General features: G+C 42.1%; 5 protein-coding genes across 6 annotated transcripts in view; 2 read left to right on the top strand and 3 right to left on the bottom strand.

The window, feature by feature from the left end:
• The first annotated feature begins 494 nt into the window (after positions 1-494).
• Positions 495-5,112, top strand: LOC142158749 (tubulin beta-2B chain). The gene is made up of 4 exons (XM_075212993.1): positions 495-730; positions 2,066-2,174; positions 2,377-2,487; positions 3,770-5,112. Exons 1-4 carry the CDS (start codon positions 674-676, stop codon positions 4,828-4,830), a joined length of 1,338 nt encoding a protein of 445 aa, XP_075069094.1. The 5' UTR covers positions 495-673; the 3' UTR covers positions 4,831-5,112.
• Positions 5,113-5,704: 592 nt separating this feature from the next.
• BPHL (biphenyl hydrolase like) lies at positions 5,705-23,415 on the bottom strand. Its single transcript, XM_075212994.1, has 7 exons — positions 23,287-23,415; positions 21,565-21,668; positions 16,463-16,629; positions 12,883-13,036; positions 11,708-11,839; positions 9,465-9,588; positions 5,705-6,124 (listed from the first exon to the last, which is right to left on the bottom strand). The coding sequence occupies exons 1-7, from the start codon at positions 23,385-23,387 to the stop codon at positions 6,019-6,021; spliced, it is 888 nt and encodes a 295-aa protein (XP_075069095.1). The 5' UTR covers positions 23,388-23,415; the 3' UTR covers positions 5,705-6,018.
• A 4,118-nt stretch (positions 23,416-27,533) lies between these two features.
• Positions 27,534-72,295, bottom strand: RIPK1 (receptor interacting serine/threonine kinase 1). Of its 2 annotated transcripts, XM_075212991.1 has the most exons (13): positions 72,113-72,295; positions 70,280-70,409; positions 62,942-63,143; positions 57,483-57,636; positions 55,300-55,437; positions 51,919-52,159; positions 49,957-50,103; positions 42,230-42,306; positions 40,352-40,442; positions 35,237-35,860; positions 34,061-34,108; positions 33,133-33,279; positions 27,534-30,968 (listed from the first exon to the last, which is right to left on the bottom strand). In XM_075212991.1, the coding sequence occupies exons 3-13, from the start codon at positions 63,118-63,120 to the stop codon at positions 30,688-30,690; spliced, it is 2,127 nt and encodes a 708-aa protein (XP_075069092.1). In that variant the 5' UTR covers positions 63,121-63,143; positions 70,280-70,409; positions 72,113-72,295; the 3' UTR covers positions 27,534-30,687. The 2 variants fall into 2 exon arrangements, with proteins under 2 accessions (XP_075069092.1, XP_075069093.1); XM_075212992.1 differs by lacking the exon at positions 70,280-70,409.
• A 23,517-nt stretch (positions 72,296-95,812) lies between these two features.
• Positions 95,813-143,578, bottom strand: NQO2 (N-ribosyldihydronicotinamide:quinone dehydrogenase 2). Its single transcript, XM_075214391.1, has 6 exons — positions 142,910-143,578; positions 125,945-126,113; positions 115,343-115,473; positions 106,449-106,562; positions 98,351-98,452; positions 95,813-96,118 (listed from the first exon to the last, which is right to left on the bottom strand). Exons 1-6 carry the CDS (start codon positions 143,576-143,578, stop codon positions 95,945-95,947), a joined length of 1,359 nt encoding a protein of 452 aa, XP_075070492.1. The 3' UTR covers positions 95,813-95,944.
• A 65,982-nt stretch (positions 143,579-209,560) lies between these two features.
• The window catches only part of DUSP22 (dual specificity phosphatase 22), a 54,661-nt gene continuing 51,417 nt past the window's right edge, over positions 209,561-212,804 (top strand). Inside the window, exon 1 of the mRNA XM_075212990.1 lies at positions 209,561-209,851. Within this exon, the coding sequence (XP_075069091.1) occupies positions 209,831-209,851 (21 nt within the window). The 5' untranslated portion in view covers positions 209,561-209,830. The remainder of the gene's footprint in view (positions 209,852-212,804) is intronic.

The following is a 212,804-nucleotide window of genomic DNA, read 5'->3' as shown; positions in this document are numbered from 1 at the left end:
CAGCGTTTTAGTTGCTATCTAAGGGAGCAGAATGCTGTGCACACTTCTAGAAAAACACCCCAGATTTACTGTATCATTGTAATAAGCTGTGGGGTGACTCAGCTGCAATGGAACAAGTACTGCATCATTCACGTATTTTCTCAGCTGCAGTCTCCTCCCCTCACCACGGTCCACAGCACATAGTAGTGAATGATGGTTTTTGTGAGGAGGTAATAAACGAAAACGTTAAAAACTATAATGTAATTCAATCATGACTGATCTGACACCATCGTATTAGTAGTTTATACATTTCCCATGACAGCCACTTCTGCTACTCTTATTCTTTTCTTTGATGGGCAAACAATGCAGAACTCCTTACTACTCAGTCCATTTATCCGATTGGTTCAAACTCCCCATTCTAACCCCACCCTTTGCACCGTCCACCATTACATCATCCAGCCCAGAAACAAGTGGCAGTAAATGGGAAAGCAGCAGAGGGAGGGATTAGAATCCTCCCTATCCAGCATATATAAGGAAGAAGAAAGGGGACCTGCCAGCCCAGACACCATCACAGGAGTGCACAGGACCAAGCCAGGGAAGCCAGAAAACAAGAAAGGGCTGAAACATTCACACAAGAAAACATCAAATACATCCAAGCTTTCCTATATAACAAAGACCAAATAACAGTCCAAACATGCGTGAAATCGTGCACATCCAAGCTGGCCAGTGCGGAAACCAGATCGGCGCAAAGGTAAGATGATTGACAGCTCGTCACATCGTATGGCTCTAGTCGCTGATTGCCATATGTAGGGGGACGGATTGCAATCGCAGCCAGTAGAACAGTCTGTGCACAATTTATGTGTCCGTTTAACCTAGCGCAACCTTACTCATTTCTATGCACAGTAATAAGGCTGCCCTATGAATTATTCATCCTTGTGTTGTCAACGTAGTTTGTCGTCCACAATAAAGCAATGATTTCTCATTCAACTGGAAGGAACCCGTAACACCTCTTTTACTATATTCCCCAAATAAAATATCCCTCTGCGTAGCATGGCAAGCACCTAATGTCGGCATTTATTATTGAATTCTGTGCTCCAATGCAAAACATCTATCATGCAAACAATCGTTTGGATTCTTTTCGCAGTTATGTGAAGACACATTACAAAACAATATACTATCTCTTTCTATGACACTTGTATCTGTATCATCCCACTTAATCCTATAGGAAAGTAACCTGTTTTTTCCTCGCTATATGGTCCCCCTTTGTTTTCATATACGATGCTCTAGCTGGTCCATATAGGCGAGATGTTGGGTGGGGTCCCTTGACAGCCACCTTCATCACTTGCTGTGGGGGAGGTGTATTGAGTCTTTGTGGGGCTGAAGGGTTGCCTTTTGTGCTATGCATTGAAATGAGCGTATTCAGTGTGTTGCCTTGCCAACGGAATTAATGTAATGTTGCTGCGTAGAACATTACGAGTGGTTACAATGTCGCACATTTTAGATGATCAAAGTATATTTTAAACAGTCTGCAATGGCAAATAAAAACATGAGCATAAGTAATAATAATAAGTACAAATAACATATTTAATGGATAAGCAATGTTTTGTTGTCTTCTGTATATGTCACGTAACAAAATAAAATCCTATTTCCCAATCCATTTGTAATTTTCATTACTTAGAAATTTATAGGGACTACGCATGAAAAACTGCTCCCATCTTACTCTGTTAACAGATATCTGCAGACTATTCGTTTGGGTGTGGTAGTACCACATTTGTATTCACAAATAAATCGTGTATTAAAATGTTTACTCACACCTATCTTTAAGTATAATTTCATTAATAGCAGTAATTAAATATGCTTTATTTTTTTTATGAATACATCTATTAAAAATATTAGTCAATGATCTTTATCTTTCACCCTTAATACACTAGTCGTATTTCCACAATTTTAATGTTTTTCATATGAAAATTGTATTATTTTGAGGCATAGTTCAGTTTTTTTTTTTACTATATAACTATTATATACACACATACATTTTATAAACACTGAGAAGAAATATTTTAAATAATTTCTATTTTTTTTATAGTTCTGGGAAGTTATCAGTGATGAACACGGTATAGATCCTACTGGTAGTTACCATGGAGACAGTGACCTGCAACTGGAAAGAATCAATGTATATTATAATGAAGCCTCTGGTAATGCAATTTATATTAATATTTATGTTGGTTATTGTAATGTATGAGTCAAGTAAATGTATGTATTTCCATCAATGAAACTAAAATCAGCATGTATGGTAACTGCTAAGACTCAGTACTGGTGCATCAAACTTTGTAGATCACTTCTCATTATGAATGTAGATTTATAATAGTTTTGAATAATTTATGTTATCATCCACAGGTAATAAGTTTGTGCCACGCGCAATCCTTGTGGATTTGGAACCTGGCACAATGGACTCTGTAAGATCAGGACCATTTGGACAGATATTTAGACCTGACAACTTTGTATTTGGTAAATATTTAATCTGCTACAATAAAATATATGCTGAAGGAGGTAAGCTAGGAAATATATTTAGCATAATAAACACCAGCATCATAGAAAATATGTATCAGTGCCAGACTTTCATGTTGAAGCTACAATGCATAAAATGTCCTGTTAATTCAGAGAATTAAAAAAATAAATCTGACAATTTGTTAACGTAAGCATTTCCTAGTCAGGTTCTGGCAAAATGAAAACATGATTCATCATTTCCTTGAGAGGGTTGACTGATTTGAACCAATTAAGCAAATACTATTGCTCTGGTTGTAAACATATTTTTGTTAGACAGATTTGCAGTCAGCTCTTAGGTCCAAATAGCATCAGGTCTAATAATTTTAGTGTGCAGGCGAGATCTATCTAACTCACTGCATTAGGCCAAAAAGTAGAAGTAATAAAAAAAAAATATTTTTTTTAAAATAAAAATCAAAGCAGAAAAAAGCACTTCCTCCTAAGCCTGATAAGACCATGCCATGCAGTTTGCGACGGGCATTGTTTGAAAGAATAAATGTTACACTCAAGGACAGTTACCCTAAAATTCCAGAAATTCATGCCCACCTCTAATATTAGTATTCCCAAGATTTTCCTGGCTCTACCACTCCATTCTATAAAGCTTAGAAGTTATGCAGATGGCTGTGTTGGATCAGGAAAAATACAATTTTAGTACAAACCTGTCCAACTTGTACCTATAACTGACTATCATTTTATTACTATGCTAAAATTAAAATCCACTTTCATTTTGCTGCTCCCAAAAACCTTTCTGAAACAGTTGAAATTGCTGCTTCAGTTTAACCTAATAACTCCCCAGGCAATGTATAGATCATGTCTGCATTGAATGCATTTGTGATGGTCCTGTTGTGCATATATCTTGTGTCCCCAATGTAAGGAAATGATCCGTGGCCGATACTTTGGATATGAAAACAATACACAAATCATAAAATATCAATGTGGCTACTTTAAATGATTTGCGAGTGCCAACATACTCATGCTTGCTTTAAATCACTTTAAGTGAAAATCTTTTCTATGAAAAAAGTACAGTGGAGCTCATTCACTTTTAGAACTAATAGCTAAACTTATCAACTGCTACTTTGAAAGGATATCTGGGTTCCCTTCTGATAAATCATACTCAAACGGACTTGCACACAAGAGATCTAATAAACAGTTCTTCTGAAACAAAATAAGATGCCAACTCCATTCAATATGGGACACTAAATTGCAAACAAATTCTTATATTCTATTTATTTTCTTCTTTTTTTAGGACAGAGTGGTGCAGGAAACAACTGGGCCAAAGGTCATTATACAGAAGGAGCTGAGCTGGTGGATTCCGTTCTAGATGTGGTTAGGAAAGAAGCTGAAAGCTGTGACTGTCTACAGGGCTTTCAGCTGACCCACTCACTTGGTGGTGGCACTGGCTCCGGTATGGGTACACTGCTCATCAGCAAGATTAGGGAAGAGTACCCAGACCGAATCATGAATACATTCAGTGTCATGCCATCACCCAAAGTCTCAGACACAGTGGTTGAACCATACAATGCCACCCTCTCTGTGCACCAGTTGGTGGAAAACACAGATGAAACCTACTGCATAGACAATGAAGCCCTCTATGACATCTGTTTCCGCACTTTAAAGTTAACAACACCTACTTATGGTGACCTCAATCATCTCGTATCTGCTACAATGAGTGGGGTAACAACCTGTCTTCGCTTTCCAGGCCAGCTGAACGCAGACTTACGAAAACTGGCTGTCAATATGGTGCCTTTCCCACGACTGCACTTTTTTATGCCCGGTTTTGCCCCACTAACTAGTCGTGGCAGTCAGCAATACCGTGCATTGACAGTGCCAGAATTAACACAGCAAATGTTCGACTCCAAGAACATGATGGCAGCCTGTGATCCCCGCCATGGTCGCTACCTCACAGTGGCTGCTATTTTCCGAGGAAGAATGTCCATGAAAGAGGTGGATGAGCAGATGCTTAATGTCCAAAATAAAAACAGCAGCTACTTTGTTGAATGGATCCCCAACAATGTGAAGACTGCAGTGTGCGACATTCCACCACGAGGCCTCAAAATGTCTGCCACATTTATTGGCAATAGCACAGCCATTCAAGAGCTGTTTAAGAGAATCTCGGAGCAGTTTACAGCTATGTTCCGCAGAAAAGCCTTCTTGCACTGGTACACAGGCGAAGGAATGGATGAGATGGAATTCACTGAAGCCGAAAGCAACATGAACGACCTGGTATCAGAGTACCAACAGTACCAAGATGCCACTGCAGATGAGCAAGGAGAATTTGAAGAGGAAGAAGGAGAGGATGAAGCTTGATGGCAATAAAGGTTACATTTTTAGAAAACAAAAAAGGCACCGTTTCTATGTAGCCAGTATGTCTACCGAAAAAGTTGTCTCCAAGCATGTGTTTTATTTCTATTGTCAAAGATGTCAGGACCAGTTTTTGTTACCTTAACCATGTCAAAAGTAACAGTTGTTGTTTTAGACTCTTCTAATTGAGGAGAAGGCCCACACTACATTTAGGAGGATGTAGAAGTGATTTTGACTGCTCTTAGATGTTGTTTTGCACTGGATGAGATCATAAAAAGTATTTGTGTGCCCTGTGTTGTCTTTTTTATTCATCAAGTTCCTGGAGGATTTGTTTTGTTATTTTTCCTTATTAAATATGTTTTACTAGGTATTAACTTGAAATCCACCCACAAATACGATTTAACATTAAGGTACTCTGTATAATGAAGAATTTAACACAGGCAGCCATTATGTATGCTGAACCAATATTAAAGAAAAGTTCCTAATGAATATTGTCCATGAAGTGCCTCTCATGTCACTGGTCCCTAGTGAACGGATTCTCTGCAATACATAACTGCTAGCCTCTCATACCTTGATGGCATTGATTAAACTGTGTGGGTGTGTTACATAACGCTAATCAATGTTAAAACCTACACCAGATAGTGAGATCACAGGCTGCAAAATTGTCTCTGGTAGAAGAAATACACACAGTGGATCAGTGTATACAGCACTCAAAGCATCAAGTAGGCTTCTAGTTTCTGAGCCATGCCATCTTTTGACTTGTCCATACCAGCTATTTGTGGTTTCCAATTCTGCTGCAAATGGGTAGACTGAAACCTTTTAGAATATTTGTTAAATGACAATCATAACGCAGATCAATGATATCACAAGATGAACTGGGTCAGGTTTCAACATAAGGTATTGTCTTTAATGACACATGATGACCAAATCACTCTTTAGAAATCCTTGGAACACTAACACAACATGGTATGAACAATTTAAAACCATCACTATGTTGGTGGTACAGAGAGCACAGATATTTGAAGGGCATTTTGTTTGGTTGAAAAAAAAAGCGCCTCGGTGCTAACCCAATTTTTCTTCAAATTACAAAACTCTTATATAAAGGATATATATATATATATATATATATATATATTTCCATTACAGATCAGAAAAGATGAGATTTTTTTCATAAAGAGTCCTCACAATACGGAGTTACTGAGAAAGTTCTGTTGACCACAGGAAATCTTCTACTAGTCTGTTAAACTCTTCAGCATATTTTAGATGAAGATTATGTTTGCCCTCTGGCATCAGATGCAATCTGCAAAATATAGAAATGTAAAACATTTTTTATTACTATAGATGACAATATCTATGGCACCACCAGACAGCTGTGGGGCCCATATATATCATTATTACTGTAATAAAGCGGAAAAACTTGTGTCCAGTGTCATTGCACAAAGTAGCATCCTTGCACCCCAAACTCTCAACATTTCATACCAACATACTAAAAAACACAGCGATCCTTGCTATAGAGGTTCCACCGAGTCGGAGATGAGGTTTTCAGTGTAATCTTGCCGGGGTAAATACTGTCGGGATTTGCAGAGTCGTAATAGTGAGTATCACTGGTGGACAAGACGACATAAGGAGAAATTAAGCACTCACAAGCACGGCCCCTATGTAATGGGGATGGTCAAGTCTGAGACTAGGGGAAGCATGGGGTGATATAATGGGCAGATGCAGGCTGGGCCAGAATGTGTGGAACTAGGTGGGAGACTTCTAGGCTTCATTTCCCAAAAGGTATCACATTTATAGCAGAATATAAAATTACAATGGTAAAACTAAATGGTATCAACATGCATTGTACCCAAATTTTAAATATACGTATTTAGCCTATCTGTACATCAATGTGGTCCCAGCAGTGTGTATCTGCATTTTCTGTCTATTCTCTGAAATAGTTTTAGCCCATGTCCTGTGTTAAAGGTTATTGACCAAAGTAGCTTCAGTGCTTATGCTGACATAACAGATGACATCAATTACATGCAAAAGCCTGGGCTATTGTATGCAGAAGATGTATAACCTCCACAGCAAAAGTTAAATATGTGGTACCGTGCAAAGTTGTTGTGTCTGAACACCTTAGGCTTGCAGTGACTGTTGACCTCCAAGATTGTGTTTCTTCAATCTAGCTCTTATCTCAGAAACTGCCCTCAAAATGTAACTGGATGTCCTCATGCAGCCAAATCAACAGGTGAATTTTCTCTCCTATTCCTAGATCTCTTCTGCATTTGACAGGTCGACCAACCTGTACTGCAAATGATGCTGTAACATTCACACCAAATGTGGAGCCGCTATGTCACTAGCAATTTGCATTGGCTAACCTGGGGTATGGTGTCTAATGGGAACCCCAATATTCCCTGGATGGAGAGATAGACATTACTGCAGGGAACTCACAGGTCATGGCCTCCAGAGGCTAGTCACGCTGGACAGCTGCTGACTAACAAGGGGATGGTCAGAAGAAGGCTGAAGTTGGCTGGCAGTACAGTGTCAAATGTCAGTAACTAGCCAAAGTTTAGGGGCAGACAGCATAGCTTCATAAATGAGGCCGAGGTCAGGGTTACAGATAAAGTTGTTTGTGGATTGTCCTATATATACTTACAGTATAGAACGTGTTGCTTAGGTACAGTAATAGAGGCACATCAGCATTAAATAGCCAGGCAAGTCAATGTCGCATTCTCATGGCAAAAGATGCCCCCGATAAGTTAAGCAACTATTCAGTTTCCTTCAATTAAACCTCACCCTCTTCTATCCTTCTCTCTGTTGAAATACCCCAAGAATTGGTCATCAGTCAATACTGTTTACACCACCTCTCTTGTTTAACTGGTCTCCATTATCACTTGTAAACCGATGACACCCACATTCACCTCCCCTGCCCTGAATTAATTATGTTTGCATTTGTCAGCATCTTAAATGCCTTCCAATCATCTGCTACTGGCATTTAAAGTTTAACATAGTAAAAACCAAAGTGATTATACTCCCTCTGTCATCTTCCATTACGCTGTCTGGTAGGACTTTGTCGGTGGTATCATCAGCCTACCCACTTTTGAAGTTCACGGTTTGTGTCACCCTTGGCTTTATAACTCACATTACAACAACCTCCATGTCCTGCTGCTCCCAGCTGCACAACATCTCCAAAATGTACCCTTTCCTCACAAGACGGCACCAAACTACTCATCTATGCCCTCATACTTTCCTGCTTTGACACCTCTTTCTGTATGGACTGTCAAATGACTTATCAATTACTGTCACAATAATACATAATTTTCAAATTTAAAAGGTCTAGCCTTGTCTACAAGGCCATCCATAACGTCTGTCCCACCGATGTTCTCAATATCACCCATAAATAGAAGGTCACTAAAGGAGCACAGAGTGCGACTAGGAAACTAGTGCTTTTTACTCTCATAACCACATCCATGTATGACTGCAAAACTACACACATGCATCGCCCCTTTTATGGAATGCTCTAAACCGACCCTTTCATACTCTCCTCAGTCTTCAAAATCTTTAAATGTGTGTGTATATTTTAATTGTTTCCCACACCTATTAGATTGTAAACTCTTTGAACAGGGCCATCATTACCTTCTGCTTCATGTCACTTGTTTGTAACACGATCCCCTAAATGTATAGCACTAATTAACAGAATGCCATTTTATAAAATAAGGATAATGAAAAAGTATAATAAACTTATAAACTTCTTTTTAATCAATTATGTAATTTCTTCAACTTGATTTAAACATCCTAAGCAATTCTCTCCATTTTCTGGTTCATTTAAATTTTACACAGGAGACCAAAAAACATGCAGTTATGTAAATAATTTTTTACAAACTCCAGGGAACATAGTAGACACACCATAGCCCCTGCTGTATCATTTGCCTGATGTCAATGGCCTTCAAATCCACAGAGCACCATGTTTTACACTGGGGATTTGAAACACATGAGTTTAACCTGCAAAATGTTTGTTATTTTTGGCTAGCCTTTAAATAGGAAAGCTTATGTGTACATTCTTATTTCAAGAATAAATAACAAGCTAAAAGCAGCATAAAAATATTTTGGAATAGTATTTGGAAAAATGTCTAACTTATGGGGATTTCTTGTGCTTTCTCCCGCATCAACCCACCTTCCCCTGACCAATGACTGCTGGTGCCATGTTTAGTGACACAAGCAAGTAATATTTTGGTATCTGATATGTATGTACATGGTGCTCAGTGCAAGTTCACTGGATACTGAGCATGAAGCACATGTGCAGGGGCCTCCATCTTCGCCTAGTTCCTCCAGCATCTAAAAAAAATATCCAGCAATGTCAATCATTATGTTGCCGCTTGAATAGCTTTCAGGTGAATAAAGTCAATGTTATTGTGTTGTGGTGGAAGAAAGACTAATTTGCATACATGGGAGGTATGCAGATAAGGCCACAAAATAAAAAAAATTAACGCACTTAACTTTATAGAATAAAAATATTTTACAGCCACTATATGGGTCTTCTTTAATTTAATTAATTTTATTTATATATGATGAGTTTGGTTATAAAGAATTGATATCAACAAGGTTGAAATTTCTCACAAGTATAATTTGCTAGCACAGCAAGGAATATACATGTAGCTCACCTTGAATTCTTCATTTGCTTGTGCAGAGAATGTGGGTGAAATAATGGGACCAAAGCATCCTTCAGACCATGAACAATTAATGTTGGACAATCGATGAGAGGGAGTAAATGTCGACAAATATTACCTGCCAAATGCACCACCACAATGTTATTTATAAGATTTAGCAGTTCCTATATATACATATTTATAGATAGTATAATAATTGGGCTCAAAGCACTGCTCGCTGTCTTATAAAATAATAGTCCGTTTAGTGTTCTTCCCAGAAAATTTTGCCAGCCGGGTGGCATTAAGCAGCAGCCAGGTGGGGGCAGTTGTAATACTTTGCAATAATAATGAAAATTGTTGGAGGTTATTGCCCACACCTGCCAGGACTGGTGGTCAGTGGTCCAACACACACTGCTGGCTGTATTGCTCACATAGTACCCGTTTTAATAGGAGAAACAATGGTTTATTCTATTCTATTATATGGGCCCCAAGAGCCGGGTGTCAAATAAAAACAGCCGGGTGGAGCACCAGGGAAATAGGTGCTGGGGAGAACACAGTGTTTTAGTAATGCGGATTACTGAAGCCATCCAGAATTCCCCGATTATGCATGTTTCCTTTACCTCTGCTATACAACAAACTACACAATTTATGTTACTTGTCTGAAGCAGTTTTTTGATTGGCTCTTTGGCTTGAATATAGCATGCATGGCAATTGCACATTTGATACATTTCTGTTATATTGCGATAGATACTACATACTATTGAAACCTACTTTGTCCGACCATACCCCACACTTGTCTATTCTGCCAGAATGTCCTGGAGGCTCCCGTATTTTGGAGAGACTTCCCATGAGAGCAGATGCCCTCCCAGATCCCAAGCGGAGGTAGGACTAATGATGTAATTCAAATCATTAAGCCCCGCACCCATATGCAGCAAATTGTGATATTGAATGGCAGGAAGCGGGGTTATGGTGAGGCAACTGTGTCGCCACACTCCTTCCCCACTTGTCACCTCCCCTCAGAGACGTCCTGGAAGTGGACTCAAAGAGTTGGCAAGTAAGTAATACCCCAAAATACAACCTGGCAATTTACATTTTATTTTGCTTTTCTCATCATTCCTTGCATCAATACGTTATTTAACAACTCAACTCATGTTCTTGCCATTTACACCAATGAATTAGCTATGCCTTACATTGTGACAGCAAATCCGAGCATTCACAGAGGATCTCACTTACTGCACACACTGTATTAGCAGCACACAACTCCTTAGCTCTGCACATATGCACCTAGATAGTCCACCCAGCAACCATCATGGTGCATGCCTACTCTCTGTTGTAGTAAGATGCCTCAGCAATCTAAGAGGGTGCTTAGCTGTATGGAGAGGGGGGAAATCTGAAAAAGCAGACTGTGCAAAAGTGTATATGCCATATGAAAAGTCAAACCTTCTACCACTTTCAAAGAACTAATTTTATCATATAAAACTTTTCCATTGCTCCTAAGATACTGCTCGTTATAGCCTTGTTTATTGTTAGATTAATTTTGAGTGTGGGTACTTCAGGATTGCCTTTGTTACCTGTACAATGGGCAAGTGAGTCTATCAGTGCACTTTTCCGCCAACAAGTGCAACTAGAGCAGCTTCCATCACCTCAGAGCTAGTGCAAACACCATGTACTTGGACGTTTTACTTCTCAAAAATGAGAGCCATACATTGCAATCTCTACTGAGGCCATATAGCACTATCTAGGGCTGTAGTGTATGCAGTGCTGTATGCAGGGCCGTAACTAGGGCTGTGCGACAGGGGCGACCGCCCAGGTCGTAACGCTGAAGGGGGGCGCAATTTAGGAATATTTTGGTTAAAATTGAGGGCTAGGGGGTCGGCATTTGTGTTTCTCGCCCAGGGCGCTAGAATTCTAAGCTACGGCTCTGGCTGTATGTAGTATATTGTTGCTTCCTCCTTTGTCCTTGTCTCTGACTTGCTTTGCAAATAATTTTCCTGTATAGGCAAAGAAACTTCAGAAGTAGAAACTTCAGTAGTAAAATAAACAATAATGCAATGCTGCTCATATATCAAACAATACACTAATATTCATTACACTTTCCCACCATTGATACAATATTTCCTTGGTTCTCTTGGAAAGTGTAAATTGAGGGTTCCATTGTAAACAATCATATTTCACTTTGTCATAATAAATCAGAAATTTAGAATGACTGTGAAAAAATAAGACCAAAAACAACTGTTATTTTTCACAAAAATATTTACCATCAGATTTCCTGCGGAAATTACCCATTGCTTCAACCCATGCCGCAAAGGTCTTGGCAAAATACTCCTCTCCATATAGCTTCTCCATAGGCTCTCTCATCTTTGGACTCCATTTGGTTATGTCCTTTACAGCTTAGAAAATGACAAGGGAAGTGAGTGCATCTACATTTCATAATACATTCACTACATTAAGTAATAAAAAAAATGGTGTGTGTAATGTAGCAAGACTTCATCATCAACAGTATTTGGGCAGCCCTTGTTTTTTTATTTATATTTACGAAGTCAGATTTAGTTAACCTGGCCTATACAATGTGATTGTAGAACCAACTTTTTCTGTAACCGATTCATATAACACTAACCCAGAATTAAGGGTGGTAGTGTTTCATGATGCAATAATACTAGGGTTACACATGAAACATACAACAGTATAAATCCAGGTTACAGAGGAACAAACTGCTGAGGAACAGACAATTCTCAGATGCCTTATTTATGAGCCAGCTGTAACCCATACTATTATCACATCAAGCACCTTATTAAATATGTAAAATTAAACTGTCTCTGCCAGTTGGTGCAGATCAACATCAATCACCAATCAACACTAACACTACCTTTCCAGAGTTAGGAAAACTCCACAGAGGTGATTATGGTGATTGGGTCTATGAGTTGGTAGCCAATGAGAACCAAATGTGGTATCACATAGGAGAGAGACAAAGAACCCTTGGGAAAAGCGGATAATGAACATGGCATCAGCAGCCAAAGGTAAAAGATTGTGGGCTACTGAAAGAAAGTAAAGCTTCTGAACACAATCATAAAGTGGGAAAACCTGCTGCTCCTATCCGGAGTATGATCTAAGAGGCACAGGAGAACACCTCTTGTCCCTCAGTGAGGAGCCACACAGGACCAGTAATAGGATACTGGGGGTCTTGTAGAGTTGGATGCAAACATTTTTTTTTTTTTTTTTTTAGCATAAAATAAACTTTGGGCGCCAAAATGCGTTTTCTATAAGAGCACTAATGAGTTCGCATTAGCAAGCAATAGTTTTTCCACAAACCATCGTCCTCTTGGCAAAGAGGCCCCAATATGTAGTGTTCTCAAAATAAGTATGTTTTCCCCACTGACAACCTTTATTTGTAATATATGTGTATGAAATTAGTTTATACATCCAGCACTTATACCATTATAAAGCTCTAGATCCTCTTCAGCCACATAAGCATTGGCTCCCCATACAATAAGCTTATGGATAAGGGATGGGTAAGACCCAGCTGCAATGAGTGCCGTTATACCCCCATCACTCCATCCTAGCAAGGAGAATTTCTTGAAATTCAGAGCCTACAAGAAAAGAAAAGAAATATATTGTTATAGATTCTGCACACAGAAACAATTGTTATCATGTTGGGTGCCAGAGGCCAGCCCAAAGGTATTACCTATATGATGCTATGAAAAAGTATTTGGCTCCTTCTTGATTTCCTCTTTTACTGTATATGTGTCACACTGGATTGTTTCAGAGTTTTAGACAAAATCTAATATTAGCTAAAGGGATCCTGAGTGGACACACAGTTTTACTTTTTTAATGAACAAAGTTATCCAAAACCAACTGCCCCCTAGTTAAATCAACCCAATTACAAGTAATACATTGCTGTTCTGTCACCTGAAAATCTAGTATAACATAGTGTAACATCTGTTCTGTCACTAGCAAGCTGATAGTGTAACATCTTATTAGAAAATAATGAAAAATAGACACAACAAATAAGTTTTCTAAGATCTTTCCTGACTTTAAACCATATGTCACAAGTACAAATTAATTATTATTATATAACAAAACACGTCACCTATCCAACACCACTACAGGTCATGGAACTTTGCACTTGACAGGTCTGGGCATTTATTGAATACATGACAAACCTATAATAGTTTTATAAGTATAAACTACTCTTAACTTGACAATTTGTTTGCCTTTTTTTCAAACGCAAGTGCACAACTTGTGGGCCTGGATACCAAGTGGGAATCCAGAACCTGCGCTCCCAGAAGAAATGGCACACTCATACTTATCATCATCGTCATTTATTTATATAGCGCCACTAATTCCGCAGCGCTGTACAGAGAACTCACTCACATCAGTCCCTGCCCCATTGGGGCTTACAGTCTAAATTCCAGCGCGCGCGCACACACACACACACACACACACACACACACACACACACACAGACAGACACACACACACGTCAATTTTGTTAGCAGCCAATTAACCTACCAGTGTGTTTTTGGAGTGTGGGAGGAAACCGGAGCACCCGGAGGAAACCCACAGCAAACACAGGAAGAACATACAAACTCCACACAGATAAGGCCATGGTTGGGAATTGAACTCATGACCCCAGTGCTGTAAGGCAGAAGTGCTAACCACTTAGCCACCGTGCTGCCCCGTCTCAACTGGAAAAAAGAACAAAGTTACGCACCTCTGCCTTAGATTACACACCACATGGTGCAGCACAAGCTCAAATCATGTAAACTCATATTTGTTCAGGTCTTATTTGCAGGTTCCCATTCACTAAGTTGTATATTTGCACGTGTTTTGCATTATCTGTTTCTACATGGAGCCCAAAACAACAGAAATTAATGAAAAAGTTCTGTTTTCTGCCAACTCTGAAGTGGTCTTAGTTTCAGTATATGTTAAAGTTCCAGCTCTTTTTAATGATTTGATCTGTCCTGCAAAGAAAAAACAGATTTTGCAGATCCGGATCATATTCTAGAACACCACTGCAGCATTGAGAAATGCCCACCTTCTTCCACAGAAGATTTGCTCACTCCACAATGGTCACCATCTTGACCAGCATGTACATGCACAGTCCTGTAGTATCATATCACCACCTGCAGGCCTCAAATAATGCAAGTGGTTGGATACATTACAGACCGTGTTTAATGAAAAAGTACTAACACATTAATATATTTTCCTTTTTATTAAGAATCAACATTACCAGTATAATATAGATTGTCATACAAAATCAAAACACCAAAATGTAAATCCTATTTTGTGGCAATCTGAGGGGTACAAACCAGAACAGTAATTAATAACTTTTGCTTGTGGACCTTCCTGCTATCAATTGAACCATAAATTGTTGAAGGATATAATATTGTGCACTGGTATGAATCACAATATCTCACTGTAAAGAAATCCAAGTGTAAGACTTAAAAAGAAAAAAAAAAAAAACAATTGAGGAACATGCCTATAACTTCCTCTTTGAATGGCAAACGCTCACCTCACACGTGCACTAAGGAAAGGAGAGGGTTTCCTGTTGCCCAGGAACCGCCGTGTGCTGGAATTATATGATCGGTACATCATTCTAGCACTTACAATGTTTTACCGCCCTCTGCCCATCATTCCTTCACTCACTCAACTATGGTACGAGAACAGGCTGGTAATCACTCAGTGAGTCCTGTGGAGATGTGAACGGTACTCAGTCATCAGGAGGGGGCAAAATAGGGCTGAGCTTAGCTGGCACAGTCCACTCATTGCTATACCAGATCAGGTGAGGGATGTGGCAACAGAACCTCACAATGGCATCAGGACAAAAATGACTAGAGGCTATTCCAGCAAACAGCGGAATGTGAAAATATAAAACTACCTCAAGGACACAAGTATATTAATTGCTGGATAAGCTGTAAAGTGTATAAATAATAAATACTGAGAATGTGTAACTGTTATATACCAGAGACTAGAAATACTAATTTAGACTTTGTCAAGAGGGTGTTCTTGAAAAAGTCTGAACTCAGACGAAACGCGTTAAACCACACCTACTGTGACGTATCTGCAAACACGAAGTTCGGTCAACCCGTGCGTTTCACAGTGGAACGCACACGGCAATCAACATCGGGTCCAGTCCATGAGAGCCGACACCTGGGTACCCAGCTAAAGATACACCAACCACAAGTATTGGCATACACCTGAACCAACTGTTAACAAACTATGATCCTTATGGTGAAATCCATTATTGTATCTAGGAGTTTCCAATATCAAAAACTGCAAATCTAGAGACACTTATCAGATTGGTCATTATGGAATAACAACTCCAGTGGAAACACCATTTTTATCTTCTGAGAACTAGACTTATTTGACATTGGAGAAATTGGACTGTCTGTTTATTTTTATGTGAATCGCTTCGAGAAAGTGGACATAATCGGGATATAGCAATTGGAATATAGTGCAATATACTCCCTGATTTTATGTGTATTTTAACGGAATATATGGAATGTATTATTGACGTTAGGTTTATTTTGATTTAATTGTTTTAATGTTTAACCGGTTATCACTGTGATCCAATGGCACAAAATAAAGATTTTAAGGTTAACCAATCAGTTACTATTTAAAGTAGAATAACGTACATCTATGCAATAGTGTAATTCTATATAGGGAAGCCTAATTAAGTACAACCATCCGTATTAGGATCAAGGAATGTACATAATAGGATAGCTATACAATACACATGATATAGCATATTCTCCAACCATAGCATTGGTCACTGGACAATGACATCATTCTAGTCAATGAGCGCCTACCTCTTGTGTTTATTGTAGATTGTCAATAGGGGTGGGATTCCCCTTATAGGCAGAGCTGGTCTTGCAACATAAGGAGCGCAGTCCCTTCATTTGTAAACACTTTTTACCTAGTATACCAACACCTTAACTCTGCACCAGTTTTCAAAAATAATGGCTAGGGATATCATTAAATGGCAGAAATGTATTTAATTGGTATGTATTTACCTGCATCAAATCTACAGCATCTTTGGCATCTCTTTCATAAAAGTCTGTAGGGTAGTCTCGAGCTGGTGGGATGGAGAACCCATACCCCCGAGGATCCCACCCAATGACAGTAAACAGCTCTTTATTCATGTACTTGAGTTGTGGCCCAAAGTCAGTCTGACTGCTTCCTATTAACAAAACAAAGGGCAATTTTGTCAAATCTTGCAAAAAATTATTTGTGTCCCCTCAAAATAGAAATAGCATGTCAATATTTGTCTGCAAAAAAAATCTTAACTATATTACCACATGATTTTGTGGAAACAAATGGAATAAATGCAATTTAAAAACATATTGCTGGGATATGGAATATGATTCAATTTTATAAACACCATAACTTAACTAAACAGAGAAAACAGGACAGCCAAAGGAGTTCGTTTAAAGTTGGATATATGTTCATTTTTGTGGTGTAAATGTATGGATTTCCAAGCTGCGCTTGCATACGTCCGTATATGTAGAACGAAGAGAAAGAGTGTATCAAAGGGGCACTCCGGGGTATGGAGTGTAAAAATTTATATTTTATTAGTAATTATTAAAAATTGGAGTATCTTGATACAACTAGCGAAATATAAGGATAAAAACAAAGTGAGGGAAGTGAGAGTAAAATTGCAGTTTCTACTGAAAATCGCCTGTAATCTCACTACTAGTATTGAATTGATAAATCTTGGTATAAGAATATTTGCTGCTGTGATGATAGTTAATCATTCAGTAAAGAGTTCAAATACATTAAAGTTGTTATTTTAACAATATTTTACAGATATAAATTGGCTATGGGTTGTATAATTGATTGTATGGATTACAAATAATAGTCCATGGCTAAATGATATCTGTGATCCTATATACTCCTAAGATCATGACAGGTAGTGACTCCTATGCTGGCAATACAATGGTCTAAGGTGGATTTCAGGATGAAGCTTGCTCCGCCCTCCTAATCAGTCTTTGTGGCCATAGGGAGCTGTATAGTAAAGTCACTGTGTTAACAGCCGTATATACTAGGATATGATAATCAGTGATTTTAACGGCACTCTATATAACAAGATAATCCTAACAGATACTATCTGATAGGAGATAAAGCGCAATAAACTTGCTATTATCTATGCTGTCTGAGGATTATTTGATGTTTTCTCAGCCCATTGTATAGCGGTTATATTGCCCCATAGTTTGCTAGGATGTGCGGGTATGATATTTATTTCTTAGAGTAAACTAGGTATTGTTTAACAGCAGCGTGTGAGATACAAAGCGAACGCCGACGCGCGTTTCGCTTGTATGCTTTTTCAAGGCAATTATAGTGCCTTGAAAAAGCATACAAGCGAAACGCGCGTCGGCGTTCGCTTTGTATCTCACACGCTGCTGTTAAACAATACCTAGTTTACTCTAAGAAATAAATATCATACCCGCACATCCTAGCAAACTATGGGGCAATATAACCGCTATACAATGGGCTGAGAAAACATCAAATAATCCTCAGACAGCATAGATAATAGCAAGTTTATTGCGCTTTATCTCCTATCAGATAGTATCTGTTAGGATAATCTTGTTATATAGAGTGCCGTTAAAATCACTGATTATCATATCCTAGTATATACGGCTGTTAACACAGTGACTTTACTATACAGCTCTCTATGGCCACAAAGACTGAATAGGAGGGCGGAGCAAGCTTCATCCTGAAATCCACCTTAGACCATTGTATTGCCAGCATAGGAGTCACTACCTGTCATGATCTTAGGAGTATATAGGATCACAGATATCATTTAGGCATGGACTATTATTTGTAATCCATACAATCAATTATACAACCCATAGCCAATTTATATCTGTAAAATATTGTTAAAATAACAACTTTAATGTATTTGAACTCTTTACTGAATGATTAATTATCATCACAGCAGCAAATATTCTTATACCAAGATTTATCAATTCAATACTAGTAGTGAGATTACAGGCGATTTGCAGTAGAAACTGCAATTTTACTCTCACTTCCCTCACTTTGTTTTTATCCTTATATTTCGCTAGTTGTATCAAGATACTCCAATTTTTAATAATTATTAATAAAATATAAATATTTACACTCCATACCCCGGAGTGCCCCTTTGATACACTCTTTCTCTTCGTTCTACATTTCCTAAAATACAGTGTAAGGGTGCACCCTCTATGTATATTAGATCTATTTAGGAACAAATTAATGTTCAATTATATAGGGGTTATTGACTATAAGATATTATATATTAACTTAGTGCGGTGATCTTTGTTACACATATACGTCCGTATATACATTTTTCTGTTTTGTTGACTCTCCGTAAGCATGGAGAGGCGGAACGAGGGCAAGCAAGCAAGCAGGCATATTCCGAGTATATTAAGGGCATATCCATGTAATTACGATGCAATCAGACACGGACACATCCTCAGATACGTCTTTTAGAAAGTTTATCTCTTGCAAGTGTAACGATACACAATGATGATGATGACAACTAAGCGGTAACACTATTTAGCAGCTTCTGATTGGCTGATTATGTATCGTGACAGGACGGGCTACACTGCCAAGATAACATTTCCCACCAGCTCGTCAATCCACAGGGATGTCATCCCAGCACCAGTTCTTAAATTGCATCCGGCGGTCAAGGGGAGAACTTATTGGAGACACATGGGGGAGTAAGAAGGAAGGGACAGGAAATGAGGAACAGTCAGAAGCACTGACATGTAACAAAAGACTGGAAGAGGTAAATTTCAGGAGGGACTGTGTGCTATCCAAGACCTGGAGGTGGGGAAAGATAAGCATTACATATGTTCTTCCACAGGACTGGCCCAGACCAGGTGGCAGGGACACAGCAATGGAGCCACTGTGGAAAGCCAGCTCATCTCTACTCCTCATCAAATAAATCCTATTCAGGTTTTCTAGAATGAAAACCAGTTACGGTTCCTAAAGGGCAATTCAAACATCATTATCTTTGAGATAAGTGGAGACGGCTAGTGGTTATGGATCAATATTTTTATGAGAATAAGGCATTGAAATTTTTTATTTATAGTAATGTATTCTCTCAGTATTTAAATGTTTCTAAGAATAAATACAATTAAACATTAAATTTAAATCAACTTTGCACTTTAACAAAACATTTAATAGTATACAATGAAAATGCCCCTATACAACATACTTGCCTACTCTCCTGGAATGTCTGTGAGACTTCAGAATTTCTGAGAGTTCTCATGGACTCCTGGTAGAGTAGACCACCCTCCTGGATCCCGCTCGATCTTCTTCTTGCAAAGAGGGGAGGCTGTAGTGACGCAAATCACGTCACCATGCCCCACCCACACTTGCCTTTTGTCCTCTACCCCTTCAGATGCCATTTCTTTAAAATCTAGACAAGTTGAAGAATGTACTATGCATGTTAATTATATTTTGGCAGAGATAGCCTCTGGATATCAAGATCCAGGATAGAGTCATGTTAAAAAGAATGAGGCCCTATGTCAGATTAATCTATGAAGAACTCAACAGGACTTTGCTTTTAATAAAGGAATCTCTGATCATTAAACATTCTAAATTGTCTGAAGTAGCTTTCATTTCCACTAAACCTATATGACAGAGTAGTAAAGAGACAAAAAGCAGCCAGATACAAACAAAAAGGTAATGATATGGATTTAAAATGACATTATTCATGTATCAACTTAAAGGATTTAACATTGATTTCAGAATATGGCTATTCATATAGGAATGATTATATTAATTATATATTATCTTATATATGTGTTTGACATTTCAAGACATAATTAATAATCTAGTCTTCACGAAGCCCTAAAATGTAATAAATGTAATGTGATAACAGATTTTAGTTTGTCATAATTTATTCAACACAAAATAAGCCAACATGAAGAAGCAATATGTCAAAGAGAAAATACGCCTTTACTGCTTTCATATCAATAAAGAATGTAATTTGAGATAGGAAGCTGATGAGCTTTGAGACACACTGCTGATCCAGTGCAACTCAATATAAAAACAGAATATTTGACAGCATAGTCTGGAACAATCAGGTTTGTGTTAACACCATGCCAAGGATCACTCTACAGAAAGAGAAAGGTTATTCACGAATGAAGAAAGATGCCAATCTTCCCAGGAGTCCCAGCAATTTCATCCAAATTACATGCCATATGATGCTCTCCGAGAAGACAGAATCCAAAACACTATATCCAGAGGTCGCAAGGAGTCTGTCAACAATGTAAGTGCTAAAGTCCATAATTCGAACATCAGAAATAGACTGAACAAGGAAGGCTTTTATGACATAATAACCAGGAAAAAGTCTCAAAAAATAATGGTTTTGGTTGGCAAACTTGCATCTTAACAAGAAGACACGAGAATTCTGAAACAGCGTTCTCTGCAGATGAGATCAAAGTAAAGTTGTTTGGTCTTAATGTGAAAATCAAACACAGTGTATCACAACAGCCGCATACCAACAATCAAATTCAGTGGTAGATTTGGGATTGTTTTGTATCCACAGAGCCTGGAAGCAAGTCCACCTTGAACTCATTTGTATATCAGAGAAGTCTAAGGGAAAATTTAAGGTCATCTTTCTGTCAATTGAAGCTTGGTTGATTATTATAACAGTACTGTGCACACCAGTCAAACAAAAACCAAAAGGCTAAAAAAGAAGACAATTAAGGTTTTGAAATGTCCAAGTAAAAATCCAGACCTCAACCCTGCAGAAATGCTGTAGCACAACTTTAAGAGAGCTGTGCATAAACAAACACACTGAAACATCAAGGAACTATAGCAGTGTTGTGAGGATAAGTGGGCCAAAAATTCATCAAAAACAATATAAGAGACTGATAGGCTTATACAGAAAAAGAACACTTCAATGGAGAACCACCTTTAGCAGCAGTCCAAGCTACTGAATCATGGAGTGTACTGATTTTGTCGAACTGACTTTTTTTTATGTTGGTTTATTTTTTACTGAACAAATATTAACATATGTAGAAAGATAGATTTGATAACTTTCCTTCTCACATCACTTTACAATACCTACGCCTTTATACTACCATGTCCGTCATGTGTTTTAAAAGTAGATGTAAGCTCACACCTAGAGCACCAGGAAGTAACAGAACCACATGATCTCCCCAGCCTGTGCGCTGATAATGCAGACTGACGCCATTAACCTTTACTCTTCCAGATGTGACTGCAGTGCTGTGAAAAGACATACATATATCATAAAGGCACTAAGAAAATAAAAACCCTTTAAATACGAATGCAATTTTCCAATCATCAAAATAGTACTTAGACACAAACTACACACAAAGGGCCTCATTTAGACTTGGGCTCATGTAGCGTAAATGAAACTTAACAGTGTTAATAGTAAATACAAAAGTAGCTTTACTCTATTTGTACAAAATGTAATGTAATGAGGTGTCATATGCACAAGAGAGAATAGTGTTCTTAATAAACAGCCCCACATCCATTGTTTGCCACTTTAAAAATCCTAAGGGAATCTTCTTTCCTGCAGTATTCCAAATGGAAATGACGAATAACTAATCAGCATAGATTGCCTTACTTGATATAGTATAGAAGATAATGAACATAGTAATATACCAACAGCTAATTAGAAGCGGCTATATAGGGTCATCAATTTGATAGTGAGAATTAATGTGATTTAAGTGTGAAACATTAATAAGGGGTTTTGGTGAATGCAAGGACGCTTTAGTAAATCCTTTGTGGTGGCAGAAAAGGTGTATTAATTGGTAAGTGACTAAAGTGACGTCAGTCATGGCCAGCTGTTCAGATTGCTGCATCTGGGACAGGCCGGATGGTTCCTGCAAGCTGGTAGACTCTGGCAGAGGTTGAGACATTCCTAGGTGGTAGTTAACATCTGGCAGTCTGTCGATTCTTCGCTATCTATCCTGTTCTTTCACTATTAGATTTTGAGGAAATCCCTTTTATTTTTGACTAAGATTTACATTCATTTAAAGTTTGTGTTCATTTCCTGACTGTAAAGGGTGTGTGGGTTGTATTATAGATTGGTGACGGGGTTGTTGTAATGAAGAGTATTGTGTTAGAGGATGTCACGTTTCTTTGATGTATATAATTATTCTCATTTGTGAAGTGATGCAGTAGTTTTTGTGGAGGTATTGTAGGAGAATTGGGTTTTATGATAATGAGAAGTTGTGTTCCTATTGGTCCATTTTACCCCTTGATGTTGTATATAGTCTATTTTATTGTGGACAAAGTGATATGGGATTTATTTTTGTTACAAATTTTAATTTAAAAAAAAATTAACCCTTGCAAAACTAACCTTGTTGGGTCAGGCTAAATACTATTGCAGTTTGTACAAGGGACACCATTTAGTGTTAATCTGATGTGGACTCGGTGATTCAACTTGATTTAATCCTTTAAAAATAAACTTTCCTGAATAAGAAGCTGGAGCATGAATAAGAAACTGGCCGAATGAGAAGCTAACTTCAGCCTCGTCAAATTAGTATAATTTGTAAAGGGTCCCATACCATATTAAAACTCTGCCACTTAACTTCATTTGCCACACATATCTGTCGCATATTCTGAAAGATTTTGTACTATATTTATAGAAATGCTGCTCTTAACATTTTAAAAATAAACAAGCGTCCATAAACGGTGAAATGTGCACAACACAATATTTTGAATTCTGTGTATTAAACGATCCATTTCAAGAAAACAAAACATTCCAGGTACTGTGACACATAACGAGTTAACGTAAATATTTTGGTAACACAATTCTCCGCAACATCGCTATCAGGTGCCGATAATAATGTATAGAACGGGAGAACGCCTTTACCAGAAGGGTACAGCAGCTCTGTGACAGTGTGATGCCCCCAGTACAGATCGCAGGAGCCGAGTGGAAGACCCCATTGTAGCGCTCACACAGGAGAGCGCCATATTGCAGCTGCAGTACTTAGTGGTGATATACAACTTGTCATTTGTCTGCTAATATGCAGTGCCCCCTACAGGCACCTCACTGCTCTACACCTTCTACCTGGAATACTTTTTCTGCATATTTATTGAATTCCTCGTGTAAATTATACATTTTAGTGTTTTTTTGTTTCTCCACAGACCATTTTTTCTCACTAAGACAATGTAAACATGACATTAAATTAAGTGTTTAAGATGTGTCCTATACATCTGTGAACAGCTGTAAAAATAGAAACCAAATGAGGCAGTACATTTTATCATGTTTACTTGCGTTGTGCAGCAGTACATATATAGGGGGGAATTCAATTTGCGGGGTGCGCATTATCACCGTTAGTACAGTCATTTCAAAATGGATTTCTGCACGCAGCTCAGTGAGCTGCGATTAAAAATCGTACTAACAGTAATTGTGTGCACCCTGCGTAGTTCTTTAGAACAACGCGGGAAATTGAATTCTCCACTTGCTTCTTTTTTGTATTAAGTCTCATGCGTAAAAATGCTTTGTAAACACTTTAGTTATATATTCTGAAGGAGTGTTTACACTCAAATTATATTCACATTTCCAAACATTTGTGACAATCCATTAAGTGCAACCAATAGACTTATAATGACATGTTTTAGATAGAGTCTAAGGGGCCTCTTTATTAATTAAAAGGGTTTTAATTATCAGATGTTTTTTCATAATCCTTTATTAAAAAATGAACCTGGGATAGCATGTCCGATAGGAGACTGTTCCTGTGATGACTTTACTTACCTTAAAACTCAGGTCACAATTGCAAAGGGACTTTGCGCAGGTCACGCATGCACAAAGCCATTTTGTGATAGTGACTGGAGGGCTGAGCAGGTAACCTTTGGTGAGGGATCCACAGATCCCTCTACCGCAATGCTCTGTCCATAGGATTCAATGGCCAACATCATCTTCAGATGACATTAGCCATTGCGGTCAAGTTCCAAAAAGCTATGCCTTTCAGAACTTAAAATTACCCAGACCCCATTGACTATTATGGAGGCTGCGATTCAATGCAGGTGATATCTCCCCTAACTTCTGCGTTAGGCTTTAACAATTTTATTTAAAATAGCCTAAACCATGGGAAAAAGCAGTTTTCACATGGTTTAGGGCTTCATAAATAGGCCCCTGACATCCCTTGACCGTAAGTAATACTTTATGGGGGAGATTCAATTGCTGGCGATGTGGGAAGCGGACATCGCACTGAGCATATTGGCAGCAATTACAGTAGATATCTCTGCTCATTTTGGTGCAAGCAAAAAATTATCAAAGATTTCTGTCAGATCTCCGTCACGAGGTGTCTCATGGACGTTCCCGGAGGCCCCTTGCATCTAACTGAATCTTCCCTGTGATTCTTATTATGGGGTCTATTTATGACCCTTCGGTTTTTTCAGTAGAAGCTTTTCAATCCTCATCGCATAGATGTGGATTGAAAAGTTTCTCATATGTATCAAAAAATCACAGGAACAGCGTTACGAAAAACGGCTGCTCCTGTGAAGAGTAACATTTACCTTTCACTGGAGTCTTCTCTTCTCCTCCCTCTGCAGTGCTGCTCACTCCTCTTTCAATCCCTGTCCACATGCGCCGACCGGTAAACTCAAGCAGCGCACAGAGATCCCCGAATGAAGAACCTGAGGCATGTGACATGCGCTGAGCAGCTCTGCTCTTCGGAGCAGAGCTGTTTTCAGTGAAAGTTCAGTGAAAGTTTTCAATCATGGTAATGTACGCCAGCTTCAGATGGCGCCAGCTTCAGATGGCGTACATTAACATGATTGAAAACGTACTTTTTGTCATTGGTACATAGCGTTACTGAGCACTTCCCATACACTGTTATGGGGAGTGCTCAGTAAAACGAGAAATGCAAAGTAGCAGATATCTGAGATATCTGTTGCGATGCTAGAATAATACATAGTAATATAACAGTTAATCCCCGAAAACTGTTGTTTTCTGTGATTTACCTCTAAATTACAGTATTCACATTCTCGTAGCTAGTTAATAACAACAAGCAGAATCCCACAGAAAGAAAAATATCTTCTTATATGCCCCTATTGACTAACCATGTCCAGATTAGTGGGCCTTTTAGAGCTGACAGTTATAAGTGCAGAGCCGATTTGTGAAAACCAACTGTTTTCTGCATTTGTTTGTTTTTTGGCGGTTTGAAAACAAGATCCCATCCTGACATGTAGCCGTGATAAGATCACAAAGAGTGAGATGTACCAAACGGCATTTTTTAAAAACGCCAGCAAAACTGCCAGAAAAATAGAGGCACGGGCTGGCAAGTTTAAGCCCGGGGGGGCGCACAGGCGGCCGCATCACGTGACACGGCCTGCTGTGCGCTGACGCGGCCGCATCGCATGTTATGTAATGCGGCCGAAGAAAATAAATAAGAAATATTGCATCAGAGAGGGGGGGGCGGCCCCAACAGCGGTTGGACTAAGCGGCCCCCCGGCCCAGCCCACCCCTGTATGGGGGTGTTTAAAAAGCAAACTCTCAGACCTGGGTAGAATGTTGGATGCCTCCTCAGAGACTCTGCAAATGGTGAGCAATTACCTCTATGTTTTCCATGTGTGTGGGACACCAGGTCCTTTATACGAGAGGCAGAAGTTTGACAGTTGTCTATCCACCCTGCCCTCGGTATTCCGTTGCTGAATACAGTGGTGCTCTTTGCAAGTGTGGAGCCACCGTTATTTCATATCCCACTACACCGTCTTCTCCTCTGTCCCTCTCACCTACTCCCCTGCACCATCTTCTCCCCCGTCCCTCTCACTTTTCCCCCTGCACCATCTTCCCCCCGTCCCTCTCACCTATCCCCCTGCAACATCTCCCCTGTCCCTCTCTTATCCCCCTGAACCATCTTTTCCCCTGTCCCTCACCTATCCCCCTGCAACATCTTCTCTTCTGTTCCTCTCACATATCCCCCTGCACCATCTTCTCCCCTGTCCCTCTCACCTATAAAAAAATCAAAGGTACTGATACATAATATGAATGTGCCGCCTGGCACATCTGTCATGTGTGACCTAATTTTTGGGAGGGAGTGGGAACGTGAGCACATGCACACTGCTGGTGGGTTACGAACGCAACCACACTGCAGGACGGGAGTGTCACAGTTGCAACCACACTGTTGGGGGGCTGCATGAACTGCCTGGTCACATGCCCTGATGTTGAGGGAGATGGTGGTGTGGTGGACAGCCTGCATCAAGACGGTGATACAGGGACATGGAGAATCGCCTACTTCAACCACTAAGTTTGTGTGTGCGTGTGTGTGTATATATATATATATATATATATATATATATATATATTGTAACAAAGGGAGCCATTTAGCTGGCAATATGCAGAGAAAGCATGGAAGTAGAGTAAAACATTTGTGCAGTAATGCACCTAGATTGATGACTTATATGTAACAAACAATAGTTTAAGTTTGGTTAACTTACATGATAGAGAAATTCTTCCTCTCAGCAAACAGACAGGGTGTGTCTGTTAGTGCAAACAGAACCAGTGATGGGGCGCTTCCTTTTAAAGAGAAGGTGGGTGTGTCACCTGTCCATCATGCTAAGGCTGGGGGAGGAGTATCAGGTATAAAAGCTTGTTTGTATCATTTGTACACTGAGACCAACGCTGGGGAAGCTGGCTGGTCTGGAGAGAGCTGAGCTATGTCTAGCTAGCATTTAGGGTCTCCGTAATTGCTGTGAAATTATACGGTGTCAAAACATCTACCATCCTGACAATAAAACTATATAAAAAGGAAGAAGTTGTTCGCGTGTGCTTCTGCAGTAGCGGGCTCTTGCCACAAGATATATATATATATAATATGCAATTCTTATTTTTGATAGCCATCGTCAGTGTGTATGCTCGTACCTTCAGTCGTAGGTACAATCATTTGAGATAACAGGAAAATTCTTCAGTGTGTACCTAGCCTACCCTGTACTGGGTGGCGGGGTTTAGGTGAGACAATGTAAACTGCTAGCAGCAATGTGGTTCTACTTCTGGTGCTTATGTCAATGGCATTTCATTCTTACACAAACACCAACATTTGTATTAGTACCTCTGCATATACATAATACATAACCTAATAAAACTATTTCCATGCTAGTCACACGAGAAAGCTGTCAACTTAATTTACTTTATTTAAGTGCTGCAAAGCCCTGAATCCTCAAGACAAAACAGACAAAAGTATTTGTGCATTTCATTGAACATCAAATTAGGATAGTAATCAGACAGATGTAAAATGCAAACAGTTTTGATCTGCATGAGGGTCCGTTTTTAACTTAATAGCTAATAACCACATATAAGCATACATATTTTTTAAATAAAAATATACTTTATTCATCAATTTATTTTTTTCATGCATCTCATCAACTTATGCACCATAAAATAAACTATTTGATGATTGCTGAAGTAAACAGTGAAACTTACATAATGATATAATAACAAATTGCTTGCATTTTTGGGTGTGTATCAATAGTTATGCATTTGATAATGGAATACTTTTAAAATGAGTCATGTCCTATATATAAATTGGTGGGCAATCACAAGGTGCCTCTTGCCTCTGACAAAACAATTTCCAGCATACTATATTTGATCGACTTTGCAAAAGCAACTAAGATATGCCATGATATAAACATGAAGACCATGTTCTCTAGGCTTATATAAACATTGAGTGCCTGATTCCTTAAAGAACGTATCCATGCTGTATCTTGCAGCACCGGACCATATGCCAGTGAACGCAGCAACATCCAATTAATCTTTGAGCACAAAGGACATTTACTACAGTCTACAATTTCATGGGTGAAATGGGGGAGGGACTGGACATATGCATGTAGTCAATGTTCAGTAAGGGCATAAAAAGCTTGAGTGCAGCAGCGTCTGATTCAAGTTTTGGGTATCTATCAGGTACGTGTTTTTCTGTCCTATCACTTGCACCAGCTACAGGTCAGGTGTAAGTGCCGAGTGATAGTGATGACAGTAGCGTATGCACACTAAAACATGTGTTTGCAATCAAGAGCAACTGTAAAAAAGCATTTTATGTACAGTAGACATTCAGAACATCCTAAAAAATATATTTTATGGGGGTGAAGGAAGACAAAAAAAAAAACTTTTTTTTTTTAAAGAGATATTTTGTTAATGACTTTTATATTAACACTTTATATTCCACATATGTATTGGAGGTATCCTGCAGTGTATTGTCTGTTAGAGCGGAGCGCACCTAGAGCCTTATTCAACTACAGACGTATCTTTACATCCGCTCCTTGTTGAATATGGACATGTGTATACACAATGGGCCTGATTCATTAAGGAATGTAAAGCAAAAAAAAAAAGAGTAACTTTGCACCTTGGTAAAACCATGTTACATTGCAGGGGTATGTAAATATAAAATGTGATGGCAGATTTATAATTGGGGTAGGGCATGTCCTAGATCAACTTTAAATTTCAGTGTACAAATAAAGCTATCAATTATTTGTGTGCTGCATGAAAAATAACAGGCAGTATTTACCTTATGTGCAAAATAATAAAAAAAATAATAAACTAATATGCACCCCTTGCATTGTAACATGGTTTTGTCCAGGAGAAAACTTACTAATTTTTTTGCCTTACTTTCCTTAATAAATCAGGCCCAATATGTTCATTTTGCGTGCCTTAATGAATCAGGCCCTAACTCCTTAAATAAGTAAACATTCCTCAAATAAATCCAAAACACCTTAGCAGTACAAAAAAATCACCTTAGCAGTATAATTAAAAGGCAGCGGTATGTCTTAGATACAGTCTTATCAGACCTTTACTTATTTTATAATATATAGAAAATGGCTATGTGCAAATGACATTGTATGCTTCTTTATATCACTCTAAGGAGCATAATCAATTGTCGCGGGTTCCCGCGGCGTTAAAACTACTACCGTTATTACGGTAGTAGTTAGCTGGATTTCAACTCGCGGCTCAGGGAGCTGCGAACTGAAATCCAGCGAGAAAAATACCGTAATAACATTTTTTTCCCGTGCACTATTACCGTAATAACGGTAATAGTGAGCGGAGCGCGAGATTTTCTGCGTTTCCGCCGACAACTGAATATGCCCCTAAATGTGTGAAACTTTCATCTACACTTTGTTTCTGTAACATTAATAATATGTAAATTTACAGCTCACTATATAAAACATATGGAGAACCAGCTACAAATGAGCAGGGGTTATCTTTGTAAAACATGGTCTTCATACAAAGTTTTTCCTGAAATTTTAGATCTGTGAATAAATTTTAAAACATATTCACAATTCAGATTAACAATAATAAGTCAATAAAAGGAATGCAAAGATTAAAAAAACAAGTATGTCATTTAAAATATTTCCTACATATATATTACTATAAAAGAGTTTCTTATCATTGGGGATGTTTCACATAAAACCCTCTTCCCCAAACTAGTATATTAGTGGAACTCTCCTCTGGGATCCCCACCATTTCCACAATGCATTTGTTTCTACCATCCAACATCTGATGGAAAACTTCCAAAGTTCTGTAGGAGAGAAATGGAACTAGAGGGATCCAACGCACCGGCTGTAATGGAAACGGGATTCATCTAGACAGGAGCTAAAAGTCACTGCAGTCATCTTCTCTCACGCACCTTTCCTACAACATCTGTGAAACATACTTAATGATCAGAGATCCCCAGTACACATACATGGGGACAACGGCATCACATAAATGCAGCATAACTCCCAACTGTCCTGATTTTGGTGGGACACCCAGATTCGTGGGTCGCAAAATGTACTAGAACACCAAAAATAGTATTCTTTCTGCTCATGATAAATGAATCTGTCTCCCATTGTTACCCTACCATCATTCTTGAACTTGTACCTAGTAGGCAAGTAGCTAGAGAAGTTAAAAAATCAGTGTGCTAACGCTTGCCCATTTCCCAGTGGTAATGCATAAGTGTGAGTTTTAATTAGTAGTCAACTAAAGTTCTTTCAGTAAAAATTTGCTTAAATGTTCCGGTTCATTGATGGAACTCAATAATACAAGAAATATATTATGAAAAATACAATTTAATTCCATTTGCATCTCCTCTAGAGGTGGAAGTAAGCTAGAAGCGTTCGATTATGTGGTATTAATGCAAATACTGCATTAGACTGCACATTCTGAACAATGACCCAAAGTGATGTGTTGTTTCCTGATTAGCAATTTTTTTATTGATGTAAAATATCACGTGTATGCCTCTTCATCACCCTGATTTTGTTCTTCACGGGAAGCCAACAGTTGTGGTATTTTGTCACATCTTTAGTTCAATTGGATTAGTTGGTTGAGAAGATCTGTTTCTCCCAGAGAATGGAGAGCTGTAGCTACCTTGCCAACTGTGGCATTCTTGGACCCTTCTCTCATTTGCCACTTGTGCAACATTTGGTAAACTTTTTCCTTCAGTCCATCCCGTTCATAGTCATGGTCAATTTCATCGATTTCTGGTTGACGAAATCCAACATTGCGAGCAAACTCTTTCCATTTCCGGGATAAGTTCAACCTCAGAAGCTGCAGCTGGTTCTCATTTATTAATGAATTGTTCTCTGACATGTAGAAATACAAAGAACAGATTAGTATTTCATGAAACCCACATAACACACTTTATCTTTGTGACACAATCTCTGCCAGTTAAAGGTCCTATTTCCAGGATCAACCCAGATCCTGGAAACAGATCATTGAATTAATACAGCAAGCAGTAGTGTAATGAGAGAATGCCAATTGGACAGGCTCTCCAGTCAGTGTTCTCAATACAATTCACCGATGCATCTAGCAAAAGTGTCAATTAGGGAGGCCTGAAATAACCTCTCCTGATTGGAGAAAAATAAATAAAAAATAAACAAATGGGTGAATGGAATGATTATTTTTTTAACATAAGGGCACATGGCAGGGCTGACCCGCTTGTACCCAAATTGTATAACCCAGGTTTGAATCTACTCAATGATTTTGGAGGCTATACAGGATTTCAATAGCACCCAGATTAACCAGGAAAAAATTAAACTGTTATTACTAGCAATGATATTCAACCCTAAGTGAACGATACCAAAACTTTTGCAAACTATAGAATGGTCCAGTAGATCTACTGGAGTCACTCTACTATATAGTCTTGTATCTGTCAACATTTACTTTATTATGAAAGAAATAACATTCTGGAACAATACTTATTTAAAGATTATCTCCTCAATTTGTGTAATTTAACCTGTGTTAATAAGAATGTGTATTGATGTTACCAGTGTTAATGAAATTGTTTAAATAATATTAACACTAATATAGAAAAACAGTGTTGACATTAGAAATTTGTATGCACAAGGAATTTGTTGAAATAAAGAGTTGGAAGGAATATGATTAGAAAGGAAAAAAAGATAAGGGTCAGGTGACAGGGAGCACATGAGGTTGAGAAAGTTAAATGGAGGAGAAAAAGAGAGAAGGGGGAAAACATGTGAGAGGTGAGGAAGAGGAACACTGAGGAGAATTTAGCAATTTAGTATATGAAATGAGTGTATTGTGACAGACTAAGAAGATAGCAATCAATAGAAAAGGAGGATAAGCTATAAAGAAAGGTCAGACCACAACGATGAGAATCTGTACTGGGAATACTTCAGTTATTAGAGATAAGTGTATCAGCCTCAGTCCAATAGTAAACAGTGTGTGTAATTTGCTTACAGATGTTTGTATAATTTAACTACAGTAGTTTCCCTTTCCCTAAAAAAAAAAAGACCTGGATTTAGAGATAATCAGACTAAGATTTTATTTCAAGCAGAGGCAGTTAAAGTATAATAACCTTTTACCTCACTCACTGTAGTCAGATAATGAACATATAAATATATAGGGGGGGCCTGATTTATTAAGGAAAGTAAAGAAAAAGAAAAAAAAAAGAGTAATTTTGCACCTTGGCAAAACTATGTTGCGTTGGAGGGGGAGGCAAATTTAAAATGGGATGTCAGATTTATAGTTGGGGTATGGCATGTCCTAGATCAACTTTAAATGTCAGTGTACAAATAAAGCTATCAAGTATTTGTGTGTTACATGAAAAAAACAGACAGTATTTAACTTATGTGCAAAATAATAAATTAATTTGCACTCCTTGCACTGTAACATGGTTTTGTCCAGGAGAAAACTTACTCATTTTTTTTTGCCATACTTTCCTTAATGACTCAGGCCCATAGTGTCCAGAGTGTGTACATTCAGAGACTTTTGTGTCAGTCATTTATGAAATGTTAAATTTTATCATTCAACAACAACATTTTGCAATTTTAAAAGAACAAAGTGAGATTTAAATGATAAGGTTAATAATTTCTTTGGAAATGAATTAGACGAAAGGCTATCTAATGTGGCAACAATACTGAAAGTGGAAACCCTCTTAATTTACTGTAGTTTTTTCATTAATTAAAGACATATTGGTCAGCATCATTAAATTATAAAAATTGCACAAGAATATTCAATACACCAATTATACTGGACACTTCAGCACTGCAACGGTTAAACACCTCATCTGTCAATACGTGTACCAATTACTATATATTCTGTATATATATTGAAAGTGTTAATTTATGGGATGTACTGTATGATATTCGCCACCCTATTTTTTGCCAATATACATAAACTGACATTGCTGCCATTGCTTTTTTAATGTTCTAAACTACTTCTCCATCTACCATAATTAAAAATTAAAATGTCCACGGATTGCTATTGCAAAACCCTAAAACTCACCAAACGTTTTAAGTTGATACTGTAAGTAGTTTGGACTCTGTGTGACTTGATTGTCCTGTCTAACTGTTTCCGCTTCAACTGTCATAACATTATTGTTTCCAATCTGTATTGCTTTGCTGTTTGATATGGTCAAATTGACAGATGATTCTAAATAAATGACAAAAGCAAAGAGCATGGTCAGCAGTCATGTCTGCTAAATAAAGAAACGGCAAATGTTATAAAGCAGTCAGCATAGTTTTCATACTACATTACTACACATGTATCTGTTGTTTTGAAAATACGTGTCAATGTAAATGCTACTATGCTCTAGTAACACAACCTGTGACAAAGATGGACCTGTGGTAGGAAAATCATAACCTTTATATAAACTTAACTATTAAAGGCACTGTAAATTGAAAACTGTTCTTTGTATTATTACGCCTAGTACAGAGGAGAGCATATGCTACACCTAGTACATTGTGTCCCTTTGTCTTCTTTTTAACTTATATCGAACCTTTTGACCTGTCATGTCTTCAATTAGATCAATTCCTCCAATGATAAATAACTGGGCAAGTTTTTGTATTGTGAAGTAATTATCACACATGTATAATATTAACTGGATGGTTTTTGGGAAAGGATAAGGTGATTATAGGACAGAGACAAACACAATCACTCCCTGGACAAGCAAAACTCTACAAGAATACTTAGTACTATCTTGTATAGATGGTAGAAATATTTCTGCATGGATATCATTTACATTTATTATTATACTTTAGTATCCTACATTTTACTGTTATCTTTTACTATTAAAGAGTTGGCATATCTTTAAAAATAAAGATTGCTCATGTTACTGCAGTTGTGGAGTAAGAAATGGCATCAATGAAAACCATGTGTTACAAATACATTTATGCACATATGTCTGGCATGAATCAAGAATGATTGATTTTACCTGGAAAGCATTGTTGTGGATATCCAAAGTTTCCTTTAAGCAGCACTCCTATAAAAAAAAGAAAGAAAAACAGAAAATAAGCAAATGCTTTTATACATGGGAGAGATAGAAAAAAAAAAAGATTATAACAAATGTATGTACTTAACACATTATATCAACAGTGTCCTGCGTGTACCAGCAATGAGCTACTCTTACACTTTACATAACACGCAGCATGACATACTAGTAATGGCCAAAGAGATTCCTAGTCACTGTGGTGACTGGTGTTTATCCAGCCCTGCTCCAGGCATATATAATATACAACAGATACTTGAAAAAGCAGAGGAACGCTTACCACGTTTAACAATAGAAGTGTTCTGTGTACAATGCTCAATTTCTCAGCCCAGAAACATTTCTAGGTGGGAGAGTAAGAAGCATTGGCAGGTTACGGCACTGGGTGACACCTGTGTGGAGTCTGTAGGTTCTTCCTATGTTTGTATATGTTTCCTCTGGTTGCTACAATACCTTCCCTGATGGAAACGCACACTAGCTTCTGCTTATATTAACCCTAGTGCAGTGATGGCTAACCTGTGACACTCCAGGTGTTGTGAAACTACAAGCCCCAGCATGCTCTGCCAGCTATCAGCTAGTTATCTACTGGCAAAGCATGCTGGGGCTTGTAGTTTCACAACACCTGGTGTGTCACAGGTTAGCCATCACTGCCCTAGTGTATGTTTGTGTGCTTGTAATAGGAAAATTACAAGGAAAGGGATGGATGTACTTGAATACATTGATGTAAATCAATAACATTGTGGAATCTGTTAGAGCTGCATAAATATATAATACAATAACATTGTAATAGTAGTTTTTTGGGATAATTAGTATAAACAGGCAGAATTTTAGAAAAGAAGCAGAATGGTAGAAAAGAAGCCAACGGCCAAGGTAAATATGACTAATTTATAATGATTAATGGTGGAATATCAGCAACACTTTAAATTCTGTAGTATTTGTGTACATACAAAACACATACTAGATAAAGTATCTAAGCACCCAAGAATAAAAAACAAATTTAGTGTATCTATTAAGTCAACTATGCAACCCACTCCTATTCAGAAATGTCCATGTCCTAAACTAGCAATGGAAAAACAAAGGATATATATGTCAACAGCTTTGGAAGAAGTACATAGCCACACTCACCCCCTTGGCGCCCTGCATCACCAGTAAACGAATAGTTTGGATTTTGTGGATAAAGACTTGGCATTGATTCAGCAACTGGTACTTTGGTGGAATTATATACCTCAAAACTGGGCGGCTGCTGCCAAGTTCCATTGTCATAATGATGTGGCACAAATGGAGGCATTGTTGCATGTGTGTCCCATGGCGAAGGTGGTAGATTGAACATGCTTGTGTGTTCATTAGTCTGAGGGTAATCTACCTGTCCGGCACCTGATACATAAATACCTGGGCCATGTATGACATTATCATATGTGTAACCGGATGCCACATCAGCTGGATGTACAATATTGGGAACAGTCCTGTTACTAAAATTCACAGCATTAGATGGAGTACTGGCAAATGGATTGTTAAACACTTTCCTGCTTCTCATTTCACTTTGTTGCTGAGGATTAGAAAGGTTTGTCCCATTGTCTATACGACTGCCACTCTGATGATAATTCATCTCATCTTGCAGTTTTCTTTCCAATACTTCATCATGTATTTCATGTTCATGTTCCACTGGCTCATTTGTAGAAGCACCAAACAAACTCTCATTCACATTTCCGTGTGTCAAACCTAGGGAGCTGTGCAGAGAATGTGGATGATCTATATAAAGGACACAAACAATAAATAAGAAGCAATATACTTGTGGCCTAGTGGTTAGCACTTCTGCCTCACAGCACTGGGGTCATAAGTTCGATTCCCGACCATGGCTTTACCTGTGTGGAGTTTGTATGTTCTCCCTGTGTTTGCGCGGGTTTCCTCCAGGTACTCTGGTTTCCTCCCACACTCCAAAAACATACTGGTAGGTTAATTGGCTGCTATCAAAATTGACCCTAGTCTCTCTTGCTCTCTGTTTGTCTCTCACTCTGTCTGTCTGTGTGTATGTTAGGGAATTTAGACTGTAAGCTTCAATGGGGCAGGGACTGATGTGAGTGAGTTCTCTGTACAGCGCTGCAGAATTAGTGGTGCTATATAAATAAATGATGATGATGATGAATATACAGCTGGTACCATTTATAATATGAGATCAACTGAGTGCAACATTTATTCAGCTTTGTTTTTGTTTCAAAATATTGCCTTATGTTCTCTTAGCAGTTGTCTATCAAGCCTATTTAAGGGTGAGGCTCACAAGCCAGCCCTTGCTAGATGTAATGCTGGGTACACACTACAGAGAATTACTGCAGATGCGATTTTTGTAATGATTTTAAAAACGATTGAAAGTCCCGATGAGCATTTGTGTCACAACCCTGTTTGTACCACTTGTGTATGCCTATAATGAGTATGACCTCGGTGATTGTTGAGGTGCTTTGGCAGCAGCTTCATTGACCAAACTTGATAAAGTTTCAAGTGAATGGAAAACAATGAAAGACCTTTTCGTGAGAAGGCTGAACTTACAAAAAGCTCTGAGAAGTGGGTCAGTGACAAATTGAAAGATGCATGTTTTTCAAGGAGCTCTTGATCATGAAGCCTTGCATAGTGCTATGTCTATATATCTATATATCTATATTCCAGGTGAGGCGGCACTCAAGGATTTCAAAGATTCAATTTAGAAATCCTTGAGTGCTGCCTCACCTGGAATCTATTTATTGTACTGTCCATGCAAGTGCAGTACTGAGGAAGGCATTAGGGTACTGTACACATGTTATTTATGAGTGCTAAGCACTTGGATGCTATATATATATATCTAATATATAAATGCTTAGTGGCGTCTGTGTGTGTGTGAAAAAAAACAACCCAAGTTGCAGCGCCACCTGCTGGGCAGAGTTATACACTGACCTACTAAATTCTTAGTGTGTGTGGGGAACAAAATTCAAAAAGGGCTGAAATTTGGTAGGGCTCAAACTCATTTTCGTGAGGTAATTTTACCTCATGAACACACATGTGTAGAGGCGTGCATTAGTGTGTGTGTGTGTGTGTGTGTGGAAAAAACTATTTTCTCAGAAAGGGCTCATCCAATTGACCTGAAATTTGGTATACTGACATTATTTGAAAAAAAAATTAGAATAGTCAAGTCAGTTAACTTCCATCATCCCCCCTTCCCCCCCGTGGGAGGGGTAGTAAAGGCTAAATTTACGAGTTGAGGGGTCAAACTCATTTTCGTGAGGTAATTTTACCTCATGAACACACATTAAAAAGGGCGCTTGCGTCGGGAAGTAACGATCTTCCCCTGAGGAGGCCTGGGCTATGGCCCAAATGCATGACAAGAACCTTTTTAAGACCTTAAGTATCTTGATTTGACTAGAATGCATGAGTATCATGCACGGGTTAACTTGTATATATATATATATATATATATATATATATACACACATAGATAGATACTCTTTTTCTTATGATCTGATTGATGCTGCAAGAGTGAGGAGGACAGCGGCAAAATGACTATGGAAGTATGTGATTGTTCATATACTATTTGTTTTTTGTGTATCTCTAGTTGATATGTGCACTTTGTGCTTAGATGAATTTATGTAAGTTCCTGGAAATGCATATGTTATAGGAATATGCCTGTTTTCAAATCTGTGTTGACATGAGTGTGAAAGACACACCTACAACTTTGTATAGCCTGTATTTTATTATAAAATGATGTATGTGTTAGGTTTTGGGAATGCCCTCTGATGAAGTCCTTGGGCTAGATTTACTAAGCTGCGAGTTTGAAAAAGTTGTTGCCTATAGTAACCAATCAGATTCTAGCTTTCATTTATTTAGTACTTTCTACAAAATGACAGCTAGAATCTGATTGGGTGCTATAGGCAACATCCCCACTTTTTCAAACCCGTAGCTTAGTAAATCTAGCCTTACGTGTTGAAACATATAAGGGGCATGGCTTAACACAACTCAAGATCTGCAGAATTTTCTATGGTATCCTATGTTGTCTAGTTGTGATTAGCAGTAAAAAGAAGCATTTCTGGAATTCTTTCCATTGAACTTTATGTTGATATGTGTTGATTTTATCCTTTTTTTGGTACACACATTTATTGTGAAATCTTTTGAGCTGCTTATTGAATTATTGTTTTTAATACACTATGAAGCACCCTCTTTGTGTTACTTTTACAGGAGTACATATATTTCAAAAAGTGCATTTTTTTATGGCTCACAGCGACATTGCTGCAACCTAGAGGAAATAGAGCATGAATAGAAACCAGGAAAATAAAATAGTAACTCCATTGATTGTGAAGTCACTCATGTAATTGACCATGAACCAAATATAATTTCAAGCAACTGCAACAAAGCTGAATAACTGGCATCCAATCAAAATTAATTTTTCACATGACCATAACATCTTTCTGTCTACTGTGACAAAAACACTGGAGTAGTATTTATCAGCAGGTATGTTTGCCCCAGGTTTCTAACCTTCATTTTTAAAAACCACAGGGAAATTGTTTTGTGGGGAAGAAGCTTGCTAAAGAGTGTGTTCAGCTTTAGGGAAGAGCTGGTAAGGGTCCCTACAATATAAATGGAGAGAGAAGGGTGGGCTCCATTTATAAGGCCCAGTCCAGGTCTTCTGATTTTCCAGTTTGACAGCAGACTGATTAATGGTTGCACTTGGCAGGTGTGTTTAAAAGGACTCAGCATGGTCAGTCTGAGTCTCTGCTGTGCCTTGAGAAAGGGACTGCAGAGGCTCTATAAGAGAGACAACCTAATATCTATTGTGAGTAAACTATATGTGTTAGAACTTCTGTTCCAACACATACAGTGTTCCAAAGTGTTTATTTTTAAGTCTTCTTTATTTTTTCTACTTAATAAAACTGACTGAGGCCAGATTTACCAAAACCTTGGACTTGTGTGACTTCTTGGCTGCTGAGCACTACCATCTATCCCAGGAGATAACACCTGTTCTCCTAAACCAGTTACACTACATATATAAGTAATAACAGAACTAAGCTAGGCATCAACAGTTGCATTACTATTCAAAAAGGAAAAATAAATCCCTGTATTAAAATAACGAAGGTAACAGCACTGTAGCAACTGAAAAGTTAATTTGTAGACATTACTGATATCACATATATAATTAAGTCGATTAGTAATATTAGCATAAAAAAGACAAACAACGCTGCTGAGCATGAATGTACAGAGCTAATGCTTACTAATAATCAACAGAACAGCCTAAATCCATGCTTCGGTATAGCCTTAAATAATATTGAGGGACATCAAATCAATTATTACTAACTGATCTTTTATGCTAGTGGTCTTTCTGGCTGTCATGAAAGATCGTTCACCTACTATTTTAGATACATCTCTATCCAACTCCAAAATATGCCAAGACCTTTGCAGCACTTATTTAAACTAGAATTATAAGGGAATAGTAGAGCTAAAGGTGGTTATTTATTTTTTGTGGGAGGTGATAAAATGGTGTGCACTGAAAATAAAAGTAATTGGCCTATCATTGCGAGGTGGTAGGTTGTTAATTTTCACCCTGCAGGTGGGTGTGCTTTATATTATGTACTTACTTTAATGACAAAAGCCTAATGAAGGATTCATTGTCTTTGGATCTGAATGTTGAATTCTAAATACTGATAATTTTTACAGTTTGTTTAAAAACAGAATGCTTTTACAAACCGTAGACTCTATAGATGTTAAGTCACATTAGTGACATGTGCAGTAGTGAACGGTCTGCTGATAGTACTCAAACAATAGCAATAGCTTTCCAACAGTATGCTGGTGACTGTAGGATGATAACAACGCGTTTCATCCACTGTTGTGTGGACTTTCTCAAGCCTCTTTGAGAAAGTCAACACACTGTATCTCTAGTTTTTAAATGAACCTTTCTCTAGTTTCTAAATTAATCTTTCAGTAGTATTCAAACACTGGCCCTCAAAATCTCAGCAGGTCATGGCTACTCTGGTCAGTGCTAAGGTTAAGTTTTATTAATTCACTGATGAGATAACTTGGAAATTACTGAAATACATAATGTAGAGAAAGAGCATACTGCTCATATGCTATTAAATTGACCTTAGTGTGTGTGTGTGTATTAGGAAATTTAGACTTTAAGCTCCAATGGGGCAGGGACTGATGTGAGTGAGCTCTCTGTTCAGTACTGCGGAATTAGTGGTGCTATATAAATAGCTGATGATGATATTAGGTAAAGTCACTACTTACCTCTTGATGGCATACTGGGAGATTCTGCATCACAATCTATCTGCAAAGATGCCATTCTCTCAATAAATAGTTCCGGTTTTGGGAACAAACTCTGAAATTGGCAAAGGAACTAAAGTGAAAGGTTGCAATATATTATATAGTTAATGCACAAGTTATTTGTATTACAACCCAGATCATTAAGGGTTACATTTAATAAGAGCAGATATAAAGGAAGGGTTGGTCTTATAGAGAGCTTATTAGTCACACAACAGACTATATGATCGAGATGTGTACGCCAGGTGTTATAAGTTTGTCACCCCATGACTGCATAGAAACAATATAGAGAAAGCGAAGAGATGTGCGCTGACAGTGTTAGTAGTAAATGTGAAAATTGTATTACTGTATTTGTTATTTTTGTTTAGTAATCTGCACTGAAAAGGTATGGTATACAAATAGTATACAAATTTAGAAATTCTGATAAGGGGTGGATTTATATTACAGCTTAGGATACACAGCAAAAGCACAACCCACAAGAGAAAGTAGTTATACTGTGTATCAGTGTATACCAGTGAAGGAGAGATGTCATATTTCATTAACATAATTAATTAATTATTTATTTAATTACCATAACTTAATGACAACAAGATTTTCCTTTACTGCCACCATCTTGTTGAATGGAGCAGTGTCTTCTGAAAGCTTTTGGAATTTTGGACCCACTATGACTAGGGTTCTTGGTGTGGTTTTCAAACACAAAGACTCTCTTTTGATATCACAAGAACGGCTACTTAACATACTCTAGGACACGCCAAAATTAAGTTTTTCAGATATTTTTAAAAGATGATAGTTTCTTGCAAGTGGTTACATTATTTATTATGCATCTACTGGATACAATGTTGCAGCAATGGAAATGATTTTACGATGATCACCATTACTGAAGAATCATTATAAGTCTATACTGTGCTTTCTTATACATATTGCAAGGTCTGAAACATTTTGTTTATGGTGTAAAATGTTTAAGACAATATGATGATTCTATTTAGATTGTTGCATTTACTTTGTAAGTGCTTGGCTATTGGATAGTTTATACCATGGTTCCCAGCCTTTTCATATTGAGATACACCAGATACACATTCATAACACACCACTGTCAAAATGTTGTAATATAATAAAACCTGGTTTATGGAAATTAACAAAAAAATAGTAAAACAAACAAGGTGAATCCTAGTTCATAAATTTTAATTCTGAAAAATAAGTAACATATGATCCCTGTTCAATTTCTTTTAAGGTTTATTAGCCATCGCCCATATTTTCTTGTGACACATACAGCTTGACTTTGGAACTGGCACTCGGAAGGAAGCCAATAGTCTATACTCTATGCCATCTTTCTTCTGTTTACTTATCTACAATCTTTAACAGCTTACAATAATGTGTATTCCTTACCTAAGCAGGGCCGGATTAACCATAGGGCTAACTGGGCTACAGCCCAGGGGCCTATGGCATCCAGGGGGCCCTTGAAAGTGCTCAGCAGCAGTATTGATCGGTCGAGGGCGGGGGCACCCCCGGCGCGATCAGTGCTGCTGAGCACTTTCCCTGCAGTCCTTCTCCGGCGCGCTGTAGTCTCCTTACTGAGGAGATCTCGTGAGTCTCACTCTCACGAGATCTCCTCAGTAAAGAGAGTACAGCGCGCCAGAGAAGGAGGTAAGTGCCGGGGGGTAAGACGCGCGGGCAGCTCCGATCACGGGGGGAGGGGGGGGCGCAATCAGCTCCGATCATGGGGGGGGGGCATCACGGGGGAATGGAGGCCCCCTTAGCCCAGGGGCCTCCATTCCCTTAATCCGGCCCTGTACATAAGTAATGGCAGGAGCTCATTATAAAAAATCCAACATATAGAGTTATTACCTTCATTGCAGCCAGGTCTGAATCAACGCACTTCTCATAAATCTCAGTATATACTGGCCTAAATGTGTTTTCACAATCTGAAACACAATTAACATAAAAGACATTTAAAATGTTGTATACAGGAGAATGCTTATCCTTCATACAAAACTATCCTGCATCTGTAAAATACCAGTAAGAAAAAAATATATTGTCCCAGTGACATTATCAGCTATATGTTTAAATGTACAATAAATATAGGAATAATATGCTTACTGCTGTTAGCTACTAAATAATTTGAGTTAATTAAAGTGGCTGAAATAACTTGACAGCTAACCAGTGAGACTTTGTGCCCAAAGTTAGATAAAAATAAATTTTAAATGATTATATTTTATGCTTGGTTGATGTTGCGAAATGCGAAGTTGAGACCAATCATTCATATGACTGTCATTGATCTTTTTTCTGGATCCTCTCCATCTCAAATCTGAGTCAATCCATTACCTATTCCGGAGACCAAGGACATGTCCGAATAAATAAAAGAGAATCTGGACAAAGATTTCAGTTATAAATAAACCTCTTTTGGTGTAGGTTTTTTTGGTGTGGAAAATATAGACCTCTCCCACAGACCCTTTACCTATTACAGTGGCCTCACTGTCAAAAATCCAAAAACCAGGTAAAACAGTGTGATGAATGGGATTCTTTAATGAACCAACAAACCTTTTTTAACAAACTCTTTCAAGAACCTCTGGCATGTCATAAGTAGAAAATTACAAAATGATACAATATTCTTTTTAGATGTATCCTCTCAGTGACTGCATATAAAAAATACATCATCTACCAAGCAACAGTCTATATGCTAAACTGGAAAAATGCACTTTTGCTCACCCAGGACGTTTTTTAAAATATATTTGTACTTTTGGATTTCAGATGCTACAGACAAGGTTTCCGTTATCCTACATTGGTCTGAGCCTGCAGGTCTCAAAGCCACACTGAGATCATTTGTGTTTGCCATTTATTTTCACCAATTATATAAAAAACACTCTTCTGCCATTGCTTCCAAAGCTTCTAAAAAAGGGGCTAATACTCACAAGTGGTCTGGTGAAGCAACATTAGCTTTAATTGTCTTTAAAAATACTTTTTCTTTAGCTCCAGTATTACAACACCCATCCTGGCCCTTGAAGCGGTAACGTCCCAGTGCAATAAAATTGTTGCTTGCTCCCCAAATATTTCTTCAAACAGAAAATATATACTTAATTGGAGATCGGGAACTCCTGGCTGTGATACAGGCTTTAGAAAATATAGTGGAGAAAACTGTGTGAAGTAACACTCTTCCCAATTACCCAATGTACGGATCATAAGAATTCCCTGTCAGGCCCAATGAGCACTTTTCTTTCCCACTTGGACATTTAATTGCAATGCTTCTTTGGATGAATTCTCCCATATAATTAATTACAAGACTTCTTTAAAGAATCCTCCACACAAATATTTTGATCAGAAGAGGCACTTCAAATAAAATTGTTGTTTTATGGACAATTCCAAGTTTGCTGAACATCCCAGAGTAAAGACCTCAGAAACTATAAAACATAGTTACTGCTGGCTAAGTCTCTGAAAGGGTGTCTCTAAATTAATTTCAGTTCGTTATTGTGTGTGCACAATATGAGGTTTCCTGATGAATCTTTTTTACATCTTTATTTTCCTACCAAACCGTGGAGCCATGGATTATATCACTGATTTGCCAGCTTTAAAGATGTTTAGCTATTTGGGTCTTCATTGAGTTTCTTTAAAATCGCTAATTCTGTCCCTTTGGAGGTTTATCCAAAGGATTTCTTAGAGTACTCTGAAAGATATTAGTGGCAAATGCCAAGGGATACCTGCTGATTTTAGCACTACCCTATATGGGGGCGCAGAGTCTATCCTGACCCTGGTCTTAACCATGGACCCCCGCAAGAAGGTTGCGGTTCTCCAGGAGGGTAAACATTGAGGTAAATGGAAGGATTCGGATAGTCAGGGAAGCTGAGGTCTAGCTGTGCAGTCAGCACAGTACCAAAGGGGGATCCAAAAGAATAGTCAGGCAAGCCGAACTCAAACACTGGAAGGAAGTCACAAAGCCAAAAGGGGTGTCCGCAGGAAGAGTCAGGAATAGGCAAGTCAGGTACCAGGAAGACAGACCAAGATTGCAGGATGCATATAGAATGCTAGGAGAATAGGGGACCTAATACTCTGGCATCCTAATGGTGCCAGAGTCCCCTTTAAATAGTGTGGGCTGCAGGAAGTTTACCGGCTATGTCACCGCCGGAGCTCAGAATAGCGTCCCGTTGCCTGGTAACAGGACGCTGTAGGACGAACCGCGCGGCCAGGCTTTATGTGCCTGGTTGCTGAGCAACTAAACGCAACTTCCGGGGGCAGACAAAGGTGTCTGACCCTGTGCGGAAGGAGAGATACAGGGATCTGACAATTAGGAGACAAATTACATTTCTCTTTGGCCTACCTTCAATTCAATGGCCAGAATGAGATTTGAGGCATTATATGTCAATTGATCAGGATGACTTGGAATGACTGCTTCTTTGAGCTGTGTTGCCCACAACAAATATGATTACATCAAGGACTTATAAATTCCATGTTTAACTGTTTCACATAGTGGACTAGATGGGCTATGGCCTAGAAAAACATATTTGGGTGAGAGCATCTCACTCTTTTAATCAAGTTTTATTCAAAGCACTCCATAAGTCTAACAAAGGGCGTCTGATGACCTCCCCTTAAGAGGGTGATTCTGCAAACTGACAAGGGTGTGGCCACAAGAAAATGGGCCCCCAGAGGTTTGCAGTGCTAGTCTGCCCATTACATACCCCCCTTTCCCAAACATTACCACTCGTGGGACAAGCATGTCTCCGGGCAGGAAAGTGGGACAGAGCTCTAAAATCGGGACAGTCCCCCTGAAATCGGTACAGTTGAGAGGTATGCTATTCTTCTATGTGTCGGTGGCTGAAATTTACAGGGGTCCTATTTGAAAATCAGGGTACCAATTACATTTTGTCGCTAGTATGAAAGAGGGATGACATCTGAACATTTTGTGAAATGAATGTTACCAATACCACAAATGTAAATCTATCATCATGATCATCAACATTTATTTCTATAGAGCCAACATATTCGATAGTGCTTTACAATTGCGGACAAACACAGTAATAAACAAACTGGGTAAAACAGACAAAGAGGTGAGAGGGCTCTGCTCGCAAGCTTACAATCTATGGAACAATGGGAGTTGGAAACATGAAGTTAAGTCTACATATTGCATTTCGGTCCAGCCAGATTGCAAAGGTTAAAAAAAAAATAAACCCCCCCCCAAAAAAAAAATGGATTAGCATGCTATATGATCCAGTCACACAGCAATGTTTGTCAAAGGATTGTTGTCTTGTGGGGATTGTGTAATGGGTGGTAATAGAGTAATCTAGAGAGGTAAAGAGGGTGGCTGAGGAATATTATAAGCTTGTCTGAAGAGGTGGGTTTTCAGAGAACGTTTGAAAGTTTGTAGACCAGAGGAAAGTCTTGTGGTGTGAGAAAGGGAATTCCATAGAGTGGATGCAGCCTGAAAAAAGTCCTGTAACCAGGAATGGAGAGTGTAAAGAGAGTGAATGAGAGATGCAGATCTTGTGCAGAATGGAGTTGTCAAGTTGGGAGATATTTTGAGACAAGTGAGGAGATGTATGTTGGTGCAGATTCGGTGAGGGCTTTGTAGGTTAGTAAAAGTATTTATATTGGATTCGGTATACAACAAGCAACCAGTGTAGAGACAGACAGATTGATTCAGCAGAGGAACAACGATTTGCAAGGAAATCAATCTAGTCACTGTATGCAAAATAGATTGTAGGGGTTTGAGTCTGTTTTGGGGAAAACTAGTAAGGATGGAATTGCAATAGTCAATGCAGGAGATGATAAGTGCATGAATTAAGGTTTTTGCAGTGTCTTGTGTAAGATATGTGCGTATTCTGGAAATGTTTTTAGATGTATGTAACATGATTTTGATATAGGGTATATTTACTAAACTGCGGGTTTGAAAAAGTGAAGATGTTGCCTACAGCAACCAAACAGATTCTAGCTTCTATTTATTGCATTCTACAAAATGACAGCTAGAATCTGATTGGTTGCTACAGACAGCTCCACTTTTTCAAACCTGCAGTTTAGTAAATATACCCCATAGAGTCGATGTGGGGGACAAAGGATAGTTCGGAGTTTAGGATCACACCTATTCAGCGAACTTGAGGGGTGGGTTTAAGGTCACATTGTCAACAGAAATGTCAGGTATGCTTTTGTTAATGGGTGGGAATATTATTAATGTTTTAGAAAGATTGAGTTTGAGTTGGCGAGAGGACATCCAAGATGAAATGGCAGAAAGTCAGTCAGTAACAAGGGACAACACAGATGTCGAGAGATCAGGAGAGGATAGATGAATTTGGGTATCATGATATTGTATCATGATACTGAAATCCAAAGTAGCTTATTAGTTTTCCAAGAGAAGTGGTATAGATATAGAACAGTAGGGAACCTAGGACTGAGAGTTGTGGTACTCCAACTGATAAAGGAAGCAGAGCAGAGGTAGATCCTGAGAAATTAACACTGAAAGAGCGATTAGAAGGTATGATGAGAACCAGGATAGGACAGTGCCTTCAAGACCTAGGGATTTTAGTCTTTGTATGAGGAGAGAGTGGTCAACAGTGTCAAATGCAGCAGAGATCCAGAAGAATTAGAAGAGTGGGCAGCACGGTGGCTAAGTGGTTAGCACTTCTGCCTCACAGCACTGGGGTCATGAGTTCAATTCCCGACCATGACCTTATCTGTGTGGAGTTTGTATGTTCTCCCCATGTTTGCGTGGGTTTCCTACGAGTGCTCCTCCTCCCACACTCCAAAAACATACTGGTAGGTTAATTGGCTGCTATAAAAAATTGACCCTAGTCTCTCTCTCTCTCTCTCTCTCTGTCTGTGTGTGTTAGGTAATTTATACTGTAACCTCCTATGGGGAAGGGACTGATGTGAATGAGTTCTCTGTACAGCGCTGCAGAATCAGTGACCCTATATAAATAAATGGTGATGAAGAGTGTAATGGCCTTTAGTTATAGCAGTGATTAAATTATTGACAACCTTAGTCAAAGCAGTGTATGTGAAGTGTTGAGAACGAAAGCCAGACTGAATTGTATCCAATAGGTTGTTTGCGAAAAGGAAGAGAGTGTGAGGTGAGTGTAGGCAAGTATCTCTAGAGGGGCATGGAAGCTAAGAGAGGGGACGGTAATTTGAGAGAGTTTGGCCCAGAATTTTGTATACTATTTATCTATGGGTTTCCAATTAGAGTGGTTTTCTGTCCAAACACTATGCTGATCCTTGTTTATTAGTAAATGGCAGTCAATGGGAAAAGCTGACTCCAGTATTCCCAGAACATAAGGACTAGCATGTTACACGTATTCAGTCTTTCTTTTTTAATTAATAACTTCAAGGGGTACTCCACTGTTACAGAATTCTGTTGCTCAGGCAACTTTTGTTGCTTTTACATAGTGCAAAATAAATACATGTCTTTCTATATAGCAGATCTGTTGTTGTATTGCAGATCAACAAAAGAACAAAACAAAAAATAAATAAAATTTGCCTGGAAACAAACAAACCTTTGAAGGTGGCATGCATGCACTAAGGTTATTGCACTACAATAGCTTCTGAACATGAGGTACCAAGGCAAAGTTATCTTAAAACACTGACTAATTTCCCATTTGGTCTCTCCCCAACACAAAAATACAGAATTCTTCAAATGCTTGGTCAGGTATGATTTAAAGGGACCCTATCAACAAAATAAAGACAAAGGGCTAGATTTACTAAGCTGCGGGTTTGAAAAAGTGGGGATGTTGCCTATAGCAACCAATCAGATTCTAGCTGTCATTTTGTAGAAAGCACTAAATAAATGAAAGCTGGAATCTGATTGGTTGTTATGGGCAACATCTCCACTTTTTCAAACCCACAGTTTAGTAAATCTAGCCCTAAGTGTCGTTTTATTTATGCCAAACTGCATAACCAGTGTGCCTTGGTTGTACAAAATAACACAACTGTGAAATTTTATTTTTTAAGCAAAACATTAAAAAAAATGTTTTGTGTTCGCTTCGGCAGCACATATACTAAAATTGGAACCTGCGCAAGGATGACACGCAAATTTCTGAAGCACTCATTAGATAATAAACAGTTCTACATGTATTTACAAGTTCGGCATTTCATCATGATCATGACCATTACGCTTAATAAAACTAGATGGCCATATTTAGACAAACTAGAATGTTTATTACATTTTCTCAGGATCATCAAATTTAGAATCTGATATTTGTACAAGGACCTCCTATATTGTGATAGTTCTAGACTCTGGAACAACAGACTCCAAAGCTGGAGCCGCGATATCCCTTCATTAACGAATCTTGATACTTTACTGAAGTATCAACACAAAACTCTAAAATGTTTAACCTCAGCGACACTACAAGAGGTACACATCAAAGTGTTACACAGAACTTATATATCCCAATCACAGAGAAAACATTTCATATCAGAAGAGAAAGGTTTGTTTATGCCCGAAATGTAAGCAAAGCCCGGCTACCTTTTATTATCATTTTTGGGAGTGCAGAAAAATATCTTGCGTTTGGAACAAAATATTGGTTTTCCTGAACTCTGTTTTTAAGATTATACGATATGGGGATCCCATTTCATTACTATTTTGTAACTTTGACAACCGGAAAGGTAGTTTTACTTCTGTTTATGTTATACCAATTTCAACAGTAGTTTTGACAGTGGCGCAACTGGACGTCCTCTTCTCCTCCATTCTTAAAGGATGTACAATTGGAATTACTAGAACTCCACTATTTTGATAGATGTGCAGACTTTCCAGACATTGAAAAGGGAGTAATTAAATTATATTGTAATTGGGGTCCCTATATAGAGTTGTTGCCAAAGTCCCAGTAGGATGACATTCTCCAAGTATTTGAATCTACTAAGTGGTCCTTATATAGGCGTCTAGGATCGAATGATTAATGGCTTTTGCTATTTACTCTAATCCTTCATACATAACTTGTGCAATGTACTATTCTGGGTAACTTACCTCATGTGATAATACCTCCTCACCCCCTCTCCCCCTTCCTCCCCCTCCGCCAATACCGAATACACAGTATAAAATAGACAATACAAAGCACAAAAATAAAAATACACAATATACAAAATGCAGTATAAGTATTGTAGAAAAACAAATAATGCTTACCTGATGCGTTGGTTTTGATTCTGATTATGCTAATTCATGTTTGAAAACAAGTGGATATTCTCTTAATGGAGTCATCTCCATTTAAATTTATATGTTTTACTTGTAATTTTTCACTTCTTTTCTTATTGCTATGTAATAATCTGGCACATGTGTATATATATATATATATATATATATATATATATATATATATATATGTGTGTGTGTGTGTGCGTGTGTCGGTGTACATGTTACTATGTAAGACATATGTAAAGAATGTCTACTATGTTTTTTGTGTTTGAAAATGCAAATAACACGTTTTGAGAAAAAAAGAATAAAAAACTGTTTCAGGATATTACCTTTAATGCTAATGAGAAGTTGATTGTTTAAAATGCTGCAAGTTAACTGCAAATGCGATGAAGCATAAAAGAGTTGCAAATCATTTTACACATTGGAGCATATATACTAAAAGAAAATACAAGGGTGGAGAGCACCTCACCTTTAAACGAAGGCCTGTCATCTGAGTCACCCTTCCAGCATTCCTGCATGAGATCTGTTGCCTCGCTCACACTGTTCAGATCGCCATCTACCTCTGGCCTTTGTCCATCAATCACACAGTGTGATATCTGTGACGCATTAATTGCATCTACAAAAATCAAATTTGATATAAGAGGCTCGTTTATTCATAGATTAAAGAGATATATTACATTTGTATTCATATTATTTTGTTTAATATGTATATTAAGCGTTTTAAAAAATATATAATGTTGAACATGTTTCTAAATAAGAATCATATTTAGGTTCTACAGCACAAAGAAAGAGAAACAACTGCAGCAGAAAAAATGATATTACTATTCTTATTATTGTGGATTTGTAATTCGCCACAGTGTTCTGCAGTGCGGAGCAGTAGGGAAAACAGGACACACATAAAATAGGTAGACTAAGGTAGACTAAATAAATGCAGACAAGTAAACAAAGGGTAGGAAGGGCCCTGCTCATGAGAGAACTTGGAAGAGAGGGCACAGCTGAAACAAGAGGAGTGAGTGTGGCTCAGAGTGGAGATTGGTTTAATAATTGGATGAAAGTGGTAATCATTATTTTCTGTACACTAATATTGGTTTGCGATTAGTACGCAATCGAATAATTATTTTAGCAAATAACAACATGCAACTAAGTTTAACCTTTTTATTTTAGTTAATCTAAAATATAATGTGGTGAAAAACCTAATTAATGTTTTCCAACATATTAATTAAATCGAGTTTGGCCTCATTCTGTTCACAATCGCATGAGAACATTTCCAGTATTATTTATGTAGTGTTCGCACATTGCGAACGCTAGTTATAACTAGTATTACTTTTCATATAACAAATATCAAGTCCAGAGACGTCATAAAAGAACCGGTTTATACAGGTCCAGGGGCTGGAGCCTGAGGAAAGACACCTAGCTAAATCAAGGAACAACGACCAGAGGAATCAACCAATGACACATTGAGTTTTTGGAAGGTCATGACCCATCGACCTATGAATGTGGATCTTAATACTGTAACTGTGTATCTGTGATGTCACTGCAGTTTACAACCACACAGTGTATAAATTGTTCCCCTTTGGCTTTGAAAACCAGAGCATTCTTATAGAAGCTTGTGTTAGTGCTAACAGCGCAAGCGTATGTATGCCAAACTTTGTCTTGTAATACTTTGCGAATAAAACCTTTGTGCTTAGGAACCACAGCAATCGCATCGGAGAATCTTTATTGCAAACGATTGACACAGACTTAACAGTAGTATCAACCTGAGTGGGGTACGCTCTAATAAAGAGATGGTTTTCAGAGAGGATCTAAAAATGTAAAGGTTTGAAGACTGTGAGAAGGTCTGATTGGGCGTGGTAGGGAATTCCATAAATCTTGTAGACGGGAGAAGTGGTCACCAGAGGCAGATGTGGAGCGCTGAAAGAGGAAGATTAAACTTGCAGTGACATTTAAGATGGATTAAAGTTGGAATAAATGGGTGACTGGAATGGCAGATAGCCGGAGGTTGCAGATGTCAAGTCGGAGGATGATGAGAGAATGGATAAGAGTTTTGGTAAGATGGAGGACACAGGACTGGGTGAGAGACTGGGAGTGAGGAATAAAATAGAGGGTGGAGCCAAGTTTGACACCAAAACAGCAGACTAGGGAGACTGAGGAAACTGGGAAGGTGATACGTTTTGTCTTGGACATGTTGAGCTTTAGGTAGTGTTGGGACATCCATGTGGAGATAGCAGAGAGAAAGTTGGTTACACTAGATAGTACAGAAGGGGAAGAGATGTAGATTTTAATATGTGTATGAATTAACACAAAAAAGAACTAAATCAAACTTGTATGTGGAATTAATTTAAATCAAGTTTGAATGAAATACTACACTTTGTACAGTAGAAAACAAATAGACTATAGGACATGGGTTAACAAACTGATCAAACTGTCTTACTTTCATAGGGTTCCTTGTTGTTCAATATCACCCAAATCACTATTCCAAAACTGTACACATCTGACTTCTCAGTGGCCTTTTTATTTAAATACTTTAAGTGTTCTGGTGCCATGTAGCTCAATGTTCCGGCATTGTTTGTAGTAGTTGTATCGCTACTTCTACTGCGACTCCTTTGCCGAACAGTCTCCTCTTTAGTCAAAGTGCTCCATTTCTGAAAGGCAGCAACTCCAAGGTCTGCAATCTGTTGAAATAAAAAAGTAAATCAATAAAAAGGTTTCAAATAAAGGATGATGTTCACTGGCTAACGGGTTTTGACCATTTTTTTGAAAGTCATCAGGTTGGTTGGGAAGAGTCAAGAACCTTCTGCTCTGAAACAAGCAGAGGAGCCTGGTACAAGTGCTCGTCAATTTAAGGTTTATTAAACAATATCTATGAGCCACAAGTACACATAGCTAAGACAAGCTCTACCTACACCACAGTGGTCTCAGAGCCCTTAACACTCAGGCACTGCATAGTAACTATCCTGCAAATCTGCAAGATCTATACTTTCTTATGGTGATTACAATCTGACATACAGATCAGATAGCCCTGCCTAACCAGTCTCTCAATTAAAAAGATATAAAAGGTAACTTTTTTTATGCTCCAGCTAAATCATCCTCCTATGGAGGGCTGAGGGTTACCTATCTACATGACATAAAGCGATTCTCTACCTCTCTCTCTCTCGAGACGTTGGCCCCCTCCCTATTTTTCCTGCCTACAGGAAAGACCAAAACTTCAACCTGGAAATTTCACCGAACCTTCAGGAATAACTCCTTACATATCTCCTTATCTTGACCAACCTTAACCAATAGTGACGGAAGGCAAGAAGTCACTTTCTAAAGGCCTTTCCCATTACTTCCTGATGAAATCATCAGGAAGATATGGAGAACTGAGCTTGGAGGAACAATCTTTGTATGAAGGGATTTCCTGAAACCATAAAGCTAGTTCACCTCGATCTTTACCTCAAAAAACTCTTTGCCCAGCTGGCCCCTGAGGTACCAGAAGATCACCACTTTTTGACAGAGCCCATAGAGCGCTCAAATCCAGATCCCAACTCCAAGCCCAGTCTAGAGATGTGATACTTCGCCTTCTTACTGGAGTCCCGGAAACTCCAAAATCTCCAAAATGAAGGTAACACACTTCACATCTTCCAGGGAATTTCCCCAAGTACACTTGCTAAAAGGAGACACCTCAAACCAGTAGCCACAGTCCCGAGGGACAATAGCATCCGCTACCGGTGGGGATTCGCTTTCCATCTTATGATACCAAGATAGCAAACTGTCTGCAAAAGACATCTCAGAAGCTCAGGCCTTGATCCAACAGATGTGCCTTTCACTATTTCCCATTGCCTGCAAGTCCACAGAGAACCACAAGAAGAGACTGGGCTACAGTCCCACAACCTGCGAAAACAGTCCTGACAGTCTGAAAAGTGGTAATGGTCAGCCCTGATTTGTCAATCTATCTACCTTTGCTTATTAAATACTATAGGGACAGTTCTAAATCCTGATTAGTATATTTCCGCTAGCTTCCGAGAGTGGAGTTGTGTTCACCTCTGGGAAGTAGTCCCAATTTGAGACCTCGGTTCAATTTTCAGACAGATGCCACCCCTCAGTTTCCAATGGAGGGGGGTCATATTTACGAGGAAGGGCTCAATCTCTGCCTCCGGATACAATATGCGGTAACCATTCAAGTAATCTTTATCTTAATGTTTGCTATTTGCAACTGTCGCTTGATTTCTGTCCTTTCATCCATCCACCCCCCCCCCCCCCTTTCCAGGTTTCATTCCTGGATTTATACAACTCTTTCCTAGAAGAGAACGAAAATAGATAATTGCTAACTTACCTGTTAGCAAAGTATAAGGTTTGACTCGCCTTACTTCAAACGTCACACTGTTTTGGGTCTTGTTTACCGTTTATCTTAAGCTAGATTACCCCAAACACACTCTTCATTTTCTCCACACGGCCCACTACGGAGAATAGAATACTCTCCCCCAAGCACAACCTACCTACACACCTACTTCATCTCCACCACAACCTTCCCCCCCCCCAGAGTCCTTGGCTCAATGCTGGAAAACAAGGGCTGTTAGGGCTTCATAAGGCCTGGATTTGGGAAACACTGGATTAACCTGATACACAGACTGTGCGAGTAAGAAGGACATATTTACTAATATTGCATTTGGGTATAAAATGTGCACTGAATCAGAGAAAACAAATTATCTTTTATCTGTCTAGTGCAAGTGTTTGATTAGTTGCTAAGCAAAATTTGCACGATCGGGGCAATCGCCCCCCCTAGCAGGGGATTGCTGTCGGCGACTGCACACTATGTGCAGGTCCGCTCGGCAGTGACAATGTGCTGCCCGGCTGCTCTGATTGTGTTTTAAACACAATCACAGCAGCCAGGCAGCACATTGTCACTGCCGAACGGACCTGCGCATAGTGTGCAGCCGCCAGCAGCCTTAGATGGCAGAAAGGGGGGCGGGGCCTAAATCGCACCCCCTAAATCGCCCGGGGTAGAAATTTTTTCTAGATCCGCCCCTGCCTACATGTAATGTTTCTAAATAAACCCTGTAGCTCGGAGGAAAAGAAAAAAGGGAAATTACTCTGGTCAGTAGGCCCTAATGTGCCTTTAATGATGACACCACTGGTCAACTGTGCAGCATTGCAGTGTCCAAGGCAATACCTTTAACAACATCAATAACAACCAGCAAAAAAAATATCTATATCTTACATGAAAGAAAATCATACTCATATTGAGAGAAATTAGAGAAACTATGTGGTAATTTTATTTCTGGATAAAGCCATGTAGAGAGAAAAACAGTGCTTGGGTCAGCCATGGTTTAATACCAGCAGCGAAAACTATCTATGTGCCTTGGCTACCTGTGAGGTGATGTAAAACTTGGTCTAATGGGGCTTGTTATTAAAATGACCAAAAAAAAACCCTGAAAAAGTAGCTGTAAATATATTTTGGTTAAGAAGTCATTCTCTTAGAACTCCCCAAACGGATTTACAATACATGGCTCCAATCCACTACAATGTGTTGCCTGTATAGAATTATACTGACAAAATATAATACATTTTAGACAATTAAAATCGCTAGCTGTAAAGAAAAATAAACATTCCAAAAGACATAGATATAAAATAAACCGAACTGTCAGGCATGAAGTCTTAGTAAATATGGTTACTATTCTTAATTACATAATATGGGTGACAATCAAAATCAAACCACCAAGCTAAGAATGGAGACTGCATTATCACACTAGCTCCTAAATTTTTCACAGATTTGTGCTACTAAAAGATTATATTCTTCCTTTAAAAAGTGAACATAAATTACTAGAGAACTTACCTTAATGTGAAATTCATCATTTGCCAATATGTTTTCTGGTTTCAGATCCTTGTGAACCACTTTTTTATCATGCAAATAAACCATTCCTTCAATAATTTCCAGAATGAAACGTGCCTTCACGGAATCAGCTACAGTAATCTAGATGCACATAAATGTAATAATGCTTACTTTAAATATCCCATGACTATCATGTATTAATACAAAATATACAACTGGTGGTATAAAGTTATCCAAGGGGTATTTGCCGTATAGAGAGTGTATAACCTCTATTTAATGACATAGTTAAAATAATACAAAACAACTGAAACTAAAAGTAAGCAATCACACTGGCTGAACACAAATGTGTTCCATTGAAATAAATTCCATTGCATGTGTGCTATTTCTGCCATTTTATTACAAATAATTGTATAGCATTTAAAGGAGACATTCAGACATAAACAAGCATGAGTGCTGTTATAGAGCTGACCATTATGACAGTACAGGTCATGTCACATGATAGAATTCTCAATTTTCCCTCCTAATAAAGTGAAGCTTTCAACAGAGCCAATCTGCTCCCATATTGACACATTGGAGTGAAGAGGGATACACTCCTAGGAGTATATTTACTAAACTGCGGGTTTGAAAAAGTAGAGATGTTGCCTATAGCAACCAATCAGAATCTAGCTGTCATTTTGTAGAATGTACTAAATAATGATAACCATATAAAAGTTTTCTCTCCACCCACAGTAATTTTGAAGTGACTGGCAGGGAAAATACCCAGGGGCGGACATTTCATCTTCAGTCACAATTTGGTGGACAAAGACAGTTATTGCCCTCCTTTGTTTGGTTTTAGAGCCAAGAAAAGTCCAGATCTTTGACATTAACCATCATAAGGCTTTGATCCAAATCTGCATTCGGCTCACAGAGTCATAGGGGCATATTCAATTGTCCGGTCTCTGCGGCGCATTAAAACTATTACCATTAGTATGGTAATAGTTAGCTGGATTTCAGCTCGCAGCTCCCTGAGCCGTGAGCTGAAATCCAGCAAGAAAACTACCGTAATAATGTTTTTTCGCGCACTATTACCATAATAACGGTAATAGTGCGCAGACCGCGAGATTTTCGGTGTTTCCGCCGACAATTGAATATGCCCCATAGAGTACATACCACTGAACCTTCGCTTAAAGCTTTGGAACTAAATAACTCATATCTCACAGGGCAGCGTGCCCAGGCTCAAAATCGGTCTGGGGGCCCATTATTTTTATGGGCGGCCATGAATACAGATACGCTATAATTGTTAGCAGGAGTGTCGTAAGACCAAAAAGATGTAGAATCACGCTTTAAGATGCCTATACATATGATACCAAAATGCAAGCAATATAAACACTTTTGCACACATAGGGCCTGATTCATTAAGGCAAGTGAGTAACTTTGAACCTTGGCAAAACCATGTTGCATTGGAGTGGGAGGAAAATTTAAAATGTGAAGACAGATTTATAATTGAGATAGAGCATGTCCTTTACTCAATACCTCATACTCCCAGGCACCCCACCCCCCCCCCCCTTTACCTCACCCCATGGCAGTGTCAGACCTGGTTCGACGGAAGATAGACGTCCCATACTGGCTCCCTCTTTTTCAGACTATTCATCATCATCATCATCATCATTTATTTATATAGCGCCACTAATTCCGCAGCGCTGTACAGAGAACTCATTCACATCAGTCCCTGCCCCATTGGGGCTTACAGTCTAAATTCCCTACTATAGACACTCATACACAGACAGACAGACTGAGAGGGAGAGACTAGGGTAAATTTTTGATTGCAGCCAATTAACCTACCAGTATGTTTTTGGAGTGTGGGAGGAAACTGGAGCACCCGGAGGAAACCCACGCAAACACAGGGAGAACATACAAACTCCTCACAGATAAGGCCATGGTCGGGAATCGAACTCATGACCCCAGTGCTGTGAGGCAGATGTGCTAACCACTAGGCCACTGTGCTGACTATTGCACTAACCCGACATGGCACCTCAGGGACGTACCTGCTAAGCTGTGCTGGTTTGTATCAAATATGTCTTCCGCACCTTGCCATTATGTTTGTACAGCCATGCTTATCTGTCTACTGTTATACATCATATTTTTAAAAAAAAGAGATTTAATAAATAAATAAATAAGAGAGGAGTGATGCATAATTTGTGTCATACCTGCTTTAAAACACTTAACAAGTTTCCTTTGGGCATGTACTCAATCACCAAAGCATAGTTGCCATCTTCTAAGATGATACCAAGCAGCTTTACAACCCGCTCATGATTGAGCTTATACATGATTTCACCCTCTTCAAGGAGATCCTTATTGTACCTAAAATACAAGAAGATTAAAAGAAATTAATTAATGTTGGTTCTCAATAATGTGTTTAGCCACTTAAAATAAAATATTTAGAATATACAATTTGCCGATTCAACTTGTGTTGAAAGGAAGGCTCAAGTTCCAGTGTTTACCATGGAGCAGACAACCTCCCACCCTTTACTAAACTTTTACTGTAAAAACAAAGGGCTCAAACCAGGTTTTATGAGAGTTATTTTCTTTACTGATACATATAAAAACAAGTGCAGGCTTTCTGCAAGACACAAAGTATTCTCCTTACGCGTTTGTCTGAGGAAGAGACTTTTGCTTTGAAATGCAAATGCGTAATTATTTTGATGAACCTCACTTTGCTGAAATATGTAAAATAATTTGTTTTCCAGAAAGTAAAACACTATAAAGTTTATTTAAAAATGAAATACCTGCTGTGTATTAGTAGTGAGTAGTGCAATGTAAGGGCAGTAAGGCAAAATGAAGGGGTCATTTTTAAATGGATTTTAGTATATTTTAGGCATGTGCTCTAAACTACATGAAAACACCTTATCTCGAAAGCCCTATGGCTAAAGCATTCCAGATAACAGATAACTATACATGTATTATTTATATACATTATATTTTTAAGACCATTAATCGTACATTTTATCCCCAAACATACTGGGCTAAAAGACACTGCACTAAGAGGGTGCAATGGAAATGAAGAGATTAACCAGGAGAAAAATGGTCAGTCTCCTTAATATCACAATGTATCATAGGATTTATAAAGAGACGAGGCAAGACATTGATTCCATCAAGAGTAGATTGCCGCTGAATGCAGCAGAAAAAACCCGAACTCAGGATTACTGAAACAGGGATTTCTAGGGTAAGAGTATCATGTCCTACTGACATGCTTGTGGCTGCATTCTGTTTGCCGGGAGCAACGCTACTAATTGTTCACAAAAGAGCTATATTGTGCCTATAGTGCGAGTCTGTGTTTATTCATTGACTGTCTACAAACATTGTTTCTAATCAGCATTGTAGCAATATGCACAGGAGCTTTACAACAGTGCTATCATCTTTATATATATACTATGATACATTGTGATATTAAGGAGATTGACCATTTTTCTCCTGGTTAATTTCTTCATTTCCATTGTGCCCTCTTGGTGTAGTGTGTTTTAGTGTTTGTTGATGAGGTGCTTTCCCTGAAGCTACATTACTCTTTCAATGCAAAAGGAGATGTATCAATAAGAAATAAGTTGTCAACTGGAACGTCGTTGATATGCAATCTGGCATCTGCCTGAATGATACGGAGAGGAGAGGAGGTATTTAGTTGGTAGATGCATTTTTTCCAGGATACATGGTTTGTGATTCACTATGTCCATTGCATTTATATTTATTTTTCATTTAAATACATTTGTAAGGCAGGGCTTTATCATAACTTTTGCAACCTGTACATATTACTTCCTAAACAGTGTGACAGTGTCACAATCCTGATAAAAACCATCTATTGCGTTACCTCATTTCTACCAGAGGTTCTGCTTTTGTGAAAGTTCACTTTTCAGTTTGCTCCAGCCTATAATGATCTGCACCTGTTACTGTGCCTTAAATCCCTGGTCCTGACTCAGTCTGGGCTGTATCATTGTGGTCAAACTAACACCAAGGGGTATATTTACTAAACGGCGGGTTTGAAAAAGTGGAGATGTTGCCTATAGCAACCAATCAGATTCTAGCTATCATATATTTAGTGTATTCTACAAAATGAAAACTAGAATCTGATTGGTTGCTATAGACAACATCTCCACTTCTTCAAACCCGCAGTTTAGTAAATCTAGCCCCAAGTATGTAGTGCCAAGCAATGGCCCGCTATAAACATTTGTCTGCCCATCAGAATTCCTGTTCAGGCCTATGCTCAGGTGACCTTGCTTTCTTGTACTTCTGATTACTGGCTATTTCTGCACTTATGTGATTTATAACCTGCAGGTACTATAGTCTGTATTCATGCTATCTTGTTATATAGACATTTGAATAACCTATGGTTACCACAGCCTGTATTCCTCTGTCTGTATTTCCTGATACGTTGCTGCCTGGACATTTGCCTAGATTTTAGCTGTCACTGTCTGCACATTAGTTACCTTATTGGTTTGTACGTCTTGCTATAAGCGTGTTTTCGCCTGCATTCTGGATGGTGAGACTAACCTCCATTGCTTCTATGCCCTTGTTATCCAGTCTAAGATTATTATTGTACACAGTCATCTACTTACTTAACAACTTATTGTGCATTTACTTAACATCACTCTCCAGCCACTGGGTCTCAACTACCCTGACATTTCCTTGTGTGTTGCACTAAAATATAGATATCACCTGTGTGTTAAACTACAATAATGATTAACCATATATCTGACTCATGAAGCAGTTTGTACAACAACACATACAGTGTAGTGTCAGCACCTGTGATTATGACTGATAGCTACAGGGATCACTATAACTAATGCTTATATATACAGTATATATATATTTCATATTCTGCCCTTCTTACATATTGTATTCTTTTTCCTTTAACCCTGTCGGTGTTTTTACATGCCAGAGGAATGTTAATGAAAACATGTGTTGCATTGCAAAACACTATAATGAATACCTTGCATGTGAATGGATCAGAACTTATTTTGAGATGACATGTAGCCTTGGACGAAATAAGCATCGGAATGGCCATTGCTGCGTAGTCCTGTTGCCAGTGTTTGTGGTGATCACACTGAAGTATATTGTGGAATAAATACCTGGGGCTATATTTACTAAGCTGCGGGTTTGAAAAAGTGGGGATGTTGCCTATAGCAACCAATCAGATTCTAGCTTTCATTTATTTAGTACCTTCTACAAAATGAAAGCTAGAACCTGATTGGTTGCTATAGGCAACATCCCCACTTTTTGAAACCTACAGCTTAGTAAATATAGCCCCAGATCTCAAAAGGAGCGCTAGGAAAATCTCTCCAGTGGACCACATCTGGGATCCCTCAAGTTCTCCTCTTAAGAATGGTCTTTGGAACGTGTATGTTCTGGGATTTCCTACAATCTATTTGATAACCTAAGATAAGACTGTATCTCTTAATTAATCATTAGACTGCCATGTCTGTGGTTATTATTTCTCTGTTGATTTCCATGAATATGTGAGATGCACCTATGATTTAAGTGAAGCTGAACTTTCACTGATAACACATGGTCACAAAAAAATAATAAAAAAAAAAAATACTTCACTGGATCCTCTACTATCCCATGTACTACAACAATTAACATCAATTTATTGTTTACATTCATCCAAAAGGTTCACTTTAAAGTGCATCTGTAATCTGCACACTGGAGACAGACTGCATTCTTGTGAATGCACATAATGGCTATCAATTCACAGGAAGTCAGTGCTTCAAGGATACTGGTCATACCATACTATAGTCATCGTGGATTATAATGAATTGACAGCTGCATTCTCAATAATATTTGTTGAGCCCATAAAATAGTTGTCTCCACTGTGGGTATGTGACAGGTACTCTTTAATGCCTGTATTTTGTGCCATGAGAACCAGACTCATTTCACATAACTTGGAATAACTTTTTTTAATATCTCCACTCTGACCCAGCATGTTTTTAAATTTAGTTCCTGCACAAACATGGCCTCTGCTTTTGGAGCATATTGGAATATATTTTAATACACAATGAAAAACAGGGAAACTTAGACAATTTGAATACACAAAGAAACATATTGCAAAAATGAGAAGAAAAACACTATTTCAAGATTCTTTGAAAGGTTAGTAACAAATAGGTCAATCCCATTAATTTGCCTCAAACTTTAATTACCTTCATTTAGAGAGATACAAAATACAATACATAAAGCTTTATAACATATTTGGTATAGGTGAGTGATTTTTTTTTTCTATGTAATATTTTTGTTATTTTATTTTTAACCCATACTCCGGGATCCCCACTTCTCGAAGATTGAGATAAATTAACCATGAGCCACCATTGAAACTGCACTGCCAATAAGTACAAAATGCTTTATACAGTGTCTAAAAGTAATTATCCCCGTTTAAGGGCCTCATGTGTCCCAGTTTTCCCCGGGCAGGTCTGCTTTTTTCAGATTCTTAATGCACTCTGATGAACAAAACCGATGCAAATATTTTCCTATAACTGTTTACATTATTTGGCACTCAGACTTAATCATGTTTTGCTTTTTGGACCAATGGTGCATACCATGCTTGTGATTAGCTCCCGCACAGAACTCTAGTTCCTGCACCTCAACTGGATAATAATGAGCAGGGGGATTGATAAGTTCTAAGACAGCATTATTATGTTACATGTTTTATCCATTTTTTGATAAATACACTGCATTTACACTAAATGTAAAAATAAGTCCTTTATCATCATGTATCATCCCATGACCACTCGAGGGGCAGGGGAACTGTGACGAATGCAGGAAGCTATGTTTCACTATAAAATACAAACAAATATTGTACACTGCAATGTATTACAGTCGTCCGTATTACAGGTACAGAGCCAGGCATTATACAATGCCTGTACACGATGGTCCTGATTTATCTTCGTCCGTAAGTCCATTTGCGTGATGTACCTGGAGTGAACAATCTCTGCGCATGTACCAGAACGGGACTTATGCCTGAACGCAACTGCACATAATTCATGTACGAAATCGAATGACACTACTGCCTACGAGTTGAAGGGTGGGAAGGAGAGGATAGACATAGGCAATGTACAGTAAGATCGTGTCTACGCAGATGTGGCCAATTCAAGTTCAGGACATGTTTTTGCTACAGGGTCGGTGTAAGTGCTGACTGACAGCTATGCACGCCAGAACATGTGTTTGCAAGTAAGAGAAATTATAAAAATGCACTTTATCTACAATACGCTTTAAATAAATCCTGATTTATGTATTTCAAGAAAAATACTTATATTTCTTATTAATTATTATAGTATTAAGAGTTGTAAATATTTTTTTACATGTGTTGCACATACGCATGTGTGTATACTGCAGTCTGCTCTCTCGGTCTACACGGCAAGTAACGCTTAGCCAGAATATACTTATACCCAGATTCAAATGGAAATGTATCTTGAGATCTGCTTGTATTTGAATAAATGCGTACACGTTACGTGCAGGTTTTTTAAATGCAAGTTGCGTTCGAAGATGAATCAGGACCTATATGAGCAAGTACAAATAGAAAAATAAAGGACCTTTATGGAGCTACAGGAGGGCCTGCTGTTGTTGGATTGGGCAATCTTTTATTTTCCAAACATAAACAAAAAAAGATTTATAGAAGACCACTTACGAATTATGCTTAAGTCCTGTAAACACGGTTTTGAGTACAACTAGTCCACGTGTTCGATGACGACACAAGTACACTTGACCAAATCCTCCAGAATCAATCTCCTCCTTATCTATTAGATCTTTGGAGCTCATGGTGATGTCGTGAAGAGACATCTCTGCAGTAGCTGTTTGTGATTCCATACACAAAATATTGCCAAAATAACCTAAAAAATGATAGTTCATTTGTTAAAAATAATTATAATAGCTGTGTTTTTTGTTTTTAGCATTTGATAAGGATGGAAACTGAAGGATCCTGTTGACTAGGTGGAATTCAATAAACTGTGAAGTGCCATGGGACACAAGTGAGATGTGTCCCTGTACAGATTTCCTCAATGTGGTGACAGCAACAACGAGCAAAGATTTCAGGTTAGACTGTGCTGTGAGGCGCCATCGACACTCAGCAATCAATTGAATTATCCCACTTGAGTACACACAAATGACAGATGAATCAGGCAAACTAATGCCTTTGATGCTATGTTTCCAGCTACTTAGTTTAACACGCTCATACATACTAAGGTTTGTAGTCTTCAAATATTTTCACCCAAGACAATCCTGTATATATAATAGGAATGTTCACTGACCCCAGTGTTTTGGTTTTGTATCTGTATTAACTTTGTGTTTTGGCAAAACTGCCTTCACGTGTTTTGGTTTTGGATCTGTATCTTTTTATTTTTTTAATTGCAAAAAAATGCTAAAATCACATAATTTGGCTCATTAACATTAATTTCCAGTCATTTCCAGACAATTTTTGTCAAGTGACAAGAACACTGCTACCCCTCCTGTTTCTGTGTGAGCAATGGCACTGGAGACTGGAGAGAGACAAAGAACACTGCTACCCCTTCTGTTTCTGTATGAGCAATGGCACTGGAGACTGGAGAGAGACAAAGAACACTGCTACCCCTTCTGTTTCTGTATGAGCAATGGCACTGGAGACTGGAGAGAGACAAAGAACACTGCTACCCCTCCTGTTTCTGTATGAGCAATGGCACTAAGCAATGGCCCTGGAGACTGGAGAGTGACAAGAACACTGCTACCCCGTTTCTGGGTGAGCAATGTCACTGGAGAATAGAGTGACGAGAACACTGCTACCCCTGTTTCTGTGTGAGCATTGGTGCTGGATAATGGAGAGTGACAAGAACACAGCTACTCCTGTTTCTGTGTGAGCAATGGCACTGAGCAATGTCACTGGAGAATGGAGAGGACAAGAACACTGCTACCCCTGTTTCTGTGTGAGCAATGGCACTGGATCTTCTGGGGAAGCACTTATGGAATCCAAAACCCATGAGATCTAACGACGCAATGATGATGTTTTGCCTCGATTCAGGTCTGAGTGTCACAAATCGGGATCTTAGCCACACTTCTCTCCAGAGGATAGTTCTTGGCTCCAGTGTTCCTGACTGCATTACAAGTGCAGTAATCCTGTCTGCACTCCTAAGTGCAGTGTTCCTGACTGCATTACAAGTGCAGTGTTCCTGACTGCATTACAAGTGCAGTGTTCCTGACTGCATTACAAGTGCAGTGTTCCTGACTGCATTACAAGTGCAGTGTTCCTGACTGCATTACAAGTGCAGTGTTCCTGACTGCATTACAAGTGCAGTGTTCCTGTCTACATTTCCAGACTGCTAATTCCCCTGCTATATTCTACAATCAGCACGAACATGAGCAAGAAGTTCATCCAGGCTGCTAAGTTCTGTTTCACTCCTGCTCCAGCTAGTTCCAAGGGTCCCGAATCGGATCAAGAAATTCAGACGACCGTGACAGTTTGTTCTGGCCTAATGGATCCGCTAGGGGAACATACCCCGAGGGAGGACTCTGTCCAAATATTAGCTGAACGCATTGAGAGACAAGAAACTAACCAAGGGCAAATTTTGAGATTGCTGCAGGATGTTTCTACACGTATGGATACCTTGCAGTTATTCCGCAGTCAACCATCCCATACTCCGCCTGAGCCAGTAATACCTGCTTCACTACTTACTTCATCCAGACTCCACCTTCCCACGCCAGCTAAATACAATGGCGATCCGAAGAATTGCCGCGGGTTTCTCAACCAGTGTAGTATACACTTTGAATTACAACCCGGAAATTTCCCCACTGCACGTACCAAAACTGCTTATATTGTTTCGCTACTATCAGGGCAAGCTCTGGCATGGGCATCACCGCTCTGGGAAAAATCTGACCCAATTTTATTTGACATTGATAGCTTCCTGTCTACCTTCCGCAGAATATTCGACGAGCCTGGAAGAACAACGTCAGCCGCTTTAGATATTCTGCGCCTTCGGCAAGGGCAGCAGTCTGTTGGCCAATATGCCGTTCAATTTCAAACACTTTCCTCTGAACTATCTTGGAATAACGATGCTCTTGTTGCGGTTTTCTGGCAGGGCCTGTCTGACCACATTAAGGATGTATTAGCGTCTCGGGACTTACCTACAACGCTAGACCAATTGATTACCACCTGCAATCGGGTTGATCTTCGGTTCAGAGAAAGAACTCTAGAAAAGAGGAGGCTGAGACACCCCAAGTTCCACCCTATTCAACGGGTCCGTGTACCGTCTCCTTTCCCTGAAGGACCCATGCAATTAGGCAAAGCACGTCTTTTACCCACCGAGCGAGAACGGCGAGTTAGAGAGAAACTTTGCTTATACTGTGCCAGTTCCGGACATCTGTTACATCATTGTCCTCGTAAGCCGGGTAAACACAACCTCCTAGCTGACAATGAGGAAGTGAGCCTAGGAGTGGCTCTTCGCTCCCCACAAGGCAAGGACTGTATTATCCCAGTCACTCTGAAACACGCTCAAGGCTCCCAATACATTTCAGCCCTGCTGGATTCTGGAGCAGCTGGGAATTTCATGTCTGCCAGATTAGCTGCTGAACTAGCCATTCCACTAGAGAAAATTCCAGTGACCATCTTTCTCTCTGCGGTTGACGGTAGCCGTATTCCAGGGGGTACCATTACGCATCAGACTTCTCCAGTGACGCTCCAAATAGGAGTTCTGCATTCCGAGTCTCTTACCTTTTTGGTCATCCCAGAAGCCACTAGCCCTGTGGTTCTCGGGTTTCCATGGCTTCAAACGCATAACCCCCATATTGACTGGTCGACTCCACAAATCCTGGCGTGGGCTCCAACTTGTTTCGGGTCCTGTTTACAACGTGTTCTTCCACATTGCTCCACCTCTGATAAGGAAGTTTTGCCAGTTCCTTCTGCCTACCAAGAGTTCACAGACGTTTTCAGTAAGCAGGCCGCTGAAACTCTACCACCTCATCGGGATTGGGACTGTCCCATTGATCTTGTTCCGGGTAAAACCCCACCGCGTGGCAGAGTCTACCCTCTTTCTATCCCTGAGACAAAATCTATGTCTGAATATGTAAAAGAGAACTTGGAAAGGGGCTTTATTCGCCCATCCTCTTCACCGGCAGGAGCCGGGTTCTTTTTTGTAAAAAAAAAAGATGGTGGATTACGTCCCTGCATCGATTACCGAGGTCTCAACGACATTACCATCAAGAACCGGTATCCTCTGCCCCTCATCACAGAGTTATTTGACAGAGTCAAAGGTGCGCAAATATTTACGAAGTTGGATCTCCGCGGGGCCTACAATTTGATCCGTATCAGGCGTGGCGATGAATGGAAAACCGCCTTTAACACCAGGGATGGGCACTACGAGTATCTTGTCATGCCATTCGGTCTGAGCAATGCCCCAGCGGTTTTTCAGAATTTCATAAACGAAATCTTTCGGGACTTACTGTACCATACTATTGTGGTATATTTGGACGATATCCTAGTTTTCTCCTCTGATATCCAGTCCCATCGCAGACATGTTAAAGAGGTCCTCAGCCGTCTCAGAAGGAATAAACTGTATTGCAAGCTTGAAAAATGCACCTTCGAAGTTGAATCCATTCCATTCTTGGGGTATATCATCTCGGGCACCGGTCTCCGTATGGACCCAGAGAAGGTGCAAGCTATTCTTAACTGGCCTCAACCATCTACACTAAAGGCAGTACAGCGATTTCTGGGATTTGCTAGCTACTATCGAAAATTTATTCGTGGCTACTCTACTGTAGTAGCACCACTCACCGCCCTCACCAAAAAAGGAGCTAATCCTGCCAAGTGGTCTGAAGAAGCCCAATCTGCTTTTCAACTTCTGAAACAAGCATTTATTTCTGCTCCCATACTGAGGCAACCAGATTTAACCTGTCCATTCTACTTGGAAGTTGATGCCTCATCTGTCGGAGTAGGGGCAGTTCTCTCCCAAAAACCAGCTGATGAGCAATGGCATCCCTGCGGGTTCTTCTCCCGAAAATTTTTACCAGCTGAACGAAATTATGCCATAGGGGACAAAGAGCTGCTTGCCATCAAATTGGCGCTTGAAGAGTGGAGACATTTACTTGAGGGAGCTCGTTATCCTGTCACAATATACACGGATCACAAGAATCTGCTCTACCTTAAAACTGCACAGTGCATGAATCCACGTCAGGCCCGATGGGCACTATTCTTTTCTCGATTTGATATCCATGTCACCTTCCGTCCCGGTTCCAAAAATCGCAAGGCCGATGCTCTGTCACGTTCTATGGTAAAAGAAGAAGATTCCATCATTGTGGATCCACGGCCTATTATCAGCCCACTCAGCATCGCAGTCAGTAGACCCGACAATACACCTCCCCAGGGGAAAACTTTTGTTCCTGAGAATCTGCGGAGAAAATTGCTCCAATGGGCACATTGTTCCAGATTTGCCGGTCATGCTGGCATCCGCAAAACTCAATCTTTCATATTGAGAAGCTACTGGTGGCCTACGCTTCATCAGGATGTTCAGCAATTTGTTTCCGCATGTGGCAGCTGTGCCCAACATAAAAGTTCAAGACAATCTTCAGCTGGTCAACTTTTGCCTCTGCCTATTCCCACCAAACCCTGGACCCATATTTCTATGGACTTTGTTTCCGATTTGCCCAATTCTAATAATTTCAATACCATCTGGGTCATCGTTGACCGATTCTCTAAAATGGCGCATTTTGTTCCTCTCCGTGGACTCCCATCAGCACCTATCCTGGCTCAGCAATTTATAAAGGAGATCTTCCATTTGCATGGGTGTCCTGAAGAAATCGTCTCAGATAGAGGAGTTCAGTTTGTGGCGAAATTCTGGAGATCCTTGTGCCAAGCACTACAGATCAAACTAAACTTCTCCTCGGCCTATCATCCCCAATCCAACGGGCAAATGGAAAGAGTTAATCAAGACCTAGAAACATTTCTCCGTTTGTACATATCCTCTTCTCAAGACGACTGGGTAGATCTGCTTCCTTGGGCAGAATTTGCTCATAATAATCATTATCACGAATCCTCTGCTTCCACTCCATTTCATACCGTCTATGGCCTACACCCCAGGGTACCCTTGTTTACTCCACTTCCTACAGCCTCAGTACCTGCCTCTGAAGTTTTCCTAAAGAATTTTTCAGGCCACTGGCGCCAGGTACGGGAATCTCTACTTAAAGCGTCCCAACGCTACAAAATTCAGGCCGACAAAAAGCGACGAGCCATTCCAAGCTTGAAACCCGGAGACAGAGTCTGGCTGTCTACTCGCAATCTACGCCTCAGAGTTCCATCTATGAAATTCGCTCCTCGCTTTATTGGACCGTTTAACATCTCCCGAGTCATCAATCCAGTGTCCTACAAATTACATCTACCATCTTACCTCAGGGTACCCAACACCTTCCATATCTCTCTCTTGAAACCACTGGTGCTAAATCGGTTTTATACACCCAAACTGGTTTCTCCTGAAGTGCAGACTGAACATGGTGACGAATATGAAATTAAAGAGATCTTGGACTCTCGGTTTCGACATAAAACCTTACAATATCTAGTCGACTGGAAAGGCTATGGTCCAGAAGAGAGGGCCTGGATCAAAGCTTCTGATGTTCACGCTCCATCTCTCATCAAAAAATTTCACCGCAAGTTTCCAACTAAGCCCCAATCTAAGTGTCCGGTGGCCACTCGTAAGGGAGGGGGTACTGTCACAAATCGGGATCTTAGCCACACTTCTCTCCAGAGGATAGTTCTTGGCTCCAGTGTTCCTGACTGCATTACAAGTGCAGTAATCCTGTCTGCACTCCTAAGTGCAGTGTTCCTGACTGCATTACAAGTGCAGTGTTCCTGACTGCATTACAAGTGCAGTGTTCCTGACTGCATTACAAGTGCAGTGTTCCTGACTGCATTACAAGTGCAGTGTTCCTGACTGCATTACAAGTGCAGTGTTCCTGACTGCATTACAAGTGCAGTGTTCCTGACTGCATTACAAGTGCAGTGTTCCTGACTGCATTACAAGTGCAGTGTTCCTGACTGCATTACAAGTGCAGTGTTCCTGTCTACATTTCCAGACTGCTAATTCCCCTGCTATATTCTACAATCAGCACGAACATGAGCAAGAAGTTCATCCAGGCTGCTAAGTTCTGTTTCACTCCTGCTCCAGCTAGTCCCAAGGGTCCCGAATCGGATCAAGAAATTCAGACGACCGTGACACTGAGGATGTGGGAAAGTACAGAGCTCGGTACTCGGATTGGCGATGTTCGGGTGGGGGTTTCGATTTTCGAAAAACCGAGCCTGAGCATCTCTAATATATAAATGCTATTAAAGGAAAGCCATAGTGCACAGGACTTTATTAAAAGCTTAAGTTAGGGTTGAATAAACCCTGTCGAACCTGGTAGCCAATGAACCTAATAAAAAATGCTGGTGCCTTACTGTTGGGTTAGCCTGTAGGGGAGACATGAGTTCCCTCTGGCACTTAATGACCATCTCTGAAAAAAACAGAAAGCATATTTCACACAATCTCTAAAACATGTGTTAATCTTTCTTTCTCTTATAAATAAGGAAAAAAACTGAAGGAAACCTTTTTTGTATTTGTATTATATGGCTTATTGTCCATGTTTTCATTCTTTCCTTTATAAAAATAAGTGTTCAAAAAAAATGTGTTCATGTAAAACTAAATGAATTGTGATCCTAAGACGCCCACAGCAGACCTCTTGTCAGACTCTACTTCCAATAATGATGTACTCACCTGTGATCCCTTCATTTGATATGGCAGACAAAGAACTGGACCGTACCTAATTTGGCTACACAGATAGAAGGCCAAATTGGACAGATCCATTAATTCAAGCGGACCTCTAATCAACCAGATCAAAAGGGACCTATGCAGTCTTGTCAGCAGCTAAAAGATTGAACTTCGCTGCAAAAGTGTATATGTACAAGTTTGAAATATTGCATTGATGTGGAAGTAAACCTGAAAAAAAGTTTTTGACATCTTGTAAAGCATTGTCCTACCTTTCCTTAAGTGTCAGAACTGCAGCAGTTAATCAGAAATGTAATCAGAAGTTGGTCATTGCATGCTGCTGGGAGCTGGCATATTTCGATGAAAGTAAATCCCACATCCTTTGTCAGTGACCAGTCATTCCTATTAGCAATAATATTGACAGAATTACTTAATTTCTGTTTACATATCTCACTTTTACATAAAAACAACCAAAAGGATTAAATGATATTTACATGATATGCTTTTCCTTTGCTCAGTGTATAAGGTAGCGCACCATGACATTTTGAAAGGGCTCCTCATAACAGCCAATTCAGGTAGGGCTGATAATGTAAAACTGATTTAAGGGATTTCCGATTTCCCCACTTATTATCTTTTTTTAATCCCTTGTATGTTATATATATATATATATATATATATATATATATATATATATATATATATATATATATATGTATGTGTGTGCTGACCATATTTATATAAAATAAACATGGTTCCGTTCTGACTGCTATCACGGATCGTTCTGTGAGCTCCAGGGTGTACGCTGTTATACATGACAGAGCTCTTAGGTTCTGCCTTTCCCAAGGTCTCCTGCAAGTGGGAGCTTCATCATAGGCTGTACATATAACAACTTACATCCAGGTCTCTGGAGCCACACAGTGCGATCAGCAGCATGCTTGCCAAATCATCATCACCATTTATTTATATAGCACCACTGATTCCGCAGCGCTGTACAGAGAACTCACTCACATCAGTCCCTGCCCCATTAAACTCCTTAACACACACACAGACAGACTAGGGCAAATTTTGATAGCAGCCAATTAACCTACTAGTATGTTTTTGGAGTGTGGGAGGAAACCGGATAGCCCTAATTTTCAAAGTTTATCCCTAAACAATTTGTGCCTATTTTTCAATACTAACTGTACAATATAATATCGCTTATGGTGTGTATAGGGTATCATTCTTGCTATTTGTTCTTATTCTCTGAACTTTCAAACTAAATATTAAGTAAAGGTCTGCATTTAAAAAGCCAAAACATAAGATTACAAGCATGTCTAATGAACATGTTATGATGGGGAACATAGTACACCAAGGTCAAGCTAGAGATCAGCTTCTGTAACACACTTATATACACCTCCCCAGCAGAAAAGTGCACAGAAAACATTTTACCATACAATGGACAAGGGGTTTTCATTAGGGAAAATAATGAAACAGGGAAACCCTTTAATTTAGGATAACAAACTTGTCACATAGTATAAAACAGTTTAGTCTAGTTCCTTTAAATGTGTAATAGGGAACACACATGACAGAACTCAATTGTGAGCTATCATTTTTTTTTAATGAGTCACATAGTCAATGAAATGTCAACTATGGAATGAAATGACATGAAACACACATGTCATGCAAGAAAATAATCTGATGTTATAATATACAGTGAATACCACTATAAAGAAGGAGGAATGAATCTGTGCTTGTGTACCACCACAAAGCATAGTACAAATAAGGTGGCCAGTGAATTACTCTGTTACATTTGAGCCGCAATGCATAAAAAAGAAAATATTTCGTAATGATGTCTCAGAAACCCAATCCTGATGTTTATATGGACAAGGTTTCACTTTCAGTTCTGGAAGCTGCCTTGTATCAATTAATTACCCAGTGACCACTGGACAAGCGAATGGCATGGACCAAATCAATAAGAGGACACCAGCATTACAACTTCACGGGGATCTGCAGATCTGACACTGGCATCATAAGCTTTGTAGGTATACTTTAGAATAGAGATTAACTTTGTAAACAAGGCCTCCCCCATCTGTCAAAAGTCCACAGACAAATCAGACATACTGTACCTGTAGGAGAAAGTTTCTTTACAGGTTGAATTTTTTTTCTCTATAGTCTGCTGCAGCTTGTTGGCCGGTGGTAACTGCAGACACCCGACATCCACTTCCCCAGCCTTTTACAATGGATAGGAAGAGCTGTAACAGTGGTTTAATCAGGAAGTCTTCGCTATTTTTTCAGCAGAACTTATTTCAGCTTCCTGCTATGAGAAATCCGCCCCTTCACTATACCGCCCTCACCCTGCAGCTTCTACGTCAGGCAGAATGTGACAGGGAGGGTCCCCTCTTTTATCACCAAAATCAGAGCGAAGGACACGGTGGAGAAAAGTTTTACAACTTGTGGTGTATCAGCAGTTGTTCTGCACTGTGTTCTACATTCATTATGCTACTGTCTTCGCAGAAATAATGACGTTATGAGTGAATGATATATACTCTGGATCCTGTTCTCATAGCTATCTCTACCAAATGTTTATCATGGGTCAGTCCTTTTATAGCAAACTCATCTGTTTCACGTTTTAATTCTTACCTGTCCCCCTGTGATGTGTGCCTCTTTGTTCACCTGACCTATTTAATTTCCTTTATTTTCTTCCTTTCTAGTTTTAGGCCACTATTTATTACCCACTGCCAGAGCCGTAACTTAGAATTCTAGCGCCTGGGGCGAGAAAGACAAATGCCGCCCCCCTTGCCCTCAATTTTAACCAAATGAACCTAAAACATTACTAAACTGCGCCCCACTTCTGCGTTGCGCCCTGGGCGGTCGCCCCTGTCGCACAGCCCTAGTTACGTCCCTGCCCACTGCATTCTATACACAATATATTTCCATCTTCATCGCAAAGATGAATGAAATCTTGTGCATATTTATTAAAAAACTTCTATGGGGACTGCTTCAGATTTCGAAAAATAAAATGCAAAGCAGCAGATATCTACTGTTAATAAATGTTAATAAATGTGCACATTACCTAAATGTGTATTGGTCGTTTTCGGGGGAATTTAATGAAGAAAATAGGTCCCTTAGTCTGTTCATGCCTGTGACTTTGTTTGTTGCTGTTGTACTTCTGTTTGTGGTGCATTGTGTTATTGTGTTTACCGGTAGGTGAGTATAATGGGACCAGATCATAGTGGGTATTAAATCACTATGCGGACTGCAGTTAATATTTAGAAACTTTAGGCCTAAGTGTGTAAATACTACCAGTAGCATGGGGTGCAGCTGCTGTGTTTTTATTTCAGGCTTGCCGGTACCTGGGGGCCCTAACAATATTTTGATATGTGAACCACCAATGCCTCATTATGCCTCTGCTACAGACAATTATAAAATGTTGCAAAGCGTGTCTCTGGCGATTGATTTTTACTTACAGTGCGGCCTTTCATAGGGATAATCATGAAGGTTACAGGGGCACATTTATGAACGTCCGAAGATGCTTTTAACTGCAGCTTTTGTAGAATTGTTGCATTTTAAAGAAACAAGCCTATTTAATAGAGGATTGCATATCTGAGGCGGTTCCAGACTCTACGATGTGTCCCCATAGGTGTCTAAGGGGATTGCAAAAATGCCCTATTTGTCAAGCTGCAAAATTCGGAGCTTAACCGCAACAGCTAACCCCATCTGAAGATGCCTTTTGCTGTTCTGTCCTATGGGAAAGGCATCACAGGAGAGGGATCTTTGTATCACTTTACTATAGACTGTTCGCCGGGACCGACTACTATTAGAGTACTATTAGACTACTATCCCCCTCCTGCTACAAACCCTCCTCTCTCTTGGCTTATCTGGGTCTGTCCTCGCCTGGTTCACCTTATACCTCGATAACCGCTCCTTCTCTGTATCCACGTCTGGCTCCTCCTCCACCCCCTCCCCTCTTCCTGTCGGAGTCCCTCAGGGCTCTGTTCTCGGCCCTCTACTCTTTTCACTCTATACCTCCTCCCTTGGTGCTCTCATCTCCTCCTTCGGTCTTCAGTATCACCTTTATGCCGATGACATCCAACTCTACACCTCCTCGCCTGATCTCTCCCCCACCCTCCTCTCTTGTGTATCCGACTGCCTCTCTGCCATCTCCTCCTGGATGTCCTCCCTCTTTCTCAAAATTAACATCTCTAAAACTGAACTCATTGTCTTTCCTCCCCCCAGGCTCCCCTCCCACCACGACCTCTCTATCACCGTCAACAGCACCACCATCTCTCTGTCACCCAACTTCGCTGCCTGGGCGTTTCCTTCGACTCCTCTCTCTCTTTTGCACCCCACATTCAATCCCTCGCCCAAGCCTGTCGCTTCCAGCTTCGCAATGTTGCCCGCATCCGGCCCCACCTCTCTCAGGATGCCACCAAAATCATCATCCACGCACTCATTATCTCCCGCCTCGATCATTGCAACCTCCTCTCTGGCCTCCCCCTCTGCCACCTTGCCCCCCTCCGCTCTATTCTCAATGCGGCTGCAAGACTTATCTTCCTCTCTCGCCGCTCCTCCTCCGCATCCCCCCTCTGCCTTGCCCTTCACTGGCTCCCCATCCCCTACAAAATCCTTTTCAAACTCCTGACCACCACGTTCAAGGCTCTTTCCCAGTCCACTCCCCCCTATCTCTCTAACCTCCTCTCCATTCACACTCCTGCCCGCTCCCTGCGCTCGGCCAATGACCGTCGCCTCTCCTCCACCCTGGTCACCTCTTCCCACTCCAGAATCCAGGACTTCTCCCATGCAGCCCCCCTTCACTGGAACAACCTCCCTCGCTCCACCCGTCTCTCTCCCAATCTAAGCTCCTTCAAACGAGCACTTAAAACTCACCTCTTCCTTAAATTCTTCCTTAAGATTTTATGAAATTATGGCTAGTATTGGTATAATATATAACTTTATTATTGCCAAATCTACTACCATTGCATTCATATTTTAGGCAACACAGGGCAACACACAACTGATTGCTTTACAACTGTCTGTGAGAATGTAACCTGAATGACGTGCACATCTTTTTAAAATTCTTTAACAAAAATTTATTTAAGTGTTAGGTCTCTGCCTGCATCTTATATGTGGCTGCAGTACCTCAATATCATCAGAGGTGCTGCATGTTTTGCCCTTGAACACTACACCTTGCTTCAGGAGTTAATCTTCTCTGATTAGTGCCTGCACCTGTTCCACTGCTTTATATATCTGCCTCTGGCAGTGTTCCTTACAGTTCATTGTTTGTTCCCGGCTGCTGCTGTTTGTCTGCTATCCTTGAGAATATGCTGCAGCACTGTGGCTAAGTGGTTAGCACTTCTGCCTTACAGCACTGGGGTCATGAGTTCAATTCCCGACCATGGCCTTATCTGTGAGGAGTTTGTATGTTCTCCCCGTGTTTGCGTGGGTTTCCTCCGGGTGCTCCGGTTTCCTCCCACACTCCAAAATACATACTGGTAGGTTAATTGGCTGCAAACAAATTGACCCTAGTCTGTGTGTCTGTCTGTCTCTGTCTGTGTGTGTATTAGGGAATTTAGACTGTAAGCCCCAATGGGGCAGGGACTGATGTGAGTGAGTGAGTTCTCTGTACAGCGCTGCGGAATTAGTGGAGCTATATAAATAAATGGTGATGATGATGATGCTGCTCCAGTTAGTTACTTTGGTTTGTCCTCTGCCTGTGACCCCGACAATGCATATTGCTGCCTAGATTGACCCTTTTGCCTGTGACCCTGACTATGCATATTGCTGCCTGGATGACCCTTTGCCTGGTCTGCTCCATTGGCTTTACTAGGGTACTGCCTGTTGTCTAGCCTCAGGTTCATGGTGTCTGCTCCATTGGACTTACCTGTGCTCACTGTGTTCCCCCATCCAGATTTGCAGCTTGATCTGGGCTCTGCTTGTTCTGTGTTGCTATAGACTGAACCATTAACCACTTCCTGCATTCGTGGCTCAAACCTGGTTGATCTGCTACCTTGTACTGTGGTTATCCCTTGATATCCTGGAACTATTGTTGCTATGAACTAATTTGCAATATGTCTGAAACATATCATTGCTTTAACTGTTAGCTTTAGTTGTTGTTTAGATTTTCCTGCACATATTGGCTTCCTTGTATATTTGCATTAATAAACCTAATTTGTTTTATTCAAACACTTCTGTTTTCTCTGTAGTTCATACAAGGAATTGTAACAATAAGTTGAACTTAAAGTATCTTAAACACCATAGTTGTATGCATACTATGTATTATGGTGAGTTCTAGTACTGTTTGGGGCATATTCAATTGACGGCGGGATCACCGGAAAACCGTCAATACGGTAATTTACTCGCTGGACTTCAGCTCGTAGCTCAGGGAGCTGCGAGCTGAAATCCAGCGAGATATTACCCTATTAACGGTAATATTTTTCGAGCGCGGGATTTTCGGCGATCCCGCCGTCAATTGAATATGCCCCTTTGTGTCTATGGTGTTAACTCAATATATGACCCATTGGGGGTACATTAAAATTAGACATGAGAAACCACAATCTAGGTTAATGGTCCCACAGTTCTAACCCTAATCCAGGCAAAAACATAATGATCTCTAAGTGTCACCTTAATGCTCCTAGCACCCTAAACTCTATACCAGTAGCTCAGTCATAGGTCCTGAGTACTTCTGGCTTTCACCACCATGATTAAGAATGCTGGGGGTAAATGTATTAATGTCCGGATTCTTCAACTCCGGCGTGTACAGCGTCTTCGGCGATTAAATTTAAAGCGGCTCTGCATTGTAAAGGGAAGTTTCCCTTTACAATGCAGCGCCGCTTTAAATTTAATCGCCGAAGACACTGAACACGTCGGAGTTGAAGAATCCTGACATTAATGCATTTACCCCTTGGTGTGAAAGGCATCTATGGGATAGCTTTGTATTTTTGCCACTGAAGGGAAATACTCTTTGGGAATATGTTTACTAAACTAGGTTTGAAAATGTAGCGATGGTGCCTATATCAACCAATCAGATTCTAGCTATCATTTTGTAGAAAGTACTACATAAATAACTAGAATCTGGTTGCTATAGGCAACATCTCCACTTTTTCAAACCCGCAGTTTAGTAAATATACCCCTTGGGCTTATAAGACCCACAGCAGCTTTCAATGCATGTGAAAGCTGCTGTGGACGTGATAATATAGTCTAAATTACAATGTCCCTGCCTGTTATATAGAATATTAACACACAATAAAGTAATTAGGACATTTATTAGGGCTTGAGCCCTTAAGGAACGTATCTGCCAATTGTGTGCGTATTGTCAACAGAATCACTCTGCGTATGCGCCGAACCAGACGATACGCAACGGAATGTAGCCACGTCAAAGTCATCTTCGAGCACAAACGACATTTACTACAGTCTACAATTTCAGGGAGGGAATGGGGTGGGGAATGTACAGTAAGGGCGTTCCCATGCAGCCACATCCAAGTCAAACTCTGGTGCACACAGAAGTACTCTGGTTTTCTTGCGTATCTCTTGCACCAGCTAGAGTTCTAGTCTAAGTCCTGAGTCCTAGTTATGCCCGGTGGTACTCGGTATCCCGATGCTGCGGATACTGACACAGAGTATAGGCACAGAATTAAAATGTACACATACCTTTACACCGACGGAGGACATTATCGAAAGACTTGCTATGTGACTGCTGTAAAATCCGAAGATGCTGGAGCTTCATTTTGATGTCACCGAAGACAGCGACATGTACATTTCAAGAGGTATGTTAACGTCAGGGTTAGGGTTATGCTGCGTCAAACATCGCTGTCGTTATTGATGTCACAATCAAGCGCCAGCAGCTCTTTCGGTAATGTCCTCCGTCGGTGTCAAGGTAAGGGTACATTTTAATTATGCCGTGATTTAACTATTCATGTTTTTTTTTTTGTAGCTATACTCGGTGTCGGTATCCCAAGCATCGGGATACCGTACCCCACCCGTTATGTTAGTATGGTATGCATGCTATAATATGTTTGCAATTAGGAGCAACGGTAGAAATGTCTGGTATGTACAGTAGATATTAAGTACACCCTAATGTTTTTGAAGAAAAATAAGCTTAAAAAACATTAATTGAAAAAAAAATATATATAATTTCCTGTGCATTCTTTTGATATTTTATATTCCACATAGATATTGTACGTATCCCGCAGTGTCTGATCTACTAGAGCAGAGTAAACCTACACCCGTAGTCATCACCACAAGTATCATTAGATCCGTTCCTTGTTGACTTCGAGAGTATGCAGAGCCGAGTTATGTGCAGTTTAAAACAAATGATTGGTATGCGTGCATTGATGACTCTGGCCTTTAGGTGTTAAAAATGTAGCCATGGCTCACAAATATATCATTTGATTCCCCTTGTAGATTGCTGGCATAGTAAATGTATAATGGCAAGCAATGTTCTTAAACTTTCTTAAACTTTGTTGTGGTGTGTATGTTGAAATGTCTTTACTGATACAGTCAGTTTCAGTATGTTGCAATGTTTCATGCACATTGAATAGTTGCTGTATTACCTTGGTGACTGTGTCTGAGTAAAACATCTGACATGACTTTATACAGATTTTAAGTAAATTTTAATGTTAAGATTGATGATTACAACTAAATATTGCAGTCCCAATTTAAGTACATTTGTACTTGGCTGAAAGAAAACTATATATTTGCTAAAAAAATAAATAATCTATTCAATGTAACAGATGTAACAGATGTATGAAATATAGCAATGTGTATAAACTAATTTTCTTCATATACATTGCCTGTCCACAGAATGTATAACTCTCCCCTTCCCCTTTCTGACATTTATTACGTTGCAGACAGGAATAAAGAAGTGTTAAAATACTGTGATTGTTATAATGTCTATAGACCAGCGGTGGGCAACTGTTTACCCTACACCTGCAGCCCGCCTGGCGCCTGCTCCCGATCTTACCAGAAAGGGAACAGCCCACATCCGCGTCATGTGACCTCCTTTTTCACATTGCAGGGAGGTCACGGGTCATATCTGCAGGAGGAGGGAGTGCATTGTACTCTCACGTCTTCCTCTGCGCTGCCCCTTTGAAGGCTAGAGGGCCGCATGAGCTGATCTCCACCAATTTAATGTTTCCCTCTCTGCTATAGATGGGCTATCAAAGCAAAGTATTTTTGTAACACATTAAGAAAAAAATCACATTTAAAATAACAAGCTATTTATGCCATATTATAAAGATTCAGATTCAATATTTATCCGCTCCTATAGGTATAGGTACTGTACATTCTGATAAGTATTGTTCTAAAGAAAATTGTTTAATGTGAACACCAAGAAGCTTTCAAAAGAAATATTTGCTGAAGCTGTAGGAAAGCAAAGACCAGGGAATGTGTGCAAAGCACCACCGCAAAACAAAAAAGAATCACTTCCCTTTAATATCAGCTTGAGCGGGGTGAAGTATTATAATAGATGTGGGTGGTACATAGTACCACTGATAACTGCATGGTTAGATTTCCCCCCTGAGGCTGATGATTTCTGCATACAACTACTTGTCTAATTGCAGGCACTTTGTAGTATTTTAAGAAGTGATATCCGACATATATTCAGACTATTGCTGATAGAGATGAAGTAAGAAAGCATATAGTTGACAGGTGAAATTTTAGATATTATTATTGTGCAGAGCTGATTCTTTATTACAATTTATTATTGTTTTCCATACTTGCCAACTCTCCCAGAATGTCTGGGAGACTCCCGAAATTTGGATGGGTCTCACGGACTCCGGGGAGAGCTGGCAAATCTTCCGCATCCCGCTACTGCCACCACTAAATGACGCTATTTGCGGTGAATCGTGTCATTTTGGCCCTGCCCCTGCGACAATATGGCATTTTCGTAGCGGGTGGGGGGGGGCAAAATGACGCGTTTGGCTGTGCCCCGCCCCTCCCGCCCTCCAGTCACACCCCTTTCCCGGAAAGAGCTTTGCGAAAGTAGGTAAGTATGTTGTATTCTCAAAGTGGTTTTATTTCTACAACCATATCCAGATTTCTCTGAGCATAGTTTTAGATATCCATAGAAGTGAATGGGAACACGGTTTTAAGAATTATTTAGCAGTACATTTGAAGAGCAGAAGATGGTTCAGATACGCTCAGACAATGTGTGTGTACACAAAGCCATGCAAGGACAAACAATTATGGCTTAGTTAATAAAACTTTCAGAAACAAATAGTGAATTGCAAAGTCATCATTAAATTTGCTTTTTTTAACATACTCATATTTGATTATTCTAGTTTACTGTAGTACAACATTTGGTTCTCTTCCTCATGAAAAAAATGAATCATGTTGCATTTCTGTGAGTAGGTCTGTCAAAACATTGAAAGGGTGGGAATGGGAACCAATCTGTGTCGGTATTATGTACGGATAGATTTAGAGTTGAGAGGAGTTTGTTCTAGCTCACCTGCTAAATTGCACTGTAAAAATAAAGCTATCCAGTATTTGTGCGCTACATGCAGAAGCAGCGATTATTTCCCCTGCAAGAAAAAATATAAATTCATTGCATTGAAACTAGAAGCAAATTTGCTTATATTTTTACTTAGTTTTTGACTCACATGCAGCTTTGTGTTTTTGTCATCTTGAGTCATTATTTATTATTATTATTATTATTATTATTATTAATTTTTATTTATAAGGCGCCACAAGGCGTCCGCAGCGCCGTACAGAGGCAAACAAATTATAATACAATGGGAGACAGCACAGTACAATAAACAGTAAGCACAGCAACTCAGTAAGCTCAATGCACAGCTAGAGAAGGCGGGGAAGGAGGAGGTAGGATCCGCAAATGACGGGGCACAAGAAGGAGGAAGGAGGGCGCGGAAGACAGGGAGACCCCCAGGAGGGAAGAGGGAGCGAGAGTGGACGTGGGGTGGAGGACCCTCGAGGAGGAGCGCTAAGTAGCTGGAGAGCAGAGTTAGAAGTGGTGGAAACAGGAGGAGAGATGGCCCTGCTCAGAGGAGCGTACCATCTAAGGGGAGGGGTGGACAGACAGAGAGACGCAGGGGAGAGAGGGAGAGTAGGGGGACGGAGGCAGAAGATAAGGTAGGAAGTTAAGTGGGAGACAGAAAGGCTTTAAGAAAAAGATGGGTTTTTAGGGCCCGTTTGAAACTGGAGAGATTAGAGGAAGTCCTGATGGAGGGAGGGAGCTTGTTCCAGTGGAGGGGGGCAGCGCGGGCGAAGTCTTGGATACGCTCGTGGGAGGAGGTTATAAGGGGGGAAGAGAGGCGATGGTCAGAGGCAGAACGGAGAGGGCGGGATGGAGCATGAATAGAGAGGAGGGTGGAGATGTAGGGCGCAGTGGAGTTGGCGAGGGCTTTGTAGGTGAGTGTGAGGAGCTTAAAGAGGATTCTGAAGGGGAATGGGAGCCAGTGAAGGGCTAGGTAGAGGGGGGAGACAGAAGAGGAGCGGCGAGAAAGGAAAATAAGCCTAGCGGCAGCGTTAAGAACAGGTCGAAGGGGATCGAGATGAGAGTGGGGGAGGCCGGTGAGGAGGAGGTTGCAGTAGTCCAGGCAGGAGATGATCAGAGAGTGGATAAGGCATTTGGTGGCATCTTGGGAGAGGAAGGGCCGGATGCGAGCGATGTTACGCAGCTGGAAGCGGCAGGATTTAGCAAGAGAGAGGATGTGGGGGCCAAAGGAGAGAGAGGAGTCAAGGATGACACCAAGGCAGTGAATTTGGGGGACAGGGGAGATAGAGGTGTTGTCGACAGTGATGGAGAGGTCAGAAGGGGATGAGGTATGAGAGGGAGGAAAAACTATGAGCTCAGTTTTGGCAAGGTTAAGTTTGAGGAATCGAGAGGACATCCAGGAGAGATGGCAGAGAGGCAGGTGGACACCCTAGAGAGGAGGGAGGGAGAGAGATCAGGAGAGGAGAGGTATAGTTGAGTGTCGTCGGCGTAAAGATGGTAGCTGAAGCCGAAGGAGCTGATGAGTTCACCCAGGGAGGAGGTGTATAGAGAGAAGAGTAAGGGTCCCAGAACAGAGCCCTGAGGGACCCCAACTGGAAGGGTGGACGAGGGGGGAGAGACCCAGAGGTGGTGACAGAGAAGGATCGGTGAGTAAGGTAAGAGGTGAACCAGAACAGGACTGGGCCGGAGAGGCCGAAAGACTGGAGGCTGTGAAGGAGGAGGGGGTGGTCAACGGTGTCAAAGGCTGCAGAGAGGTCAAGGAGGATGAGAAGGGAGAAGTGGCCCCTGGCTTTAGCAGAGAGGAGGTCATTGGTGACTTTAGCCAGGGCAGTTTCAGTGGAGTGGAGGGGGCGGAAACCAGACTTGCGAGGATCAAGTAGGGAGTATTCAGAAAGGTAGGAGGTGAGATGGCTGCAGACGAGCCTCTCGAGAATTTTGGAGGCAAAAGGGAGAAGAGATATGGGGTGATAGTTTGAGAGAGAAGTGGGGTCGAGATTAGGTTTCTTAAGAATGGGGGATACAAGAGCATGTTTAAGGAGGAGGGGAAGATGCCAGTGGAGAGGGAGAGATTAAAGAGGTGAGCGAGGTGGGAGCAGGTGGTGGGGGAAAGGGAGCGAAGAAGGTGGGAGGGGATGGGATCCAGGGGACTGGTAGTGGGGGGGGAGGATGAAATGAGAGAGTGGACTTCCTCGCCGGTGGTGGGACGAAAGGAGTGGAGGGGAAGGTGGTTGGGGGGGGAGGACGGAAGAGTGGGAGGGGTGGAAGAGAGAGTGGAGGAGGAGATTTCAAGTCAGATGGCCTCGATTTTAGAGGAGAAGAAGGAGGCAAAATCGGAGGCAGTCAGGGAGGAGGGAGGGAGGGAGGAGAGGGGGCCAGGAGAGTGCTGAAGGTGGCGAAGAGGCGGCGGGGGTTAGAGGACTGGGAAGAGATAAGGGATTTAAAGAAATATTGTTTAGCGAGTGAGAGGGCAGAGCTGTAGGATGAAAGGATGAATTTAAAGTGGAGGAAGTCAGCCAGGGAGCGGGATTTTCTCCAGTGACGTTCGGCGGTACGGGGGCATTTTTGGAGGAAGCGGGTAAATTTGAAGTGCCAGGGTTGGGGTTTGGAGCAGCGGGGGTGGACAGAGTGGGCAGGGGCGACCGCGTCCAGAGCGGAGGTGAGGGTGTGATTGTAGAGGGAGACCGCCTGGTTGGGGCAGGCCTGAGAGGAAAGGGGAGAAAGGAGGGTATCGAGAGAGGAGGACAGAGAGGCAGGGTCAAGAGCATCAAGGTTGCGTATGGACAGAGTAGGTTTGGGCAGGGGGAGGGGAGCAGGAGAAGAGGAGAGAGAGAAGGAGAGGAGATGGTGGTCGGATAGAGGAAAGGGAGAGATGGAGAAGTCGGAGAGACTACATAGGTAGGAGAAGACAAGATCAAGGGAGTGACCAAGGCAGTGGGTAGAGGAGGAGGTCCATTGGGTGAGACCAAGGGAGGAAGAGAGGGTGAGCAGTTTGCTGGAAGCAGGGTAGGTGAGGTTGTCGATGGGGATGTTAAAGTCACCGAGAATGATTGAGGGGAGATCGGAGGAGAGGTGGTGAGGAAGCCAGCTAGCAAAGTTGTCAAGGAAGAGGGAGGTGGGGCCAGGAGGGCAGTAAATGACAGTGACGCGGAGGTGGATGGGGCAGAAGAGGCGGATGGAGTGAGCTTCAAAGGAGGAGAAGGAGAGGGAGGGTTCAGGGGGCATAACATGAAAAGTACAGGTGGAGGAGACGAGGAGGCCAACTCCACCGCCTGGGCGGGCACCAGGCCTGGCGGAGTGGGTGAAGGAGAGGCCACCATAGGAGAGGGCAGCGGGGGAAGTAGTATCAGAATCGGAGAGCCAGGTTTCAGTAACGGCAAGAAGGTTAAAGGAGTTGGATAGAAAGAGGTCGTGGATAGCAGTCAGCTTGTTGCGGACGGATCTGGCATTCCAGAGAGCACAGAAGAAAGGGGGAGAGGAGAGGGGGGAAATGGGGATGAGGTTAGCAAGATGAGCAGCGCGTGGGGGAGGGCAGGGAGGAACAGGATAGGTAGGGCGGGGGGAGAGTATGGGTATGGAGTGAGAGCGGGGAGGCATAGTAGGGAGAGAGAGTAACAGAACAGTGAGATAGTGGGGACAGTGAAAAACAGGTAAGAACAATAGCAGGAAGACAATGAAAAGGTGGAAGATAATAACGAATTAGGGCATGGAGGGCATGGAACAACAGTACAGTGAGATTATAAGGACAATGAAAACAGGTAAGAATGATTGCAGAACAGTAAGATAATAAGGACAGCGGATAACAGGTAAGAATAAGCAGGGAGACAATAGCAAGATGGAGGACAATAACCAATTAGGGCGTGGAAGGCAAGGAATAATAGAAGGAGAGGTAATAAGGACAATGGAAATAGGCAAGAATAATAATAGGTAAAAGTAGTTGCTGGTAAATATAAAATCAGGAAAAACAAGATAAAGGCATATAAATAGTAGAATAATAACAGGTAAAAAGTAGTTACATGTAAATGTACAATCAGGAAAAACAAAAAAATGGCATATAAAATAATGTTTTATATGCAGTTGATGCAGTTAAGCCAGGGATTCAGCAGGAGAAGGCTTAACTGACCAGCTGGGTCGGTACACAGTAGATCAGTTGATGCAGATAAGCCAGGGATTCAGCAGGAGAAGGGTTAATTGACAAGCCGGGTCGGTACACAGTAGATCAGTTGGTGCAGATAAGCCAGGGATTCAGCAGGAGAAGGGCCAATTGACAAGCCGGGTCGGTACACAGTAGATCAGTTGATGCAGATAAGCCAGGGACTCAGCAGGAGAAGGGCCAACCGACAAGCCGGGTCGGTACACAGTAGATCAGATGGTGCAGATAAGCCAGGGATTCAGCAGGAGAAGGGTTAATTGACAAGCCGGGTTGGTACACAGTAGATCAGATGGTGCAGATAAGCCAGGGATTCAGCAGGAGAAGGGTTAATTGACAAGCCGGGTCGGTACACAGTAGGTCAGTTGATGCAGATGAGCCAGGGATAGATGGTATGGCCTTGACCTTGGAGTGATGATGACACTCCTTTATACCCCCACAATAATTTCCCACTGTCTTCACAAGTTTTTAGATGTTTTATAATTGTGAACAGATGATTGTGTGGGAGGAAAGACACAGAGCTGATCTAACGTGCAGCCATCTCCAACTGCTGCCCGCATGCCAAAGGTGAGGAGGAGGTTATAAGGGGGGAAGAGAGGCGACGGTCAGAGCATGAATAAGCATGAATATTTATATGTATTATGTTGTTAAAGGATCCACCCAACTGAAAAGTTAGGTTGGGGTGGCATTTTGCGAGAGAAGTAAAAGAAGATTATGTTAAACTACCTGTGTTTTCCCAATCTGCCAATTAAACTTTCCAGCAATGTCTGTACTGATCTGAGTCTGGATGGCTGTATTTATAATTTATTATTCTGTGCTTGCTCATTGGGGGATTTTGTCTTGTATATTTAGAGTTGGACACAAGTCTATTTGCGCCACATAAAAGTTCGACTTGCATAAGATTAGCATCTTGAATAAAATTGAGGCGTACAGCTTGAGTCCGTATTTGTTTGCCTTTTCCAGCTCAACTTCAAAGCTAATATTAATACTCATGAAGCCATACACAAATTTGTTACTGTATTTTTTTCCCTATTTACATTAGTATACATAATGTAAACTTGCTTTCTGTGCATTAAGTTTAGTACAGAATGTTTAGTTATTTTGTTACCCACGTGAGTAAGACAGCATTTGATAAACATGAAAAGTAAGAACAAGTGAAAACAAACACAAAGAGACATCAAGATATCATAACATATTTATTTAGAGCATAGCCAACCTGATAAACTCCAGGGTTCACCTTGATGCAATTTTTCCACTTCTGTTCTAATGTGTAAAACATGATGAGATATCTCTTGTTCAGACGTTTAACCTCACTGGCAACCAATTCAGGTGTTATGGGGCTTGGTGGTGAGGAGGGGAGGGCCTGGCAACGTGTGAACCATCCGTTCTGGACAATGTTTCTCTGCTAAGTGATAAGTGGCTAATTGAGCCCATTATCTCTTTTCCTCCCCACTTGCTGTTTCTGTCATATTAGTACAATCTGTTGGGTTGCTGGATAAGTATTGGCAATAGTCTGTCCAAGTGAGCAGGACAAGCATCATCGCTGTACGTTTCTTAGAATGCGAATAATAAGGCAAGTGAGCACATATCAAAAATGTAGTTTTGTTAAGGGTTTTGGCAGGATAGCTAGATAGGAATTGAAAGGAGACAATGGTAATAATGTGCTACAAAGTCCAGCAATTTTATTGTAGTGGCAAATCCTCTTGATGCACTGTTGCAGATCCTCAGCCACAGTGACTTAGGTGGAGGTAGGATGGGGACTATTGTATTTCCTGTAAAATGTACAGTCTACACCACAAAACATTATCCTATCCTTTTTTCCTTTCCTGTGTTTTAGAGAATGTCTCTCCTTTAGAAGAGATAGGATTCCAGACACTGAAACTGGGGAGGGAAATTTGGCTTAGGCTCAGCTATGGCCAGACATGCTGTAAATGTATTGTTTTTGCATTTAATAGGGTTGTTGTTTTCCTGTACTGTGAAGCGTGGATCCATATAATCAACCTTTGACACTTGAAAGTTGTATGAGAGGCCAGCAGTACCTTATATGGGCCTTTACACCTGGGTTTGAAGAAGCCTCTGTATTATAAGCCGCGGTGGCACGCTGCCTGTCTTCGGGCCGGATCCCGGCTGACAAGGCAACAGGCGGGACGTCACCTCTTCCCTGTTCGTCCCGGCTGTCACTAGTGCAATGGCTAGGATGCTCAGTTAATTAGCGTCGCATCCTGGCAAGTGTGGTTAGCCGGGCACAATAGGTATAAATTAATTAGGCAGCCTTCTGTGGCTGATCCCTTTGACCTGACTGTCTGTCTCCTGATTGGGCAATACTAGTATTTAAGGCAAGGAGGGCTTAGCCTCCCTGCTGATTACAGCTTCAGTTTTTCACTTTGCTAACCAGCTCCAGGTGTACCCTGTCCAAACCATTTTTCAAGGTATCTGATCGGAAATCAGTTATGCTTTATCCTTAATTTCTTACAGATGTAGTTTATTACTTGACCAGTAAAGTGGGTGGATTGGACTTAGGCTGGGTACACAGTATCCAAAATTTCTCCACAAAAAAAGGCTCGATCGGCATGCCGATTCATATCTACACACTAAACACATTTTGCACAATGTACCTTCAGATCTATGCTCTTCATCTGTGTGTTTGCATTATATATATATATATATATATATATATATATATATATATATATATATTTACACTTGAACTTTCCCAGTAATTCCAAACTCATGCACCCTAATCCAGTACATAAGGCAACAATTGTCAGCTCTTGTCCTTACCAGTACAAATCTGAATTCATGGAGTATAATAGAATTTTTTCATACTTTGATTAAATCATTTAAGCTCAAGCGTCCTCACTTTCTGTGAGTCCCTACAGTCACATCAATGCTTCAAAAATGATTGTATATAATTTTAACTGCATTTCAATCACCTTACTACATAGACTAAAATGTAAAATCAAGGTTGTTTTTTAAACTAAATAATCATTATGGGCTGGCTATAGAGCAGCCAGGAAGTCATTTAGCTTTGTAAGCAAAATAAAATAGAGGCCGAGCTTGGGCATATTTCATATATTGGCATACAGCTGAACCCCCTAAAGTAATGCAGATGAGGGATAGATCAGGCAGACCCTTTACCATATCCCTTAGGTCAGTTGGCGTCCAGGGGACATGTAGTTTGTGGACCCATTATTTGGATTCCTAGTGGAGTCCAGAAGGATAGTAAAGGGTCCTCCTGCTGGGGTATGTGCTACAACAAGTACTGGAGTTTTAGACACTGCATGTTGAAGTCCACTTGTGCCTCCAGTAGAGTTTGTTTGTAAGAAGGAGGGGATACCAAATTTAAGATCTCTTTTGCTGGAGGGTCACTGTTTTGTGGTGTAGTCAGAAATATTAACAATAGGATATAGCTGTAAAAGGGGGAAGATTTTGCATGGCACTTTACATTTTTCCTAATTCCTCCTTATATCTAGCATTCTCTCCCATGTAAGATGAAACTATACTTCTTCGTTTTCACTATTCCTTTCTTTTAGTGGCTTCATGTTAGAAAGCAAATTAAACTTGCCATTGGGAAGCAGAGTTTCTGAGCCTCTTTCTCATCACCATAGAGATACTTTTTGTCAGGCGCCGTCTGCACGGCCGCCTGACTGCCTGACCGCGCGTCTGGTTGCTATGCAACCAGACGCATCACTTCCGGATCCCCCCTGCCATCCATCTCCTAGCAGTATGACGCGCCCCGTTGCTAGGCAACGGGACGCTATGTGATTCCCGGCGGCAGGCATGACAGCGCTGCAGCGCTGATGCTGATTGGATCCCCACACTATTTAAACCTCTTCCTGTCCTCTAATCAGTGCCAGAGTATCAGGTCTTCCTGTCTCCAGCGTTTGTGTGTACCAGTTGCTGTATTGTTCCTGACATTCCTCGTGCTGCTTGTGACCCTTTTGACCCGGACCGTTTGACCACCCCTATCTGGATTCTGCCTTTGTACTGCGCTCCCTGAAAGTTACTGACTCGGCTTGCCTCACCATCCTTCTGGATTTCCCTTTGTACCTCCTCTACCTGAACGTTGCTGAACCGGCCTGTCTGACACCCCCTTGTATCTCGCTGTGGACTCTAGGAAGGGCCGCGACCTGCGTGTCCCTGCAGCGGAGTCCATACTTCCTTGCGGGGGTTCCTGGTGAATACCAGGGGCACGTTAGACTCCGCGCCTTCCTCTGAGTTGCGCCAACAACAGCAGGTACCCACTATCAGTCATACACCCACTATCAGTCGTGACAGTATACTCTGGCCATGACAACGGAGGGGTCTGGTGAACCGTCTGCTCGTGACCTACTCCTGCATTTGGCTCAACGAGTGGAGCAACAAGAAGCAGCCCAAGCGCATCTTCTACAATGTGTCCAAGGGATTGCTACCCGCTTCGATACATTTCAGAATGCTGCACCCGCTACACCAGCCATAACCTCTGCGGCATCCACAGCATCCAGTGTGGTTATGGTCTCTACAGCGGCCTCCGGTGTACGCATCCCGACACCCGAAAAGTTTGACGGTGATCCCAAGAAGTGCAGGGGCTTTCTGAACCAATGTGCCATCCAATTTGAGTGCAACCCAGGGGCCTTTTCTTCAGAACGCACCAAAGTAGCTTTTCTCATCTCCCTCCTCAGTGGTCAAGCCCTTGCCTGGGCCTCACCTTTATGGGAACAAGGGGGTCCACTTCTTAATAACTCCAACTCTTTCATTGAAGCTTTCAGGAAAGTCTTCGATGATCCCGGAAGAGTTGCTTCTGCAGCTACCAGCTTGTTAAACCTCCGCCAAGGTGACCTGTCCGTGGGGCAATACGCAGTTCAATTTCGAACCCTGGCTTCCGAGTTAAAATGGAATAACGAAGCACTGGTGGCAACCTTTTGGCAAGGTCTGGTGGACCGGATTAAGGATGAGTTAATTTCCAGAGAACTCCCGGCTGAGTTAGATTCTCTCATCTCCATGTGCATCAAGGTGGATTTGCGCTACCAAGAGCGCACGCAGGAACCCTCTCCTGGCAAACGGTTCATACCACGGCTAGCACCCCAGTTCCAAAATCCCATCCTGCCTGTGGACGAACCAATGCAAGTAGGACGCTCTAAATTATCCCTTGAAGAGAGGGAGAGACGCTTCAAACAACGCCTGTGTCTGTATTGTGGAGATCCGGGACACCTGCTAAGAGTTTGTCCCAAGAAACCGGGAAACTCTTCCTCCTAAACGGTGGCGGGGAGGCCGTTTTAGGAGAATCCACAGTTGCTCCCTATTCTAAAGAAAATTCCCCAGAATTTCAGATGGCTGTCATCCTGAGCACCCCCAAGGGTACCTTTTCCACCACGGCCTTTGTGGACTCCGGCTCCTCCGGGAACTTCATTTCGGCGGATCTAGCTTCGCAGCTCCAAATACCTCTAAACCCATTGCCCCAACCGTTATCTCTGACGGCAGTCGACGGAAGTCGTGTCACTCACGGCTCCATCTCCTCCGTGACTTCTCCTGTTCGGTTGAGGGTAGGAGTACTTCATAGCGAAATGATCCAACTTTTGGTGTTGCCGAGGTCCATTAATCCCCTCATCTTGGGGCTACCGTGGCTGAGAAAACATTCTCCTCAGATGGATTGGGACCACGCTCAAGTTATGTCGTGGGGTTTAGGATGTCGCTTTGAATGTCTGTCTAGAGTCTTGCCTCCAAAATATCAAGTAATGGCTCATTCCGAGCTAACCCACCTTCCTGAGGCCTATATGGAATTCCAAGATGTATTCAGTAAAGTGGAAGCGGAGATCTTGCCTCCTCATCGTCCCTGGGATTGCGCTATTGTTTTATCTCCTGACCAACCCATCCTCAAAGGGAGGACCTACCCTTTATCTCGTCCAGAGACGTCAGCCATGTCTCAATATATTTCAGAAAACCTGAAACGGGGATTTATCCGCAAATCTACTTCCCCAGCGGGTGCAGGGTTTTTTTTTGTTAAGAAGAAGGATGGGTCTCTTCGGCCTTGTATTGATTATCGTCCTCTCAACCGCATCACTGTCAAAAATCGATATCCACTACCTCTCATCTCCGACCTCTTTGACAAACTCAGTGGATCTCAAATCTTTTCCAAACTAGATCTCCGTGGGGCCTATAATTTGATTCGCATCAAAGAAGGAGACGAATGGAAAAAGGCCTTTAACACCAGAGATGGACATTTCGAGTACCTGGTGATGCCCTTCGGCCTCTGCAACGCCCCAGCCATCTTCCAAACCTTTGTTAACGATATCTTTCATGACCTGTTATACACTTCTGTGGTAGTGTATTTAGACGATATATTAATATTTTCTAAAGATCTGAAGACTCATCGGGAACAAGTAAAGGAGGTCTTACGTAGACTCCGGAAACATCACCTCTACTGCAAGCTGAAAAAATGTGTGTTTGAGATTAGCCAGGTACCTTTTCTTGGTTTCATCGTGTCGGGTCAAGGTCTTTGTATGGATCCCACCAAGGTGTCAGCTATTCTGGACTGGCCTCAGCCACAAGGCCTTAAAGCTATTCAAAGGTTCATCGGCTTTGCAAACTATTATCGCCAATTTATTCAGGGATTCTCCACCATTATAGCCCCCATTACAGCTTTAACCAGGAAGACTGCCAACCCCAGGGTTTGGTCCTCGGAGGCCATGTCTGCCTTCATAACGTTAAAGAAAGCATTTTCTTCAGCCCCAGTTCTGTCCCAGCCAGATCAAGAACGACCTTTCTTCTTAGAGGTAGATGCATCCTCGGTAGGCATTGGGGCGGTGCTTTTTCAAGAGTCTCCGGCTGGCTCACACAACCCGTGTGGGTTTTTCTCCAGACGATTTCTTCCAAGTGAATGTAATTATGGAATAGGGGACAAGGAGTTACTGGCCATCAAGGCGGCTCTGGAGGAGTGGCGACATCTGTTGGAGGGGGCTATATTTCCTGTTACTGTGTTTACCGACCATCGGAACCTAGTGTTCATTCAAGAGGCTCGTTGCCTTAATCCTCGGCAAGCCCGCTGGGCATCCTTCTTTGCTCGATTTAATATGAAGCTCACATTCTGCCCGGGAGCCAAGAATGGACGTGCCGATGCATTATCTCGCTCATTTGACGATTCCGATCGTTTAAGACCGTTGGTTCCTCAGCATATTATTGATCCTTCTAATATCGTAGCCCTTACTAGGACCAAAACGTCCTCTCCTCCTCCAGGCCGGTCATTCGTGGAACCCCATCTCCGGTTCAAGACCCTGCAGTGGGCTCATTCATCCCGCATTGCCGGCCATGCTGGAATAAAGAAGACAACATCGCTGCTTTGCCGACGCTTCTGGTGGCCTAATGTACGTGCCGATGTTGAGAGATTTATTGCTTCCTGCACTACTTGTGCTCAACACAAAACTTGTAGAAGAGTTCCGGCAGGCCTTCTTCGTCCACTCCCTATCCCCGATGCTCCTTGGGAAAGTGTGGCCATGGATTTTATCACAGACCTACCCCTCAGTGCAGGGTTTACCACTATCTGGGTGGTTATTGATCGATTTTCGAAGATGGCACATTTTATTCCTCTAACTGGACTGCCCACGGCCAGTCGTCTGGCAGATATCTTTATCAAGGAGATATTCAGACTACATGGTTGCCCGAAGGAGATCATTTCGGACCGCGGAGTCCAATTCACATCCCAGTTTTGGAGAACCTTTTGTAAGAGATTGAACATAGAATTGAAATTCTCTTCGGGATACCATCCGCAAACCAACGGACAGACGGAGCGGATCAATCAGGATCTCGAGACATTCCTCCGCTGTTTTACCTCCGACAACCAGAATAAATGGTCTCAATTCCTTCCTTGGGCGGAGTTCTCCCATAATCAACACATTCATGAGTCTACCGGATTCTCCCCTTTCTTTATTGTATACGGAAGTCATCCTGTGTTTCCGGATCCTTTTCCAGTGTCCTCTTCACCGGTTCCAGCCGTAGATACTCTTTATCGGGAGTTTTCTCTCATTTGGGCTAAGACTAAGACGGCTTTACTCAAGGCTACTCAGCATCACAAAATCTTTGCAGATCGTCATCGGAGGGCCACTCCTCTCTTAAAGGTGGGAGACCAAGTATGGCTATCCACCCGGGACCTAAGACTAAAGGTTCCTTCTATGAAGATGGCTCCTCGATTTATTGGCCCGTACACCATCATGCAAGTCATTAATCCTGTATGCTTTAAATTGAAACTTCCTCCTTCTCTGAGATGTCATAATACTTTTCATGTCTCATTACTACGACCAGTGGTACTCAATAAATTCTATCGACCTCCCGGTCGTCCCCCACCAATACAAACCTCTTCTGGAACTGAATTCGAAGTCAGTCGGATCTTGGCCTCTCGCATTCTTCGTGGCAAACAGCAATTTCTTGTCCATTGGAAAGGATTTGGCCCAGAGGAGAGATCATGGGTGGACAAGCAGGACCTTCACGCTCCTAGAATTCTCAAAAAGTTCCTTCAAACAGGAGGAAGAAGAGGAGGGTATACTGTCAGGCGCCGTCCGCACGGCCGCCTGACTGCCTGACCGCGCGTCTGGTTGCTATGCAACCAGACGCATCACTTCCGGATCCCCCCTGCCATCCATCTCCTAGCAGTATGACGTGCCCCCTTGCTAGGCAACGGGAAGCTATGTGATTCCCGGCGGCAGGCATGACAGCGCTGCAGCGCTGATGCTGATTGGATCCCCACACTATTTAAACCTCTTCCTGTCCTCTAATCAGTGCCAGAGTATCAGGTCTTCCTGTCTCCAGCGTTTGTGTGTACCAGTTGCTGTATTGTTCCTGACATTCCTCGTGCTGCTTGTGACCCTTTTGACCCGGACCGTTTGACCACCCCTATCTGGATTCTGCCTTTGTACTGCGCTCCCTGAAAGTTACCGACTCGGCTTGCCTCACCATTCTTCTGGATTTCCCTTTGTACCTCCTCTACCTGAACGTTGCTGAACCGGCCTGTCTGACACCCCCTTGTATCTCGCTGTGGACTCTAGGAAGGACCGCGACCTGCGTGTCCCTGCAGCGGAGTCCATACTTCCTTGCGGGGGTTCCTGGTGAATACCAGGGGCACGTTAGACTCCGCGCCTTCCTCTGAGTTGCGCCAACAACAGCAGGTACCCACTATCAGTCATACACCCACTATCAGTCGTGACACTTTTTAATCTGCCCAAATCAGAGGCACCTTCAGCAGGGAAAATGTAATGTTAATCAAAGTCTCTGAACTATACTATGTATACATGTGAGTTTGGTGTGCGTGATTGTCAACTTTTACTATTACTTATTACCCCATATTATAATTTCTCTATCTATGCAGCTGCAGCTGCATAATTTTCCAGGTTCCTAATATTGGACAGCACGCCTTTCATACAAAGGAAAGCTATTTTCAAGAAGGGTAGATCACGGGGTTCCAATGGGCTTAAGTCCCATTTTTATATAAATATATAGTTATGTCTGGCACAATTGAAGTGTGGTTGAGATGTTTGCTTCTCAGAACGGCGTTTTTTCATCTCTAGTTGGCCCTTAGGCTTTAATGTTAGTGTGGGTGGGAGTGGTGCAGTAACATGTGAATAAAGAAAATCTAGCAACTTTAATATGCTATAATTATTTTATTTGGTAATAAACATGGAACTAAAAAGCGCAAACAATCTGTATGTGGTATATTATTGAAATTGAACATTTAGGGTCTGATGCAGAATTGGCCACAATCACGCCCCAAGTTGCAATCACAAGTTGTGTTCACTAAAAATAATAATATATATAATCCGACAAGTGTTATAAAATATAAATATATATTTACCAGAAGTGTAATATTTGCTTTATATGTGAATTGCTGATTATAACATTGCATTTATGATTTCAATTGTACTTTTGATTTATTCAGAGTTTCATATAATTAGCTCTGTAGGTGAAACACTGATTAGAGCGTCATACTTAAGTTTTATTTGTATACTGAACTTGTTTGAGGTTTCATTTTGTTATACTCTAACAAAGTCTAAATAACGTTTCAAACCAATTCACACACTGCATAAATCTTACCAGGGCCTGACAACTCTCCAAGTAGTTAGAGTCTATAGGCACTTTGTATTCTCCCATATGATAGTAGTACATTTACATTCAAAGAAATATTGTCTCCAATTCACATTTATTCATTAATTTTAATGGTTATGAGAGGCTACATGATATTGTTAGTGGCAATCGCTAGGTGGTAGTTAGACTGTCAATTATTAATTTAATTCAATGAAGGCACATTAGCAGCAGCATAATTTAGCTGCTATCCCAGTCAATGCCTTCTGGGATTGTGACATCAGTCCGACGTCCTAACCCAACCTACGGTTGCCCTTGCTTTTTCACAGGTAAATTAACCTATCTTTTATTTTAAAATAAATTGCAGTCATAGTACAAATAAAATTCAAGGAGAGGTCTGATATGTTATATTTGTTTGTTTTTAGATGTAATATAAATACAATTTGATAGTTTTAACATTCTACTTCAGTGGATTGGAATGTCTCATTTTGATACATTCTGATCTTTGAGTGAACTATTATTATTTTGCGAAAGCACCCCCTCTGAATAACTCAATTTGTTAAGAATAAAAATTCTAAGAACTAAAATAATAAATAATTAGATTGATCATTGAAAGGACAATCCTTTTCTGGTACAGATCAAAGTATAGATATAATCCACCTCTCCAGATGCTAGACAGCGAATGTGCCAGAATCATGCAAATCTGCATATGCGTCGGCCTTTCAGTCACTACTGAACTATAAATTCAGTGGGCTTCTGTATTTCAGCAATAGCTGCAAGGATATATGGTAACTAACTCTGTTGTAGAAAGATCTAGATCTAAGTTGTCAGACATGAATTTTTCTTGCCATCAGGGCCGGATTAACCATAGGGCTAACTGGGCTACAGCCCAGGGGCCTATGGCATCCAGGGGGCCCTTGAAGTGCTCAGCAGCAGTATTGATCGGTCGGGGGCGAGGGCGCCCCAGCCCGATCAGTGCTGCTGAGCACTTTCGCTGCAGTACTTCCCCGGCGTGCTGTATTCTCCTTACTGAGGAGATCTCGTGAGTCTCACTCTCACGAGATCTCTTCAGTAAAGAGTGTACAGCACGCCGGGGAAGGAGGTGAAGGAGGTAAGTGCCGGGGGGGGGCCTTCACGGGGAATGGAGGCCCCCTTAGCCCAGGGGCCTCCATTCCCTTAATCCGGCCCTGCTTGCCATATAAGTATTCGCATATCATCTAGTGGTGGTGTACAATCTATAGTTTCTTCATCACAAATATTCTCCAGGTTTTGAACCCAATTAATCTCCATTTCTTTCTTCACTCACAAACTCTGTTACATTTAGTGGAAGTACCAATGTGGCAAACACTCTATAGGTTGTTCATCCCAAATGTTCTCCAGTCTTTGAACCCAATTAATCAGCATTTCTTTTCTTCTTTCTTCACCCACAGACTCCGGGGCATATGATATTTGAGGATTGAGGACTTGAAATCCGCAGAAGTGCATTATTCCATGCTGAAGAAATTCGGAATGCAAAGAATTAGCAACACAAGCGCATAGATTTTTGGTTCCCAGTAAGATATGATTAATATTCACATATATTTATGTTAAAGTTTCTGAACCTTATCAGACGTTATGCAATATTTAAGAAGTCAATCATGTAAAGATATTTCCCTACACAGAGCAGACTTTCTGACTGTATCAAAGCACAGCACAGACAACCTCTTTCAGCAGTAAATGGATAATAACAGCATAGTTCCCAACTGTCCTGATTTTGGTGGGACAATCCCGATTTGTGGAGTCAGTAAAAGTAGCAGGACAAAAAGAGTGTGGTGTAGTTTAGGTGCAAAATAGGGGTGGAGCTTATTTTTGTCCCGATTTTGAGATTCTACATGTTGGGAGGTACGTAACAGAATACTAATTTACACTCATTTGCACATCAATGTACTGTAAATAAATGTACCCCTTTCTTCTGAATTGCCCCTGTAATATCAAAATATATCAAATTGTACAGATTTTATGTCAACACTGGCTTCACTAATACAGATTCCTCGGGGGGGGGGGGGGAGAAAGCTATGGAAGGTTTTTCATCAAACACATGTTGAGAAAAATTACAGAGGTCCTCTTGTATTTCTATGTCCATAGTTGAAAATAATATAGTGCTATATTTCAGTCTAGATAATAAAAAATCATTTTACTCTAATTGGTGGCAGGGTTGGACCTGCCCATTTGAGTAATGGGGAAATCCCGAGGGGCCCCGTAGCCTGATGCTCCAGACTTTGCCATAGGGGCCCACTGTCTGTTCCCATGCAGAAAGGCACAGAGCTCCCTACGCTATTAATCATCGGAGACATACAGTGATGATGCTGAGGAGACGGGAGCAGCCAGCCTCTCACCAGGCCAGATCTTCTTTGCTGCTTATCCAGCCGCATCAGCTCACCACAGGGATTAAGAACGAGGGGCAGGAGAGCCTGCCACCAGCATAAGAAAAATAGAATAAGCAACATTTTTACTTTTCTACAGTACTGTGTTTCATGCAGAATTTTTATCTATACCTTTTTTTTATTAAGTTATATTTTTTAAACATATGAGTATATACATGTACTCATGGTAATGGATTTGTATCAGATCATCTTCTATTGAGCAGAGGCACTAGACAAGGTCTGTATCTGATTTGTAGTTTGCTCTTGCACTTTAATTGTTAGGTTTGCACTATGGGGCTTGTGTAGAGTAGGGATTACTGAAATGTATGCATTTTGCAAACTATACAGTGGCTCTGAATACTAAATAAATTACAGACACAATATGCACTTAAGCTTTCAGTGTAAATTGCGTTCAACTCTTTATAAGGCCCTAAATATATTTATAGGACCTTAATCTTGTTATAAAAAAAATTGTACTCTATAAGAAAACCTCAGGGCACAACATTAGAGGTAATTTAGCATAATTATTGTTGCATTTATACCTTGTTACGATAGTGACAACATTTTATAACTTTTAGCTGTAACTTGCCAAACATTTAAAAAAATGTCAGCATGGAGCAGGCTCTGGGCCTATGGTGAGGGGAAGGACCTGTTGGCAAAATCATTTGCATATATAAAGAATTACATACTGGCACTGGTGACATGTTCAGTCTTCTGTAGATATATATGTGTATAAAAGCATAGTTGGCACATATTTTCTCTCCCTTATCAATACCCTTGGATAGTCATAGGCAAACTGAGAGGGGGTTTCCTAGTGCCTGGAAACCCCCCTCCAAGCCTGGGGTACTGTATAATTAAGGTGGCTGGACCCTGCCCCCGCTTCACACGACTCTGCTTGAAAAGAGAGAGTTGCGTGCATCTAACAGTAGTGCACAAAGCGTTGCCCATGTATATTATGGGGATAGGAAGAGTTGGAGGGCAGCCAAGCATGGTCTGAAATTATAGCCACGCCCCCATTCATGCTTGTCATGCCCACTGGCGGCGTGGTGTGGAAACCCCCCTCTACAAATCCTGCGTTTGCCCCTGGATAGTGTACCATGTGTAACGACTAAGTGAAGAATCTGTGTTACCGAGTGAAAAATATCTGCTTAGTTTAGCTGTGAATAGTTCAGAATATTTAAGTTAATTGCAAAAAAAACAAACAACTTCTGTGCCATAATATGCAAATAATTATTGTAAACTCTGCTTCATCTGTGTGTATAATGTGCATATATTTTGCATTGAAATAAATTGATGCATTATTTGTTTGATCAGAAATACTTACTTGGATTGGCCAAAGAAGGTAACGGATATCTCCACTTTTGCCTTCTTTACTGAATGTCTTCTCTGTTCCCCCAGTAGTAAATGAAAGCAGTGCTAGTTTACCCTGCACAGAGAGGGAATAGTGCAAACAATGAATTGAATGGAAGAAATGCATTGGATTTTCACATACTGTGATTAGCAAGAATGAGTGTTTACTACTGGGTGTGACAGTGTCTTGTAGTTTTGGTTACTTTACTGATTAACTCATTAACACCCACTCAATGCTTTTTACATTGGGTGGACATTGGCTATAAACATGGCGGATGCACATTTGGAGCCACTGCCGACGGCTCAGTAATTTCTGCACAGTCGTTTATACAGAATGCAATTCTTCTGTATTCCGCATTCCCAAATTGATGACATGATCACTGGTGCCCCCTGCAGGACAGAGAGATACTGGACCTACAGCTACTATGTTTCAGCTGAAAATTGAGCTTGTACTTCGATTCAAGATATTAAGCTTCATTTAGAGCAGTTGCTGAAAAATTAAAATGTATTTGTACTTTGTACCAAGTTCTATTGTGACCTACTTATAAAAAGTACAAGTTAACAAAACTTGAAATAAAAAAGATGAAATAAACTACGCAATCATTTCTAGCTCATACAACTTTTCCTAAATTAGAATAAATTACACATGCAGGGTATCAACCTAAATGTGAGAAATAGGGAAACACATTTATAAACATATTTATAGGAGCACACTGTATAGTAAAGCCACCACAAGATTTTGGGTGGATTGTATTATTAAGCCAACATATATTTTAGGGGTTTTAGGTGTTTTAGGTGCACTATAACACTGCCAGAGATTTAGGACGCCTGCATTTTAAACCACCATATATTTTAGAAGTCTGTAACTTCACCAGAAATCAGGGTTCTGTATTTTGTCACCAACATAGAATAGAGGGGGACTGCATTATAAAGACACCAGACCAGTCTCTATAGAAAATATGCCATGAGCCTGGGATTTGTATAGTAAAGCCATTCAGGCAGGCCTGGCGCTCCCATTAGGCAAGGTTAGGCAATTGCCTAGGGCGCCGGGCTCTGCAGGGCGCCTCGAAATAAAAAAAAAACTGTAATCCACGGGGAGGAGAGGGGGGAAGGGGCTATGAATCTTACCTGCATGAAGCTGCTCCTCTCTGCTCTGTCTTCTCCCCTCCGCTCACTGACAGTGACAGGCTGTGATGATGTCTGTGAGTGAAGGGGAGAAGACAGAGCAGAGAGGAGCAGCTTCATGCAGGTAAGTTAAAGAAAGACATGGGGAGGGGTGGGGAGGGAAGCGCAGCGGCGATTTTTAAAGGGGGTGGGGATTTTTAAAGGGGGGGGGGATTTTTAAAGGGGGGGCGCAGCAATTTTTAAAGGGGGGGGCGGCGATTTTTAAAGGGGGGGCGGCGATTTTCAAACTGTGCCTAGGGCACCAAGGACCCTAGCACCGGCGCTGCATTCAGGATAGTTTGCAATGCAGAGATTTAAGGGACCAGCATTGTAAACCACCAGAGATTTGAAAGCTTGCATTTTATAGTGATCTCCAGAACAGGATTAACATTGAATATTAGTCACTAGAATGCATTGTGTTTTTGAGAATGCACTTTGTATTGCATAGAGTTCATTCGAATGCTCTGTGTATTATATAGAAGTCACTAGAATGTTGTCTCTATTGTAGAGTTCACTATATATTCACTATATATTTGGCTATATAAACAACAACCCCATTAGATAACAACGACGCCCACAACATTTTCTTCATGCCCATTTTTACGCTGCAGGCCGCAGGTAGAAGAGCCTGGGCCACTTATTTGTGTTAGCTTCCCATGGTAGGCACATGAGTGGACTCAGCATCTGCTGAGTCCCTGTGCGCAATTTAAATTTAGACATCAATAATAGGAGACACAACAAACAATGGAAACAACATCTAATTTACCTAATTTAACCCAGGTTCTCAGGCATGCACGTGCAAGGCCCATCCTGTTTGCACAGGTGCACCATCATTGCCAGGCGCTGCATCAAATTTCAGGTGCAGTATGCAATGACATCATGTATTAGTCTTTGCAACTGTTACATAAGAGTTTTTTGTAATTGGCAAGTAATTATGATATCATGCCTCATTAGTTCCTATACCTGCATTCCTTCTATTAAAGGCATCTGTTCACAGCAATCATTGCCTGACCAAGATAGTAGTAGCGAGCATTAACTATGAGGAGTCATTTGCCTGTAGTTACTGTTGCTGAACGTTCTGCTACTTGTCCACACTGTTTTCTCCAAGCTTGACCTTGGCTATTGAACTATTCTGCTAAGGAATAGTGTTATACCCCTTCCCCGATAAGCTGCAGAGTAGTAGATCGGAGTGAAGTAAGGACAACATGTTGTTTGGATATATCCACAGGTGGAAAGCAAATTTCCTAACTCATGATATACCAACCCAAGCCCAAGAAACCCAAAAATGATTAGTCAGAATTCTACAGGAGAAAGCGTATGGGTCCCAGGAGTGGAGGCAGCAGAACAATGATATTATTGTGCAGGTGCGTGATGACTTCACTTATGGAGCGGAGCTAAACCACTGCGCTACAGTAAAAATCTTAAGTGCAAGAGCTTGGGAGTGGGGGCACTAAGTGTGCCATGTATCAAACACTCTGGCACCTAAACACTCAAGGGTACTCTTGTTTGAATCAAGGGCCTCTTTCAAACTGGTGATCAGTGTGATCACCAAATAGTAACCATCTACACTATAGATCTCATTAAGAAGCTCAGAGATGTGGAGGATTTCCCCATCCTGGCTTCAATAAACTCAGGAGCATCCATTTTTGAAAGAGGGGAGTCCCCTCTTTCAAATAATGTGGCCCCTTAGTAGTAGCTATTGTTTGGGGATCACATGTGATCACTATATAACCCCTTGCACTACAGAAAACATTAAGGGGCCCAGGGTGTGGGAAAGATTTCTAACACCCATCTTGGCTCCAAGAAATTATGGGACTCCATATTTGAAAGAGGAAAGAGCCCTCTTGCAAGTGATGTGCACCCTTAGCAGTTATTGTCAGGTGATCACCAAACAATAACACCCTACACTACAGAAAGCTGTAAGCTAATAAGTCCAGAGATGGGGGGGGCTTTAATGTTTAGCTCTCCCCCAATAAACACAGGGGTACCCTCATTTGAATTAGATTGTCTATTTTTAGACATGGACTACCCTTATTATCAGGGCCGCCATCAGAAATCGTGGGGCCCAGTACAATGAAGCAGGCAGGCCCTCCGCCCCCCCCGATGACCTTCCCCCCCCATGACCCCCCCTGATGACCCCTCCCCCCATGAACCAGGGCCACCTTTCTGACTGGGCACGATGGGCAGGTACCTGGGGGCCCAGGGGGAAAGGGGGCCCAAGGCAATGATAAAAAATTCCTGTAGAAAAAAATAACGAAAAAAAATAATTACCTTTTGTGGTCATGATCTGGCTCCCTCCCTGGTCCTCTCTTCCATGAAGGGGGTCAGACTGAGGCGATTGAAAGGTAAGTTAAGGGGGGCCCTAATATATATATATATATATATATATATATATATATTAGGGGAGATGGAGGGAAAGAAACACTTCAGACCTTAAGTCCCGCAGCGGAACGCATATGCGTTCCACCAATAGGAAGTTCGGCATTTGGAACTTCCTATTGGTGGATGCATTCCACTGCGGAAGTTAAGGCTGGCGTCTTCGCTGCTGTCTTCAGTCTGGCTGTCACAGTGACAGCCAGACTGAAGATAGCGGGCCCCCTGGTAAGAGTGTGCCGCCCGGCCCCCTGGTGAGCCCGGACCCAGTAGAAGGGTACCCCCTGTACCCCCCTGATGGCGGCCCTGCTTATTATGCCTACACATTGTAATTCATTTAAGGCCATGCAAAATAGTAAAAAAAATAAGTAAAATAAAAAAGACTTTAAAAAATGCATTATCATTTTCAAGGGCAGGTTTTATTATGAAAACCTATGTGTAGAATCCTGCTTTTTACTGTTATGGAAAGGTGGACTGATGCCAAACCAAGAACCACAAAGTATTTCTTGGTGGTATTTAGAAAAAAATACATTTGCTTTAAGCTCACTTTCAATTAAAAAAAACTTTTTTGCCTAATTTGGGTAGAATTTCTTTGTTGTGTCAGGATGTATAAGTGGACTAAAGGTATTTTCTAAAAAGTCAATGTATTCTGGAAAAAAAAAAGTATTATTTCTGTTTTTACTGTATAAACAGATTACTGATATTGATGTTGAAATATGAACAGCCCAAAAAGTGCCAAAATGGGCTTAGCAGGTGGGGGAAAAAAGCCTCGACAGCGAATGGTTTAATATGCGTACAGCTTTCCATGAAGGGGGACCCTTCTCAGCACTGTGTGCTGCATTCCAATGGAGATTCAGGACCTGATCACTGACCTCACTGGAATGGCTAAAAGGGAACAAGAGCTACAGATACAGAGTAGAGCAACTCCATTAAAAAGGAAGTTCCCTCTCATAGCTCATAGGCTGCTAGCACGATATTGGTCCCCAAAAGAGACAAAAACTTTAGTGTTGTGTGGACTATAATTGATTAAATAAGATCATAGTTATGCATGCATAAACCTATGCCATGAGACATGTTGTTAGATCAGTTGGATGGGGTGCTTACTTTGTATCACTTTAGGTTTCAGCAAATGGTTTTAGCAAAAACATGTGACCAAAGAGGCAAGGGAGTACTCAGTAACCATTCTGACTGATTAGGTTCATTAATGCCATCCTTGCCAACAAATGATCAACCACATCCTAACAGGATGTTAGAAGTTTGCTAAAGCATATTTAGATTATTTTACCATTTTCAGCAACTTCTGTACTCAGCTTTGCCTCCATACCACTAGAATCTTTGTATAAATTGGCTAATCTGAGGGACAATGGGTTGACTGTTATTTTGGAGTTTAGTACTACAAGGCTTAAATTTTGTTATTACTTAAAAAGGAGCAACCATCATGACTTGGACTTATCGGGCTGCCTGTTTGGAGAGCAGCACCTTCGAGTTCAAGGACGAATAGGGAGATCAGTGTGGTGTAAATTGGGATATGGGGCACCTAACAACTCTGAACCCCATGCTCTTTACGACTTGGTACCAAATTTTCACTGTACCCAACTACTGTATCTATTACCATCTTTAGTATGCAATGTGGATGCAACAGGTAAATGTCCCCATCACATTCACATGTACACCACAAGAAATGGTTAATATGTTATCCTACCATGTCCCTATACTGATCAACTTATAGGATAATTTTGATATACAAAATAAAGATCAATTTTAGTGGGATGCTTATGGTTCCTGGGGTGTTTATAAAGTTGGGATGAAGGGATAGATTGCCCCTCTTTGCTAGTGGCGTCCCCAGTCCCCGCTATTTCTTACCTTAGCGGCCAGGTGGTGGGGGCTGAACCTCCTGTAACCACCTGAGTTCGCCTAATGGTAGCACTGGCCCTGTCCAGTTGGCTGCAAATACCAATACTTACCCAACAGCAGTGAAATCTCAGTAAAAAATACTCTTGATATACTCATGTTGTGTATTATTCCCCATGTTAGTTTGAGTTAGTCTGTTAATTTTTTTTTATACTTGGCATCTTTTTCGGATGCTAATTATTTCAGTATTGTTTAACGATCTTAGTGTGAGCTATTATTTCTAAACTGCACCAATACTCAGCCTTTAATTCCTCGTTGGGGACTGTCTCAGTGAGTGCACAACTCCGCTAATGCTGAGAGAAGCCCCAAGACAACCCTCTTCTCTCAATATTGTAGTACTGCACAACTGCTCCTTCTCACTGATGTGAATGTGAATTTTACCATTCCCAGTCCAGTGCCTCTTAATGCCACCCCTCTTAGCTTGAGTGACCTCTGCATGAAGTCCAAGGGATAGAAAACTCCAGACACTGGAGCAAGGCATGTTGGGACAGGTAATTCTTGGAGTGAGAACAGCCTATAGAGGTCAGTATTATTGTAAATCAGAGGGCACTACTATTTTATCACCTTAAACAAGGGCGCACAAATATCGGGATTGTGGGTTTAGACCTGGCAGGTTTGAGTGATGTGCTTTGATGTTTAGTTTGGCCTTTATTATACCGTTCGGTTTAAAAACTTCACATCAAAGACCATGTGAACCTGCTGTTTGTAAATCTCCCAATAAGTCCACCCAAATGAATGTCATAGCTCTTACAAGAGGGAAGCAATATTTATTTCTAATTCTGAGAATAACAACATGTAACATTGGGGCTCATCCTAAGTTGGTTTTTTACCCTCATTTGCTTAGTGTAAAATATGCAAATTTGTACTGTGCATGCCCTCAAATAAAATGTGTGCCAATGTTACTATGCAGATCTGACACTTGTCTCCTTATGCTTGGAAAGACAAAACAGGGACAGTCAATCCATTCTGAGTAGGTGAAGAGCCTGTTCTTGTTATTGTGAACTAAGGCAGAGCCACCTGTAATTAGCTGTATCACTTATGACAGTCTCCAGCACTAGCTAGCCCAGCAGTTCCCAAACTGTGCACCGCGGCTCCCTGGGGTGCTGCGGTGATCACACAGGGGTACCATGGTCAGGGCCGACAGTGAGCAGGGTAGCCAAATTGGAGGGGGGTGCCAAGTGCTCCCCTCTGTCTGTCACCACCCGTTTGTCCGCCAGCCGGGCAACAAAAATAAAAAAAACTTACATTTATGGCTCCCAGGTGCTCTCCTCCCACCTCCCCTCGTCCCTGCTCATCACGCCCGACATTTTCAGTGAAAAGTGAGGTAGTGAGGTAGTGAGGAACCTCAAGATAGAGGGAGGAGAAAATGGAGGAAAGAAGGGCAAGTAAAAGGTAAGACAAGGGGCACAGAGTGAAATAGACAAAGGGCACAGGGGGAAATAGACAAGGGGCAGAGGGGGAAATAGACAAGGGTCACAGGGTAAAATAGACAAAGACCACAGGGTGAAATAGAGAAGGGGCACAGAGTGAAATAGAGAAGGGGCACAGGGGGAAATAGGCAATGGGCACTTGGTGAAATAGGCAAGGGGCACAGGGTGATGTTGTGAGGGGACACATTATGATGGAGCACATGTGATATTGTGAAGGGACACGTGATATTGTGAAGGGACACGTGATATTGTGAAGGGGCATACGTGAAATTGTGATGGGGCACTTTGTGAAGGAGCACAATGTGATATGGTGAAGTGGTACATTATGATATGGTGAAGGGATACATTGCAAAGGGATACATTGTGAAGGGGTGCAGTGGTATGATGAAGGGGCACAGTGTGATGGTGAAGGGGCCTAAATACTTATTACATTATTTTGACCTAACTACTTAAAAAACAGGACTACCCGATAATTATTTTGGCTTAGGGGTGCCTTGAAAAAAGTATGGACCCTAAGGGTGCCTCAAACTGAGAATGTTTGGGAACCACTGAGTTATAGCCAATTCTGATTGGCTGATTGCGGATTCACTTCTTAAACTTTTTTCTTTGATAGTGCCTATAATATATGATATTGTGGGGGTATCTTTCATTCATACATAAGAAGGAGCATTATAATTGCTGTATTATAGAAGGTTCTATAAACAAACCTAATAGTGAAAGCATTTTTCGCTATCTAAACAAATGTTAACAAACTTTTCATGTGTTTATGACATAGTTTGATGTAAGTGTATGTGGGTGTAAGTATACTTGATGTAAACCTGACGTATATGTTACTGGAGCAGAGCTGGATGCACCATACGATGCCTCCGGCTCAGCATATGGGCGTTTATACACTGTTTTTACATGAAGGTTTTTAAAGCTTTATTTATTATATGGACGCATATGTGTCTAACTCAGCATCAGCCCCATTGTGTTTAGAATGATAATACATGCTCCAGTACTTAGTAGGAGTAGGTGAGAATTGGGTGCTGGAGGATTCTGGAATTCCCAGTGGCTCTGGGAATGTGCAGTGGTTTTTGTCATTTATATGTTTGTGTGCTTATATTATGATATGCATTTATACAGATCCATATATAAAGAGTATATACTTTTCCCATATAATACCATATGATATATTTTGGTTATCCAACACACCTTAAATAATCCAGTATCGTAACAGCGTGAGGAATCAAAAGCAAACCCTTGTACAAAGACTCGATCTATCCATCCTTTCATGATAGCAGGGAAACTGAACCAATAAAGAGGAAACTGGAAGTAAATAACAGAAGCAAGATATAAGATTCTTTTTTTCCAAGCAATACTTTAAATAAGCACACATTTTTTGTTATTTTACTATTAACTGCACAGAACTCCAATCAGGGGCTGGCTGGAAAATTTTATTCTGTTGGGGGACGAATGGTGAACTCTGCTCAACAGCCTATTAGGAGCCAGGCCTGATTTCTATAATATACATATATATTCTGGGGAAAAATTAGTCTTTCATTATTAAGAGGTAACTATATCACTATGGATGGTGTAGCTCTAATGTTATGTTTATATTTTACACTATGTTGTATATTACTTAGTATATTAAACTTGTTTTCAGAATTCATAACTGCTAAATATTTGTTTTGATATAATTACATAAAATGCAGCCTTTGCTAACTGTCTGTGTTGCCATGTTGATATATACTAGCATAAGTGATGCTGCAGCATATAACACTGTAGACTTTAACAAAAAAATTGACAGTGTGTGGTGGTCAAGATCTAAATGCTTTTCTCAATAACCAGAACTTTAAGGAAAATGGATACATAATTATAGTTTACCCTTATCATAGATTAAAATACATTATTTGCAGACTTTGTTACACTTATAGGGGTTGACCACCTACGGATACATATTCATTATGTACTGACTGGCCTGTACAAAGCGAAATGTTATGACTGCATTCTGTTCAAACACAGACACCTCTTTTCACTGTCTGCGCCAGTTTCCTTACTATATGTTCCACCAAAATAATTTTAACTATAAATTTTCTGTTCCAGCCAGGGCCATAGCTAAGGCTATGCAAGAGGAGCTATGCTGACCCCCTGCTACTTGCTTTATTTACAGAGGCAGGAAATCATTTGTTAAAGTTTGATATAAAAAACATTTTTTACGGTTATTCTCTGTTCATTTCCAGAGGTGGGGAGGGCTTTAACAAAATTATTTACATGCAGATATTCCTATGTGAATTATGTCATGCTGCTTAATTAATGTGCATGTGGGGGGAAAGTATAATGATTCCATGGGTGACGGAAGTGTGCGCGATACCCAGGAGTGGTCAGTTTCCAGAAAGAAAGTTGAGCTGAGTGGAGTTGAGTTTAAAAAGTAGAGTCCCATGGTCTGAGAGTGCTGAGAAAGAATGATAGAAACATGTAAGTTTCCCAATCCTGATATCCAGAGAGAGATAATACAGAGTATGAAGGAAAGGCATGTGCAAAGATACACTCTAATGTATAAATAACTGGTAATAGGTAATGTCAACCTTATGTGAGATTTAGAGTTCTGGACCCAAGTACTTATTACTTCAAGATTCGGCATACCTTGGTGTGACAATTATGTTCTATTGTTATTTTCCCTTAATATACAGGTAGGAAAATGTATATTGTATGTATCCATGTAATGTAATCTCAACGTGTGCTTTGCTAAATGACATGAGTCTGAAGCTATGCAAGTGTCAATAGTATTTTGAAACTAGCCAGGCCCGGGATAGATAAACATCTCGAAGGAGTTTGAAGCCCGAAAGTTGTAAACAATCTAGCCAATCAGAACAAGCAGAGGTGGGAACTCAGGTCCTGTGAACATTCTAGATCTCCGAACATCCATAACTCACTTCTGTGTCATTTTGATAATCAATCTTATTTAATTGAAAATGTAATTCCTAAGTTGGAGGTGAAGAGCCTGTAAGAAGGGTTTAAAATCTTCTGTTTTAGACATTATATTGTGCATTTTCATGAGGGGTTCTATCAAGACTGAAATGTTTCATTTTTCTCAATTTTGTTCCCTCAAACACAACAAGTCTTAGCTAGTAAGTAGTGACTCTGGTTTTTATTTCCTATTTTATTTCTGAATCTTATTTGTGCAACCTATTGTATGTCTTGTTATAAACTTTTTTGTAGCTAAGCCTTGGAAAAAAAAAATTCATTTATTCTAGTGTATTTTCCGAGATTCTTTGTGAACTTCCGAAACCCAGGGAGGCTCATACTACAGGTGTATGTGATTTAAGTGTGAAACATTAATAAGTGGTTTTAGTGACCGTAAGGACACCATAATAAATCCTTTGTGGTGGCAGAAAAGGTGTATTCATTGCTAAGTGACTAAGATGACGCCAGTCATGGGCAGCTGTTTAGTTTGCTGTATATGGGACAGGCGTTCGTGAAAAACTGGTGGCAGCTTAATTGAATTAGTGGTGTGTGATTCTAGAGAGAATCAGCATACTAATTGACCGGAGATTACGCTCAAGTCTTACAAAATTTTAAAAGATATACTACACAAATAGTTTCTGTCCCCCTCTTCTTGTTTTCTTTTCTATTTTTTATTTGGTGGAAGTGTGAGATCCAGCATGGCCACTGACTATAAGCAGATGAAAAAGGATGAGCTTTTGGCTTTGTGTGTCAACAGAGGAATTTTTGTCATCCCCGGCAGGAACTGAGAGCAACTGATTCAAGCGCTTGTGGAGGCTGATCAGAAGCTAATTATCAGAAGTAAAGAAAACCCCTCTGCTTCAGGGGAACTGTGGCAACTGGCCACAGGTGTTTTACATGTGATGAAGTGGAGCACATCAATGTCAATTGCCCCAAAAAGAAGAAAACAACTCCTTCTCCTGTGGGGGGCCCAGCAGGAAAGCCAGTGTCGGCCATCCTGTGTGCATCAGGATACCCAAGAACGCCCCAGAGACAATCTATAAGTGGTTAAGGTAGGACACCAAGTTGCACTTGGATTGTTAAACTCTTGCACAGACCTGACTCTTGTATATCCAGCTCTAGTGAGCCCAGAGAACATTATTCCCGGGGGAAGACTATTGCTGTATGAGGAGTGGGGTGCCTGCATTCTGCAGTACCTCTAGCTAGAGTGTACCTAGATTGGGGATCTGGCAGAGGAATACGAGATGTTGGGGTACTAGACAACCTGCCTGCCATGATAGTGTTGGGAACTGCTTTGGGAAGAATACATGCTGCTTATATAAATGAAAGTGATGTCATTTCTGATGCACTGATGCAAACTAACCCTATTCTTTCCCAGATGGATTCTGCTGACCAGCATAACATGAGTGCAAAAATATGCAATGAATTTTGATGTGCTGCTGAGAATACTCATGCAGATTTGCAGGTACCTGTGATGCAGAGGGAGGGCTTATGTGCCAATGTGTTTGATGATAATGCTCTTGTTGGAAAGCCTAACACTTTAAATCCCCTGGATTGTGAATTTGATCAGGGCAAAATGTGTGAGATTGTGCCTAAATGTGATACCATGTCTGCTAACGTTTTATGTAGTCAGATCGATTTACATGTGCGCAATTCTGAAGGTGAACCAAAGTGTGAAAATGTATCAAATATATTAGTAGTAGTGACCCGGAGATCAGCACAGAGGAGCTGTGCGGTAACCCCTGCAAGTATGGAAGGAAGTTCACTAGAAACTAATCCCCCGCCACCCCCTCCCTCACTGTAGAAGCTGCAGATTCAGGCAGTGAGTTTAATGAGCGGCTTCATGTTGTGTGCAACACTGATAAGCTCAGAAGTGATGTCACGATTGTCTTAGTAGAACAATGGATCCCCAGACTCTGCTGAATGACTGAGCTCTCTCACAGGCGCGGAGTCTAGGTGGTTTTCACGAGAGTACAGCAGAGAGTTGAGGAGGAGCCAAACGGAAGCAGAAGACTGAGGGTGGCACCGAGGGATAGATCGGGTGAAGGTGCCTGGGTCACCGGAACAGTGGTATACCAATGCCGGCTGTGAGGAGAAATGCTGATAGGCACAATACAGGAAGCTATGAGTAGAGGTAGAAAAGTCACTGGACCAGCGGGTTCAATGCTGGGAGAGAGGGGGCTGATACCACATAGGTAACTTGAGACGGCTGCAGAGAAGTCACAGAGACAGCGGTAGCTCTGAGAGGCAGCGGATGGAGAGAACCGAAGCTGACACCATACAGGTAACTCAGGTAATGGTAGAAGAAACACTGGAACAGCGGGTTCAATGTTGGAGGAGAGCAGGCTGATACCGCAACACGCAGGCCACAACGAAAGACAGGAGCCAGATCCTAGAGCACAGGAAGTGAGCTTGAAGAACAGGCAATCGGCAGGTGCACCTGGTAGTTTTAAACAGTGTTCCACGATCCCGCAGCCAATGAGGGAAGAGAGGAGGTTCCAAAGGTGGACTGTGATTCTGCACATGCGCAGACCAGACTGCCAACGATGCATGCGAGCAACTTAAGCCAGGATATGCCGGCATCACTGCTTGTGAGAATGAGGTAACGGTACAGGTGCCTGCAAGCGGGATCGGGGCGTAACAAATGACACTTTCAAATCATAATAAAACACTGATTCCAGTTTATCGACAGTGAGGGGGAGGGTCAGTCAGTACTGTCTTGAAGGCGAAGAAGATTTTTGGGAAAATTGCCTTTTGTACAGAGAGAAAAATGTCACGAGTAGGCATTCAGATATAATTGCTGACAGGCAGCCAGTTGTACCTCAGACCTATAAAGAAAGGTTGCTGAAAGTAGCCCATAAGATACCCCGAGCAGGACATTTGAGTGTTGCCAGAACTAAAGCTCGTTTGGTACACAATTTTTACTGACTTGGCATGCTGACTGACATAGCCAAGTACTGTCATTCATACCATGCATGCCTGGTGATTGGGAAGTCTAGTGATGTGGGGAGGGCCCCTATCATTCCCCTGCCCATCATATCAGAACCCTTTGAACTGGTTGCTGTGGATATTGTGGATCCTCTAGCCATTCACAGTAGCTCAGGGAAAGAGTACATTCTGACTGTAGTGGATTATGCTCAGGGCCGGATTTACCGCTAGGCAACCTAGGCACCTGCTCTCAATGGGGGCCCAGCTGGGGGGGAAAAGATAAAATAAAAAAAATTGTGCGGGGGGTGTCGCGGGTCAGGGGAGGGGGGGGGGTCGGGTGCAGCAAGATGGGGGAGGGGCTAGTGTGGTGGCTGGTCTCCTCCCTACCTCCTCTGTGTGGCTTGCTCTGTGTCACATGGGACGTGCACCACATGACAGGTGCCGTCCCATGTGTGAAGGGGATGAAGACTGCAAAACTCCTAGATGGAAAAAGGTAAGTTGGGGGAGGGTAGTATATTAATAGTGGAATTATGTGTATGTGAGGGGCCATTGTCTGTGTGTATTATGTGTGTGTGAGGGGCCATTGTCTGTGTGTATTATGTGTGTGTGAGGGGCCATTGTCTGTGTGTATTATGTGTGTGTGAGGGGCCATTGTCTGTGTGTATTATGTGTGTGTGAGTGGCCATTGTCTGTGTGTATTATGTGTGTGTTAGGGGCCATTGTCTGTGTGTATTATGTGTGTGTGAGGGGCCACTGTCTGTGTGTATTATGTGTGTGTGTGTGATGGGCCACTGTCTGTGTGTATTATGTGTGTGTGTGAGGGGCCACTGTCTGTGTGTATTATGTGTGTGTGTGTGTGTGTGTGTGTGTGTGTGTGTGTGTGTGTGAGGGGCCACTGTGTTTGTGTATTATGTGTGTGTGTGTGAGAGGCCAGTGTATTTATATTATGTGTGTGTGAGGGGCTGTTTGTGGGAGGGAAATAGGTTTATTTTTGAAATGGTAACACTATTAATTTAATGTTTTGGTTGGAGGGAGGCCTACTTATAAAATGTGGGTGCTATATTGATTTAACACTGGGGCTGGTTGGACTTCACTAGATTTCATGTACACATTTTTTTTTCCAAATAGGGTCTCCAACATTTCAGGATCCAGACAAGCAGCAACTGATCAAAAGACACAGCAGCCACAAGTGATGAAAGTGACGAGAACAGGTAGGAGAGAGCAGCACAGTCTGCCAACTCTCCTGAATCTGTAGGGATTTATATTATGAGGAGGTCTGACTTGTTTAAATGTTGCCCTATGGGATTCATGCGGAAGACTGACATATTAACATGATTATTACATTCCAGCACTTTTTCATGTTTCTGTAGGTAAAGGGCTGCAGTCAGTAACAGTAGTGGCGGACGGTCTGTGACGTGGTAGTGATAGGAGACTACTGTTTTTTCATTACTGGGCTTGCTAACCCTGAACTGCAGTTTCTTGACATGTTAATTATGATTAATACCTAAGTTTAGTTAAAGATAAAGTACAATTTGTGTGAATTGAAAGGTAAGCTATGGTGGAAGTGGGGTGTATATGGTAGTATGCCATACCGCTACTTCTCATACTGCCTTCATTGTAAAATAATAAAATTACATTCACTCGTTTACATTCCCATTACATTTTTCATACCGCCACTTCTAAATTTCCACTTCGACCACTGAGCTTTATATTCATCGTATGGCGTATATGATTAGTATAATTCAAAATTCTGCTAGATCCTTTGACAAAATATGGGGTCCATGGTCATTATTCTTTAACTGCTGGGACCACAGTCTGATGTAGTGTAATGATAAAGGAGGGCACAGTGTGATGAGAGGGACAGTAATGAGGGGCCACAGTGTGATGCAGGAGGAGCAGCGTCATGTGCGGCAGCACATAGCTTACCCTTCTACTTAACTATAGGGGTATATGCTATGCTAAAAAAATATAGTGCTATGGATTGATTCGGGGAGTGGGGGGGCCCAAACCAATATCTTGCCTAGGGCCCCATGAGGTCTAAATCCGGCTCTGATTATGCTACTAGGTGCCCAGAAGCAGTAGCTCTTTCCTCCATTCGCTCAGACAAAATAGCAGATGCCCTTATAACTATCTTCTCCTGGGTGGGGTTCCCAAAAGAAATGTTAACTGATCAAGGTACCCAGTTCATGTCTAACCTCATGCAGAGTCTTTGTAAAGAGATGCAGGTGAATTATTTAATTACTTCCCCGTATCACCCACAGGCCAGCGGGCTGTGTGAATGCATTAATAGCATACTAAAATAAATGCTTAGGACTTTTGTGGAGTCACAGGGAACAGACTGGGAGAGGTTCCTGCTGCACCTCCTATTTGCATACCGCAAGGTACCGCGGTAATCCACTGGCTTCTCGCCCTTTGAAATCCTGTATGGGCGCCTGGTGCGCGGCCCGTTAGATTTGATTACGGAAGAGTGGGAAGGGAAATTGTTCACCCCAGAAACGTCAGTGGTACTCTATGTAGTGCAGTTCAGGGAAATATTGCAGTCCTTAATTAGGATGGCATAGAGCAACCTGAAAGCTGTGCAGGTGAAACAGAAGCTGTGGTATGACCGCAATGTGAGAGAATGCATATTTGAGGTGGGGCAAAAGGTTCTGGTTCTGATCCGTGTGCGGCAGAACAAGTTGCAGGTTGCCTGGGAGGGCCCCTACACCATAGTACATAGGACGTGTTCTAATGTAGGCATTGTACAGTAAGGATGTGTTCGACCAATTGCATATGGATTCAGACTGCGGTGCATTCGCAGATACAGCTCAGAAGGCAGTTTTATTTGCAGGTGGATAGGGGCAGGTGTAAGTAGCTGATGATGATGATGAACACCCAAACTAGCATACTGCTTGTAATTACAGGTTTTGTGAATGATTCAGAGGTCTTATTTTTTGTACACTTATTGTGAAGTTGTTCAGACTTTAAAGATAAAACATACACAAAAAAAAGAAAATTGTTTGTTTTTTAAGAGGGTGCACACTCTTATATTGGCAAATATAAAAGTTCTATAACTTTATTGGTATACTTTAAAATACTTCACATCCCTGCTAAACCTTAGTTAATTTAAAAGCAGCAAAATATTAAAAACTGATAGTCAAAGAGAAAGTGTATCAGAAAGAAAAATCATGAATCATAAAATGCCAATTGGCAAAAACTGGTTTAATTTTTCTTGATTTTTGATATGATTCTTGAAGACTTTATAATAAAGATTATGGGCCTGATTCATAAAGGAAAGTAAGGGAAAAAATTGACTGAGTTTTCTCCTGGACAAAACCATGTTACAGTGCAAGGGGTGCAAAATAGTTTATTATTTTGCACATAAGTTAAATACTGTGTGTTTTTTCATGTAGCACACAAATACTTGATAGCTTTATTTGTACACTGAAATTGAAAGTTGAACTAGGACATGCCCTATCCAACTATAAATCTGTCCCCACATTTTAAATTTATATCCCCCTCCAATGCAACATGGTTTTGCCAAGGTGAAAAGTTACTCATTTTGTTTGCTTTCCTTTCCCTGATGAATCAGGCCCTATTTCTCTATGTATCTCAAAGTCAATTTAAATAGTCTCTTTCAATGCTCACACATTTATTAATCATTCAATTATATTTAACTTATTGTTTCTTTACCACAATTCATACACAATAGGTAATTTAGTATATAACCAAATTCAAGTTAGCATGTTATTCCATAATTCTTTAACAATAAATGTATGTACAATTCTTTATTCTTTCAGTGTATGTCCACCCAAATAAATCATGGTTAGTGTGTGAACTGCTGTACAAATTTTACTCCTTTGTATCTTGAGAGTTATTTAGCATTTCCTCCCTGCCCTGCGAAAATGTCAGGCAGCTCATCTCAGTACAGCCCGCACTCCTTGCAGCTTGGGTGGCACACACAGCTCTGACGTCAGCACACATGGAATGTAATCCAACAACATCCTATCCTTACTTGAAAGAGTGCTAGCAAGTTAATGAGCTATTATTTAGTTCTTTAGGTCCATTATATATTTGAATGAGCATTGATTTTAAAAGGGAGACATTGAATGCCTATGGTTATGTCTTAGCAGTGACACACAGTATTAGCTAAACATTAAATGAACATATTCAAAGTGATAATTCAAAATGATAATTGAAAATAATAATTCTATATAAGAATTTCAACACTGTACCTGAAAGATGACTAGATCAGCTTCATGAACTTTTTTCTGTTCCTTAAGAATGTCTTCGCATAAACCACCTTTTCTAAAAGCCTCCTTTGTTTCCATTCCATAACTGAAGTGCTGCGGATTACAGAGGTCTCCTGTGATGCAGAAAAATATTTTTTATTGTACAAGTACCTGTATTACAAAGAAGCTATAAAATGTAAACTGCAGTCCGGGAAATTTTAGTATAAATACAATTTTTACTCATGTGCGCCTATCCTCAGCTTAACTTTTCACTTTAATTACATATGACTGTTCTGATACAGTGTGAGGATCGGGGTCCTTTAGATTACTCAGACTGATAACAGATACAGGTGTAACACCATGTTATTAGTATTGAAGGTGTACTTTAACACTGCACAACAAAACAGCGAGTTTCCACTATACAATACACAATAGCCAGGTAAGCAAGAGCGTCCTACAGATAGCAGTGCATTGTGTCTGAGTAAGTGATGGCAAGGTCCTTGATAGCAGCTCTTAATACATAGTGTGGCCCTTCTGTGATTCAATGAGAATAACCGTCCTGTGTCTCTTGGCCTGGGATGCTGGCTCACACAAAGCACTGTCACCAAGGGCACTCTATAATAACAGAACTTAGATTCCTGCTTAGTATCCCTAACAGACGAGTCCCTCGAACTGTGCTGACAAGCTTCTCCCCACTTGCATTAGATGTTCTTCACGCCTGCTCTCTCATTTTACCTCAATATTAACTTCTTCCTTTTTATACCTACCCCACCAAATACATGACCGCTACCACACTTTCTGTGCGGAACTCCAAGTAGTCTAGTAAGGACATGATAGTGCAATGGACTAACCTGAATGGGAACAAAGCTATGATAATACAATAGCCTAAGTAACATATAACTAGATGTGCAGAGACTTGCTTGTATTTAAGTTAGTTGTAGACAATAGTCTATTACCCATTAATCTATTGCAATATCTTTTGTCTATTCACAGGAGTCTTCTTACCTAACCTTCAAAGCTTAATCTTATTACCTGTGACATTCCTCTGTGATATATTTGAGATATATTTACAATAGATGTCAACAATAATTACAGTTTTAATGTAACCCCCTGTCACTATGTGTACAGTGGGAGTGGGGTGCAAAAAGTGGGGTGTAAAGGGTACACAGTGCACCTCCTTTTCAAACCCTGTCTAGCTGATGGGCATGGGTGTAAATGACCAGGAGGCCCCTGCACATGCAGGTATTTCTTTGTAAGTAGTGGGACACAGGAGATGTCACTTTGTGGTGCAGTGCAATAAAAGTCAGAATAATTTGGGCCCAGACCATGTCTATCACAAACTGAACTCTTTACACTCCTCTTCCTCCAGCACGATAATCATATTGGTTGCAACAATACAGAAATATATACAGCTCATTACTCTCTCCAGCACAGTTCTTAATGAATCAGTATCAGTATGAATTTGGTTTCAAGTATATCTCTTTACTGCTCCTGCACAGTTCTTAATGTTATCTAAGACAGTTCACATGTCTCCTACACTCCAGTACTCCATCCTTCACTGCAGTTCACCCCTTCTCTGCAGGGGCATTCACATGCCTGCTAACAGGCAGGCAGCTTCTCTTCAAAGCATGCAGTCCTGACACATGCTGTGTAACTCTCAGCTGCAGCTCTCCCCTCCTTTGCAGGGATGATTCCAGCCCCAGTACTCTGACACTCTACTCTGTGTACTCTCAGCCCCTGACAGCAACCCTCTCTCTACGGTCTCTTCCATGCAAAATGTCCCCTTCTCTTTCTTTTGGTTCTCTTTAGTGATATGGGGTTCTACCCCTCTCTGGTATTGGAGACTCCTCCCCAATGTATTTGCAGTCACACTGCTTCATGCAGAGACCCCCCTTTCTCTTTGGGGTCCTTCCCATGATGGGGTTCCCCCACTCTTGCTTAGGGGACAGTAGCATTTGTCTCTAGATGGCAGCCGTCGCTCACCCGCTCCTGAACAATGCCGGGGGGCCCTTGGACATCTATCCCACCATACCCCAGCTTTCACATAATTACTGTTTCTAGCTACATTCGGTGGATAGCTTCACTGTGTCTTGCAGAAATTAGTCTGCAAGACACAGTAAATCCCCTTTGATGAACTTGCTGAGTGCCAGTGTGCTTTCACAGTTACTGTAACACACTGTCCTCCTACTGACCCCCCAAGTCTACACAGCAATGTTGTCAATCTGTTTCAGAAATTCTTCTGGCAGGGTGTATATAAGAGGTGACCGGTGGTCCTAGGACCTGGTCCTGAGTCCTGAAACCCCTCGGACTACCCTTGGGCTCTCACTCTGTATTCTGCATCCCTACCCCTACTGGGTCTATCGTGTGCTCCTCTTCCCTTGCCTTGTGCCATGTCTCGCATCTCCTCTCCATCATACCTAAGGATAAAAAGCCCCATGCTAGAAGCCGTCCTTTGTATTTTGTGAAGCAAACACCTTTTGTCACTAACCCTCAGAGAGTGGACACCCCACACAACTCTGCTGATTCTGACTCTGATGAGGACGATACAGCTCCTATCACCAGATGGGACTTAATAACTCTCATCAAAGAAATGAAGGCCCGCAAGGCTTCAGTCCATTCTGAAGTGCAAACAGCCCTTCATGATGACCTCTATTGGGGACTGCACCAACCAAGTCAAGCACAGACTGGAGACTGTGGTAACCTTCCAGACTGGCATGGAGACTGGCATATGGTAAATTTGAAATAAACTATCCACAGTCCAGGAGCAGCAGGAGGATATGGACAATATCGTCATGCCAGACGAAACAACTTGAGAATCCCCAAGTCTGTAAAGCCTACGCATCTCTCAAGAGTCTCTTCTCCCACCTTGGCCTTAAGATCCTGGGAGAACCACCTCCTCCTGGATAGGGCTCATAGGGCACTGAAACCCAGGTTGTACGATCAGAACCAGTCTTGGGATGCCATTCTACACCTCCACTTCTATACAACTAAGGAAATGGTTCTCCGGAGAGCCCGCAAGCTGCTCTCCCTGACATATGAAGATATTTCAGGACTTATCCCCTGCTACCTTTGCCAGATGAAGGGAATTTGTCCCAGTCACGCAGATTCTCAGGGATTATAATGTGCTTTACCATTGGGGCTTCCCTTTCTGCCTCTTCCTCTGGCACCAAGAACGTCAGATTTCTGCAAGATCCCTGTCTGAAGCTCAATCCCTGTTTCAACTGTTGGGCCTTTCTCCAGGATCTGCCCCGGCTCCCTCACAACCAGTGGCTGCTATGATGTCGCCTGCTAGTCCTCGCATCCATAGATCACCTAGGGGCAAATGATCTAAAGACTTTAGAGCCACTACCCCTAACAGACCCACCTTCTAATGCCCCCCCATATTGGCCCTTTCGCTTTAACTGAGGAGCCCCTCCTCGCTGAACCCACCTCAGGTCTTCCTCCTGTTATCTTATTGGAACTCACATTCTGGGGCCTAATCTATTGGATTACTATTGACTTACTTGCGTTCCTGCTGGACATTGACTCGATCTCTCGAGGGGCCTACTTCTGCATAGACTTTTAGCCTGGACTACCTCTCTTGCTGCCATGTTATTGTTCTTTGTTTTTGTTGTGGTGCCCTCTCTTATTTCCTGCTGCAAATGAACACTTGAGGCGGTTGTCTCTCAATTAATGCTACCAGACCTACTGCTGACCAAACGGATCCCTTCCCTGAATGCTGACTACAGGCCTGTTCTTATATGCTGATCTGAGTTCTCATATATGCATGTTTTATTTATGCCTCACAGTATTTACCTTTATGATTTGCTCTACCCTGTTTTTTGCACCTGTTCCTATTGCTCCTGTTACTCTTATATTGCCACTACTGACTCATTGCTCCCATTGAACCCACTTTCGAGATGGTGTGCATCTCCCTCCTCACATGCACCTGCCTTCCACCCTTAACCACCATCCATATACCTGTCACGGTTCTCAAACAGAAGTACAGCTAGGAGTCATGAATTCGGTGAAAAACACTGTGTTTATTTGCAGAGAGGTGATAACAGGTAATAAGGAGCAGTGATAAATACCAGGTTCCAGCTGATGCAGCAAGTAGCATGAAATGTCCAGAAACAATCAGGTAAGGACAACAGGAAATGACATCAGGATTAGGACAACAATAACCAGCCATGTGAGCTGGGGGAAACAGGTTTAAATGGACCACACCCAGGTGCATAGAATGATTGGTGAACAGGGGGGTTAACCCCTAATGCACACAATAGCAGCACCTCTGGTGAGTGGAGGTACTGCCAATACAAAACAATAATAGGACAAAAAGGCAGGAGCTGCCATGCAAAGCAGCATGTAGCACATAAGCTGAGGGCAGATCGTGACAGTATCCCCTCCCTTAAGGGCGGATTCCAGACGCCCAATTATCAAAAATGTCTGAATTCATCGGAATCATAATCCAGAATTGGGGGCCCGGCAGAAAAGTCCTCGTCCAAGGGCGGAAAGGCAAAGGAGACCATGCCAGTTGCCAGTTCAAGAACTGCAGAACCTCCTCTTCTCTTACGTCCTCCTCTCTTACGGGACTTTCTCGGAATTGGGGCCTGAGCCAACTGAGTGGAGCACAAAGGTATCTCTTGGCCAGGTGAGATGGGTGGACCTGCTGACAATACAGAGGCCCCGTAACAAGGCATAGCGGGAGGTGTTGGTGAAAACTTGTTGATCACTGCATCGACAAATAGTTGTAAGTCAGAAAGAATGGGGTGATCAGACTCAACAAAAGGGTTTGCCCATTCCATAGCCTCTCCTCTAAAATGTGTTAACAAAAACAAAACTTGCCTCTTTGGGTCACTGGCAAGGCTAGGTACTGAGGGGAAATAAGAAGCACAAAACCTCAGTAGAGCACTAAATTGAGAAAGGTGCCCCTCAAAGGTAGATGACAGCTCACACTTGGCACCCTTGGCAACGGATGGTTCGGACTTGGTAGCAGGCTTGACAGGAGACCCGGACTGGGTGGCAGGCTTGGGAGCAGGCCCGGACTGGGCGGCAGACTTGGGAGCAGGCCCGGACTGGGCGGCAGACTTGGGAGCAGGCCCGGACTGGGCAGAAGGCTTGCCAGCAGGCCCGGACTGGGCAGAAGGCTTGCCAGCAGGCCCGGACTGGGCAGAAGGCTTGCCAGGGACAGCGCTTTGAGAAGCCTGAGAGCAGACAGCGTTTTGAGAAGCCTGAGGGCAGACAGCGCTTTGAGAAGCCTGAGGGCAGACAGCACTTTGAGAAGCCTGAGGGCAGACAGCACTTTGAGAAGCCTGAGGGCAGACAGCACTTTGAGAAGCCTGAGGGCAGACAGCACTTTGAGAAGCCTGAGGGCAGACAGCACCAAGTGGTAACTCGGGCTGAACCGCATGGACTGGCAACTCGGGCTGAACCGCATGGACTGGCAACTCGGGCTGGACCGCATGGACTGGCAACTCGGGCTGGACCGCATGGACTGGCAACTCGGGCTGGACCGCATGGACTGGCAACTCGGGCTGGACCGCATGGACTGGCAACTCGGGCTGGACCGCATGGACTGGCAACTCGGGCTGGACCGCATGGACTGGCAACTCGGGCTGGACCGCATGGACTGGCAACTCGGGCTGGAGGGACAGAACCCCCTCTGGAGCAGACTGTATGAGCAGCGCCCCCTCTGGAACAGTCGGTAAGGGCAGCGCCCCCTCTGGAGCAGACTGGAAGGGCAGCGCCCCCTCTGGAACAGTCGGTAAGGGCAGCGCCCCCTCTGGAGCAGACTGGAAGGGCAGCGCTCCCTCTGGAGCAGACTGGAAGGGCAGCGCCCCCTCTGGAGCAGACTGGAAGGGCAGCGCTCCCTCTGGAGCAGACTGGAAGGGCAGCGCCCCCTCTGGAGCAGACTGGAAGGGCAGCGCTCCCTCTGGAGCAGACTGGAAGGGCAGCGCCCCCTCTGGAGCAGACTGGAAGGGCAGCGCCCCCTCTGGAGCAGACTGGAAGGGCAGCGCCCCCTCTGGAGCAGACTGGAAGGGCAGCGCCCCCTCTGGAACAGTCGGTAAGGGCAGCGCCCCCTCTGGAGCAGACTGGAAGGGCAGCGCTCCCTCTGGAGCAGACTGGAAGGGCAGCGCCCCCTCTGGAGCAGACTGGAAGGGCAGCGCCCCCTCTGGAGCAGACTGGAAGGGCAGCGCCCCCTCTGGAGCAGACTGGAAGGGCAGCGCCCCCTCTGGAGCAGACTGGAAGGGCAGCGCCCCCTCTGGAGCAGACTGGAAGGGCAGCGCCCCCTCTGGAGCAGACTGGAAGGGCAGCGCCCCCTCTGGAGCAGACTGGAAGGGCAGCGCCCCCTCTGGAGCAGACTGGAAGGGCAGCGCCCCCTCTGGAGCAGACTGGAAGGGCAGCGCCCCCTCTGGAGAAGACTGGAAGGGCAGCGCCCCCTCTGGAGAAGACTGGAAGGGCAGCGCCCCCTCTGGAGAAGACTGGAAGGGCAGCGCCCCCTCTGGAGCAGACTGGAAGGGCAGCGCCCCCTCTGGAGCAGACTGGAAGGGCAGCGCCCCCTCTGGAGCAGACTGGAAGGGCAGCGCCCCCTCTGGAGCAGACTGAAAGGGCAGCGCCCCCTCTGGAGCAGACTGGAAGGGCAGCGCCCCCTCTGGAGCAGACTGGAAGGGCAGCGCCCCCTCTGGAGCAGACTGGAAGGGCAGCGCCCCCTCTGGAGCAGACTGGAAGGGCAGCGCCCCCTCTGGAGCAGACTGGAAGGGCAGCGCCCCCTCTGGAGCAGACTGAAAGGGCAGCGCCCCCTCTGGAGCAGACTGGAAGGGCAGCGCCCCCTCTGGAGCAGACTGGAAGGGCAGCGCCCCCTCTGGAGCAGACTGGAGCTCAGGAACAGAGAAAGCGGCTGAAAACTCTGAACCGGACACAGTGGCAGCAGGCTCGGGACCGGACACAGTGGCAGCAGGCTCGGGACCGGACACAGTGGCAGCAGGCTCGGGACCGGACACAGTGGCAGCAGGCTCGGGACCGGACATAGTGGCAGCAGGCTCGGGACCGGACACAGTGGCAGCAGGCTCGGGACCGGACACAGTGGCAGCAGGCGCCAAGCTGGAGGCAGATGATGTGACCTCAGAGCTGGAGGCAGATGATGTGACCTCAGAGCTGGAGGCAGATGATGTGACCTCAGAGCTGGAGGCAGATGATGTGACCTCAGAGCTGGAGGCAGGCACCTCGGCACAGGAGACAGAGGCTGGCACCTCGGCACAGGAGACAGAGGCTGGCACCTCGGCACAGGAGACAGAGGCTGGCACCTCGGCACAGGAGACAGAGGCTGGCACCTCGGCACAGGAGACAGAGGCTGGCACCTCGGCACAGGAGACAGAGGCTGGCACCTCGGCACAGGAGACAGAGGCTGGCACCTCGGCACAGGAGACAGAGGCTGGCACCTCGGCACAGGAGACAGAGGGAGTGGGTGCCTCAGGACAGGCGGCTGGAGCTGGCAGATTGGGTCTCTTTGCAGAGAAAAGAAATGCTGGAGCATAAACAGATTTGGAGTGCCGAGAGGAAACAACAGGAGATGGTTCAGTAAGTTGACGTGGTCTACGGACAGGACAGTCCTGCAAGAAATGTGCACTGCTGGCACAGTAGAGACACAGTTTGTTGGTTATTCTGCGCTGTCGCTCCACTTCGGTCAGATGGGGGCGTGGCCCACTTGTGAACCGGGCATTAGTTAAACTGCAGTTGTTAGTTAAATGCAAATTTGACATGGTATTATTGCAAGGTGTTGGCAGCACGGATTCAGTAGCAGACAGAGTTGGCTGGGTCAAATCAACAGTATCAGATTTCAGTGAAACAGTCTCTGATAGTCTCCTGAGTGGGTCCAAAAGCAAAGTGGAAAATTTTGCCAGCTGGGAGCGTAACAATATAATGTCCATTTGTAAGGTTTGTAGCAGTGGTAATTCCATGATTGGTAACACAGACATGTTGCAAAAGACAAATGAAAACTTGATTGCAGCAAAAAGTCCCAGAATAAAACAAAACTTTCACCTGACTCCAAAGCTGTTTTTTGGGCTGGTTATACTGTCACGGTTCTCAAACAGAAGTACAGCTAGGAGTCATGAATTCGGTGAAAAACACTGTGTTTATTTGCAGAGAGGTGATAACAGGTAATAAGGAGCAGTGATAAATACCAGGTTCCAGCTGATGCAGCAAGTAGCATGAAATGTCCAGAAACAATCAGGTAAGGACAACAGGAAATGACATCAGGATTAGGACAACAATAACCAGCCATGTGAGCTGGGGGAAACAGGTTTAAATGGACCACACCCAGGTGCATAGAATGATTGGTGAACAGGGGGGTTAACCCCTAATGCACACAATAGCAGCACCTCTGGTGAGTGGAGGTACTGCCAATACAAAACAATAATAGGACAAAAAGGCAGGAGCTGCCATGCAAAGCAGCATGTAGCACATAAGCTGAGGGCAGATCGTGACAATACCCCATAAAGCTTTATGCTCTCAGCTGGCCCCCGGATACAGATGGTATCAGCTCTCTCTTCCCACCAGCTTCATGGGCAGGTGTCCTACACCACACCTGACCTCCCCTTTCCTTCTCAAGCCACCACCTATATACCCCTCATGCCCAACCCTCCCAGGTCACCACACTTCTACTTTCCTCCAACCCACTGTATTCCTGAGGGTTAGAGTTTTCTGGTGTTGGTAAAGAAGCCTGGTAGTGGCAGCAACTACTCTCCTATAACTGGCACACAGTTGGCACTTACAGTTGGTTAGTGTCTGGCAGCAGACACTAGTAATAGCAGACTACTGAAAGTAAAGGAACCTCAATGTGAATCCGTAACACCACTGGAAACAGACAGGGTGGCAGAGTAAGCCCATCCTGTCACAAGTGCCCCTTTAGATCTTACCCTAAAGCAGACAGGGGTGGGGAAGAGTTCAGATTAAATCCGTGGAACTCTGCTGGAGTCATATACGTAAGTTAACAGTGTCTCAGTGTCTATCTCTTTCAGGGTCACAGGCTATGATTCAGTCCAGGCAGCAAACAGGATAGTCACAAGCAAGAGTCAGATAACAGATGGCAGACAAGATTCAATAATCACAGAACAGGCGCAAGGAGAAGTTAGTGTGTAAACACTATAAGCAGCAACTACTCAATAGCTATTTAATACAGCAAGAACCAATAAGGAACACCCACTGATCAGCCTCCAGGCAATAAAACAGACCCTGTGTAGAATGCAGGTATTGCAGCAGCCGCCCACTTTATTCTTGTCCAGGTCGGCTGAGAGGCAGACAGAGATCCTGTTCTGATTGTGTTTTAAACACAATCAAAGTGGCTGGGCAGCACCCTCTGCTGACAGGGACATGTATATATTGTGCGGCTGCACAGAGAAAAATGATAGCAAGAGCGAGTCACTGATTTTATATTGATAATTTGGCAGCTACAGGTAGTAATTACTTGTTTTTGTATAGCAGCAGGTATGCACCATTGTCCCTGCTGACTTCACGAATCACCTGTAGCCAGGGGCAGGGGGGATCTGTCCCCCAGGATGGTCCCATTTTGGGCTACCTTGAGCTGGACACTGGGCTACCAGCATTTTGTTTCCTTAACAATAGGCTGGTGAGTCAAGTCTTGCCACCTGGACTAAAATTTGCCAGCCCTCCCCATCCTGTAGCTGCTTTTCTGTAATTTAGCTTCCAGTGCTGCAAAGGTAGGCAATAGATATTTCTCTGATAGTCTTTTTTAGTAACTTGCTCTGATCGTGTAGGATGTTTTGTCCTGTTGTAGACCTGTCAAAGTGGTCAAAGCTATTTGTGACAGTCTTTAGGCAATGTCAAATATTATTGGGGAAAATGAGCAACTCTGATTAGTCACCAAGTAATGAGCAACCAGTCAGAAGTTTATTTTGTTCTAGTGAAAGATTATATAGTTTGGTTTTAAGCTGATAGGGATATGTGTATGTACCATATTGTTGATAGGATGTCCTCCCAATATCACTCATTGAATAAAATATTAAAAAAGTGAAATAAACTCCTAAGGGTAAGCAATCAAGTGACTGTGATTATTCTCTCTTATACAGTAGTAAACTTCATTAAGTAAGGTAGACAATTTTCAAGTAAATGGTGTACCCATAGTATTGCCAAATGCATACAAGCACACTTTAGTCCAAAACAGGGACTTCTCAGACTCATCAGTCAAAAGTGCATTTAATGCTAGTTTCCTTAATGGAGAAGAGCTTGTTAAGGTCAACAGTGTTTCTTTAACTCATCTTAATTTCATTCAATTTCCCATGTAGATTTTTAAAAGCCATTATGCATGCATGATTGCAATGAATCCCAATTCAGGAAAGGGCCCCTTCACATCATTCAAGCATATCTATTTTACTTGTTTCATTAACTCTACTAAACCTTCTCTTTTGTTTCCTTACTTTCAACAGATACAACATACCAACCTCACTTGCTGAAGCATAAGATTTTTTATTTTTTTTATATCTCTGACTTGCTTATTATATCTATTGATCTTTGGGATCTCTAAACTCTGCTCATTCCTTACTCAAAATCCAAGTTCTTAATTCAATCCCTAATAGTATCATGTCATGGGTTCTGTATGATGTTTACCTGTGATGTCATTTCTGGTCGCAATTGCATTAAACTTCATGGCATATAGATCAGATACAGTAACATTGCATCCCAGCTTACTCAGGACATCAACTGCAATATTTTTTAATGATCCATTCATTGACTTGGGCTCCTGGTGGGCATATACAATCAGCACTTTCTTGCCTATTAAAAACAAGAAAAGTAATCAAATAAAAGCAATATATACACAAATACAAATTGTGCATTTCAATAACTATTTACTTTTAAATGTACATTATTAAGTTTATTTTTATTGTTTTTCTTTTACATAACTGTAGCATTTGTAGTATGCAAATAATCTAATCTTAACAAGCATCTGCATTACCCACATACAGTCCCCATTTTGGAGGTTCAGACCCTCAGATGACAGTGATATATGGTAGCATGATAGGGATATATGATGCAGTTATATGGATACATGGTGGTCCTGTAATATTATGGAATTATGTCACTATGCAGTGGTATGCAATTGTCTGGACACCCCAAGTCAAATGGTATGCTCCACTTATCTATGTGAAAATAAGTTAACATAACCTCAGGGTATAAACGTAAACATAACAGGCCTGATTCATCAAGGGACGCATACTGAGTGCTTTATGCTGCGACCAGCCAGTTTCAGAACGCACATAATTTGGGTCTGTGCACGCCAGAATTCAACAAGGAGCAGATCTGAAGATAAGTGCGCCAATGAATATGTGTGTTAATATGCTCTGCTTTACTACACAGGGCACAAGTCCAATACCTATGTAGAATATAAATTCTCCAAAGAGCACACAGAAAGTTAATATCACCTGTTAATAATATAGGGCCTGATTCATTAAGGATCTTAACTTAAGAAACTTCTTATTTCAGATTCCTGGGCAAAACCATGTTACAATGCAAGGGGTGCAAATTAGTATTCTGTTTTGCACATAAATTAAATACTGATTGCAGGAGGGGAGTGGAGGGGGGAGTAGCGATTGTTAAGCACAAATCATAGCCTCTCAAGGCTGACTACACCCCCTCCATAGATTGGCAAAGACACATTCAAGTGCTTTTGCAGATAAGGTTATGGCTGGGCAATGGACGCCCATAAAGTTTGCCCACTTCACATCTTTATTTAATTTCAATAATCTTGCTCTACAAAATTAAATCTTGTTTCTGCACTGCTCCGCGCAATTTATTGCAGCAGTGCCCTTACTAGGTAGGACTATATCCTCCACCAAACTCTCCTACTCTCCCTGTGAAAACTTCTGGTGCTCAGCAAATTTGTCAATCTTACATTAGAAAACCCATGCACCCTAAATCTATATGCCCTTGAGCTAATTGAAATGCCCATCAGGTCCAAAGAAGCATTTGTGTTAAAAACCTGCCACTTTGCCAGATTTGCCATAAATTACTTCCTGTGTGTGTTTGAATGAACAATTCATTGTCTTAGAATGAACAATTATCTCTCCAATCTATATCTGTCATTTTCCTATGAAGTACTTTCCTATGTCACCTCTGACATTTCAGTTTGTAAATCATTTCTATGTATAGAGAATCATGTACGTTTGTAAGTTGCCCACTTCATGTTTTTTTTCCATATGAATCTCAATACCCCTAATATTTCAGCAAATATTTGTCCAAAATACAAAAATAATTGCCATCTGAAACATTCTGAATCAAATACTATGAGATTCGCTAATATTAGTATTTAGACTGCTATATACTCTGTTCGTTTTATCTGTCTATAATTAAGTAAAGGCTGGACCTTGTATTTATCCCTTTAATGGTCACTGGTACTCAGTAAACAACCATGTTTTGTATATGCAGCTATAGTTGCTAACAACACAACTAAAGCTAGCGATCAAGGAAAGAGCGAGAAAGGTCAGATATGCTAGGTCATACAGAAACAGACAAATGGTATCAATTCTGTAGGCAAAAATAACAAGCTAGAGGTCAGGGCAGATGTAAAGGAACAATGGTCAGGCACAAAGCGAGGGTCAAAAACAGTAAATCCAAAGAAAACAATAGTACCCAGGTTAGGAAACAAAAACCTATAATGGGTGCCCAAGTAATCCAGGCCTGAATTTATATTGGTACAGAGTATCAATTGAGGCACATCTCACATTAAGGCTTGGAGACATACACATGATTTGGTGAGAGCTATAAGAAACTAATTCAGCACCCAAGAAGATGACAGTCAGGTAAGTATATTACAATCTTATAAGGTGACCTTTTAATGCTAAAGAATATATAAAGTGCATAGCTTGTTGCGAACGTGGATTGTAAGTCAACAAACAGCTTTTTTCCCATTTGATGTGACCCCTTCCACCTTTTTTTTTTTTTAGGTCTTTTTGATTTGATTTGTTTTCTTCCCATATTGGCTGAATAATAAGTTCATTGTTCATATTTTGATTTATGTTGTTCTTAAAAATGTTAATTCAAAATTTTGCTTCCCCGATACGTTCCCCTTCCGTTTCCCTCCCTTCCTCTCTTCTATATTACTTTTACTAATTTGATAAAACTCAATAAACAGAAGTTAAAAAAATAATAATTTGGAAATAACATTGCAATAGCTATATTCTTATTTACTATCTGAGATGGGTTAAAAATGACTATAAAAAGTGATTATGTGGTAAATAGTAATTTTACCTAAGGTAGTTTATGATGAACTGCTGAATAATAAAACATTACAACCTAAATGGGTGGAACAAGGATAAGCTACAGAAAGAGGCAGCAATCCTGTAACAGGTAAAATACGCATGGGGAATTTACAATAAATGTTCATATCTGTGCGCCAGGACACTTGTGATGTAATCAGAAAACTTGGGGTAGGGTGGGGACTAATATTAGATTCATTGTTATTTATTAGCAAACCCCATTATAGAATAGCATTCAGAGGGCCTGAGTCATTAAGAAAAGTAAAGCATAAAAAAGGAGTTACTTTGCACCTGGGCAAAACCATGTTGCATTGGAGTAGGGAGTAAATTTAAAATGTGGGGATAGATTTATATTTGGGGTAGGGCATGTTCTAGATCAACTTTAAATTTCAGTGTAAAAATAAAACTATCAAATATTTGTGTGCTAGATGAAAAAACAGCCAGTATTTATCTTATGTGCAAAATAATACATTAACTTGCACACCTTGCATTGTAACATGGTTTGTCCCGGAGAACATTTACTCCTTTTTTTGCCTTACTTTCCTTAATGACTCAGGCCCAGAGTCTTTAGGAAGGAGAAATAAATATATTGTCCTAGTATTTTATGTTTTAGATAATTCATGTATATCACTTTGGTAATGACAAAGCAAATCACACTAATGCTCAATGCTCCACAAGTTATGTCCACATGGTTCAGCATTAAAATAAGACTTAATAAAACTACAACCTGTACAGTACATGTACAGTAAATACTAGGAACAAAATGTTTTACTTACCTGACAGCTAGGAATAACAATATTTTCCTTACCTGACATTGTACATGTCCTTTGCCAAAGTCTTTATAGAATGAGTTTCGTTTGTCTATTTTAGTTTATAAAATACTTTTCTGCTCTCAAAATAGAAACAAAACTGTAATCTTCATAAAAATATTTGCTGTATATGGTACATATTATATCAGACAAGCATCGTCAATAGAGAACTGAATGTAGACAAAGGCAGAAGGCAGGCTGAGTCATTCATCCAGTGGACCATTTTATCAGAATTCAGTTTAGTTTTACACTTGATGCTGGAAAGCAATTCCAAGGAAACCAGATCTGTGTATATCAGTTCCTGTCCTCTTCCTGAGAATGTCTATGAGCAGTTGGTAATAATGACAACGAGCAGTAGACGGGGTAGAGCTGCGAGCAGTTCAGATTCTCCACTGCTAGAGCTCAGAACTGCACAGTCCTTTGTAATACACAGCTTCAGCAAAAAAAAGCAAAAAAAAAAAAACTCCTATTGAATCAATGGGAGTTTTCAGCTTGTGATGAACCAGGTTACAGCGGCCCCTTTTTGTACTGGCCAAATTTAAACACATGGAAAGAAATGCAGCACAAAATGCAACAAAACACTTTGTTTACTTTCAGCTGAATGACTGTATCACTCTGGTACCAAGATATAGATCCACCACCACCTTTCAGACTGAGCCACCACTGATCTCAGGCCTACTATGCCTAATGTTAAAACCGTATCCTTCACTTTGGAAGTTGTCCAAGTTACTGTAGTTCAATAAGTCACAGAGTTAGTGAACTGTAACTTTTCTCATCATTTAATAATCTGATTTCATATATTTAAACCAGTGGAGCTGAATTTGAACATATCTTTTCCTCAAAGCATTATAAATGGACCTACCTAGGATTTTGACTAAGCCAATCTCATTATAGGACACAGAAAGACAGTCTGTGGATATCCTACTCATTAATCCCAGTTATTACTCATTCTTATTTATAGAGCATTTCTGTATTTCAGCATGTATATGTGTTTGTCTGTTTAATTTTTCTATATCATGCCACCAATTGATGTAATTTAGATTGTAAGCTTATACAAGCAGTGTATTTCTTGTTGCCTCTCTCTCATCTTGTCCCCATTTGCTTCCTACCCCTCCCTTGTCACTTTCAGCTACCACAACTGTGGTGAATAAAGCATAATCATAAGGGTCTGAATTGCAAATACTGCATATCAAATGAATCCATTTATATTTTGTATTTCTCTGTAAGCTAGGATGTAATGCAAGTGACTTCAAAGCAAAGCCTGTTCTCACAGGGTTAATGACCTAACTCTGTGTGGTCCTGCAGACCTAAAAACTACAAGATAACATTGTCATCTTTAGGGGGAACTGAACAGCTGCAAAAACCTCATGGCTTGAGCTATGTCCTGGTATAGGAGAGGTTTTTGGCACCCATAGAGACTTTAAGGAACGGTCCCAGAAGGGGGTCTTACACAAAGAGACATGGACTCTGTGACGATGGCTTGCTGTATCTTATATAGGCAAATATAATTCCATTTCCAAAATACCACTTACAATCATTATAATTAGTGATCCACCACATATTCATAAATAGCATTTTGAAGGGCAGCCCATATGTCAAATAAAGCTGTCTTTAACGCAGGGATGAGAGGAAATAAGTGTCAGCTTAACTAATCAACTTGACCTATGTCTGTTTGGTATCTGTAGATTTGTAAATTTATATTGAATTTATTAATGATAATCTTGTGTCTGTGTGACACTCCCCAGAAAAGATATGTTACATTTTAGCATTGGGGATTAAACAGGGAATATGTAAACTTCCCTGTTTTATACTTTTTTTGTATATTAAATCTAAAATTGATTAAGTGTAGTCCTTATTGCTCTAAACGAATTCAGTGCCTATTTGGAAGAGGTTGATTGCTTGGCTGTGTTAACCCTTTAAATACCAGTGTGGGAAGTGTAAACTATTTTAGCTATCAGAGCGCAGAGTGTACACAATTTGGTAATTAATTCATAGGCTTTCTACAGGCCTTATACATATATGGTGGCAGAGGAGAGGTGGGGAAGTGTGTTCCTGTGTTGGGGGAGGGAACAGTTAGATCTGGAAACTTAGGGATTGGTAAGTGCAAGATTGAGTGCTGGAATCCTGTGTGTCCCCTTACAGTAAATTTCCCAGTCACGAGTGTGCAGAGTGCAGTTTGTGACAGGTAAAGGTAGTCAGGAGAAGTTTCCTGACAAAATATAGGTGATATATTGCCTTCCTGTTTGATTAATTGATAAGTTATTAGCTCACAGAACCGGAAGAGGCAGGTCTCCATGACAATTATCATCCCTGTAATTCCACAAGGATTGCCCTTTGCGATAGGACTTCATTTATGTTACCCTTTAGTATTACTACTGTATTTGCTAGTTGTACTCCTGCTATGTAAATTTTTGTTAACATTTGTTTATGTGAACTATGTCAACCTTGTTTGTACTGTTGCCATGCATGGCCACTTTGTGGCATCTTATGCATAAATGGTAATAATAATAATGCAAAAATTTATGAAGTGCAAAACAACAGATGTGCAGTGCAAATTCAGGGTTGGTATAATGTGTCATTGTGTGCCTCAGTTTGTACAAGAGCATGTAGATTTTCATCAAAGTGTATATGTTTGTGGAGGAAGATGGTGGCATTTGCAGAGAGCAAAAGTATGGACAGGCTAAGGGAAGGATTTGGAAAGACTGAGGGTATTTCTTGCCAATGATGGCATAGGCACACTGGTCTACCTACTTTTTCAAAGCAGTGCAAAAACAAGATTTCATTTTGTGGTGTAAGATTATTAAAATGAGATAAATGAGTGGAAAGAGTACTACTTTAGGGGTTACTCCTTGCTGTGGTGGTTGGAGGGGCAAATTTTCACGCAAAGGACTGGAATTTTGCATTACCTCGGAATTGGCAGTCTTCTAGTCTCATTCTTTCCTTTAATTGGACCCATTTTACATCTTCATGTTGCACTGCTAATTGGTTTTTGAGCAATGTAATAAAAAGCTTTACACATAAAACAATGAAAAATAGTCATGATGTTCTCTCACTATCATAACATATTTATTCTATTAATAAGTTTAAACCAAATAGTATTCTAGGAGAAAAACATAAAATGTAATCTAGTACAGGACTAGTACAGGATTTAAGGTTGGATTAACAAAGTAGTTGACAGCCTGTTCTTTTAGGTACCCAATCCAGCTGTCATTCTGAGGCAAATCCCTCTTTCTACTACCTATTTTATTGTAATGTACCTCTGTTATGCTTTCTTTTCTGTTACTCTACCCCCTAACTGCAACACACTGAGGAAACAGAACAGGTTTTCCCTACACTCAAGGAAAGTCTGACACAATCTCCTGCTTTGGGAAAACTAGACTATGGAAAGCCATTTCACCTATTCTGTGTGGCAAGTACTGATTGTGCGGTAGAAGTTCTCACACAACGACATGGGGACGGTAACAGACCTGTAGCCTACTACAGTGCATAGCTAGATACTGTGGCTTGTTCCCTCTCCACCTGTTTAAAGACAGTAGACACAGCTGCTCTTCTAGTAAAGATAAGCAAAGATGTATTATTGGGTCATGATTCTATACTCCATGCACCTTGTGCAGTGTCTGCACTTTTAATTTCAGCTCAAACAAGAAATGTATCATCTGCTAAATACAACAAGTGGGAACTTGCCCTTATGGCACCAGCAAACATCACTATCAAAAGATGTAATACGCTGAATCCCGTAAATTTCTTACTGAATGTGCCTCATAAGGCACAAAGAGTAGAGAATAAGCATGGAAATTTTGAAGAAATTGATTTTGACGTTTATGCATCTAAACATGACTGTATGGAATATCTAAATCAGACTTTCACAGCTAATCCTGACATCTGCGACATCTCTTTAGTTGAAGCAGTCTTAACATTTTACACTAATGATAGTAGTTATCAAATGCCAAGCGCACACACACACAACTTTGATCCAGTTTGTATGAGTAACAGTAGAGCAGATGAGGCTGCAAAGAGAACGACAGCTTCACTTGTGATTAAAACATAGAGCCTGACACTGACGAAGAATCAAAAAAAATGTATTTCAAGCTCTCAGCAAAAAACAAAATGATCAGAATGCAAGACATTTGTTTCAAACCGGAAAGGGGCCTTTGAAAGTTGAAGGGATGTGGACAATATGCGATGGACTTATGAAAAGATAAAACAGGCAGGCTGGTAGCTCCGAATTCCTACTTTACGAATTTAACGGAAGCAGTGCAGCGGTTTACACACTTTGGTGAAGATGGTGGGTCTGAGTCATTAAGTAGAGCAAAGCATAAAAAAGGAGTTACATTTGCACCTGGGCAAAACCATGTTGCATTGGAGGGGAGGTAAATTTAAAATGTGGGGACAGAGTTATAGTTGGGATAGGACATGTGCTAGAGCACCTTTAAATTTCAGTGTAATAATAAAGCTAGCAAGTATTTGTGTGCTATATGAAAAAACAGCCAGTATTTAACTTATGTGCAAAATAATAAACTAATTTGCACCCCTTGCATTGTAACATGGTTTGTCCCAGAGAACATTTACTCCTTTTTTTGCCTTAATGACTCAGGCCCGGTATGTGTATATTAGTTACCGTATACTGTAATGCTCCTGGGTATTCCTCCCATGCTGGTAAAAAACCTGCTTTATGCCTTACTTGTCTGAGAAAGAACAAAGGAAAAGCTATACAGAAAAACCCGTCACACATCCCTCCCACAGATGGCCCATTCCAGGTAATTCAGATTGATTTCATACAGTTGCCTCCTTGTAGGAATTTAAAGTACAAGTTGGAGGTAGAGGCCTATCCAGCCGCAACAAATACTGTGCTTACTGCTAAGAATATTGTGCGTTTGTATGTAGGTTTGATATCCCCAAAGTTATTGACAGTGATCAGGGTATCCTATTTTTCAGGTGATGTTTTGCAAACCATGTATAAACTTTTGGGTATTAATAGCAAATTACACACTCCCTACAGGCCACAAGCCACTGGGAAAGTAGAAATAGTTAACGGTACTATTAACAATAAGTTGGGTGAAGTGATGGCTGAGACTGGGTTAGCATGGCCAGATGCATTGCCGCTAGTATTGCACAGTATCAGTACCACTCTTAGACCACCTCTTAACCTGTCACCATTTGAGATGCTTTTTCTCGACAACCGTACTTGATGGTAGATCCCCAGGATGATTTAAAGTGTAACAGTGAAGTGACTGTCCAATATCTCATTAAAATGAGCAAACAGCTGAGACAGCAGCAGAAAGGTTTAAAATTGTTGACTCCAGATATGCCAGGAAATATCTGTCATGATATTGAACCTGGAGAATATGTAATGATCTGAAACTTTTTGCACTCCAGTTGTTTAGTAGACTGTTGGTAAGGTTATATCAAGTGTTGATGACCAGCACCACATCCCTGATGGTAGCAGAGAGAAATGCTTGGATCCATTCCAGTCATTTCAAGAGAGTCAATAATCTGGAAGAGGTTCGGGATGAGGCAAAGGTCGATAAAATAAACACTGTCACTTGCGAGCCTGTTTCAAAACATTTAAATTGCAGTAGAGTAGCCTGAGCCAAAAATGGACTGATTCTATTACCCTACCACGGAGCATCAATTTCTTTTCTTTTTCCTTTTTTAAGGTACCCCATATTTTTGGGGTGACATCAAAATCATGGAGATTGGTTCTGAGGATGGGATTGATGATTTGGAGATGGAGGGGTTGGTAGTTCATTCGGTTTGGCCCCACGCTCTACTCAACTCAGGGGTCAATAAACGACCCTGGAGTTCAGAAGCAATGTGATGGGTTATTGTCTGAAGTGTACTGTATTTGTAAATATTGTGGCAACATAGAAATAGAAGAAAGGTGCTTCCAGCAGTGTCAATCTAACACTAACCTTGATTTTGACAGACACTCTCTAGATCACTATACTGCTTTAGTGGGAAGGGTTTTAAATCAGAGTGATTGCTGGGTATGCTCCAATGTACCTCAGGGACAAGACAATGTAGGATTAGTTCCCATTCCATTAAATGTCTCTGAGACTCTTGAATTATGTGAGGTCAAGAGATGGAAAGTATAATGTTGCTAAATCCCCTAGTTTGAAACTTTGCCAATACTCAGTAGACAGGTTTTTGATATGTATAAATTTCATCTAGAACCACCTGGATATTGGCATGTAATGTGGCTCATTCAAACAATGGCCTACTCCAGGGGGTCTGATGGGAAACCAAGTGCTATCAACTGGACAAATCTTATGAAAAGTACATCTGGTTTCCAGAGAAAGCAATACATGAATAAGTCTAGAAAAGTGTCTGTTGCTAAAGTGCAAACTGGATACTCTAGTGACTATCCATCCACTTATGTTGCATAGATGGGGACTCTCTGCTTGGGTATATTTACTAGAACTTTATGTAGCACTATTCTAGGTTACTCTGTAACCCATCTTCTACCCAAGGATGTTTATTTTATCTGTGGGTGTAAAGCCTATAAATGGTTATTTCTGAACTCCAATTGAATATGTTATATAGGAAGGATAGTCCCGAAATCATGACTTTATCACATGAAAAGATGCACAGTATTCACAAATCTACCACCTCTCCATATGTACACACACAGCATGAACATAGATTTAAAAGAAGCATGGTACCCAGGGAAGGACCCATAGCTACTAATTTAACATTGTACTCTACAGGGTATCAGTTTCTGGTAGAATTGGACATAACCACGACTGCCCGGGTCACCCTGAATTTTAATTATGTACAGGCTCTGGATATATTAAGTGATAAAATAACTGAAATATATGATAACACATTTAGGTATATGGGTAAGAAGCTGCACTCCTGTAAGAAAGAATTAGTACAACATAGAATGGTTCTCAGTTTGACAGTTGTCACTGGAGGATACTATGTAACCTTAGTAACACAGTTTGGTGTCAATTGTTTCCCTTACATCACTAACAATACCGGTGACCCTAAGTAAATAATTGACCATACAATGGATGAGATCTTACAGGTAAAATTGAAGTTTCGTAGAGCTTATAAGGCTACTCTTTCTACAGTGGGAGAAAAGATAGTAGTTTGGGTCTCATGGTTAAATCTTGTAAATTGGTTCTCAGGGTTTGGTGATTGGGAGAAAACACTACTGTCAGCTTTGGGTAAGCTCTTTATTCTTTAGTGTCCTGTTAATAATTTATGTTTTACAGGTGTTTTCCTGCTGTGTTGAAGTGTGGAAAAAGAGTAACCACGGTAACAACTGAAAGTAATAGCACTGATAGTAGGGCTGTGGTCCTGATGAGGGCTATCGATACAGAAACAAGGGTCCTATGTTATGATTTTCCATTCGGGTGTATGATGTGATAAAAAATTTTCATGAACACCGCAAATTATGTAAGAAAAATATATGAATGTCTCAAAGTAATAGCAATTTTGTGCAGTAAAGATTAATAAGTACCCCAAGAAGATGACAAATCTGTGTTTGCAAAAAATGGTATTAATATAGATACAACGAAAGAAAAGATAAATTGTTACAACATAACTATCAAGTAGATTATAGCCACATATTAGCAAAGTACTTCTCAGTAGATGGTAATCAAGGGGATGAGTGGTTCTGAAGGCAATAATTCATGCAGTTGTTCCTCACAATGGTACGATGTTCAAAGTTATATGGGCCTTATAACACTTAGTAAACAAGTGCCGTAATTCTTAATATTCTTAATATGGTGATGACCAAAGTTTGGGTATACATTGTTCTAATAAGCAGACATGTCAATGAGATCCTGTAGGTTCAAAATAAGTTCTGCTAACGTCACTTAATAGGTGAGTCTCAGTTCATATGGTATCTTTGTATATAAACTGGGAGCATAACACAGAAAGCATAGTTTTTATACAAAGATGCCAAATTAAATGACACTTCACCTATTAAGTGACTTCAGCAGACCTTATTTTGAACTTACGGGATCTCATTGACATTTCTGCTATATTGAAACGATTTATACCCAAACTTTGGACATTATCGTTTTAAAAAAATCAACTAAGGCTCTTGTTTACAAAGTGTTATAAGCCTCCCTGCCGGTTATAGCGGTTTTGCCACACAGGTAGCTGACCTGCTGCAGTTCCCTGTGGATACTCTACCTGAATTCTGATTGACTCCTGTTGTGACCCCTGTCTTGTTTCTGGAACCTGCTTGTATTCTGATGCCCCTAACCTTTGGCTTTGTCTACTAACCTGCTTGCTACTGCTCCTCGACCCTTGGCCTGCTGTTCCTGGTATCTGTCTGCTGTATTCCAGTTACTGCCTCCTACCTCTGTGCTACGGTAACTGCACATAAACTTTTACTACACTAGAGTTAAGACCTGGGTGGCTTCCTAGTACCTGTGCTTTCAATTAAAAATTGAGTACTAATGTGAAAATTGGAGGTTCAGAAACATAGGTCATATGCAAATGAGTATGTTCAATCTTGTAAATCTAGTGACAAATAACAGTTTAAATAAATATACAAATCTAGTGACTGATACTAATGTTTATGGTAGCCTTGATGATGATCAGGAAAATAGTGAAAGATATCTGATCAGATTGAACAATGAGCACAGCAAGGTATGCTTAATGAAGGTTCCTGAATCTAGTTAATAACATTAAACACAGTTAGTTACTCAAATAGGTTCTTGCCTGCCAGCTTATATTAGTGTTCCTCATTATCTTTCATAAAGCATACCACTGTTTCTCATAATAGCTTCAAATGCAGTATAGCAAAGGCTGTGCTATACCACAGTCTGTGGTGATCAGGGGATGTCATCATTGATATCACACATTATGACATCATTATTCATGTAACTCTTTCTGGTATCGCCCTTTGTGAGGTCATAATTGATGTCACTCATTGTGATATGTTAAGATGACATTATTGACCAGCGTAGTCAAGTATTTCTATATTATCATGGGCAATAACAAATGCAATGCTATATCCTTTGATGTCATTGATTGTGAGGTTGGGTCAGTGCCGATGTCACCATTACATTTTAATCTATATTTATATAATGATGTCACCATTGATGTCACTCATTTTGATATTGCAATAGGTGAAGACAGTTACATTATAATGAGGAAATAAATTGTGCTATCACAAACGGTAACATCAATAATGATTTCTCCAAGATGGATAAAATGAATGGTATCATGGCTGATTATTTGTCATTATTTTAAATGCCCAATGCCATTGTAATCGATGTCCTCACCCTTTGTGATGTTATCATTAATGTCACCCTTTGTGATTTTGTCAAACTTTGTGAGATCAGTATTAATGTCACCCGCTGTGATTTGATCATTGGTATCAAACTTTGTGATGTCATCATTAATATCACCCATTGTGATGTTCTCAGTTATGCTAACCATTGTGACATATACTTCATTTTATCACACTTTGTGATGTCATAATTGATGTCAATTATTGTAATGTCATAAGTGATGTCAATCATTGTGGTGGCACCCATTGTGATATAATAAAATATGTCACCTTTTCAGATATCATTATTTATATTAACCATTTTGAGGCCATCAACAATGAGGTTCCACTGTCTAACCATGAAATATTGACACAGAGAAGAAATAAAGAGTAAATTGATTAAAGAGTTACAGTTTTGTTTTACAACTACCTTCGCTAGTTGTCCATCAGGTGCAAGCGTCAAGAACCAGTGCAGGAAATCCCAGGCAATGCATTTTCCTTAAACGGGAGAGCGACCAGATCACCTATATATAGACCACTGGAGAGATTTCAAAATACTCCTATTGAGATTAACTTTGTACCCTAAGATTACACTAATTAAGCACACAACATGTGATCATTACATACAACAGTAGATGGCAGCAGTACTACATAGTAAATGTTTGATTCCTTCAAGGGCACATCTTGAAATTAGGGCCATCTCTAAATATGTTCTGCTATAATCACAAACTAGATGTAATCACATATTAGACATACTCCTATTTTGTCTTGTGTGTCTTGACCATGTTTTTATAAACTTTTCTCTAGAACTTTCCAACACTGACAATGTTAAAGGAGAAATACATTCAATATGTAATAATAGCAAAATATAATATAATATAATATAATTGTATCATTTTTCATATTAATAGCTATTAAAAAGTTGTATGTGTCACCCTCTTCTTTCTTCTCAGCTAAATATTGAAAATAAAATAATAGTGTGATCAATAGTAACAGAAAAATTGTATGGAAGTATTAAAATAGGGAGAAAAGGAACACTTAGGCCAAGGCTCAATACTTTATTAGTGTTTTCTAAATTTCTTCCAAAATGTACAAAATTATGTAGGTGGTCGACTACTAGTCAATTATGTAATTGTAGGGTTCAGTTAATTTCTTATTTTAAATTCCCTCTTGCAACTTCTACTATATATTGTTGAAAGCTATTTCAACTATATAGTAATCACTTGATGTATTAAGTAGCTAACAATATTCACGTAATAAATAGGTGACTCATTTCCATGATTAACATAATAATCTATTATTTATTCATCACTGATTGCGATAGAAAAGCGGCTTATACTCCATTTACAGAATAACTGCTTTTCAAATAAGCTTTTTGTACTTCCCCCTCCAATAATTAGCAAGTAGCTGGGGATGTAGATCTTATATAAATGTATTCATTCTTTTGTATTGTTGGTTAAGATAGTGTAACCTTTATTTCACTCCCACCTCTTGGGGTCCACTAGGTGGTGAAGCATAATAGCCCTATGATATAAGTTTTTAATCACCAACTTTTATTTCTATTCTTCACAGCCCGATATGCTCTCATAGTGGCTTCAGGCTATGATCTTTGCCAATCTGGCTTATTATTATGTTGCTAGAATTATGCAGTTTAAGATTTACTCTACTTCCCCCTCTAGTGGTTAAGAGTCCAAATTGTATTCATTAGTTTGTATCATATATTTGTATCAAACCCTATACCTCTGTAAGTCAGATATATGCTATATCATAGGTTGGAATGGTGTAATATGTATTTCACTCCCACTCATTGAGATCTGACAAACCTAAATGGTATAACAGTCTTTTGATGTGAATCTGTGCTTTCATAGTTTTATATTGGTATCATTAGTATATCATCTCGCCTGTGGGTATGATGACAGCCCTCTTTCTGTCTGATTTATATGCATAATACACCTTTTATTATCATTATTAATTTGATTTTCAGTAATATAGTAACTATTGCAAGTATCATATAATGCTTTTATATCTCCCCTTTCTAGTGTCAGGGGCATATGTTCCACCCATTCATCATTTTATAGTGTGTCCTGCATGCATCCCTTATGATATTATTATTCCTTTTCTTGGATCTATCCATTCATCAGTGCTGCTACATAGAAACACTACACTTGTCACTGCTGCACTATGTATTGATCTCTATGATCACGTCCTTGTGACATGTCCATCCAATGTTATGCTGTTTCTTTAGCAAAGCATCAGCCCGACAACCCTCCATATCACTTATTTATCTTACATTTCAGCCAATCATATTCTATTGTCCTGATGGATAGATAGACTCATTCTCCTATTTGGTTAACTAATCCATTCTCAAATCAGATTAGCCGTTTCAATTTCCAGACAGGACTTCGGGTCAGCTGTAGCATCTTAGATTCCTTTTGACTCTGCCCATTGTTTATTCCGCAGTTAAATCTTCATATACATATTATTTATATCAGGTTGCAGAAAAAACTCTTATGTTCAGTAATTTTGATCTATTTCCTATCTTCTTTTTTTTTTTTTTTTATCTTAGTCCTTAGCATTGTCTGTTGTTTTTGTATAATCCTTCAGAACTGTTTATATTTTCTCCTTTATTGCTTGTTATTGAATAGAAGATTTCCAGTGATGATATCTCTTCCTATTTGTATAAATTAAAACAATTTAGAGTCCATGAAATAAGCTAGGGCAGTAATGGTGAATTCATTCTGCTATGTGGTGTGTTTGGTGTACGACTTGGAACACTTAAGACCAAATCATCTCTGTTCATCAGTAAAGTCAGCCATTATAATGCAATCAGTAATGTCACCCTTTATGTATCATTATTGGTTCAAACTTCCTGATAGTATTGCAGGGGCTTCGGACTCACACTTTTATTGTTGTTAACATGGAATGCTACCCACTCTCCTGAGCCATAAACCTTCCAGTTATTTGAGGATCTGGAATTTCTTATATCTCAGTCAGCCCTTCTACTACTATAGGACGAGGATTATATAAATTAAAAATAGCATTAGTGTCAGGATCTGCCTGCAGACCTCTGCATTGCATGCTGCTTTGCATTGGCAGCTCCTGCCTCCAGGACTATAGGACTTTATATTTGTTTTCATTGTATATATTATGGCAGTACTTCTAACTCACCATAGGTGCTGATATTGTGCTTTATCCTTCTCACTACTCACTAACCTGTTGGACTAATTATCTCCTGCACCTGTGTGTTCTCTATTTATACCTGCCTCTTTACCTCTCCTGTGCTGGTCATTGTTGTTTTGTTGCCTTCCTTTTTGATTTGTCTCCTGATTGCCCTGTGCTCTTGGACTGCACATCACTACTCTGGATACCTCTTCATCTAACCATTCCCTTTTGCATCTGCAGTATACCTTGCAACCAGTATCCAGTCATCTTAGATATTCCTGTGCAGTTTCAGCATTATTTTGTTCGTACTATTTATTTGCATTTTGATCAAAAAACACCTATATTATTTATCACATCCATAGCTGTTACTTACTTTGAAGCGTGACATTATGACCAGCTCAAAAGACAGCTTTGGAGCCATGAGGATTCTTTTGCAATTGTTTTTCATTTGTTACCTCTTGCAACATGTGTGCCTCGCAAATTACTGAACTACCATTGCTACAGACTCTACAAGCAGATATAATTTTACTACACTCTCAGTTGGCTCAATTTTTTGCTTTACTTATGGGCCCACTCCGGAGACTGTCCGATTTTGTCTATCCCAATTCTGATGCAGTTAATTTGTCTCATCCAACCTTCTCTGCTGCTGAACTAGTACAAACATCATCTCTTCATAGTGCTATTACAAGTTTACTGTTTACCAAGAACTATGGTGTAACAAAGTCCAGGTTCACAGGTGGTCCATGGCCCCATCTGGCCGAAGAGGAGCGGTGGCGCAGAAGAACTAATAAATTATGTCTCTACTGTGCCAGTAACATACACTTTTTATAAGACTGTCCTCTATGCAGACCACGATAGCCTACAGAATCGTCTTCTGTTTATTCCCCTCCTCAATCTGGAGTTGTTTGCACTTCACTTCCCATTCCCCATTACAGCCTGTTCTGCTCCCTGGGATGAGGTCTAGCTTGCCAGTTCCAGCCACTTGTCCTGAGGCACCAGTTCCAGCCGCTTGTCCTGAGGCGCCAGTTCCAGCCGCTTGTCCTGAGGCGCCAGTTCCAGCCGCTTGTCCTGAGGCACCAGTTCCAGCCGCTTGTCCTGAGGCGCTATTTCCAGTCACCTGTCCTGAGGCAACAGTTTCATCTGCCTGTCTCGAGGCGCCAGTCTCTGCCGTCAGTCCAGAGGTGCCTGTTCCAGCCGCTTGTCTTGAGGTGCCAGTTTTGGCTGTCAGTCCAGAGGTGCCAGTTTCAGCTGCCCGTCTCAAGGTGCCAGTCTCTACCACCAGTCCAGAGGTGCCAGTTGCAGCCGCTTGTCTCAAGGTGCCAGTTTCAGCAGTCAGTCGAGAGGTGCCAGTTCCAGTGACCTGTCTTGAGACGCCAGTCTCTGCCGCCAGTCCAGAGGTGCCAGTTTCAGTTGTCTGTCTGAAGATGACCGTTTCGGCCGCCAGTCCAGAGTTGCCAGTTACAGCCACTTGTCTCGAGGTGCCACTTTCGGCCACCAGTCCAGAGGTGCCAGTTTCAGCTGCCTGTCTCAAGATGACAGTTTCGACTGCCAGACCAGAGGTATCAGTTTCCGCCGCTTGTCCCAAGGTGCCAGCTCCTGTGGTCTGTCCAAAGGTGAAAGTCTGTGCCTCCAGCTTCAAGGTACCAGTCTCTGCCTCCAGTTCCGAGGTACCAGCCTCTCCCTCCGGTTCCGAGGTGCCAGCCTCTGCTTCCAGTCCTGAGTTTCCTGCCATTGTCTCCAGTCCTGAGTCTCCTACCATTGTCTTCAGTCCCAAATCTCCTGCCATTGTCTCCAGTGCTGAGTCTCCAGCCACTGTATCCAGTCTCGAGCCTCCAACCTTTGCCTCTGCACCCGAGTCTTCAGCCTCTGTTTCCAGCCCTGAGTCTTCAGCCCCTGCCTCAAGTCCCGAGTCTTCAGCCCCTGCCTCAAGTCCCGAGTCTTCAGCCGCTGCCTCCAGTCCCGAGTCTTCAGTCGCTGCCTCCAGTCCCGAGTCCTCAGCCGCTGCCTCCAGTCCCCAGTCTTCAGCCACTGCCTCCAGTCCCGAGTCTTCAGCCGCTGCCTCCAGTCCCGAGTCCTCAGCCGCTGCCTCCAGTCCCCAGTCTTCAGCCACTGCCTCCAGTCCCGAGCCTTCAGTCCAGTCGCTGCCTCCAGTCCTGAGCCTTCAGCCCCTGCCTCCAGTCCCGAGTATTCAGCCGCTGCCTCCAGTCCCGAGTCTTCAGCCGCTGCCTCCAGTCCCGAGTCTTCAGCCGTTGCCTCCGGTCCCGAGTCTTCAGACGCTGCCTCCAGTCCCGAGTCTTCAGCCGCTGCCTCCAGTCCCGAGTCCCCAGCAGCTGTCTCCGTTCCTGAGCTACAGCCTGCTTAAGAAAGGGCGCTGCCTCTACAGCCTGCTTCAGAGAGGGTGCTGCCCCTACAGCCTGCTCTAGAGACGTTGCTGATCAATATGGTCCAGCCCGAGTTGCTAGTCAGTACTTTCCAGCCCGAGTTGCCAGTCAGTACAGTCCAGCCCGAGTTGCCATTCAGTTTGGTCCAGCCCGAGTTGCCACTTAATTCGGTTCAGCCCGAGTTGACACTTAGTGCTGTCCGCTCTGAGGCTCACAGTACTGTCCAATTTGGGCCTCCTGCCAAGTCGTCAGCTCAGTCCGGGCCTCCTGCCAAGTTGTCTGCCCAGTCCGGGCCTCCTGCCAAGTTGTCTGCCCAGTCCGGGCCTCCTGCCAAGTCGTATGCCCGGTCTAGGTCCTCCTGCAAGTGTGCCCGGTCCGAGCTGTCTGTTGCCAAAGGAGTCTTGTTTGAGCCGCCTCTTGCCGAGGGCCTCCAGTCCAAGCCGCCTCTTGCCGAGGGTCTCCAGTCCGAGTCGCCTCTTGCCGAGGATCTCCAGTCCGAGTCGCCTCTTCCCGAGGTTTTCCCGTCCAAGCTGCCTCCTGCTGAGGGTGTCCAATTCGAGCAATCACCTACCTTTGAGGGGCACCTTTCTCAATTTAGTGCTGTACTGAGGTTTTGTGCTTCATATTTCCCCTCAGTACCTGGCCTTGTCAGTGGCCCAAAGAGGCAGGTTCTGTTCTTGCTAGCAAATTTTAAAGGAGCAGCCTTGGAATAGGCAAACCTTTGGTTGAGACTAACCATCCCATCCTATCTGACTTGCAACTATTTGTTGAGGAGTTATCAGCAAGTTTACGCCATCTCCTGCAGCGCCAACTTACGGCTCTTCTGTGCCTCCGACAGTGTTATCTACATTTAAAATATGATTGCAGATTTATATTTTGAATAGTGCATGTCTTAGATCAACTTTAAATTTCAGTGTACAAATAAAGTATTTGTGTGCTACATGAGAAAACAGACAGACAGTATTATCTTGTATGTGCAAAATAATAAACTAATTTGCACCCCTTGCATTGCAACATGGTTTTGTCCAGAAAACTTGAGTAAGAAATCTTACTCAAATTTTTGCTTAACCTTCCTTAATGAATCAGGCCCTACATTAATTACATAATACATACATCATTTTGGTGAATGATGGTTGGTTGCTTGTAATTTGCATTTTGTTTTTTTGTTTTATTATTGACTTTATTCATTTGGATTAGGCAATCATTAATTATGGGCGTATGCTGAAAAGCAACAATTAGACATAATTCCACTTTATAAAACAGAATCCATTAAGTTTGTTTCTGTACCCAAAATATGTGGGAAACTCTATGAGGTCTGGAAGAATCCTTAGAACCACTCTATCCTGGATAAATATCAGGAATGCATCTGAAATATAAAGTGGATCAACCAAATGGCAGTTAGTGATGGCTGCACAATAGACTGAATCTGGGCTTCACCTCCCTCATGATTATCCTTTCAAAAACGTTAAAAATGTCTGAAGCCAGTGATAATTTACAGAGTAGTACAGAGTAGCGCTTCGGAATCAGTGGCGCTATATAAATAAATGATGATGATGATGATGATGAGTAGTGTCATCACACAAAGGATAGGGTTGTTTTGAAAAACTACTATCTCAGTTCCACTGCTGGAGCTAGTAATTTCAACTGTCATTGCTGATGCCGTCTCGGTTTCTCCTTTGATTATATCCATGACCTCCTTGGTGGCAGAAGTGACCACCACAGCCTCTGTAAATATTGGAGAACAATATTATAGTGTCCTGGCTCTGTGCCCAGCAGTGAGATTGATGCCAAACATTATACCATGCACAAAGCTACTCCAAGCTGGAATGAAACTACATGCATCACAAAAGCAAATGCCTTCTCCAGATCAGAAATGAGGTTTTGTTAATGTAAATGACGGAAGACAGTCACAGTTGCCAATAGTTCATTGTCTAAACATTTCTACTATGACTAATTCGTCTTTCAGGTCTCCATCTTTCACTGTGTCTCGTCATTCCAACTGTACTGTACCGCCAGTAACCACACAAAAATGCAGTTGTCAGTGGCTGCTTTAACATTGGTGGATGTAAAGGCTTCTGTCTTCCAATATCCACACCCACCACCACCAGCTACAATTGTTATTTTGCTAGGTATCAATTGTTCCTTTCATCTCTTACACTGTAAACTAATTTCGGCAAGGCCAACTTTACCTTCTAAATGAAAAATGTAAAATTTCAGACGTAAAATGCAACACAAAAATAAAATAAAAAATCCAAAGAGATATTGTTTAACAATATAGACCAAAAAACATGTTCGATAGTCCTGATATATATTCTTCTGATAAAGAGGCAGACAAACGCTTTACTTCAGCTGCACTGGCTCTTACTACAACTTTGATATGAGACGGAGGAGCGTAACTAATGCAGAAAATTCCACAGACAGGAACTGTGTTTTGATGACCATCACTTGGTCAATTGGTACCTTGTTTTCAAGTTATTAGTCTTATTTTAGACATATCAGCTTACTCTCCACTTAAATTAATATAAGCAAAGGTACAAGCAGAAAGAGCCCTTCTGTGGGTGGAAATGTTTTTTTATTTTCGACCTGTAGCCAAATTTGGAATGCTTTAGTTAACACTTTTTTGGCTAGTGTTAGAGATATCTATCTATCTATCTATCTATCTATCTATCTATCTATCTATCTATCTATATCTATCTATCTATATCTATCTATCTATCTATCTATCTATCTATCAATCTATCTATACCTGATTATACAGTATATAGTTCAATTTCTCTGTGTCTGTTTGAGTTGATTACTCTTGCAATCATTTGCACTGCTGATACTGTCTGCTTAATTGTATATTTATTACCTCTATTTTGTTTTTATATTAAGTTGCCAGTCAAGAGCAGAAAATCTGCGGAAGCCATGTTGATTGGGATTAAAAGGGACATGTAAATAAGCATCCTTTAAGTCCACTTTCACAAGCAAGCCACTCCAATTTAAAGTTTCTGAGGAATTTGATGAGCTTTCTCAGGGCTAAGATTGCTCAGACTGCCACTGATATTTTCTCTATTAGGAAGTGTGGTGAGTAAATCCCTAGGCCTAGTTGATGGAATAGCTTGTTTGCTTAGATAATCTGAAATTATTTAAAGCAGAGATGTCTTGGGTGTATATTTATCAAGCTGTGGGTTTGAAAAAGTGGAGATGTTGCCTATAGCAACCAGTCAGATTGTAGTAATCATTTATGTAGTGCATTCTACAAAATAACAGCTAGTATCTGATTGGTTGCTATAGGCAACATCTCCACTTTTTCAAACCTGCAGCTTGATAAATTTACCCATTGATCTATCTTGTATTGGGTGTAAAGCTTAGAATAAGTCATAAGGATTTTTTGTCAGAATTAACTGTTCTTCCTGTTTTTTTAGGCCTGCTGTCTGTTGACTACTGCACCATGTTATTATTGTCTAGAGTGTTTGAAGATGGCTCAATTAGGCCTATTTCCTTTAAAATGCCTTGTCCCTTTTCTTTTGGTCTACATTAGGAAGGAACTTTTAAAGGCAGAGGCACTTGATATAATACTATCCAGACAGAGATCAAAAAGAAGACTGCTCTCAAAACTGGCACAGCTTCTTCCTTGGCCCTGATGTCAGACACCAGTCCTCTGGTAGGCTTATGCGCAAAAGTGTAGTTAGGGCCAGAAAAGTATTTAAAGCAGTGGATTATAGTGCAGGTAGAGTGACTTACAATTCCAGGGTGGCCCAGGCACAGGGGGCTCACCTAAGGACTGGCTATCTTTCAGCATCATGCTGGGGGGCTCAAACAGAGGGAGAGAGGCTGAGCCTCTGGATGGTAAGCACATAGTTGCCTATTCACCCGGAATGTCCGGGAGACTCTTTGGAAATTCTACGCAAGGTCCTAGTGCTAGTGGTGATCTTGGATCCTGAAACTGCAGGTTCCAGAATGCAGTGAGGCAGGGAGTGACAGTTGATGAGAAAAAAAAATAAAGTTTGTCTGAGGAGTCTTGAGAGGGAGGACAGATGGAGACAGGACACAGTGGTGTATAAGCAGTCAAAAAGTAAATAAATAGAGAAAAACAGAGATTGAAGAGGAGAAGAAGTGAGAAAGAGGTGTGGGTAACCCAAACCGGAGAGCGCAGGGGAAATCTGAGATAGACAAATGGCAGAGTTAAGGAAAGAGGGGTCAGATGGTCCTGAGCTCAGTAACAGAGGAGAGTAAATGCGAAAGTGCGTAATATTGCTACAAGTAGACGGGTCTGAGAAGAAGTGTATAGAAACATATATCAGAGACTGTGCCTATATAATGTTAGCAGAATCAGAGGGGAGAGTCACACTGGATTTGTATAATGACAGGGTAAATAGGTTAAACAGACACAGTTAAGCAAAGCACCAATCATTACATCCCTGCAACTGAAGAATCAGCATTAATTTATATAAATATATCTGACCCCTTTATATAAGAACTTTGAGTTTGTTATGGCAAAATGAATCATTGTTCATTTAAACTGCAAAAACAGTGTTTTGCCAGCAGCACCTTCATTGTGAAAGTCTGAGAAATATTTAGTAAAGCGTCCATCAATAAAGTACTGAAAGTGAAATGCTACATTAAATACTAAGACATATTTGATTGCTGGGACTGCACAAAAGATATTTATGTAGGCTGTTTACTGAAGGAACTGAGAACACATATTCTCATTACAGGAAAGAGACTGTGCAAAGTGTAAATATAGTTAGAAAGATTGTGAATATATTGAGTGTGACACTTGCAGGTTGCAACAATACACCGGGGAGCTAGTGAAAGAAATGAGTGAGAGACAGTACAGATACTGCAACTGAACAATATTTTTATACTGCGGGTGTCAGAAATAGGTTTATGACAGAAAAACAATGCTCTGCTCTGTCCAGTCTTTCCTATTGTTAAATGCATATTGAATAAAGAGTATGCTCCAAGGAAAAAGCCATTGAATTGCATTTCTGTAATGCCTGTTGCTCACTCAGTAATTTTTAGATATATTGGGTGTATATTCCGATTGCAACTATTAGGAAGGTACTCTAAAAATACCAGTTTGCATCATAGGAGTTATCAGCAAGAATGTGTCCTCTAATGTGTGATCACGTCATCAGCATGGGAATAAATGACTACAGAAGTCGAGGGATTGAGATAAGTACTTTGATAAACACATCTCCCTGATCACCAATGCTCACACTTCACTTATATTTCAATGTATTGCGATAAACTTTGTTACGCAAAAAACGGGATATAATCCAAAGGATCACCTATATATTTTTTTAAAAAGTAACATTAGGTTCCCAACCACATGTACCAACATTATTATAAGCTAGCATACAAGAGTGTCAACTGTGAGCAGTTCGATCCAAGAAGGGCGATTGATCTCCAGGTACTTCATAAGGAATTAGCTATTTATTTACTGAGTGGCTATTTATATAAAAATATGTTACTCTCTCTACAAATGCACTTGTACCTATTATTCGATTGTTTATTTACATGCCTGCAGACCTGTTCAAATTATACTAGATACTGTTTTAAATTGTGATAATCGATTACAGCAATCATACTGACCTTCAGGAGCTGTAAAATAAAAAGCAACATCTAAGCATTTTGACTTATCTTACTCTCTATGTGGCCTTCCATGTTTGTGTGCTGTTTGCATTGTCTCCGCCTCTCTACTAGAGAGGCACAGGCTCGGTCCTCGGAGAACCGAGCCCACCCGAACTTCGCCGATTGGAGTACCGAGCTGCGGCTCGGTACTTTTGCGCGCCTTCAGAGGTAAAATGAGGCAAAATGTCATTGTTGTGTCGTCAGATCTTGCGAGTCTTGGATTGTATAAGTACTGCCCCCCAGGGTGATCCAGCGCCATTTCACAGAGAGACACAGAAGGGTTAGCACGGTTCTTGGCAGTCTCTAGTGCAGTTGTGCAGGGTCATCTCTAAGATAGAAAGAGGAGGGGTGGCAGTTTTCTTAAAAGTCTCCAGTGACATTCTACTGAGTTATAGCCTGCATAGAAACAGGAGAGGTCCATTGCTTATTGTCATTGCTGAAATAGAAATATTAGGGCTGTCAGTGTTCTTCAAAATCTACAGTCCCATTATATTGTGCCATAGCTCACCCAGAAATAGGAGAGGTGGCAGTGTTTAGTACTGAAACAGAAATTCAAATATTAGGGCTGGCAGTGTTTTTAAAAGTTTCCAATGACATTCTACTGTGCCATAGCTCATACAGAAACAGGAGGGGTGGCAGTATTCTTGTCACTCTCAAGTCTTCAGTTACATTGACCTTGTCACTCTCCAGTCTCAGTCATGATGATACTAATCCTTCTACATCATGTGCTAAAGCCTATGTTCAAGTGCACAGTGGTTTTAAGTCAGGGAAACAAAAATGTAAAAAAAGCTTGTACCTTTTTAAAGAAAAAAACACCTATCTAATAAAGGTAAAAGTTTACTGTAGGAAAACATAAAATTGCCAAGATGCCATTCTACTCAAAATATTAACAAGCATACCAGCATCAGCTAGCTCCCTTCTCTCAGCTAGATCCTAGCTCCTGCAATCTACACTGTAATCATCCTAACCCTCATCAGTGTGTACATCATCCTCACACAATGCTAATTCATCCCCGATGCAATCCACCATTACAGTACTTTGATATAATTTCCGGTAATGGCCTTCCCCGTGAAATTTGTAGTTTATTTTACCACAAAGCTGTCACGATTTTTGTGTAATTCTTTTACCCCAGACCAAATGTCAAAATGTTGTGCTGACTCATCTGTATCACCACTGGGTGTCAGGGAAAGCTAAGTTGTTTCCTAGCAGCAGTTGCCCAAGAAAATGAGTGAGGATGAGTCATTGTGTCATGTACCACTTGAGCTGTCAGCTTGCTGACCAAGAGCTCATTGCATCTCTTGAGATCTGGGTCAGCTGGAAAGAAAGAGACATAGCTTTTAAACCTAGGATCATGTACAGTTGCCAAAATGCAGTGATCCAATTTCGATTTAAAATACTTAATCTACAAGTCCTACATAGCTAGCAGAATTGCTTAGTTTCATCTCCTCCTTCAATTTCTCTAGCTGCTTTTCCAAAAGTCGAATTAGGGGAATAACTTGACTCAAGCTAACAGTGTCTGAACTCACTTCACAGATCACTACTTAGAGTGGTTTCAGCACTTTGCACAACACGGAAAGTATTCTCCACTGCGCTGGACTAAAGTACAATTCCCCCTCTAATTTGATTCTTCTTGCAACAGCTGCAATCTCCAACATGCTGTTGCAGAATGCTGAAAATGACCTGAATTATTTCTGGACACAGACAGCATCTCCTGCATGTCACTCTCATTTTTAAAAAAGCTCGGTACCACCAAGTTAATTGTGTGAGCAAAACAGGGAATGTGATGAAATTCTCCCCGCTGTAATGCTCTCACAAAATTGGTGGCATTATGACAAATGACATATCCTCAGAAGAGTCCAAGTGTGATAAGCCATGTTGCAATGACATCCCTTAGTTTTTCAAACAGGTTGATAGCGTTATGGCTCTTAGTGTAGCCAGTGATACACAAATGTAGGATACCACTTTGTATTTGCAACAGGATGAGGGGGATATTTGTGTAGCTGACGATGGCACTAATAAGGATGCCGATGAGGATGATGATGAGAATGATGTTGTTTGTGTAAGTCCTGCAACAGTGGAAGCAGTTTTTGCCAGTGATAAGAAGAAGGCCATTGTCATGCCTGGGCATAATACCAAAAAATCCACCTCTTATGTATGCAATTATTTTTAGCCAATCCTGACAATAGTTGTCTAGCCATTTGTAGCATTTGTAAAGCCACACTGGCAACACCTTTCTCATCAATATTCTCACTAGTGATCGGAGTTAGTCCTGCATCCAAGTTGCTAAGGCTAGATGACTTCTTCCCTATCCAGGATTACTCTGAAGAATTCTTGAGCGTTAGTCCCGCTGCTGCTGCTGCTGGGGGTGGATCTTCAACCCAGAAGTAGACCAAGAAGAAGACTACTAGTAGTAGTTTACAACAATTGACTGTTAAATAATCCTTTGCCAGAGGAAGCAAGTATGAAAGCGGTCAGTCAGTTGCAAAGCGGATCACAAAAGCCATGGCGACTCTGCTAATATTAGATCTGCGTCCAATATGCACAATTAATGGAGCTGGTTTTAGAGAGTCAATTGAAGGTCCTGTGTTTCTGTTACCAAATTCCATCACGACACATTGTACTAGAAAAGCAATTCCTTACCTCTACTAGAAGCTTCCATAAAATGCAATTATTGGGCTGCAAAATGCCATTCTACCCACTGTACACTTGGGTGGGAGGGTCCCAAGGACAATTCCATCTTGCACCACTTTTCCTTTCAGCTACCACTGTGTGCCAATGTTATCTACATGTTGTCATTCTTCCTCTCGGCGGGGATGGTCGCCTGTCTCCGTCGCTCAGCCCGGACAGTTGCCGGGCAACACTACAGCCACGCCCCCTAGTACTGTCGGGCGCATGCGCTCCAGGCCGTCCCGTTGCTAGGCAACGGGACGCTTTCATCGGCACTCGGTGTGCCTAATTATGCCTCCTCCAATCCCAGCACTCCTGTCATTATTTAAACCTGGCTCTGGCGCCCTTAGGGTGCCAGAGTAACAGGTTCCTGCCTCTAGCTCCCTTTTGTGCTTTCTCCTTGTTGTGACCCGGCTTCCTTGACCACCCTTTAGTTCTGCCTTCCTGTTGTGACCCGGCTAGCTGACCATCCTCCTTTCTGTGTGCCCTCCTGTGTTCCTGCAACCTTGGCTTGATTGACGATTCTCCTGGATTCTCCCTTTGTACCTCGCATACCGATTGGCTCGACCCGGACCGTCTGACTCTTCTTTCTCTACACCGGCAACTGACTAATAGGACCGCGACCTGCGTACCCTGTGCAGCAAAGTCCAAACCTCCTTGCGGGGGTCCCTGGCGAAAACCAGGGGTGCGTTAGACTCAGCACCTATTTGCTCAGTGGCGCTAATACCGGTTAGTGTACCTCTCTATTCGTGCCTGACAGTTTACTCTGGCCATGACGGACGGCTCCGCTGAACCCTCAGCTCGTGACCTCCTCATTCATTTGGGTCAGCGCGTGGAACAACAAGAGTCCAATCAGGCTCAGCTCCTGCAGTGTATACAAGGGGTGATCTCCCGCCTGGATGCCTTGAATCCACCTCAACCATCTCCTCTGGCCGCACCTCCTTCAAGTGTGAATACCGCTACGCCCAGGAATCTACGTATACCTTCTCCTGAGAAGTTTGATGGTAACCCTAAGGGCTGTCGAGGCTTTCTCAATCAATCCAATTTGAGCTGGCACCGGAGAATTTCTCTTCTGAAAGAGCCAAGGTAGCCTATATTATATCCCTTCTCACCGGTCAGGCTCTGGCCTGGGCTTCCCCGTTATGGGAACGGAATGATGCATCTCTATACAACGCCACTATATTCATTGAAAATTTCCGGAAGGTGTTCGATGAGCCCGGCCGAGTGTCCTCTGCTGCCTCCAGTCTCCTTGCCCTTCGTCAAGGGTCACTCTCGGTTGGTCAGTATGCTGTAAAATTCCGCACCTTCACCTCCGAACTGGGATGGAACAATGAAGCCTTGACAGCTACCTTTTGGCAGGGGTTGTCTGACCCAATCAAGGATGCTCTCGCTTCCCAGGACCTTCCTACTAAACTGGACGAGCTGGTCTCGCTTAGCGTTAAGGTGGACATCCGTCAACAAGAATGTTCCCAGGAGAGAGATCAAAGTCGTCGCTTCACTCGGTTGGCTCCTCGTTTCCAGTCCCCGGCTCCCCCGATTGAAGAACCTATGCAGATTGGCGGTTCTCGCCTATCTCGGGATGAAAGAGAATGCCGAATTAAAAATTGCCTCTGTCTTTATTGCGGAGAGGCTGGTCATCTATTATCTACTTGTCCTAAGAGGACGGAAAACTCTACCTCCTAGGCAATAGTAGGGAGGTTGTCCTTGGATCCAGTCTCCATTCTCCCTACTCCCCCAAAGATACTAACTTCCTGATGCCAGTGACCCTCAAGACCTCGGATACTTCTCTGGAGTGCTCCGCCTTTGTGGATTCTGGATCCCCAGGGAACTTCATTTCTGCCACTCTGGTGTCGAAGCTCTGTATACCCCTTCATCCGTTGCCGCAGCCTCTGGTTCTTACCACAGTGGATGGTAATCGAGTCGTTAACAGTTCCATCACCTGTATAACTAGTCCAGTCCGGTTGCAGGTAGAGGTCCTTTATCAAGAGTGGATCAAGTTCTTGGTCATTCCTAGATCCATCAATTCCATAATTCTGGGTTTACCCTGGCTCAGGACTCATTCTCCACAGTTTAACTGGTTTCATGCTCAGGTATCTTCTTGGGGTGCTTCTTGCTTCAACAATTTCCTCTCTAAGGTACACCCACCCATCCACATGCCTTGTCTTTCTCTGGTTTCCCAAAGCAAGCTTCCAGAGTCATATCTAGAATTTCTTGACGTATTTAGCAAATCTGCTGCGGAGACCTTACTTCCTCATCATCAGTGGGATTGTCCCATCGAACTTATGCCTGATAAAACCATTCCCAAAGGTAGGGTGTATCCATTATCCCTACCGGAGACTGAGGCCATGTCACAATACGTCTCTGACAATCTCCAGCGAGGCTTTATCAGGAAATCTCACTCTCCCGCAGGAGCTGGATTCTTTTTTGTGAAAAAAAAGACGGATCCTTGAGACTCTGCATTGATTATCGTCGCTTGAATGCAATCACTATCAAGAACCGCTACCCGCTTCCCCTTATTACGGAACTGTTTGATCGTATCCGGGGTGCTAAGATCTTCACCAAACTTGACCTCAGAGGAGCGCATAACTTGATATTTATTCATAAGGGTGATGAGTGTAAGACGGTATTCAACACTCGCGATGGGCACTACGAGTACCTGGTGATGCCGTTTGGGCTCTGTAATGCCCCTGCCGTCTTTCAAGATTTCGTCAACGAGATCTTCAGGGACCTTTTATACCAATCTTTGATTGTTTACTTGGACGATATTCTAATATTTTCTTCTGATCTACATTCCCATCGTCTCCATGTCAAGACTGTCCTCTCTCGTCTCCATCAGCACTCTTTGTACTGCAAACTAGACAAATGCCTTTTTGAATGTTTCCAGGTTCCATTCTTTGGATATTTGGTTTTGGGTACTGGTCTCCAGATGGATCCAGAGAAAGTCGAAGCAATTCTGGCCACTTCCTTGTGGTCTGAAAGCCACCCAACGTTTTATTGGATTCTCAAACTATTATCGCCAGTTCATTAGAGACTTCTCGTCCATCATTAGTCCCATTAGGGCCTTAACTCGCAAGGGAGCCTGTTGTAAACCATGGCCCTTAGAGGCAGTTACGGCCTTTGAGACTCTCAAGAAGGCCTTCATCTCCGCTCCCATTCTTAAACAACCAGATCAAGAGAGACCATTCTTTCTCGAAGTTGATGCTTCCTCAGTAGGAATAGGGGCTGTTCTGTCCCAAAAATCATCTTCTGGTTCCTTGGACACCTGTGGATTTCTCTCTAAAAATTTTCCAGTTGCGAGTTGAACTACGGTATTGGAGATAAGGAGCTTCTAGCAATAAAGATGGCTTTAGAGGAGTGGCGTTATCTCCTTGAAGGGACGTTACATCCTGTGACCGTAATGACCGACCACAAAAACCTTACTTACCTTCAGGAGGCACAGTGTCTTAATCCACGCCAGGCTCGCTGGTCCCTTTTCTCGGTTTCAACTCATCCTCACCTTTCGTCCTGGATCTAAGAATTGTAAAGCCGATGCATTATCGAGATCTTTTATCTATGCTGACTCCTTGGTTCCTCCAGACAAGACCATTCTTAATCCCGTTTAGGTAGTAGCATTGACTAATTCCACCACGGTCTCTCCACCTCCTGGACGTTCTTTTGTGGATCCTAATCTCCGCTCCAAGTTATTGTGCTGGGCACATGAATCCAAGTTCGCAAGCCATGCCGGCTACAAGAAAACTAAAGAATTCCTTTCTAGATACTATTGGTGGCCCTCCCTGGGTCCAGATGTACGCAAATTCGTGTCTGCTTGCTGCATATGTGCTCGCATCAAGACTCCTAGACAGAGTCCACCTGGCCTTCTTCTCCCGCTTCCTATTCCTGATGCTCCCTGGATCAGCATCACAATGGATTTTATCACTGATCTTCCTCTAAGCCATGACTACAATACTATCTGGGTCGTGGTAGATCGTTTCTCCAAAATGTCCCACTTCGTTCCCTGTAAAGGTCTACCCTCAGCATCTGTACTTGCTAATCTGTTTTTGAAAAATGTCTTCCGTCTCCATGGATGTCCTCAAGAGATCATCTCCGATCATGGAGTACAATTTGTGGCTAAGTTCTGGAGGGCCTTCTGTACCAAACTCGGGGTCAAACTCAAATTTTCTTCAGGTTATCACCCTCAGCTGAATGGACAAACAGAACGAGTAAATCAAGAACTGGGGTTAAATGTATGAACCTCCGGATTCTTCAACTCTGGTGAGTTCAGCGTCTTCAGCGCTTAAATTTAAAGCGGCGCTGTCTTGTAAAGGGAGACTTTCCGGAGGTTAATACATTTACCCCCTGGAGTGTTTTTTACGTTGCTTCTCTTCAGAACATCAAGCTTCCTGGAGTGATATTCTTTACTGGGCTGAGTTTGCTCATAATAAGCTTTCACATTCCTCCTCGGGACACTCTCCTTTCTTCATCGTTTATGGGAAACATCCTACACCTCCTCTCTTATCTGAAGTTCCGGCATCCACGGTGCCTGCTGTCGATTCCCTCATCCATGACATGTCGCAAATTTAGTCCAGGACCCAAGCAAAACTCACCATGTCTATGCAACAGTACAAGTCGGCCGCTGATCGTCACTGAAGAAACCTTCCTGTACTAAAAGTAGTAGATCGGGGGTGGCTTGCCAATCGGAATCTCAGACTCCGTGTCCCCTCCATAAATCTACCTTGCATACCGATTGGCTTGACCCGGACCGCCTGACTCTTCTTTCTCTACACCGGCAACTGACTAATAGGACCGCGACCTGCGTACCCTGTGCAGCAAAGTCCAAACCTCCTTGCGGGGGTCCCTGGCGAAAACCAGGGGTGCATTAGACTCCGCACCTATTTGCTCAGTGGCGCTAATACCGGTTAGTGTTCCTCTCTATTCGTGCCTGACACATGTGCTATAAGTGCTGAAGTTTGCTTTCAAATATCCATTTAATTGCTTCTCTCTCGTACGTGTGACCCCATACTTTGTTTTCCACCGGGTTCACCAGCCCGCCTGGGCACCCCGGATTGGTCTTGGTCTGATAAATGCACGCATCGCTGGGGGTCAGCGCTTGTTGCCATGTATTAGCTGTAGAATTACCACAGTAACGGCTGGAGCGATTAAAGGAACCATAACTGATTTAATGACCCATTCACAATATCGGCCGTGTGCTATAGGTGACGGCGATCTCCTCATCTTCATCTTCCAAATCTTTGTCTGCAGGCGCCGGTGAAACACCCACATGGTTTAATAATGTAGAGTTTATTGACAGCACTGTTGAGCTTAAGGCAGCTAAGCTATTGGTAGCTTGTTTTGTGGGGGCCCAAGCAAACCAAGTACTTCAACCACAAAAGTGGAACTCCTTGTCATTGGAGTGCTTGCTATGTCAAAATGTACATGTCCTTTTCAATATCTTACATAAAGGTGGATGGGAGGGCCCAAGGACAATTCCATCTTGCACTACTTTTCTTTTCTGCCACTGTAGTGTGGCAATGTTTCCTAGATGTGCTATGAACTGCCGTGTGTTTGTGTTGTTGCTCTGTCGCTTAGCATCCAGCCAGGTCGCTGAAGTCTTTGTCTGAAAGTGTATGAAAATAATATTGTGAGGTGGTCAAAATTGACTGGAAATGACTGGAAATTAGTGTTATTGAGGTTAATATTAATGTAGGAACAAAAAAGAGCAAAATTATGTGATTTTAGCATATTTTAGCTATTTTTCTAAAAAATATAGAATCAAAAGCAAAACACATGAGGGCGGTTTTGCCAAAACCAAAACCAAAACACAAACTTAATCCAGATCCAAAACCAAAACATGGGGATCAGTGAACATCTCTACTCTCTACCAGGGTTGTGTCTTAACAGTGTTCCAGATCAATATTGTCTGACAGGCAACCCCCAGGTACTAGCACCATCTACACCCATACAACCTGTGTGCCAACGGCAGAGTAAATACTACCACTCATAGAGCCTATGTAATCTGTCACAGATGTCCAATAGTAGTCATAGTGTATTGGGTTAGTGGTCAATAAAAGCAAGGTGTTGGCGTTCCTTGGAACAAGTACTTGTGCACTGTTAGGCCAAAACATTGATGTATTGAGCGTGATGGGGTTGGGGACATGAAACAGACCAATTCCTTTACTCCCAGGAAAAGTAGATATATAAAATAACAGTAACAGGTACATGTGAAATAATACTTTTCCGTCATCTGATCTCCTAACTCACAAGTATTGTAATATTATTATTATTATTTATTTACTTATTTATAAGGCGCCACAGATTCTGTGGCTCCGGATATAGAAGCAAGTAACAAATAGATGCGGTAATACACATAAGTAGCACAGATAAGTGTGAGTAAAGCTATGGGGAGTCACACATGACAGGACATATGAGAGAGTGAGACATTAGACAGACGTGAGACAAAACGTAGAGAGGACCCTGCCTGTGAGAGCTTACATTCTAGAGGGAGCGGTGGTGAGAGACAGTAGGACCAACTGAGCGAAAATGGAGATGGCAGGCGAAGAAAGAGGAGGTGATGAATAAGATGGTCAGGAGGTGGTAGGGTAGGCAAGCTTGAAAAGGTGAATCTTAAGTGAGCGTTTAAAGGATTGAATGTTGGGACGAGTCGAGTGAGGCGGGGAAGGGGGTTCCAAAGTTTGAGGGCAGCACGCTATATGTGTTATAATAGAAATCATGCGTGTAATGATGGTCAGACACAAGAGGACCCCTGTGTTATCAGGTTGTGTAAAGCTATAGACATTGAGTAAGGTACTTTCTGATCTTTTACCCTCCTCTTGAACAGATAGAATTGAAAATTAACTTAAGTACTAGACAGGATCTGATTAGGGGTTTTGGTCATCCTAGACTCGTATGCTAGTAGGTCTCCCTTGCCTTCAATGCCAGACCAATATGCAGTAGGTAAAAATCTAACTAGTTGTTAATTTAAAATCTAGCTTCCATCACCTCTCCCCCTTCGACCACCAATGTTTGTGTTTTCAAAACTCAGCTCCACTTGGCTTTTAAAAAAACTTCACAACAACATTTGCCATTGATTTCATTTTTATCAAAATCAGAACTGTATAACAGAACAGAAACATGTACGAGCACTACTGAGGGTGAAGGGGACTGTCATGTCTTTTCCTGTCGTAATCCTTGTGTTTCCTACTCGCTTATCCTCCCCCACTCAAGGTTGACCTAGAGTATTCTGTCTTTATATCGTAATACGTCTAGATGAAAACCTTACTACTTTTTTCTTTCATGTTTCCTATTTCTCTTATATTTTAAAGTGAATTTCTGTTTATCCCTCTCCCTGTAACAATTTTGCACCTGCAAAAATGTTGCACCCCCTCCTCCAACAAAGAAAAAAAAAGAAAAAAAGCCTTACATCCCAGGCTACAGCATAGTCAGTTTATTGTATAATCAGACTCTGGTGCTAGGGCAGAAAATAATAGTTTAAAGCAACTCATGAGGAAACAGCAACAAGTACACTTACACTGCCATGACACACACTGACTTGTTCCAGGTGAAGTTACTTTTTGTTATTTGTTAATAGTCTTCTAAGTGATCCAGAACGTTTACATTGTGTAGTGACACCTGCCAATAACCATGGTAATCATCTGATTCTGATTTACTGGTTTAATTATATGCCATATATGGTGTTTATTAAAAGACACACTAATTATTCCATTGGAATAAAATACTTGTTGACATTGTTTTTTTTAATACCAAACCCAAGTGATGTTTATTTTACCTGTATTATCTTATAAATAAATATATTTATTTCCAGTTGTTTAATTCGCAATGAATGGTTATTAGTGGGTATTGTTTGTATTGTTTTTTGCATTTACATGCTGACTTTACTCAAAGTACACAAATAAAAGTCTAATCAATTCGTACTCTTTTTTTCTTTGAATTTTTTTTTCTTATTATAAAGAGGCTAACTATGCATAAGCTATTTTAGGTAATATGGGTAATTATTTTTGCTTACTCTCATTAAGCAGTTTCGGCCTGATTTATTAAGAAGAGCAAAGCATGAAAAGGAGTAACTTTGTTCCTGGACAAAACCATGTTACAATGCAAGAGGTGCAAATTGGTTCATTGTTTTGCACATAAGTTAAAAACTGACTGTTTTTTAATGTAGCACACAAATACTTGATAGCTTTATATTTACACTGAAATTTAAAGTTGATCTAGGACAGTGTTGGCTAACCTGTGACACTCCAGGTGTTGTGAGACTACAAGCCCCAGCATGCTTTGCCAATATTTAGCAGCTTATTGCTGGAAGGGTATGCTGGGACTTGTAGTTTCACAACACCTGGAGTGTCACAGGTTAGCCATCACTGATCTAGGACATGCCCTACTCCAAGTATAAATCTGTCCCCACATTTTAAATTTAACTCGCCCTTCCAATGCAACATGGTTTTGCCTAGGTGCAAAGTTACTACTTTTTTTTGCTTTACTTTCCTTAATGAATCAGGCCCTTTGTTTACAGGAAGCTGTGAAACAGGTTTTAAAATGTAAGAAAAATAGAGTTCATTTTTTTTGTCCCATTCCTCTACCTTTTTATTTCTTGTTTATTTGGCATTTTCATTAGCAATCTACCTATGGCTAAAGTACATGTTAGTTTTTCTCTCACCTTTCATAAAACTGTTTTTACTTTGTTTCTAAGTATTTATAGAACAAAGGAAGTTCAGAGGAACAGATGCTGTTTGCAAGGAAGAACATCTGTCGTAGTCTTCTTTACAAACCACCTAGTGAAGGGTGTGACAGTGGAAGAAAGATTTCTAGCATAGAAGGAACTAGAAAACACCTTTCGAAACACTTCACCTACTTCCTCCTACTATGATGTGTATATACAAATCTGAAATCACTGCATTTTTTTAAGTAATACAACCGATTATATACATATGTTTAGTACATCAAGCTCCCCACATTATATCTACTTCCTATTTTCACTTTCCCTTGTTGTTAGGTAAGATTGCAAGATATTCCCAGTTGTGCCATTACCACCCACTGTTCACCTAAGTTTATGCACTTAAGAGATAAGAATGTGTAAGCAATGCTTGAGAGATCAGCCACATATAGTGGCAATGAAGTGTGTAAAGGTTCATTATAATGGCTATTTAATAAAATAAAAAATGCACAAGTGTAATAATTGGTTATTATGGATAAAAGCTCATGGGGCAGCTCTATAGCTAAAAGAGGGTATTTATTTATGTATTTAAATACCAAGATTGCCTATCAACTGATGCAACAAATCACTTCATTATAAATACTGAAACCAATGTTATTAGCCCACAATTTTCAGTTCCTAAACCAGCATTTTCCCATAGTGGTTTATTCCTCATGAACCTTGAGTAACTTTACTGAACTTAAACGTGTGAAAGAAAGTCACTTCTAGGATTGCGCTTTCATTATTTTTTTACATTACATTTGGCTGTCTTAGTAGCATTTAGAATCTATAACTGAAATCAGTCCTGGTGAAGGGCAATTATGAGAGCTCTGGACACTGCACCCTTTATAAAATTGATGCTGTCGCTGTTTGACTCATTTGCTTTGGGTGTAGAATAGATAAATGCATTTACAGCATGAGCCAAATGATATCCTTCTATCTGAGAGAAATGGCTAACATGTTGCATGTCTGAACGGTTGATATAGAATTAAACAGTCTATTTATTGGGACCCTTCTAAATGGAAGATTTTATATTGTGTCAATAGAACATCTTCGGCCATAAAATTTATCATTAACATGTCAATAGGACAGCCGAGGGATGCTCAGCTCCCCAGTGACATTGGTAAGAGTAGTCTTACTGCTTTTCAGGCCAGTTCAGGGTCTCTCTGTACATGCGCAAGCTGACATTTTGTCTCGTGCATGCACACTGGAAGCTGAAGCAATCAGAGGATAATGGCAGTACTGAGGAATCGGTGCAAGTCAGGCTCAGCTGTGATGCGACTGAGTTGACCTTGAGAGGTCAATATGTGAACAACCAATCAGAGCTGTTATCCCAAGCTCCTGCCAAACCCCTTTGATTGGCTGATTGCATTTTGACCACTTTATTCATTCTCACAATGAGCAAGGAACATTGTTCTCTTAAGTTTTTTTTATTTTGAATCCCTTTAGACTACTTCAGGAAAGCAGACAGACAATTCCCTATGGATTTAGGAGTTGAAATAAAAGGTAAATAAGTGTCTTGGGTTTTATATTTTTATGAAAATAGTTTGACAGGTGGTGTGTGTGTCTTTTTAATTGTTAGATACTATTGTGGAACTACATGATTTGACAGGCCCTAGCTGAAAGGACATGCTGACAATTGTAGTTCCACAAGCTCCAGTATGCTCTAGCAGTCAAGGGCATGCCGGCAACCCCACGTCTCCTTTACTTCAACTATATGTTGTGGTCCCACAAGGCCATGTTCTTGGTGCACTCTTCTCACTGTATGTCTCTTCTCTTGCGAAACTAAATTGCTCAATACACTTTCAATAACACCTTTACACTGACGACACCCAAAAATACCTTTTCTTTCCTCACCTCTCCCATTCTTCACTATCTCGTTTGGCCAACTGTCACTCCACATACTGTAGATGTCCCAATGCTTTCTAACCTCAACAACAGAGCTTATCATCTTCCTTCCTACCAGAGTCACTATCACTCCACAAATCTCCCTCACCATCAACAACACCACAATTTCTTAAGCCCACTGCCTCGGTTTCACCCTTGACTCTGCCCTATGCTTTACTCTTAACATTTAATTTCTCACACAATTCACTCTACCTCCAAATACTGCTACAATACCCCAAGATGCAACCAAATCTCTTATCCATCGTCTCATAATTTCCTGCCTCAACTACTGCAACCTCCTCCTTCTAACTAGTATTTCCCTCACCCATCTGTCCCTGATTCACACCCTCCTACAAACCGCATCAAGAGTCATCTTCCTATCTCTCCGCTACACATCCGCCGCACCCCTCTACAAATCCCCATACTGGCTCTCTATACCCTCAAGAAGCCAATTCAAGTTTCTCTCCCTCAAAAGCACAAACATAATTTCAAAATACTTTCCCTCACCCACTGTTAGATCTGCCACAGATCTGCACCTCACCGCCTCTCACTTCCATTTATTCTCCTGTGCCACTCCCAACCATGCTTGATCAGATTCACCCCAGCCATCAAATCTTTAAATTCTCTTGAAGGCCACTTCTTAACCAGAGCATACCCAACTCCAACATATACTACTCACAATGGTACACTCTAGCTACTGACACAATCTGATAATTTTTTTTGCCACTCAGGGATGATGAACAATAATTTATTGTTGCAGCTATACCCTCAACCCAATACAATTTCATTAAAATCCTCTCCCATGCTTTTTTCACTTCTAAATGTCCCCTTAGTACATGGCTGTGAGACAAATTTAACACTGTGTTCTGGAACACTTTTGGAATAAGTAATTGTTTAACCACTTAATTGTCCTTATTCCTAATTATGTACATTACATTTTTATGTACTTTATATACACATTACTAGATTCCATTTCTTAGTGGTTTTGGACAATAGAGTCTTTCTATTGGACACTTCTAAAACTGACTCCTACTGGTCTTTAGCTACTGGTTTCCTTCACGTCTCCAGTCATCGCCTACTACTGGGGAATATAACTTTCTCTCTCTTTTTGTGGCATTTCTCCTAATCAGGAGAGGGACGTATATGTTTTCTTTGCCCCTTTCCTAGTGATCTACAAATTGAGTGAAATCCCTGCCCAGAATTACATCATGGACCATCATGGAAAACCCTGCACACTTAATAATTAAGGATTCAGCATAGTGTCTCAAAATTAACCATAGTGATAGAATATTCCAAAGCACACAGATAATTCCCAACATCTGAGAGTGATTTGTTAAGGTATAAAATATTAAAAAAAATAAAAGCGTAATACAAACAAATATAAACCCTTGTTTTTCTGGAGGGGTATTGGGGTATTTTTTAATTACACCTAACTGTGTAGCACCCTATCATCAGCCATATAGCAAACAGACGCCATTACACATAACAAAAAGTGTGAATATACAGCTGATGTAGTGGTGTACAGTTAACAGTGTTATGTTATGTGGCTATGCACCAGGCTATCTCTTTTTATGCAATGACAAATTCTATGTTTCTGTGTTATTGTCTACTATAGATCCTGCTATGAAAAAAATACATGCCTCTTTCTAACTTACTTTAATAGTACAGAACTGTCTGTTGTAGGAAAATCTGCTTATTTGAAACCTTTTATACTGGGATTCTCTTTATATTATAAAATGTTTTAATGATTTCACACCATGGACCTCCACCTTAATCCAATGATTTTTAGATGGAGAGGAAGACACAGGGGTATGATCCACTTGGTTAAAGTAATGAAAGCGCAATTTCCTATTTAAGGATAAAAGATCTGATGTGAGCTCCTATTGGAATATACGTAACCACACTTACAAGTTCTTCAAGTAAGACTTTTTATAAGGATTTTTTTGCACACTGTGGGGTAAATGTATGAATCTCCGGATTCTTCATCTCCGGCGTGTTCAGCCTCTTCAGCGCTTAAATTTAAAGCGGCGCTGCATTGTAAAGGGAAACTTCCCTTTACAATGCAGCGCCGCTTTAAATTTAAGCGCTGAAGAGGCTGAACACGCCAGAGATGAAGAATCCGGAGATTCATACATTTACCCCTGTATCTTTCTGTTTAATTTATTTATTAATTTATACTTATACTTATTTTGCTAAAACAGCATATGAATTTATAATCTCTAGTAATTCATTCAGACAGAACAATGTCTTAATTTCTTTTTGCAATATTCCTACACCTGGGGGGTATCCCCATACAATTCCCACCCACACAGCTATTGTACATGGATTTCCCCTGAATTGGTACCTATTCTTGCACATCCACCACCGCTCTCTGTGGCACCTGCCTTAAACACTTCCCCTCTAAATATCAACAGTTCTCCCCCACTGCTTCTTTATCCACCCAGCGTTTCCTCTCTGTGGCCACACTTTACCTACCAAACACGTAATTTTCTATACATTTTAAATATCTCATGCACAAAGTTGACAATTTTTTTATTAATACCAGGGTTAACCTTGGTACATTATGTCAGTAGAACAGTTGAGATGTGCATACAATAAACACCTATATGACCATCTTGACAAGTTGTTTCCAATTTACAAATACAACATTCAGTTAGGCAATGAGCTATATTTCTGCCAAAATGTGTAGGTTAACAGAGGCACGTGGCAGCATTTACAGAGGGGCAAAAGTAATTGGTTGGAAGGAGGACATCCCTTACAAAGTTCTGAGTAACAGTACAATACATATAGCTTTGCGGAGCACTGCAAAAAGGAGAGTTCAATTTGAGGCGTAAAATTATTAAAATTACATTAAAGAGGTGGAGAGGGCACATTTTTTTTTTAAATCAAGTCTTTTTTTTGAACGTTTTACATTACAAACAGAAAACAAAACATATTACATCCTAAAATTATACACTAACAAAAATTTACTTACATTCTAAACAAATGAAAAAAGAAAACTTGTGATGCAACATAACTACATCCATAATCTTAGAAAAATATTAGCATGGAAAACTGTCCAATACAATAAACAATTTAGCAATGGATATTCGGGGGGAAACGAAGCAGCACAGGGAGTTTGAGGCGGGTGTTTGGCAGCAGAACAATGTCCGTCCAAAAGAAAACGTCCATCTGTAGAACTTAATGCTACCCTCATATGTTTCATCTGAACAGCTGAAGAGAAAAAGATGAGACACCCTAGGAAAGTGTCTAGGTGTCATCCATCAATAATTGCACAACATATAGATTTAGCCCATCTGAATATTAACCTTATAACCTTATAATATTTGTGCATGACATTTTGAGATTGATAAGTGTATCTTTCATGGCCTACAGCCTTGTTACCTAACCCAATCCACTTATGAAAGCTGTCGTTAGCAATCCACAATCTGGGAATCTGGGAATTATAACCTTGGCCAATACAAATAGATTAGTGACATATTGGACCGAACAAATCAAAAAGGGAGATACTAATAACCGTATTTTTAATAGTAGACACCACAAGACAGCTTCCAAGGAATCACCAATCCACGCCCACAAGTGCGCTAACTGCATAGCAATATAGGAGGCCGTTAAATTGTAAGGTCCGGTTCTCTTGAGGCACGAGACCTATATAAAATGGTCAGTTTGATAAATGGTCTTGACTCCCACGGACCAGAATGGAGAGATGCTTATTTATTTTGGAGAAGAGTCATTCATGGAGATAGAGAGGAGCCTGAAGCATGGCATATATTAATTTGGGTTGCAGAACCATCTTGATCAATTTAAGCCTACCCGACATGGACTGAGGTAGCTTCTTCCAAGTGAAGACTTTGTCCTGAAGATAACATGGTCAATATTAAGGCGTATATAGTATAGAACTGCGTTGAGTATCCATATTCTCAGTTTCGGGATGACCACTATCAACGCCTCTGACATTGAAGGCGGAAGTGAAGCCACCTACAGAAGACTGTGTTCAGGAGTGTGGGGATAAAAAAGCAGAGCTCCATTGGAAGGCCATCCATCCTCAGGGACTTGTTGAAGGGAAAGGAAGAAATTGCTGCTTCTAACTCCTCTGCTGTAATGGAAGCTCAAAGACATGGCAGGAAATCTGAGGTAAGATGGGGGAAGCGTTACCGTTCCAAATAAATATTCAGTTGTAGTATGCCCTGGAGCCATATAAATCACTGTAGTAATTGCAAGTAATTGCAAGAAATGTCTTCAATCTGATCACTACGGAAATAGGTGAAACGCTGGCAGTCTGAAATGGCAGAGATGGTATTTGTCACTCACCGTCCTGTTGCTCCGTCCAGACGAGCGCCTATCTGTGTCCTCGTCGAGTCTGATTACCAGGCAACGGGGAGGCCGCCGGCTCTCCCACACATGCACATCCCGATGCCTAACAGACGCTACTCGAGTCTCCTGCAGCGGTCGATGACATCGCCACCACCCTCCCTCCTCATTGGCCTCTAGAACTATTTAAGGCAGTTCCTATCTCCAGGTCACTGCCAGAGTATTAGGTCTTTTCCTGCTTCAGCGTCCTTGTGTATTTGGCTTTGTCTGACTACTCTCTGATCTCCAGTGTCTTCCTTACCCGGCCTGTTCAACTACTCTTTTGGATTTTCCCTGTGCATTATTCTTTCTTGGAAGTTATCGGCATTGTTTGACCTCTCTTCTGGATTATCCCTTTGTACCAAGTAGTCTACATGTTACCTGACCAGCTTACCTGACTACTCTCCTTCTGTACCTCTCTATACGATTCAGTGAAGGACTGCGACCTGCGTGTTTCCTGCAGCGGAGCCCATACTTCCTTGCGGGGGTTCTTGGTGAAGACCAGGGGCACGTTAAATTCTGCACCTTCTACTTGAGTTGAGCAAACGTTAGCAGGTACGCTAGCATAAGTTGTGATGGTATACTCTGGCCATGTCCACTGAGGGTACAGGTGAACCATCAGCCCGTGATCTACTCCTCCATCTGGCACAGCGAGTTGAAAAGCAAGAGACGGATGAGGCACTTCTGCTTCAGTGCATTCAGGGAATGGTTACCCATTTAGATGCCTTGCAAGGTTCTCTGACCGCCCCTCCTCCGGTAACCTCCACTGCAGTGGTATCTTCCAGTGTGGCCACAGTTTCTACTTCTTTGTCAGCTTACGTATTCCGGCTCTGGAAAAGTTTGATGGACATCCTCAATGGTGCAAAGGCTTTTTGAACCAATGTGCCATACAATTTCAATGTAATCCCGGGGCTTTTCCTTCAGAGCGAACCAAAGTAGCTTTCATAATCTCCTTATTGAGCAACCAAGCCCTTTCCCGGGCCTCCCCACTGTGGGAACAGAACAACTTTCTTCTTGAAAATTCTGTATCCTTCATTGAATCCTTCAGGAAGGTCTTTGACAAACCTGGGTGTCACTCACCGGACCGTGAGTGCCTCTGCGCTGGTGCGTGGTTCCCTAGCCTTCCTGCCGGTGTCTGTCCTGAGCCGCGGCCGTCCGCCATCTTGATGCACTGCGATGCGCAGCATCCAAGAACTTATGACCTTTGCTTTTAATCTCATTGGTGAATCAGGCACCTCTCCCTATTTAAGGCACCTGTGCTCATTACCTCATTGCCTGATCTTGAGTCTCATTCCCTGTGAGTCTCTGAAGGTGTCTCCTGTATCCTGCTCGTGTGCTCAGCTGTCTGCTGGATTACCTGCTCTGCTCACCTGGGGTTCCCATACCCGCTACAGACTCCTGTGTCCTGCTCGTGTCCTTAGCTGTCTGCTGGATTACCTGCTCTGCTCACCTGCAGGTCCCATACCAGCTGCAGCCGTTCAGCGCTCCCGCTGTACCTACATATCCTCGTGGACAAGCTTCTCTACTCATCAGCGGTATGCTTACTTGTTATTGACTATCAACTGTTACCTTGCATATCCGCTTAGGACAAGCTTCTCTACTCAGCAGCGCTATCCATACCCGCTATAGACTATTTGTTGTTACGCTGCATATCTGTTTGGAACAAGCTTCTCTACTCAGCAGTGATATGCATACTTGTGATTGACTATCAGTTATTATCCTGCATATCCGCTCTGTGCAAGCCTCTCTACTCAGCAGCGGTATACATACCGTTATAGACTATTAGCTGTAAACGCTGCTTGCCTATCTGTTTGGAACAAGTTCCTCTGTGCTCTCAGTGTCTTCATACCGTTATTGACTCTTTGCATGCCTCCACTCATCCGCACCTGAACAACTCCTCACTTACTAGCAGTGGTACAACTTGCTGTACGCAGACCACTGACTTCCTCGCGACCTACCTGCACCTGGACAAGTCTTCTCACCATAGCAGTGGTACAACTTGCTGTACGCAGACCACTGACTTCCCCGCTACCTACCTGTACCTGGACAAGTCTTCCCTTCACAGCATTGGTACAACTTGCTATCCGCAGACCACTGACTCTCCTGTTACCTTCCTTCACCTGCTCACGTCCACCCTGGTCTCCATGGTTCAAACCTGCCTTTCCACTATAGATGCAAGTCCCTGACTCATCTACCAATATAGCTGCAAGTCGCTGACTCATTTACCAGTATAGCTGCAAGTCACTGACTATCATCATTTCCATTGGCATCCTCTCTCCATCTGCTGTTATATACGTTCCTCTATTCACCCTGCTGCCAGAGGACCGCTGTGCAAACTCCGCCTCTCTGGTAAGCATAGTCAACTGGTGAAATCCTGGGCAAGACTCCTAGTGCCCGTGACACTGGGAGAGTGTCTTCTGCTGCTTCAAGTCTGTTATGTCTCCGCCAGGGTAACCATTTTGTGGGACAATACGCGGTGCAGTTCCGTATGCTGGAATCAGAGTTAAAATGGAACAATGAGGCTTTCATCATCATCATCATCATCATCATTTATTTATATAGCGCCACTGACTCCGCAGCGCTGCACAGAGAACTCATTCACATCTGTCCCTGCCCCATTGGAGCCTACAGTCTAAATTCCCTAATATGGACACACACTCACACACATAGAGAGGGAGACAGACAGACAGGTAGAGACTAGGGTCAATTTTGATAGCAACCAATTAACCTACTAGTATGTTTTTGGAGTGTGGGAGGAAACCGGAGCACCCGGAGGAAACCCACGCAATCACAGGGAGAACATACAAACTCCACACAGATAAGGCAGTGGTCGGGAATTGAACTCATGACCCTAGCGCTGTGAGGCAGAAGTGCTACCACTTCGCCACTGTGCTGCTTTGGTAGCAAACGTTTTGGCAAGGTTTGGTAGAGAATTACCTTCGGATCTAGACACACTCATATTGTTGTGCATCGAAGTGGACTTGCATTTTCAAGAACGTTAGCAGGAATGATCTCTTCCAGAAGTTTTGTGCACCCCAATTCCAGAATCCGCACCTATCCCCGGAGGAACCAATGCAAATTGGACGTTCTCAACTGTCTCCGGAGGAACAGGAGAGACGATTTAAGCGGCGACTCTGCCCCTTTACTGTGGCTTCGGATGCATTCCCCTCAGTTGGACTGGGGTCGTTCTCAGGTTACTGCCTGGGGTCCGGAGTGTCGTCATAGATGTTTATTCATGGTGTCTTCCCCCATGGCTCGAGTGGTCTGTTATTCCATTTCTGCAGACTGTACTCTTCCTTCTGTGTATGCCGCTTTTCGAGCTGTCTTTAGCAAAATGGAGGCCGAAAGTTTTCCTCCCCATCGTTCCTGGGATTGTCCTATCGAATTAATGCCTGGTCAACCAATTCCCAAAGGTTGGATCTATCCACTGTCTCGACCTGAGACTCTAGCTATGTCTCTACACATTGCAGCAAATTTGAAACATGGGTTCATTCGCAAATCCTCTTCGGCCAGAGTGGGGATCTTCTTTGTTAAGAAAAAGGATGGTTCTCTACGCCCATGTATTGACTACCATCCCCTTAACCGCATCACCGTTAAGAACTGTTACCCACTACCCCTTATCTCTGACTTATTTTACAGAATCAGCGGATCCCAGATCTTCATTAAACTTGACCTTCGATTAGCCTACAATTTCATTTGTATTAGAAGTGGAGATGAATGGAAGACGGCCTTCAATACCAGGGACGGACATTCCGAGTACCTCGTAATGCCCTTCAGCCTTTGTACTGCCCCTGCCATCTTTCAATCCTTTCTCAACGAGATCTTCCAGGACCTATTGTACACTTCTGTTGTGGTCTATCTGGATGACATTTTGGTGTTGTCTAAGGATCTTTCCTCCCATCATGAACAGGTCAAAGAAGTCCTATCCAGACTACACAAACATCGTCTCTACTGCAAACTAGAGCAATGTGTCTTTGAGGTTCCACAAGGGTCTTTTCTTGGATTTATTGTATCCGGCAAGGGGTTACAGATGGATCCAGCTAAGGTATCCGCTATTCTGGAGTGGCCCGAACCCCAGAGTTTCAAAACAATTCAGAGATTCATCATTTTTTCAAAATACTACCGACAATTTATTCAAGACTTTTCTACCATTATTGCTTCCATCACAGCATTAACCAGGAAATCCGCTAAATCCAGAGCTTGGTCTCCGGAGGCCATTGCAGCCTTTGTCACTTTAAAAATGGCCTTTTTCTCTGCCCCAATTCTCGCTCAACCCGATCAGGATCGACTGTACTTCATGGAAGCTGATGCATCATCTGTTGGTATTGGAGCAGTTCTCTTTCTTAAATCCTCTTCTGGCATTCACACTCCTTGTGGATTCTTCTCCAGACGGTTTCTTCCCAGCGAAAGTAATTATGGGATTGGTGATAAGGAGCTTCTGGTCGTCAAATCCGCACTCGAGGAATGACGCCATTTACTGGAGGGTACTCTTCATCCAGTCACTCTGTTTACAGATCATATAAATCTTGTATTCATCCGGGAAGCCCTTGCCAGGCTCGTTGGACATCCTTATTTGCAAGGTTCAGTATGGTCCTTACGTTTTGTCCAGGTGCCAAGAACGGGCGTGCAGATGCATTATCGCGATTTTTTGACGATTCTGACCGGTTGATTCCGTTGGAGCCTCAACCCATCATTTATCCATCCAGTATAGTAGCACTCACTAGAACTGAAAACTGTACTCCTCACCATGGTCGATCCTTCGTGGAGGTCCATTTAAGACTCAAGGCGTTATGTTGGGCGCATTCTTCACTTTTGCCTGGTGGCAACATTTCATTCGGACATTCGCAAATTTGTGGCAGCTTGCACATCTGTGGCCAACATAAGTCTTCTGGAAGAGCTCCTGCTGGGTTAGCATTGCTATGGATTTTATCATAGACCTGCCTTCTAGCAAAGGATATAACACCATCTGGGTCATCATCGATAGGTTTTCGAAAATGGTCCATTTTGTTCCATTATGTGGATTGCCCTCTGCTAGTCGTCTAGCTGATATCTTCATTAAAGAGATTTTCAGGATCCATGCCTGTCCTAAAGAAATTATCTCAGATTGTGGGGTTCAGTTTACTTCCTGCTTCTGGGGAGCCTTCTGTAAGAACCTCGGTACTGACCTAAAGTTCTCATCCGGGTACCACCCTCAAACTAATGACCAGACCGAGCGAATAAATCAAGATCTGGAAGCCTTTCTCCAGTGTTTTTCTTCTGAAAATCAGAAGAAATGGTCTCAACTTCTTCCTTGTGCTGAATTCTCCCACAATCAGCATGTCCATGAAACTACAGAATTTTCCCTGTTCTTCATTGTGTTCGGAACTCATTCCAATTTGCTGGATCCTTTTGTGCCTTCTACCTCCACCGTTCCCGGGTCGGAACTCTCTCCTTTGTGATTTCTCTCTTATCTGGTCTAGGACTAAAACAGCATTACTTAAAGCCACTCAAGGTCATAAGACCTTTGCTGATCGCCGTTGGAGAACTATGCCACTCCTGTCCGTAGGAGACCAAGTCTGGTTATCCACCAGGAATTTGAGACTCAAGGTTCCGTCTATGAAACTAGCTCCCCGGTTTATTGGACCCTACACCATTTCACAGGTTATTAATCCCGTTTACTACAAACAAAAATTACCTCCCTCTCTCAAATGCCATAACACCTTCCATGTTTCCTTATTGCGACCATTCAGTCTTCTTCTGGTATAGAATATGAGATTAGTAGGATCCTGGATTCTCGCACTTGGCACGGTCACCAACAGTTTCTGGTTCACTGAAAGGGGTTTGGTCCTGAGAAGAGGTCCTGGGTGGATAGAGAGGACCTACATGCCCCTCGTCTTACTCAAGGAATTCCGTAAACTAATGGATGAAAAGGGAGGAGGGTATACTGTCAGGTGCCGTCCTGTTGCTCCATCCTCTAGAGTGCCTGTCTGTGTCTCTGTCGTGTCTGGTTGCCAGACAACCAGACTGAATACTTCCGGGCGGGCTGCCGGGTCTCCCGTGCATGCGCGCCCCGTTGCTAGGCAACAGGACGCTACTCGAGTCTCTGGTGGTGGTCGATGACATCGCCACCGCCCTCCCTCATTGACCTCTAGAACTATTTAAGGCAGTTCCTATCTCCAGGTCACTGCTAAAGTATTAGGTCTTTTTCTGCTCCAGCGTCCTTGTGTTTTTGGCTTTGTCTGACTACTCTCTGATCTCCAGTGTCCTCCTTACCTGGTCTGTTTAACTACTCTTTTGGATTTTCCCTGTGCATTTTTCTCAGCATTGTTTGACCTCTCTTCTGGATTCTCCCTTTGTATTTCGTTGCCTGCACGATACTTGACCGGCTTACCTGACTACTCTCATTCTGTACCTCGCTATACGACTCAGTGAAGGACCGCGACCTGCGTGTTTTCTGCAGCGGAGCCCATACTTCCTTGCGGGGGTTCTTGGTGAAGACCAGGGGCACATTAAATTCCGTACCTTCTACTTAAGTTGCACCAACTTTAGCAGGAACGCTAGCATAAGTTGTGACAGTATTAATATGGGAGATAGTGTGATATGACGTGGAGGATCTAGAAACCAGAGTCTCCAGACATCCAGCAGCACCATGTCTGCCACCAATTTAGCAAAAGATGAAGGGCCCACTGTAACACCAGAAGAAATCTCCCTTCACCTATCAAGACCAGCATCCAGTACATTATTGAAATCGTCCATGCATAGTACCGGGGTATTCGTGAGAAGGCAATAAATACAGCAGGCTTTTTGAGCACATTGGAATTGAAGGGAGGAGGGACATACATGGCCAAAACTTTAATGGGAGAGGTATCTATCAAGGCCTGAAGAAATGTGTAGCAGCTGTAGGGATCAAACTGAACCTGCTCCAGCAGAAAGCAATATTTTTTTTATTTTAGCTAATACTGATACACCATTTGTATTAGGGGAATGCACTTAATGCCCATCCTGTCCAGGATTTCTTTAGAGCCAGCAGTCAGCTGCCAATAAGTTGAGTTTCCACCTCGCCTGTGCTGTCTGTGATTGGTCTCTTTCACACAGCTGACTGCTAATTGCTGTGTGTAACCTAACTCCCTCTCTATCACAGTCATGTGCAAGCTTTTTATGGCCTCTAATGCCATTAATGGTGCAGTTATTATTGTGTACACTTTAGCACTAACACTACAACCTGAGCAAAATTCTAATTGCAATGTAAAGTTATCAACACACAATCCATTGTTAAGAAATAATTGTGTTCCTCACTTGTGTATCATAAATGCCAAAACCATTAATTAAATTAGATGGTGGTGTGGGCAGAAATTCACAGCCTGTACATTCATAGTCATGTACTGAATTATGGTTATTTTAAAGATTGCACATGATGTTTCTCACAAGCACAATGAGCATGGCTTCAATACCCAGTAAATAAAACATATGTTTAGTTATGCATGTCTGTAAAGGTGCCTAGGGGAAAAGGGCAATATGCAACAGAAACCCCTTCCCAGCAACCCAGTTATTCACCCGATCCTGAGGGACAGCTATGAGACACACTGTACCTTTCTCACCAGTATCCTGCGATCCCTCCTCGCATTCAATCCCCCTAGCAAGTCCACCTAGCAAGGAGATCAGACAAATTACTGGGAGTTGTAAGGAGAGGGGGTGTACAAGGAGCAGGCCAGAAGTAGAGACTATTCACTCTAGCGCCGCTTGCCAACATCTTGACTTGCACTAGACCTGGGCACGGGGCTACAGAGATTTAGAACAGAGAAGAATCCCACCCAAATAACCTTCTCACTGTGGTATGAGTGAAGGCCCTACCAAAAAAGAGATGAAACCGGAAAATGTTACTCACCATGGAAAGAGGTCACCTCCCCCTGCATGCTGCCACTTGAAACCTAGAGACATGGGTGACATGACATCAACCAACCCCCACAAAGCTAGCTCCCTAGCTCTGATGTACCTCCCACACCAGCACTACAACTTAACAAACCTATTAACTATCTAAGGGATTGGCAGCATCGCAACTCTAACGCTAAACCTCTACTGGGTGTAGTGCACTACTCTGACTTACCCTACAGTCCCAAGGCACACAAATCACAGAATGCAAATGTTACCGGATACCAAAAGCCTGCCTTTAATGTGGGCCTGTCTTTTGAATCCTACAGGGGAATAAATTAAGAAAGATACACAGGTTACATACAAGACAAGAACACACAGCACAGTGTATTATCTAACCGTGACCACCTCACAAATTGCCACACAGCTACTATGCCTCACAATACAAGTATACCACTAAATGGCTGCCTTCACATACAATGGGGTCAGACCGGGTGCAGCCTCACTATGGGGATTTACTAGCAAGTTACTGGCCTAATGCCATTTTCAACCCACAGGCCTCATTCCTGACTTGCACACAAGCCTATAGCCTGGACTCGGTGCCCCCTCATGCCTATAGCCTGGACTCTGTGCCCCTTCAAGCTGTAAAGCCTGGTGGGCACTCAGGCTGTAGAGCCTGTTGTGCTACCTCAGGCTTTTGAGCCTGCTACTGGCGCCCCTTAGGCTTTGTAGCCCGTCTGGCGATGCCTTAGTCCTCTCTCTGGTGCCTCAGGCCTCTCTCTCTGATGCCCCAGGCCTCTCTCTCTCTGATGCCCCAGGCCTCTCTCTCTGGTGCATCAGGCCTCTCCCTCTGGTGCCTCAGGCCACCTATGCTTGGTACTTAGGGGCTCACTGGTGTTGCCCCTGTTCTCAGGCCTATAGCCTGGTACTGGCCTCCTCTGGGATAGGAATCCCCCTTGTACCCCCTAACTGCTGCTCGGGTCTTATGCCTGGAATGATACCAGGGCCTTGAGCTCATGAACTAAGATGCATCCAGAGGCAATATGGCTCAAGTTCCTAATCAAAACCCTACTTGCACAGGGCCTTGCGCCCACTAATGATGCATGACCTAGTGCCCGAATTGTGCCATGGGCCTTGTGCCCGACCTACCTATGGGATTTAAACTTACCTGCTCCGTGTAGGATACTCAGCCTCTTTTCTGCATTTTCGGGTCTTCCAGACCCTCCAGCCGGCGGTGCCTCTTCTCCTTTTCGGCACATTGGCTTCAGTTATCTTCTTGACAGTGGCGTTCCTAGCCCTAAAAAGGCTCTCTGCCGATGCAGACTACCTTTCTCCGATGGGTGCCTCTGCCAGTGTCTTCTTCTGGCAGGGCTGCTCCTAGCCCTTACATGGGCTCCCTGCTGCCATTGTCTCTTCTCCAATGTCTTCTGGGGAGGATTGCTCCTATCCCTGAAAAGGCCACCCCGCCGCGGTGGTCTTCTGCTTCTTCTCTTGACCTGGCGGCGTCTCTCCAGCTTCCAATGCTCCAGACGTCCCCCGACATCCTTCCTCTTCTGCCTCCCCCAACGGACTACAAAATGGCGCCAGGCGCAGTGGCTTAAATAGCTACCATCATGCCGATGTCACTACAGGGTTCACCGCACGCAAAAATACAAACAGCTGGAGGTGAGCCTGGATTGGCCCACCTTCCTGGCCATTGATTGGCTGACAGGGGGAAGTGAGTGTTGATTGGCTCACCTGCCCACTGCTGCTTGCGCTTAGACCTGTAAGGAAGAAAACAATGGACCTACCTGTGCTGGTTCTCAGTATGGGTAAGTCCAGTCTTCCTTTCTTCTTGCCTTCTCTTCTCCTTCTCTGTTCGCCTTCTTCACTGACTCCTTGGCTGGGCCCCCTCACATGCTCAGATATCTGTTTAAGGTGCAGATATGTGTAACTAACTTTTACTCTTTAAATCCCTATAAAATCTACTTGGCTTGTACATGCATATAAAACAGGCAATTAACTGTTGTAGAATTTGAACTGGTATGGTCTGAAAGAGTTATAAATATCTTTTCAGAATACTTTTTTTTATTATATTATACCCATCCAAAACCATGAGATAGTAGTAAGGTCCCATGCAATGCATCTTGTTTGAGTGTAGAGTTCAGTGGAAATTACAGAGATAGATTTGAAGAATTCAGGGTATTAAATTGATATAGTTTGGCTTATTGGACCCTGATAAAGGGACTTGTGAAGGGAACAGGCAATGAGACTCAGAGTTAAATTAATTAATTTTAAAATGTAACAATTGTCCAATGAATTCAAATTATTTTAATAAATTAGTTAGGGCTAATAAAGGTTATATAATAATGAACAGCAGGTTCACCCCCTCCTCATGATCCATATTCCTTATTTCAACAGACTAAATTGAAGTTAGCAATACAAGAGAGTATCTTTCATGTGAATGACCAGTTATTGTGTGCTAGTAGTATTATCCTGCAAGGATAACGATGTTCGAGTCACGGATGCTGCTGTTGCTGAAGTTGATACACCTATTCAGTGGACTGTCATGGTCATGTAGTCCTTCGTTTGTTCACATATGCTTGGTTAGGTGTATAATTGGTTCAATAACATGCCAAGGGACTCTGGGGTATATTTACTAAACTGCGGGTTTGATAAAGTGGAGATGTTGCCTATAGCAACCAACCAGATTCTAGCTTTCATTTATTTAGTACATTCTACAAAATGAAACCTAGAATCTGATTGGTTGCTATAGACAACATCTCCACTTTTTCAAACCCGCCGTTCAGTAAATCTAGCCCTCTGTCTTTAATCTCCCTGTACAGCTGAGGAAATGCTATTTGAGAGAAATAGAATTGAGATGGAATTTGGTAACAAGGACACATCACCTCAACAAATCTGTAAAACTTGATGAACTGATGGCACACATTGGGCACAGATCCAATGCTAACATAGCAGCCATGTCTTTAGTGATCTGCTGTGCAGTAGGATGCTGGCTGTTAAAATTAGATCCTCTCACAAAGGTTTGTTTCATAGTCAATTGTTTATGTGTCACTCTTCCACTAGGAAAAATAAGGATTCTATACCATCAGCCAGAAGTCGCAGCACCAGGAGCAGAGGTGTGGAGTCTAAGGTATCACCAGTCTTCACCAGGAAACTCTGCAAGGAAGTTCTGGCTCCGCTCAAAAGTGATGCATCCTCTGCCCTGGCTCCAGGCATGACAGGCTGGCGGTACAGAAGTAGGAGGTAGCTGCAGAAACACATGAAAGCCAATCGGGAGGGTCACGACAAGCTGGGTGGTAAAGCTGGAGGAAACTAGGTTCAAATTTACCAGATGAAAGAGTGTCAAAATTATTCAAAGTCAGGGTCACAAGCAAGAATCACAAACAGTAAATAAGCCAGGAAAGTGGTACACCGGAGAATCCACTAGGAACCACATTGGGAGCACAGGAGGAACAGGATTCATAAGGGCACCATATTGAGCTCAGAGCTACTTAAAATAGAGCAGGCAATTTGGAGGGCTAGTGAAGCTGGCAGGTTTAAAATAACAGCATTGTTGTGCATCCGCCATAATGGAGGAGTAGGGCCAGAGCAGAAGATATGCAGCTCAGCTGTCAAGAAACTGGGACCCGCCATAGAAGAAACGCGTCAGACAACGAACCTGGTTAGTGGCAGACTCTGGGTCTGGCACGTGACAACCAATAAAGACAGTAGTTGTTTATTAATACTTTGTTCTGCTTGTTAAAAGGTCCTGAAATGACCTCAGTACAAATGAAGTAACAGGGAGGAGGTGATGGTCTGGATTTCTATCTCTGCTTTGGTCTGACAAAGGTGCTTATGTAGGACATGTGATGATACTGGCGTCTTCCGTCTTACTTCAACACAATCAAAATCATCCTTATAATTGTCATTGGCATCGTCATTATGATCATCATCATCATCATCATCATCTCTATCATAATTTTGAAGCACTAGTCTATTAGGATCTTCCAAAGAAGCGTCTTGAATTTCTATTTCTAAATAATCAGCATTAGTCATCCTCACATTTCCAAATGAATGAGAAGTTGTGGAAATTGCTCTATAGTGTCAAAATGTCAGACGCACGACACATGGAGATCCTTAGTCTCTCCTCTGATTATGTGAAGGCCCAAACGGGTCTTCTTCACTCTCAGTGTAGTGTTCTCCAACTGATTCGTTGATGTGCCTGTTTTGTAAGTGACACATGTATACTAAAATCTAGAAGGTGATGCCTGAGAAGTTAAAGAAAATATAGGAAGAGCATTCTATCACTGGGCATTCTAGCACGTGGAGTAGCACTAGTAAAAAGTGGCCATGGTTTAAGCTTTTCCCTTTCCAGCTAATATTAACAGAAGTCATCTTCTGCCCTTCTGCTTCCTACAATGCTCTATGTTCTTAAAGTAACTAACCAACATTTTTAGCAATATAACAACGCTGCATTCTAGTCGGTTCTAAAATGCCACATATATTTCTAAGCTAATACAGATACCTTACTTATTCACAGTAAAACTGCTCTTTGGCTTAACCCTCTCTTGTCACCTCTCTGCTTAGACTAAGGGCTAGATTTACAAAACTGCGGGTTTGAAAGAGTGGAGATGTTGCCTATAGCAACCAATCAGATTCTAGCTGTCATTTTGTAGGATGCACTAAATGAATTAAAGCTGGAATCTGATTGGTTGCTATAGGCAACATCTCCACTTTTCCAAACCCGCCGTTTAGTAAATATACCCCTAAGTCTTACTCCATACTTCATTGAATTTGTGTCAATATTTTATGCAACTGCACTTTAAAGAAAACATACATAGTTGTCAACAGTGCATCTAAGAAAGTCACACAGCATACTGTCTCAGCTGACATTGAAGCACTCACTGCATTTCCAATCAATACATATTTACTACATTTAAATATGTTAGGCTTTTTTTGTGTTTTAAATTCTTTAAATCGTTCATGCCGAGTACATGGTCTATGTCATGATGAGTTACTCTGTGGTACATGTCTTGATGGGTTTCTCTATGGTACATGTCATGATGGATTACTTTGCCATCTTAATAGAGGTATTCATTTTTAAATTCCCCCTTACAGAGCCTTTGTCCCTCAGTAGCATCACACTAACAATTTTAGTAAATTCTTGAGTATCTTTCCAATTTTAATTTATGACAGCAGGTTCTGGTGTTTTAATGTTAGTTTAAATCACTTAGTACTACATGTATTATAGATATACTTAATCTGCTTTTATTTGTAAATGAAAAAATGCAAAGTAACAAATAAAATAATAACACTCAATATTGTAATAATAATAATAATAATAATAATAATAATAATAATAATAATAATCACAATAATAATAATTGGAAAAATATGATATATATTTGAAAAAGCCCTTCACCATCTTGAATATACTTCTGTGCATGTGCAGAAGGAACTTTATAACCTTTCCTCACTTTGTATTGGCTGCCCATTAGCCTTTTCCTATTTAAGGCACCCATGACCTCTCCCTAATTGTCTGTTCTTGATCCTCACTTCTCTGTGGTAGCCGTGTCCTACTCTCCTGTGGTTCCTGTTCCTCTCAGCGTTTCAGCATCTCCAGACCGCTTGCTGATCATCGCAGCACCTGCTACATCTCACCTGTTGGCCGGATACTTCACAGCCACGTCCGTGGTAAAACCTGCCTCTCGCTGATCATCGTAGCACCTGCTATCTCTCACCTGCTGGCCGGATACTTATCAGCCACGTTCGTGGTAAAACCTGCCTCTCGCTGATCATCGCAGCACCCGCTACATCTCATCTGTTGGCTGGATACTTCACAGCCACGTCCGTCGTAAAACTTGCCTCTCGGTGATCATCGTAGCACCTGCTATCTCTCACCTGCTGGCCGGATACTTCTGCCACGTCAGTGGTAAACCTGCCTCTCGCTGAGCATCGTAGCACCTGCTATCTCTCATCTGCTGGTCGGATACTTCACAGCCACGTCCATGGTAAATCCCAGCCATCCGCTGAAGATGACTACACTTCTTATTATCTCATCTAATGGCCGGATAATCATTGTCACCTCTGTGGTAAAGCCCAGCTATCCGCTGAACTTAACTACATCTCTTGTTACCAGCCCTTCTTTGAACTTATCCGTATCTCCTATTGGCCAGATCCTATCCCTACGTTTGTGGTGTCTACCACCTGCCTGCCATCTACATCTCCGGAGCACCACGTCACGTTCCATTGCTCTGATTGTTAAGCTCCCTATACCTCAGTTGTATTCCGTCACTCTGCCACACTCTCTTTAGGACTGCAACCTGCGCAGCGGTGACGCTAAAACCCAAACCCTTTTGCGGGGGTCTCTGGAGAAGACCAACCGCTGCGGTAGACTCCGCGCCTCGAGGGTAGTGGTAACTACTGGCAGAATTCTGGGTCGAGAACCTTAGTGACCGTGACACTATGCATGGCTTTTGGGAATACAATTATGAGGTTTCAGAAAAATATGTACAGAATTATATTGGCTATGTAATGCACACCCTTTAACAGTGCAAATTACCATTGGCCAAAAGAGGTGTACTTTAACCTCTGTCCGTTTCAATGTAATCCAAGTTTAAATGGATATTTGGGCTTACTGAAAATCATTCAATTGACTTTCTCTATTGATACATTTTTTAAACCTTAAATTTCACCTGGCTTAAATCCCTCTTCTTATAGCTGGTTTGTAAATTTATTTGTCCAATCTCCCATGTTGTGGTCAGGATGTGGTTGACCGCAGGTTTATATCTACTTATCTGATCAATCAGTTGTTTCCATTAGCTGATTTGTTGGATAAATATTTCCTTCCTGTTTTTGCACTGTACAGCTGCCTCAAAACATGAATTTTTTTTTTCACACAAAGTGCCACCTTAAAATTCCATAAATATTTATTGACATAGCAAATATACTAATATTCCAAGTTGGGTACGAATTTCCGACGGTGAAAATCCGACGGAAATAATACTCACACGAAAATCCCGACAGTCTAAATACTAACATGGAGAAAATACCTACAGTCTAAATACCGACACGGGGAAATGCCTACATGGAGAAAATACAAACAGTGTGATTGCTGACAATGAAAATGCAATGAAAATGCCGACAGTCAAAATGCCGGCATTAAAACTTCAATACCAGATGCTGGCAGTAACCAGTGAAAAAAAAAAAAAAAAGCAAAAAAGTACCCCCGCTCCTCCCTCCTCAGTCATATTAACCCTAGTGCTGCCAGCCTAGTGCTAGTTGGAAGAAAATCGGAGGAACAAAGCGTCTCCCCGATTCTCATCCAACCAGCCCTAGACTTGGTCCCCCTGTCATGTTGCAACCAGCCCCAGGCTGTTTAGCTCCTGACTGGATTCCCTAGGAAGTTGGGGTCCACAAAAAAATGCAGGCCCACTCCCTAGGGGTACCCAGCCTCATGCTGACAGCACTAGGGTTCTTCCCACACCCCCGTGGGTATGGGGTAATAAATGTGTTAAAAAAATAAAAAAATAATTAAATACTATTTTACATTTGTGAACTACAGGTCTCAGCAAGCCCAGGCTGCCATGAACAGTCTGAGCATGCTGGTGCTTGTAGTACTACAAGCTCCAGCATACCCATGGCTGCCAGGTCATGTTAGCACTTTGGAAACCATAAGTGCCAGTATTCCCTGACACCCAGGGTCCGCTGTGTCCTGTAGTGCACCAATGTAAATAAAAGACACCCCTCCCTAAAACCACAACATTTTATTAAAAAAAATAAAAACTTTCAAACTTACCAACTCTTTTCTTTACAATTCAGTCTCGTAAGATTTTAATCCAAAGTGAGTTTTGAAAATAAAAAATAACCCCCAAAAGTATTCCAACAGATGATAAAAAATACAGAAGACCCCAAAAATATTCCAACAGGTGATAAAAAAAAGGAGCCAAACAAAATATCTAAGTGATGAAAAAAATAAATCTGTGTCTGCCAGCTTGATCCCCAAAATAATTCAGCCAGAAAAATGTTTGGCAAAACAAAAAAAAAGTGTTTCCGAGATACTGCGACTGCTTCTGACTACAGATGCAACCCGCCACAGAATGAAATTCTAAAAGCCTACATGTATATTTATATCCTTGGGCTTGCGTCCCTGACAGATGGGGAAAGAGTGGGAACACTAACGTCAGTAACTGACCAGCCATGGGGGTGGTTAGCATCATGGAAGGGGGACCCCTTGCTGCAGGTTTACTTGCTATGGTGCAATCTGCCCTGGCTGGCTAAGCCAACCCCACGCTGTTTGTCCTCCGATTTTCCTCCTACCAGCCCTAGGCTGTCAGCATTAGGGTTATTATTTAAGAATTTAATTAACCCACACCCACCACCCTGGGTGTTCCAGGCCCATGCTGAATAGCCTGGGGCTGGTTGGCATCATTGCAGAGGGATCCCCTGCTGCTAAGTCTAGGGCTGGATGAATATCGTTAGCTCCAAAGTTAGAGGATATTACATCCTAATGGTAATTGTTTAATATGATATATCAGACATTTTGGTGCCAGCTGGGACATGGGCTGGGTTACCCCCTGCCAGTTTAGGGCAGCAAAACTGTGTATTAAAGGAGCTCTGTTTTACCATGTAATGTATCATTCCATCTGTACACTTCTGGAAGGATTGCTAGTAACATAAACTGGCGTGTAACTGTCATTATAAAGTCTACTTGAGCTAATAAAACATCACTGCTTCAGGAGCCTGCTAACTTGCAGCTCTGACCAGTCGGATAGGCCAGGAGGAACCAACTACAGCAACCCTGATCTAAAAAGGAAGAGGTCAGCGATTCCAGTCCAGGTGCCCAGAGAGGGTGTACACTAGCAGCGAGATTCACCCAGAAGGAATCTGTTCTAGGTGCCAAAGAACGAGCCTAGTGGTGGCAGCAGGGAGCCCCTCCTACTGCGTTTAGAAGGGTGTAATTTGGAATAATGAAAGGGGTCAGTGGCAAGGCAAGCCAGGCCAATCCCCAGCAGCACGGACAGGGTGGCATAGGAAGTCCATCCTGTCACAGATTTCTAGTGGCAGCAACCACAGGCAGCTTTACGTGCACCAGTCAGAGGAGCCAATTTGTTCAGGCGAGGAATAACTGCAGCAAGGAGAACGCACAGGATGTCTGATTGTGCAGGGTGGACAATGAGACTCAATGCAGTACTAAGGACATTGATATCTAACATTCGTCAAACAGGGTGGAGATGAGAGCGGTGCTGAGAGAATGGCACATAATGCATGGTACCCCAGAGGAGGAAACTGATGGCGGCAGTGGCCAAGGTGACAGCCCAGTTGAAAACCAATGTAGTGGAACAAGGCGAAGCAGACCCCCAAAGAGCAGCGCCATCTTCTCAATAGAGTGTACCTGCAGAACCAGTCCCTCTGTCCTATGATGAGCGCAAGGCGACCGGACTAAGGATCCAGCTGGCGGCCTTAGGGGACAAGGCAGCAGAACTGAGCGGACACAGGTCATCGCGGTATGGTGCCATGAGGGAAGGGCACCAGTCATGCAGCGCAGGGGGGAGACGTCCCATGGGGATCAGGGCTCTCATAGTTACCGTGCCAAAAATTTGAGGACAAAGTTGGAAATATTGATGAGCACCTGCAAGTTTTTGAAAGAACTTGCAGACTACATACAGTACCTAGAGTGGAATGGGTCAAGCATTTGGTGCGCACAGTGCAAGGAAGTGCATTGGAAGCCTACCGTGGAGTGCCCTCAAAGGACTGTGTGGACTATGATATAGTAAAAAGGGTCCTCCTTAAGCAGTACACTTTTACTCCAGAGAACTATCGGCAAAAGTTCCGGGACCTTGCCAAGAACCTCCACACCACCCATAAGGAGTTTGCCAACTGGCTGCGGGAGTCTGCCAGGAAGTGGATGAGCAGAGTAGGTAGCTAGACTATATCTTGATGTGCCATGAACAGTTTCCCTGCCGGTGTGCACCAGAGGTGAAAGAATGGGTGCTGGACAGGAAGCCAGTCACCTTAGAAGCAACTGCCCAGTTGGCGGATCAATATGTGGCTTTTAGGCAACACTGGCAGAAGCGCCAGGTTAAAAGCCAGTCCCAAATGACTGTACAATCAGAGGGACATCCCTCTTCTACTCACCCCCCAAGAGCCAGTATCCAATCCTCCGGGTACCTCTCAGCAGCCACAGCCCCGACCAGTCCCTGTGAGTTATCAGAGACCATCGGATCCCAGGCTGGAGAAGAAGTGCTATAACTGCTGGAAAACTGGTCACCTGAGGATGAACTGTCCCACAGCCCCAGCATCCCAGACTCGTGACCCTAATCCGAGTCCTGGAACCTGGCTGACTTGTTTAATTGGCGAAGGTGAGCTTGAAGAGACTGTTTTCACCCCTGCCAGCCCAATGTAGTGTGGCGTGTCTGAAGTTGACTCAGTGGAGCGAGTCACTTGTTTGTCCAAAAGACCCCGAAAAACATGTGGAAAAACCTGCAGCCTGTTCAAGTAGGACCTCTGCAGGGAGAAGGACTGAGACACTCAGGGGCCTTAATCATTGTAGTGAGTCCCCAAAATATTGATCCTGCCACAGTATTTGCAGGGTTGCACTGCCAAAGTTTCTGTGGCAGGTGGACTGGAGAAAGAAGTGCCTGTAGCCAGGGTGTATCTAGACTGGGAAGATGGCCAGGAGTTGTGAGATGTTGCCATTATGGATGGCCTCCCAACTCTTGGCCATCTTGGGCAACGATGTTGGGGTTGGAATTGTGACTGCAATTCTCAACTCTATTATCCGGAGCCAAGCTGCCAGACTACACTCTTCAGGATCTACACCTGTACAACCCAACCCAGAGGAAAAGACCACATCTGCTAGACAACAGCTATCACCAGGAACCACAGCATCAGCCAGCCCAGATGACAAGACTCAAGCTGCTCTTTCTTCAGAAACCAGCCAACTCTTTGCCTCTGGAAAGACTACGTCCCCTAGCAAGGCAGAGGATGTTGTCTCTGGCCTATCTGATCTTGAGGGGTTGCCCGGTGATTCTCCTGCCCCTAGCAGTATGCCAGCTCAATGGGTATAGCTGACCACAGAGACCATCCCTTTGACTAACCCCACTTTGTAACCTAGTAACCCCAACATAGACCCCCCTGCAGAGTGTCCTGACTTAGACAATAGGGAGGGCAGCAGGAAACAGTTCAGGGCAGCTGAGCTCTCTGATCCCTTGCTGTGAGGCATGAGGCACCAAGCTGGCAATGGCCTTCCAGGGATGGAGGTGGGGAGTGTGATCTGGCGCAAAGGGTTGCTGTACCGTGTAGCTAGGAAGGTAGATGGGGATAGACCAGTCCAGGAACAAATTCAACTGATGGTACCACGGAGCTTTCAGGCGTAGCTGATGTTAGTTGCCCACAAAATACCTATGGCTGGACACCAGGGGAGGGACCGAACACTGACGCGCCTGACACAGAACTTTTTCTGGCCTGGAATGGCGGATGATGTCTGGAGCTACTGTAACTCCTATCATGTGTGTCAGTAACTTAGGCGCCTCAGTGCTCATGCTCCCATCATGTCCCTGCCAATAGTAGGTGAACCTTTTCAGTGAGCGGCTGTGGACATAGTAGGTCCCCTACATGTGCCCAGTAGGTCAGGGAAGAAGTACATCCTCACTGTGGTGGACTACACTACTCGGTATCCAGAGGCTGTGGCTCCGCCATCACTGCGGGAAAGGTAGCGGATTTGCTGCTAGGAGTATTTAGTAGAGTAGGTTTCCCTAGTGAGATCCTAACCAATCAAGGACACAGTTCATGAGTAAACAGGTCCACTCTCTCTGGGCAAAGTGATGAGTGCGGCAACTCTGTACTGCCCCCTACCATCTGCTGACTAACAGCGGTTCAATGACACTCTGAAGCACATACTACGGGCATTTGTGACCTTGGAGGGAGGGACTGAGAAAGGTACTAGCTGCACATCCTGTTTGTTTATCGAGATGTGCCACAGGAGTCTTTCGGATTCTCCCTCTTTGAATTACTATATGGCTGTAGAGTACATGGACCTCTTGACCTGTTCTAAGAGTCTTGGGAAGCAGAGCTTCCCACCCAGGATGTCTCTGTGGTGGAGTATGTGTTAAAGCTCAGAGATCGGTTAGAAAATCTCATGGGGCTCACGCAACCTACTCTAGTGGAAGACCAGGTATAATCAAGGCGCTCATGCCAGAGTATTTGAGGTAGGGCAGAAGGTCCTTGTTCTGAAGCCCACACACCAGATCAAGCACCAGGCTGCCTAGGCTGGACTGAACATGGTCTCAAAATGCCTGAGTGACATCACCTGCGTGGTGTCATTTGATAGCGATGGTAGGCGGCAGCAGACCTACCATGTGAATTTGTTGAAGCATTCCACGAGCGTGTGGAGTCGGTAGCTGCGGCTTGCTGCCTAACGACTGAGGAACCGGGAAAAGATCCACTCTCTGACCTCCTTGCGGACGCCAGAGGTAAAGGTGGTGTAGAGGAAGTGGGCTGGGATGAACAGTTGAGTTCCTGCAAGAGGGCACAGCTGGAGGCAGTGGTTCTGCACTTTGCGACTCGGTTTAGTAGGAAGCCCAGTTGGACTTCCTTGGTGATGCATCATGTGGACACTGGTGAGCATAGGGTAATTAGGCAACCCGCTTATCAGGTCACACCAAAAGCCAAGGAGTATATGTACAGGGAGGTGCAGGAGATGCTCAAGCTAGGTGTAATCCAGCACCCAAGAAGGACAAGGCAGTGCGGTTTTGCGTAGATTACTGTTGATTGAATGAGCTGACCATGTCTGATGCCTACCCTCTACCTCGCCACTTTGTTAGAAGAGTTAACTGGAGCAAAGTATATTTCAACCTTTGACTTGAGCAAGGGGTATTGTCAGATACTACTTACCCCAGTTGCTCAAGAATGGTCAGCGTTCGTCACCCCATTCGGCCTGTTCGAGTTTAAGTCCATGCCATTTGGGATGAGGAACGCACCAGACACCTTCCATCGTGTAGTTGATTACCTGCTGGAAGGTTGTAAAGGCTTTGCTCAGGCATACTTGGACGACATTTCCATTTATAATAAGTCCAGGCCTGACCATCATATTAGACAAGTGTCAAATGGGGATGTCAGAGGTACATTACCTGGGGCACCGCATGGGGGGAAGTAGGATTAAGCCCCAACCAGCAAAGGTAGAGACAGCCTATTACTGGCCCTGGCCCACAACTCAGAAATAAGTACTTAGGGACTGCAGGGTAATACAGACGTTTTGTTCCAGAATAGCTGAATAGCTGCCGGACCCGCTGGCAATTGTCGTTTGAATGCCGGCATTGTGACTGTTTTCACTGTTGGCAATTACAATGTAGGTATTATATCAGTGTCATCGAAAATTACTTGTCGGCATTGAGCCTGTCGGGATTCTACCGGCAGAAATTCATAACCAAATTCATAACCAACCCTTTAAGAGGGCAGTTATATTTAAGTATTAGGTGGTTAAAGGTATATATGAGGCCTCTAGAGAAGGATCTTTGCATGCAGAAAGATACTGGAGGGAGAATTGGGGTATATCAAACTGAGCGTTATGTATAGTATTGTCTGAGCTGTAAATACTGGTAGAAACAGGAGGTAGAAACAGGAGGAGGGGATTTGGATTTGTGTTTGAATATCTGCGAATGTTGGTTACAGTTGTGTGGGGGCAGGGTCATTAAGTCTAATATCCTGTCTGGTCCAATAGGAGAATGTTTTGGGAGTCTGTCCCTGGGAAGAATGGGGGTGGTGTTCCACTGGGAGTCATTCTCCACGAGTTGGAAGCAAGATTATAAGGCAATTATTAATGAGAATGTTGTGGCTTGAGCTAGAGTAAGGTGGAAAGTGAGAAAGTGTTAGTACTGTCGGCTTCTAGATCTTCCCATATTCTTGTGTTAGGGGGTGAGTGTAGTAGTATATATTGGGTAATATGCCTAGCTCTGTAGTATATGATAAAATTGAAGGCGCTGAGTCCCCCTCCTGAATGGGCTTATGGAGAGTTTCCAGAGGGAGTCCAGATTCTCTCTAGAGATCCATATGGAGTCTGGTATTGTTTCAGCATCCTAATTGACATAATTCATTAATATATGTTTTCATATTAAAATATAACCTGCTGCAGATGATAGTTATTGCAATATATGTTTTCACTTTCATTAGAGACAAACACTGGGAGAATTTTACTGTAAATTATCTATACATTACTATGTCTATTTTGTTGTTGTTTTTAATATAAATTAAAGAGTTTCTGTTCTAAAATATGGTAGCTAAGTTTCTATTTCTTTTCTATGCTGATTGAAAATCCCATTCTTCTCCCTCCACAACAATATTCAAATACTAAAGATCTAGGTTTCGTTAGAAAGCTATAAATACATTCAGTGGGACAAATGCAAATGTGTTCTCTGATGAGTGTTTTATGATGATGGCAAAAAATGTGATTATCATTTTCAATTCAGAAAGTGAAATCTCTGGAGAATTATACAGATGTGAGATTGCATGTGTGTATCTTATATCATTATAATTAAGAGGGCATTCATGTGCTTTTATCAAAGGTTCTATGCTTCAAGTTGGCTCCTCCAGTCCAGCCTCTAAAACAAAAGTGTGCACCACACTCAACTTCTTGTGCTTTGGCTTGAGAAATGTGATTTTGCTAAGCTGACACCATCTTGTTGCCTTATAGCCATTTTGTTCTCTTATAGCTTAAAGACAGTTTAGATACAGCTAGCTTGTAGGAATTATTCATTGTTTGCAAGAAACTATGCCCATGACCTTGAATATGGCAGAACAGGAGATATACCAACTCCCCCCTGGGGAGTATTCCTGTCTGAAAATGAGAAAATGTTGCAAGATCTGTGTAGAGGAAGCATGAGTGGTTAAAACCTTTTGGGGCGTAGTTTTCTGTAATACATGATTTTTGCTATATAGATATGGACTTGTAACTAATAAAGCAGAGCTAATTGTACACTCAAAACACGCAGTGTATTTAATTCTCTCCAGCTGATGAGCTCATAACTGATAAACTGACACTTACAGGTGAACATGGCATTAGCATAACCACTTGGCTCTGTTTAGGCTGACAGTGAAATGTATTTCATGCTGGCATGGGGCATCACAATGAAGTATTATATTGGCATGAGACTGTACTTTATCATAACCCACCAACATCCCTTTATTACTGATCTGCCCAGGCCATTCACAGAACCGATCAGCTACATCTCCATTTAAGCTTGATCAGACTATCATCTGGTGTGGAGATATATTATACACTGGCATTCACAGTCATGGCTCTGTATTACATGCTGGATATTTTAGGTTGTTTTCAAAACAGGAAATTGGAGCTCTCTTTGCTGCATAAGGTGGATTTTGAGGTCTAAAATAAGCAGGTGGATTTTATTACATTTTACATCAGTGGGTAACTGTATCAAGCTGAGAGTTTGCCCGCGGGTTTGAAAAGTGGAGATGTTGCCTATAGCAACCAATCAGATTCTAGCTATCATTTTGTAGAATGTACTAAATAAATGATCGTTAGAATCTGATTGGTTTTTCAAACCCGCCGGAAAACTCTCAGCTTGATACATTTACCCCCAGGACTCTAAATCTCTGCCACTTGTTCTTATATTTTTTTTTATATTTGAACATTTTAAGAAGATTTTGTATGTTCTTTTGTCAACAGATATTGAACAAAATCTGCTTTTCCTGATTCTTAGTACAGTGAGAGTACCTACCATTAAAACCCTACATATTTACACACTTTCATTGCAATAATGTATTCTCCAGACATTGCTGTCCGTACGATTTACAAATGAATTGGGACTGTGCAGTGTAATGGTTTACCCATATGTTCTCCATCTTGCTGTAAAAATTATGCCTTTGGCAGGAATGTGTGGTGTACTACTATGATATTTGGTCATGTGAATAGTTACAGTTCTTTTATGTGTATCAAGCTACTGATTCAATGCCTACTAACCAACTTCTAACCAATCGAAAGTGTGAAAAAGGTAGAAACAGTTGGAACATATACACAGCTCCCTTGTTGAAGATGTTAAGACTTTAAAAATGTCAGTTGCCTTCTTTTTGAACACACTAGCATTTTGGACCACAAATGAGAGCTCTTCTAGGGTTTTAAAAACTTTATTTTTTCTATATTTTTTAAGTTCTATTAATTTCCTGCATGATAAAAATAAATACATAATAAACTATATCCCTACTCCCCCGAGTCTCTCAGAGTGCGCTGAAAAAGTGGGACATACCTTATTGTGGTGGGATTGCTAGATGGTAAATTAGTCACGATTGTTTCTCTATATGCTCTTAACTCGAGACAAGTTTCTTTCTTTAGAGCCACGTTACGCAATATTGATAAACATAAACAGGGCACGTATTACTCCTCGGTGCATAATTCTTGTTTTAGAATTGACCTGATTCTGTCGGATAGATGGTCTTTAAAGAATACCAGTTAAATCAAGATATCGTGGTATGACCATGCCCTGGTAGTCTGGACCTTGCGATTTCCTCAGCAGGTAAATCCCCCTGGTACATGGCGAATGGCCCCATACCTCCTGACGCTTCTAGAAGCAAAGATGGCTCTTAAAGAAACGCTTGATATGTTTATTGCCACTAACTCACCGGGGTACACGTCCGTATTTAACTTCTGGTGCACACTCAAAGCAGTAATGCGTGGCACAGCCATCCAGACTGGAGCCAGACTCAAGCGGGTTTATCTTAGCAAACAGATGAGGTTGAAGGTGGAGTTGTCCTCCCTTGAGTCCCTAAACAAGACTCATCCTACAGAAGATCTCAAGTTCCGTTAACTAGAAATCAACTACAAAAACTATAACTTACCCGTTGTCAGGGTTTCCAAGGCAAGACCACGGAAAGAAAGTAGGTGAACGAAGTGGTTTATTAGAAACACAGGAAATACAGTTTCAGGATGCAGTAACCAGTAAGGCAGTAATATAATTACAGTTCTTAACAGGCAATACCGTAAGGAGATGGAGAGATGCAGTAGTCAGCGGGTTGCAGGGAGGATACCTCTGGAAGAGGTGGAGAGATGAGTAGCCTGTGGATTGCAGGGTTAGATACCTCTGGAAAGATGGTGAGATGAGAAGCCTGCGGATTGCAGGGTTGGATACCTCTGGAAGAAGTGGTGAGATGAGTGGCCTGAGGATTGCAGGGTTGAATACCTCTGAAAGAGGTGGTGAAATGAGTATCCTGCGGATTGCACAGTTGGATACATCTGGAAGAGGTGGAGAGATGAGTAGCCTGCAGATTGCAGGGTTAGATACCTCTGGAAAGGTGGTGAGATGAGTAGCCTGCGGATTGCAGGGTTGGATACATCTGGAAGAGGTGGAGAGATGAGTAGCCTGCAGATTGCAGGGTTAGATACCTCTGAAAAGGTGGTGAGATGACTAGCCTGCGGATTGCAGGGTTGGATACCTCTGGAAGAGGTGGTGAGACTCAGAAGCCAGGTAATGCTGAAACACTTGAGAGCAGACAGCAGGTAACAGTGGAAGTAAGCTGAACAGGCTACACTGAGAAGCAATGAGCTGTAGACAGCAGAAGCACAGAGATCCACACAGGTGTATAACTCGGGAACCAGATAGATGATGAGCTGTGTCTGCAGCAGTGGAAAAAAAACAGCAAAACCACAAGGTCAGGTACACAAGTAAGAATAACCAGGAACAGGAGTCAAAGGATAGCTTCCTATCAAATTGAGTGACATGATTATCTGGCCCAGGTTGTCTTATAAGGAGTAGTGGCAGATGTGAATCATCCTGAAAAAACAAGCTTAGCTCAGCAGGAAGGGAAACAGTTCAAGTGCCACAGTGGCCCCTTTGGTGGCATGGTGGTACTGCAGGCTAAATGTATCCAGAAAGACCAACAAAGCTCCTGGCATACAGGAGCTGCAGGAGGCAGATCGTGACACCTGTACTCAACAAGCCTTGAGTAGACTTTGCCAGAAATACTATGTATCGGGAAATAGAGCGGGAACACTGCTTGCTAGAAAGCTGCGAGGTCTGAGGGCCCAAAATCGTATTAAGTATTTGGTTGATGAATCAAGTGCCAGAACATCTAATCCGCGAGATATAGCTAATAAAATTGCTGCCTATTATTCCAAATTATATAATCTTTGCGACTGTAATTTCTCTACCCAACCGACCCCAACCCTGACTACTATCCTTACATGATTTGCTATAGAAATTTGGAGAGGCTTCTTACTACAAATTGAACACAACCAAAACAGATGCTCTCCCAAGTAATATAGCGGACTCTCTCGTGGTGTGCCTGAAGGCGGCCTTTCCATACTCTTGGAGGACCCTTTCCATGCCTTATCTAGGAATTGATCACTCCCCATCTAGACTCCTTGCTTGAGGCAAATTATACTCCCTTATTGATACAATTAAATACTTTAGCAAAATCATGACAATATCACGAGGTCTCCAGGCTAGGCAGGATAGCCGCGTTTAAAATGTCTCTCTTACCCAAAATGATGTACCTATTTAGGACTTTGCTTTTTACACTGCCACAGTTCTATATAGATATATTACGGTGTATACTTACCTCTTATGTATGGAAGGGCAAACCACCTAAACTCGCCCATACGACTATGTCCCATTCAAAAAAGACAGGGAGGTCTTGCCTTACCAGATTTAGTTAAATACCAGGAAGTGGCCATTTTAGCACAGCACCGAGACTGGTCTCTTCCAGGTTCCCATACAATTGGGTTGACCTGGAGAGAGGCCTTAACTACACATTTCCATTGGCTGATCTTCTCTGGATCCCCAAATTCTGGAGGCCCCCTCAGGCTGCCTTACCACGTCTCACGAGTGATGCTCTTATAATTTGGGACAAATTCCTAAAAATAACTAATGTGGCCACCCTCCCTACTTCTAATCTCTCCTTCCTCGCTTTAGCTAAACTCATACCTAATCTAAGCCTGTCCTTGTGGTACCAATATTAAAAAGCTTTATTCTGACTCATCTTTATTACCCTTCTCATATTTGAAGGAAAAATTCCAAATCCTAACCAAGATTTATATAAGTACCTCCAAGTTTGACATTGGTTAAATTCCCTGCATACACAATACCTCTCCTTGCAACACCCTCCAGTCATCCTCTTTACCAGACTGTCATCTGGAATTAACAAGACAGCCATCTCCTTTTGGTAAATTCACCTTTATACAAGTAATCAACCGGTGAAGGCCTCCTCCCAAGTAGCTTGGGAGAGGGATCTTGACCGGGTATTTTACCCAAATCAATGGGACATTGTTTACCAAAATGCCCATCGAATGTCGGAGTGTTTGAACCACACGGAAATGCTATAAAAGCTACTCCATAGAATTTATATGACCCCGTATAGACTGCATAAGATATGGCCGGCCCAGACCAGGGCTTGTTGGCATGAGTGTGGGGAAATAGGAGACATCTTTCATGTCTTCTGGAGTTGCCCCGTGGTCCGTGTTGTCTGGGTGGTGGTGTATACCTTAACATCAAAGGTCACTGAAAATCCGATACCTAATACTCTGGAAGTGGCACTTTTACACTTTTTTCCTCCCAAAGTTTTACTATGAGAACGGTATGTCATTGGTCACATTTTTTCATAGCTACCCATGCGCTGATAGCCCAAGCGTGGAAATCTGCTACCTTACCTTACATAGCCAAGATAATTTCTAAGGTTCAGTTAAGCTGTGATGTGGACACTATGGGAGTGCCTTACACCTCCTTCTGCCTCCTCTCCCAACATCAAATGGTTTTATTGGAATCAATATGTCTCCAAAAACTCTGGCCTGGCCAGATTCTTTGAGTCCCCCTTTAAATCTGTCACAGTAATATCTAGAGATTGTTCCCCATGCAGTAACTTGAATGAGCCGCAATTTGTTAGGATGTTTAGATTTGTACTTTTTGATTGTATTGATATGTACTGCCTGCCTTTCTCCTTCCCTTCCCTCTTCCCTTGTCACGGGCACTAGGAGTCTTTACCCAGGGATCACCAGGTGGTAAGCTTACCAGAGCAATGTAGATGGTAATAGTGTACTCTGGTAGCAGGGTGATCACGGAACAGGCAATAGTAGATGATGAGATGCTCAGGAAAGTCTATGACTAGCAGCACAGGTAATATGGAGGTAATAATACACGAGGAACTGTATGGACAAGGGCAAGTGGAGGTAGTCAGTGGTCTGCGTTAGCAAGTTGTACCACTGCTATAGTGAGGAGGAATGTCCAACAGAAACGAGGAGGTGATGAGAGTCAGCGGTCTGCGGATAGCAAGTGGTACCGCTGTCTGAGTGAAGGAATGGAATCCAAGTGGAGGTATCCGGGAAGTCAGTGGTCTGCGGTAGCAAGTTGTACCACTGCTATGTGAGAGGAATGGAACAGGTGATACCGGAACAGGAATCAGTGGTCTGCCTTCAGCAAGTTGTACCACTGAAAATATATGTGAGGAGGTGTACGGGGAGAGACTGCAACACAGGATGTACACGGGCACATTAAACACGATCCACAGTAATATGCACAATATATATAAATGACTGAACAGGTCTGCAAATGTAGGAAGTCTCTGAAGTAATCCAGCACAAGGTAACACAGTCAATGATGGCAAAAGACTCAGCGGATTGCAGACTCCAGAGGAGAACCAACACAGTCCAGCAAGATATGCAATACACCAGCACAGTCAATGAGAAGTATGCATACCGTGGTTCAGAAGGCAGTCAGATAGGAGTGCGGTGATACCTGGGCGGCAGGAGGCCGACAGGATGAGAAGTCCCTGGATGTAAGAGGCAGGAGTCTAGTAGGTGCAGCGCACAGGTAAGTAGACCAACAGGGACACGAATCCACAGGAATCAGTAAAACATGGAACTGGACTCATGGAGGACCCAGGAGAATGGAGATGATCTAGCAGAGGAGTAGCTGATGAGATACGAATCCAATGCTGACAGGAGGGTAGCGACCAGGGGAAACAGGAAGGCGTGGAGAGCGGATCAGCAGTAGATGGACGATAGGACTGGCAGCGGCAGCAGGGCTCTGCGGACCCACGGGAGAGATGAGATGAGGCTGACGTGCACAGGAGCAGCGGATAGGAATCAGCTAGCAGTCACGATGATGAACAAAGGCGAATTGCCAGCTGGAGGCTGTAGTGCACGGAGGCAGCGGATAGGAATCAGCTCACGGTCACGATGATGAACACAGGCGAGTTGCCAGCTGGAGGCTGTAGTGCACGGAGGCAGCGGATAGGAATCAGCTCACAGTCACGATGATGAACACAGGCGAGTTGCCAGCTGGAGGCTGTAGTGCACGGAGGCAGCGGATAGGAATCAGCTCACAGTCACGATGATGAACACAGGCGAGTTGCAAGCTGGAGACTGCAGTGCACGGAGGCAGCGGCTAGGAATCAGCTCACAGACTTGATGATGAACAGGTGAGTGGATGAGGAGAGAAGGCTGTAGTGCACGGAGGCAGCGGATAGGAATCAGCAAACAGTCACAATGAAATATAATAGCGTTGAAGTGGTATAGGAGACTGTAGTGCACGGAGGCAGCGGATAGGAATCAGCAAACAGTCACAATGGAATATAATAGCGTTGAAGTGGTATAGGAGACTGTAGTGCACGGAGGCAGCGGATAGGAATCAGCAAACAGTCACAATGGAATATAATAGCGTTGAAGTGGTATAGGAGACTGTAGTGCACGGAGGCAGCGGATAGGAATCAGCAAACAGTCACAATGGAATATAATAGCGTTGAAGTGGTACAGAAGACTGTAGTGCACGGAGGCAGCGGATAGGAATCAGCTCACAGTCACGATGATACAGTTGATGGTAGAAGTGGTATGGGAACCACAGTAGTAGAAGTGGTTTGGAAACCACAGAGGTAGAAGTGGTTTGGAAACCACAGGAATCAGCAGCGCTGAATACACGAGGAAACACAGGAACACCTTCAGAGGCTCATGGGGAATGAGACTCCAAGATCAGGCAACGTGGTGTTGACCACAGGTGCTTAATATAGGGAGTGTTGCCTGATCTGCCAATTGAGTTAAAGGGACATACACTGAAGTATAGGAAAGGGCTGCGCATGCGCAGACCCTCAGGATGGAGGACGACCACGGTTCCTAAATGTCCGGGAAGAGGCACTCACGGTCCGGTGAGTGACAGTACCCCCCCTTTTAAAGGTGGGCACAGAACGCCTGGAACCGGGCTTGTCCGGATTTTTGGAATAAAACTTCTTCAAAAGGGCAGGAGCATTAAGATCTTCAGCTTTGATCCAAGAGCGCTCCTCAGGACCAAAGCCCTTCCAATGAACGAGGAAACGGAGTACTCCTCGCGAAATTTTTGCGTCTAGTACCTCAGTAATTTCAAAATCCTCCTCCTGATGAACTTGAACTGGCTGCGGAGCTGAGGGAGGTTTTGAAAAACGGTTGATAATAAGAGGCTTGAGTAAGGACACATGGAAGGCATTAGAAATCCGAAGATTCTTAGGAAGAAGAAGTTTCACACATACAGGATTGATTACTTGAATGATCCTATATGGACCAATAAAACGAGGGGCGAATTTCATAGATGGGACCTTCAAACGAATGTTTTTAGTAGATAACCAGACACGATCTCCAATTTTTAGTGGTGGAATAGCCCGCCTCTTCTTATCTGCGAAAGATTTATATTTGATAGATGTTTTCTTCAAACAGGTTTTGACCTGAGACCAGATATTTTTAAAGGTCTGACAGGCCGTCTCCACCGCTGGAACTTGGGTGGGCGGGAGGGCAGGAAATTCCGGAAAAGACGGATGGTGACCGTAGACCACAAAAAATGGAGTTTTGGATGATGACTCATGGTACATGTTGTTATGGGCGAATTCGGCCCAAGGAAGCAACTCTACCCAGTTGTCTTGATTGGCTGAAGAGAACATCCTTATAAAAGTCTCAAGATCTTGATTGACACGCTCAGTCTGTCCGTTGGATTGCGGATGGTAAGAAGATGAGAGTGCTAATCGTATGCCCAAGGTTTTACAAAGGGCTCGCCAGAATCTGGAAACGAATTGTACTCCTCTCTCTGACACAATCTCAGACGGACATCCATGGATGCGGAAGATCTCTTTAATGAAATGTTCAGCCAGGATAGACGAGGAAGGCAAACCAGACAGAGGGACGAAATGAGCCATCTTCGAAAATCTGTCCACCACCACCCAAATAGTGTTATGATTCTTACTAGGTGGTAAGTCAGTAACGAAATCCATACTAATATGGGTCCACGGCTTGGACGGAATGGGTAGTGGTCGCAGCAACCCTGCTGGAGTTCTGCGGGAAGATTTGAATTGGGAACATAATTCACAGGAAGCAATGAACTCTTTGACGTCTCTCCTCATTGAAGGCCACCAGTAACTTCGAGAGAGCATCTCAAAGGTCTTGTGTTCACCGGCGTGTCCAGAAAAACGAGAGGAATGGAACCACGAAAGGATTTTCCTCCTTAGAGTAGGAGGCACGAGAGTCTTCCCAAATGGTAGCGTTTTGGTGGATGAAGCAGCCAGTGAGATACATTTGGGGTCTAGAATGGTATGGTTGGAAACCTCTTCTATATCAGAGGACGTCACAAAAGCTCTAGATAAAGCGTCAGCTTTTTTGTTCTTGGCAGCTGGTTTGAAGGTTATTCTTAATTCGAAACGGGAAAAGAAAAGAGACCATCTTGCTTGGCGAGGGTTCAAGCATTGGGCAGACTGAAGATATGACAAGTTCTTATGATCCGTGAAGATCGTCACCGGATGGCGAGCTCCTTCCAATAGGTATCTCCACTCCTCTAATGCAGCTTTGATAGCCAGTAACTCCTTGTCCCCGATAGTATAATTCTTCTCTGCGGGCAGAAGACCCCGAGAATAGAAGGCACAAGGATGGAATTTTTGCTGTTCAGAGCGTTGGGAGAGAATAGCTCCCAAGCCCACATTAGAGGCATCTACTTCTAGAAAGAAGGGGAGTGTCACATCAGGCTGTCGAAGGATTGGAGCCGAAGAGAAGGACTCTTTGAGTGTTTGAAAGGCTTGAAGAGCCTCAGGCGACCATTGCTTAGGATTAGCCCCTTTTCGAGTCAGGGCCACAATAGGAGATGCAATGGAAGAAAAGTCTTGAATGAAGCGTCTATAGTAATTGGCAAAACCTAAAAAACGCTGAATAGCACGAAGAGTAGTTGGCTGGGGCCAATGTAGTACAGCATTCACCTTGTCTGGATCCATCTTCAGGCCAACTCCGGAAACTATATACCCCAAGAATGGAATCTGGGGCAATTCGAATGAACATTTTTCTAATTTACAGAACAATGAATTCTTCCGTAGCCTGGAGAGGACTTCTGCCACATGTTGGTGGTGAGAAGGCAGGTCCTGGGAAAAGATCAATATGTCGTCCAGGTAGACGACGACACATACATATAATAAGTCCCGAAAGATCTCATTGATGAAGCCTTGAAAAACAGCGGGGGCATTACACAGCCCGAAAGGCATTAACAGATATTCGTAATGCCCGTCTCTGGTGTTAAACGCTGTCTTCCATTCGTCACCGGAACGGATTCTGATTAAATTGTAGGCACCACGAAGATCCAACTTAGTAAAAATACGGGCTCCCTTGATGCGATCGAATAGCTCAGTGATCAGCGGAATGGGATACCGATTCTTGATAGTAATGGCATTGAGTCCACGAAAATCTATGCAAGGGCGTAATGATCCATCCTTCTTTTTGACGAAGAAGAACCCAGCTCCAGCGGGAGAGGTGGAAGGTCGAATAAACCCACGCTGGAGGTTCTCCTGTATATACTCAGATGTGGCTTGAGTCTCAGGTAACGAGAGTGGATAGGCCCGGCCCCTGGGGGGAGTCTTGCCAGGTAGAAGGTCGATCGGACAATCCCAAGAACGATGAGGAGGAAGGCGTTCAGACTGAGCTTTATCAAACACATCGGTAAATGAAGCATATTGAGGAGGGAGTCCCGGTGAGGTAGATGAGATGGAAGATTGCTGTACTTTGAGAGGAATAACTTGGGAAAGGCAACGATGGTGACATTCAGGCCCCCAAGACGTGACTTGAGGGGTGCGCCAGTCAATCTGGGGAGAGTGACACTGAAGCCATGGAAGGCCTAAGACAATCGGACTTGTCGTAACAGGAAGGATTAAAAACGATATTACTTCATGATGCAGGGCACCAATCTGAAGTGTTACTGGAGACGTACTCTGAGTGATGAGACCGTTGATGAGACGTGATCCATCTATAGCCGTCACAGTAATGGGTGTTTTTAAGGTAATCACTGGTAGAGACCATTGATTTACTAATGATTTGGAAATAAAATTTCCTGCTGCTCCGGAATCAATTAATGCCTGTGACTCAAAGGTTTTGGTAGCAGAGGAAATAGTAACATCAAAAGCGCAGACTTTAGATTTCATGGACGATGGAGAGGACTCCAGGGACCCTAACTTCACCTCTCCAGAACTAGTTAGGGCCTGGCATTTCCCGATCTCTTAGGGCAGGAGCTGAGAATATGAGTGGAATCAGCACAATAGATACAGAGTCTATTCTTTACTCTTCGTTTTCTCTCCTCGGAAGATAATTTGGAACGTCCTATCTCCATGGGAATCACAGAGGGTGAAACTGGACGAAATTGAGGGTTAGAACGAAGAGGTGCTTTAGCAGAAGTTGTTTTCTCAGCCTCCCTTTCACGAAATCTCATATCAACACGATGGCAAAGAGAGATCAAATCTTCAAGTGACGAAGGAAGCTCTTGAGTAGTCAGTGCATCTTTAATTTTATCGGAGAGCCCCTGCCAGAAGGCGGCAACTAGGGCTTCAGTGTTCCACTGAAGTTCAGAGGCTAAGATCCTAAATTGAATGACGTACTGGCCTACTGTATGAGGTCCTTGTCGTAGGCGGAGGATGCTGGAAGCAGCGGAGGTCACACGACCTGGTTCATCGAACACACTTCGAAATGTAGAAATGAATTTGGCACTATCTTGCAATATAGGATCATTTCTCTCCCACAGAGGGGAGGCCCAAGCCAGGGCTTGTCCTGAAAACAAAGAGATAAGATAGGCCACTCTGGAACGATGGGTAGAAAAATTTTGAGGTTGGAGCTCAAAATGGACTGAACATTGGTTAAGGAAACCCCTACAAGTTTTGGGGTCTCCATCGTACTTTGACGGAGTAGGCAGGTGAAGCGTGGAAGCTGTAGACACCTGGGATGGCACTGGGGAAACGGAGGAAAGCACAGAAGCCTCAGGAGTAGCTGTCACAGTCTGTCCAGATGTTCCTTGGGAGGTTAATGACTGATAACACTGAAGTAACAGCTGTTGGCGGGCATCCTGTTGCTCCACACGGCTGACCAGATGCTGCAGCATCTCTTTGGCGGTAGGTTCCGTATCTGGGTCTGTCATGGCCTGATCTTACTGTCACGGGCACTAGGAGTCTTTACCCAGGGATCACCAGGTGGTAAGCTTACCAGAGCAATGTAGATGGTAATAGTGTACTCTGGTAGCAGGGTGATCACGGAACAGGCAATAGTAGATGATGAGATGCTCAGGAAAGTCTATGACTAGCAGCACAGGTAATATGGAGGTAATAATACACGAGGAACTGTATGGACAAGGGCAAGTGGAGGTAGTCAGTGGTCTGCGTTAGCAAGTTGTACCACTGCTATAGTGAGGAGGAATGTCCAACAGAAACGAGGAGGTGATGAGAGTCAGCGGTCTGCGGATAGCAAGTGGTACCGCTGTCTGAGTGAAGGAATGGAATCCAAGTGGAGGTATCCGGGAAGTCAGTGGTCTGCGGTAGCAAGTTGTACCACTGCTATGTGAGAGGAATGGAACAGGTGATACCGGAACAGGAATCAGTGGTCTGCCTTCAGCAAGTTGTACCACTGAAAATATATGTGAGGAGGTGTACGGGGAGAGACTGCAACACAGGATGTACACGGGCACATTAAACACGATCCACAGTAATATGCACAATATATATAAATGACTGAACAGGTCTGCAAATGTAGGAAGTCTCTGAAGTAATCCAGCACAAGGTAACACAGTCAATGATGGCAAAAGACTCAGCGGATTGCAGACTCCAGAGGAGAACCAACACAGTCCAGCAAGATATGCAATACACCAGCACAGTCAATGAGAAGTATGCATACCGTGGTTCAGAAGGCAGTCAGATAGGAGTGCGGTGATACCTGGGCGGCAGGAGGCCGACAGGATGAGAAGTCCCTGGATGTAAGAGGCAGGAGTCTAGTAGGTGCAGCGCACAGGTAAGTAGACCAACAGGGACACGAATCCACAGGAATCAGTAAAACATGGAACTGGACTCATGGAGGACCCAGGAGAATGGAGATGATCTAGCAGAGGAGTAGCTGATGAGATACGAATCCAATGCTGACAGGAGGGTAGCGACCAGGGGAAACAGGAAGGCGTGGAGAGCGGATCAGCAGTAGATGGACGATAGGACTGGCAGCGGCAGCAGGGCTCTGCGGACCCACGGGAGAGATGAGATGAGGCTGACGTGCACAGGAGCAGCGGATAGGAATCAGCTAGCAGTCACGATGATGAACACAGGCGAATTGCCAGCTGGAGGCTGTAGTGCACGGAGGCAGCGGATAGGAATCAGCTCACGTCACGATGATGAACACAGGCGAGTTGCCAGCTGGAGGCTGTAGTGCACGGAGGCAGCGGATAGGAATCAGCTCACAGTCACGATGATGAACACAGGCGAGTTGCCAGCTGGAGGCTGTAGTGCACGGAGGCAGCGGATAGGAATCAGCTCACAGTCACGATGATGAACACAGGCGAGTTGCAAGCTGGAGACTGCAGTGCACGGAGGCAGCGGCTAGGAATCAGCTCACAGACTTGATGATGAACAGGTGAGTGGATGAGGAGAGAAGGCTGTAGTGCACGGAGGCAGCGGATAGGAATCAGCAAACAGTCACAATGAAATATAATAGCGTTGAAGTGGTATAGGAGACTGTAGTGCACGGAGGCAGCGGATAGGAATCAGCAAACAGTCACAATGGAATATAATAGCGTTGAAGTGGTATAGGAGACTGTAGTGCATGGAGGCAGCGGATAGGAATCAGCAAACAGTCACAATGGAATATAATAGCGTTGAAGTGGTATAGAAGACTGTAGTGCACGGAGGCAGCGGATAGGAATCAGCTCACAGTCACGATGATACAGTTGATGGTAGAAGTGGTATGGGAACCACAGTGGTAGAAGTGGTTTGGAAACCACAGAGGTAGAAGTGGTTTGGAAACCACAGGAATCAGCAGCGCTGAATACACGAGGAAACACAGGAACACCTTCAGAGGCTCATGGGGAATGAGACTCCAAGATCAGGCAACGTGGTGTTGACCACAGGTGCTTAATATAGGGAGTGTTGCCTGATCTGCCAATTGAGTTAAAGGGACATACACTGAAGTATAGGAAAGGGCTGCGCATGCGCAGACCCTCAGGATGGAGGACGACCACGGTTCCTAAATGTCCGGGAAGAGGCACTCACGGTCCGGTGAGTGACATCCCTTTCCTCTCCTCTTTCCTCTCCCCCTCGCCCTTTGTATTTTATTGTGTATTTCCTTTGTACCCTGTAATTAAAAGCTTCAATAAAAATCATTATTGAAAAAAAAAAACAATATCCTGTCCAAAATTTTAAATATTTGTTCCTGGAAATGTCCCAGTCTTTCAATAATGCCCATATGCCAAATAAAATGACCTTTTTCTATACATGTTACATGCAATTCTTACCATCCGGACTTAGTGTCCATGCTTTATATGTTAATACTTATTAAAGTCTAAATTCCCTAATATACACACACACACACACACACACACACACACACACACAGAGAAAGAGAGAGGGTCAATTTTGATAGCAGCCAATTAACCTACTAGTATGTTTTTGGCGTGTTGGAGGAAACCAGAGCACCTGGAGGAAAACCATGTAAACACGGGAAGAACATACAAACTCCACACAAATAAGGCCATGGTCGGGAATCGAACTGATTAACCCCAGTGTTGTGAGGCAGTAGTTCAACTTGTTCCCCCATAACAACTGAAAGAACAAGGAACTGAGGATGGTCCTTCAGGTGACTGGTGTAATACGATGGAATTGGAAGAAGGAAAACTAGAAGTAGTCAAAAGTGGGGTGAAGAACTTAAAGGTTTTGTTAAAAAGGAAAAGAAACAACATATAAAGCTCAAACAGACCTGCTATCTCCCAAGAAATAAAAGACCTGGGGGACTATTTACTAAACTGCAGGTTTGAAAAAGTGGAGATGTTGCCTACAGTAACCAATCAGATTTTAGCTTTCATTTTGTAGAATGCACTAAATTAATGAAAACTATAATCTGATTGGTTGCTATAGGCAACATCTCCACTTTTTCAAACCAGCAGTTTAGTAAATATGAATATGAATCAGGCCCTCAGAAGTAGAGTCCAGCTAACACTGGGTAAAGGGATTCCCAGGCTGATGACATTCACAGAGAGATCTGTAAAAGATCATCTGCAGCCACAGTTCTGGGAGATTCAGAGAGTATCTGCAGAAATGTCACTAGCTGTGGTAGACTTTCCTACAGCTGTTTGCAAGACATGTGAGAAGGCTGGCATTCCTTTTCCTGGACATGACAAGCATCAGGCAGATACACAAGGCATACGTATGCAAGCAGCAGGGGTCCTCGCAGGTCTTGTGCAGACAGAGACAGATTCTGTTGAGCAAGTTGCGGAAAGCAATATCATGCCTCATGTAAGTGTTGCTGATTTGTCTAAGCATAGCTCAAAAAGGAACTTAATTTGTATGGTGACCAAGGACTGCCTGTCAGCCAGAGGGAAGTTAAAAGTGGACTTTGTCAATAAGAGTTAAAAAAGTAGCCTGTTGTAAATGGGGGTTTCAGTGAAGGAACATGAGATTACATATTGGCTGTTTGCTTTAGAATATGACCTGGAGCAAGACAGAAAGGAAATAGGAGTATGAGTGGAGGAGTAAGGAGTGAAGGGGCAAAAAAAGCAGCTATACATTTCATATGCCAGGACCCTGAAGGCCAAAAATGAGTCCCACAACAGTCAAATGTAGGGAGATCATCAAACAAAAGGAATGTAGTCCAACTGAAGTGGAAAGGGGAGGGTTCCCCTCCAGATAGGGGTATTTTTCTGGACCAGGTATCTGGGTTGGAATTTGTGGCCAAGGGCCTCTTTGCCTGTATTTACCCAGTGAGGTCGGTTGAGTATGATATAAGTTTTGAGACCCCATATGGTCTTCAGAAGTTCTGTAGTAGCAGGGAGTCCACTAAGGTTACAGAGGATAATCAATACTATTACTGAGGAAGTTCACAGTTCAGGTGTGGGGAATATGTGGAAATAGGGAGGAGGATAGGAAGTAGGTGGGTGAGATCCTGGGGGAGGAGGAGGAATGGATCCAGAGTAAGGAGCCATGGGGGACAATTCCTAGGGTGGAAGGTGTTGTTCTGTTAGAAGACTCTCTGGACTTTGATAGTGTACATGGCCCGGTGAAGGCTCTTATAGTGGTTATGTAATATAGTGCTGAGAGGAAATTAAGGCAAAGCCCATGCCTATAATCTTTAATGATAGCTCCGCAATCCACATGGTTTGTCACCATTAATGTGGCATCTGTGCATTCCGATCAAGCTTGTTATTTGTCCTTTGACTTTTTCAATATGCTTGAGGTTGATTTTTTGTTTTTGCAAGAGACTATGGTCGTGGACCTACACAAATGCAAACACAAGTGGAGCTGAGGTCCTTCCTATTGGGCTGTTATGGTGAAGTGACAATCCTTTTTCCCGGTATGGTAACCATTCAGTGGACTATAGAAATAAGTATGAGCAGATGTATGGTTATGTATATTTCCCTTAATGGGAAAGTCCTGAGGCTGATAAATATCTATGGTCCACAGACCAGAAGGGGCAGGGAATGCCTGTCTGAGGAAATTCATCACCATTTATTTATATATCGCCACCAATTACTCAGTGCTCTACATAGAATGTTTGACATTCACATCAGTCCCTGTCAGATTTGAGCTTACAGTCTAAATTACTTAACACACACGTACGTACGTACGTACGTACGTACGTACGTACGTACGTACGTACGCACGCACGCACACATGCATGCACACACACACACACATGTTAATTTTGTCAGCAGCTAATTAACCTACCAGTATGTTCTTGGTAGAGGTGCTTAGCGAGAGCTTGGGTAGAGGGTTACTCCCTTCCTTCATGAGGCCATCCGCCTTTATCCAAGGGTAAAGATTCATCCAGGATGAAGAAATGGCACTCCATCGCCCTTCTCAATTCAGGTAGGAAAATTCTGGCAAAGGTAATTTTTAACAGGATTATTAAAGTTTCAGGCCTGTTACCTTCTCAGCACTGTACGGCGAAGGGTCAAAGCATCTTTGGTTCTGTCCTTGGCATCCGGGTGGACGTTGAATGGTTCAGGGCTGTGAAGTGGGGTAAGTACATTCTGGCACTAAATAAATCTAAGGTGAGAGGTATGATCTGCCAGTGAAGGTGGTTGATAGGCTATGTACTATTTATAGGTAGGTTGAGAGCAAAATTGTCCCTTGAGCTCCCTCCCAATATTCTTGATTGACCCTTTAATCAGGATGGTTGAAAGCGGTATAGTGATGGGAGTGACCTATGCTAATGATGTCATGATCATCCTGTCAGTCATGGCTGAGGCGTGTGACATTGAAAATCTGATCTGCGAATATTCTGAGGCTTCAGGATCAGAGATAAAGTAGGAAAAGAGTGAAGTTTTCTGGTTAGGGAAGGAACGGCAACAGTTTCTCTTTCTGGATGCGCTCACCTCAGGCCAGTCAAGAGGTTAAAATCTTAGGCATTTGATTTGGTTCAGGTGATTATGGCCAGCTAAATTGGGAATTGAAACTGGCAACTGCTGTCTCTAAGGTGGAGAATTGTAAGAAGTGGAAGATGTACTAGAGAATGGATTTGGACTGATCAAGACTTACTTGATCCCAGTTTTTTTAAACATGTTACATTTGTCTGTTGCCAGAATCATTAAGGGTTAAAGTCAGTTGATTGTTCTTACAGTTGTTATTAAGGAACAAGTTGAACTTCATCAGGAGAAGTGTGAGATACAAACTGAAGGATGAAGATAACCTGGGAATGGTAAACCCAGTGCTGTTCTATAGTACTGCCTTCTTGAAGCTTTATCTTGGGAGTCTCTCTTTGGAGTCTCCACCACGGTGGGTAGCTTACTTTCAAGATTGGGAGCACGCCTTTCACAATGCATGGTTGGATGGGGGTACCATAAAAAGTCTTTAAATTAAGCATGGATACCTCCTGGCCTATGTGATTTAGGGTTTGAAAGTGACAAAGAAATGGCAAATCGAGGTAGGTGAGGCAAACCTCCTCTAGGAGGGTGTTGGCGGAGGAGGATTTTGCATATTCACTTTGATGTGCCCCTGTTACTAAAGGATTGCAAGGTGATAAGTGCTCAAAAGGTCTTTCTTTGGTGAATTCCATGCGAATTCCTTAGAGGGTTAGAGATTCCACTTGACTTGCGTTTCATGAGAGGCCCTACATTTTGGGGAACCTGAAGCTTAGGGGTGTCGATGATCGTGGTTGTCAACAGGAGGAGTGTCATGGGGAGTCGGAGACAATGGAAATCTCCCTTTTTTTAGTAAGGTTTACATACATTTAATGTTTATTTTTATTTCCAGACAGTAAAGGGTGTGGGTGGTATTATAGATTTGTGGTGGGGTTATTGTAATGCATGCAATGTATTGCGTTAGGGAATGTCTTGTTTCTTTGGTGGAGGTGGGTACGAAATTCCGATGGAAGAAATACCGACACTTATCCTGCTAACATGAAAATGCCAACCGGCTAAATGCTGGTATGTAAATTTCTCCGACACAAATAAAATACCGACACTGTGATTGCCGACATTGAAAATGCCGACAGTCACAATGCTGACAGTGATGACAATAAATAAATGTTAAAAAAAATTGCGCCCCTCCTCGACCCCATTCCCCAGTCCGAGTAACCCTAGTGCTGGTCGAAGGGAAATCGGGGGGGAGACGGGGCAAGCAGTGTGATGTCCCCCTGATTCCCCTTCAACCCCCTCTAGGCTTAGCCAGCTGTCAGTGATGCTTTCCCACGCTATCAGAGACCAGGTTATAAATAGATCTGCCAGCTGTTAGAATTTAATTATGTGGAGAATCATGAAGGAGAATCAGGGGGACCCCATGCTGTTTGTCCCCCTGATTTTCCTCCGACCAGCACTAGGCTGGCAGCACTAGGGTTAATATAACTAGGGAGGGGGCACACTTTTTTTTTTACATTTATTTATATTTATCACTGTTTACTTTTGGAGTAGACCCGCTGGCATTGCCGTTTTAATGTCAGCAATGTGACTGTCTGCATTTTCAGTTGGCAATCACAATGTCTGTATTTTGTCTGTGTTGTGGAAATTTATATACCGGCATTTAGTCTGTCGGCAGGATAAGTGTCTGTATTTCTTCTGTCGTATATGACTGCAACTGCTTTGATGTATATAGTTATCTCATACTTGCCTACTTTTTTCACCTGTCCTTTGGGTAATCCAAGGACAGGTCATGTGACATGGGTAGGGGGGATGATGTTGTCAGGTCACCATAGCCCTGCCCCCTACTATAAAATGGCGAAATTCATGGCATTGACTTGCAGGGAAGGCGGCCTAATGATGCAATCACGCTATTAAGCCCTGCCCACGCTATTAAATGCCGTGAATATTGCCATTGCATTGTGGGGGCGGGGCTATGGTGACGTCTTCCCGCCACCCTCCACAAGGATTCGGGAGATTGCCTACTCTCCCCGAAATTTGTGAGCCTCCCGGAAATTCCGTGAGAATAGTCAAGTATGAGTTATCTTATTTGGGAAGTGATGTCGTTTTTGTGAAGGAATTATAGTACAACTGGGTGATATGATAAGGTGAATTTGGTTCCTATTGATTCTTTTTACCCAAATCCTTTGATGATGTATATCCTCTAGTTTGTTTTGGACGAAGTGATATGGTATTTTTTTGTTGCAATTAATTTTATGAAAACTTTGGCTAAATAAGAAACTAACTTCATTTCATCATCCTCCCTGTGTAATGAGCTAGATTTTAAAAGGTACAATGATGCAGGCCTTGCATCTCAGAACTGCATTCACACAAGGTAAGTGAAACGTCCTTAGTGAACACCACACAATACACATATATCATACTTGCTCGTAAAGTTCGTGCAAGTCCGTTTTTTTTTTAATGAGCAAGGCCGAAGGGGCAGTCAGTGAGCGCACAGTAGATGTCACTAATGAGCCTCATGTGACAGGAGGCCGTCTGTAAACAAGGAGTCAGCAGAAGGTGGAGACAGTGCAGAGCAAGGCGGGCCCAGTATGAACAGGGAGCAGCTCCAGCTGTCACTGAACAGTTCCTGAGCCTGGCAAACGAAACCAGCACCTCATCCTAGGGATACGAGCTTACAAAGTCAGAGCCCTTTCCAAGCACTAGCCAGGCACACTGCACACAGACATCTGTACACATGTTCTAGCAGGAAACTGATCTAGCTGCAGTAGATCTGAGCACGTTTTGCTTCCTGTTGTGCTTGTAAGTGCAGTCCAGCCACAGCAATGGGTAATGGAATGAATAAGGTACTGTACATTGCATGGCTCTTGTCTTACTTGCTTATCTATGTTCCTATGTCTGTGTTTATAAATAGATGTGCTCGACTTGCTGTGACATATCGTGATGAAACAGCCCCACCCTCTGTAAACTCCACGACTATGTAAAGACATAATACTTGGATTAAATAGTCAGGGAACATCTATGCTATTTGCACTGTCCTAGCTCATTTGCATGTTTGTGTTTTTTAATGGTTTTTCCCCCACTTAACTCCACAAACTAAGCATTAACTATTGCAGTGTATTGATAGCTTATATAAGTATTAATATATAAGCAGACATTATAACCAAGGTACTTGAGTATAGTGTGTATTTGTATTATTATATTGCACCCAGCATGGTGATCTCATAGAGGGGTGTGTCTTGCAGACATGCTGTAAGGCAGCTTATTGAGACTTGGTACTGGCTTCTTCATGTCTTCTATACAGGACATGGACTAATGCTATGACTGTTCACATGCATGACTTAATTTGGTGACATAAATAGCTAATTTTCGTAGCCAAGATGGGTGGGGTTACAGGTGTCTGGACCCTCCCCCATCCCATAAGCCAAAATATTGAATGGGTTAGCTTACACTACTATTACTTGCATAAAAGCTCTTATACTCTTACTGGGAGAATCAGTTTGTCGCATGGTGTCTCCAGAACGTGCATGGACACACAATCATGCCGATGTTATGGCAGGAATCTCTGCTCATTTTTTCTCACACCCCTTAGAGGTGTGCATTAAAATGAACGGAGATTCCTACCGTAATGGCTGGCAATGTGCGCGGCGGACATCGCTGTGGTGTCCGTGTGCCACATCGCCAGCAATTGAATCTACCCCTTATAGTTTTACAGTAAATATGTAAATTTTGCTGAAAAGTAACCCTGTAAAAAAATGTATGAGTTTTTAACCTTTCCCCTCTTTCTCTCATTGTAAATATATTTAAATATAAACCACATCAATCATTTCTCAAACTTGGATTTTGCGTGTTTGTGATTCTGCAGTATCACCCATAACCGTAACATAATGTATTGCTGTAACTCCACATCTAATCAAACATTAGCTTTTATTTTCCAAATTGAACTGGGAAAAAGCTTGGGTTATAACATCACTTTAATGTATTGTAAATATTTAATGTAATGTATTTCATCAAAATAACTTTAAACTAAATTTTGGACTAATGACCACCTCTTACTCCTTCTCTCTGGAAGACATAACTTTGGAATTTTAAGGTCTTGTACAGATTGGCATTATTTTAAAGAGCTTAACATATTCTTAAATTGTTTTAAGCTTGCTAAATACTTACAGCCTAAAACATAAGCAGAATGAACCTATACATAAATATTTTAACAAGTGGTTTCTTCACATTATATTTTTTCAGTGTTGCCTCCAGAAGCATTAAACTTGTGTTAAATATACAATGATATTACATGGGAACATTCATTTGAACTTTACTAAGCACTTGTCAGGGTGTGTTTTGACCTGTGTTTGACCACACTGAATGTTGTATTGAAGCTTTGAGATGTGTTCTGTAGCAAATTTCAAAAGTTAATGTGAAAACAAGGTCAAATTTCAAGGGTGTGTCTAGACTTTTAACTAGCATTGTTTTAAAATGCAAGTGGGGCCACATGGTGTGGTCCTGTAACCTTAAAAGGGGAATCGCATTATCCATAACCATCAACCTCTGTAATAATTTAAAATAATACATTTAATTAATGAAAGAGATGTCTGTCTGTAATAATCTACCAGCAGGTTTTTTAAACAAGTGTTACAAGCTATAACAAACAAATCAAAGAAAGAGCTGGGGGCCGCAGGAGAACCTAAAAGAGTTTCTCTACCCTCCATTTGAAAGTGTCCAGTTGCTGTATCCATGTAAAAAACATCAAACCACAGTGTACACAAAATCACTGCAATAGGGTGCATAATGACTTTAACCTGGTGCTGATGCACCCACTTAAGCTGGGTACACACTACAGAAATTTCGACCAACTTTTTATGCCGAGCGATTTTACATGCGATCGATGTTCCGATCGCTCGGTCCATGGACTGCATACACACTAGCCTTGTTTAGGACGATAAAGGGAAGAGCGGACGTCCCTTTAGCGACTTTTTACAGCCATGTTGTCGTGAGCAATGACTGTAATTTTGTACTCACTGTTGTGGATCGGTCGGAAGTTTATACACACTACACAGCGGAAACGAGTTTGGAACGAAAATATTAAACGGTACGACCAACCAAATGAGCCGATAATCGTCTATTTGGGCAGACTTTCGGCCATCGTGTCACTGCACACACTGACCCGACTTTTGAACGAGCAGTCGTATGTCGGCTGTTTGAGCCGATTATTGGACGAAAACAGTGTAGTGTGTACCCAGCTTAAGGTCCACAAAGCAATTTCATCAAAAGAATTCTCAGAGTTCAGACTTGTCATGGCAACAGCAAGGACTCTTTAGGAAGTATACTTTATTTACAGAAGTTGGAAAGCATGATGTTTCTGGGGTGTGGTCCCTTCATCATCAGATTGACATGACCTGTGCTCACTCCGCAAATTCTTACATCTTGTACCCAGTGCAGCTCTACTGGTTACTGCTAGCGAACTCTGCAAGAGCGCGGAGAGTGTGGAAAACATCACAGTAGCCAGCAGAGCAGTGCTGGGTATTTGAGATGCGGGTGGACCTGTCGATTCTCATGAACTCATGTTGAATCTCATGTTGGTATATTTTCTGATGTTGCATTTTCAGTTTTTCATGGAATTTCATTTAATGGAACTATAGGCTATTCCAGTGGTAAAGACATTAAATGGATTTTCCACTTGAAATAACCCCTGTGTAAAATCCACTCTCTTCCCAATATTTATGCTGTGGCTGGGGTCCATCACCTGGAACCACACCATTCACTCTACTTAGCAGTTTAATGGCACTCACAGATAGGCAGGAC

Source organism: Mixophyes fleayi, chromosome 5 (assembly GCF_038048845.1).
Source record: "Mixophyes fleayi isolate aMixFle1 chromosome 5, aMixFle1.hap1, whole genome shotgun sequence".
Lineage (NCBI taxonomy): Eukaryota > Metazoa > Chordata > Amphibia > Anura > Limnodynastidae > Mixophyes > Mixophyes fleayi.
The sequence above is the reverse complement of the archived record's forward strand: the minus strand, read 5'-3'. Positions and strand labels throughout refer to the sequence as shown.

What these genes read in the sequence shown, in the direction of transcription:
- RIPK1 (XM_075212991.1), bottom strand. Translation starts at nt 63,120, where the DNA reads ATGGAATCACAAACAGCTACTGCAGAGATGTCTCTTCACGACATCACC. An exon ending in CAACAAGGAACCCTATGAAA is followed by an intron (nt 50,104 to 51,918) that starts GTAAGACAGTTT and finishes TGATTTTTGTAG; the next exon opens with ATGCAATTAATGCGTCACAG. An exon ending in TGATGCAGGGCGCCAAGGGG is followed by an intron (nt 34,109 to 35,236) that starts GTGAGTGTGGCT and finishes TTTTTTTTATAG; the next exon opens with GAGTGCTGCTTAAAGGAAAC.
- LOC142158749 (XM_075212993.1), top strand. Translation starts at nt 674, where the DNA reads ATGCGTGAAATCGTGCACATCCAAGCTGGCCAGTGCGGAAACCAGATC. An exon ending in GAAACCAGATCGGCGCAAAG is followed by an intron (nt 731 to 2,065) that starts GTAAGATGATTG and finishes TTTTTTTTATAG; the next exon opens with TTCTGGGAAGTTATCAGTGA. An exon ending in ACCTGACAACTTTGTATTTG is followed by an intron (nt 2,488 to 3,769) that starts GTAAATATTTAA and finishes TTCTTTTTTTAG; the next exon opens with GACAGAGTGGTGCAGGAAAC.
- BPHL (XM_075212994.1), bottom strand. Translation starts at nt 23,387, where the DNA reads ATGGCGCTCTCCTGTGTGAGCGCTACAATGGGGTCTTCCACTCGGCTC. An exon ending in AGAGCTGCTGTACCCTTCTG is followed by an intron (nt 21,669 to 23,286) that starts GTAAAGGCGTTC and finishes GTCTTTTCACAG; the next exon opens with CACTGCAGTCACATCTGGAA. An exon ending in GGATCTAGAGCTTTATAATG is followed by an intron (nt 11,840 to 12,882) that starts GTATAAGTGCTG and finishes TCATTTTCTAAG; the next exon opens with CTGTAAAGGACATAACCAAA.
- NQO2 (XM_075214391.1), bottom strand. Translation starts at nt 143,578, where the DNA reads ATGGCAGGAGATTTGGGACTGAAGACAATGGTAGGAGACTCAGGACTG. An exon ending in AAACTGTTGCCTCAGGACAG is followed by an intron (nt 126,114 to 142,909) that starts GTGACTGGAAAT and finishes TTCTTGTTTTTA; the next exon opens with ATAGGCAAGAAAGTGCTGAT. An exon ending in CTGATCTAGTCATCTTTCAG is followed by an intron (nt 106,563 to 115,342) that starts GTACAGTGTTGA and finishes ATTTACTTCCAG; the next exon opens with TTTCCTCTTTATTGGTTCAG.